At 46.3% G+C, this 288,358-nt stretch overlaps 3 protein-coding genes, 1 non-coding gene and 1 pseudogene across 23 annotated transcripts; 3 read left to right on the top strand and 2 right to left on the bottom strand.

The window, feature by feature from the left end:
- Positions 1 to 48,976: 48,976 nt before the first annotated feature.
- On the bottom strand, positions 48,977 to 50,877 carry LOC121495263 (annotated as a pseudogene).
- Positions 50,878 to 62,303: 11,426 nt separating this feature from the next.
- Positions 62,304 to 104,980, top strand: GFPT2 (glutamine-fructose-6-phosphate transaminase 2). The gene is made up of 19 exons (XM_041764055.1): positions 62,304 to 62,411; positions 73,959 to 74,066; positions 75,121 to 75,219; positions 75,623 to 75,748; positions 79,693 to 79,751; positions 80,396 to 80,530; positions 82,683 to 82,744; positions 85,608 to 85,687; positions 86,149 to 86,266; positions 90,904 to 91,067; positions 92,613 to 92,708; positions 92,787 to 92,884; positions 93,151 to 93,271; positions 95,412 to 95,569; positions 95,726 to 95,840; positions 98,854 to 98,981; positions 100,900 to 101,067; positions 102,132 to 102,293; positions 104,091 to 104,980. Exons 1-19 carry the CDS (start codon positions 62,405 to 62,407, stop codon positions 104,133 to 104,135), a joined length of 2,049 nt encoding a protein of 682 aa, XP_041619989.1. The 5' UTR covers positions 62,304 to 62,404; the 3' UTR covers positions 104,136 to 104,980.
- Positions 104,981 to 113,677: 8,697 nt separating this feature from the next.
- MAPK9 (mitogen-activated protein kinase 9) lies at positions 113,678 to 164,646 on the top strand. Of its 9 annotated transcripts, none has more exons than XM_041761297.1 (13): positions 113,679 to 113,906; positions 116,383 to 116,446; positions 128,330 to 128,501; positions 139,484 to 139,613; positions 142,414 to 142,472; positions 144,705 to 144,843; positions 151,470 to 151,635; positions 152,950 to 153,021; positions 156,104 to 156,286; positions 157,500 to 157,624; positions 158,642 to 158,705; positions 159,727 to 159,798; positions 161,421 to 164,646. In XM_041761297.1, the coding sequence occupies exons 3-13, from the start codon at positions 128,380 to 128,382 to the stop codon at positions 161,561 to 161,563; spliced, it is 1,275 nt and encodes a 424-aa protein (XP_041617231.1). In that variant the 5' UTR covers positions 113,679 to 113,906; positions 116,383 to 116,446; positions 128,330 to 128,379; the 3' UTR covers positions 161,564 to 164,646. The 9 variants fall into 9 exon arrangements, with proteins under 9 accessions (XP_041617230.1, XP_041617231.1, XP_041617229.1 ...); XM_041761301.1 differs by lacking the exons at positions 113,679 to 113,906; positions 116,383 to 116,446 and adding exons at positions 128,906 to 129,144; positions 136,784 to 137,115 and having other exon boundaries at positions 128,365 to 128,501; XM_041761296.1 differs by lacking the exons at positions 116,383 to 116,446; positions 152,950 to 153,021 and adding an exon at positions 152,536 to 152,607 and having other exon boundaries at positions 113,678 to 113,906.
- A 14,089-nt stretch (positions 164,647 to 178,735) lies between these two features.
- On the top strand, positions 178,736 to 261,993 carry RASGEF1C (RasGEF domain family member 1C). 12 transcript variants are annotated; one of them, XM_041764713.1, is made up of 17 exons: positions 178,762 to 178,858; positions 197,580 to 197,669; positions 204,881 to 205,040; positions 221,989 to 222,107; positions 224,636 to 224,818; positions 224,945 to 225,067; positions 226,246 to 226,383; positions 234,051 to 234,251; positions 235,312 to 235,386; positions 243,584 to 243,673; positions 245,078 to 245,180; positions 245,653 to 245,732; positions 245,816 to 245,911; positions 249,878 to 249,973; positions 251,462 to 251,585; positions 256,775 to 256,847; positions 257,053 to 257,310. In XM_041764713.1, the coding sequence occupies exons 5-17, from the start codon at positions 224,642 to 224,644 to the stop codon at positions 257,171 to 257,173; spliced, it is 1,497 nt and encodes a 498-aa protein (XP_041620647.1). In that variant the 5' UTR covers positions 178,762 to 178,858; positions 197,580 to 197,669; positions 204,881 to 205,040; positions 221,989 to 222,107; positions 224,636 to 224,641; the 3' UTR covers positions 257,174 to 257,310. The 12 variants fall into 12 exon arrangements, with proteins under 12 accessions (XP_041620655.1, XP_041620644.1, XP_041620649.1 ...); XM_041764711.1 differs by lacking the exon at positions 204,881 to 205,040 and adding an exon at positions 202,385 to 202,512; XM_041764715.1 differs by lacking the exons at positions 197,580 to 197,669; positions 204,881 to 205,040 and adding an exon at positions 202,385 to 202,512 and having other exon boundaries at positions 178,760 to 178,858.
- Positions 183,170 to 183,276, bottom strand: LOC121496428. Its single transcript, XR_005989234.1, has one exon. It is a non-coding gene; the product is annotated as a U6 spliceosomal RNA (small nuclear RNA).
- Positions 261,994 to 288,358: the final 26,365 nt, after the last annotated feature.

Below are 288,358 nucleotides of genomic sequence, written 5' to 3'. Positions count from 1 at the left end.
GGAAGAGTTAGTGAGATGGTTTCAATGTCTTCCTTAAATGTTTAGGACAATTCATCAGCAAAGCCATCTAGACTTTCAGTGTTTTGTAGGAAGGTCTTAAATTATGGGTTAAATTGCTTTAATATCAGATTTTCTGCCTTCCTCATCCTATTTTGCTAAGTTTCCCCCCAGGAATCTATTATGTTTCCATTTTCAAATTTATCATCATAACCTTTTATATAACATCTTACATTTTTAATGTCCAAAGAATATGAGATCCTGCCATTTGTGACAATGTGGATGCATTAGAGGACATCATGCTAAGTGAAGTAAGTCAGACAGAGAAAAATACTGCATGATCTCATGGATATGTGGAATCTAAAGAAGTTGAATACATAGACACAGAGTAGAATGGTAGTTACCAGGGACAAGGAAGTGGGACAAAATGAGGAGACATTAGTTAAGAGGTACAAAGTTACAGTTATGTATGATGAGTCTAGAGAGCTAATGTACAGCACAGTGATCATAGTTAATAAGATTGTGTTGGATACTGGAAAATTGCTGAGAGTAGATATCATCTGCTCTCACCACACTCACAAAATGGTAGCCAAGAGAGAAGATGCATATGTTAATGAGCTTGACTAGTAATCCTTTTACTATGTATATGCATATCAAAATGTCATATTGAAAAAAAAAAACAAAATGTCATATTGTTCTCTGTAAGCATACACAATTTTTATTTCAATAATAGAACATGCAGTGACATTTTTTTTTTCATTACTGGTTATTTGTGTCTCCTCCCTTTTCCTCCCTTAATCTCATTAGAGGTTTATCAATGTCTTAATCTTCGAATAGCTCTATTTCAAGTTTCCAAATTCTCACTATGTGTATGTTTCTTTTACACACATTTTTGTACTTTTCTGTATAATTTCCTTCCTTCTATTTTATTTGAGTTTAATTTGCTTGTTTTGCATTTTTAAAGTCATACTTATTTTAATTTCAGTGAGATGCCTATATGGAGCAGAGGTCCATTGTGTGTATTCAATCTACCATCCTTAACTAAAAACCCAGAAGAAATAATATATACTTATATATAATACTAGGAAATACCTGATGACTCAGTCTTAGGCCTAACTCAAGTTCACAGATATTTTCTCCTATGTTTTCATCTAGAAGTTTTACAGTTTTGCATTTTACATTTAGGTCTCTGATCCATTTTTCATTAATTGATATATAAGATATGAGGTATATGTTGGGGTTTTTGCTTTTCCATACATATGTCCAAATATTCATTGGACAAAATAAATTTTTATTTATTTATTTATTCAGAGGGAGAGAGAGAGAGAGGTAGAGACACAGGCAGAGGGCGAAGCAGGCTCCATGCAGGGAGCCCGACATGAGACTCGATCCCAGGCCTCCAGGATCACACCCCAGGCCGCAGGTGGCGCTAAACTGCTGCGCCACCAGGGCTGCCCACCAGCAGCATTTGTTAAAAGAATTTATCCACTTTTACTGAATTGCCTTTACATATTTGTCAAAAATTGGTTTTCATTCCTACAAAAAAGCCTATTGGATTTTAATTGGGATTACACTGAATTTTTAGTTTAATTTGAGGAAAATTACTATATTAATTTGAAATAATTCATTGCTAATATACAGAAATAAAATTGACTTTTGTACTTTGATCTTGTATCTTGAATTAAATTGGTTAAAATGGTTAAATTCATTTATTAGTTCCAGTAGCTTTTTGTAGATTCCACCAGATTTTTACATAGACCATCATGTGGTCTATGAATGAAGGGCTTTTTCTTCTTTTCCAATCTGGATTGATTTCATTTCTTTTTCTTGCTTTATTGAACTTGCTAGAAGCTCCATAAAAAGAAAACAATATTTAAAAACTAACATTTTTAGTGACAACAAAAGTACAAAATATAAATAAATAAAACAAAAAATGCACAATATCTATACAATGAAAATAACAATACATTGCTGAGAGAAATTTTTGAAGACCCTAACAAATGGAAAGACATACCTGGTTTGTTCATTGGAAGAGTCAGTGTCATGAAGATGTCAATTTTCCTCAAGATGATCGATTCAATCAGGGCCCCAAGGCCTAACAACAAATTTCCCTGCTCTTGCCAGATATTACCCCATCCAGAGGGAAAGGCACATTACCCAGGAGCTCCCCTATTAACTGGACCTGAGACACCTCACCCAGTTCTTGATCTAACCGGTTCATTTCTCTGCTAGCCCATGGAAATGCTCAAACCAACATATCCTCCTAGAGGAACGAAGGGTCAGTCCACACTCTTGTCACTACAGAGCCTGCCTCCTACAGCCCCCCGTGCTTCCTTCTGCTCCCGAGTGCAGTCTTCCTGTGGCCTTGCATGGCGTATAGTGTCCTCTTCCCCTGGGCTGTGAGTATATGTAACTAATAAATGGCTATCTTGTCTGTCCAGTGTCAGCTGTTGTATGTTCAGCCATCTCATACTATCCCTCCCTCAACAAAGGGTAAGAGGCAATCAGACCAAATGGCTAGAGTGAAAGACTGACCATACCAAGTTTTAATAAATATGTGGCACTCTCAAAACCATTGGTAGAAATTTAAAAAGGCATAGTGATTTCAGAAAACAATTTGACAGTTTCTTAAGAAGTAAAATATGGGGGCGCCTGGGTGGCTCAGTGGTTTAGTGTCTGCCTTCAGCCAAGGGCATGATCCTGGAGTCCCGGGATCGAGTCCCACATTGGGCTCCTAGCGTGGAGCCTGCTACTCCCCCTGCCTCTCTCTGTCTCTCATGAATTTAAAAAAAAAAAAAAAAGTAAAATATGGGTGATGTTACTGAAAATAGTGGAATGGGGAATTCCAGGGGCTTATCTCTCTCTAAAAACACTGAAAAACCTTGGCAAAAATTGTCAGAGGCAATCTTATCAGAACTCTAGAAAATAATCAAAGATTTCTAGCAAGCAAGAGCTTAACCAGAAGAAAGGCCACTGAAATATGATTAGGAGGGCTTTTTGGCAGCTAACTTACCCTTTCCCAGTCCGCGTACTGGGAGCTTGGGAGCAGAGTGGGTACTTGGGAGCAGAGTGGACTTTGTTCTCAAGAACCTGTGTTTGTTTTGTCCTGTCTGAGGTTCCCTGAAGGATCCAGGTGAGGGGCTTGCCTTTGTTTTGCCAATTTGGAACTCCTTCAGGATGGAGAAGTGGCTATGCACAGAGGATATTGCTCAAAGACATTGAAAGGCAAATGAACAAGCAGCTGCCACCTGGGTTTGGGGAAGGGGGAGGGAATAACAATTGGAGGAAAAAGTAAACATGCCAGAAGCTTGGGAAGAAAAGTTAGAGGTAACAAAAAAAAAAAAAAAAAAGAAAGAAAGAAAGAAAGAAAGAAAGAAAGAAAGAAAGAAAAGTTAGAGGTTGAGATACGCTGGGGACTAAATGCTTTGAAAAGCTCCCATATGTAATGAAGGATCTAGAAAGTCTTGTGCATGCCAGCCAAGGGCATGTGCTCAGAAGAGCTTTTACCTTTTGCTGTCCTGTAGGTTTCAAACAGCAGAAAGTGAAGTCTCAGGCAGAGTTGAAAATGGCCTGGCTGAGCACCAAAGGTGTGTCCCAAAACAGAGACAACCTGCAAAAATCCGGAAGAGTATTCTTTTCCTTTTTGCTTGTGTTTTCTGTCTCTGTCTCTCTGTCTCTGTCTCTGTCTCTCTGTCTCTCTCTGTCTCTCTCTCTCTCTCTCTCTCTCGGTTCATGGTATCTCAAGAAATCCCTATTTAGCTTTTACTGCCGACTGTGCTAAGAAACAGAGTCATTAGGGGCCACCTATACCAAAGTACAGTCTTTACAAAATTGTTTTTAAAAGTCACCAGACAAGCAACTGCAACTGACAGCAAGCAGAACACATCTTGAGGAGATGACAGAATCCAGGTTACAATAGTGTAATAGTCAAAATGCCCAGTGTTGAGCAACAACGAAATATTAGGTGGGCAGCAAAACAAAAAGTTATGGCCTCTTCACAAGGAAAAACAATTAACAGAAAGTGTCCCTGACATTAGAATTACCAGACATAACTTAATTGTCTTAACCACACTCAAGGGAAATAAGTGAACCATGGACAGAAGATGAAAGGAAACCAGAAGAAGGATGTCTCAACAGATAGAGAACATCAGTCAGGAAATAGAAACTGTAAAGAGGAGCCAAACAGAAAATTCGAAGATGGCTAGAGAATGTGTTTGTGTCCCTTCCCTCCCCAAATTCATGTTGAAATCAAATCACCAATGTGGTGATATTTGGAGGGTGGGCCTTTGAGGAGAATATTTGAAGGAGGAGGCCTCTCATGAATAAGGATTAGTGTCTGTAAGAGAGACCCAGGGAGTTTGCTTGTCCCTTCCACCAGGAGAGGCTATAGTGAAAAACTGCAGTCTATGAGCCAGAAAGTGGGCTCTCCACAGACACCAAATCTGCCAATATCCTGATCTCAGACTTCCAGCCTACAAAATTGTCTGAAATATATTACTGTTGTTTATAAGCCACCCAGCCTGTTGTATTCTATTTTCCTTTTTAGATTTTATGTATTTTTTTATCATTTTATTTATTTATTCATGAGACATGGGGAGAGAGAGAGAGAGACAGAGACAAAGGCAGAGGGAGAAACAGACCCCCTGCAGGGAGCCTGATGCAGGACTCAATCCCAGGATCCCAAGATCGTGCCCTGATGCTCAACCACTGAGCCACCCAGGTACCCCAGATTTTACTTATTTAAGAGAGAGAGAGAGAGAAATAGCAAGAAAGAGCATGAATGGAGAGAAGAGGGAAAAGCAGACTCCCTGTGGAGCAGGGAGCCCCATGTGGGGATCATGACCTGAGCCTAAGGCAGATGCTTAACTGAGCCACCCAGGTGCCGTCAGCCTGTGCTATTCTGTTACAGCAGCCTTAATGGACTAAGACATGAAAAATCCAATACCTAAAACAAAAAATTCACTAGCAGGAATCAATGTACATTTGAACTGTCAGAAGAATAATCAGGAAACTTAAAAATAGGTCAAATTAAATGATCCAGTCTCACAAGTAGAAAGAAGAAAGAATGTTTTCTTTTTTCCCATGGGACACCATTGAACATGCCAACATATGCATCACAGAAGTCCCAGAAAAAGAGAGAAAAGGGGGCAAAAAAATATTTGAAGAAATAATGGTCAGAAACTTAACCAAATTTGATAAAATACATTAATGCACACATCCAAGAAGCTCAGTAAGTAAGTTCCAAGTAGGATAAACTCAGGATCTACACTGACACACACACATTAAAATTAAACTATTGAAAGATAAAAGACAGAATCTTGAAAACATTGTGACAACATAGGTGAACCTGGAGGACATTATGCTGAGGAAACAAGTCAGGCACAGAAAGACAAATACTGTATGATCTCACTTATATGTGGAATCTAAAACAGTAGAATTCAAAAAAATAAAAATAAAAATAAAATAAAACAGTAGAATTCATAGAAACAGTAAAATGGTAGAGATGGAGAGATGTCAAGGAGTATGTTTTGTTTTGTTTTGTTTTATAAATTTATTTTTTATTGGTATTCAATTTGTCAACATATAGAATAACACCCAGTGCTCATCCCATCAACTGCCCACCTCAGTGCCCATTACCCAGTCACCCCACCCCCCACCCACCTCCCCTTCCACCACCCCTAGATCGTTTCCCAGAGTTAAGAGTCTTTCATGTTGTGTCTCCCCTTCTGATATTTCCCACACATTTCTTCTCCCTTCTCTTATATTCCCTTTCACTATTATTTATATTCCCCAAATGAATGAGACCATATAATGTTTGTCCTTCTCCGATTGACTTACTTCACTCAGCATAATACCCTCCAGTTCCATCCACATCGAAGCAAATGGTGGGTATTTGTCATTTCTAATGGCTGAGTAATATTCCATTGTATACCTAGACCACATCTTCTTTATCCATTCATCTTTCGATGGACACCGAGGCTCCTTCCACAGTTTGGCTATTCTGGACATTGCTGATAGAAACATCAGGGTGCAGGTGTCCCGGCGTTTCATTGCATCTGAATCTTTGGGGTAAAACCCAACAGTGCAATTGCTGGGTCGTAGGGCAGGTCTATTTTTAACTCTTTGAGGAACCTCCACACAGTTTTCCAGAGTGGCTGCACCAGTTCACATTCCCACCAACAGTGTAAGAGGGTTCCCTTTTCTCCGCATCCTCTCCAACATTTGTGGTTTCCTGCCTTGTTAATTTTCCCCATTCTCACTGGTGTGAGGTGGGATCTCATTGTGGTTTTGATTTGTATTTCCCTGATGGCAAGTGATGCGGAACATTTTCTCATGTGCATGTTGGCCATGTCCATGTCTTCCTCTGTGAGATTTCTCTTCATGTCTTTTGCCCATTTCACGATTGGATTGTTTGCTTCTTTGCTGTTGAGTTTAATATGTTATCCAGGGCAGTTTACACGTTTAATGCAATCCCTATCAAAATACCATGGACTTTCTTCAGAGAGTTGGAACAAATTATTTTAAGATTTGTGTGGAATCAGAAAAGACCCCGAATAGCCAGGGGAATTTTAAAAAAGAAAACCATAGCTGGGGGCATCACAATGCCAGATTTCAGGTTGTACTACAAAGCTGTGGTCATCAAGACAGTGTGGTACTGGCACAAAAACAGACACATAGATCAATGGAACAGAATAGAGAATCCAGAAGTGGACCCTCAACTTTATGGTGAACTAATATTCGACAAAGGAGGAAAGACTCTCCACTGGAAAAAAGACAGTCTCTTCAATAAATGGTGCTGGGAAAATTGGACATGCACATGCACATGCAGAAGAATGAAACTAAACCACTCTCTTTCACCAGACACAAAGATAAACTCAAAATGGATGAAAGATTTAAATGTGAGACAAGATTCCATCAAAATCCTAGAGGAGAACACAGGCAACACCCTTTTTGAACTCGGCCACAGTAACTTCTTGCAAGATACATCCACGAAGGCAAAAGAAACAAAAGCAAAAATGAACTATTGGGACTTCATCAAGATAAGAAGCTTTTTCACAGCAAAGGATACAGTCAACAAAACTCAAAGACAACCTACAGAATGGGAGAAGATATTTGCAAATGACATATCAGATAAAGGGCTAGTTTCCAAGATCTATAAAGTATAAGGTTTTGGTTATGCAAGATGCATAAGTGTTGGAGATCTAAGGCACAACAATGTGACTATAGTTAACAATACTCAATTGAATACTTGAAATTGGCTAAGAGGGTAGATCATACGTGTTCTTACCATGCATGTGCCCATGCACACACACACAAAGTAGTAGCTATCTGAAGACATGGATATGTTAATTAGCTTGAATGTGGTGATTATTTTGCAACATATTTCAAAGAATCAAATTGTATTTAAATTTATTATCTTAAATATAGAAAATTCTTAATTGTCAAATATACTTCATTTTAAAAATTAATTAGCTAAGTTTTTAAGAGAGTAAAAAGACATCTGACATAATGGGAGAAAATATTTACAAATCATATATTTGATAAGGGTCTACTATCAGAATATATAAAGAATTCTCACAACTCATCAGCAGAAAAGACAGTCCAGTTACGAAATGGATGAATGACTTAGATAGACATTTCTCCAAAGAAGATACACAATCGGCCAACGAACACATGAAAATATACTTACTGTCACTCTTCATCAGGGAAATGCAAATCACAATCACAGTGAGATACCACTTGAAAGCCCCCAGGATGGCAATAACAACAAGGCTGTGAATTTGGAACCCTTGCGAGTTGCTGGTGGGAATGTGAAAGAGTACAGTCACTACGGAAAAGTTTGGTGGTTCCTCAGTAAGTTAAACACAGAATTACAAGATGACCCAGTTATTCCACTGCTAGGTAAATACCTGAAAGAATTGAAAACTCAAATAAACACTTGTACATGTTTATAGCAGCATTATTCATAATAGCCCAAATGTGAAAACAAAAGGTGGTGTATGAACACAGTTGGCCCTTGAACAGCACAGGTTTGAACCACACAGATCTATTTATATACAGTACAGTTCTGTAAATGCATTTTCTCTTCTTTATGATTTTCTTTTCTCTGGATTACTTTATTGTAAGAATACAGTATATAATATGTATACCATACAAAATATGTGTTAATCAACTTTATATTATCGATGAGGTGTTCGGTTAACACGAGGCTATTAGTAGTTAAGTTTGGGGGGAGTCAAAAGCTATACACAAGTTTTTGACTACATAAGGAGTTGAGGCCCTAACCTCTGAGTTGTTCAAAGGTCAACTGTACAATTAAATATTATTTGGCTAAAAAAAAGGAATGACTTGCTGATCCATGCTACAACTTGGTTGACTGGGGGAAACATGCCAGACACAAAGCACACATATCACAAGATCCCACTGACATGAAACATCCAGAATAAGGCAGATCTATAGAAACAGATTGGTTGCCAGGGGTTGGGGGTAGGGAGGAACGGGGAGTGACTATTAACAGGTATAGGTTTTCATTTGAGATGATAGTGGGGATGCTTGAGCAACAATATAAATAAATGTACATACTGCCACTGAACTGTATGCATTAAAAGTGATTTAAATAGCAAATTTCATCATGTGTATTTCACCACAATAAGAAAAATGGTAAAATGCATATCTACCATGTGATATACCTGTTCTAATGGCCTGGGCTCAAGTCATGGTTCCTTTTCCTGGAGAGAGACTCTGGGCATGTCCCACCTGTGAGTCTCCTGTCTGGATCCAATGCAACTGGCAGAAAACTTGGTCAGCCTTAAGGCCATACTTAAATGGGACATGGGAGTAGAGGATGAAATCAGATCCTGGGGTAAGAATCAAGGAGGCTGGCAGTGAGCTCACCTGTGAAAGCCTATAAGTGTCAGCCTTGGTTTCCTGAGAAGTCATAGGGGACACCATAGAGAGAGAGAGACAACCCGCTTAGCATGAAGGTTGATATCTCAACTTTACACCTCAAGCCAGCCCCTCAGAGCCTCAGTGTCTTCATCTGTGAAATGCAGACAGAATTTCTACTGGGACTATGGTGAAGAGACAGTGATGAAACATTTTATACAGTGTCTTGTTCTAAGAAGGTTTTGAGGCAGTATGATAATGTGTACCAAAGAGTGCCAATGAGCTTCATTTACCCTATGCCCTCTCCTCTCCACAGGCCCTCCTTCCTCCTCAGATACCCTGCCTTTACACCCCCTTCCACCCCCTTTCCACCCGAGATTTTGGGTGTATGAGCTCAGAGTCCCAGTACTGCAGAGAGGGGCTCCTGGGAGAAATGGGGCAAGGACGGGGTCTTTTTAGGAGCCCTGAAAGCCGCCCTTTTGCCCCATAGAAAGCCACAATACTGAGTTTTCACCAGTGAACACAGTCCACTCCAGGCTCACAATCCTTTCCCCAGGACATTGTGTCTGTGGCCAAGACAGCATGGTACCAGCTTGGATATACCCCTGGCCCCCCACTTCCTGTCCAGTGCAGCTGTGCCTTCCCCAGATGTGGCCAAGGGCAGAGCTCACCTCTCCAAGGCTCCCTGCAGGCCAGGGCCCAGGCACACATGCCTCCACTTGCCTGTAATCCCACTGTCATCCTCAAAGCACTGCTTGGGCCTCCAAGTTGCGACAGCTCTCAGCACTCTGCTTTCCAAGCTCTCAAGCCAAAGTATGTAAGTCACAGAGCCAGGCCCTTATTGTGAGAGGTCCCCCCCACCCCACCCCTGCAGATTATTTCATCAGAGTAAATTCCCAGCAGTGAGATGATTGGGCTAGATAATATGAACATTTTTAGGGTTTTTGCTGCTCATTGCCAAATTATTTTCCAGTGCTTATATACACTATCAATAAGAGAATATACTGGTTTCATTACAGTGTTATTGGCACTGATTCTTATCCTTAACTTTTCAAAATTTTTGCGAATACTTTATTCTTTCATTTTTAGAAATACAAATTGCTTGTCATAAGATTCTTATACTGTAGACAGAGAGGTCACTGGTAATCAGACATATTTCACAAAATAACTAAAGTTTTGATGTGCCATCATTATAGCTTTACTTAAAAAGTGAATTATATTTTGTCCCTCCATATCTCATAAGCACATTTCCCTACATAATCATAATGTCATAATGACACTGGATGACCAAGAAGTCTTTGGTGTTATCAAAAGTATACTCCATAGTCACATTTCCCCCCATTGCCTCAAAAATAAGGCCTCTTCTCACTTATCTTGTTCAAAGAGGATCCATACTACGGCCATACATGTTATGTGGATATTATGTTTCTTAATTCTCTTTTAATCTAGTGGGTCCACACATACACCTTGCCTTTCTTGCCATTGATTTGCTGCATAAGCCTGATCCATCATCCTGTAGAGTGTCCCACCTCTCCAATTTGTCCAGGCTGCCTTGTGGTGTCCTTTAACTGGATCTTCTATCTTCTCTTCGTCCTCACATCTAGAAGTTAATTCTAAAGATGTTCTCCGGATTCAGGCTCAGTTTTGGGGTAGAAGCCTCAGAGGCAGGGCTGGGGGCTTCCTAGCCCATCCCACTTGGAGGCACAGGACATCTGGATGCTCCTTTCTTAGTAACTCCAACATTGATCTCTGCAAGATAAACGTCTCATCAACCTTTCAGGCATTGATTGATGCCTATTGATTATCAGTCGGCAAGGATCCACTCTTTATCTTGGTGTCACAGGGGATGGCCATTCGATCATTCCCTAATTAATTCTTTGTATATTTGAAGATAAATGTGTAAATAGATAAAGGAAGCCAGCATTCAGTGAGCACCTACTATTGTGCTGGCACAGTGCTTGGTGCCTAGCTGTGCTCTGTTGTATTTAATCTTGGCAACAACATGGTGAGGAAGAAAACTGATGTGATCATACCAGAAATAACATTCAGTAGCATTTGGGATGCCTCATTTTATTCAATCCTACCTTTGAGGTACACTCTGTTACTATCAAAATTACCAGTGATGCTCAGAGGTGGTCTTCATTGGCCCAAGAGCACAGAGCCAGGGAGTGGCAGGGTGAGATGTGAACCCAGCTTCTTGCCTTCTGCAAGGCTCCTCCTTGCAGTTCAGGTGGGGTCATGGATCCCAGTTCACCTTGGCATTGGCTGCCTTCAAGCAGTGGTAATTGGGGAAATGGTCAGTGTGTAAGCATGCCCATCTAAGGCTTCTAGAATCCTAGAATTCTTCTAGAAGGACTCAAGCATGACCAACACTGTCCGGCTTAACAGATATCTATTGGCCATAGTCCCTGCTCTTGTGAAACATAGAGGTCAGTCTGTTGGTGGTCATGCCTGTGGGCTATTCAGTAAAGGTGGCCAGATGAAATTCACACTGGAGATGAAGATGTGGGGTAACTGGCAAGAGATAAAAGCTAAGGCAAGGTAGTGAAGGAGACAGCCGTAGAGCACATGAAGTACGGGGGTAAATAGGCTTGGAGATACCGCATATTAATGGAGGAGAAATCATCTACCCAAGGAAGGGAACTGCAAAATCTTTCCCAGATCCTAAATATCCCATCAGTAGGAATGAAACTATACCAGCCAATCTAGTCATCCTGGGAAGCACATTAAGAGGATGATACAGGGCCATGCACTGACATATGTTCTACCCAATAAGACAGTTGATGATGAGAAAATCAAGTTATAGAACTACATGGACTGATTATGCTATTTATTACACACCCATACACACAAATGCTTTATATACACTACAGGTGGACATGTGTGCCATAAATACATAGAGAAGGTCCACAAGGAGAGTCAGCAAATCCAAACAATATTCACTTGGGCCTGGGATTCTCTGAGGGCCAAGCAGTCAAGGAATCCTTGGCTTTATTGAAATAATTTCATTTGCATAAGAAAAATGTACTCACTTGTCACTTGAGTATTTAAAATTAACTTAACAGTTTAAGTGAAAAGCCTTTCAGAGACTTTGTGGTGTTGGGTGTTATCCAGCCTGGAGGCTGCCAAAGCTGGGGACGCTCCAGGGTAAGGCAAAATAGACAGCTCCCTGAGGCCCAGCCCTTGGCTACTCCCAGGCACTGGCAAATGCAGGAAGGGACGTGTGCCAGGCTCCTGGCATCTAGCCAGGCCTGCAGCAGGCCCTCCTGCCAAGCGGCAGGTACTGTTGTCCTGGGTACTTTCTCCCTGGTTTCTTCCTGAGTATGGGAGAGGGACCTACAGGGAAACTAGGGGTTGAGACTCTGACTGAGTGTGTACTGAGAAAGGATTCCCGGTCCACCTGCGACCTGGAGAGGCCTGGAGGTGATACTGGCCTTGGGTGGGGCTCTTTGGTGCATCGGCTGATAAAGAGGAAGTCTGTGGTCACCCAGGCCCCATCTGTGGTCGCTCCCTCAGGTCCAGAACCCCTCCAGGTGGCAACCAGAAGATGAGGGGGTGCCAATATCCCTAGCTCAGTCAGAACAGACCCAGATCTGTCCAAGGGGACATAAGAGGCGCCTCCCTCCCGAGTCATGCTCTGAACCCTGAGCCCTGGCTTGGAAGGCTGCCGCTGAGCCTCTGGAAGGCTGGGGACCAAATGGAGCTGCAAAGATAGAGAGAAGAGTGAGTCTGGGGGTCCTTAGCAGCATCTTGTGGCCTCTGACTGCCCTAACACTGAAATTCCATCCCACTGTGGTTTGAGTGTTGGTTTGGGGGGCACATCTGTTCCTTACAGTGAAAGCAGTCCATTGCCAAACTGCTCTGCAGAGAGGGATGCAAGCCAAACTCCATCGGCAGCCATGTGCTCTAAGATACTTGACAGCTTTGCCATGAAGACGGGAGATTGATGTGATATTGGAAAAAGGCCAATCACCTTGCTTAGGTCCCTTGCCCACCACTTTCTGGTTGTGAAATGATACATATGTGGCCAGTGGCTGCCCTAACCAGACCTGCGTAAGGTCACTTGGCACTCCTGGGTCTCTCTCCTCATGGTCATTCAGTTACTCCAGGCATATCTCTGCCTCTGAGCAGGGCAGGCCCAAGGTACTGGGGACTGATGCTTCAGGATGGGAATGGCCGTGTCAGTACATCAGCCTCCTTGCCTCTCAGCAGGATGCCACAGGGTGTGTGCTTCTAAGTTTCTCAGGAGGTCCTATGGGGGACTGAACTCCATTGGCAACCTGCCCACTAACACCTTCCTTAATGGGCTTGCCTTCCTTCCCATGTCCCTTCCCTGCTCTCTCACCATGCTTCCTGGGAACTTGAACCCAACTAACCTACTGTAGCACCTGCTTCACTGCTTGAACACAAATCTTTGTCTCAGATTCTGTTTCTGGAGAACCCAAACAAGACAGCAGCATTTGGCAAGTGACTTCCCTCACTCAATGCCCTATCCTCATCTGTAAAGTGGGTACAATTGTGAGTACTAGTTCCCCAGTGTCGATTCATCCTGCTTCAGTCACAGCACTCCACTTTCATTTGCCCCATGGTTAGTTTTTTTTTCTTTTTAAGATTTATTCATTTATTTGAGAGAGAGCATGAGTGGAAGATATAGAGGGAGATAGAGAATCTCAAGCAGACTCTGTACTGAGCCCAGAGGGCAATGCGGGGCTCGATCTCACCATCCTGAGATCATGGCCTGAACTGAAACCAAGAGTCAGATGCTTAACCGATTGTGCCCCCCAGGCACTCCTCCCCCATGGTCAGTCTTAGTGGTACCTTTGATTCCAGGACTCAGGCCTGTCTGATTGGGAGGAGCAAGACCCAAGCAAAGCCAACCAGAACAGCCCTTCTGGACTGTGAATCCTGCGGGTATAGAGGACAAGTAGCCCAGTGCCCCAAATGAGGGGTACCACCCCCAGCTCCTGCTTGAGCTGGCCTGGCTCCTGTTCTTGTTCAGCTTTGGTGCCTACCCATCCTGCTCACACTAAGGCTGCCCGTTAGCCTTCCCATTACCCTGTCAAGAAAGCCAGGTTCCCATGTATGGAAATTCCAACCCTGGCCCTCTGCATTTTGGTGGTCTCCAGGAGCATCTTACATGTTTGACCTGGAACCTGTGGCTCTGAATGACACTCTCTCCCCATGGCTAGTGGTCCTCATGGGTACAATAGAAAGTGGAATCATGGCTTTGGCACATCTCACTTGGGTACTATGGAGTTTATGCTTTGCTACTCCATTTGCTCATGTCTGATGTTCCACAGGGGTAAGGTGTAGAACTCCCTTGTTTCCCATTCTACCCAGCCCAGAGTCCCTGCACATTATAGGAGCCAAATAAAGGTATATTTAATGGCTAGGTAATTGGAGGAAGGAGTCCAGCTTCCAGCTTTGGAAAAGTCTGGCTACAATTATAATTAGAATACAGAACAGTTTCATCATCCCCAAAGAATTCCCTCATGCCACCCCTTTGTAGAAACCCAGTCCCTATACTTAACTCCTGACCCCACTGATCTGTTCTTTCTTCCTATAGTTCCCTTTTTTCCAAAATGTCATGTAAATGAAATCATTGAAGCTTCTAGAGTCTGGCTTCTTCATTCAGCACAATGGCTTTGAGATTCATGTTTTAGTAAATGTAAAAAGATTAAGTCATATAAATCATGTTCTATGACCAAACCAAAACCAGAAAGAACAATAGAGAAGACAAATAAAACTGAAAAATGTCTAGCCACACTGAAATTTGGGAGAACACAAATTACCAACAACAGAAATGAGAACAGTGACATCACTACAGATTTCTACAGATATTTGAAAAATAATAGAAGAATATTCTGAAAAACTTTGTTCATAAGTTTGAAAATTTTGATGAAATGCACAGATTTCCTTGAAAACCACAAACTACTGAGGCTGACTCAGGAAGAAACAGATAAATAGCATTGTATTCATTAAAGAAATTGACTTTGTAATTATAAACATTCCCCCAAAGAAAACTCCTCAACAGGGAATTCATCAAACATTTAAGGGAGAAATAGCAACAATCCTCTACAAGCTCTTCCATAACATTGAAGTGGTGACAATATTTCCCAACTACTTTCATGAGGCCAGAATTACCCTTGTATGGAAACCAGGCAAAGACATTCTAGTAAAACTACAGACTAAAATTCCTGATAAATATAGTTGAAAATTTTTAAACAAATCTTAGCAAACCAGAGTCAACAATATATAAAAATATTAATACATCATGACCAATAAGGGTTTCTCCCAAGAAGGTTGGGTTGATTGAATGTTCAAAAATCATAATGGCAAGGTGGCTGGGTGGCTCAGTTGGTTAAGCATCCAACTCTTGAGTTCAGCTCAGGTCATAATCTCAGGTTGTGATCTGAGATTATGTGTAATCTTCACTGGGTGTGGAGCCTGCTTAAGATTCTCTCCCTCTCCTGCTGCCCCTCCCCCTGCTCCCTAGAAACAAATAAAAAGAAAATCACAACGGAAGCCAGTATAGGTAATGGGTCAAATAGTGTCCACCTCCCCCAGATTCAAGTGTATTCAGAACTTCAGGATATGACCTTACTTGGAAATAGGCTTTGTAGATGTCATTAGCCAAGGATACTGAGATAAAATCATTGTAGGTTTAGGATGTGCCCTAAATCCGATGACTGGTGTCCTTATAAGAACAGGAGAGGTCACAAAGACAAACATGAAGAAGGTTATGTGAAGATGAAAGTAGGTAGAAACTGGAGTTATCTGGCTGCTACCCAAGGAATATCTGGGACCACCAGAACCTGGAAGATGCGAAGAAGGATTCTCCCTTTATAGGGGACATGGCCCTGCTGACACCTTATTTTCAGACTTCTAGATTCTATAACTGTCCAAGAATTAATTTCTGTGGTTTTCTTTAGGTATACAACATAGTGATTTAATAAATGTATATATTACAAAATGATTACCACAATAAGTTTAGTAGCATCCATTACCACACATAGGTACAAGTTTTTTCTCATGATTGAACTTTTAGGATCTATTTTCTTAGTAACTTTCAAATATACAATAAAGTATTGTTAACTGTAGTTACCATTCTGTTCATTACATCCCCAGGACTTATTCATCATTTACCCATATTTTTTTTAAATTTTATTTATTTATGATAGGCACACAGTGAGAGAGAGAGAAGCAGAGATATAGGCAGAGGGAGAAGCAGGCTCCATGCACCGGGAGCCCGACGTGGGATTCGATCCCGGGTCTCCAGGATCGCGCCCCGGGCCAAAGGCAGGCGCCAAACCGCTGCGCCACCCAGGGATCCCTACCCATATTTTTTAAAAGAGAATTTTAAAAAGATATTAGGGAAGTCTGAGAACTTTCACTCTTTTGTTTAAGGTTCTTTTCACAAGAATTTGTGGAACTTGCTATCATAACTTGAGTGAATGGAAGAAAACTAAGTAAATTAGTATCAGGTTCATACTTATAGAATATTTTCAGGAAGTGGTTTGATTATATTGTTTAACTCAAAAAAAAAAAAAAAAGCAAAACAAAACCTAACATCATGTCCTAAAGAAGTTCCCTTGAGTTACTAATTTCTGTGTTTTTAAGTGGTAGTTTGTTACAGAAATCCTAGGAAACTAGGACCATACTAAGTAACTCAAAACAAAAAACCACATGATCATCTCAATAATTGAGGAAAAAACATTTGACAGAATCCAAGATCCATTCCTGATAAAAACCATCACAGCACACTTAGAAGGTGATCTTCCTCAGTTTAATGAATGTAGATTTAAAAAAACCCTTCAGCTATCAACATAAATAGTGAAAGACTTCGTATTTTCCTCTGTGATTAGGAACATGACAAGGATGTTCACTCCCACCACTTCCATTCAGGATTGTACTGGAGTTTCTAGCCAGTGCAATCAGGCATGAAAAGAAAAAAAAAAAAGTCATTCAGATTGAGACAGAAGGAGGAAGCTGACTTTATTTGCAGGTGACACAATCCCCTGTGGAGAAAAATCTACTGAAATCTGTAAAAACAGCTATTAGGGGGCAGCCCAGGTGGCTCAGCAGTTTAGCGCTGCCTTCAGCCCAGGGCCTGATCCTGGAGACCCAGGATCGAATCCCACGTCGGGCTTCCTGCATGGAGCCTGCTTCTCCCTCTGCCTGTGTGTGCCTCTCTTTCTGTGTCTTTCATGAATAAATAAAAATAATAATAAAAAATAATTTTAAAAAACAGCTATTAGAACTCATCAGTTTAGCAGGCTCTAAATTCAAAATAAATGTACAAAAATAAAATCTATTTCTACATGCTAGGATTGAGAAATCAGATATTGAAATTAAAAACAAATATCATTGACAATAGCATTATAAAGATCTGAAAAAAAGTTGTAAAAGAACTATATATTGACACTACAAAACACTCTTGAGAAATTAAAGAATATCTCAATAAAATAATGGAGAGATAGACTTTATTCACCTGTTAGAAGACTTTATATTATTAAGATGTTAGTTTTCCCAAAGTTGGTCTAGAGATTCAGTACAATCTCAGTCATATTTCCAAGAGGACTGTTTATGGAAATCAACAAAATAACTCTAAAATTCACATGGAAATGCAAAGGACCTACAATAGCCAAAACAACTTTGGAACAAAGAACAAAGTCAATGGGCTAACCCTATTTGATATGAGGATTTATTGTAAACATACCTTAATCAAGACAGTGTGGTACTGGCCTAAAGATTCCATATTTGGATTATTTGAAAAAATTTTAGTATTCCATTTAAATTAATTTATATGATTTATGTATGTATGTCTTTTTCATGGTTGCTCTAGGGATTATGATATGAATAATTAACTTTTAGTTTACTAAGAATCAATATTTTAATTTCCAGTAGAATGCAGACACCTTCACCATATCCTTTTCCTTTACACTATAATAGTCTCTCTCTTTTTTTTTAAAGATTTGTTTATTCATTCATGAAATACATAGAGAGAGAGGTAGAGACACAGGCAGAGGGAAAAGCAGGCTTCTCGCGAAGAGCCCACTGTGGGACTCGATTCGGATCCTGGGATGAAGGTTCCAAGCTGAGGCAGAAGGCAGATACTCAACCACTGAGCCACCCAGGTGCCCCTACACTATAATTGTTTTGTGTATTATACCGACATGCATTAGAAACTCCATCACACGATACTGTAACTTGTACTTTTAGCATCAAACATGTTTTAAAGAACCTAAGAGGAAAATGTCTTGTTATATATACTGAGATATTTACCTCATCACCTTTTCTAAACAACCACACATGGATATGGAATGGGACATTCCTTATTTCTTTGGCCCACACAGATTTGTTGAGTCTGGTGTCAATGTGTACATCTGGTGTTCCCATCTCCTTCATGGCAAATTTCCAGATCTCTTTGAATACACAAGGGGCACGCTTCTTGAAACCCACTCCATGGATGTGCTTGTGAATGTTGATGGTGTATTCTCTGGTCACCACCTGGCAGAACAGTCCTTCTCACCACCTTTCATCGAGGGAGGCATATGAAGCCAGGTGACAAGGAGGCTCAGAGCAGAGTAGGACAAGCACAGGTCAAGTCCTCTCTCCCCAGCTCAGCCTCACACTGCTCCCCTTTGGGGGCTTCTAGGTGCCTGACCACTGAAGTCCCATGTCTGGAGTTTTTTGCAAGGCAACTCCTTGGCAACACATTCTCCATATTTTTGTTTGTCCCAGAGTGTCTTTATTTTGCTTTCACTTTTGTAAGATTATCTTGAAGAATATAAAATTCTAGATTGGTTGAGGTTTTTTTCCTCAACACTTTAAATATTTCATTCCACTCTTCTAGCTTGCATGGTTTCTGAGAAGTCAGGTGGGTGAAGTGTTTTTCCCCCCTCTGGTTTCTCTCAAGATATTTTATCTTTGATTTTCTGCAGTCTGAATAGCATATGTATAGGTTTTTGTTTGACATTTTTCCTGCTTGGTGTTCCCTGAATTTCCCAGACCTGTGGTTGGTTCTGACATTAATTTGGGGGAATTCACACTCATTACTGCTTCAAATCTTTCTTGTGTTCAATCTTCTCTTTCCTTTCCTTCTGGTGTTCTTGATATGCATGTGTGACACCTTTTGCAGTTGTAGCACCATTTTGAGATTTGCATTCCATTTTTTTTCAATATTTTTTTATCTTTGCTTTTCAGTTTTGGAAGTTTCTATTGGCATTTCCTCAAGCTCAGAGATTCTTTCTTCAGTCATGTCAAGTCACCTAATGAGCTCATTAGGTATTTCTCACTTTGGTTATAGAGATTTTCATCTCTGGCATTTCTTTTTAATTATTTTTTAGGATTCCCATCTCTCTGCTTACATCCATTGCATGTTGTGTATTTTTATTATTAAGAGTCCTTAGCACACTGATCATAATTGCTCTAAATTCTCAGTCTGATAATCCCAACATCCGTGCCTTATCTGAGTCTAGGTCAGATGATTGTTCTATCTCTTCAAAATGTGGGGGGTTTTGCCTTTATGTATGCCTCGTAATTTTTTGTTGAAAGCCATATATGATGTGCTGTGTGAAAGGAACTCCAGTAAATGGACCTTTAGTGATTTGGTAGTAAGGTATGAGAGGAGAAGTGTTCTACGATCTTATGACTAGGTTCCAGTCTTTTAGTGAGCCTGTGTCCCTGGACTGTAAATTACACAAGTCCCTCTCAGTTATTCACCCTGTTAGGTGGGACAAGATGCATAGAGGGGGCTGGAATTGGGTTTTTCCCTTCCACTAGAGACTCCCTTCAGAGACTCTGCTAAAACTATTGAGTTAGACTTTGGTAAAACAGCACAGAGTGCTCTGGTATATTTCAGAAAGGTTACTTTTCCCTGTCTCTACAGGCAGCACAAGGGCATTTTCTCTGATGTTCACTGTGAGGACCTGGGGGAGTTCCTGGAGGTAAAACTCACAAGAGTGCGGGGGTACCCCTGACTGGGTCTCTCTGGAATTTTTAACTCTCAGACTTGTCCAGAACCAAGCTTCCAATTGGTGGATTGCAGGTCAAGTTATACTACTCTGGCATTGGTTCCTGGGGAAATTTTTGTTCACCTTTTTCTACTCTGTTAACTGAGTATCTCTGTATCCATCTGTATGTTCAATTTTGGAAACAGTGATTTACCATTAAGTCACTTCTCTGACAGATCTAAGAAGAATTGTTGATTTTTCAGTTTGGTTAGCCTTTTACTAATAAGTAATAATAGGGTAGAGTGATAACTTCCAGGCTCCTTTTATACCAGCCTGGAAATTGGACATCTCATTTATTTTTCAGAATTATCAGATAGCTATTCCACACATTCTGCTGAAGGATCTTCATTGCATTTAGTAAGAGAGATAAGAACTCTACCTTTTGGAACAAAATAACAAAATATATAACAATAATTATATAGTTGAAGATGAAACCAAGAGGATATTTTAACAAAACCTTCCACGTTATTTCTGGGTAGGACAATTTTGAAGGTTTCTTATTCACTTTTTGGTCATTTTCAACTTTTCTCTAATGCACATTACTACTTATATAATTAGAAATCATTAAGCACTCTTAAAATAACCCCTGGCACGGTGAACTCCCATTTCGTGGTCAGGATAATTTCTAAGGCATATGCTGTGGACTATATGGACAGATGGAGAGTTCACATGAAGTGCTGCTTGGGGCAAAGGCAGTGCCTAAACAGTGTGAGCATTCTCATTCCAGTCCTGGACATCACATCTGCTCAGGTGAAAGGAAGAGAACCAGCACAGATGCTAGCCCATAGTCATTCAAGCAACAGACCCTGGAGCTTTGTTTATTTTACTTTTTATTGTCTATTTTACATTGCCTAAACATTATGTTAAAATTAAAATTGTAAAGACCAAGCAAAAGAGTCATTGTCATTCCTCTGAGAAGTCCTGAAACCCTTACCCCACTCCTTGGCCCTGGAGACACACATAGTACTTGATTGGTGGTCCCCAAAAAGTCATGTCCAGGTTCCCTGGAACCTGTGACTGTTACATCATTTGGAAAAAAAGTCTTTGCAGATGTAATTAAGTTAAGAATCATGAGATGAGAAGATTGTTCTGGATTATCTAGATGTGCCCTAAATCCAATGACAAGTGACTTTATAAGAGACAAGACAGATTGGAAGGAAAAGGTGATGTGAACATGAAGGTAGATGTGTGAGTGGCTTGGGCTCAAGCAAGAAGATGGCAATCACCAAAAGGTAGAAGAGGCAAAGAATAGATTCTCCTCTGGAAACTCAGGAGGGAGTGTGGCCCTGCTGATACCTTGGTTTTGGATTGCTAGCCTCCAGAGCTGTGATAGAATAAACTTCTGTTGTGTGAAGCCACCAAATTTGTGGCAATTTATTACAGCAGCCCTAGGAAACTAATATAGCTTCAGAGAGGCCAGAATGTTGGCAGATCATCCTCCCCAGGCCGGGTGAGTCCAGAAGTCAGACCTCAGGCAGATTGATAAAAAGTCAGTTACAATCTGAGGTGTGCAGGCACACACAGGCAGGCAGAAGCCCTAGCAGAAGACTTATAACCAGGAAGAAACCCAGTGTCCTCTAAGAAGGGATTCTTGGGATTCCTGTGGAGCTACCCTAGGGAAGGATCTCTGCTGTGAAGCTTACTCAGTGTTACAGCCTTTGGCAAGTGTGTGCATCAGTCAGCATAGCAGAGGCCATGCTACAATAACAAAAAACCCTAAGCTCTTTGTAAACTATAACATCAAACGTTTACTTTTTTCTCATGTTACATGTTTATAACGGCTTCTGCATGGGTTCTGCTCCATATTTCCTATCTCCATGACCCAGGCTGAAGACGCAGCCACCATGTGAAACACTAATAGTCACCATGGCAGAAGGAAAGAGAGCTTTGGCAGATACAAGCAATTAAAATACACCACCTCATTTGTCTGATTTATTAGTCATTCCACACACACCCCCAAATAAGAAGGTCAGAAAGTGTGACCCTATCTTCCACAAGGTGAGAGCTAAAGCTATTTAGCGAACAGCATTAATGACTAGCACACTTTCTGTGAATTTAAACGGTTCCTCTTCCCACTGATTTTTCAGTGATCGCTGCCCACCACAGGGCTGACTGAGATTATGTTCAATTACTGTTGAATAAAAGGAAGGAGGGAAGGAAAGACAAGAGGAAGGAAAGAAGGGAGGGAAGGAGAAAGGGAGGAAAGATAAAGTTCTTGGTATGTAGAAAGTGTTCAAGACTGTTTTTCTAAACCAGCACTGAAAATGGAACACAGTAGGAGCACTATAAACATTACATTGACGTTCATCTTTGTTTCTCCTAGTTTTATGTTACAGTTTTATGTTAAATCCAAGCCTACAGCCAGACGTAGCCCATGACAGGGCAGCCTTAATGCCCAGGGTCGGGGGTGAGGTTATTGCTGGTGGAATTGATCTAAGCACTCACAGCACAGTCCGGGTGGGTGTCAGAGCAAATCTTGGTGCTAGGTTTGGTGCCAGGGTTGCTCTCCACTCCCCTGTTCTTAGGGCTATGTCCCAGTGACCCAGGACATGCCCAATCCTGCACACTATCATTTCTGGCCACTTGGATCTGCTCTGGCAAGCTCTGTCTAGGCTAATATCTGCACTCTGCCTCTAATCAGCCTATCTAGATAACAACACAAACCCGAGAACTTTGTTTCCATTTCAGTCGTTCCCTTGAATCAATGGGAAGTCCACTTCCATTGACTCAATATCAAATTATGACTTGTATACAAGTGTCAGCAGCCTCACTCAAAGGGTTTCCAGAATAGAGTACAGGTGGTTTCAGGTATGGTTGGATCCAGCAATCTAACTCAGTGCTCCATTTCTCAGCTTGGCTTTCCTCTGCTAAGCCTCATTCTCAGACTGCCTGTTCTACACAGCATAGCTCTTACCCATGAGCCGGGCTGGTGCTAAGAATATTGTAAGGGTTCAATAAATACTTGTGGAATGAATAAATGAATAAATGGATGATGGGCTTAGCACTCCAGGTTTATATCCTATTAGTTTAGCAATTCCAGGAAAAAGAGAGTAACTATTTCCAAATCAAAGTCCTTGGGGATGACTGTAATTAGTCTGGCCTGGGTTTGGATCCTATATTTGTCAGAGTGGGCTAGACTTTGCTGTGGTAACACATAAATCCTGAAATCTCTTCCCGCTTACTCACATCACAGTCCAACATGTTCAGGAAATGGAGGCTTTGTTCCAAGTAGTCACTAAGGTGTCCAGGCTCATTTTGTGAACATCTTCCATGTGAAAGTTCACGGTCATCAGGGAAAGGAAATCGAGAGAATATTCCACATAGAAGACATGTTAAATCGCAGGCTTGAATGTGGCATCCTCATTTCTGCCTGTAATTTCCCTGACTAGGGCTGGTGCAGGAGGAGAATAAAGTGCTCTGTAAAGTTGTGGTATTTTACCATGCTGTAGGTTTTATGACCCTCTGGGCTAATCACTGGGGCCAGGAAGTCTCACTGCTCTGATCTGTGAGGTTTGGGTTGCACGCTCACCCCTAAAGTTGGGAGAGTGGGTCAGCCTTTCAAACTTCCTTTGCCAGCCGTGGAAGAGGCCTGCTTCCCAGGGGGACATCAAGGTGCTATTAGCAGAAGGGGAGATGGGTGCTGAGCAAGTGGAGTTCATGGTGACCTGTAATAGCCAGGTGTTGCATCTTGACCCTCCTCCGAGGACCAGCAGACAACTTCTGAGCATCCTCTTTAGGGTCAGCCTGGCAAAGGGGCCCAGAACAGGTTTGATTTTATTTAAATTACTCTCAAGTAACTTTCAGACCCCTGGGGTCCCTCAAAATCTAATTTAGTGAGGATATTCAAGCCTTGTTTTCATAACAGACTCTGGACAGATCAAAAGAGTTCAATTAAATACCTAGACAGTAATATGTATTTTAATAACTTTTAGAAATTGATTATAAAACTCATGTATATTACTTGCAGAAAACTTGGAGAATAAAGAAAAGTATTAGTCAGCTTTCACTGAGCTATGCTACAAATGATCCCCCAAATCTCAGTGGCTTGCAGCAACAAAGGTTTATTTCTCCCTCGTGTTTTATGCTGGCAGTCGGATCAGCCGGGCTCTGTTCTGTGTCACCACTCCAAGACACAGGCTGCAGAAGTCTCATGGAGATGTGCTGTTCTTGCAGCAAGGAAAATGGAGCTGGCTGAACCTATAATGATTTTTAAAGCTTCTGCTTGTACATCATACATAGGCCATCTGCTCATATCACATTGGCTGAACACATCAGCGGCCGTGTCCAGTGTCAGTGGAGCAGGGTAGTATGCTCCTTTCAGATGGAGGCCCTCTGAGTCACAGACTCAGGCAGAGATGTCTTACAGGAAAGGGGGAGCAAAAATCAGAAACAAAACCATATTTATGACAAGTATTAAAAAATAAAATATAGTTGCCACAATCCCATCAACCCAGAGATAACCACTGTCACCCTCTGGGTGGATTTCTTTCAGGATATGTTCCTAAGCATGTGTAAACTAACACTCCCGTCTAATAGCAATTTACATGAATCACTCAAAATACTGAAATAGAGCAATCAAACGGGTACTCTAACAATGGGTGTATCAAACCACAACCAAATGATTCAATCAGCCTCCCCCAGCCAAATCCAGACTCCCAAACCAATTGTCCAGGCCAGTTAATTGATTTGGCTGGAGAAACAGACTAATTGGCACATTGGTGCAGTGCTTACCAAATGCCCAACGTTGGTGTTGGTTGACTGAATCATGTTGATTGAATTATGCAAATTGAGTCCAAATGATTTCATATGTGTAATATTAGATTTTATAAGAAATATAAACTATAGAGAACAAACTGATGGTCGCCAGAGGAGAGGTAAGTGGGGGGATGGGTGAAACAAGTGACGGGGATTAAGGAGGGTGCTTGTGATGAGCGCAGGGTGATTGTATGTATTGTATCGCTGTATTGTACACCTGAAACTAATATAACTGGAATCAAAATTAAAAACTTAAAAAAAAAGAAATATATATTTGGTCATTCAAATGACCAAAGTATATTTGTCCATGGTTCCTGGCTCACAGCTTCCAATACCCTTGGAAGTTTTTGAGTGGTAATAACAATGGGAACATATTTTGTTATAGTGGATCACCTGTCCTCAGTTCTTGGAAACACTTCACCGCCATAGAAGTGAAATGCATATCTTGGTTTTCATTAACAAGCTCCTTTCTACCACAACTGGGTTTATGTTACTGAGGTGACTTTGGAAAGCACCCAAGGGTGGGGCTGGTTGCCAAGGGAACCAATTATAAATAGAAGGTTGGAACTATGGAACTATCAAACGACCCCTTGATTTCCATGGAGGAGAGAGAAGTTGGAGGTTAAATCAGCCATCAGTGAGTGGCCAATGAGTCAATCAGTCATACATATGAAATGAAGTCTCAAAAAAAAGAAATGAAGTCTCCATAAAAACCCAGAACATGGGGATTCAGAGAACTTCCAGGTTGATAAACCAGAATGCATCCATGCTGGGCCCAAACTTCACGGGAACAGAAGTGCCTTTGTGGGGGGATCTCACCCTATGTATCTCTTCATTTGGCTGTTGGTCTAACTCCTTTAATACCCTTTGTGATAAATCAGTAACCTAGTAAGTAAATGGGCTTCCTAAGTTCTGTGAGCCATTATAGCAAATTGATTGAACCCAGGGATTGGGGTGTGGGAATCTCTGATCTATGCCAGTCAGAAATACAGAATCCCTCTACTTGGAATGGCATCTGAAGTGGAAGGCAGTCTTAGAGGACTGAGCTCTAAACTTGTGGAATCTGATGCTGTCTCTGAGTACACAGTGTCCGAGTTGAGTTGAACTGTAGGACACCCCGCTGTTGTTGGAGAATAGCTTGGTGCTAGGGAAAACATCCGCCCTCTACATGTTGGAACTGGAACCAAATCCTAATATATGTGTAAATCTTTTATATCTATTTTTTTAATTTTAAACTTATCAAATAAGGATTTTTGTGTGTGTTGCTAAAACCTCACGAGCATAATTCTAATGACCACATAAAGTTTCGTTGTGTAGCTATATCATAATTACTCAACCCATCTTGAACATTTTTTTTAAAGATTTTATTTATTCATTCATGAGACACACACACACACACAGAGAGAGAGAGAGAGAGAGAGAGAGAGAGAGAGAGAGAGAAACACAGGCAGGGGGAGAAGCAGGTTCCATGCAGGGAGCCCAATGTGGGACTTGATCCTGGGTCTCCGGGATCACACCAGGGCCAAAGGCAGGTGCTAAACCGCTAGGCCACCCAGGGATCCCCAAGTCTTGAACATTTTTAACACTGTCAATTTGTGCAGTTTAAGTAACTGCTACAGTCTACATATGTTAATAAAATAATTTCTTAATACAAAAAAATTCAGTTTAATCATACAGTATGTAGATAAAGAAAAAAATTAAATTTTCCTGCAATCCTACTTCCTAGGGATAATCATATGGATATACCTAAGTATACACATTTATTTATAAGCAAAAGTGGGATCATTTAAAATATGTATGGTTGTATGATTTTCTGATTTGTTCCCATGCTTGCGACTCATAGAAGAAGGAGGATTAACAGGACAAAGGGAATGACCATGTTTAAGTCTCTTGATACATTTTCCCATCCCAAAACGTTGTGTTAATGTGCACCTCCTCCAGAAGTGTGTGAGTGTGCCCCCATCCCACTACAGTAATTGTGTTGTAATTGTTATTTTCTTCCATCTTGCTGGAAGAGACCTGGCTTGAATCCCGGTGGCATCTCAAGTAGACATTGCATCTAGGTGGCAGGCCAGCCACCAAAAGGCAGAGAGCTTTGGGACTGTGTCAGCCTCTAGCACACTACTCTGTTATAGTAACTGCCTCAGTTTCCTTCTCTGAAAGGGCAGTGGCTGCTGGTTGCTGCCACCTCTGAATTTTTTTTGTTTCGACCTACAGCTCACCTCATGGGACAGCTGGACATAGTGATTGTTCCTAAGACATGGAACAAAGCAACAGTGATGGACATCACCTCTGAGGTTAGACTGTGAGAGACAGGAGCTCTGTCTTGCTTACACATGCTCTCTTGCTGGCAGTTCCTTGCTTGCTCCCTGTAGTGATGACAGATGCTCACTTCATGTAAGCTGCCCTATGGAGAGGCTGATGTGGTAGGCAATTGAGGATGGCTTTGGGCCAACAGCCAGTGAGGAACTGAGGCCCATAGTCCAACAGCTCACAAGTTCTGCCAACAACCACATGCATGAGCACAGATGTGGAGTTTTCTCCAGTTGAGCCTTCAGATGCCTTGATTGCTGCTTCACAAGTGATCATGAGCCAGTGACCTCCAGCTAAGCCACACTTGATTCTTAATCCACAATAACTATGGGATAATAGATAGGCATCGTTTTAAGCCACTGAACTTTGGGCTGTTTTGTTCCATAACAGCAGATAACTAAGAAGAGCTCCTACTACTCAGTGAGTATAGTATGCTTGTTTTTTTTTTTTTTTAATGGAAATACTTTCTAATAGTAAAAGTGTTGAGAAGCATTGCTCTAGATGAGAGGTTACAAAATGATAAACCACAAGCCAAAATTAGCCTGCAGATTTTGCTTTTTGTTTCTCTCTCCCCCCGTTTTTGGGGAGAGGAGGTATTTACACAGTGTTTAGAAAACATTTTAGGGCAGTCGGGGTGGCTCAGAGGTTTAGTGCCACCCTCGGCCCAGGGCCTGATCCTGGGGACCCAAGATCGAGTCCCACGTCGGGCTCCCTCCATGGAGCCTGCTTCTCCCTCTGCCTGTGTCTCTGCCTCTCTCTGTGTGTCTCTCATGAATAAATAAAATCTAAAAAAAAAATTTGTTTTTTGTTTGTTTTAAAAGAATTATTTATTTGAGAGAGAGAGAGTGAACAGGGGTAGCAGCAGAGGCAGAGAGAGAAGCAGACTCCCTGCTGAGCAGGGAGCCCAATGCAGGGCTCTATCCCAGGACCCCAGGATCATGACCTGAGCTGAAGGCAGACACTTAACCAACTGAGCCACCCAAGTGCCCATGCATTTCCCCCATTTCTTATGGTAGAGTAAGAGGAAGTTAAGAGAATGTCAAGACATGGAAAAATTTTGTTCCCACATCTTCAACAAAGGGAAGTAAAGGCGGAGAGGATTGGCAGTTCAGACAGAGCACAGTGAATGGCTCAGCCCTGCTCCAGGTGATATCTGCCGAGTCCAGATGTCCGGGATGTCTTCTTCATTCATCCTCTGGTGCTGCAGTTAGCATGGCTCCAACTACCACAGACTTTAGAAGTATGCCTGCAGGTCTGCACTCCTGTCCTCTCAGGGGTGGGTCGGACTATGGAACTGACTCAACTTGCCCATCATCAGGTCATGCATGAGTCAGCGTCTTCACTTCTTGTCCCCAGCCAGGGACAGGGCCCTGCCTGAACTGGGATTCTCTGGGTGGAGGGCAGCTTTGAGAAAGCCATGAGTGAATGAATGCTAAACCCAGTCAGGGAGGCAAAGAGCAGAACTGGTCAGGAGAGAGGATGGGGTCTACGGGAAAAACCAGCAACAGGCTGAAGCTTCAGAGGTATAATTCTGGCTACCATTGCTGAGGCCCACTTCACGTGCCAGCCATGAGCAGAAGCTTTCTTTTTCTTTTTATTTATTTATTTATTTATTTATTTATTTATTTATTTATGATAGTCACAGAGAGAGAGACAGAGACAGAGACAGAGACATAGGCAGAGGGAGAAGCAGGCTCCATGCACCGGGAGCCCGACGTGGGACTCGATCCCGGGTCTTCAGGATCGCGCCCTGGGCCAAAGGCAGGCGCTAAACCGCTGCGCCACCCAGGGATCCCCATGGGCAGAAGCTTTATATAACTTCCCTCTAAGCTGCTGTTTTGGGGCATCTCAAGACCATCCTCAAGTTGTATGATTCATGAGAACTCACAACAGTTTCATGATAGGAGCCTGGCATTGGGCTCCGTACTCAGCTCAGCATGGAGTCTGCTTGAGATTCTTTCTTCTTCTTCCTCGGCCCCCCCCCTCAAATATATAAATAAATCTGAAAACAAAAAAATAAGGACTCCAAGGCCTGATAGGTCTGTGTCCTAGTGTTGGTTCTGCCACTAAATTCCAGTATTTCCACAAGCAAATTCACCTGTATAACAAAAGTAAAGTAATGGTCTCCGAGGATTCTTCTCAGGAATGCATGAAGTAGTACCTCCCATAGCACGCCGTGAGGGATGCATGAATATGAGCTCTCAGGATTTCTGTGGAATGGCTCACCTGATTCCAGCCAGAAGCACAGAAATAGCTCTAGGGAAAGTGGCAAAGGGAGCAGCAGATGGGAAAGCCCTGGAAAGGTAATGGTGGCAGCCTCCTTAAGACAGGTCCAGGCTGTGGAGCCCGCCTCCAGTCTGCCACCCTCCGAAGGGGTTCCATAGGGCAGGTTGGAGGTTGAGAGGAAAGCAGCCTGATGGAGCTCAGCCTGCATGTGTAGTGTATGGGCCTGGGGAACCTTGGCCCCTGGGCAACATGTTCTCCGCACAGAAGAGTCAATCCCTAAGATGTACAGATTGTTGTGAGGCCCAGGCCTGAGCTTTGAAAGCCTCTTTTGGAGGCCAGACTCCAACAAGGTCCTCTGTCTCATGCACCAAGCAGGGGCAGCAGAGCCCTGATCACCCTGGCTGTGGCCACCATCGAGCCTTCAGAGGGGCAGTCAGCTTGGGGAGAGAGGTGTAGGGGTTGGTGGTGAATGCATAGACCAGCTGTCCAGATCGGGTTCCCACCTAGCTTTGTCTCCTGTGGGAAGTCACTGCAAGTCTCTGGATCTCAGTAGCTTCAGTTATAAACTCAGCACAGCATTGTAGGGTAAGGTCACATGATTTAGAGAGAACAGGGCCACCAGAGCCCGTGCCAGCCCACGCCATGCGAGATGCATGTTATCTGATCCTCACAGATCATCTTAACACTTTCAGCTCACTGCCAGCATTTCAACATCAGAAGACGTTCCCCGGAAATCCCAGTTTCCAGCTTTTCTTTAGAGATGGGAGGGGACTGTTATCTGACCCCATGTGCTCCGCAGCCTCTCCCACAGGAGCTGGGCAGCAGCCCCACCTTCCCATGGGGACCTCCTTCCTCAGCTCACCTCTGGGCAGACAGCTGTGTTTGGGCCTACCCACTTCATGGCATAGGCCTCGGGGTGACGCTGCCCAGAAGTGCAGGCACATCCCACCAGACCGAGGCTTCCCAGGGCTGGATTCTGAGCTCTAGCCCCCATGCTACAGTGTCCCAGCTGTGGCCCCAAGCAGGGGTTGTCCTTAGTCCTGCGTGGGGAGGGCACTCTTCCTGCCAGCCAATTGTGGACATGAACAGAATGACTGGGGGTGGGGTGAGGGGTGGCAGCAGAGGCCCAGAGTGGGGGCTGTCCTGCCGGGTGCTCCACCTCCTCCATCAGGTCCAGGCAGGGAGCCTGAAGCCACAGGTATGGCCTGACCCCAGGCCACTCGGGAGATGCTGGCCACCTGCCACCTGGCTGGGAGAGAATAGCCAGGGTGGGAGCACTTGGAAGTTCCAGACATGGGGGGGATGGCAGGGCTTTGTAACTGCCAGGACCATTGGGCCTCAGGGGCCTCTGGGGATGCGAGGGTGGGGACATCTCAGAAAGCCTTATCTGCCAGTCGCTAGTGTTCTCCTTGCTCTGGGGAGGGCAGGAGAAGGGGCAAGAAACCAAGACTTCTGGGCTGCTCTGAATCTGTGTGGCTCCTGCAGCAGCCTTGGGAAGCTGAACATAGAAAACCAAGGGCCGATGGGTCAGCAGTCCTCTGGTCTCTGCATTTGGCCTTTCTCTGGGCAGCCCTTCCTGGCCTCCAGGCCTGGAGTCTTTTTCCTTAGCTTTCTTTGGCAAATTACATCAAGACACATTTGCAAAGCTTCCCCCTCCCATAAGCTTCATCTAGCCAAGGGCAGAAGCAATGCACTTTCTGCTGGGTATCCTCAGGCCCTTGGATTTTGCCCCATTATCCAGTGGGGCCAGGCACTCTGTATATTGGGATGGGATAGTCACAGGGCCATGTTTCCCATCAGTCCCTGAGAGCTGGGGCCAAGGGGTACTTTCTGTGTCTCTGGTACTCAGGCCAAGGCCTGGCACAGAGGTGCCTGGTGCTTCCATGGTTCATAGGGTGGAGCCAGCATGTCCTCTCCAAATGGCTCATGTGGCTGTGGTCCTTGCGCAAGCCATAGGCCCACCCCCAGAGGCGCGTGCCCATGGCGTCAGGGCCTGTGTACAGTGGGCCCTGGGGACGGGAGGAGTCTACATGACCTCAGAGGGGTGTGTGCAGGGACAAGTATGAAGTCATGCTTGTTTGTGAGGCTCTGACACAGCGCCTGTCATTTCCTCTCTGCTGGGCCACACAGCATCTTCCCTCCTCAACCAGCCTCTGATTTATTCTCTGGCATCACACACTTTCACTCCTTGCAGCCTATTTCAGCAGGGATGACAAGGTCAGAGCTGTTTGTCTGCAGTTCGGAATGAGCATCAAGAACGCATTCTGGCGTTGGGATGCCAGACACCCTCCCCGCCCCTGGCAACTGTCTACTTGGGCTGGCACAGGACATGAGCTGAGAGGTGCCCCAGCTGCAGCTCGGCATCTCCGCGAGGAGCATGGAGCAAGCAGAACTGGGGCCCCAGGCGGGAGCTCCTGGAAAGGGATGGAGGAGGGGATGGTCAGCTCTGTGCCCTAGCCTACCTTTCTGCCCCTGGTCCTCCCAGAAAAGGACCTGTAGGAGCCAGAGATAGGGTCCCAAGAAAGGGGTCCCAGGGAACAGTTATAACAGCCTCAGAAAGAGGGAAGGGAGAGATCCAGACCTCATAGGCCAGAGTGCCTGCCCTGCCTAGAGGCATTCACATTCATGAAGGTTAGAGCACAAGTTTAGGCTGATGTGTGCCAGGCATGCCTTTGTTCACTGGCATGTGGGTCAGGGCATGGGGGCTGTGAGGACATGGCTGCCTTTGAGAAGGATTATGAGGAGGTGGGAGCAGATCCTGCTGGTGAAGAGGATGCGGGTGAAGGGTAACTAACCTATCTGCTACGATTTTCCACTCCATTGTCCTGGGCCTGTCTTATTTCTGTTGTGGAAACTGTGCATTGTACCCCTAATTTATCAATGAAAGTGATGCTTCTGTTGAAAACAACAGCAATAATACTTTGCTGGCCGATATGGAAATATGCATAAACACACACACGTATGTACACACACATATGCACACACACACACACAACGCATGCACACACACTCTGTCCCATTTGGCACAGTTACCTTGTGGTTCCTGGCATGAAGCCTGACAGGTCCTCACAACTTGCGAGTGAGTTCTTTGGTCTGCAAGAGTCAGACACTAGGTCAAGCCAGGCTGAAAAACAAGGAATTTATTATAAAGAGAGCATGGTGTGTGGGGATATAGCTATTCTGTAGCTCCTGATTTCTTATTGTTTCCTTATTGAGGTAGAGCACAAATCTTAAGTACACAGGCGGTAGGTTTTGAGCTGTGCCTATACCCACATAACCTCCACCCAGATGAACATAAAGAACATTTCCATCACCCCAGAAAGTCCCCTTGCACCCCATCCAAGTCAAACCCACAGCTCTCCAGAGACGACCACTGTTCTGATTTCTATCATTATACATTACTCTCAACTTTTCAGCAACTTCACAGAAGTTGAATCATACCGCGCAAACCTTCTTATACAGTGCTGTGTGAACTTAAGGTTGGCTTTCTCCTAGGGAAATGCCTGGTAGTGAGATTGTTGGGTCATTGAGTAGCAGCATGTTCGCTGTTATCAGAAACTGCCAAGCAGTTCCAAAGCAGTGGGACCACTTTTCACTCCCCCCAGCGATGCAGGTGAGTTCCACTTGCCCCTCCTCTTCATCAACACTCGATATTATTAGTCTTCTAAAGTTTCCCGTGCAAGAGGATGGGTAGTAATATTTCACTGTGATTTTAATTTTGTTTTCCTGATGACTAGCAAAGCTAAACACGTTTTCCTATGCTTATTGGTCATTTGGATATCCTCTTTTGTGATGCGCTTTTCGATTTTTTCCCTAGTGTTCTATATGTTGTGTTTTTTCATTTTCCTTTTTGATGAGTAGGAGCTCTTTTTATGTTGTAGATATTCTATATATTTCTTTGTCAGGTATTTGTACATTAACACTTTCTCCCTGTCTGTATCTTGTTTTTGCTTTCTTGATCATGTTTGTGGGTAAGCAAAAACCTTCAATTTTATTGAAGTCAAATTTTTTCTCTTATGATTAATGGCTTTTTACATCCAGTTTAAAAAATCTTTGTCTACTCTGAGATCGTGAAGATATTTTCCTGTTTTCTTCTGGAAACCTTATTGTTTTATCTCTGACCTTTAGGTCCAGGATTCATTTCAAAATAATTTCTCTGTATGGTGCAAGGTAAGGGATCAAGGTTTCCTGTTTAATATGGATTTCCAGTTGATCTGGCTTTATTTATTTATTTTTTTAAATTAAATTAAATTAAATTTACATTCAATTCACTAACATATATTATTAGTCTCAGAGGCCAAAGATACAAAGGTAATGATCCAGCTCCATTTATTGAAAAAATTCTTCCTTTCTTCACTGAATTGCACTGGAGATTTTATGGAAAATTACATGACTGTATGTGTGTGAATCTACTTCTGTATTCTGGATTCTTTCCACTGATCTCTGTGTCTGTTCTTATTGCGATTTTACAATAATCTTGATTCACATGCTGTAAATTCTCCATCCAAGTTTGTCTTGGCTTCTTATATTTCTTTTTTCTTGATTAATTAATTTACTTATTTATTTATTTTGGCTTTTTATGTTTCCATATACATTTAAGAATCAGCTTGTGGACCTCGACTAAGACATCTTGCTGGAATTTTCATATGAACAGCATTGAACCTATAGATCAATTTTTCTTTTAGATTTTTTTTTTATTTGACAGAGAGACAGGGCCAGAGAGCACAGCAGGAGGAGTGGCAGAGGGAGAGGGAGAAGCAGGCTCCATGTCAAGCAGCAAGCCCAACTCAGGGCTCAATCCCAGGAACCTGGGGTCATGACCTGAGCTGAAGGCAGACACTTAATTAACTGAGCCACTCAGGCACCCCTAACCTGTAGATCGATTTAAGGAGTATTGGCAGCCATATTGAGTGCTAACAATCTATGAACATGGTATACCTCCCCATTATTTAGATGTTTATTAATTTCCTTCAGCAATGTTTTATGGTTGTAGTATAGAGATCATATAGATCTCTCATTAAAATTAAAATTTTGGGGCAGCCCTGGTAGCTCAGTGGTTTGGTGCTGCCTTTGGCCCAGGGCGTGATTCTGAAGATCCAGGATCAAGTCCCACTTCAGGCTCCCTGCTTGGAGTGCTTGGAGCTCCTTTCTCTGCCTGTGTCTCTGCCTCTCTCTGTGTGTGTCTCTCATGAATAAAGAAATTAAATCTTTTTAAAAAATTAAGATTTTTTATTCTTTTGTGTATAGTACTTTTACACTACTTTGATGTCTTTGTAATGGTAATTCTCATAGATTCCTCTCTCTGTGCCTCTCAATTTTTATGTACATGTTCTCAGTGCAAATTTTGAAAGGAGCCAGTGTGATCAGCCTATTCAAAACCACAATCTTCCTAAGTATAGTCTCCTTTGAATCTGGGGTCCAACCTGATCGCATTACCAAGCTTAACATAGTCCCTCTCTGAGCAGAAACCATCAGATGCAATGTTTTTTCACAGGAAGGAAGGATTATGTATGGCAGCTACTATGACTGCCATGCCACAATTCTGTAGGGAGTTGACTGCTGCCCCCCCCCCAAAAGATATGCCTGCCTGGAACCTCAGAATGTGGCCTTAATTGAAATAAAAACCTTGGTATACATAATTAAGGTAAAGCTCTTGAGATGACATCATCCCAGATCAGGGTGAGCCCCAAATCCAATGGTAGTGGGCCTTACAAGAGAAGATAAAGAGAAGAGACCTTGAGAGACACAGGGGAGAGAAAGCCATGTGAGGAGATGATGGAAGCAGAGATTGGAGTGATGTATCTACAAGCCAGACAACACCAAGGGTTGCCCACAGCTACCAGAAGCTGGAAGAGGCATGGAACAGATACTCCCTTGTAGCCACCAAAAGGAGCCAACTCTGTTGACACCTTGATTTCAGACTTCTGGCTTCCAGAACCATGAGAGAATATATTTCTGTTGTTGTAAGTCATCCAGATAATGATAATTTGTTACAACAGGACTAGAAAACTAGTACAGATATAGTTATGTAATAGTCACCCTAAACTGATGGATGGTTATAGCTAGAGCACCTGGTTGAGTAAAACAGCTGCCCTGCAGAGATTGTGGGCAGAAGCACCTCACTGTCACACCACACCTTTCCCTCCATGTTGTGGGGACTGTCTCTGAATGTCAATGGTGCCAGCCTTATGCTGGGATTCCTGTAGTAAAACTGGGGGGCTTGGCCAGCTCCTTTGCTGCTTTGGGCCATGTTCTTCTAGCTCTTCCAGGGTTGAAGGGGGTGAGGGGGGAGAGCAGAGAGGTACTGTTTAACTTGGTGTTGATTTCTTCTAGATGTGGCAGATATCCAAATGCTAATTCTTTTCCTGGCTGAGGTCTTCTGGGGCTTCTCAGCAACCACTAACAGGCAACCTTTGACTGCAGTTTCCTCACACTGGCAATGCTTCCTTCATTAGCTGTGGAAGACCCTTTCCCTGCTCCTGATCTGGAAACGCACTTTGCAGACATCCTCTTGGGTCTTGGCAACTCAGGGCCAGCCACCTTCCAGAGATCTAATGGCCATGAGAAGCTCACTCATCTTGCTGTGCCAGACTGTAAATACAAGCCATTTCCAACATGTTGTTTTAGTTAAAGTGGCTTTAAAATAAGATTTAACATCTGATAGGTCAATTCCCCCTAACCATTTTATTTTAATAATTTCCTTGTATACTTACTCTTTGCTATAACCTTTTAAATCCTTAGTCCACCTCCCTATCTTTCATCCTATCTCCTTCCCCCCCATTCCCCCAAAGCCAAAACACATTAAATTTATATTCTAACTTGGGGGAAATTGCATGTTTATGGTGTTACATTTTCCCAGCCAAGAATTTAAATTTTCTCTTTGTTAAATTAAACATTTGAGACTTTCCATTCATTTTCATAGATTTCTCAGATAGGTTCTGTACCTTTATTTTTAAAATTATTTCTAAGATTTTATAGTTATTGTGAATGCATTCATCTTGTTTTTATTTCTAGCTGTTTTCAAGAAAAACATATTTCTTATCTATTCTATTTTCAGCTGCCTTAAATTCTCTTATCAATCCTGGTGGTGTTTTCAAAATGTCTTGGCTTTTTTGGATGTACATAATTTTATTTGCAAATAAAGACAATTCTGTCTTTTTTCCCAAATGTAATCAATTAACCGATTTTTTCTTGCACTATTTTTTTTAGCTAGAACCTCTAAAATAGTCTTCACTTTAATGGTAATGGCAGGCATATATTTTTTGTTGGTAATTTTAATGAAAATAGTTTGAACCTAGCAGTAATTAGTATGGTATATGCCTTTGATTTTGATAAATATACTTGTCTTAGTTAATATTTTTTCTTCTATTTTTCTTCTATTTGGATTTTTTAAATTAGGAATGACTGCTAAATTGTAAATGCCTTGTTACATATCTTGAAACAGCCACATGATTTTTCACCTTTATGTAAATGTCCTCTGATCTTGAATAACTTTCCATTTTTGGAATAAGCCTTATTTTATCATCACACATACAAATTTTATATATATATTATATATATATATGTTTCAATTTTCTATCGACTTGCCATAAGCTAATTATAATCATAAAAATTAAGTAAAAAAACTGGAAGTATAAATTCAATTCTATTTATATACCATTGCTTAGGGAAGCTATACAGTCTAGTGGTTAGGACATGGACTTAGGAATCAGTCTTGCTGAATTTACATACCAGCTTCACTACCTAATGTGCCCAGGTAAGAAGCTACATTTCCCCAGCCTCACCTGCAGATGGAGGTGGCCAATGAATTGTAGGTGGACATCTGTGTGGGCCTTTTGAGAAAGACTGCCCTTTCATATTTCTGTTGCTTACCTTTCCTCCCCCTTCTTTCTATCTAGATACTGGGTGTAATGACTGGAGGCCCAGCAGCTATCTTGTGACCTTGAGGATGAATGCTACATGCTGAGAATGGTGGAGCAGAAAGGTGGAAGGAAACTGGTCCTGGGGACACCATGGAGCTACCACCCCAACTGGAGCCTCTGTAGGTCCAGACTGCTTTTACATGAGACAGAAATGTACTTCTGCCTTGTCAACCACTGTCATTTCTTTTCTCAGCTGAAAGAAGTAACAAAGCAGCAACCTCACTTTATTGCAAGAATAAAAGGGAACTCGTAGAACCTTACAGACAATAAGCCACTGCACTCAGCCACTCCTGCCCGCTGCAGACCAACCCTGAGGAATGCAGGAGTGGGGCAGAGCTGCAGAGAAGTCCCAGACCTGTGCTATCCAGCCATAGAGCCCACAAGAGAATGCATGAGGCATCAGCCTGCTGTCTTGGAAGCCCTCAGGCTGTCCAAGACACCTAGTCATCTTTAAGGGCATTCCCCTAAGCCCCAAACCTAGGCTTCTTGGAACCAAAAAGGCACAGATGTCTTCAAATCTATCAAGACCCAACTCCCCTGAGCTTCTATCCCTGCTGTCTAGCTCTTCAGTGAAGACCAACGGGCAACCTGTAAAGTTGGGCTTAATTTCAAAGAGGTTGCTATCTTCACCAGGGGAACAGTTACCCAGAGTGGAGACCCTGCCCTGAAGACACCTGGCCATCTGCAACCAGAGCTACTGGGCTCAAGAAACTCAGCTTTTGTCAGAACAGGGATTGCCTCAAGTGAAGAAATCTGAAGAGTTCCAATATCTAGTGTTTAGTGTTCAGAACCACTGGGCAAACACGTTTTGCCCAAAGTCTGAGGGTCTGGGATCTTCTATATCCTTTTCTGACCCCAGATACCTCACAAACACTGTTGGCTGGGAGTTTATGCTAATCTGCACTCTCTCAGAGACACTACCTTCTTCTTGTGGGGACACTGACTCTCACCAAAAAGTTGTCTTCTCCCCTGCCTGGTGTTTTCCAGCATACAGGTCCTGCCCCCTACTTCTAGAAAGAGCTTCTCTTCCATCCAGCTTCCTGCACATCTCACTTTCCACCATGGTTCATGTTTGTCTCCTGGTTTGGGAGGGAAAGATTCTCTCAAGAACCTTTGGAATGCACATGACATAAAATCACTCTAAGAAAACTCACCGAACAGCTCACATTGCAATTGCCCTGCTAACTCCATGAAACAGTCTTAATAACACCTTCCTGGGGGTGAATGTCATCCTGGCTTTCCTTCATTGACCTTGTAAACAGGGAAGAACAAGTGATCTGGGTGCCAAGGATACTCAGCTGCTTGTCCTTGCTCTACTCCTGATCCCTGGCCTCAGTGGGGCCAGAAGTCTAAAGGCAGCAAAGGTGAGAAGGCCTTGGGGACATGGAACACCATGGCATGGATGGTTAAGATCAACACTGGAGGGGTGAGGTTCCCACTCACAAGCCTTTGAAGGCTCCAGCCTGGGGCCAAATTGGCCCAAAGGAGCCCTGGGCCAGGAAGGAGACTGCAGAAGTCACTGTGAGGGGAGTGCTTGTGGGCCTGATGGTCATGGACACTGAAGGCATTCCAGAGTGAGCCTAGAAGGAGGGTGAGGGATAGTATTTTCCACAAAAGGCAAGACCTAAAGAGAGTTACAGGGACAGACAACAGACACAAGGGTACTGGGCCCATCCAAGGGCCACATATGAAACCATAGATAGTGTGTCACAGGGGAGGAGTGCACAAGGAAGGCCCCAGGGCACGGCCCCAGCTCCTCTGGCGGACACATCTGGATCTTTCTCAAAGTAGGGAGGCTGTGTCCTGACCATGGGGTCCTCTCTCATTTTCCTCCCTCCTAAGTGGCCTGTCTCTCCCCCACCCCCACCCCTACCAGCCTACCAGACGGCTCCCACCGTCCTGCCTTGGTCCTCCTGCTCAGCTGTGCACCAGGAAAGTCTGGAAGTCATTAGTGGAGAGCTGGACCTTCCTGCTGTCTGCACCCAGCTGGGAAACCAAACAGAGATGGGGGGTGGGAAGCATGAAAGGGTCCCTCATCTTAGGCCTGGGTGGAGCAGGAGGGGGATATGGGATGCTGTGCTAATTTGGAGGATGGGGACATCCTTGTGTAGGAGAAAGAGGCCTGAGCCAGTCTCTATAGGGGTGGGCAGTAGGGCAGCATTGACAAGGACAACCATGGGTCATGTGGCCATAGCTCTGTGCAGTAGGCATGGCCATCCTCCCCTCACAGGGAAGAGCAAAGACTCAGAAAGGTTGGGGGCATCCCTGCGGGGACCTGGGCACAGATGGAACAGGCTCTGCTGGCCTTCCTGAAACCTTTCTCTGGCCATTTGGACATGATGCACTGCGGGGGAGTGACCCACTGAGAGGATGCAGTAGAGAGGTCAGCAGGGGTGGGATGCAGAGGGCCAGGCCGAGAAGGGACACAGGGAGTATTGCTGAAGACTGGCCTATGGGGGTGGGGTTAAGGGTACATCTCAGACCCTCTTATTGCCCTGAGAAACAGCACTACCTGAACTTCCTTGCTGTACGAGAAATCCAAATGTTTTCTGGTTGCCAAACTAAGCTCATGTTTAAGGGAATACGCAGGGATGGGGGGATGGGGTAGGATGGAGACTGACTGCTGGAGGGCTAGCTTGAGGCTAGAGCTTTTGTACTCAGGACTTAAGGGATCGTCACCACCACCTGGGGTGCTGTTAGACCTTCTGTTTACAGAAGGGAAGTTGTGAGTGGGAAGCCATGTCACCATGCAAGGTTGCAAGCTGGGGACTCCAGCAGCAGGTCCCTGGGCCTCAGGGTTCTCCATTCCTGGCAACGAAAACCTGGAGGCTGGGTTGGGGGGGAACAGTGCAGGTGTGTTCCCAAACAGCCTCCTCTGAGAGAAAACCTGGCTGTGAGGACACCAGCCTGCGGAGCTGCAGAGTGGATGCCTTTATCTCCAGATAGGAAGCCCCCCCACAACCCCACTTCACCTCTATCCCCAGGGTACTGACCCATTTCTCGCACATTCTTGACAGCATCTTGTTCTAGCCCTCCAGAGGCCAACCTTTCCCAGTGCCTTCCTGTTTAAGGACACGGGGATGGATGCAGACTCTCAGTTGAAAGGAGCAGGTGGGCGAACTTGGCTGAATAAATTTTCTTTTCTTCCTCCACAAGGAGAGTGAAGGCTGGACCTTGGGCTTCTGACAAGTGCAGGGAGGGGTTTGGCCCAGCCAAATTCTCAACCAGAAAAAAAAAAAAAAGCACAGCATTCTCAGAGGCTGGCCTCCATGTCAGGGACTCGGAGTTCCAAATTTCAGACTCATCTCTGTGTTCATCTTAGAGTTTTTGGCAAGCACTGGTGTCAGGTTTCTGGGACAGGAGTCCTCACACGTGTCACAAGAGGGTTCCAGGGTTCTCTGAACTACTTCCTGTGCGCAGGCAACAGATAGCGGCCCAAGGACAGAAACACAGGAAGCAGAAACGCTCATTGGCCTTCCTCCAAAGAAGAGCTTCTTAAAGTACTCGGTGAATTTCTTCGTTATTGTATTGCTTTAATTGATTGCAGTGAATCATGCTTTCATAAAACATAAATGCAAAACAGTTATTTTAAAAGATGAGTCCCTGGTTATTGGAGGTGTGTCTAAGATGGAATATGGAGAAACCATTTGGAAGAATCTTCCTGCCTATATGGAATCTGATCTTTCTTTCCCAAAGACTCAAGGCTCAATTCTTGAGAATTCTGCCCACCAACAGTGGGCCTGTTAGAGACAGACACAGGGACAAGAGCCATTAGACTGGGCAGCCAATCAGATTCTGAAGGTCCTGAGTTTGGTTCTCCACCTCTATCCAAAGGGCTTGAGTGGGCCCCAGGGGCCTCTGTCCTCCATGCATCCTCCATTCCATCCCCAAACAGTGTTCAATCAACATATTTACTGAGCAGCTACAACATGCCGGGCACTGTTCTGGAATCAAGGGCTGTAGCAGGGGACAAAACAGACAAAAATCCCACCCCTCATGGAGCTGAACTCCTCATGAGGGAGATGGACAAGGAATACATATGCAGGATGTGGCCTGGGGACAAGAATTCTGCTCTGAAGACAGTTTGAGCTGGGAAGAAGGGAGGGAGGCCTTGTCGGGACATGGGCAGGGGCACTGCATTATGAAGCATGATGTTCAGGGGAGAGTTCATTGAGAAAGTGACAGGAAAGCAAAGATCTGAAGAAGTGAGGAGACCGCAGGGTTCTGAGGGAGGTACATGCCAGGCAGAACAGAATGTTCCAGAAACATTCAGAGAACATCCCCGTTCTGTGTGGGTGAGTGGCAGAAATTGGAGGGAGGGGGCTAAGAGCACAGGAGGTATAGGACCTACCTGGAGTAGGTATGTGCACGTCCCAGAACCTCTGAACATGACCTTATTTGGAGAGAGTCTCTGCTGACATGATGAACTGGGGATCACAAGATGAGATCATCTTGGATATGCAGGTGTGCCCTCAATCCAATTACCAGTGTCCTTATAAAAGACACACTGAAGGCAGGCACAGATGCAGAGGAGAAGCCCATGTGACCACAGAGGCAGAGACGGGAGTGATGAGCTGCCAGCCAAGGTCTTTGGAGTCACCAGGTGCCAGAAGAGGCAACTAAGGATTCCACACAAAGACCTTTGCAGACAGCATGGCCCTGCCAACTCCTTGATTTCCACCCAGTGGAACTGATTCCGCACTTCTGACCTCCAGAGCTGTGTGGGGTAACTGTGTTAGGTCACCCATTCTGTAGTGGTTTGTTACAGCAACTCCAGGAAACACATACACCACTGCAAGGAGCTGATGTGGACGTGGGGAGACCGGGGTGGCGGTCCACTCTAAGACACAGCCACCCAGGGACTCCCAAGTCCATCGGGCCTGCCTGTACCCAGCCAGCGTTTGCTGTGTTTATTCACCACCCGGTTGTTCTTTTAACATCTTTTTTTTTTCATGTCAATAAACTCATTTAAAAATGCAACGTTAGATCACTAAGTTAAATATAAAACTAATTCATTTTCCATACATAGACGGTAACTGTGAAAATGAGTTCAAGGAAAAACAGACTGTTACTACGTTACTACATTCTAATGTCATACCCCGCTGCCCAGTCAGCTGTCGTGGCCTCCTCTTTGCATCTAAAACCATAAAATCATGCTAGTGTCAGAGAGGGCATCAAGGTCATTAGCATGAGAGGGAGCTTCTCCCACAATGCCACTCCTTACTCCTTACTCTGACACCACTGCGCTCAGCATGGCCCCATCTTGCATAGCCCACATTTGGGCAGGCAGGGTCCTTGCCAGGGTGGGGTTGGCGTGGGGAGAATCGGGGTGGAGGCACAGGAGCCAGTCTGGGACCCAGACCTGACTGTAGAGGGGATCTCTGGGAATGAATAGTCTAAACTGGTATGGGTCAAGGGCCAGGGCCAGGAATGAGCCCAGTTTTATTGGTTTTTTTCGATGTTCATGTAGAGTGAAGTGCACCAATAAATATATGTCCCCTAGTTACTGATGGCCCCGCCAGCTTGTGTGGGGTTGGTCTCTGTCTCAGACCAGATGTTAGGGAAAAGAGTTTCAGTAGTGGAGTGGGGTAGGGCAGCGAGTCCCTAGGGAGGTTGCAAGTTGAGAAACTCGCCAGGTTTCACCAGATCTCTAGCCATGAATTCAGGAGTGCAAGAAATGAATGCCAGTGACTCCAGTTTGCCCCCAAAAAGCCACCCTGTGCCCTATTTTGTGCCCCAGATGCCTAACCTCTAGATGAATCATAAACCAACAGGCCTTCCCCCGTGGAGAGGTCAAGGTATTTCTTACCCAGGTCTGCTCCCTGCGGGGTCATCTAGGGCTGACTATGTTCCTTTGCCAGAGGTCATGGTTCCTGGTTGGTGGCCTCTCCACAAAGCCCCTTCCTTACCAGGTTTCTGATAATGGCACCACCCTCCGCCCTGACAGGCATCTGGCTATTACCAGCTAGGGCCCTGCACTGTCCCTCACAGTTTTCCTACACCCTCTCCACACCTCCATAGAGCTAACCCATTTGAATGTGCTTCAGGAAACTTATCCTTGGAATGGTCTCTGGGATTCTGTTGTTTAGCTATTTGAAGAACACACAGATCACCCCCTCCTGGCTAGGAGAAAGGGGACATGGAATCCTGGCACCCAGTGGCATTGTGATTCCCCAAAGGAGAGCTGGTGGTGGCGTGTGATAAGCATAGGTGGAGGGCAAGGCATTGGAGCATCCAGTGGCTGTGACACTCAGTTGCTATAGCAACCATGGCCCAAGGAATAGTAATGACCCTGGAGCATCACTTGTCAAAATGTGGCCCAGTCTATGGACTGGTGCCAGGCACTGACTGCTTGTTGCTGGTCAGAGTTGAGATAAGTTGAGAAATCTGGAAACCTTTGCAGCATTTTGGTCCAGCTACGACATTGAAGTACATCTGAGAGTGTGACCAGTGCTTTTACTGCACAGGACAGAGAATCTATTTGGGCCTTTTCGGAGTCACATGGCATATGGCACGTGTTGCCAGCATGTCCTTGATATATGTAGCATGACCATGTCACTAGGTATGGAGTTTTAAGATACGAACATATTTAAAATATGGAATCCACTTCTTTCTTTAAAAGATAATTTAAATTCCATAATCTATAGAATTAATTGCTGGGACTAGTGCTACTGAGGATTTGGAGATGTATTTTTAAAATTTTTTGTTTAAATTCAATTTAGTTAGTATATAGTGTAGTATTAGTTTCAGGGGTAGAATTTAGTGTTTCATAGGTTGCATATGACACCCAGTGCTCATCATATCACGTGCCCTCCTTAATGCCCATCATCCAGTTACCCCATCCCCCCACCTCCCCTCCAGCAACCCTCAGTTTGTTTCCCAGAGTTAAGAGTTTTTTATGGTTTGTCTCCCTCTCTGATTTCATCTTATTTTTCCTTCCCTTCCCCTGTGTTCATCTGTTTTGTTTCTTTAAACCCATTACTTGTTCCATTTTATTTTATTAATTAATTAATTAATTAATTTATTTATTTATTCACGAGACACACACACACACAGAGACAGAGACATAGGCAGAAGGAAGCTCCCTGCAGGGAGCCTGATGTGGGACTCGATCCCAGGCCCCCGGGATCATGTCCTGAGCCAAAGGCAGAAGAGAGGTATCTTGAGATTCATTTTGCAATTTCTACATTCATTTCTGCCAACACATCTCTGTGTGAGACTAGTTTCTTTATCATTAAAATTACTAAATTTAATAGCACTGGTCAATTTGGTTTATCTAATAAATTAACAAGGAGGAAGCTAGTCCATTAAAACTTCAAAACTAGGAATCATCATTGGGCTTCTTTTTGTTTACTTACAGTTGCAGAATGATGAAAGTCATTAACGTAATTATGATTCTTTGTATTAATCATCTATCTACGCTTTCAGTGAAATATACAGCTTCTGTCATTTTAATAGTTTCTTCCCCGTGCTGTTTGTTCTGATTATACTTACTAAAAAGTAATTTTATGTGTATTGAATCTAATACTTTGTATGTCTTGCTCTTAAATTTCTTTTTTTTTTAAGTAAGTCATTTTTATTGTATTTATGTAAGGATCAGTCTGCAGGGGATTGGAAATTTTTTCGAATGACCTCTCCCCACAGACAGTTTGAGAAGCACCATTTGAGAAAGCTAGGGACGGGGGAAGTTTTGAGCTAAGAATGGGAATGCAGGTGCAGGGCCTGAGGCCGGAGGGGGAAGCCCTAGTGAGACACATTTTGCAGAGGGTAGGAGGGAAGCTGTAGGAAACACTGGTATTCCCCCATCAGCAAAGTTTCTAAGGGTCCAGGGACCTTGGCTTCAAAGTAGAGGTCCGTTGCTACACCTCGTGCCACCTGGAATGATGCACAGTCCAAAAGCCTCTGCCTTCCCGGCTTGTAGAGCTTCTGCAGCACCACCACTGATAAACTCAGAGACCACATTATCTACTGATGGTATCCCATACAACATGGCCTCAAAACAAGGAATGCATTTTACACCAAAGGTGTGCCAGTGGGCTCCCACATGCCCCATCACCAAGAAGCAGCTGGCTTGTGGAAGAACTGCCCAAATGCTCCAGTAGGATACCATCTGGTGGCGGCGGGGAAGCCTAGGTAGCTCAGCGGTTGAGCATCTGCCTTTGACTTGGCATAATCCCAGTCTGGGGATCGAGTCCCACACTGGGTTATGAATATCCTGCTTCTCCCTCTATGTTTCTGCCTCTCTCTCTCTCTCTCTCTCTGTGTGTGTCTCTCATGAATAAATAAATCTTAAGAAAAAAAAAAAGATACCATCTGGAGGACAATACCTATTGAGGCTGGAGTGCAAGCCTACAAAGTGTGTATATGCATCAAACTGATGACCAAATATGGTGCCATCTCCCCCATATACAGAGTTCATAGGCTTGAGAACCAGCAGTGGAAATGGGAGCGTTTCCCCCTCACCATTTCACTGACATCTTCCTAAAGAAGACTTACATTCTCTCCCAATCACCTTAGACCCATGGGACCTAATAGGTCCTGACATTCATGGAGGAATACAGTTATGGTTTCTACCACTGGAAGCTGAGAGCACTTCCTGCTATGTGGGCTCTCCATTTACTGAACCAACAAGCAGATTGAAGTGGTCTCTGTACTAGGAAGGGAACTGACCCCAATTATGAGAAAGAAATTGGATTGTTGTAGGCAGTGGGAGCAAGAACTTTGTATGAACCTAGGAGATTCCCTGGGTGCCTTCTAGTACCCTTGGCCTAGTAGTACTGGTCAGTGGAAAGCATACAACCTAAAAAAGATGGGCTCACTAAGAAAGGACTCATGCTATAAGAGTAAAGATTTGGAAAAGAACCACCAGATAAATAACACTACCTGATTAAGGTACTGACAGAGGATAAGGGGAATGAGGAATGAGCAGTGGAAGAAGGAGCCCTAGTTGCCAACTCAAGTCTCCTGAGTTTATGTATCATCCGTGGCTATTGGAGCAAAGTCAAATTACAAGAACAGTATGGCTCACAAAGCTTAAATATCCGTTATCTGATGCTTTATAGAAAACGTTGGGTTAGTGAGGATGTAAAGAAAAAAGAGCCCACATGCACTGTTGTAGGAATATAAATTGGTGCAGTCACTATTGAAAACATCATGGAGGTTCCTCAAAACATTAAAAATAGAACTACTATATGATCCAGCAATTCCACTTCTGGTAATTAACCAAAGGAAATGAAAACATGAACTCAAAAAGAGGTACGCCCCACCATGTTCACTGCAGCATTGTTTATAGTAGACAAGATATGGAAGCAGGCTATGTGCTCATCAGTGGGTGAATGGATAGCAATTTGGTATATATACACAATGGAATATTATTCAGCCATAAAAAGAAGTAAATCTTGCCACTTGCACAATATGGATGGGTCTTACGAATATCATGCTAAGCAAAGTAAGTCAGACAGAGAAAGACAAATATAGTATGAGCTCACCATATGTGGAATCTAAAAACAAAACAAAACAAAAACTCATAGATACAGAGCACAAGTAGATGATTGCTGGAGGTGGGGGTAAGGTGGGAGAAATGGAGAAAGGTTATAAAATAAATAAGTTTTGAGAATACAATGTACAGCATGGTGACAATAGTTAATGATGCTGTATTGCATATTTGACAGTTGCTAGAGAGTAAATCTTTAAAGTTTTCATTACAAGAAAAAAATTGTAACTATGTATGGTGATGTTTTTTTTTTTAAGATTTTATTTATTTATTCATGAGAGACAAGGAAAGAGAGAGAGAGAGGCAGAGATACAGGCAGAGAGAGAAGCAGGCTCCATGCAGGGAGCCGGATGTGGGACTCGATCCCAGGACTCTTGGACCATGCCCTGGGCTGAAGGCAGATAACTCAACTGCTGAGCCACCCAGGCGTCCCAGGTGATGGATGTTAACTAGATTTATTGTAATGATTATTCCACAATCATAATCACAATTTCACAAATAATCACATTATTTCACAATGATACGTTGAATATCATTATATTGTATACCTGAAACTTATATGATGTTATATGTTACTTATATCTCAATTAAGAAAAGGAAGTAAAAATTGCCCAATCCCTGCTATAACTATTGGGGTCCCCTGTGGAGACACAAAGTGTTCTCTGAGTGAATGGATGCCGAGGCCAAAAAGGGGTGGGATGTTTGAGATGGTTTCCATTTGCCCCTGTAGGGCCCCTCTCCACCCACTTCCATCCCTATCATATATCTGTTCCGGCTACCTCAAGCGTTCTCTGTTCCTCTGACTTCCAGAAATGGAAGACATTTAGCAGGAGATGGGAGGCAGAGAAGGAAGTGAGATCCTTCCTTCAGAGTCAGTCTCCCACAGCCAAAGGTCACAGCTCCTCTTGGACAACCTTCTCCACGTGGCCCTTCCAGTCTCAGAGTTCCAGAAGCTTCTCCCTCCCTTTACCCCATCAGGCCCAGGCACAGTAATGGGCCCCTGCTGTTATTAGCACCAGAGCCCTGCCTGCTGTTCCCCTCCACACTGTCCACACATCCACAAAGGGCCCTTTTACAAAAATCTCAGTTATCCAATTTGAAGGTATTATCTTAAACCACAGGAACCCTTGATGGGTACATAATATAACTTGGCTTGCTTTTTTCTATAAGTAAACTTAATTTGAATCCACCAGGCTTCAGTTTGATTTTAACAGATTTCTGGTATAATCTCTGTTAATTCGAGATTCCATACTTGCCTGCATCTGGCTGACAGGACCTCTCCCTTCTCTGGGGTGGTGTGAATGTAGAGTGACCCTGTGATCGACTTGTGGGTCAGATAGTCCCAAGTCGACAACTGTTGTCTCAGCATCATTATTGTCTTCATTCTCATATTCTAAAAGATGTTTTTAAGGTTATGAACATTCCTCTGAATGCCACTTTGTATGCACCCCCCAGGTTTTCATGTGAATGTTCTTAAACAGCTCCAGTTCTACTCCCTCTTCTGCCCTAGGATTATTTAGAAGGATTTTGATTTTTACTTTCAATTTTTTTTCTTTCATAATTTTTTATTGGTTGTTCTGAGGATCAGTACAGACATTTCAATTTGTATACAATTCTTAACGTACGTACCGAAAATCTAAAAAATCATGTAGTTGTGATTCTAAAAGTTATTCCAGTGAGCTTCCAGCTTAAAATTTGGAGGCAAATTTTCCTTAACAGTATATCAAGTACCAATATCTTCAAATTTTGATACACTGTTACTTTGTTAAGTCCCATTAATTCACAATTTAATATCATATACACTACATATTCAAATTTTCAATCTTGCACAGCACATTAACAGTCACTAGAAAAACTGGACTACCACAACCAAGATGTTACAGAGTGCACAAGAATTCTGACAAGGAGAGCCAAGATCTAGGAGTGTGGTTTTCTTTAGGAAACAATTCTACCAAAAACAACATGGGAATAGAAGAAATTTAAAATGTTCAAGACATATTAAATGCACGACCGACTCCAAATTGCCATTTAGTATGCTTGGTATTGTAGGATATAAAAACTACCCTGTCTATGGAATGTTGAGCTGACACCCAAGACAATCAAAGCCTCCCACATTCAATATCCCACTATCTTCTGGTTGTACCAAAAAAGTAACAACCAGCAAATGATTTCACCTCTTAAAAAAAAGCATTTACACTTAAAAAATGGGAGGATGAGGGATTCCCTCCTTCTTAAAATGTTTCTAGAGCTACTAGAAAACTTGCATTTACAAAATAGTTGATAAAAATATGCCTCTGAAAAAAAAAAATATGCCTCTGGATTGTACCAGAAGGGAGACAGGGACCACTGATAAGACACGGTAGATGGTATCAGTCAGACTTGGCTTCTCTCTCTCCGGCTTCATCGGAGGCTGGACTCTCCTCGTTCTTGGTTTCTCCGTTTTCTGCAGGTAAGTTCTTTCGTTTCTTGGTTAGCCACTTCAGCCTGTCTTCCCTTTGCTCCCCTCTTCCCCTTTGTTTGCACTTTTTTGTCTGAAGATTTATCCTTTCCTGCCGCCTTTTTTGGCTTCGTTTCCACTTTCGCGGGAGCAGGTTTAGCGGACAACCTCGCCGACCTCCTCTTGGGCTCCTCTTGGGCTCCTCCTTGGCCGCGCCCGCCCTCGGCCGAGCTGACCTTCCTCCTGGGCCGTGCGGGGGCGGGCGCGCCGGTGCCTCCGCGGAGCGGGGCTGCCTGGGCCGCTGACGCTCCTCCCGCCCGAGCTGCTGCGGCGGCCGCCAAGTTTCGCTGTTCGTTTTACCACGCTCTTGTTGTACTGGCATTCCAGGTGTGTTCCCGACACCTTCTCTTACTGTCTTTCTCCGGACAACAGCTCACCCAGCTAGAGTATCATTCCCGTTTCACATATGAAAAAAACACAAGTCTAGAAAGGGCTAGGCTGTAAGGTCCTTAGGGACACGGCAGGGATTCAACCCTAACCCAGCAGGCCAGATGAAGCACCGTTTCTTGCCCTAAGAGGAACAGGCTTTCCACAGAAAGAGGCTGCTGGGCAGTTCTTCTCAGCGCTGTCCTGAGCTTTGCATCTTCTCAGTGGGTGACACCAGAGAGATGAGGCCATCCAGTCAGGGATGTGCAGTCTCTCTCTCAGGCCCAGAAGCTACCCCTCAGATTCCAGCTGCAGCCCAGGGCCTGCTAGGTCCTCCCTCCAGTGCAGCAAGGGGAGAAAGATGCTGGCAGGGAGGTTATCTATGGACTTACTCAGTTGGCCCTGTTGTCGCAAGGCAGTGCAGTGACCAAAGCCAGGAAGCACCTGGCAAGTGCTCATTGTCAGTCAAGGAGCCAGGACCATTAGGTGGCCACTTTCAATAGGGGCACTGGGGAGAGGAGCTTTTCTGGGAGGGGACATGGACTAGCCCTGTGTGGCCATTTGGGACTAGGGGGAGGCTTCCAGGCTAAGGGAACACCAAGGGCCTGGAAGAGGGGACAAAGAGACTTCTTATGCTCACTAGACAATGGAGCTCAGATCTCTGGGCATGGCCCCAAAGTCTTTCACACTATCTCCTGGCCTCTTCCTTGTTCTTTGTTGACACACACACACACAACTGCCCAGAAAAGCTGGGCCCTTTTGATAACATCCTGAACCAGCATAGGCTGTGTGTAGGTTTGGGGGTTAATGGAGCATGTGCCAATCCTGAGAGTGGCTCCACCTGAAGGCCCCGTGCCAGCACCAGCTGGTGGCCGCTCAAGGGTCCCAGCCATGCCACATGAATGCATGATGCATGAGGCCTCTCTGGCCCCTCTCCCCATCTGTCCAATGGGCGGATTGGCCCAGAAGGCCCCAGTGTCCCTATAGCCCGCCATAGTCTGACTCATTCTGCAAACAAGTAACACACAGCTCATTTTCTTCGTCTGCTACTGACAAGACCATCTCGAAAAATCCTGTTATGCTGGGATGGCTGACAAAAAGGCCATCTGGGCAACACCCATCCCTAAGGCCACTGATCATTCACTTCCCAGCTGTGTTTTTAGGAGAAAATAATTAAGGGTCTGAACACTGCCAACAGGGTGGCTATCCTTGGTGGTGACCCCCCCCCCCCCCCACTGATTAAGCTTCCTCGCCCTGGCTGGAGCCCCACCTGCTGGTCCTTACCATGGCCACTTGACCTCAGCTAACAAGGCCCCAGTAGTCCGTCTGCATAGATGGTCTCTATCCCTCCCTAGGCTGTGGTTCTCAGACCCTCTGTGGCCTCCCCTGCTCACCCACCTCTGCCATCCTCTGAGCACCTTAGTCAGTCTATGCTTTGCAGTTTGCATAGGGCATCCTCATATGTTCTCATAACTGCCTGGGAGCTAGGCTTTCTCAGCCCCATTTCACAGGTGAGGTTCAGGGAGGTGAAGGGGCTTACAGGGCCACAGGGCTCCAAGAGAGGGTACAAGGACTTGGATTCCTCAGTGTACCCATTCCCCCCACACTCTCCACCTCTTCAGATCCAGGTCCTCAGCTCTAAACCCTGCATCCAGCACAGTCCCTCCCTGAGCTCCAGACTCACCTCCAAAGGGGCACATGTGTCCACAGGCAGCTCAGATCCAATAGGGCCCAATCAGTCATCCCCAACCCCTTCAGCCTGCTGCCATCTTCATGTTCCAAAGAGCAGCAAGTAGCTCTCCTGCTGCCCCCAGAGCTGGATACTGAAGACCATGCCATGGCTTCCTTTCTCCCCACTACCCCTTACTGATAGCTCTGGAGCTCACCTGTGCGACCTCCTATAGCTCCCTGGCTATTGCCAGGCCTGCACCCAAGCCCAGCCACCCAACCTCCTCTTGCCTCAGAAATCCTTCTAAAGTGAAAAGCCCCCAGATCTCTTCAGCTTAAGGACAATAATTGCCTCTTTGACCACAGAATTCTGGTTCCTGCTGGCTGGGCTCCCCCCATGCTTTTCTTCTGTCTGGTACGTGTCCTACCCACTTGTGATAGACAAAATGTTTTATAACCCATTAGCCATGGATTTAGTTTGGTAAAAGCACTTCAGACTTTATTTGGGGATGCCACCCCCAGCTCCACGATGGGTGTGACCCAGACCTATGATGGCACATCCAGTGATTAACTCAGGGATGCATGACTCCCCGGACCATCTGAGGAAACTGCAGGACTTCTGCTGGAATCTCTGGGGAAGGAGCCCCCACTGGAGGTGCTAAGTCAGTAAGATGTAAGCCTGGGACTACCAGGAGCCAGCAGGTAAGGGAAGCCGACCTGGAGCCAAAGCAGAGCTAAGAGACTGGACACAGGATCTGAGCACCTGGATCCAGTTGCCCCTGTACCTACCCCTGCAATTTTGAGCTATGTGAACCAGCAAAGTCCCTTTCTGACTTGCCACAGTTTCAATTTTTTTTTCTTCCAGGTACACACACTCCAGATCGGTTCTAGAAAGAGTGGGTCACTTCCTCCACTTGTTCCTTTTTATCTGTTGTACTGTGCAGCACAGTGGGGATTCACATCAGCCTCCCAGCTTCACCGTGAGCTCTCAACGGCAGGGATTGGAACCTGACTTATCGCCATCCCTGGTGCCAGTGCAAGGCTGGTGCATGGCCAGCCCAGGAAGTGCCTGAGGGGTAAAAGAGTTTGATTCCCCTGGTGGGGGAGGGGCCCACGCAGGGAGTTTTCTGAGTGGATCCCCATCCTTGCCTTGAGGGTTATTGTATTCCCTCTCAATCCTCTCAGGAAAGAGACAAGACTGCTCCTCTCTGGGCAAAGAGAAGACATAAGAAAGGAAGGTTCTCCCTGCTTCTGCAGCCTCTCTCAGACTGAACCTACTCAGTGAGTGTCATTGATGGCTGGCTGTAGTCTCAGACCACCCGGCATCTTCCCTTCTTCCCATCTGAGGACCCTCCCTTCAGCAATCATTCCAGGCGGTTCCAGGGCAAACCCCTGTCCTCAGCTCCCAGGACTGGTCCCCCTGACCGGGGAAGAGAGCTCCCTTCTCTCCCCACCCTGGGGGTGGTTCACTGTCTAAACCTGGCAACCAGGCCGGGCACCTGCCTGAGCCCCAAGACTACCTGGACGTGGGTGAATGGAGGACAGCACCACAAGGATGCTGTTGGAGCTCCTGGATCTATTTTTTGGAATAGAAGATTTCCTTTCTTTTCTTGCTTAAGTTGATGTCTTAGCTCAGGTGCCATAATAAAATAACCAGGTGATTCAAATGAGAGATACTTATTCCTACAGTTTGGAGTCTGGGCAGTCAGGTTCAAGGTGCCAGCAGATGGCGATTCTTCCAGTTCTTGGTAAGGGTCCTCTTCCTGGCACCGAGACAGAGCCCTCTGCTGTGTCTTCCTGTGGCCTTCCCTCGGCGCCTGTGTGTGGAGGGAGAGAACTCTCCCTTCCTTTTCTTGTAAGGGCACAAATCCCAACAACAGGATCCCACCCCCATGACCTCATCTCAGTGGAGTCACCTCCCAAAGGCCTCACCTCCAGATCCCATGACACTGGGAGTTAGGGTTTTGACACACGAATTTTTTGAGGGGATGCAAACATGCAGTTAGGCAGCCAGCTTGAACTGAGCAGGGGCCTGAGGCCAGAACCATATGGCATTCCAGGCTGGCCTCGTGGCCGAGGTTGTGTTCAGGGGACAGAAAGCGGAAGGCGGGGGCCCGGCCAGAGTCCTGTGCTCAGTGGAGATCTTGGAAGTCCCGTCACGAGGCAGCTGTTGAGGTGCACAGGATTTCAGGGATGTCTTTGGTGGCCAATGAGAAAACACAGTGTCACATCCGGAATTATTTTCACTGTGCCAGATGTAAAAGGTGCCTGGCGTAAAGTCACATAGTGGCCAGCGTCCCTGGAGGAGGCAGTCACCACGACCAGCCTGTGTGTGTAGGGTTGGTGGGAGTTAAGACGAGGTCCACGTTTCCCCTCCAGGAAAGGCTTCTGTGCTTGTGCGATATCAGTATCCCCACATGATCCCATCTATGCGCATGGACGTGCCAGCCTTGGAGGGCTAAGTGTCCGGATGTTGGCCTGCTTTCAATTATTTCCACTCTACAACATCTGCAGACCCACGAAAAGATTCAAAGTATTTCATTCCATAGACAGATTGGTCAGCTTCATGTGGGACAGTTTGTATCCCTAGAGGACACAGAGTGCCTTGTTCTCCCTGCCCTGGCTTCTCTGCCAAGGAGTGGGCTGGCCAGGCAGCTGTGCCAAGAGGCCAGCCCTGTGTGCGCCTCCACAGCCTTTGGCTTCATGGGGCCGGCTGGAGCCTGAGTCACAGGACTGGCCACTGGTTACCTTGTCAGCAGGACAGGAGGCCCACACTGTTCTTCCTGGGCTTGGGTAGGCCCCTCTGCTTTCCAGGAGCAGGAGGCCCTATGTACAAGAAACTTTTCCTGCCAAGCTTGGAGGCTCCTGATTTCTTTTCTTTTTTTTTAATGGGAAGATGATGAAAATATTCTCTAACCGATTGTGGTGGTGGTTGGAGAACTCTGAGAATAAATATACTTAAAAGCATTGAATTGTATGCTGTAAATAGCTGAATTATAGGATACATGAATTATATCTCTACAAAGCTGTTACATATGAAACCAAATGCAATGAGTAGAGACTTTGTAGCATCTCTGTAGCCCTTTTTTCCTGCCAAATAACATAGCCAGTACACACCCATGCCTCCCCTGAGTCTCAGAGCTGTGTAGTATTTACGGCGTGGGTATATTCCACACCATGAAACCAGGTTCCTGTTGATACATGTTGCCACAATATGTATGAAGGCACTTCTCAGGCACTGTATGATCGCCTGCTATCCTCCACATTCTCTGGAAGAAGAGAATGCCTTCCTCAAGGCCATACCACAAGGCTGCAGAGAGTCAGAGTGCAAACCTGACCAGCCCAACTAGGCCAGAGGCCAGCTCTCTGGTCTCCTTGCCTCCTATGAGCTCCACGCCTCCTGCCTGCCCTGAGCCAGGCAGGAGACAGATGTGCCAGGGAGCAGATACTCAGCCTTGCAGGCTGTAAAAACACTTGCTAATATCAGACCATTGCATGTGGGAGAGGGAGGTTGTATATGTTTTTGCGGATTATAAATGTAAAAGTCTTACAGGCATACCAGCCAAAGGCAACCAGTAAGAGCTGTCGGGATCCCAATATAAATCAACAAGCAAAAAACTAAAAAATAAAAAAAGAAACCAACAAGCTATAAAAAGACATTTTTTGCGACAATCAAGGAATATTGAATATACTCCAATATATATCAATAATAAAGATGAGGTGAGTGTTAGATAATATAAATATATCACTATTAATTCTGTTTGGTGTGATACTGGTTACAGCTTAAGAGCCTTACACATCATGAATTATTTAAGGAATAAATCAATCATATCATGACTTATTCCAACAACACAAAAGTTGGAGAGATAGTTGAAACAAAATCAATTACACATCAATAATTGTTGACTCCAGGGCACCTGGGTGGCTCAGCGGTTGAGCGTCTCCCTTTGGCTCAAGGCGTGATCCCCGGGTCCTGGGATCGAGTTCCGCATAGGGCTCCCCACAGGGAGCCTGCTTCTCCCTCTGCCTGTGTCTCTGCCTCTTTCTCTGTATCTCTCATGAATAAATAAATAAAATATTTTTAAAAGTTTAAAAAATAATTGTTGACTCTGGGTGATGAGTACATGGGGGTTCATTAGACTATTTTTGAAATTTTTCAAAACAAAAAAGTATGTGTGTACATATGTGTGTGCATGTGTATACATATTTGCCAAGGTCAAAAAGATTTTCTAAAGATGATACTTCTAGGGAAGTTAACAAGGGCACCCTCTGGTTGCCATTTACAAGAAAAGAAAGATGGTTTTTGCAGGCAGATCCAGTTATTCTAGAAAATGTGTAAGGCCTTCATGTGCCAGCAGAATGGGGAAACCCTGTGAGCTCTGAGACTCCCTCTCTCCCCACACTCCACTGAAAATCAAAGTTATGTTAAAGGTCACGTTACCATGGTGATGTTCTCACCTTACAGAAACAGGTGGTGATGCTACAAACCTCCCATGAGGAGTTCACAAAGATCAGTGCCTGGAGGACCATGTCCCAGGAAGGACCCGCCTCCACAACTCACAGCACATGAAGACAATGACCCCCAACTCAATGTCTGGGCAAGCCGCCTGGAAGCCCCCAAACACAGCCAAGAGCAGAGCCGCAGGAGTCAGGGAGAGGGCAAACAAGGTATCAGTTCCTGAGGGCAGGGGTCAGCCTCACCAGGTAAGGCAGGGCCTCCAGCCAAGCAAGGACAGAATGCCTGAGAAGCTCAGGCATGCATGCCTTCCAGCAGGACTGCAGCCAACACAGATCTGCTTTCCTCTATTTTCTCTACACTCTTGAATTCTCCCCCAGCTTGGGGTCAAGCTGGCACAAGCTGGCACACCCCCAGTCCCATATTCTAATACCTTCACTGGACTCCATTGGAAAGAAAACTTCCTTTTTCCAATGGGTCCTGCAACACTCTTCCAGGATTATGTTCCTGGTTCTGGTTCTCATCGGCCTGATTTAGGTCCCTTGAAAACCCCAGACCCAATTCCTGTGTTCTGAGGATGGTGGCCTCATTGTCTAGGCCTGGGCTATGTGCCCACCACAGTAGTTGGGAGGGAAACCAGCTGCAAATAAGCCAGCAAGCTGAGAAGGAGAGAATTCCAAGGAGGAATCCAGGGTGTTGTCTCCAGGGGAAAGGAAAACAGGCCCAAATGTCCTCTCTGCCCATTAGTCACTCTAGACATCTTGGCTTCTGTGTCCTAGTGAACTCCCAGGCAGACCCTCCCCGAAGCCTCCTTCTCACCCTCATATCCCACCTGCGTCAACAAACATGAAAACCAGGCTGCACATGAGACAAGAAAGGCTTCGGATTTGCTCTGGAACCCAGACCCTGCCCTATGCAGTTGGACTGATGCTTGCATAGGATGCACTCCACTGAGCATCTGCATGGGCCACCCAGAAGCACACCCCTTTCACTGTCCAATGGAGATGGACACCAGAAGAGTCCTGGACCCCAAACCTTCACCCTCTGTCCCTGTCCTAGGCTCTAAGAATCATAGGCGAATGCCATTGTTAGACTGGACGACTTGGAGGGGACACGGGCCACCGCATTTGAAGAGCCCCTCCTCCACCCGCCCCCAGAATCTGCACGACATCAGTAGTGGATGGAGTAGTTGACTCAGCTGCCTACAGGGCCCAGCAGGAAACCAGGGCTGGAAGGACAGCCAGCACTCAGCCTAGGAGGGAGGCTAGGGAGGACATGGAGGGCAAGCCCCTCAGCACCAGGCAACAGTGGCCAGAATTGTCAGCTCTTCTAATCAGTCAGAGACACTGGAAGCCCAGGACACAGACTGAGCCCTTCTCAATCTTGTCTCAGCAGACAAGAAGGCGAGAAAGCAAGAATGGAGCATCAGAGCATCCAGAGAAATTGGTAGCAGCCAGAGTGGCCAACCACCCCAGTTTGCCCAGGACCGAGAGGTTCCTTGGGATGTGGAAATCTCAGAACTAACCCCAGGACAGTTGCAGTAAAAAAAAAAAAGTCAGACAGCTAGTCACCTTGGGTTACACCCTCAGACAGGATGACAGAGCATTTCCTGAAGGGAACATGCAGGGTTAAGACAACCAGTAGGGCTGGGTCAGCTTCAGGGGTGCTCAGCCGGAGTATCACCACCCAGAGACCTGATAGGCTGGACCCTGACAGGGCAGTGTGGGAGAGGCCACCAGACTTTACCTGAGCCCTCAGGGAGAATATTTATATCCTGACCGCACCCCCCCTCCAGACCTCCTGCTGGCCAGAGGCAACCAGTAGCTTCATGGATCCCCATGAAGGCCAGTCTCCCAGGGCACAGAGTCAGGGGAGGGGTAAAGAGTGGGTCTGGTGCCTCTTTGTCCCAGAGGAGATGCTTGCCTGAAATAATGGGGCCTGAAATAATACACTGCTTGGAGTGGTGGAGCTTCTGTAGTCACATGCAAGCCTTACCATCACCAGTTCCCTGGAACCGCCCAGAGAGCCCCCAGAGTACTCCCAGGGCCTGTACCCCCTGGGGTATGCTACTTCTCCCCATTCACAGATACCCAATAGCCAATGCATGCAATCCCAGGCTTCTGCTTGCCCACACGCACTCCCCCCCTCTCCCACTCCCACCCAGTTTTTCCTGGGTGGCAAGGCAGCAGAAGTGCATTGGTAGCACTGATCTCCTGGGTCAGATCTGGGCTTCACAGCACAATTTGAAATTATTTCTAATCAGAGATCAATCTCTGGCTAAAAAAAAAAAAAAATTGTAGTACAACCATATTATTGTTTAAATAATGACTACCAGGGGCACCTGGGTGGCACAGTAGGTTGAGTGTCTGATCCTTGGTTTCAGCTCAGGTCATGATCTTGGGGGTCATGGGTTCAAGTTGGGCTTCCACACTTAGCAGGGAGCCTGTTTGAGATTCTCTCTCTTGCTCCACCCCCCCGCCCCGCATCGTGCTCTCTTTTTTCTAAAATAAATAAATAAATCATTTTAAGAAAAATAAATAATGACTACCAATGCAAAGAATAATGTTTCAGGGGTTGGTAAAAATCTGACAGGATTAACTCTTAAAAGTGTTTTTTTATTCTGTATTTCCTAAAATGAATAGGTATCTCTTCTGGAAGAAAAAAGTTACAAAGATTTATAATTAGCCTATTTTTTTTAACTAATTTACAATCATAAAAGAATACAGGAGTTGAGGCTTAAGGCAGAACTCCCCCTCGGTCCCCACAGGACAGAGAAAGGAGGTAGAACAAGTCCACGGCTCCAAGGAACTCCTCAGGAAGATAACCTGTGTGTTGTGTTGAAAGGGATGGGGGGGCCTCTCCTGCCTCAGTGCTGAGGTGGGTGGTGGCAGTGGGGTGGAGCCATCTGGCGGCCAAAATTGCACTGGACAACCCTCCCACTTTCCCATGCCCCGACAAAGAACCTGAGGCTTTAATCCCTCCAGGATTCCTGCCTCAGTTTCCCATCCAGCTCTCCATTTCAGGCTGTCCTCGAACCCTGGCCTCAGGCCTGTCTCTCAGACCCTCCTTAGCCCTGTGCCTTTTGCATCTCACCCCATCCCTGTCCCCATCCCCAACCCTATAGGAGGGAGGAAGGAGGAGTCTGAGGAGGTGGCTTCCTGATTGACCCCAGCTCTGGCCTCATGTTTTGCACTGCTTTGCACTCCCCACCACAGGTCTCAGCTGAGGACCATCTACCCAGAGGCAACGAACACCATCCAAGTCACCATACCTGGGGGTTCTGACCTGGGTTCCCCCAACCCTGTCTGCCATGGGCACCGCTCAGGGTCCCCTTAGAATCTGGTGCCCTGCTGCTGGATGGAGCGATCTAACTCAGAGATCCAGCTGCAGGCTTCAGCATCCTGCGCACACACACCCCCCTTGAATCCTCCGCCAAAGCCTGGGAAACCACAGCTCTCTGGGAAGGGTTGGATCTCTGGGCTGAAGGAGCTGACACCGAGCTCTGCCTGGCATTTTGGCTCTCAGAGGGGAATAAGAAGACCAGGAGGGACAGGTGACTAACCCTGGTCACCCTGCAGTCACAGCCCAGCTGAGGTAAGTGGAGACTGGAGCTGAGGACCCTTGATGACAACATGGAAGCTGTTGAAAGCCCAGCAAGGACTCCCACAGGATTTAAGGGCAGCCCTCATCATGCCATGGACCCCATAACCCTGCTCAGGCCCCAGCAGAAATGTTACAGAAAAAGGCGGCTGAACAGGGCCTGTAGCCAGATGATAGCTGGCACCATTCCATGTCTACCAGGACAGTCATGGGGCTTAGTGGGCTGTGTGAGAGGAGGAAGCAGATCTCCGGGTTGTTTGGGAGAATCCAGTCAATGAACAAATCCCCTAAGTGTATCAGAGTTGACCTGAGGTTTGGAAAAAACAGTGCAGGTGAAGAAGCTCTTTGCAATCCCAGCACATGGTCCTGCTCTGCTGGCCAGAAGGGTCAAGGTCACTCCTGGAAAGTGGGACAAGAGCCAGGCTTCCAGCTCCTGCCACTCAGGCTCACTCTCCCAGGAAAACAGGCTGAGGCAAGTGTCTATATACATGGTCTTTCTTTCTCCTTCCTCTGAGAGGGGCCACACAAGGGCCTCCTGATCCAGACCAGCCTAGCTGGTCTTCCTAGCTGAGTGACTTTGGGGAGATTGCTTAATCTTACTAAGTCCCAGGGGCCTCCTGGGTTGTACCAGGACAACTCCCTGACAAGGTTGACGGCAGGAAGGGTCTCTAACCAGCAGCACCTTACCAGCTGGGGTCACCAGCTGCCTAACTGTTCCCCGGAACCTCAGATCATGGTTCCTACGGGTCAAAGGAGTCAAGACTCTATTCAGTTGCAAATGACAGAAGTCACTTCAGAGCGCATGCAAAAGATGGGAACTTATTGAGTCTTGATACTGAGAATTCCAGGGATAAATGCTGGCTTCAGTTCCAACTAAATCCCAGAGCTCAAAAAAATGTTCATCTTTCTCCATCCCACAGATCTGTTGTGCTCTGGATTGCCTCACTCTCAGACAGCCAGCCCTTCCACACCCCACCACACCCCACCCCAAAGTTGACAAGAGGGTCCCCATCATCACTAGTTTACCTTCCAGCCAGCTGTGCCACCAGGCAGGAAAGAGGCTCATCTCCTCTGATTTGTCCCATGTCCCTGAGCAGGTAGAGCTCAGCACAGGCCACATGCTGATCCCTGAACCAAGGCACCAAGGCCAGCACCAGCCGGATCTAGTGGCTATGTGGCCAGGCCCAGACCACAAAACTAGCCCCCAAAGAGAGGAGATAATGCTAGCCAAGCTGCAGATACCTCCATGGGGGTCCTAGCATTCATGCCACTCCCCACTGGGGAGCTGTGAACCCCCAAGGAGGATGGGAGACAGATCTGGACCCTAGTAGGACCCCAGGGCTCCTGGTGTCTTGGTACTAGCAGAGGGCCTGATGACATGATGCTGTTCCCACCTCAGTTACATGGGGGGTGGGGGGTGGTGCTGGTCTAGGGTAGCTAGCACTCTAGTAGTCCTCAGCTGTGGGAACTTTGCACACACCTGAACCTCCCTTCTCAAGTCTGTTAACTTCCTCTGGCAACCTGTCATGGCTCTACTCTGACCTGCACCAACTCCAGCCAGCCCAGTCCCCAGGGAGAGCCTGGCACCCTCTCTATCAACCCCTCCCCACTCTCCCCCCATCAATCCAGATCCCACCTGGAAGTTTCTTCCTTTCTGTATGACACTGGATTAGTGTCTGCCTCCCACCACTATCCAAGTGCCACGTACATGCCCAGGCTGCACCATTCTCACTCATCATGAAGTCCCTTTACGCATCAGGACAGGCATGAAGCAGCTGCTTAAGAATGAGGGAATGAGAGAATGAAATGAAATGAAAGCAACCCTGCACCGTGAATGGGGACAGGCGGATACAGTGACTCTAGAGCTGGCTCCACAACTTCCCAGTAGAATGACTCAACCAAACCCCTTCCTTACGGTCACTGAGCCTTAGTATCCTCAACGGGCAAATGGGTAGCACAGACTCTGCGTAGGACCTGCCAGAGCCGTGGTGAAGCTAGGGAAAGGGTACGCCAGGAAAAATGCCCCAGACAGGAGGCAAAAAGCTTCGTTTTGTTCTCTAACACGACTGGGAAGTATCTGTTTAGAATTTCAAGATGTTTTTTTAAAAAAGTAAAATAAAAAAAACACCAGATGCCTTCAAAGTACGCAAATGTTGGGCCAATTCTCGTGACCTTCCTCGGGAGACTGAGGCCCAGGCCGGGAGAGCAGTGGGGAAGGGAGGAGCCAGCCAGGAACCGGGCGGAGGAACGAGCGTCAGTGACTCAGAGGCGGGCCAGACTCGGGCTCCTGGCCGGCAGGCGGGCAGAGATGCCCCTGGCTGCCTCGGCCCGACCGGTGCGCTCCGAGGCCCCGGGGTGGGGGGGGTGGGGGTAGGGTGGGGCTCCCCCGGGTCGCCCCCGCGCCGCTCCCCACCTGGGGAATCCCCGCTTTCCCGGTGCGGCCCTCCAGTAAACCCCGGGCTCGGCTCCAATTCTGCCACTGCCGGACTTTGTCTTTGACGTTGCCCCTGCCGGCCTCCCCTTTCTGGCCAAGTCCCTTTCCACCTGGGAGGGGCCCCAGCTCTGTCCTCCCGCGGCGAGGCCCCGAGGGTTCTCTCCGCACCGGGAGGGGGGCATGGGCATGCTCGGAGGCCGTCCGCGCGCCACGTCTCTGATGCCCTCGGAGAAGCCTGGCCCCGGAGGGGCGCCCAGGGGAGCGCGGGCCTCGTGCCTGAGTTTGCGGTCTGTGCCCTACACACACTGTCTTAATCCTCACCGGGACCGGACAGGAAGCTTTCGCTGTCATCCCATTTCGCAGACGGGGTAACTGAAGCCCGGAGCCGCTCAGTGCCCCGCCCACAGCCGCACGCCGGGAGCGTGTCGACTCTGGCTGTGAACAGACTGTCGGCCGCCCCAGGCCACGTCCAGGACCCGACCCCGCCGCCCGCGCCCCACACGCCGGGTGTGCGCGCGGAGCCGCCCCTCACCCAGTTCCGGACTCCTGGGGGCCCAGTCCCCGCCGTTGCCACGACGACCGGGGACCAATGGGGAGCGGGCAGGCGGAGGAGGCCCCGCCCCGCCCCGCCCCGCCCCGCCCCGGCTGCGGGCTCCTCGCTATAAGGGGCGGAGGCCGGCGGCGGGAGCCGAGGCCCGCGGAGCGCCGGGCGGGCACGGGACCCGAGTTCGGAGCGCGCAGTCCCCGAGCCGCGAAGGGCGCGGGCAGCAGCCACGATGTGCGGTGAGCGTGGTGGGCGCGGGCGGCGGCCCCCCAGCTTCTCGGCCCCGGGGCCGGGGAGCGGGGCGCCGGGGACCCTGGCGGGCGCGGGGCGCGGGACGCGGCATCGACCTGCCCCCGCCCAGACGTAGAGGCTTCCACCGGCTGGGTTTGCCGCCTCCTGCCGCCCGTCCCCGAGGGGAGGTTCCAAGAGGTGTGGGGCAGGAGGTGCCCCTCCGCGGTCTCGGGCTTGGTGAGGGCAACCCAGCCTGGCCCCCCACAAGAGGGACGGAATTGATCCTGTCCTGGGCCGGCCCTTCACGATACAGAGGTACCCCCCATGGCCAGTGAGGAAGCGCCCTCAAGAAGGCCACGCACAAGCTCACGCGTCCCGGGCGCGGGGTGGCCAGCCCGGTGTCAGCCCCCGCGCCCCCCAGGAGGGGCCACCCCACCTGCACCCTCCCTGGCAGCCCGCCAGGCTCGCTCGCGTGGCGCCGGGAGCAGCCCTCGTGCGCTCGGGAAGGGCCTGTGCGTTCTCCTCGCGTCCCAAAATGAACCTCTCGTCCCTAGAAGGGCTGATGCCGCGTTGCCGCCTCTTTGCTGAAACAGCTCCTGGCGAAGCTTGGGGAGAAGGCAGCATGGCCCGCCGAGCCTCGAGCCTCGAGCCGTAGCTGGGGGAAGGAGTCGGGTCCGGGGAGCAGGGCCGGGCTCGGGCGTCCCCCGCTGGCTCGGGGCTCGGGGCGGCGGCAGAGACGCGGTGCTGTCCGGAGAGGCGGCTGCGTGGTGGGGCGGGCGGCTGCGGCCCCGCGCGCACATCTGCAATTCCTTACTCTCCTGGCTGGGCCGCCCCCGCTGGCTGGGGAGAGGGCCCGGAACTTCTGCAGGGACAAAAGGTCACTGTGCCTTTTTTTTTCCTTGAGTAGGATTCAGTTACCCATTTCAGCCTCCTGTGGCTGGAGAACCTGGTGGAACTTTTGAAGCCATGAAAGGCCTCTGTCTGACTTCGCCGAGGGCTGTGGGGTGGGACGTGCCAGCAGTGAGCCCTGGGCCAAGATCTGTACAGGCCTCGTTTCTGAGGCCAGCCGCTTCTGAAAGTGAAAAAGGACCTCTGACTGAGAAGCCCGCAGCCCAGCGGGCTTTGGGATGCAGCCTCCCCCAGGCCAAGCAGGCGTCAATTTAAATTCCTGAACCACCAGCAAAAATCTCAGGGCTTTGGGGCATCATTAACAACCTATAGGGCTGCCTGTGGGTATTTCTGGGCTGAGAGGCAAGGCAAAGGTGCCACTTTGGCCAGAAGCCCATTGGAGTCTAAATCCCTCAGTGTGGCATTCAAGGCCCTTGACCAACTGATAGCCCTAGCCAGACTAGTAAACCCACCAGGATCTGCCCGTCCAACTTCTTCGACCTCCCTCCTTGCTCCTCTCAGGTACTTTCTTGCACCCCTCCCCACACCAGCACCCCAGTCTTCCTTCCTGCTTCCTACTTGCATCCAGCTTTCTCTGTGGTCTCTTTGAGCCTAGGGGAGAGATGGGCTCAGACTCTCCAGATCTGGGGTTTGGTTCTGCTTTCTTAAGGGGCCGCACATATTTGGTCCCCTAAGGAAAGGATGAGCTTTGGGCTGTAACCACCTATGTCCTCACATCAGGGCTCCCCACTAGCAGATCCCACTCTGAAGGACTCAGTGAAGTCGAGGAGCCACGTGGAATTCCCACATGGGAGTTATTTCCTTTTCAAGTAGCCAGGAGAAAGTCTCAGCTAGGTGCTAAGGTGTCTTTTACAGCTCTCCTACACTTGCCAAGCACCCCTTGCACGAGGACACTGCCCCAAGCTCAAGCCTCATGGCAGCAGCTGGCTAGAATTAAACCTGTTGTTCTGGGTTAGTTCTGGATTATGGTCTGTGTATGTATGGCCGGTGATACTCGATTTCATTTTATGGTTGTGCTCTTTCACAGTGCATTTATTTAGGTTTTCAAAAACTTAATCAATTTCATAGAAAACTATTAAGGATATGATTGCATGTTTGGTACAAGGATTCGGCAAAATTTGCAAAGATGCTCTTAGAATAAGTCGCTTGCCCTCATCACTGAACTCCAAAGAGGTCTATGCGCACCTGTGTCTGAACACGAGCTGTTTTAGGTCCCCTTTCTGGGCTGGCTCTGGCCCCCACTACGATCTGCCACTTCGAAGCCTCCTCCTGGAGAAGTCAAATCTCCAGGGCTGCTCCTACAGAGGTGAGCAGGGACTGAGCTGAAGGCCTTCCCTTTAGTTGCTAATGACCATGCTCAGATTGGCTCTTGTTCACCCTCATCTCTCTGCATCTCCCACAGAAAGCCAGACCCAGTACTGGCTGATCCTCCACACACTAAGCAGCTGATGTACTGAGAGTTTAGCATGTCAGCAGGGACCAACACATGCATGGGAATTTGGCAAAAAGGATTGCACTTTCTGTCCACGGATTTTTAGATCTTCCCTATCCTTTACCACTGCATTTAGTAATGCATGGCAGTGGGGGCTGGGGGGAGAACTTGGCTATGCAGAATTAACGAATGCTTAATTTTTTCGAGAAGGTAAAGCCCTTGCTTTGAATTCATTATCTTTTGTGTTAGTTGGTGTATTAGTGTCTGCTGGCTGCTGTAACAAGTTACCTCAAACTTGCTGGTTTAAAACAACATGAATGTTATTTTCTCACAATTTGGGAGACCAGAAATCCAAAACTCAGTTTTACTGGGCCAAAATCAAGGTGTCAGAAGGGCCCCACTTTCTCTGGACACTCTAGGGAAGAATCTGGTCCTGTTGCTTCCAGACTCTCGTGGCTGTCAGCATTCCTTGGCTTGTGTCTGTACCTTTGTGGTCACATCACCTTCTCCTCTTCCAAGTCAAATCTCTCTCTGCCTCTCTTTTATAACACTTGTGATGGCATCTAGGGCCCACCTGCATAGCCCAGGAGTCTGTCCCATCTCTAGATCTTTAATTGAATTTCACCTGTTAAGACCTTTTCCCATATAAATATTTTTACAGATTCTAGAGGTTAGGACATGATATCTTCGAGGGTCATTATTTATCTTGCTAAAGGTGGGCTCTCGCTTTTGGGCACCCTCTCCAAGAATAACTCAGTATCACTAATCCCATATGCTCAAGACGCAGCCACAAGGATATTGACCAGAGGGCTACCAGTGTCCCCTCTATGCCCAATGCATACACACACCCAAGTCCCCGGGTTCCAGAACTTGCAGACTGGGCCCACCATAGTCAGAAGATGAATATAGGCATCAGTTAAAGATCCCATCCTTCATTGGCATGGCCAGTTGGAGCAAACAGTCTTCACAATTTTTCTAGAAGTCAGGTCTTGTGTCATATAAATATGGTGCTGACTTCATCTCACCCTCCATGCAGGTACATACTCTTCCTGCTCATGTCTCCTCTGCAAGAAGCAGACGTGGTTTTATTCCCCAGAATCAGGAGGGGCAGGACGCGTGTGCACGCCCTTCCCCCACAAGCTCTCTTTGCTTACATAGTGGTCTTCAGAAGAGCTTATTATGTGCTTAGGGGGTTTGTCTCTCATTTCAGCTGAGGAAACAGCCATCCAGAGAAATTAGATGACACGGGGGAGAACTCACTCTTTTGTTCCAGACTACTTCTGGCTCTGGGAACCCCATCATATATGACACCCATTTCCTCCCTGTAATGGTTCAATTCATGGGATGGATGCTTCAGAAGAGACTAACCTGGAGTTGATGGGGCACAGACTCTGGAGGCAGGCCACTTGCCTTGCCACCTCTCCAAGCCACAAGAACCTTGCAAAACAGAGCCCCTGCTCCAGGATGTGCAGATAAATGTCTGACAGCTGGCTCCCTGTGGCTAATTTCAGGTCGTCAATGTGAGGTCCTTGAGTGTGGAGTTGAGAAGAGATGAGTATGTTTGGCTCTCAGGAGCGAGCCCTAGCAGTTCCCGCACCCTGCTCACACCCTGCCTGCAAGATTCCTGTGGGCATTCTCCAACAGAGGGCTTCATAGGGGCCATCTGGGGAGGGGCTCAGCACTGGAAGTGACTCCCCACGTCCCCCTCCTCCTCCCCATCATTACGCCATTCCTCCCTCACTCAGTCTTATTCATCCGGGGTTTCCCAAGTTCACAGGAACCTTCTGGAAATTTTGTGATGTAACCTTAGTAAACAATACTTTTAAACCGAAGGATTCTCTTTATGTTTAGTGAAATTTGCTTATAAAGGAAGATTGCCTTGAGGTTACAAACACTCCAAGAAGAAAGTTCTGGAGAATTAATTGGCAAAAACAAGCGCTTTCATCTGATTGTCTCTTTCATTTTCAAAGGGAATATTTCACCAAAAAAAGTTTGACCTTTTTTTTTTTTATAGCCAAATTTTGGCAGGTCAAGCAAAGACTTAAACTTTCTTAAAAGTATTTTTTAGTACAACTTAGAGTATATGTTACTTCTCCCTTTGCTCTTTGTGAAATTCTAAAATGACAAGGACACCAAGAACTTTTTCATTAAAAATAGAAATGCCTTGCCCATGTTTACTGCAGGAAGCAGAGTCTCCTGTTATCTCAGAGATTCCAGTGGTGCAGTAACTTTAACTCATGGAGTCCCAGTGAGGCCAGAGGCAGGGTGAGGCCATCCTGACCCTGAGCCAGGCCCTCAGGTCCCTGTGTCTATGTGGGAACCCTGTGGTGGGACCTCTGCCTTGGCTCACTTCTGTGAGAAGATGGCAGCAGCTGTCATTGCCATTTTATCAATACAGTGCTGCCCTGAGAGGCCACAACCGCCTCGGGGGTCGTCCCTGTTGGCACAGTGGCCTCCCCGAGCTGGGCGCCTCACCCAGGAGAGTAGACCTGCCCCACCTCTCCTAGCACACCACATGTATACGCCCAACCCTCAAACACACACTCACATACACTCACACATACCCAACACTCAAACACAAACTTACACACATCCAATGCTCAAACACACATTCACACCCATACGCATTCACGCACCACACACACTCATATATATTCACACACACCAATATGCTCTCTCACCCTGACACTCAGACACCCACATATATACATACTCTCACGGACACACACGCTCAGGAATTCTGGGAGGCAGGAGTCTGACTGGCTGGCACGTCTTCTGCCTGAGTGGGGAGTGACCCCACTTGAGAACCGGACTAGTATCTAATTTGTACTAGGCTCTGGGACCAAGCAATGCTAAAAAGCATGGGATGGTGGTGGGAAGAGCACCCTCAGTCTCGTGGAGCACTGGGGAAGGGATCCCCAGCCTGGTGGGGTGGTGGTGTGGACCTGCGGAGTGAGCCCGTACCCTGGTGGGGTGCAGACTGTCTCTCTAGCTGCAACTGTCCACCCTCCCTCACAGTGAGGGCAGGGCTTTCATTGAGGAGGAGAGAGGGTGAGATTTTCCAAAAGGACAGCCACAGATTCAGAACACAGACCCCAGCCTGCCCATTGTGAATTTGACCTCTTCCCATGTGCACTAGGCCCCAGACAGACCCTGTTCTCCTCCACCACCTCAGGCATTCCAGGGTTGTAAAGAAGGTTCCAGGAGTTCGGTGCTACTAGTCCTGGCCATGAGTCTAGGGGACACGGCCACCAGACCTGGTCATTGTCATTATGGTTCAGAGTCCCCCTGTCTGAGTGAAAGGACCTCATCATCCTGGTGCCTTTGGTCCTGATTGCCTGTATCTCTCAAACCGTTTACAGAGGGAGCGCTAGAACCCACAGGTCCCCAAAGGGAGCCAGGCAGAGGGGCTGCAGCCCCCTTACAAAGGGCTAGTCTCCATTCTACGTCATGTCTGGAGCCTTCCCTGGAGTTTATCTTGGCTTTTCTCCCTCCAGAACCTTTTCTCACTCACTTTCCCCATAAGATTTAAGAGCAGGGCCCTAGAAAGCTGTTTAGAAGCTCTGGATGCTGGGGTGGGGTGTGGGCATAGGGCATGTACTGAGCTGGGGTGGTTAGGCCACAGCAGCCTCTGTCCCAGGGCCAGACATTTCTGTAAGCCACCTTGGGAGGATTTCACCACCCTGCCTGTGTAAAGGAGGGACAGATGGACATAGGGAGAGCCAGACTTGCTGTAGTTGCCATGTCCTATATGGCAGAGAAAGTGGAGTCAGAAACAGCAATGTCTGGTGGGGCCAGGGGGAGTCTCTTGATGTCACCAGGGTCCAGACCCTACCAGGGAGCTTGGAGGTCTTTCCATCAGGGGTGAGGTGGGCATCTCTTCAAAGACCAGGCCCCTTCTACACAAGCGATTTCTCACCCCTTGAATTGTAAGACGGGGCTTATGCTGATTTGAGGAGCAACAGGGAGACACTCTGCCATCACTCAGATAGACCCGGCTGTGACTTCCTCGAGTCTTGGACATGGATCTAGAGATACCCTGTCCGTTCATGGGAACCACAGCCTTGGCACAGGATGTTGTGAAGATCAGACGAAATAAGGTTCTGAAATTACTGGCTTCCTGTGTGCTCCGCGCATCTGCTGCTTGGCGTCTCACACTCCCCGGGAGTGGGAAGACCCTTGGGTGGCTCTGAGCCCATCCTTCTATGCATTGGAAGGTGTGCTCAGACAGGGCTTTCTCCTCGAGACCATCATTCTTCTAGGTGAGCAGGACTTGGGAGCCACGGAGAAGTCAGATTGGGCTGGATGACAATCCCAGACCTACCAAAACTAATTCATATAGCGGCACATGGTCAGATAGTGTACATGGGCAGAAATACTATGACCATGCAAAGAACACACATGCAGTAGGAAAGGAGTTTCTGCCCTATAGCCAATGCCCTCTTCTGAGGCAACCACTGCCCCCTCCCAACCTCAGGTCTTGAGAGCCCTTCCAGAAATACCGTATGTGTCTCCCAACCCCTCCCTGCATGATTTACTCAGGTTCTGCGAATTGCTTTTTCCCTTGACACATCTTGGAGATGTAGCTTGTTTTCCAAGAGAATACAGAGCTTCACCTTGTTCTCTGCAGAAGGCCACCTGCCTGTGGTTCCATAGTGGCCCTGCATGTAGCTGTGCTGCCACCTACCTGGTGGCATCAGGGACCATCTTCAGGACCAGGATCAGGATCCCAACCTTGCCCCCATCTTAACTCCCACAAACAGTGCTGAGCAGTGGCTCAGGCCTTGTGCATGCACACATGCCCCTCTGCAGAGATAGCCGTTGGAGACATTCCTAGCAACAGCTCTGGTCAACAGATGTGTGCATTTTTAATTTTGACAGATTGCCAGATCCTTCCAGAGAGCGCGCTTGCATTTAAACTCTCAGCTTATTGTCAAACTGTTTGATCTTTACCAATTCCGTAGGTAAAAAACCGAGTCTCCTTGTAGTTTTTATCATGGATGATCTGGATTCCAGAAGGGAATTCTGACACCAATAGTAAGAGAAATGCCTGGGAAAGCAGCTTTATTCCATTTCTTTATTTTTCTAAGCTAGTAAGAGCATGATGTTAATGCTGGGTGTTGGTTTTTTTAGTTTTTTTTTTTTTTTCACTTCATCTCGGGAGAGTGCAGGGAGAAGCCTGCCAAGAGGGAGAGCTGTGAGAGGAGATGGAGGCGCTTCGTTAATGAAAGAGCTTACTGAATAGGTGTCTGAATGCAAGAGATTTTTATGTTGAAATTAGATTTATGTTGTCATGTGCAAAGACCTCGAAAACCACTCCCTGGCACCCCCCTCACCACAGTATTCTCCCAAACTGTGCTGGGGTGGCTTGGGAGCCTCCTGGCTGGGTGTGGACACAGCTGGTAGTCCTGAGGACAAGGCGGCTTTAACCAGCCCAGCTACCCCCACCTCGGGTGGAGGAGGGGCTCTGGAGGCAGCACCCCCACCTCCCCACCAAGCAGGCTACCCTGGATCTAAGAGCCAGGGGCGCCTGACAGGAGGACCTCAGAAGTGCAAGTTTAACCCAGAGGAAGGAGAATCATAGGGGAAAATTGAAGGATTGCAGAGTAGAGCCTGAGCTCACTCTCATAGAGGCATTTCAGATTCCAAACCTTTCCAGGGTTGGTATATGGGCCTTTGAGTCATCTGCAGTGCCTGTCAGCTCCCCTCAGTGAGGAGGCACTGTAATTCTAGAAGGATTCCCAGGATGCCGGGGAAGACTACAAAAATGATCTGTGAGTGGCTCCCTCCTTCACATAATTGTCTCCCATGGCTATGTGGTCTTTACAGGGACTGGAATTGGCCCACGTCCCCCCAAGAAACTTCCTGATATTTTGCAGGATAATTAACGTGAAAATTTTCACCCAAACATTAGATTGTAGTGGTGGTCGGACAATTCTGTGAACATAGAGTTGGCCCTTGAACAATGAATAGTGTGTGTGTGGAGGAGTGGGGTGGGGTTAGGGGCACCAGCACCCTGCACAATCAGAAATCTGCACGTAACTCTGATTCCCTGAAAACTTAGTTACTATTGACTAGAAGCCTCACCAATAAGCATTAACACATATAACTATGTTATATGGAGCCTATACTGTATTCTCATAATAAAGTAAGCTAGAAAAAAAAAAATAAAGTAAGCTAGAGAAAAGCAAATGTTATGAAGAAAACCTTTAGGGAGAGAAAATATACTTATGTACTATAGTTATCAAAAAAAAGTGGAGCTGGTAATTCAATCCCATATTGTTCAAGGGTCAAGTGTCCTGAAAACTATAGAGTTATACACTTTAAATGGGAAAATACTACGGTATGTGACTTATATCCCAATAGAATTGCTCAAAATTTTTTAATGTTTCCATTAGAAGGTAACTAGTGGGGTATTTTTTTTTAATGAGTAAGGTGAGAAAAATACATCCTCTGCCCACATGTTGAGCTCTGAAGTATAGGGTAAGGTGTGAGCTCCTGTGACCACACCTTCAGCACCTTCACCCAGCAAGTGCCTGAATATACACAAGCCCCTAGACACAGTGGCTCTCACCTTAGAGTTAACCAGGAACCAAAATAGCTGACCACCAAGATAACCTTAGCCATGTTAAAAAGAAAGCATCTGTCACTGCTCAGAAAGCATAGTGTGCATGTTTTTATATAGAAATTCTATACTTTAATACTTGTGTGCAAATATATCCTGTGTACAGTAATATACAGGACAGAATGCAAAATATCATTTTTAGCACTGTTTAATTTTATTGCCCAGCGTTTGACTATGTCTAGAATGAATTTTAGCAAGTTTATTATTCATATGCTGTGTCCCTACTCACTGCTTAGAGATATAACATCCCTTTAAGTGACATTGGATAGCTCATTCAGAAATACTATATTGACTTAAATCTAATCTTTTTTTAAAGACTTTATTTATTTATTCATGAGATAGAGAGAGGCAAAGACATAGGCAAAGGGAGAAGCAGGCTCCCTGTGGGGAGCCCGATGTGAGACTTGATCCCAGGACCCTGGGATTCGCCCTGAGCCAAAGGCAGACGCTCAATCGCTGAGCCACTCAGGCATGCCTGAATCTAATATTCTCAATGACTGGAAATATTACAGGTGGTTTTCTGTAAGTTGTCCCCTCTGAGGTTCATCTCTGACATTTCCCTCCAGTTTTATTGAGATACAGTTGACATATAACATTGAATAAGTTTTCAGTGTACTAAATGATTTGGTATATGTATATATTGTGGAATAATCACCTCACTAAGATTAGTGAACAGCCATCATCTCACATTGTTACTTTTTCCTTGTGGTGAGAACTTGAAAGAGCTACTGTCTTAGCAACTTTCAAATATACAATCAAGTATTATTAGCTTAGTCACTGTGCTGTACATTGCATCCCTAGGACTTGCTTATCTTATAACTGGAAGTTTGTACCTCCTGACCATGTTTACCTAGTTCCCTCAACTCCTACTCCCCCACCCCTGGCAACCACCAGTCTGATCTCTGTATCTCTGAGTTTGGGTTTTTTAGATTCCACATATCACACAATATTTGTCTTCTTCTATCTCACTTATTTCACTTAGCATAACGCCATCACGTTCCATCCATGGTTTGCAAATGGCAGGATTTCCTTCTTTTTTATGGCTGAGTAATCTGTCATTGTAAACATATACCATAATTTTTTATCCATTCATCTGTGGATGGATAATTAGCTTGTTTCCATGCCGTGGCTGCTCTAGATAATGCTGCAGTGAATACAGTGGAGGGAGGTGGATATCTGGCAAATTTTTAATCCCGGTCAGACCTTTCTGTCATCCCAGGAAAACAGTGGGAAAATTAAAAATTAAAATAAAATCATTAAAATTAGAAAAATAAACCTTCTACACCTATTCATCCTTGAGGCAGCACTGCCCAGTGGTTAGGAGCATTTAAATCCTTTGGTCAGATCACCTTGGTTCCCAGTCACAGCCTCCCAGGCTTCTGTTCCAGAGAGTAAAGGGAGGTCATTGGTAGGTCCAGTGCATACAGCTGCTGTGAGCTTTGATTGACATCTGTATGGGAATACTTGGCCCAGTGCATGAGTTCTCAATAAGAAGAGTTACTAAGAATGTTCCTGAAGACCAGTATTGTTCACGATCCAACCTCTTGGCTTCCCTGATGAATGCGGATTTACAGTCATTCTACTCCACATACACTTATCGAAGAAGGATGGTATGCCAAGACATAGTGAGAAAGATAAAGATAGAAGTGCCAGCCTGTGTCCTTATCAGGGGATGTAAGTGTTCCAGGATGTAAGAGCACCGGGGTGGCCCAGAGCAGAGGAGCCCATCTGGTGGGGGCCTGGGAGGGATAAGCCTGCCATGGGAGGTGGTTGGATCTTTGAGGAGGACAGGTCTTCCCAAGTCAGGTAGGGAGAAAAAAGGGCAGAGAGATGTCAGGACAGGCAATTCGCAGGAGACCAAGGGTCTAATATAGTCTCGAGCAGGCAAGGACATAGAGGACTTTGGCAAGAACCAGCATGATGACTGGTTTCTTTCCATTTGGGAAACTATTATTTTGAAATACAAATAGAGAAAATGCAGCCAAATAAAATCTTCTTGGTATGCAGATCTCCCTTGAAGATAGGGATTCTCCAGGGGCCAAGAGATGGTTTTATTTTTGCTGTTGTAAAAGTAGCGTTCATGGATGTTGAAACTCAAGGCAATAAGTAGAAAGGAGTAAAGGCCCCAGTCCCTGTCCTCACCTGCTGTAAGAGGCTGCTGTGACCTCCTTAGGACTCTCTCCAGGCCTGTTCTGTATCGATCAAGGAGTCCAATAGGCAGGGACTTCCAGATGCCCCTGGGTGGCCAGGTGGTTTTGCTGATCTTTGCTTTTGTAAATATCGCCACAGTGAAAGCCCTGTTGGAAAGTACAGCTGTAGGAGAAATTCTCTGCAGTAGGATTGCAAGGCCAAAGTGCGTGCATGTGCTCTTCACATGCCTTGTGAGACCTTTTGTCACGGATGAGGCTGTGGGCCATGTCCTTCTCAAAGCAGGAGGGGAGCACGGCTGTCGGGTTATGTCAGGGAAAGGCTGTGCACATGGCCAGAGAGCCCTCCAGCCTCGTCACCTGTGCCAGCATCCCAGGAGCTTTTTTTTCCTAAACACCAACCAAGCAATTGATAAACCTGTGGCCTCCCGTCTTTTCACAGGAATCTTCGCATACATGAACTACAGAGTCCCCCGGACGAGGAAGGAGATTTTTGAAACCCTCATTAAGGGCCTACAGAGGCTTGAGTACAGAGGCTATGACTCAGCAGGTAGGTCCTGCGGGCTGCCACCGCATGCAAGGACGCTTGTTCGTTTCACTTGACAACTAGAGACAAATAGGGAGAAGAAATCAGGGCAAGCAGATCTCCACCAGAAGTGCTCCCACCCATATCTTCGTGTCCCTGTTCAGGTCACTGCTGTGCATCTGCTGGGGTGCTCAGGGGTCGTGAGATGTCACAAATAGATATTATTCTTTCTATCTGATTTCATGATAGAATTATAATTTTATATCCTGTGTTCATTTCTCTCCCACATTTTCCGTTGTCTCAAACTCTTCCTGACGCTCTTTCTTGGTGGCTGCACACTCTGACAACCTCAGAGTTCACTCTCCATCTACTTGACCTATAGACATCTGGTCTGCTTTCCATTTTTAATTAAGCAGCCTAAGGGAGAAGGGGGAGGCAGATGATTTTATATATCCATTCATTTTTTTAAAGATTTTATTTATATATTCATGAGAGATACAGAGAGAGAGGCAGAGACATGGGCAGAGGGAAACAGGCTCCTTAGGGGAGCCCACTGTGGGACTTGATCCCAGGACCCTGGGATTGCGCCCTGAGCCCAAGGCAGACGCTCAACCGCTGAGCCACCCAGGCGCCCCTATCTCTGTTCATTCTTAATGGAGAGCAAGTCAAGTGAAGGATCGCAGGAACACTAATGCAGCAAGGATACCAGCTAACACAGCAGAGTGCACAGTGCACAGCATGACAGATGCCCTCCAGTGAGCCTATTGCCCTCACTGGTGGGCCTGGAGGTGCCTCCCTCACAGGCAGGCTTCCGGGGCTGCACCCCAGTTGGAAGCCCCACCAGGCAACCACAGCCCAGGCCCAGGCATGCGTTCCCTGCTGGCTGTTGAGCACTGCTACAGCCTCTTTTTTCCGAGTCGACATCCTGAACACTGTCTAGTTCTCTTCCAGGCCACAAGCCTGGTGAACGAGAACCAATAAATCCACAGTGCTGTGTAGCCCTCACCCGGGGTTGTACCCTGTAACAAAGGCAAAACTTAAATTCCAAAACCAAAAAAAAATCATGTGTATACCACAGGTGTGGCCATCGATGGACATAATAATGAAGTCAAAGAAAGACATATCCAGCTGGTCAAGAAAAGAGGAAATGTCAAAGCTCTTGATGAAGAACTTTATAGTAAGTGTAACACAGGCCCTGTCAAAGCAGTAAGTGCAGGGCGCGTCAGTTTAAAACCTTTTATTGCAGCAAGACTAAGAATAGGAACTTAACGAGGGGAATCAATAGAAGAAGGGTTCAGCCCACATTGTAAACTGTGTCTCTGAGGGTGTGGATTTTTTTTTTTTTTTGGAGGTGGTGAATGAGCATTTTTAATTTTTTAATGTTTTATTTTTTCTGGCAAATGATAGTGCTTTTCCATTTATAGTAGTGCTCTGTAATTTTCTTTTTCAAGTAAGCTCATCTTGGTTAGTGAGTTAGGATACTGATGAGTACTGAGTAAACCACAGTGGTGGAAGGTGGGATGTGCTTCTGACCTAGCTGAGGGGACTCCTGTGTCAGTGCTTATTTTTCTTTGATCTAGAACAAGACAGCATGGACTTAAAGATGGAGTTTGAGACGCACTTTGGCATTGCCCACACGCGCTGGGCCACCCATGGGGTCCCCAATGCTGTCAACAGCCATCCGCAACGCTCAGACAAGGGCAACGGTAGGTCCTATGGCCCTGCTCCCCATCCTGAAGGTTCCACCGGGCCCTGACCTGTGCCAGTGTTGAGCCACACCCATCACCAGCGGCTGGCTTCTCTCCCAGCCCTGTCTTCCCCAAGGACCCAGACAGGTGGCACCAGGCCCAAAACAGGAGGTGAACTCAGCCTGGCTCCTGGGCAGCGCTGACCCTCCAGGCTGCCACAGGAAAACAGTGACGCTTCCCATGCCGGCTACTGGCCCTTGAGACCCAACCCGAATGGGACCTGGCAGCATGAGGGGTCGAAGAGTCTGGGCACTGTTCTCTCCTCGACAAGGGACTGCAGTGTTCTGGAGGGCTGGGTGCCTCAGGGAGGGGTAGGTGGTCTTGAGCCAAGGCCAGTGGCAGTGCTGATCTTGGTTAACATCTGAAGTGCCCGCTCCAAACCTGGGCCTTGCAGTGAGGCCTTGGCTGTCAAAGCCTTGAGATCTGGAGACGCAGAGGCTGCAACAGGCAGCCCGGGGCTCCCTCCAAGCAGCAGAGCCCTCCACTTGGTTCCCTACATGTTTTTTTAGACCTGAGAATGATAATACCTAAAAGTCTGGACTTCTGGCATCCCTTGAAAAACTGAAAGGTATGGTGACGGGGCTCACAGTAACTTGGAGTTCAGGTGGCAATCTGAGGCTACAAGGCAGGATTCCAGACCCTCGTTGGAGGACTGCAGGTTCCCCAGTTTCCCCCCACCACTGGCCCCTCCACATAGCATGCCTGGGCCTCCAGGACAGTTCTCCACACCATAGTTCTTCACGCCCCCACCCACTCTCGTAGGAGGACTGATAGGTCTAGAGATCCTAGTAGGTCTCCACTGTAGGTTAGGCCTGGTCAGGTCAGAAGTCCCCAGTGACCCACACCTGGGCATGAAGGGGGAGGGTCTCTGGCAGAGAGAATGATCTTTGGAGTCAGCTGGGACTCCCACCCCAAGACATCCCCGGCTCCATATTAAAGTAGAAATCAGATACATCAGAGTTTCTGAGTAATTGAGGAGTGCTTACTGGGAAGCACTCAGCTAAACTCTTGGCCAACCTCACTGCAGTTAATCGTCATGCAAGTAGCATCACGGGAGAGACTGGTACCTCCCTGCTCACTGTCCTTTACCCCTGTGAATGGTGGTTCATCATGCCTGATTTGGAAGGGTGAGCTCTATGCCCCCTGCTCGGCAGAACAGTTGGGATAACACAGGGGCTGGTCAGAGTCTTGGGTAGTGAGGGTTTTTTTTTTTTGCTAGAGATTGACCCTTGGATCTGGTGCATGCCCAGAACCATGGGACATCCACTACTGGGGCAGTGCCCCATATCCAGGAGGCAGATAGCAGATTCCCTGGTGCTAAGGACCCAGAATGTATGTCCAGCCAAATCCCAAGCCAGATACAGACGCTAGCCCCTGGAGCAAACAGAGTCCCAAGATCACGTACCCTGAAATGTTGCCACCCCAGGTGACACAGTGAACCCCCACTTCAGCATAGATGATGACTCCATGTCCCCCCAAGCAGGGAGGCTCCAAGAAGATCCCCCCACACCCAGACTTGAATATTCCTGCCCTGACTCAGGATGAGTAATTGAAAACAACATGAGAAGGAAGCAGAGATTTGTAAAATTCCTTTAGCAACTCACCAGGGATTAACCAAAGAGCGTATTTTTGAGGAAGAGTTCTACCCAGCAACAGCATTACACAAGAAACTCAGAATTTTCACAAAGAAAACACAGATTCCCTCACACCAGTGAGAATGGGGAAAATTAACAAGGCAGGAAACCACAAATGTTGGAGAGGATGCGGAGAAAAGGGAACCCTCTTACACTGTTGGTGGGAATGGGAACCGGTGCAGCCACTCTGGAAAACTGTGTGGAGGTTCCTCAAAGAGTTAAAAATAGACCTGCCCTACGACCCAGCAATTGCACTATTGGGGATTTACCCCAAAGATTCAGATGCAGTGAAACGTCAGGACACCTGCACCCCGATGTTTCTAGCAGCAATGTCCACAATAGCCAAACTGGAAGGAGCCTCGGTGTCCATCGAAAGATGAATGGATAAAGAAGATGTGGTCTAGGTATACAATGGAATATTACTCAGCAATTAGAAACTACAAATACCCACCATCGGCTTCAACATGGATGGAACTGGAGGGTATTATGCTGAGTGAAGTAAGTCAATCGGAGAAGGACAAACAGTGTATGTTCTCATTCATTTGGGGAATATAAATAATAGTGAAAAGGAATATAAAGGAAGGGAAAAGAAATGTGTGGGAAATATCGGGAAGGGAGACAGAACATAAAGACTCCTAACTCGGGGAAACGAACTAGGGGTGGTGGAAGGGGAGGAGGGCGGGTGTTGGAGGGGAATGGGTGACGGGCACTGAGGCAGACACTTGACGGGATGAACACTGGGTGTTTTTCTGTATGTTGGTAAATTGAACACCAATAAAAATTAATTAAAAAAAAAAAGAAAACAAAGATTCTAGGAAACAAACTACTGATGAGAAGTTAAGACAATTGAGTGAAATGAAAAAAAAAATGGGACAGGGTTAAAATAATCTGAAGAAACTGTGTTGGAGTTGGTGTGAAAAATAAGAGGGGGATGGATATGGCGGCAGTTAATAGAAGTCCAACAGGTGGGTATCCCTGAGAAGAGAACAGAACAAATAAAACAGTAAAAACAAAAGACAAAAAAGCCCCATACATGTAAAGCTGTACTAGAGTTCAGCTGTGCCTAGCACACTTGCTGAAAGTGGCTTTTCTATTCAAGCCCTCCAAGTTTTTGCATGACTTCCCCAAAGTAAACCATAGGTTATAAAAAAAAAAAAGAGGAAATTATGATAAAAATAAAGAAAAAGAATAAAGGACCAGCCTGTACTGAAGAAAAACTTGAATTGGGGAGCCAAAGTTTCACAGAACAATAATATGTAGACACATCCTGGTAGAATTACTGACTCTCAAGGACAATAAAGGGTCTTTCTATTATCTGAACTCAGGAGAAGTGGGAGTTACTTACCCAGAAAAATTCTCATGCTGGTATTAGACCTTCGAGTTATTTATCAGCTACTTATTGAGAAAATGCAGTGTTGACTAAGCTGATGTATCCTTGCTCTCTCAGGGCTGGCGGGCGGGGGTGGGGGTGGTTGTTCCTCGTGCAGGGAGTAGCCTGACCTGAGCAGGGTGTGCTGCTGGTGCTCTGGAAGGCCGGAGAAGCTGCAGCGGGCAGACCTGCAAAGAGAAGTGTTCATGGCCACACAGGAATGTGGCTGAGCCTGGAGACGCCAGAATTTCTGGAAATTCTTCCTCCCATGAGAAAATCAGGATTTTTTAAAATAGATTTTATTTATTTCTTAGAGAAAGAGAAAGCATGTGTGGGGGCGGGGTGCGGGGAGAGGGAGATGGAGAGGCAGATGCTCTGCTGAGCAGGGAGCCCAACGTGGGGCTCCATCCCAGGACCCTTGGGACCATGAGCTGAACCGAAGGCAGACGCTTAACCCACTGAGCCACCCAGGGGCCGTGAGAAAAAATCAGGATTTTTAAGTGAAAATTCAAAAATTTTAAACTTAAATCTTTTTATAATGCAATGTGGGTCAAACAAAGCATCTTCATTCTGAATAATGAAGGGTTCATCCTCCCCCATTTGACATAAATACCAAAGTGTGTTTGACAATACTGTAGGGCACCAGCCAGAGCTCTGTGCGTGGTCTGGCTGGCAGGTGCTTTCTATCCAAAGAGAACTGTGTATTTCCTTGGGTTTAGATTGTAGTCGTAGTAGATGGTAGATGTCAGCTCTCATCTGCATAAGTGATGTTTGCTAAATAGCAGATGCTGTGGGAGCAGAGCTTGCAGAGTTTCAAGCTGTCAAATCAGTGTCCTTCACTGCTGACTTGAACTTCACTTTCTCATGGCATTTCTGTCTTCACCCAACTTTTCTTCCAGAATTCGTGGTCATCCATAATGGGATCATCACAAATTACAAAGACCTGAGGAAGTTTCTGGTAAGATACTTGCCTTGGGTTAACATGTAACTCAAGTGATCTTCCCCAGAAGCTTTCCAACCTGCTCATTTGCCTCCGGGAGACAGGAACTGAGGGAGACCTACTCTCAGTGACATCTCCAAGCATCGGGTGTACTTCCTCCCAGCTCAGCCACCTCCCCTCAACTTGCTGGAGAAGATAGCAGGGCATTTGCATGTACATCAAGTGCCACTGCAGATTCACAGAATCAAAAGAACTTGAACTTTCTTATATTAAAGTGTCTGCATTACATAAGCATATCCACTCATACACCAAATGGAATGTGGGGTGGGAATGCAGATGGCCAGTGTCTGATGTATGACAAGGTTGTGGTGCTGACTGGGACGTGGGTGGATTTGACTCAACATATTTGATCATTTTGACGGCTGCTGTTTTGCAAAGTCCAGATTAACAGCAAGGACAGGCTTCTGAGGAGGGATGATCTCAGGGAATACTGGAATGACTCAGCTGTGTTGGGCTGTGTGATTCAGGCAGACAGTTCTCATCCTCGCTTTCCTTGTTCTTAAGTCATGTGAGGGTGGGTGGGTCATAAGAAAGGAGGGGAGCTGGCCAGGCTCTGTTGCGCAATGACCTTTTCTGATCCTTGGTCCCACGAAATATTCCAGGAAAGCAAAGGCTACGAGTTTGAGTCAGAAACAGATACCGAGACCATCGCCAAGCTGATTAAGTATGTGTTTGACAACAGAGAAACTGAGGACATTACATTTTCAACACTGGTCGAAAGAGTCATTCAGCAGTTGGTGAGTTCCTGGTTCCACCTGGTGTCAATAAAGCAACTCTGTACCTTCACTCTTCAATAGCGTCTATGATGCAAATATGTGCAAAGCACCTAAGGATTAGAAACAGTTAGTCTACAGTGTCTGTCCTTAAGATGTCATATTGTGGAGAATTGAGAGAAGTCCTGAGGTTTTGGTAATGAACACCAAGTGGGGAGTGCCTGGCATCATTTCAACCGCCTGAAACTGTGGTCAGAACTTCCCATCTGTGGCTCTCACGTGCAGGACTCAGTTGTGGTGGGTCCTTTGTCATCTGTCACTTGTGTTTCATGTGCCATTAATTACATACCCAGGGGTCCATTGAACTGATGTGGGAGACTCCGAACTGTAGCCTTCCCTCCTGTTCCAGTGAAGTGATTTTTTACCACGTGTCCTTACTGAGCAGAGTGGGGAAGAAGAGGAAGTAGAGACAGCACGTGTGGACTTTTGAGAAGCTTGATTAAAGAGTGTTGAGAAATGGCCCAGTGGAAGCAGAGGCTTGTGGTTCTGAGGAAGGACTGTGTTTTTGTGATAGGAGCCATCAGATCAGGTCTGTGTGCTGATTTAGGAGAGACAGAGGCCAGTGGTGTCCCAGAGGGCTGGACCCATAACACTAAGCCTCGAGAAGGGGCACATGCTGGGGAGATTGTCCACGAAGAGGAGGCAGAACAGACCCAGGCCATCTGCAAGATGTACAGGGAGGAGGAGAGGTGTCCTGACTTTTCAGAGTACCTCCTCCCAGGCATCTGAGATGGGGGTAGCCTGGAGACAGTGTTTGGGGCCGAGGATCTGGAACATCCAGTGTCAGAGGCTGCTGCAGGCACAACACTGTGGTTTAAAATCTATCACCCTTTGGTGTTTTAATAGCCTTTTTAAGAAATAAATCTAGCGTGAAACCCTTTGCCCTATAACTCCTGTTTTTGGGGGGTCATAACTCAGAAGACACTTATAAATAAGAGCCTGTCCTGTATGAAATGCATAGTGTACTGTACTGTGTGGTTTACAGTAGACCGATTTGGTTCTGCAGAACAGTATTTCCTCATTTCCATCTGTAATTTTCAATTTTGGAACTACCTCCACAGTGACGACACTTGTAAATTTCAGTGAGTTCTCATAAGACAGAGAATGGGAAGTGTTTTTCTCTTCAGAGCGACATCTTGTTGCCAGACCAGCAGGATGAAGATCAGGATCCTCAGGATCTTCCTGAAGCCTCTTCATTTTGGGTAGTTGGAAAGGCCTGGGGACACTACTCTGGGTCCCTCTACCTGTGTGAGTCAGCAATCTGGCCAATGCGCACTGGCAACACGGGGTCTTGGGTCTGTCCAGGAATCAAAAAAAATGGGGCATTTCAGGTGGAGATCCATATTTATAGCTCGTGGTACATAACCCAAGTCTATTAGAGTTGTGGCAAATTAGTACAAAATGGTCAGAACATAGAGAATTTTGCGTCAAGGATTTCAATATAGCACTTGAAGTCTTGAGTTAGGAGAACTAGATTTGTTCTGGTTTGCACAGTGCAACAAGCTGAAGCACAGAGAACGAACAACAGTCATTGCTAAAGAAATAATCACACTGAAAACAACCCATGCCTCTATTGGGTTTTCCAGATGGCAGCCACTGTTCTAAGTACTTTAAGCGCATGAGCTCATAGCAGGCATAGAAGGTAGGACTATTCTCATTTCTGTTCACCACAAGGCACACGGTGATTGCCAGTTACAGGGTTTAAACCCAGGCTGTACCATGTGTCATGAATTTTCATTCTCATAACTGCTCCCTGAGTAGGTACCATCCCGGAGGCCCCAGGCAGGACCCCCAGCCCCAGTTGTCATTTCCTGAGGCTCTAACTGCACCCATCCACCCATATGGTCACAGAGCTGGGAATCACTCCTTGTGGGCTTGGGCAGGGGTGGTTTCCGTCGAGTACCATGAAATCCACAAGTTCTGGTCTTTGGTTCTTCAATGTAGTCCTATTTCACTTTCTCCTCCTGCCATCGCCCTGAATGAGCTGTCCTGCGTTCCCCTTGAAGAAGTGACCCCAGGACCCACCCACTGTGACAGTGGCCCCTGTCTGGGGCAGTGGGCCGGGCTGTCCGGGCTAGAGCATGTTGTTCCTCACCCTTGTTTGCTGTGTTTGCAGGAGGGCGCATTTGCTTTGGTTTTCAAGAGCATCCACTACCCGGGAGAAGCTGTTGCCACCAGGTGAGGCACAATACATTGACATTTAAAGAATAAATAAATAAAATAAAATTGTTTAGATTGAGGTCCAGGGGAGAAGTAGGGTGTCTGGCAAGCTGGAAGTTACCCTCTAAGGGATAGATGTGGCTTGTGTACCCCACCATCTCTGTGGCCAGAGCTACTGATTCTTAAAAGAGAAACCAGAAAGTTGGATATTTATTTGAAATCTCCATATTTTCAGAAGTTGACAACAAATGCAAACTAAAAAAATAAAATTTTAGGGGGCACCTGGGTGGCTCAGTCGGGAAAGCATCTACTTTCACTCAGGTCATGATCACAAACTGAACATCTGAACATCCACATCCAGCTCCCTGATCAGCAGAGTCTGCTTCTTCCTCTGCCCCTCCCCCACTTGTGCTCTCCATCTTTCTTTCACTCTCTTAATCTCAAATAAACTCATAAAATAAAATAAAATTTTATAGTGAGGGGCATATCCAGGTTGCAGGTCAATTTTGGAAATTCTCTTTAGAGAAAGCATGCAGAATTATGAACATGAAACTAGGAACAACTAGTTTATTCATCCACCCAAAATTTGTTACTCTACGCTGGCCCTGGGGGACCTAGTAACCCCTAGCCCGGTCCTGCCCTTAAGGACTGGACAGCAGCACAGCAGGGGGCGGAAGGTATTGATGCTCCACATTCGGGGCTGGGGGGTAACGCAGTGGGGGCATGAGGAGGAACAGGTGTCAGCCAAGGGGAGTCAGGCAGAAGGACCAGCGTAGCAAAAGCAAGGGGTGCAGAGTGAGCTCAGCACTTCAGGGATCTGCAGGCAGGTCAGGAAGTCGGGAGGTGGGGAACTTTCTTCTCTCCCAGGGCCAGCGTGTGCTCACTGCCTCCTGCTGTGTGCTGGGCACAGGAGAGGGAGACAGCTGTGAGCAGGGTCTTGTACACATTTTCCCTCCAGCTTCAGGGGAGGTGGGGAGTGAGGATGAGGCAGAGGCCCAGCTCTCTGAGGTCGCAGGGGTACAGCAGGCTGCAGGCTTCATTCTGAAGTTTGGGGGAAGCCACTGAGAAGGCACCCGGGGCCCTGGGCAACCAATAGAGACGATGAGGCAGCCCTTGCAGACTGCCAGATTCTCTAGGCAGGAAATGATGCGAATGTGTCATGATTCAATGTTTTCCTAGGAGAGGAACTAATTTACTATCCAGCATCGAGCTCCTTCAATTGTAGAATTGTAAAAGACCACTGGGTCCCTCTCAAATTTAGAAACCCCTTTTAGGGCAGGCCTGGTTGCTCAGTGGTTTAGCACCGCCTTCAGCCCAGGGCCTGATCCTGGAGACCCGGGATCGAGTCCCACATCAGGCTCCCTGCATGGAGCCTGCTTCTACCTCTGCCTGTGTCTCTGCCTCTCTCTCTCTCTCTGTATCTCTCATGAATAAATAAATAGAGTCGTTAAAAAAAATAGAAAGCCCTTTTAAAATCTGGTATTATCATGGGATTAACCATTTGAAATGTAAACAAAGAAGGCAGCAGTGTGAAGAAGCTATAAATTTTTTTTAAAATTGACTATAACTAGTGGCTTTGTAATGCCCAGAGCAATCTTTGGGTTGTCTTGGGAGCATTATCTGTGGCAAGGCTTAGAGAAAACATAGACCTCAATCTACAATAAAATTTGGGGGGGACGTTTGTCAAGAAAGTTAGATAACCACAGTATCTTCTCATTGTCAGTATTAAAAAGGCTGTTTAAGCTGGATCCCCACTGGACTCAGAACCACATCTCCTCTTTGCTTTAGATTTCTTTATTTATTTTAGAGAGAGGGAGAGAGAATTTCAAGCAGACTCCACTCTGAGCACAGAGCCCAACTCGGGGCTTGATCTCATGACTCTGAGATCATGACCTGAACTGAAACCAAGAGTCAGACGCGCCCACCTCTTTGCTTTAGATACAATAAAAGTTGTGCAGGGATCCCTGGGTGGCGCAGTGGTTTGGCGCCTGCCTTTGGCCCAGGGCGCGATCCTGGAGACCCGGGATCCAATCCCACATCAGGCTCCTGGTGCATGGAGCCTGCTTCTGCTTCTCCCTCTGCCTGTCTTTGTCTCTCTCTCTCTCTTTCTCTCTCTCTCTCTCTCTGTGACTATCATAAAAAAAAAAAAAAAGTTGTCCAAAATATTCCAGGTGCTCAGAGCACCTTCTTCAAGGCCATAGACTTTGTCCCCTCACTTGGAGAAGCCAGAGAGGGGGCTGGGAATAAAAACTCTAGTTGCAGGTGCTCACTTAGGTCAGCTGCAGGAACTCCCCAAGGCTTTGCCTTGTGAAAATCACTGTCCGCTTTGCAATGGGGTCCACCTCATGCAGACAGGTCACTGCAGTCACCCAGGCAGACAAAACCACCCTTGAAAGCATGTTAAGTGGCTCACCAGGTTGAGCAGACCCAGAGCCAGTCATTTTAATGCCCCCAAAGCTAGAGAACAACTGAGTTAGGCAAAAGGCATGGAGGCAGGGAGAGAATCTTTGGGCAGAGTCTCAAGGACTCCTCCTTTGGAGATGGCAGCAAATGGAGGCCAGCTGGGGACGCCAAATGTTCCAGTATGCTGCCATGGACTACTGAAAGTCTCAGCCTCTGTGATTTAACTCTGGGGATTCACTGGGCAAATGGGTGGCACCATGAAAACAAACTGAAATTCTCCCGCTAGCCTGTTGGTCCCTGCTTCAAGCTCTGGGAGCATCTTCCTGTGGCCAAGGACTCTATCTGTGGCATCTCAATAGGACCCCTTCCCCTGGGGGGAGGGTTGGATGCGGGTGCCCATCCTGAGAGCCTGGAGGCCATCCAGCCCTGCCCAGGGTGGCAAGGCAATGAGTAACCGGACTCTTTCTTGTCTCTACAGAAGAGGCAGCCCCCTGCTCATTGGAGTGCGGAGCAAATACAAACTCTCCACAGAACAGATTCCTATCTTGTATAGGACACGTAAGTTTTTCGAGAAGGACCTGAACGGGGCTCTGGTGCAGCTAGCCCCCTTCGGAGACAGGATGTCCTCACTCTACTGGGGCCAGCCTGCACATGGCTCCAGGTTGGAACGGTTTTCGAATAACTGAGACTTTGCTTCATTTTTTGTAAAAGCTTTGTATTATGGATATTTAAAAAAAAAAACTCACAAGTCCAGGGAAAGGCATGCAGCTCCGTTATATAAAGGCGTCCCCGCTCTTGGATGAGTAGTGATTTGGTTTTGTTTTGTTTGCAGCCATTTAAATGCTCTTGCAGTGGTACTGTGCTATTTGGGGATCATTTGCACAATTTGGCTGATGCAGCCAAAGCTAAAAATTGCAAATTTCTCCCACACATATTCAAAGGGGAAGCTGGAGCTTTGCTTCGTGTTATTCAAACAAAATAGTTTAATGGGACTGGAGATTCTTTCCTTCACTTGCTAGGCAATTTTGAGAATGTGAAGAATATCTGTAAAACAAGGATGAAGAGGCTGGACAGCTCGACCTGCCTTCATGCCGTCGGCGATAAAGCAGTGGAATTCTTCTTTGCTTCTGATGCAAGGTAGCTGAACCTTGTTTCTTTATTTTTTTTTAAGATTTTATTTATTTATTCATGAGAAACAGAGAGAGGCAGAGACACAGGCAGAGGGAGAAGCAGGTTCCCTGTGGGGAGCCTGATGTGGGACTGGATCCTGGGACTCCAGGATCATGCCCTGGGCTGAAGGCAGGCACTAAACCGCTGAGCCACCCAGGGATCCCATTGTTTCTTTAATTTTCTAGGATTATGTAATCAAAAAAAGACTGGCTAAACACCAGTGTTTCTAATTTATCCCCTCGTTTTGGCTGTTTTCTCACTGCAAGGAGCAGGGATGATGGCAGATTCGATTCTCTATGACCCTTCTCTGAGAATCCTTCTGTAGTGAGCACCTTATGACCAGAAACCAGGTTGCCTGACATACACAGTGTTTGGAGCCTGCACAGAATAACTGAATTATTCACCAACATTTTAAAACTGGGAGATTTCCTGTAAAAGTCTGGATTTCTAGCTTGTCTGGAAACTCAGCAGGTCTGAGCACACTGGGCTGTGCTCCCTCTGGCCCAGCCTGTCTGGGGCTGCTCGAAGGCTGCTCCCTTTAGGTGGGGTAAATGTCCCCAGCCCCATGGTCTTTCTTGTACCCCAACTGCCTTGCCTCAGTCTAACCACTCATAAAAGACGGTGCCAAGATGTAGGGGTTTGGTGCAATTGATTTCAAAGTCCTTGTTCTCATACAGACAAAACCGTGATCCTGAAATTGGAGGAAGTCCGCTTCATACTCATTTTAGTACCAAAAATTTAAACACAGGGCAGCCTGGGTGGCTCAGCAGTTTAGCACCGACTTCAGCCCAGGGTGTGATCCTGGAGACCCGGGATCAAGTCCCATGTCAGGCTCCCTGCATGGAGCCTGCTTCTCCCTCTGCCTATGTCTCTGCCTCTCTCTCTCTCTCTCTCTCTCTCTTTCTCTGTGTCTGTGTCTCTCATGAATAAATAAATAAAATATTAAAAAAATTATACACACACATACACACATGTTCAGAAAAGTCCGACACACTTTCCTGGTAGTTGAAGTAGAAAAGCACCATAAACACCACCACTATCTTCTCCGTGCAAACACTTCTCATGCCCCCTTCCTGCCAGCCTCTAGTAGGGTCTTCCCACAGCAGAAAGCAAGTGCAGAGGACACCAGACAAGATCTCCTGGAATGCATGGAGTCATAGCAACCTAGAGCCCTTGGCTGTAAAACCTGGTGCAGCCCATAGCCAAAATTGTACTCAGTGCTCATAGGAAAGGGCAGTGTTTCCCAAACTGCGTTCCTTAGAGGACCATTCCAATGACAAGCTAATACAATCTCGGTGATTCTAAGACACACAATTATCTTACAGATTTTAGCATCTGTCAGTGGCATCTTACAATGGTAATTTGCTGCAATGTCTGTGTCTTAGAAGTGTATGAAATAATTGCAATCCCTAAAACCAGTATTACCTTATATTCAATGAAATATCCTAAGTGTTTTTTAAAAAAGAAAAAAGGCATGAATGCCTACAAAGAGATGAAATAACTATGTGTAGGCAATAGGATCATATGATTTTAAAATCCAACTGAAAGCCTTTTGGAACCAATCCTAGAGGCTGGTCAGAGAATGAAGATGTGGAAATTTGACCTCCCAGCAGTAAGCTATCTGCTGAATGGGACAGTGGGATCACACGCATCCCGTTTCCTCTGTGCCTCCTCACAGGGCTGGCACAGGAGACTCTCAGCAAACCTTTCTTGAACAAGAACAAAAAGGAATCTATTTGCCAGACCTGGAAAAACTATTTTAATCCCTTAAAATGAATTTGAACCAAAATAGTCCAGAATCTGTTTGGAGAAGGCTACAAAAGTTCACTGTGAAAGACAGAAACGGATTTGAATAAAGGGAGAGAGTCCACATTCCTTGGCAAAAGGGCTTAGTATTATTTTTAAAAATTTATTAGTTTAAAATTATTTTATTTTTAAAAGAGATTTTATTATTTGAGAAAGAGAAAGAGTGAGCACAAGCAGAGGGAGGGGCAGAGGGCAGAGGGCAGAGGGCAAAGCAGACTCCCCGCTGATCAGGGAGCCCAACTCTGTACTCCATCCTAGGATCCTGGGATCGTGACCTGAGCCAAAGGCAGACGCTTAACCCAGTGAGCCACCCAGGCACCCAGCTTAAAATTATTTTAACAATTATAAATTATTATTTTAAGATACTGGCTCTTTAACCTGTAAATTTGATGCTATAATTAAAATCCTCAAGATTATTTTGCTTGTTTAGGTTTTGAGAACTTGAAAAGGTGATTCTATAATGTGTGGTGTGTAGACCAGTAAGCCAAAACATATTGCAATGTGAGAATGACACAGGTGACCCTTCCAGATATGAAGGCACACCATGGAGCCCTCGGGACAGTAGGAGCCTGTGCTGAGGGCTTCGTTGGGATGATCTCATTTAATAAACACAACAAACCTCTGCTGAAGGCACAGGGATCATCTCGTTTTACAGATGAGGAATTTGATATCGGAGCTCAAAGGGATCACATATGTGTTGCCCAAGGGCGTCATGCCAGTAAGCGACAGAAACGAGGATTCCATGTTGGATCTTTCTAGCTCCTGAGCCAATAGTCTTAATGATGGTTTATACTACCAACCATTTCATAAATAAAAATAATTGTAATTAAACATACAGATGTACATGCACATATAAATGTAAGTGCACTGGTTTTATAATTTGAAGGGAGTACAATATAAGTAGTGCTTACCTCTTGGAGATGGAATCAGGCCATTTTCTCCCTCTTATTATTCTGTGTTTTCTACTTTTTACACAATGAGTTTATACTGTGTAAAGTTTTTTTCTCCAGTGCAGTGGCTTTCCATCCTTCTTTGCCTGTCTTCCTGAGTATCTGTCTGGAGACACCTCTCTCAGGGCCACAGAATATGATCATTTTCCTCTTTAACTTTGCATTAGAGGTTATAAATGTTCATATTTCTGCACAGGGCACATGTGGGTGTGGCACTTGGTACAATGAGGGTTTTTTTTCTCCCATGGTCCTATAAGCACCATCTTCATGGGATTTTTTTTTTAACCACTTGTGCTTTTGATTACCTTTTTTTTTCACTTGTCAACTTTTCTAACTCCATTTATTTTTTTTAAAGATTTAATTTATTTATTTGACAGAGAAAGAGAGAGCATAGCAGGGGGAGGAGCAGAAGTAGAGGAGACAGAGAAGCAGACTCTCCACTGAATAGGGAGCCCAAAATAGGACTCCATCCCAGGACCCCAGGATCATGACCTGAGCCGAAGGCTGATGCTTAACCAATTGAGCCACCCAGGCTTCCTAAATCAATTTATTTTTAAAAGAAACCTTGTGTTGCCATTTTGTGAGACAAAAATCATCACTACTTTCCATGCAGAGAAAGTTATTCTAAAAATAAGCACAGTGAAAAAAAATAAGCACAGTGACCTTACATTTCATTGGTGGACATATTTTGTACTTTACTATTAAAGTATCCTTTTTACCTTATAAGGTATGAGTGTGTGTGTGTGTGTGTGCATGTGTGTGTGCTCACGTGTGTGCCTGTGTTTTGAAACTGAGTCATTTGTCCTGATGACTTTCCTACTGTCACAGTTTTGCTGAGTGAATCCCCCATGGTGTCATTTAACATGTTCCCCTGCCCATCATATTTTCTGTGCCCTGGCATTCACAGGTGTCTAGAAACTTGATCTCCCTTGGGTTTGTTTTTTTTGGCAAGACTGCTTCATGGGTGATGGTATGTCCTTCCATTCAGAGGCAGATAGATAGATAGATGATAGATAGATAGATAGATAGATAGATAGATAGATAGATGATAGATAGATAGATAGATGATAGATAGATAGATAGATAGATAGATAGATAGATAGATAGATAATATATCATTGTCTGTCTTTTTGGGCTGTAAAGATGGATTGAAGGGTTTAAATGTCAGACAGCCTCACCCCTCCATGATAAAGCTGCTCTCTGCTCTTCACCTCTTGGTTTCAGCAGTCATTGATGGCCCTTGCTTAGAACTGTTAATAATTGGGAGTTCTGATACCATCATTCCTTCTTTATTAGCTATATTCCTTCTATAAAGAGAAACATGCCTTCATAAATGCTGTGTGTATTCAGAAAGGCAAATCATTTTAAAAGGCAGGATAAGTGTTTCATTCTTTCCCATCCTGGTTCAGAATACTGTGTTGGCTCCCAAGCATTGTCCAAAGGAGGTGACACTGTCTGGATCTTGACTGGAAAAAAGTAATCATAAAAGGACACCTATGAGATTACTAGGGACATTTGAACAAACTGTATATTCAATGAGCTGGAGGAATAACTGACTAATTTTAGGTGTGATCATGGTATTGTAGGTGAAAAAAACAATCCTTCTCTTTCAGAGATAGAAGTTAAATGTTTACAGCTGAGGTGAGATGATGCCTGGGTCTGGCTTCACAATAATTCTGGGGGGAGGGAAGAAGGTGTGAATTGATGTTTATCGTGCACTGTTCCTGTCCCTCCTAAAATGCCATCCAATGCTACTCATATGGACCCACACTTGGGAGGCAGTGACCGCCGTCTTGTAACAGTCAAGCACAAGCCACATCTGTGACACCTGTATTTTCCTTGCTCCAGCGCTATCATAGAACACACCAACCGGGTTATCTTCCTCGAGGATGATGACATTGCTGCAGTAGCTGATGGGAAGCTCTCCATTCATCGGGTCAAGCGTTCAGCTAGTGATGATCCATCTCGAGCCATCCAGACCTTGCAGATGGAACTGCAGCAAATCATGAAAGGCAGGTGTCCTCTGAGGGTCCATGGACAGCAGTTGGGCAGGGGGTGCAGGTGCTCTATGGGGGTGCTCCGGAGACTCTCTGGCCTACCCTGAATGGGTACTACAACCCTCCTGCCTGCCATGGCCATTGGGGCAGGACTGAGGGGAGGGGGGTCTGTGGCTTGCACAGCCCAGGGGAAGGGGAGCTCCTGACTAGAGCCAGGCACCGGTCTCCCAGCTTGATCTGACCAGTTCATCCACTGCTTCCCTTTACTCGCTCTCTGGGACACATTCCTATACCCAGACATCATTGCTCCTTGGGGTCAGAGGCCTGCAATAACAGGGGTCTGTGGCCCACTTCTTATTTCAGGGAGAGTCTGCCTATAACCCCTTCTCCACAGGGCAGCCTGGGTAAACATTTAGGAATGTGAATCAGACCCTCTTATGCTGCTGCTTAAAGCCCTCTGATGGCTTCCCACTGTTCTTAGCATAAAATCCATACTTCCTGCCATAGCCCACAATACCCCACGTCCAGCCTGGCCCCACCTCACTCTACCCTTTCCCCACTACGCCCCACCTACCTCTCTGGCCATCTCACTGTGACTTAGGCAGGCCAGGCGCTTCTCACCTGGGATCATTGCCCTTGACTAGCTCCTTTTGATCACCTACCCCAAAACATCACCCCCCTCAGAGAGCTCTTCTCTGACCCTCCTCCCTTGTCTCTGCTGAAGGTGGCAGACAGGGAACACTGTAGTGTTCGGTGTCACACGTGTTGTGTATCCCAGAAAACATTCCCACCTTGTCTGTGACACCTCCACAGCTTCAGGCACGACACCTGTCAGGGCCATAACCCCACTGCAGCCAGATCATCTCTCTGACATCAGCTGGCTCCATTCAGATCAGAGCCTTAGAAATGCATGTGTGGCAGAAAAGGGTTTTTTTCTTTTTTAAGATTTTACCCATTTATGAAAGAGAGAGAATACAAAAGCAGGGGGAGGGGCAGAGGCAGAGGGAGAAGCAGGCTCCCCACTGAGCAGGGAGCCTGATGTGGAACTCAATCCCAGGACCCTGGGATTGTGAGCTGAGCCGAAGGCAGATACTCAACCACTGAGCGACCCAGGTGCCCCCGAAAAGGTTTTTCTTTAAATACAGATGCTAGGAGGGTATTTCTTCAGAAGAAAATTCCATATTTCTCTGGGCTTGCTCCATTTGTACCCCTCTAAGTAGCTTGGTTTTTAGAAGTAAAGCATTTTCCTTTCCTCTGGCCCAGGAGTATGGCCCAATAGGAGCAGCCAGATATTTATCGCTTCCCTCCCTCACTCCTTCAAGCTGCAGGGTCCTATATGTAAAGTGGAAATAGTGATCTTACCTGACCTGCTTCCCTCTCACTTATCCCCGTGAGCATCAAGCAGGACTGTTCCCGGGAGGCCCTTGGAAATCTGCAGCGCCCTCCACGTGTGTCACTGCAACTAACTGCTTTCACGACTTTTCACCCTGGTTGGAAGTGAAGCGCTGGTAATGTAACTAAATTAAAATTTACTCCTTTTGTTGATGTTTATTTGACCAGGCAACTTCAGTGCGTTTATGCAGAAGGAGATCTTCGAACAGCCAGAATCCGTATTCAATACTATGAGAGGTCGGGTGAATTTTGAGACCAACACAGGTAATCGCTGGTCTGTGCCCTGGGCTGATGCACCTACCCATGTGGGGTCAGCACTGATGCCCTGTGTGTGTCCCGCAGTGCTCCTGGGCGGCTTGAAGGACCACTTGAAGGAGATTCGACGCTGCCGACGGCTCATCGTGATTGGCTGTGGAACCAGCTACCATGCCGCTGTGGCTGTAAGTGCAAGGCGCTGGGCCCTTGTTCATGTTGGGGAGGGAGCGGTAGCCAAGAACAAGATGTGTCTTAAATGCTATCATGTGTCTGACCTCCTGAATCTGGTGCCCGTGAGCCAGCATGAGAGCTGGCGCCAAAGCCTTTCTCCCGCGTGGTGGCTGGTGCGTGGCTGGTGCATGCCTGCAATTCCCTTACCACCTGGACCCGGGGTGCCTGTGTCTCTGTAGCATCTGTGACTAACTCTGGTCCTCATTCTTGTTGGCTTTAGACGAGGCAAGTTTTGGAGGAACTGACTGAGCTCCCCGTGATGGTTGAACTTGCTAGTGATTTTCTGGACAGGAACACCCCTGTTTTCAGAGATGACGTTTGCTTCTTCATAAGCCAGTCAGGTAAAGAAGACAGGTTTGTGTTAGTTCATCTCAGGGTAATATACCTCTTGGTAATATGCCTTGCGTCTTCCTCCCTCCTTTATCCAGTGAAAGTCTCTGCACACTGACCATGTGCCAAACTCTCTCGTGCATAGGGTCACTTAATCCCCAGAGCCATCAGTTACTATCCTGTTTTATGGGGGGGTGACCTAAGGGACCACTCACCAAAGTGCTTATTTATGTGTGCTGGGTTTATTTAGAGAGGAGAAAGTTCTTCAAAATTCTGCTGATTGAGAGTCACTTTAAGAACTATGTGCCTGCTTTGCAGTGCCCATGCTGCCCAGCAGGGGGACACATAGAGAGACATTGCTCAGGAGAGACATTGCTCAGGTGTAGGGCCCACCACACCTTCAGTAAACACTAAGCTTGGGCGTTTGCTCTAGTTGGGCTGGGCAGAGAGTCAGGGAGGTAATTCATGGCTATATGCCTGGACTCTCTATGACCTTTAGAAGGATTTTAAAAACATTTTAATTATGAAAAATTCCAAGTCTCTGTAAAAGTAGAGATTCATTTAAGGAATTGCTTATCCTCAGCAATGATCAGCCAGGCAGGGCTTGTGTCATCCAGATCCGCATTAACCTGTCCCCTCCACTGGGTTATCCTGAATTCAATCCCAGGCATCATGTTGCTTCATAAATACTTCCGAGTGTATCTCTACATAGTAAAAGAAAAAAAACCATAACCCTGATGTCATTATCACAATGAAAACATTAACAGCAATACACTAATATCCACTGGGACTTTGAATCCTGTTTCCAATTTGAATTTTTAAGACCATTTCTTTTTTTTTTAATATTTTATTTATTTATTCATGAAAGACACAGAGAGAGGCAGAGACACAAGCAGACTCCAAACAGGGAGCCCCATGCGGAACTGGATCCCAAGACCGTGGGATCATGCCCCGGGCTGAAGGCAGACACTCAACCGCTGAGCCCCCCAGGTGTCCCTTTAAGACCATTTCCATTTTCAATAACAAACTAAGAAAAAACAATATGGACACACCCACCATCTGGCTAACTCCCTGGAGCCATGTGCTGCCATATGACTTCAGATGCCAGTGTTGCCTTTGGGTTTGCGATCCTGTCAGAGCCTCAGAATGTTTCATGAATTGGGTGGGAGCTGTCAACCAAAGCAAAGAGGCAGATTTAATGTAAAAATAATGCAGTGGCAGCTTCTGGGTATCTACACAAAAAGAATTTAGTTTCATTTTTTCCAGCCCTTAAGTTAAACAAACAAACAAACACTGGGAGGGGGGTTGATGAAGATAGAGCCATCCTGCTCCCTGCCTCTGAGCCCTAAGCCCCGTTGGCACCGAGCAAGGGCTGTGTGACAGACACCCCAGTGCCCGAGACACACATGGGAAGAGAAAAAGGAGATGAAGACTGGACCAGACTAGCACCAGCCTACACTGCAGAAGAGCAGTGGCCATGTGGACATGGACGGGTTTAATTTTCTGATTGGATCATATTTAATTTAGCTTCAGGTTTCGGGACTTACAAATACAGGGTTCTTGTGCTGGCTTATCTGCGAACCTATTTCAGTAGCTTTATCATAAAAATAATTTTGAGTTTGCACTGGCAGACTGCAAAAAGTGTTCTTCTTTAAAACAAGATCTATTTGAGAAATGGTATTCAGGGGCATTCTTGCTTTTTAAACGTTAAATCTCAGCACATTCCAAATAAGGCAGCATAAAGTCCTAGAAAGGACGCTGGGAGCCAGGCTCACCTAGGTATGCACCAGCTGTCAGTCCCAGCTGCGTGGCCCCAAGAGAGCAAGGCACGACTTCCCTCCACCTCCGAAGACCTCGTCCTCCAAGGGAGAGCGAGCCAATGGCCCCAGGGGTGGGGGTCTGCCGTGAGAGTTCAGCGAAGCAGGGATGGAACATGCCTGCCACATAAATAGCCAAATCTCAAATCCAAGAAATAACCAGAAGCATTGCCGATTGTGGATCTTCCTTTCTGAGAACATGCCAACTGTGTCTGGGCCCCGATTGCTGCATGAGTGACAGCAAGACTTCGTGAGTTGGGGGCTGGGGGGGGCTTGAGATGGCACAGCCACACTCCTGTGAGCATGTGGCTGAAACGGGGGACCCCTGTGGCAGGTGAGACCGCGGACACCCTCCTGGCATTGCGCTACTGTAAGGACCGCCGGGCCCTGACCGTGGGCGTCACCAACACGGTAGGCAGCTCCATCTCCCGAGAAACTGACTGCGGTGTCCACATCAATGCTGGGCCGGAGATTGGCGTGGCCAGCACCAAGGTAGCACCTCCCACCTGTGCCCCCAAGAGCACACTGCAGCAGGAGGGGGGGAGGCAGGGGGTTGTGTATGGGGGTGCTTGGTGCTGTGCCTCCTCCCACGTGGCCCACAGGCTCCCATTCGCCCCTGCTCTGCCAGAGTCACCATTTTATCCACAGGCTTACACCAGCCAGTTCATCTCCCTGGTGATGTTTGGTTTGATGATGTCTGAGGATCGAATTTCACTGCAAAATAGAAGGCAAGAGATCATCCGAGGTTTACGATCTTTACCTGGTATGTTCCAGAACTGAAGTTTCTGTATGACTGTCTCCTGTAAACAATGCTGTTAATCACTTCCTCCCCCTCAGAACTTCCTAGTCACCATGAAATGCCTCAAGAAGCTCCCCCCAGGCCGTGATTAAAGTCCACACTCCTCACCAGCCCTTAGGACCCTGCACACTGGGCCCCTGCCACCTCTGACTTCATCCTACTCCCTCCCTTCCCTCTTTGGGCTGTCTCACTGACCTTCTGATCCTCAGCAATACCAAGCTCTTTCCACCACAGGACCTTTGCACTGGTCCTGTCTTCTACAGAAACCCTCTACCTCCAGCTCTCCACACAGCTGATGGCTTCTCATCATTCGAATCTGAGTTCAGGTGTCACCTCCTGGGACCCTTCCTGGCCATCCAAACTAGTCCCCCATCCCAGCTACAAAATATTAGCCCATTTCTTTTCTTCATAGCACATGCCATGATCTGAAATTACCTGTTCTCCTGTGTACTGGCTTGTCCCCCAACTAACATGTCAGCCCAGTGAGCAGACAATCCTATCTATCAGAATCACTACTGGCTGCCTGATGTATGGGCAGGGCAGGCATACAGTAGGTACTCAGCAAACATCTGGGAAAGAGCAAATGGCCCTGAGCCCTTTCCTGTCCCAGATTTATTTTCACCAAACTCCCCTGTTTTGCTGGGTCCCATCTGTAGTAGTCAGTGAGATGCAATGTCTATGACACTAAATCACAAGCTCTTTGAGGGGACCATGGTTTCAGTCATTCTCCACACATTGATCAGGGCCCAGCGGTAGTACCCTGCCCATGTGACATCCTGCGAGTGCCCAGATAAGCAACAGCTCCTTTCTTTAGGACACTTGCACTCCAGGGAAGCACAGACACCTACTGTGTTTTCTTTGTGCAGCTCTAAGAACCTGAAAGGAAGCAGACCTCACCCCTGGGCTGACTTGGAGAAAATGCCAGGGTACCATGGTCACAAGGCTATAGGGCAACCTCTCCCAGAGACAGGGAAGGACTAGGTCCCCCCTGGGGCCCAGGGGCAAACCCCAGAGAAGGCAGTGAGGGAAGTCCACCATCTAATCATGCAAAGCCCAGACCACTTCCCACCCATTATGAATATCTCTGATGAGGCCATAGTAATTTTAACAGATGTGATTTCTAAAAAATATTTTTATGATGAAATGTGTCCATTTTTTGAAGATTTACATAACTCAGGCAACCTGTGTTTCGCAAATGGCTAACACATGATGTTACAAAATTATACACATGTAGAACGTCCGTTTAAATAACTGTAGGATAAAAAATAAATAAATAAATAACTGTAGGATAGACCAATAAATTTTAATGTAACAAGGTAGGAAAAGTTTATTGATATGATTTCAGATTCTACATTTGCAACTGCTCTTTTAAGAAATTACTGTTTCTTGGGGCACCTGGCCGGCTCAGTCAATAGAGCATGTGACTCTTGAGCTCGGGGTTGTGAGTTCAAGCCCATGTTGGGTGCAGAGATTACTTAAATAAATTGATCAATTTTATAAAAAGGAAATTACCATTTCTTTTTTTAAAAAAAGATCTTTATTTACTTATTCGTGAGAGGCACAGAAAGAGAGGCAGAGATGCAGGCAGAGGGAGAAGCAGGCTCTCTGCAAGAAGCCCAGTGTGGGACTGGATCCCTGCACCCCAGGATCACGACCTGAGCCAAAGGCGTACACTCAACCACTGAGCAACCCAGGTGTCCCTGAAATTACCATTTCTTGAGTTGGATATAATATCAGGGAAGAACATTCACAAATAGTTGAAAAAGTTATTTAAATGTTCCTCCCGGGGATCCCTGGGTGGCTCAGCGGTTTGGTGCCTGCCTTCAGCCCAGGGTGTGATCCTGGAGTCCCGGGATTGAGTCCCATATCGGGCTTCCTGCATGGAGCCTGCTTCTCCCTCTGCCTGTGTCTCTGCCTCTCTCTCTCTCTCTCTCTCTCTCTCTCTCTATCTGTGATAGAGATCTATCTTATGATTAAATAGAGATCTATCTTATGATTAAATAAATAAAATCTTAAAAAAAAATAAATGTTCCTCCCTTCTCTAACTATGAATCTGTAGGAGGCTGGATTTTCTTCCTATACTTCAACCGAAAGAACATATTACAACAGGCTGAATGAGGAAACAGATGTGAGAATCTAAATGTCTTTATTACAAAGTCAGACATTAAAGAGATTTACAAAAATGTAAAACAATACCATTATTCTCACTAATCTTTAAAAATGTATGATAAGTTTACTGCGACTTTTAAATGAATGAATAAAAACACTTATAATTTTCTGTTTCTAATCTGATATTGATAGAACCAACAGAAATGAAGTGTCTTAAGGATTCACAATAATTTTTTTAAAGGTTTTATTTATTTCTCTGAGAAAGATAGAGACAGCACATGAGTGGGGGGAAGAGTAGAGGGAGATGGAGAAGCAGACTCCCCACAGAGCAGAGAGTCCAACTCAGGAATCGATCCTAGGACCCTGAGATCATGATCTGTGCTGAGGGCAGAGGCTTAACTGACTAAGCCAGCCAGGTGCCCCGAATTCACAATAATTTTTAAGAGTGCAAAGAAGTGTTAAGAGCAAAAAATTTGGGAAGCGCTGGTCCAACATACACTGACATTGTTTCCAGAGTTAACATATGGGCTGGATTGGTGGGGCATTGATTTGGAGTGTCAGCTCTGTGGCTAGCCAGCTGGTGATTTAGCCTCTCTGTGCCTCATGCTTTACGTGTAAAACGGGGCTAGAAATAACACTTCCTGCTTGCCTTACATGCTCAAGAAAGCATGAACATAAACAAAATCCTGGCTATTAATAACTTATTTCCTATAATCTACATTTAAAATCCTTTTAAAGTAATGCAAGGAAGCCAAGGGTATTAAGTGATGCGAGTTTCAAAACTTTGTCTTACCACCATGATTTTTCTTTGTGAATCTTGCTATAAAGTCTGTGTGATTGGCACCCCTCTGCTGTATTCATGACCTAGGGCTGATCAAGGAAGTGCTGTCGCTGGATGAGAAGATTCATGACCTGGCCCGGGAGCTCTACACACAGAGGTCGCTCCTGGTTATGGGACGGGGCTATAACTATGCCACATGCCTGGAAGGCGCCCTGGTGAGCCTCCTCTGCACGCCACGCGCCCCCCACCGCCTTCCACCAGCCCCTGCAGGAGGGCAGGCATGGGAGACGCGCTGAGACATAGTGGGAAGGAGGGCAGGGCACTGGACTAGGGAAAGGGAGGGCTGTGTAGCAGCATCAAGCACCAGATCAAAACCAGCTGGTCTAGCCTTGGGGACACCAAGGTGGGGGCCCCTGTCTCCTGAGAAGAAAAGAGAAGGGCACCCTCAGGTGAGCTCCTGAGGTGTCATCTTGTGCCAGGTTCCATCTGCGCTGGCCCAGTCATACTCCAATGAGCATCTTCTGAGAGGCTGACAGTTATTGTCCACATTTTACCTAGAGGGAAACCAAGACTCCAAAAAGTGCATCTTGCTCAAGAGGCAGTGATTATTCTGAGATTCAAATTCAGGTCCATATGGCCTCGGGTTTTTCCACAACCACACGCAGCCCTCGTTGGAGGATTTGGGCAGATCAGAATTGTGGGGTGGGCTCTCTGCAGAGTTTCCCTGTTAGCCATCAAACTTACAAGGGGAGCTGGAGATCCTCAAGGAATGGACTTCGAAGGCCAGGCTGCCCTTTTTTTAAATTGGTAACTGGCTATTTTGTGGCAGTGAAGATCCAAACTTGAATAAGAGAGCTGATGGAGCATGGGCAGGTCCTGAAATCGAGGGCTTTCAGCCCTAGGACGGACAGGGCTGTCCAGGGGCAGAATCTAGTGCCAGCTCTTAACTCATTATCTGCTTGCTACTTATGGATGGGGATGCCAGCCAAAGCAGACAGGAGACAGTGTCACAGGTGAGGCAGCACTCGGTGCCCAAGCAAGGGCATCAATCATCCCTGGTCCAGCTTGGTTTCCCTCCTCTTCCTAGGGAATAAGTCCTTGCTCTTTCCAGGTCATCCCCATTTGAAAGAAACATTCAGAGAGTTTTACAAGTGGTGGTGGTGGTGGTGGGAGGGCACCAGCCAGAGTTGCCCAGCCTTCAGTGAGCTCAAAATTCCACATGCTTCTATGGTCAGAACCTATAGAGGTTTTGACCCCTACCAAAGGAAGTGGAGGGCTGGACATGCTGCTTCCGGGGGCCGGGCACAATAGGAGCAATGCCTGGGTGGAGTACATGTGCAGCTCCCCCTGCCTCTGCTGCCTGGTGCGGGGGTGGGGGGGCTGCAGAGCACCAGTGTGCTGTGAAAGATGCATATTGAGCTGTTTCTCCAAATTAGTCTTTGGGGGAAGAAAGAAGTTTTTACAATATTACTGGCACCTGTCAATGGTCCCTCTGTGGTCTCTTAGGGGCTGGCACTCTAGCGTCTGTGGTACCCCAGGTGGAGCCACACTCCTGACAGTGTCCCCCCACCAAAATTAGTTCTGGGGGAGTTGAGAAAATGTTTTATTTGACACTCACCAGTTCAGTGACATAGGTTTGATGGTAACTGAATAGAAATGAAACAGATCTCCCTAAACATAGGAGAGAAAATCTGGGAACAACTCAATGTGTGTGATTTTGCTTCATAAGTAAGTTGGAGGAACCTTTTGGAAATTATTAATGGTCTAGAATTGGGGGGAATGACAATCATTACAAATTAGAACTGTGGGGAGGCCATAGGGGCAGCCACAGAGCAGAAGGGGAGAGCCAGATCAGCACCGACTTGTCCATCCAAGGGTGGGGCTGTGCTGCATGCTGGGCCTCATGCATGCTCTGGACAGCAGCCAGCTCTGGCCCCTGGCCTGTGGCCCCAGCCTTGTGAGATGCCTTCAGTGCTGTTGACCACTTGGTGCATTCGTCTGCCCTGCAGCCCTCAGCTCCCTGCTTCTGGATTCATCCCTTCCACAGCTCCCCTTCCTCCCATCGGCTGATCTGCTCCAGCACCGCCCACCCTCTGCCCCATGTCACACTGACCCCACCTTGTGTTTCCCCAGAAAATTAAGGAGATAACCTACATGCACTCGGAAGGCATCCTGGCTGGGGAGCTGAAGCACGGACCCTTGGCACTAATTGACAAACAGATGCCCATCATCATGGTCATCATGAAGGACCCTTGCTTTGCCAAGTGCCAGAATGCCCTGCAGCAGATCACAGCCCGCCAGGTGACAGCTCTCAGCTGGGCTGGGGCCCCTTCTTTCTTGTCCCCTTCCACACAAACCCACCTTACCCACTGTCTGCCAGTGCTGGTTAATGAGTGGTCCTGCCACTGAGCAGGCTGGACCACACACTCTCTCCCAGGCCCTTTCATGAGTGGTACACACACTCAGAAATGGCTGGCTAGCCTGTGGCCATGTGCATACTGGGTCCTCAGGGAGACCTTGTGACCCACATTGGCTCGAGCTATTCTGGATCCCAAGCATGGAGTGCCTTGGAGGTAGGAGTGCTCAGAGCACCCACAGATTCATCATGAAATTAACCAGGGCTCATGAAGTTACCAAGAGGTGAAATCCAACAATGACCTTGAGCTTAGCACAGTGGACAGAGAGAAGCTATAAAGCACAAATCACTTTACTTCCCTACTTAAAACCTTCCAGTGGCTTCCCATAAAACTGTTGTGACCACAGGCCTGCATTATCTGGTCCCTTTCTTCTTCTTCCCCTCATGCCAAGCTGATTTCTGCATCTACGCCTTAGCGCTGGCTGTTCCCTCTGCCCTCCATGTACTTCCCATACCGTTTCCGAGTTGGCCTCTGGTCATTGAGGTCTCTATCCAAATGTCGCCTTTTTCGAGAGGGCTTCCCAGACCTCACTGGTGTCCTGCAGTCATATAACCATGTTTTATTGCCTTTGTGGCACTTATCTGGAATTCATCATTATATAGTGGTTGGCTTGTTTGTTTTTATTTTCTACCACTCAGTTATGAGTCCCCTCAGAATAAGGAGTGGGTGTGCCCTGCCGTTGGGAAGGCTTATTGAGGCTACTCAACGAATGGGAGCTGAATGAATGCCATAGGCTGGCGATCATCCTACCAGGGGAGAATGAGAGAGACTCACCAAACAGCATCAAACACTTTGTCCTTCAACTATCAACTCCTCCCATAATTGCAACAAAAGCAAAAGATCACTGTTATCATTGCAATGAGGTTTATCTCAGAAACTCTGCTGTGTGTGAGGGGTTGCTTCTTTCAGAGACAATCTGCATGTCCTGATCCTATTTCTGTGCTTTAGGGTCGCCCGATTATACTGTGCTCCAGGGATGACACTGAGAGTTCCAAGTTCGCATATAAAACGATTGAGCTGCCCCACACAGTGGACTGCCTCCAGGGCATCCTGAGTGTCATTCCACTGCAGCTCCTGTCCTTCCACCTGGCTGTTCTCCGAGGATATGATGTATGTCTAAAACTGCGCCGAACCCACCGAAGGGGAAAAACATAACCCCAGAACTTGATTTTGTTCTTAAGTGCTCAGTTGGTGTAAATATTCATAGGAGAAATTTTTTCATTTAAAATAACTCTCTTCTCAAATGAACTTATACCCCTTGAGAGCAAGGTGGGACCTGCAAGATTATGAAGACCATTTCATTAGACTATAAACTCATCACCCAGAGAAGCAACGTTAATTAGTGCATTTAATAATCAGTCTTTTCCTTGTACATGTGAATTTTTTTAAAGATTTTTTTATTATTTATTTATTTATTTATTTAAAGATTTTATTTATTTATTTATTTATTTATTTATTTATTTATTTAGTCGTGAGAGAGAGAGAGAGAGACAGAGACACAGGCAGAGGGAGAAGCAGGCTCCATGCAGGGAGCCCGATGTGGGACTCGATCCCGGGACTCCAGGATTACACCCTGGGCTGAAGGCAGGCGCTAAACCACTGAGCCACCTAGGGATCCCCAAAGATTTTTTTATTTTTTATTTATTCATGATAGACAGAGAGAGAGAGAGAGGCAGAGACACAGGCAGAGGAGAAGCAGGCTCCATGCGGGAGCCTGACGCGGGACTTGATCCCGGGACTCCAGGATTGCACCCTGGGCCAAAGGCAGGCGCCAAACCGCCAAGCCACCCAGGGATCCCCGTGTATATGTGAATTTTTAAACATTTTTTGAGATTTTACCAAGGATGGCATTTTACATCTTCCTTTTAAATATATTTATAAGCATTTCCTTATATCTTGAACTTATTGTAAGCAACATTGACAATATTCCCTATACAATAACGGGTTCATGTTGATACTCCAACACAATCTTGCAGCATGGATTATAACAATGATTTAGCCAGTCTTCTGTTATTTAAACTGTTGCTAATTTGGGGGGAATATCTGCACAAATCACAACTGCAGTCAACATCTTTGCACATATATCTTCCTCCCGCATTTAAGATTTGTCCTCAGTCTGGCAAATGATTCAACATTTTGAGACTCCCTAAACATATTGTCAATTTATATTCCAGAAAAGAACCAATTTATGATCTCACTCGCAAGTGTATAAAAGCATATAATTCACTGTGTAAAGAAATAGAAGTTTTGTTACAATTTTATTTTGAGAAGCTTTTAAAGATACATAAACATACAAAAAAAAAAAAAACCACACACACATAATGTAACAAATACCTCATGGTGTACATAGCCAGAACTGCCATGGGCCAACATTTTGTCATATTTGTTTCTTTTTGTAAAACAACAACAACAACAACAACAACAACAACAAAACAACAAAAAAACCCCACATTATTGTCACAAAAAGACATTGCAGATAGAGTTGAAGTCTGCCCTGTCAACCATCCCTAATCACCTCTTCTTCCCAACCCCCACCCCAAACTAACAAGTCTTGTGGATTTAGTGTGTATCCTTCGAAGAAAAGTGAATATTTAACAGGTATTTAACAGGACAGACTGAGCCAGCTGGTTTTAATAGCATGAATCATATCCTTTTAAAAGTGTTAACACAGAATGACACATGTTAGGTGCATACTAAATGCTTATTGAATGAGCTAAACATTGCATAGTTGAGTGCAGTTTCTAGAGTAAGGAAGCACTTCCAAGACGTAGGTCTCTGGGAACTCATGGTCGAAGGTGACCAGGAAGCCCATGTCCTTGTCTTCAAGAACTCTGATAAGAGGCTGTATGATATGGCATGTTTGCTGAGATCTGTGGAGTCCTGAGCGCTTACTTTCTATCTTTTCAGGTCGACTTCCCCAGAAATCTGGCCAAGTCCGTAACTGTGGAATAGAGAACCAGAGGCTGAGGAGGCCCCTGCCACCTGTATAGTATGTGGTTCAAGGCCTGCCTCAGGGACGCCCACGTGGGAAGAACAGCGGGCATTCTGTGTGTTCCGAGTAGATCCCAGTAGAGCTTGATGGCTTCCACGTGCCTTGTACCCAAGTGCTTTGCTTACAGCAGATACTGTTTCTCTGTGTCCTGAAATTGCCAGAGGAGAAGGGAATCATTGTTTACACATGGGGATCAGAACAGACTTTCCCACTACTGTGCAATAGAGACACAGCTCTCTTCAGAGTAACTGTGAACCTTTTTTAACCAACACTAGTTAGTTTTAAAGACAAAATATTTATGATGATTGTATAGCCTTTAAGTTATTTTTCTAGTATGTGGCTTTCTGTAGCCAAGGCATCTCCCAAACTGTGTGGCCCAGCCTCCTGGCAGGGACACTCATCTCAGATTTGAACACAAGGCATTGCCCCTCTGGACTCCATCCTCCATATTTCCTGTCCTCTCTTGACTCTCCCTGAATCCTGTCCCTGACGTCAGGGAAGCCCTCCCACCATTGCCCTATGCCTTCTAGAAATCCCTTCAAAATCTCAATGCCTTTCAATGATTTCTTCTCCTATAGATTCCCCCACCCCCCGACCCCCGCCAGACTCTCAACTTCTGTTCAATCTGATCATGGTTCTTTTTAAGCCCAGGCAGCATTTTGGTCCCTGCTCCGACCTATAGTAAAACAGCTTGAAATATCCCATGCAAGAGAGTAGTTTCAAGTGGGCTATCCTGCCCTCTATTTAAAAGCGTGCACAATCAAAATACTATGCAATTTTAAGACAATAAAGACAGTACAATTCTTTTTTGGCTTATGCGTTTGGATTTTTGTTAATCTCCTGCTTGTTGTGTACTTGGATCTTGAGGGCTCCTCAGGACAGGAAATCCACAGTAGCTGGTAGGTGAGTCCTGTTTCTTGGTAGCCAGTGTCACCGTCCCCACACCTGTGACCTGCATGCTTTCTAGCATGAAAATGAGTATTTATTTTGCGGGACCGAACAAAATGTAAGCTATTTGGGACGCTTGGTTGAATCCACTGAACAGCTATTGGAAGGGGTTGGACCACATGGTGCTGTCTGTTTAGGAGGATTGCCCAGAACCCAAAGGCAGCATGCAGGGGTGAAACTCTCAGATCTGTACTTTTTCTTTCCATGAGTCCATTTATTAACTATGATGGTCAATAAATGGTCAATAACTGACCAATTTTATTAATACAATCGTGCAGGAAGATAAGAAGCCAGGGACAGGGTTCTGAAAGCTTGAGGGGTCAGAATTTAGGCTCCCAATGAAAGTGGCCATCCCAGATGGCTTGAACGGTTTCTTCATGACTACTCATTGGTGTGAGTAGCTCTAGTATCCCATCAGACCTCTGTTCAGGATTACCTGCAGGCTACTCAGTAACTATTCTTCCCTCTTCTATGCTATCCCCTGTGTCATAGAGGTTTGCAACCTGGGAATTACATTTCCAAGTTAAATTCCACCAGGGAGAAGCATCATGGAAGGTCTGGAAGGTAGTTTAGAAATCATGTTATTGAGAAATTATGTTACTTATTCCTCCTCTGGTAGAAGCAGAGAGAAGCATGGCTTCAGCAGAAAGGAGGGCCTGCTATGGCTGCTAGCCCCAAAACACACACTATGACTAGCTCCCTGCAACTCCCCCACCACCCCGTGCTCTGGGCAATGGCAATCACCAGCAGAGGTTTCCTGCGGCTCCTCCAGAATCCCACTTCTGAAGAGCTGGCAGGAACCCTGGAGCCATGGTGGCATTCTCTGAGCCACATCCTCCAGATCTTCCCACAGATTATCCAGGCCTAAATCTTGCTGGAAACACCAGCATTGGTTTCTGTCTTCTAAACCAGACCGTGGTCATTACAACTTCTGAGGTCAGAAGGCTTTACAAAGTAGCCAGAACATTTTTATCTGGACAAGAACCAGAGAGGTGCATTTCATCTTACACCCAAGAGGTGATTGCCCTCCTGACTTTTGTGCTAATCATTTCTTTGCTTTTCATTATAGTTCTACCTGGGTTCTATCCCCCAGCAATACACCACCTAGTCTTGAAAATGGGGGCAAACATACACAAGATCATGGTCCAATTTCCCCCTCTCTGGGAGTTGACAAGGCCCCTTCTGGGGAAGTTGCGAGCAAGGTCACAAGTAGTCTTGGGAAACATGCATCTCTTCACAGTTGGCTGCTTAGCAAAACTAAGGTGTGGACCAGGCACTGGACGTGCAGCAGAAATACAGTCAGAGGGAACGGGCTGCCATGCCTCCCACTTTCAGGGAAAAGCCGAGAACTTCAGTGAGTGACACCCATCACTCAGCAGAGCATGAGGGGAGAGACCTCAGGAGCACATGGTCAGGACAGGCCAAATCCTGATGAGAATCTGGGCCAAGCTGCCCTGCGTGTTCTGTCTTTGGTTTAAGAAGATGGCCTGATAGAAATGGGAGGGTCTTAGTGATGCCCATCTCTTTGGGGTCACGCTGCTGTAGGGCGGCTCAGCTCCCTCCACATCTGGTGCAGAGCTGCCCTCAGGGATCCCTCTGTCATCCTCCAAGGGATCCCCTGGTCATCCTGCTTCCCGTATCTCCCATCTTCCTTCTGAGTTTCCTTTTACATTTTGGTGGAGTATATCTTTCTTGAGCAATGGAGCCTGGGAGTTAAATTTTTGAGATGCTGGGAAATATATGACTCTACACCTCACGTGGGACTGAGGGTTTAGCTACATAGGAATTCTAGGTCACAAAAAAAATTTTTTTTTCTTTAGAACTGTAAAGGTAATAATCCATTAGCTTGTTCACAGTTTTGCAATGGAGGGCTTCAAGGTCACTCTGATGTAGGTGACCTTTTCATTTCCTTCTTCTCCCCCGGTTTTCTGGAATGCCACCCTGAGGTGTCTTGGGTCTCTTCTCTTTTAGTGTTGATTTCAGTCTGATACCTTCTGCCTGTCAATTCCAGGGAATTTTCTTGAATTACTTTTTTTGTGGATCTCTTTGTTTTTCTGGCATCTTATTTCAGAGGTTGAAGTTTCTGGACTGGCCTCTCTTTTCCTATCATTTTTATTGTGCTTCTTACATTTTTGCTCTACTAATGGGAGATTTGACTTATTCCCTCAACCTGTTTACTACTAAGGGTTTTCATCTCTGCCAATACGATTTCATTTCCAAGGGCTCTTTTTTTTTAAAATTCTGAAGATATAAATTCATATATATTTAATAACACATATTTTTAAGCCCATACTTTATTCACATTTCCTTAGTTTTATCTAATGTCCTTTTTCTGCTTTTTCCTGACATCACATTACATTTTTCCTTAGGCTCCTCTTGGCTGTGACCATTTCTCAGACTTCCTTTGTTTTTAATGATCTTGACATTTTTGAAGGCCACTGGTGGCCTTTCTAGAATGTTCTCCAATTGGGTTTGTCTGATGTTTTTCACATGGTTAGACTGGGGTTATATGTTTTGGGGAAGAAGACCCCCAGAAGTATAACGCCATTCTCATTACTTCATATGCAGAGGGTACATGCTATCAACATGTCTTGTCACTGTTATGTTAGCTTGGTCACTGCCTGAGGTAGTGCTTGTCCGGTACTCTAATTTTTCTCCTTTTCTATACTGAACTTTTTGGAAGGAAGTCACTATGCCCACCTCCATTGAAAAAGTGGGGAGTTATGCTTCACCTTCTTGAGATTATCTACATAAATTTTTTGGGATTCAATACAGACTTGTCTGTTCTTCCTTGTTTTTTCATTTATTAAATCATTTATTTCTATTAGTATGGACTCATGGATTTTGTTTTTACTAAGTTATAACCCAATACTGTTATTTCTTTTTTTGCTCATATTGTCTCCCACCATTGGAAGCTCTTTCAGTTGGCTGTGTCCCTTTGACTACCCCCTATGTGTGTGTATTTTGCAAGCAGTTCCTTATTTTCTTGCACCACAGGATGCTTCAGGCTCCCTGCCCCAGCCCTAGAATCAATCATTGCTGATTTGGGATCACTGGTTTCTTTTGCTGGAGAGTAACAGTAGAAAACAATTCCTAGGCTCTGGGTGTGCTTTTGCTGCTGGGGTGTCACTGCTTGTATACCATCTCAGCTGAGAGCAAGGACATAGCAGTGCACTAAATATCTTTTTAATGGCTTCAAGGATGCAAGACTTTGTCATGCTCTCTGAAGCTGGCAAGATATTTTTCCTTTTAGAATTTCCTTTCTTTTTCACTAGTTTCTGTTTATATATATATATATATATATATATATATATATATATATATATGCTGTCTTAGTTTTGTGATGTTTTGTTTTTGTTTCTGTTTTTTTGTTTTGTTTTGTTTTGTTATTTTTTTCCACATGGCCTTGGGCTGTCCAGTCAGATTCAAGGTGGGGAGGATGTTTTGAGTACACCATGGGGCCCGTTGATGTCGAGATTCACTGCTGGGCAATCTGGGGGAGTTTGCCACAGGGGGTCGGGGGTGCTTTAGGTTTTAAGGGGTCTGGAAATATCTAGGGGGTGAGGTCTTTGTTTAGGTTTTAGGGCTGGTCTGACTTCCAGAGAAGAATTTCCCAATCCCTTGCCTGAAAGCAAGGGTCCAGTTGCTGGTGCTTCCAAATGCCTGGAAAAGGAGGGCTGAGTGCCACTGTATTCATTTATACAGCACCCATGCCCTTTTTCTTATCAGAGAATAAGACCCCAGCCTTCTGCCTCTCCCGACTGTTCCTGCTCTTTTCTCCTGCCATGTTTTCCCATAAGTATGGGACTTATGGCCCGCCCAGGGGTGGGAGCCCATGCCCCAGGAGCCCATCAGAGTCGTCTTCTGGAGATCTTCAAATTTGATTTGGGACAGAGGGCCTGCCCCCACTTGGGTGGTGGGAGAGCAGAAGGTGACACCAGGAGAGGGAAGCTGACCCAGAGGAAAACAGGGTGTGATGAAAAAGTTTGCCCATAGCTTCCAAGGCTCTGGCCAGGCTCTCTAGGTGGTGGTCCTATGGCCAAATCCACCCATGCTCTCCCAGGTGTTAAGACGCAGAAACATCCCAACAATTGTCCCCACTGGATTAAGCGCAGATTGGCTTTCTCTAACACACTATTGGAACAGTCTTGACTTCCATTCCCTGGCATATGAAGTCCTGGTCAGGGTTGGGGAGGAGATGGGGAGGGAATGCGGGAGCAGGAGGAGAACGGGCAATGTGAGGAGGGAGCAGAGGAGGCCAGCACAAGGACACTCACTGTCCCCTTGTGCACTGGCTATGCCCTGACCTTGGCACTTCTCTCCTTGAGCTCTTGAAGCATTCCCATCAGGTGGGGGTCACCACCCAGGCCCATTCCCCATGGAGCTGAGGCTCCAGGAAGCAAACCTTTTGTCTAGAACAGCACAACTAAGTGAAAAGCCTAACAGGAACCCAGTTAAGGCAAGTCCAGATGAGTGGATGATGAGACTGGAGCCTTGGAAACCTGTCAGCACTGTGATCCCTGGACCAGCCTCCAGTGCACCTGGCACTCCCAGGTCATGGCATGGAGCCTGAGTTCTTCTTCCTTCCCTCCTGTGCTCCACGCCGCCCCCCTGCCACCCCAGGGCAGGGAAGTGGGCAATGTCTGCCAGGTGGGCAGTGTCTGGTGTCTGCAGCTGCGGCCTGGCCCATATAGGAGCCAATGGCCTTTATCTCAGAGGGCACATGGTCAGGGCTGCAGAGCCAAAGGTGACAGGAAAGGGGGAGGTGACAGAAGGCAGGTGGGCAGTCGTGATGCAGGTACAATAAGGCCTTCTTCTCAGCAGGAGAGGGAGCAGCCAAGGCCAGAGGTCCCCACCCCAAAAATCAAGACAGGAGCCCTGGCATCCTCCTTGACTCCATCTCCTTCATCACCCCCACATCCCACCTCTAAGGCTGACAATCTTTTCTTAAACAGACTTCTTTACGTCAAGTTTTTTGATATAATTTACATCCACTAGAAGTTACCCTTTTTTAGATGCCCAGTTCTCTAACTTGAAATAGTGATATGACCATTATCATCATTAAAATAGAGTATACCTGCCTGGGTGGCTCAGTTAAGCATCTACCTTTGGCTCAGGACATAATCCCAGGGTCCTGGGATCAAGCCCTGCATCAAGCTCCCTGTTTAGTGAGGAGCCTGCTTCTCCTTCTATCTCTGCTGCTCCCCCTTTCTTGTGCTCTTTGTCAAATAAATAAAATCTTAAAAAAAATAAAAATAAAATATAGAGCTTACCCATCATTCTCCAAAATTCCCTCCTGGCCCTGGTGATCATTCCTGCCCATGCCCCTTACCTTGACCTCTGACAATCACTGATCTAATTTTGCTTTTTCTAGAATGCCCTATAAAGAAAATCATAGAGGATGCAGCCTTGTTTGGCTTCTTTCACTTAGTATAATGTCTTTTTTTAAAAAAAAGATTTATTTATTTATTCATTCAGAGAGAGCGAAGAGAGAGGCAGAGACACAGGCAGAGGGAGAAGCAGACTCCCTGCAGGAAGCCCGATGTGGGACTCGATCCTGGGTCTCCAGGATCGCACCCTGGGCCGCAGGTGACGCTAAACCGCTGTGCCACCGGGGCTGCCCAGTATAATGTCTTTTGTACGTTTTCCATGTTGTACATTTGTCAGGCCAGGGTTTTTTTTGCTAGGTAATATTCCACTGTATGGATGTATCACAGTTTGTTCACCCATCGGACAACCTACGGGCATGGGTTGTTTCTAGTTTCTGTTTTGAATAGTCGCTATATTTACGTACAGCTCTTTGTGTGGACAGGATTTTATTTCTCCTGGATACATATCCAGGAATAGGATTGCTGGGTGGTATGATAGGTATATGTTTGATGTTACCAGAAATTGCCAAACTGTTTTACAAAGCAGACATGCCATTTTGCTTTCCCACCAGCAGCAGATCAGAGTTCTAATTGTTCCACAACATCACCACCTGATATTGTCTGTCTTTATTATAGCCATCCTAGTGGCTGTGTGGTGGTAGCTCACTGTGACTTGTCACATACCTCAAATCTTGAAATAGTTTTCAAATCAGTTCCTTCCTCTTTACACCTGCCCCTCTTTCTGCCTCTCTTTCTCTTACTAGGGTCCTTCTCTTGCAATAGCTCCCTAAATGGTCTTGTGAACATAAGCCCCTCGTCCCTGAAACTTCATGTGCTCTACTGATCTTTCCAAAATAAACACCTAATCACATCATTCACTTCCTTTCTTAAAATCCTTCAAGAGCTGCCCTTTACCTCCATGGATGGGCCCCTATGCTGCAATGCCCCAAGGGCCAGCTAATGAAGTCATGGCCAGAGATGGGTCATAAGAAGTAGCAGGGACTATGGTGACCTAGGAGCTGCCCCTAAAAGCTGCCACTCAGTTCCAGCTGGTCTCTGCCTTCTGGGAATGCAGGCCCCATGTTGCCAGAGCTTCTAACTATTCAAGAGAAACCAGCAAGTGAGATTCTTTTTCAAGTGAAAGCTCCCAATTTTCAAATGTTGGCAACTAAGTCAATTAAAAAAAAAAAAAACTGGGCTAAACAAGGCATATCAGTGAATTGAAGTGAGCCCATGGGTTTCCAGTCCACCTCAAGGCCCTACTAACCCCCCAGTCCACCTCTCCCCATCTCCAGCAAGACCAGGTGACCTCTGATTTCCTGAACACACATGTAGGTCCTTATGCCTGAGTTTCAGGTCCCAGGGCCCATTCTGCCTAAACCACTGGCCTAGCACATTCCTGCTAGCTTTCCAGCCTCAGCAGGGGCTTCCTCCTATCCAGGCCTTCTCAACTACTTCTCACCACCTGGCAGGCTAGGTCAGCTGTTAGTCATGCTCATGTGTGCTAATACCCTCTCCCTTCCCCCTGCACCCTTTATTCACTTGGCCTCCACCAAAATTCTGTGCACTCTTCCAAGCATGGACTAGATCCTTCCTCATCACCTCAGCTGTGTCCTCAGCTTTGCTTCTTAAACCAGAAAAGGCAGAATACTTTTAGATAATTATAAGTGTGAGTGTGTGTGTTTGCACATGATTTTAGGTACTCACTTTTCATGGGGTGCATGTTGTAAACTTGACTGAAGGGTGTAGCAATGGGTGTCCCATCCTAACCTAAGGGGAAGCAGCCATGAGTGCTTCTTTATGAAACGACAGCTCTGACAGCCAGGCTTTACTAGTCTCCCATAATCCTTGATGACAGCAATTTTTGGATGTGTTTTCTCTTGTGCACCTGGGGCAGGTGAGGCTGATGTGAGGGCCAATGTGGGCAGGAACCCACCGGATGGGCCTTCAACTCAGAAGCTACAATTTCAAGCAAGGATGGGCCATACTCAAGTTCAGAAAACTCCCTCTGGTGGCCAAGGTAAGGAGTGGCCTCAGGGAGGACACCAGGGCAGGATCCCTTCCTCTACTCCACTCCTTCGCGGAGGCCCTGCAGCCCTGAGTCTGGCCGTGCATCTCAGACTTGCCATCCTTCCCAAATTCTCTCAGCACCCTCCATGCCCCCCAGCTCCTTGACCTCCCTAGGGTCCTGCTTCCTCCTCTGCATTTGTCCCCTGCCTTATCCCGCAGTGGGTTCTGGCATCCTGTGAAGGCTGCTCCTCTTTCACAATCCTCTACTCATCCGGTCCCCAAAGTGTGCATCGCCCCCCACCCTATTCACGGACCCCTGAGCTTTTTCTCCAACGTGTCCAGCCCCCTCGCCTCACTTCCAGCTTTGCTTTTACAAACGCAGATCTGGCCACACGCGATCCCCTGGCCTCTCCCATCACTTCACACGACCCAGGCCTGCTGGAACCCGACCGAGGGCCAGAGTGTTGCAGAGGCTGGCTCAAAAAGTCAGCGTCCACGGAGCCCAGGCCCCAGGGGGATCTCAGCACTGCATTCCCTTCAAGGCCGTGCCTTTCTCGGAGTCAGAGGCTTAACCCCAGCCCCGAATACACCCGCCTGTCCCCTCCTCCATTCCGCGAAGGACCCGCCGGGGACTTGTGCACGCGGCCACCCGTACTCCTCGCGCTGGGCTCCCCGGCTCCTGGGGGTTCACAGAGAGCCGCAGGGTGCAAGACCCCTGCCTGTCCTTCCCGCTCCCTCGCCGCCTGCGTCTCCACATCCTTCGGGGGCCACACCGCCCCGACTCCCGGCCGCCCGACGCCAGGGCTCGGATCTCCCCTGGCCCTGGGCTCCCCCTACAGGCCGCCTCTCCGCCGGCGCCGTGCACCTGCAGCGCGGAGGCTCCACGTCCCGCCGCGGCGCCGCGGGCCGGGCCGGGGATGGCAGACTCCGCACCGTGCGGGCCCCGCGTCCCCCCGCAGGCAGGCAGCGCCCCGCACCGGCGGGAGCAGCTGCGCGGCGGCGGGCGCCGAACCCCAACCGCGCGGAACTCGGCTGGGAGAGCCCGGCTCCGCCCGCCGCCCCTCCCGCGCCGCCCGTCACGACCCGCCCCCCGGCGCGATTGGCCGCGTCTCTCCGGCTTTCCGCGCGCTGATTGGCGAGAGCGCGAGTCCGTCAGGCCGGCGGCGGCGGCGGCGGCGGCGGCGGAGGGGGAGGAGAAGGGAGCCGGACCGGAAGGGTCGAGGAGCCCCGGCGCCCCTCACTCCCGCGGCGGCGGCGGCGGCGGCGGCGGCGGCGGCTGGGTGGAGCGGGGCGGGGCGGCCGGCCGAGACCCCGGCAGCGGAGCCGCGAGGGCCGCAGCGCAGCGCCCCCGCCCGCCCGCGCTCTCCCCCGCCCTCTCCCCCTGGCGCGGCGGCTGGCGGCGAGGTGAGCGGGGCGCGGGCGAGGCCTGGCGGGGGCTGCCGGAGCCGGGCCCCAGCGCGGAGGGCGGCCGGGGGCTGCGGGGCGGGGGGCCGGGGGGCCGCGGCGCCGCGGGGCAGGGGCCGCCGGGCAGGGGCCGCCGAGCGGGCCGGGCTCCGCGGGGGCGCAGGCGGCCCCGGCCGCCGCCGCCGCCGCCCCCGCCCCCGCCCCCGCCCCCGCGGCTGCCGCAGTGCCCCTCCCGCCGCTTCAGCGCCCGGGGCTGCGGGCCTGCTCCCGGCCTTCCTGGTGGAAGCCGCCGCCCGGTCGCGAGGCACGCGCCTGCCTGCCGCGCGGGGATGCTCAGGGTCCCGGGTCTGGCCCCGGGAGCTTGGCCGAGGCACTGGCCCGCGCTGGCCCCCTGCTTTCCCCTGGACCGCGGGGAGATGTCTGCCCTCTGGGCAGGGCTGTTGTCCGGCGGTATGAACGTGTGTGAAAGCGCCTGGGCAGGAACCCCCGGATTGTAGGTGGAAAATTGGGCGGGATCCCGCCCCATGGTGGCGTGAGTAGGGCAGGAACCCCCTCCCCGTCCGCCCAGAGACCCGGCCCCCGCGCCCGGCCAGTGCCTAGTCATTGCACATTCAAGTGCCTAGCGGTGCCGAGCGGGCCCTGCCCACCTCCCCCACCGCGCCCACCACCCAGAGTATGCGTTCCCGTCCCATCCATCGTCTCTCCTGCCTTGACCGTGCAGCCCCGTTTACCTCAGGACCTTTGCACTTTCGTTTCCAGTGCTCGAGCTGTCTCTGGGATCATTGCACAACAGTCTCTTACTGGTCGGATGTCTCATTTTCCACGAGGCCTTCCTTGACCACTCTCTTTCTCCCCTTAGTCATTCTGTCTCATTATTTTGTTTAATTTTCTTCCTAGCATTCACTCTGCTTTGAAACTATTTGTTTATTTTGTTTCCCCTCTTAGGATGTAGCTTTATGAAAACAGGTAGTTGTTTCACTTGTCCACTGCTTTATTCCCAGTGCGTAGAAGGCACACAGTAAAGTATTCAGTGATAGCAGTTCAGTGAACGAATGAATGACCCTGCCTGCTGTTGCTTTTGCTCTGTCCGCTTATTTAGTGACTTCTGACTAACTTGTGAAATATGTAAGCAGATGGAAGCTTGTTCTCATTTTGCAAAACATTTTAACGTCCTTGACCCCTTTATTTGGTAACTGTCAGAACAAGCTGGGATATAAAATTTTACGTTTTTGTAATATTTTAGCTCTAATTGCCTTCCACACATTCAGGAGGCGTTTACCAAATTCTGCTTTATCTAGGTCAGGCTTTCTGCTTGGCACTGGGGACACTAATGCAATAGCAACAGGGCCTCTTCCTCCAGAGAGACCAGTAGAGGCAGCGGACATGTGGACAGGTTAGTGCCAGGACAGTGTGATGCTTGCTGTACTGGGGGGTCCACACTGTGGAAATATGGAGGAAGTAACAGGTCGTGCTAGAGTTGGGCCTTGAAGGATGGTGAGAAGTTTGCCAGGCAGGGAAAGGCGAAGGAAGGACTGCAGGCCAGCGTTGGGTCAGGAATCAGCCTGCAGGGCCAAATGTAAAAGATCATGGACTGGTGGGGACCCTGGAAAACTAAACTTCAACCAGCAATTTTTAAAAGAAGTCAGAACTTTATGCTGTATTTCTGTGCTCCTGATTCTTAAATGTTGGCAATAGCGAATTTTTAAAAAATTTTAAATGCTCTGAGCCATGCAAAATTCACTTCGTGTGGTTGCAGGACTGTCGACCTCCAGGGCAGGTTATGTAGGAGGGAAGAACTGCAATGAGCTGGAAAGGTAGCCCAGGGCCAGGGGAGCTGGGCCCTGTTTGTCCATGTACTCTGACTTAATTGTCCCTGGAGCCCTGTGTGCAGCAGCCGTGAAACCCATTTCTGCAGAAGAGGACGTGGAGGCTCACAGAGTTTCAACAGTCTGCTTCCTAGCAGGCAGCTTGGAAAGAGAAATTTGAACTGGGATCTCCCCCCAGCTAACATCCTTTCCTGGGTGCCTCTGCTCTCACTGTTCTCTTTTGGCTTTTAATTTGTTCTGAAAGAACAACATCCAAGGTATTTTTCTTCATTAACCTTTTCTTTTTCTTTCAAAAGGATCCTGTAGAATTAAAAATAATCCTATTTTGGCATAGTCTTCTCTGAAGAGCTTTGATATTCCTGAGGATTTAATTTTTGGGATGCCAGGACAGATTAACATGTGTTTAAAATAAGTGTCAGAGGGCATATTCAATTTGTCTATTTAAAATAAAATGTTCTTAATTTTCTGGATAAAGAAAGGTGCCAGATGAAGCAATTAACAGTGAGTAAAGCAGTTGTTTTCGTGATGCATAAGGTAAAACAGAAACCACATTTTCTTGACATTTGATTTGGCAGTAGGGCAGCTATTTGTGGTTTAAATATGTAGCTATACTTTACCACTGATTAAGAAGATGACTTTTTTTTTTACAGAATTTTCTTGAAGAATAATTAAATCTGTACTTCACCTTTTGTGATTGCATGAACTAGTTTCAAGGTTAGTCTTTATTTTAACTGTTTATTATGAGAACTTTCAAACAGACAAAATTAAATTAGTATCCAGCTTCCAATGTTATCAACTCCTGCCCCATCTTATCTCACTCACAGCTCATCTACTTATACCCTAACCCCCCTGTTCTTATCAAGCAAAACTTAAATGTCATATGTCATGTCATTTCATTCATGAATATTTCAATCTCTAAGAGATAAGGACTCTTTTATACTTAGAAATGCAGTAATTCCTTAATATAATAAAATAATCAGTCAACATTCAAATTTCCACTTGTCCCATAAATGTCATAGTTCTTTAACTGTTTGTTTATTGGAATCAGGATCTAGATAAGGTGCATAATTGTGATTGGTTGATATGTCTCTTAAGTTTCTTTTAATCTGTAGATTCCCCCTTTATTGCTTTTTGTTTGTTTTCCTTGTAGTTTATTTGTTGAATCAGTTGCTTGTTCTATACCATTTCCATGGTTGGTATCTTACTGACTGCCTCTCTGCAATGTAATTTAACCTGTTTCTTTGTATTTCCTGAAAATTTATAGTTGAATCTAGATGTGGCTTGGTCAGATTCAGGATGCCCTAGGTGGGGTGCTCTCTCTTCCATCTAGAGGCAAGTAAGCTCACTCTGTGATGTTAGCAGGTATTGGTGCTCAGTGCTTAGACCCATTGATGCATTAGGGGTTGTATTATTTGGGAAGCAAGTTTATATATCTTTTGCACAACAGAAGCTCATCGTTTTGGATTTTATATTGCTTTTAAGTTGCCAGTTAAAATGTTTTTAGTTGCTATCTCAAATCCTCTTTGGAAAACGTTAGGGTATAGATTAATAGGTATAAAAATGAGCAAAGATAGTACTGTTTGTTTTAGTATCAGACTTTCTTATTGCTAAAGAAGTTTACTAAACATTTGAAGGTAAAATTCAAGATATTTGATTTTATTTCATGCATTTGGGTTTGTTTGTTAGGGTTTGGTTTGGTTTGGTCTGTAAAATACTCCACTCTTCCTCTCTGCCCCCAGCTAATTTTACTAATTTTTAGTATCTTTCTTAAGCAAAGACTACATACTCTAAAACTTTTCAGAAATAGTAAAATTGGACTCTAAGGATACATGGATAACAAATGAAATAATTACCTTTTTCTTAAAAAATGAGGCCGTATTAACTACCTGTACATTAAATGGGTTCTTGCCTATTCTGAAGTTGTAATTTTTTTTTTTTAAGATTCTGTTTGTTCATTCATGAGATACACATGGAGAGTGAGAGAGAGAGGCAGAGACAGAGGGAGAAACAGGCTCCCCACAAGGAGCCCGATGTGGGACTCGATCCCGGACTCCAGGATCAGGATGTGAGCCAAAGGCAGATGCTTAACCGCTGAGCCATCCAGGTGTCCCCTGAAGTTGTAATTTGAAGTATTTCTATAAGTGGATTTTGGGCTTTAGGAGAACAAACAGTGTGAACTCCTTGTAGTGGTATGTTAAAAGTTTGTCTTTCCATAGGCCAGGATAGGAAAAACTTAGGGATTTGTTTAAAAAACAATTTGTCCTCCCTCCGCCACAACAATGCAAAGGATAATTGAGAAAGAATGACTGCTTTTAAAAGAACTTCCTTTAAAAACTATATATATGTATGCGTGTATATATGGATTTGTATAGATCTATGAGTGATTTAATGCATTAGACTACTTAAGTGTTGTGCATCTCATCCAGTGCTGCTACTAGTTTGATTTTAGTGTATCAAGGGGTGAGGGTGCAGCCCAGGTAATGAATCCACCAGCTCTGATTCTGAAATCAAAATCTGTTTCACCGACTCTTAACTCTCCTCTCAGAAACATAGCACCTCTTATGAAGTAGATGTCTTCAACAAATGTCCTGAAATATCACCTGCTGGGCCCAATCTAGAATGAAAAGTGAATTCTGTGCATTGCCTCCTGTGTGTTGTCTTTGTTTTTGTTTTGTTTTTAAAGATTTTGTTTATTCATGAGAAACAGAGAGAGAGAGAGATAGAGGCAGAGACATAGGCAGACGAAGAAGCAGGCTCCATGTAGGAAGCCTGATGTGGGACTCGATGCCAGGACTCCAGGATCACACCCTGAGCCAAAGGCAGATGCTCAATCACTGAGGCACTCAGGCATCCCCTGTCTGTTGTCTTTGACTGTGATGCTCGTCCAGTAATGGCCATGTCATCAGCTTTCCCTCTTACCTGATCTTAGTTCACATTTTCAGAATGCAATTGTTTGTTTGGGGGAGAAGTAAATAGAATGGGTGTGGTAATATCTGTCCTAATGGCAGCTGACTTTGAGACCTTGCCCTCTGCGGGCACTGTGCTCACTGTCCCCTGAGTTTGATCCTGTGCTTTTTCTCTGTTATACTGATGATTGTGGTCCAAGATCATCTGGCTACGTGGCAGGCCCATTGCCCTCTGACCCCGGAGTCCTAATCTGTTTTTTTATTTTTTAAAAGATTTTATTTATTTACTTGAGAGAGAGAAAGCACAAGCAGGGGAGGGCAATATTGTGTTTCCCTGATAAGCAAGGAGCCTGATGCGGAGCTTGATCCCAGGACCCTGGAATCGTGACCTGAGCTGAAGGCAGATGCTTAACTGACAGAGCTACCCAGACATCCCTAATCTGTTTTTTTAAGTAGATATCTTTATGTGTGTGACACATAATAACGTGTCACAAATATCTAAAGAGAAAATATAGAAATCCTAATCTAGACAGCTATTTTGATAATTCTTACAAGAAATACTCTAAATCTTAACTCTATATACTATATTCTAGAGGAGAGTAATACATGTTTTTTCTTTCTACTTTTTGGTCTCCTTCACCCATTTCTCCCACCCCCAACTGCACCCCTGGCAACCACCAATCTGTTCTCTGTATTTATAAGGTTGGTGGTTTTCATTTTGTTTTTTTAGATCTCACATATAAGAGAGATCATATAGTATTTGTCTTTTTTTTTTTTTTTAGATTTTATTTATCTATCTATTTATTTATTTATTTGAGAGAGTGTGAGCATGAGTGGGGGGAAGGGTAGAGGGAGAGGGACAAGCAGACTCCTCACTGAGCCTGATGATGTGGGGCCCAACGCAGGACTCAATCCCAGGACCCTGGGATCATGACCCAAGCCAAAGGCAGATGCTTCACCCACTGAGCCACCCAGATGCCCCAGATTGTCTAGGTTTTTGTTTTTTGTTTTTTGCCGTTGAACTGTATGAGCTTCTTACATATTTTGGATATTAGCACCTTATGAGAAATATGATTGATATTTTTTCCCATTTTGTAGATTGCCTTTTATTTTGTTAATAGTTTCCTTTGCTGTGCAGAAGTTTCTAGTTTGTTGTAGTTCCATTTGTTTATTTTTGTTTTTTGTTGTTTTTGGTGCCAGATTAAAAAAATCATTATCAAGACCAGGAGCTTACCGCGTATGTCTCCTTCTAGAAGTTTTATGATTTCAGGATTTATGCTGAAGTCTTTAATCCGTCTTAAGTTAATTTTTGTGTATAGTGAAAGAGTGGTTGAGTTTTATTTTCTTGCATTTTCCACCATTGTGTGGTGTCCCGTTTTCCCATGACCATTAATGGAAGAGACTGTCCTTTCCCTGTTATATATTATCAGCTCCTTTGTCATAAATTAATCAACTGTATACATGTGGGTTTATTTCTGGGCTTTCTATTCTGTTCCACTTATCTGTGTGTCTGTTTCTTTGCCAGTACCATACTGTCTTAATTACTATAGCTTTGTAATACTTAATTACTATAGCTTGGAAATCAGGGAGCATGATGCCTCCAGCATTGTTCTTTCTTAAAATTGCTCTGGCTATTCAAAGTCTTCTATAGGATTATTCGTTCTATTTCTATGGAAAATGCCCCTGGAATTTTGATAGGAATTGTATTGAATCTATAAATTACCTCAGGTAGTATGGACATTTTAACAATATTGATTTTTTCCAATCCATGAACACAGAGTATCTTTTCCATTTATTTGTGTCTTTAATTTCTTTCATTAATGTCTTCTGGTTTAAGTTATTCCTGGGTATTGTATTCTTTTTGATGCAGTTATGAAAGCATCATTTACTTTCTCTTTCTGATGGTTCACCAACATAGAGAAACATGAAAGATTTTTGTGCATTGAATTTGTATCCTGCATCTTTACAGGATTCATTTATTCTACCAGTCTTTTGATAGAGTCTGCCCAGGAGCTTGCCCTCTGATTCCAGCGTCCTAATGCTAACCATGGCACCCCACCGCCCTACCACATTTATTCTCCTGCTTAGTTTTGCCTTTAACAGACATTTACTGGTCACCCACTATGTAATTAAGTAAAGGATTAGAAGTGAATCAGACACATTTTCTGCTCTTAAGGAGCTCACAGAGTGAAGTGGAGATAGACTCGCCATGCAGTATAAAATGAATATAAGTTGTGCTGCCAAACACAGGGCCAAGGCCCCCACAGTGGGAAGGGAGAGGCTGTAGAAGAAACCTTGCAAGAGAAGCGGGTGCATGCACTAGATTTTGAAGGAGGATGAAGCTGGTCAGGAGAACAAAATGGGGAGGGAAGTCACTTCAGGCAGAGGGAAGAACTCAGGAAGAGGACCAAAGGTGGCCAGGAGCTGTAATGTCAGCCTGGGTCTCTGGTGATTTCATATTGCCTGAGAGTGGGCCAGAGGTCCTGCCATGTTAAAGGGTTAGAGCTTTACTCTCCAGGCAGTTGGTCACCATCAAAGGAATTTAAGCAAGAGAGTGGTATGATCCCTGTGCATGTTCAACAAATCTTTTTAAATTTCTTATTTTGAAAAAATTCTAGGTTCATAAGAAATTGTAAAAGTCGTACAGAGAGGTCCCATGCATCCTTCACCAAGTTTCCCCCATTGGTTGTATATTTACATAATTGCAGTATAATACCAAAGCCAGGAAAGTGTGTGCATACAGTTCTATGGCGTTTTATCACCTGCAGAGGTCAGCATAAACACCACCACCAAAGTCAAGATTCACAACTGTTTGATCATCCCAGAGATCTCCCCTGTGCTACCCTTTACAGCCACATACCCCACCCTGACTCTACACCATTCATAACCCCTGGCAACCACTAATCTGATCCACAGCTCTATAATTTTGTCATTTCAAGAATGCTGTGTAAATGAAATTCTACTTTGCAGATGGGCTTTTTCACTTAAGGATAATGCCCTTAAAATCTACCAAGTTGTTTAGTGTAAGAGTCGTTGGTTTATTTCTGTTGCTGACTGGTAATGGTACGGATGTACAGCACTTGGCTTAACCATTCACCCACTGAAGGACACCTGAATTGTTTCCAGTTTTGAGCTGTTAAAAATGTAGCTGCTGTGAGCATCCGTGCATGGTTTTGTTTTATTTTTAAGATTTTATATATTTCTTTAAGAGAGAGAGAGAGAGAGATAGCATGGGGGGACAGAGGGAGGGAGAGAAGCAAGCTTCCCACTGAGCAGGGAGCCCCAAGTGGGGCTTGACCCAGGACCCTGGGATCATGACCTAAGCCTAAGGCAGACACTTAACCAACTGAGCCACCCAGGCAGGCGCCCCATCCCACCCCACTCCTGTCATGTGCAGTGTTTTATGCGGGCAGATCTCCCTTTCTAAATGGCATGTGTACAGTGGTTTGGAGGTAGCAGGAATGGAGGCCTGGAGAGCACTTGGGCGGTTGCCATATCGAGGGAGCTCTGAGAAAGCCATAAGCAGAGCAGGGGAAGGCAGGGCTGAGGAGGGGAAATGGACAGGCCCAGCTATTTGCGAGGGACCTGTAGGGAGGAGTCCTCAATGGATCCTTCCTTTCCAATCCAATCGTGGGGACTGTGATCACCAAACACTAGTGGTTGTCCTTTATCATAGTTTGTAGTGTAGTTTAAGAACTGACATCTGGAAGGATGTCTCTGAGATGCTGTAAGTCTCTTGATGATCAAAAACAGAGTAAGTTGTTATGCTGTGCCATTTTTGATAACAAAGTAGAAAAAATAAACAATTGGATTAAAAACTTGAGCAGCAAGTACTGAAATTAAGAGGGCAGTTGTGAAAACCTGCTTTTAATGGCAGTAGTCAGGTAATGTAGATATTGCATGTCCTGGGTATTCTGAACCAATCGTGTGGTTGAAGGTTGGCCTGAGTCTGTAGATGACTGACTCATCATCATCAAAGAAAAACAGTCTTGGTGGAGTGAAGCCAGCAGGATGAGATGTAAAGGCCTGTGTTTTTTCCTGGCCTGGTCCTGACCAGCCCTTGGACATATATAAATACAGTGAGAGAGATGAATTAGGATGGTCTGTTGGGAAGGACATGAATATTGTCGTCAGACACACCTAAATTAAGACCCCAGGCCACGCCACTCTCCAGCTGAGGATTTGGGCAGCTCCCTCCTGTCTTCCGGCTCTTGTCTTCATCTGTAGAGTGGGAGCAGTCCTGCTCACCTGCCGGACTGTGTGGAGGGCATTTATAACCATGTAGCTTAGAGCCTGGCCCACTCCTGCCTCCAGTCCCAGCTGTACCAAACCTACCCTACATTTAGGTCTCAGCTCTTCATTTAAAAAGATTTAATTTGTTTTTTTTTTTTAATGTGAAATATGTGCATGACTAAGAAAAAAGCAACAGAAAGTTATAGTGGGAAGAGTGAAAGTCTCATTTTCTACTGTGTCTCAGCACTTGCTAGCATAGTGTGTGTATGCACAGGTGTGTTTGTGCATGCACGTGTGCATGTGTGTGTATGTGTGTGTGTGGCCTTTCCCATAGATTGACCTTTACTACGTGCACTCTAACTTGCTTTATTTCCTTTATATATCTTAGATATCATCCCTTTTCAGGACACAAATCCCTACATTATTTTTAATGGCTTTATTATGCTTTTATGCCATAGTTTATTCACTCATTCCAAGTGTACATTTTAGGTTATTTCTCATTTTTTTGCCAGTTACAAGAAGTGCCACGAAACATTCTTGCACAAATATCTTTGAGTATTTGTACATATATGTTTATCAGATACATTTGAGGAATTGTACTTTCCAGGTTAGGAGTCACATGCATCTAAAATGTTCATTAGATATTACATATTCTCCTCCCCAAAAATGTTGTGCCAATTTACGGTGCTTACCAGCATGTATGAGAATGCCTGTTCTGTCACACCTGGGTTGATACTGTGAACAGACTTGCACTCAGGTCTTGACCCCTCTGGGAAACCTTCCTTTATATCCATTCTCACTCACATACTCCTGCTCATTCACTGGCTCCCCACCCCCACCCCCACCACTCTGCTGGGTTCCTGCTCTTAGGCCCACATCTACCCCCAAGCCACTTCCTCGGTGGTGTGATAATTATGCTTTTGGCTGTTCATGGGAAGGGTCTATCTGGTTAGTGCTCTTTCAACAACCTTTGCCTTGTGCTTGGTGCACAAGACGCCCTCATGAAATGTTGGGAGGTCCCAGTGGATGATACCTGATGTCCCCGCAAGACTTGGACATTAATATTGTATTTATAGTAGTTGAATAGCTTATATTTAGAATGTCAGAGTTAGAGAATTTTTTATTTTTTAATTTTTTAAATTTTTTTGAGAATTTTTTTTTTTTTAAAGAAACATTTCTTATTCTAGGCTCTAAACAAGTAGGAATGTTCCTCCTACCCACTGCTTGTCTGTAGAGTGGGTAGATTTTACTCCAGAATCCTGGAGAGGATTCTACAAGTCTTCAGTCTTCGACAAATAGGGATTTTAGATCAGAGTGCTTCATTCAACAAGGGTTCATTGAAGCAGCATGGTAAAGAGGGAAGGGTGTGGATGTGAGCCAGATGCCTTTAGCAAGGGCTGTGCTCACTCCTTCCCCAGAGGGGTTCGCCCAGCACACTCAAGTCTGAAGAACCCAGGGAGCAGAGCGTGGCCCCCAGGGAGCTTCTTCAGTGGCTGATTGGTAGACATTGGACATTTCCTTACATTTCTCCATGGAAGAGAGGGAAGACAGACCCTCCCTGCTTGTGAGGTGCTCCCGGCCTGAGGGAAGGAGACACAGGCCTATGGAAACTGACAGTCCAGAAGCAACTTGGGATGGGCAGGGACTGTGTCTCACTGCAGGGATCCCAGGGGAGGAACTAGCGCCCTGTACTGAAGGAAGTGAATGCACTGACTGCACCTTCAGTGTGGTGATAGTACAAAAATTCATACTCTTCCCAATTTGTAAACTGTCTTCTAAAACCTAGTTGACGTCCATTTTGTTGAAATATAATCTCAGCAGAGTTGATTTCATTATTGGCTAAATTACTGTCTTCCTTGGGTTGCCCTGAGGTGCTCACGAAGCCCAAGTTGGGCAGAGAAGGTGGCTTTGACAACTTCTCTCTTAGGTGAGTTTGGTTGGTTGGTTGGTTGGGTTTTTGTTTTTTTTTGTTTTTGTTTTTGTTTTTTTGGCAACTAAGGGCAACATGCTTTAATTTAAAAATTATTTAAATCCTGAGATGAAAATACATCAATTCTCAAACCTAATGACATTATGTTCTCCCCATATTCACAAAAGCTAACCTATTGGTGTACCAGTCAGAATCTAGGCTACAGCAGCTGTGGCAGAGAGAGTTGCAGGGCTGCTCAACAAGGCTGACTTAGCTTGTCCCAGCTTCAGTGTGGGCAGGTGGACCAGAACAGGGGGCGGCTCTGTGCCACAAGATCATTCAGGACTCTGGCTGGTGGGTGGCTCTGCTGTCTTCAGCATGTGACTTCCAACTCTGGGATCTATGACAGCTGTTCCCCCAGCCAGCAGCAAGGAAGAAAGGTAAGGTGGATGGCAAGCAGCTTTCTTAAAAAAAAAAAAAAGAAAGAAAGAAAAGAAAAATGATGTTGAAGCGGCATACATCATTCTGCTCGTATCTCATCAGCCAAAAGCTGGTCATCTGGCCATTCCTGGCTGCCAAGAACGCAGTCAGATGTCATCTCTGGTTGGGCAGCCATCCGTCCAGCCAGAGCACGGAGGCTTCTGTACTAAAACCAAAGATGGAGGCATGGGTCCTGGAGCTCGTCAGCAGCCCGGGGTTATCATGCTGCACATGCTTCTGCCCCAAGCCAGACTCCCAGACTGCATGTGTGCCCTGCCTATCTCCACTTGCTTCACCTGATTTCTCCTCCTTTTCTCTGGGTCCTATACACCCTTCCTCCACACTGTGCATTCCTTTCCTCTCCACACCCACCATGGCCCTGCTGTGTTTCTCCAGATCTGTCTTCTGTCCTGCCCACCCCAAGCCACCGTTCTCTCAGCTTCCCGAATGAGCACTCTGGAAAGCACATCAGAGCACTTGCCTCTCTGCCTTGATGGCTCCACAGCCCTCAGGCCCGGGCCCAGATGGCTCCCAGCAGCTTCCAGGGCCCATGGTGATCTGGCGTCCTTCTCTTTCTTCTGCTTCTTCCCCTACTGCCCAGCAGAACGAAATCCAATGACTTGTCATGCTCAGAAGGCACCTCCACCTCTCTGCACATACTCCCTCTCTTGCCCAGAGCCTTGTCTGTCCTCTGGGTTTAGGGGTCTCCTTGTGTCGGGGCTTTTCCTGAGTACGCCCACAGTGTCAGCTCACCAAGGACAGACACACTGGCTGTTCCAGCATAGGACCTACCATGTCCACAGTGGTGTCAGGAAGTGCTTTTTGAAGGCCAACAATGCTGGTGTACTGCAGTAGGGCTAAGAAACAGCAGGTTGTAGTGGCCACCTGCCTTTCCTCTGGGTCTCCCTCTGATCCTTGGCACTTGCACGCCAATCCACCAACTTGAGCGATTCAGGTCTGGGCACAGTCCGCTCAAGTTCTGTACCTCTGCTGTCTGTCTCTGGCAAGAGTCCAAGGCAGATGCCACCTCCTCCATGAAGTCGTCCTTGCCTTCTGCACCCCTGCCAGTGCATAGCACCTCTTTTGCCTTTTGAATTAGTTTACTTCTTGCTTTATGCCCTAATGTTATTGTAACTTGTGTTATAATATGGATAGCAGCCTCAGTTCTCACATTTCTTCCCTCAACTAGTGAATTATGTGTGGTTTCCAGCCTAGCTGATTTGGGGGCACCTGGGTGGCTCGGTCAGTGAAGCATCCGACTCTGTTGTCCAGACCCCTGTTGGGCTCCACACTCAACATGGAGTCTGCCTGAAGTATTCCCTCTTCCCCTGCCCCTCCCCCCACTTGCTTGCCCTTTCCTTCTCTCTCTCTCTCTCTTTCAAAATAAATAAAATCTTTTTTTAAAAAAGGACTAGCTGATCTTGCTATATTACCTATGTCACTTAACACCTTTTTGTACAAAAGGACCCCATGAGTGTTGAGTTGAATTGTCTCAGCCTCATAAAAACTATTTAAAAAATCCTCTTTAGAAATGGGTATTCCTTCAGATGTCAGTAAAATGAAGCAACATCATGAGAGAATCACTAGATACTGAATTATGGATCAAAGCAGCAAAAGTTTATTGAATGCTTATACTGTCATTCTGTCCCAGCAGTGTGAGATGCCTCAGTAAGCAAGACAGACCAGTTCCCATACACCTGGACCTTAGGCATGGCTTGGCCAGGCCATTTAGCTCACAGCCTACCAGGCACTGATAATCCTGCTGTGGGTTGTCACAAGCCCGTGAGTCCATTCATCTAGCGCAGTGCTGGCTTCCCAGAGGTACTCCCTGCCAGTGTGCAATGAGTCTGTCACAGCGGCTACTGGTAATCATGAAAATGGGTTAAAAAAAAAAAAAAAAAGCTGGCAAGGGGCAGTGAAAGGAGTGGCCAGTTGGAGAAACTATTCATTCGATCCGGATTCTTTGTTTACACTTGTTATTAATCAACCTATTTCCACGTTTAATGGAAATTCTAGGCATCACTTTATTGAAATACAAATTATCACTCCAGAAAACTCAGCAGGTTGACATCGAATATTAGATGGTAGAACAAACAGGAATTTGCTGGAGCTGTGCAATAAAATTTAAATTTCCTGTTTTTAAGCCATACAGAATGTTATTGTTGGCTTGGTAATTTTTTTAAAAAGAGCAAAATAAATAGCTTGCTGACTTTTAAATAAATGTCTTCAGACAAGAGCCAGGGAACCAAATTAATGTAGCTGCCTGCTGATTTCTGTTTGCTTGTTTTCTGTATTAAATCACACAGGCTCCTGCATGGTAGGGATCTCAGCCTACTGCCTGAACCACCGAAAGGCCACTTTGGGACTGCCAGTTTTTACTAACTTATCATAAATAAATGTCAGAGCATCCATGTCATTGACCATAGGTTACAACAGTTCTCCATCTAGGGATTTTACTGAGTCTGCTGGATGTGGGGTTTGGGCAACGCAGGTCCGCTCCAGGATGTGCCCAGGCACATACTCATGTCATCAGGCCTGCCACCCCATTGTTCTGTAACTTTCTCCTTTTACAGTCACTTTGGCATAGGACTTGCTTTCTGCTTCATCACTTCACCTGAATTTGTGGACTTAGAAGAAGATAGGCCCTTTTGTAGTTTTTTGCAGGAGTCATAGAAGGATCCCTTTGAAACCTCTCCTGAATGCTGTCATCCCTGAGACAGCCCAGCATATGCCAGTTCCACAGGAAGCAAGCTGATAAGAGTCATACAGTGACATAATCTTGTCATGGCTAGCAAACTGTACAAGTAAAAGAAAGGCTGTTATTTCCTAGTCCATTCCCTGGAAACATGGTCATCCCTGGCCTGAGTGTTCCTTCCTTTCACGAGGGCCTTGTACCTCTGAAATGTTGCCTTTTTTTTTTTTTTGCATGTTGCTGAAGTTCAGAACTTGGTGCAACCGAGTTTATCAACTTACAGCCCCATTGTCTTATGCCAGAAAATTTGCAGCACTCTTTAAGTGAGCTACGCATGTGTAATCTCAGAATGTATGTTCATTCTGTTTTTCTTTTAGGGAACCTGACGACTGTACCAACTCTTTGGAATATTCTATGATACTACATCATGAGTGACAGTAAATGTGACAGTCAGTTTTACAGTGTGCAAGTGGCAGACTCAACTTTCACTGTCTTAAAACGTTATCAGCAGTTGAAACCAATTGGCTCTGGAGCCCAAGGAATTGTTTGGTAAGTATGGTCTGTTTCAGTAGCGTTGACTGAGTTTTTTTCATCAAAAAACTAAATAAAACTAAATTGTCAGGACTTAGAAAACACTGATGATAAAAAATACTCTTTTCTTTGCAATAGGTTTTTGAACTAAATTGAGTCAACCTCTTGCTCTAGTTATATGTAGTCATTTTGTAGGATACAAACCTAAATTCTTAGAATGCTGCATAAATTTAAATAGGTAGCAGTTTTTCTCTTTTTTCTTTTTTCTTTTTCTTTCTTTTTCATTCCTCCTGTCATTAGATAACTAGAGTAATAGGTATGACAGTGAGTTGTAACAGAAATTTGGAGTTTTATTCATTTCTTCATCCTGGCCACCTCTCCCTCCCCCCCTTTTACCCCCAATCACTCCTATTCATTTCTAGGCGCCGTCACTGCAGTGCCTTGCCCTTCCTTGGCAGGACGAGGCCACTCAGTGTCATTATCACCCCATGGATTAACCAGGAAGGGATGCTGTGTGAGGGGTTGGGCTGGCCGTCTCTTCCTTGGTGTCTCACTTCAGCCATGTGTCCAGCCCATCAGAACTGTTGGTCTGACCGTGAGCCTTAGTCTCTTGCATGGTAAGACAGCAGTCAGCTGCCGCGACATCACTGCCCAGCTAAAGGTAAAGTCTTTCACGTGTTTTCTAGACTACAGTTTTCAGCACTTCCCCAACTTTTTATCCCATAGTTTTCCTGGGCAAGACTTTTTTTTTTTTTCCTTTTTTTGGGTCAATGAAAACAAGATCATCTCTGCCTCTAAAAGAAACCCTGATAAAGCTAACATCAAATGTTAACTGCTTGTAGGCAGAGGGGATTCCAGATAAGAGAGCACGCTTCTGGATGTTCTGGTAGGGGTGCTTGTTTTCATTAGAGATTTTGAGTTTAGAGACTCTGCACCAGTGGTTTGTAATGATCCTTGGTTATAGAGACCTGCAATCAGGAAGTCAGGTGCTTCCTTCAGCCTAGGTGGTTGGAGGCCCCAGGAGGTTTAAGAGGAGATCGCAGTTCAGAGCTTCTCAGTTCAGAGCTAATGCAGGAGAAGGGGCTGTGTGGAAGGAATGCAGGCATGTGTCTAAAATAACGGTAATCTCAATTTCCAAATGATAGCATGCTGTACTGGTACTAAAATCCAGTGTGCTAAGAGAAGTTTTAAAGTCACTGGATGGTCCGATTGAGGACACTTCAATTCGTATAAAAAGGTCTAGACAACAAAACATTCTTTTGATTCATAATCCATCTCTTATTTGGAATCAGTTGGTCATTTGACACAGGTAATTTGGCAAGATTGTTATCAAGGGCATTTAATGTAGTAACCACAGTGAGAGCTTGACTGGAAGTTTAAAAGTCATTGTAAAATGGAAGGTTTTATAAACGGCAGACAGCTAAAATTAATGACTCAATACAGCTTGGTGAATAACAGTAAAATCATGTGCTACTTGAAATACTATTTTACAGAGATTGGTTTTGACTTTCAGGTTGCATAGGCCACTTTTCATCTTTATTTTTTAAATATGTGTTTAATAATGAAATTACTCATTATGGATGTGTGATTTTTTTTAATTTAAAAAAAAATTTTTTTTAAAGACTTTATTTATTTATTCAGAGAGAGAGAGAGACAGGCAGAGGGAGAAGCAGGCTCCATGCAGGGAGCCCAATGTGGGACTCGATCCCAGATCTCCAGGATCACACACACCCCAGGCTGCAGGTGGCGCTAAACCGCTGCACCACCGGAGCTGCCCTGGATGTGTGTTTTTCATTTAAAAATTTTTAGTTTTAAACACAGGTTCCTAATATGCCATTATAAGCTAAACTTCCTCCGGAAAAGCAGTGGCAGAATTTTACAGGATGGAAAATTCTGAATTAAAAAAAAAATTAAAAACTCAAGAGTCCAGAAATAAACCCATACATTTATGGCCCGTTGATTTTGGAAAAGCGTGCCAAAGTTATTCAGTGGGGAAAGAACAGTCTCTTTAACAGTGCCAGGACAACTGTATATCCACATGCAGAGGTATGCAGTTAGATCCTTACTTCATGTCCTGTAAAAGTTAGCCCAGAGTGGATCATTGACCTACGTATGAGAGCTAAAAGCATAAAACTCTTAGAAGAAAAAGTGGGAAGCTTCATGACTTTGGATTCTTAGAAATGACACCAAAAGCATGAGCAATACAATTAAAAATTGGACTCCATCAAAATTGAAAACTTTGGTTCATCAAAGGACATGGTCAAGAGAGTGAAAAAACAACCCACAAAATGGAGAAATGTTCACAAGTTACATATGCAGTAAGAGTCTAGCATCCATATGTATAAGGAACTCTTACAACTATAAAAAGACAATCCAATTTAAAAAACAAATAGGCAAAGGACTTTAACAGACGTTTCCCCAAAGATCTGTAAATAGGTTAACAAGCACACGGAAAGGGTATCATCGTTAGTCATTACAGAAATGAAAATCAAAACCGTAGTGAGATACCACTTCATACCCACTGGGATTGAAGAAATTAGAACCCATACACATTGCTGGTGAGAATGTAAGACAGTGCAGCCACTTGTGGAAAATAGTTTGACAGCTCCTCAACATGGAGTTACCTCGGGACCCAGTAAATACACCTAGAATTAAAGACAGATATTCAAACAAAGACTTGTACACACATGTTCCTAGTGGCAGTGTTCACAATAGTCAAAAGGTGGACACAGCCCAGATGTCCATCAGTGGATGAACACATGCACAAGTTGTGTTATATGCATACATGGGATATTTATAAAAAGGAACAGACCACTGGCACATCTGACAATATGGATGATCCTCAAGAACATGCTACACAGAAGAAGCCAAACGTTTATGAGAAACATCTGAAGTGGGTAAATCCATAGAGGCAGATACAAATTTGTGGTTAACAGAGGAAAGATGGTGGGAAGCAACTGCTTAGTGGGTGTGGGGTTTCCCTTTGTAATGATGAAAATCTTTTGGAATGATCTGGATACGGAGGTGGTGACTACATGATAATGTGAATGTACCAAACAACACTGAAATCATTCACTTTCAAATGGTGAATTTCATGTGTAAGTGAATCTCACCTCGGACTTTTTTTTTTTTTAAAAAAAAGCAAACTGGAAGATACCTTAAACAAAGGATCTTTGTCATTTATAGTGGATATTTAACTCCTGATACCATAGTATCATATATGATGACATTTTCATACTATATTATGTATAAAATATGTTGTCATTTTCCTGTAGTAGCTAAATTTATATATTCACAGAATCCTAACAGTAATTTCACTAACTCTTAATATTTTCCTTTACATGATTTTATGACAATTTTATTGATATTTATAGGAGCAGTTTTTATTTCACATGCAGAAAGGTAGAAAGAAAGAAGTATGTTGTCACTAAAAAGTTTTTTAATGATTTTATTTGTTTGAGGCAGAGCACAAGCAGGGGGAGGAGCTGAGAGAAAGGGAGAAGCAGGCTCCCCACTGAACAGGGAGCACAATGTGAGGCTTGATCCCAGGACCCTGAGATCATGACCTGAGCCAAAGGCAGACGCTTAGTCAACTGAACCATCCAGGTGCCCCTGTAGTGGCTAAAATTTTAACACCATTCTAAATCTCATCTCTTGCAAATCCCTATTCCCATAGCCTGAGTTTTGATTCAAAGGAAAGATCAAATACTGGGTTTCTGTTCTTTCTGCTCCAGAAAGAAGTCATTAGGGGCAGCCCTGGTGGCTCAGTGGTTTAGCGCCACCTTCAGCCTGGGGTGTGGTCCTGGAGACCCGGGATCGAGTCCCGTGTCAGGCTCCCTGCATGGAGCCTGCTTCTCCCTCTGCCTGTGTCTCTGCCTCTCTGTGTCTTTCATGAATAAGTAAATAAAATGTTTAAAAAAAAAAAAAAGAAAGAAGTCGTTACTTGGAGCTGATTAAGCCTAATTAATTAATTAGTTAAAACTTAATGAGCCCAGGCACACCCTACAGTTTATTTCACAGTCTTGGGTGTCATTATTCACTTACCTTTGTAACACAGCCAATTAATCATTACCAGATCAAAGCCTATTGGCTGGGGTTAACTTTACTGGATGCGTGCAAAGGGGGTTAATGTGACACAGATTATTGGTGTCTTCTTTTAGAACTGTTGGTACAATTATGAAAATCATTCTTAAACTTCTGAGATGTTTCATCTTTTGGCCTTTAGATGAAGTGTCATCCTGGGATTTGGGCCTACATGGCTAGAGACCTGGTTTGTATGATTACTACATTGCTCCTCCCTCCCAGAGCTGGTGCTGCCTTGCTGTCAGCCAGGGCGGTGGGTGACTGCCCCTCACTTTCCTGCCAGGCTTGAGGCTTCGTGGTCTCATTGAGCTGCAGCAGTGGTGGTCCTCAAATTGAGAGGAGAGTACTTTTCCCATGAGACTTTCCCCACATCTTCTGAGGACTTCTTGGCTCTATTTTGCATTAGCATCTTGGGTATTGGCATTTTGCTAAAAGTTCTCGGAAGAAAAGTGTTCTGTACGTGGTGCAAGGAGAGGCCTTACCCCTTGTTTGAATAGAGCAAGAAACTACTAATGGTGCCAGACAGACCCCTTTCTTTCCATCAGTGACAGAAAGACCTGAGTGTCCCCACCATCAAGCCCTAACTTCTAGATAACCAGTTCTCTCCAGTGTTCCTTTCTCTACAAACATGGCAGGTTCTTTCCCATGACCATCACTTTTGTTCCCACCGCATGTTCAGGTTAGATTGTCCTCAGAAACCCACCGTCTTTCAAGACACTATCCCTGGTCTTTCAAGACTAATCTCGTGTATGAAATGTCCCCAGGTAATCACAGCTCATGTTTAGAATCCAGCCTCCGCTATGTTGAACTGAATGCTTGATCGATGTGCACATGTGCAAGTGCACGTGCGTGTACACACACACACACACACACACACTATCTCCAGAACCATAAAATAGTAAATCTGTTATTTAAACTAGGAAATTTGTGGTAATTTCTTATAATAGTAATAGGAAACTAACACAGGGGGCATGCATGTTCTTACTTTTTTTTTTTTTAAGATTTTATTTATTTATGAAAGACAGAGAGAGAGAGGCAGAGACATAGGCAGAGGGAGAAGCAGGCTCCATGCAGGGAGCCCGATGTGGGACTCGTTCCAGAGACTCTAGTATCACGCCCTGAGCTGAAGGCAGATGCTTTAACTGCTGAGCCACCCAGGCATCCCATGTTCTTACATTTTTGAGAAATAAAATATCAGAGTAGCAATAGTACATGGTTTACCAAACTTGTTCATTGTCTGTTCAAACTAGAGCTTTATAAAGACCTAGGGACTGGAGTGTGGGCAAGCCAAGGTACCAGTACTGGAATGGGATTACATGGAAGAGCTGTGATCAGAGTAAAAACAAATTTTAATTGTTTCTGCAATTGTCCCTGATTTGTTTTTGTTGTTCATTAAAAATATTAGTAAAATAAATTAGGAAGTTTTAAAATGTTAATAACTTTGGATTATTCATAAGCATCAACTAAATTATTTAATAAAATTAAGTCATTGGAAGATTTTGAAGCTGTAGTGGGGAAAATGTGTGTACATTTCTTTTATATCAGTTCAGTTTTTTCTTTGTCCTTCTAAAATCTCAGGTTGTTCAACCAAATTAGGATTATCTGTTTTATGGACAGTTGTAGGAAGTGTATAGTTTTTAAAAAATGTTTAATATTGGATCCGGCAGTCCCTAGAAGGGACCATTAACCTGAACATGAAATGGTTAGTCTAGCTCTTACTCCTTTTCCTCTCTCTGGTTCTGTGTACCCATGAATGTTACCCTGCTCTCACACCGTTTTATTTTCTTTCTAGTAGTGCAAGTAAATAAACACATAACTTTCTGCAACAACATTCCTATGATGAAGAAGGTGTATAGCATAAAGTGCAGGAAGAGTGTGATTCGAGAGGACTGGTTTCCTAGGCCAGCTGTGATCCACATCGCAGGAGTCTTTTGTGACCTTGGGCAAATCCTTTTGTCTTTGTGGGTCTTAATAGTTTCATCTCTAAAATGAGTGGTTTAGAGCTTCTGGATCAGAAGCTAACAAGATGATCGGAGGTCAGTTAGTGCAGAAGAGCTTTTAACAAGTTTCTCAAATGTAAAAAGTAATTGGGAACTGGGTGCAGATAAACAGAGCAGAGGAAGTGAGAATAAGTAGACAAGACATTTGCACAAGGAAGAGGACCTATCTATAGTAAAACCCCAAAGAGGCTGTGGGTATAGAGATGACAAATACAGAAAATGAAGATGACACAAGTGGCTAGAAATAGGAGTGTTCATTATGAAACATTCATGCCAGTTGGCTCCCAGCATTCCCGTCCTCACCCTTGTGCTCAGCATTTGCACTTAGAGTGCAAGTAGGTGAATGAAGACTTACTAAGCCAGGATCCAGAGGAGGGCAGAAGCCTAGTGAGGGGAGCCCAGGATTTGGGGCTTTTCCCCCTGAGGACATTTGAAAATTCTAGAATGGGCAGCTGAGGTATTGAGTAATACTTGAGATTGCCTTGGGGGGCACTGGCAGACAGACATTGGAGCCCAAGGCCCTGTAAGGGGCCTGGTGAACTTCTTCACTTTGAATGGAGTCCTCTAAAGGACTGCATCCAGGAAGTGAGAATGAACCAGAAAGAAACCGTTCCCTGCAGGCACTGCCACTCTGCTTCAGATCACCTCAGTTCACTGAACTTGAACCGAAATTGCTAGTGCCCTGCACCAGGTACCCAGAAGAAGTGAATTTAAATTCTCCCTAGAGGAAAACAGTGTCATACTGGATAGTAAATTATTTCTAGATAGCAACACATAATCACAGATAACTAGTCACTGAGGAGATTAGACAACATGCTGACCAGCACAAACAGAAAAGAAACAGATCCAGAGGGGAAATTGGTATTATTAGATCCAAATTTTTAAGTAGCTACGATATTATGTTCCGGATGGTAAAAGGGAAGATGAAAAATGAGAACTTAGAAAAAAAGAGAACTAAATAGAAACTCTAGAACTGTAAGATAAGAAATCAAATTATGAAATTAAGGGACCATAATTAAGGAAATAATTATTTCCACAGTTAAGGAAATTAAGGCAGACCATATAACTGAAGAGAGATTTATCGATCTGAAAAATGGATCAGGAAAAAATTCCAGGATGAAGCCTAAAGAGACAAAAGTATAGAAAAATACAGAAGAGCAGATGTATTAGTTTTCTAGTGCTGCATAATAAATTACCACAAACTTGGTGTTTAAAGAAAAAAAAAACAGCCATTTATACTATCATAGTACTGTAGGTCAGAAATCTGCATGGGCTTGCCCAAGTTTTTGCTCAATATCTCACCAAATTGACATCAAGATGTTGGCTGGGCTGCACTCTCATCTGGAGGCTCTGAGAAAGAATGTGCTTCCAAGCACATTTCCTTGCAGTGCTCAGTTCCTTGCAGCTGTAAGTCTGAGGTCTCCATCCCTTGCTCTCTGTCAGCCAAGGGCCACCACACTTTTAGAGCCTCCCACATTCCTTCTTACAATGTCCCCTCCTCCATCTTCCAGGCTGCAGTGGTCTTTCTCACAATAAAAAATCTCAGACTTTCTCCTCTTCCCAGCAGCCAGAACAAACTCTGCTTCTAAAGGGCTCTTGTGATTAGATTAACCCCAGCTCCTGTTTCTTAATTTAATGAGTGTATGCTTAGCCTTGTTGTAGGACATGGGTCAATATACGTAAAAATCAAATGTCTAGAAATTGGTAGAATGAACCACTTTGACAGTGGTTTGACATTATCTACTAAAATATATACAGTCCCACCCTTAGCTATGTACTTATCAGAAATGCATGCATAGGGGACTCAGAGCCTGGTGTGAGAACATTTATGACCATGTTTTTTGTAATCGCTTGCAAACTGAAAACAACCAAAGTGTCTATCAACATTATGTCATATAGCCATGCAAAGGCATATTATAGCAATGACACAGAATAGCTACACACAACAACAGACGAGTCTCACAAATGTAATGTTGAGTGAAAGAAGTCAAATTTCAAAAACTAGGCAAAAATAAGCCATGGGAAGTGGGGAGAGGGAGCTTGAAAATTCATGTTTAGCTGGTTGAAGCAAGGAAGTGATTATCATAAAAGTCAGATGTAGTCAGAAGTATCCCTCCTGTCATCTTTGAGGGACAGGAGGGATAGTGATTAGTAGATGTTGTGGGGGTTATTGGAGTGATGCCGACAAAACATGGCTCTTTGTGATAAATCATTAAGCTACGGAACAGGACAGGAAGTCGAGGAATGAATATCACCAGTACTCAACATTGGAAATCTGTGGAGTTCTCAGAGAAAATTGAATGTGAAGTCAGAAGACAAACCATCAGTCAAGGCTGAGAGCAGAATAAGATCGTTTATCTTCCATACACTTTTTCTGAGGAAATTCCTTGAGGATGTATTCTACCAAGAAAGAGAATATGAGAACATGTATGACCAGAAACATGGAGGCCAGTGAAAAAAAATTCCAGGGATGAAGCTGTGCAGCAGGTCTTGAAAGAAATTGCAAGAAAAAAATATCTTCAAGAATGGAATAGACTCCAAACAATAATGTGAGTGAGAAGGTAGAAAGTACTGGGGATAGCCTTCAGAAAGGGGTATTTTTCTTCTCCCCGCCCCCCAACTTTTATTTGAGAGAGAGAGAGCAAGAGCAGGGAGGAGAGGGAGAAGCAGGTTCCCTGCTGAGCAGGGACCCCGACACAGGGCTCAATCCCTGGACCTTGGGATCCTCACCTGAGAGGAAGGCAGATGCTTAACCAACTGAGCTACCCAGGCTCCCTTTCTTTTAATAAGAACAATCCTTGGTTAGGAAATTGTGGTGGAAAAGCTAGAAAGTCATGGTCCACATGTCAAACAGCTTTAAAAGGACATGATGTTTGAATAACTGATGGAATATAAGAAAAGAAAATCCATTTGACTTTGATGCCAGAAGTCGTCTCATTCTCTTGTGAGTGGCAGTGAGGGTCATGTGATCCTTAGAAAATGAAATGTCATCTCAACTCTGCAACTAGGAACTTTGACATGTGCCTGCATACATAGTCTCTTTGTCTTGGTTTTCAACTTTTGGACACATCCAAAAGAAGCCCAGAGAACTTAGTTGTAGAGTAAGGAGATATGTTCTCTGGCTTGACTACTTGAGACAGGGAAAGAGAGCAGAGCGTGCTGAAGGCCAAAGAGATGGACTGTGATGGCCTCATCTTACATACTGGAGGTCCTGAGGTTCCCTTGAAAGTTGATGGAACAAGAAGTTTAGGCACGTTGTTTGGAGTTATAAAGGTAACCAAGGGAAAAGTTTAAAATAACATGAGAGCAAAAAACTGGGAGTTGTTGGGGGTTTCAAGTAAAGTGACTAAATCTTTAGTTTTGGGGGAGTAGATAGACAATTTCTGAAACTGATAAATGAGAAAATAATAATAAAAGTATATTTGGAGTTGAGTGAGCACAAGAATTCAAACCAGAAATAATTGAAGGTGGTTTTTCCAAGGATTGGCACTAGTAGTGGAAATAGGTGTCTGTACACGTCTGCCCATTTGGCTCATTTTGAACAAAAACTTTTGAAATCAAAAAAGGTGTAACTGTTGTCAAATTTTAAGACAGAAATATATATAAGTACACGTGTATATTAATTGTTGCACAAGTAGATTTATCATTAACATTTTATAATTTGTATGAATGGTGCATTTTCATATGAGCATGAAGATTTACATATGTGTATACATGTACACATAATGTGGCCTGAATTAGAAATAATTACAAAGTAAGTAACATGATCTCTAGCCTTCGATTTAAAAAAGATTGACGTAAGGATTGTTGGCAGAAAAACACTAATAGGAATGAGTAAGTGAAAACAGTGTTACAAACTGAATAAAATAAATACATAGAAATAATATATTTTTTAAGATTTTATTTATTTGAGAGAGTCAGCATGAGGGAAGGTGCAAATGGGGGGAGGGGCAGAGGAAGAGGAAGAAGCAGACTCCCCCAACAGAAGGGAGCCCAACTCAAGGCTCGATCCCAGGACCCTGGGATCACAACCAGAGTGGAAGTCAGATGCTTAACTGACTGAGCCACCCAGGCGCCCCTAGAAACAATAGTTTAAATGATGCTTCGGCTCTTAGGTGGTCCTTAGCAGCTTTTGGCCTCTGATGAGTAGCTGAAGGGTAATAATAGCACCAGGAGTGCCATTAGTACTAGTTTGTACAGAATGTACAATCAGGCTACTCAATTTTTCCTATTTTATGGAAGAAAAAGGAACCATGGCTTTCAGCTGGGAACTTGAGATGCCAGAAACACAGCCTCTGCAAGATTTTATTCATACTATAATGGTACAAGGAGTTATTTCTAGTAGGATTTTATATATAGTAATTGCTTACATTAGGGGTTTTGTATCTTAGGGATTTTACCACGAGCTGAGATGCTGGCTTCTGTTTTCTTTCAGATTCTTTTGTCTGGGGAAAAACACAAACAAAGCTTCTCATAATATTCTTCTCATGAGCTCAACCCTCTCCTCCACCGTGATATGCCAGAGTATATTTATATTTTATTCTGTGATAACCAGTGACTGTTTCAATTTATTGGCATATTTAAACTGAAGACTTCATTTCTTGACTGGTCTTACATGCTTTGTATTGAATTACTTGTTTCCAAATACAATAATGTCAACCAATATAATGAGAAGTCAGTGTGCCTCCTAACTGCAGCTGACATGTTCGTGCTTCTGCAAAGGAGTCAGTCCATTCTACCCTTTTAGCCCCCTTGCCTTGCTCTTGGTGTGTAGAGGTACCCTAAGTGGAAACAAGCTGAAAGGTATTTCCTTATTTGTTACTTAGTCAAAAAGAGAATACATTGAACAAAGACCAGTGCACTGCATCTTTTCCAGAATCATCCTAATGGGTTCCTTATTATATTTCCTGATTACAGTGCTGCTTTTGATACAGTTCTTGGGATAAATGTTGCAGTCAAGAAACTGAGTCGTCCTTTTCAGAATCAGACTCATGCAAAGAGAGCTTACCGTGAACTCGTCCTCTTAAAATGTGTCAATCATAAAAATGTAAGTTATGTCTATGTTTTCTTCTGATAATATGGTCAACAATATGGTAATCTTGTGGGTCTTTGGAAATACCTTGAGTAAACTAGTAATAACAGTAACTATTTAAATGGTTCTATTTTATTGACAAAATTTTTTAAATTTTATTTATTTGAGAGAGAGAGAGCATGAGTGAGGTGAGGGGCAGAGGCAGAAGCAGACTCCCCACTCAGCAGGGAGTCCGATGTAGAGCTCCATCCTGGGATCATGACCTGAGTCAAAGGTAGATACTTAAAACCGCCTGAGCCACCCAGGTGCCCCTTATTGACATAATTCTTAATCAGCATTGGGGGAATTGAAGTCAGCCAGAAGCATCATGGTTCAGTCTAGGTCTGATAGCAATATCAATTAACCCTGCATCATTTGACTTTCGCTATTTCTGTTCCTATAAAATAGCAACAATATTGACCTAGCAAACTGAGAAACACCTAGATAATTTTTTAGAAAAACATTGTTCTACAAAGTGGCTTTTTACTTTGTATGATGGACGTTTCATTTCTAAATAAATGTGAGTAGATGGTGTGATATTCAAGATAGCTGTACTTGACATCTCCACAGAAATCAAAGCACTGTAAATTTCAAGGAGAAATTGTATGTCTTCAGAAAATGAGGTACTCAGGCACATTGTATGTCCACTACTGGTCTCAGAGCATGATTCTGATAACCTTGCCATGTTATAAACATCATAAAATGTAATGTCTGGAAGGTGCTTTGGAGATCACCCCTTGTGACCCCTTTTTTTGTTGTGGAGGATGAGTATTCAAGACTACACTCAATTCTACGTGACTCCCTTTGTTTTAGCGTTTATGCTGGATCTTTATGGTACAGGAACATTATGTACAAAACTAAGATAGGTTTATTCTTTTGAGTCTGTGGTTTGAATTTGTTTTTTAATTTCTCCAATGCATACTTTATTTTTATACATTAAAAATTTTTTTCAGGTTACATGAAACTATGGTTATTATTTTTTAAATTCAAATAAAATAAACAAGCAAAAATCATTGAATCCCTCAGAACCCTACCATTAACGTTTTGGTGAGCATTCTTACACATGTATCATACGTACATGAGCACAATCAGCTATGTTACTGTGCGTCCTGCCTTTTCCCTTAGGAATGTTTCTGGACCTCAAATACATTACATAGTGTACTATTATCAATACACAATAATTTATTTAGCCAGTCACCTGTTACTGGTTTTTAGATTGCTTCCAGTTTTTGATATTATAACCAATGCTGCAATAAACATCCTTATACATGCATCTTTGCACACCTGTCCAGGTGAACTTCTTAGCCAGAGCATATACTGCACATTTCTATTTTTAATATACGCTGACAAATTGACCTCAAGAAAGACTGTCAATGAAAAGTCAATGAAAGTTTTGCACTTTCATTAAGATTATCTGAGGGAAAAAAAAGAATATCAAAGAATATGTTTTATTTCAGAATCCCCCCAGGACTATGTACATATTATACATTTTTTTGTTGTTGTACTTTACCAACCTGAGAAATGACAAATGATATTTTATTCTTACTTATGAGGTTAATTTCTTTTCATACTTTTTAAGCCATTTATTGTTAAGGAACTTGTTTCCCGTGGCCTTTGAAAATTTTTCTCTTGGGCTGTTTTTCTCTTTCTTATGCATTTATAGAGGATCTTTGTATATTAAAGCTATCAACCCTCACTTCTTTTCCATTTCAACTCATTTAGGTTGCTTTTGCCATACTAATTTTTTTTTTTTTTTTTTTTTTGGTTTGTTGGTCTTGGTTTGGGTTTAACACAACACATGTCCTTGGTTTCCTATCATGCTTAGAAAAGGCTTTTCTTCACCAGGATTACATAAATGTTTATCCACATTTTAATATTTTGTGGTTTCGTGGTTTACATTTAAATCTTTGTTCCATTTTGAGTTGATGTGAAGATCAAAGTATGGATTTGGTTTTATTTTGCACTCGGTCAGCCAGCCACCCCAATCCTATCTACTCAATCATTCATCTTTCCCTTGGTCATTTAAAATGATAGAGGATATGTGTGATTCTCAAGCAGTGGGACTCACTGTTTAACTGTTGGGGTACCAGGACCAATGTCTTGTGGTAAGGGTCTTTCTAGAACTCTCTAAGTAAATACATAATACTGTGAGGGATTCATCTTCATCATTCTAAAAATACAAGCTTCATATTTCAAAAGTTTAGAAATTTGTAGATAGTATTTCAGTTTTCAGAGTTAACATATTGCTTTCATATTTTTTCGCCCGTAATTTCTACTTTTTTATGTTCAGAGCCCGAATGACATTATGTGTTAAAATTCTGTCATAATAAGTTACTAGAGACACATAAAATGTGATGTGATTAAAAGTAGATCTTAGGGATCCCTGGGTGGCGCAGCGGTTTGGCGCCTTCCGTTGGCCCAGGGCGCGATCCTGGAGACCCGGGATCGAATCCCACGTCGGGCTCCCGGTGCATGGAGCCTGCTTCTCCTCCCTCTGCCTGTGTCTCTGCCTCTCTCTCTCTGACTATCATAAATAAAATAAAATTAAATTTAAAAAAAAAAAAAAAAAGCAGATCTTATTTCCAGGATGAGAATCCTAATCATTTAACTTTTCTCATATACCATGTAACAGGATGTTTTGGTAAAACTAATAATAAATACTGAGCTCTGCTATGCTTTGTTTTTCAGTTTTAATACATTTTCATGTTAATTTTTATAATTATGTAGAGTTAGAGTTACCTGATGTGCTGAGGTATAATAAACCTTCTCTTTTCAGATAATTAGTTTGTTAAATGTGTTTACACCACAAAAGACTCTAGAAGAATTTCAAGATGTGTAAGTATCGTTTTTACTCAGTAATACACTATGTATCAAAGACTAAATATTTAGAAAGTAACTTCTTTTTTTTTACTTAGGAAATGTAGGTAGCAATATATTTAGCCACTTTTTTCTGTGGAGGAGAAATAGTAAGGAAGATAAATAATAATATTCAACTGTTTGTACCTAGATATTATCATCTCCCTAACAGAGAAAGGATGATTGAAAATAATTCTTCAGAGCAAACAGTGACCATTAATGCTGCCCATTTGCTTTGCTGAAATGTGAAATGTTTTTCTCCAGCCTCCCGAAAGCCAGGATTACAGGGTTTGAGGGTTTATAATTATTATTTGAAATCATTACATCATTAAATGTTATGTGTTTCCAAAATCTGAAACAGAATTATCTTACTAGCAATAAAATATTAATTTATCGTATTGAGGTATAATGCACAACTAATGCTAAACTTACTGGTGTGTTCATTCAACAAATATTTGATTGCCACTCATGTGCTAGGCACTCTCTTGGACTTACTTGAGGGAACAAAACAGGCAAAAATCCCTTTTATTATTAAAAATTTCATGTAGTCATACTCACTTTTAGAGCTCTGAGAGAGAGAAGAAAAATAACCAACAAAAGTCAGGAAATGATGCTCATAAGGACTTAGCACATACTCTGGAAGAAGCAGAACTGGGTTTAGGGAATCAGAAGTGCTGGGAGTTGGAAGTCAGGTTGAGAATGTAAGCAGGGTGGTTGGAGAAAGACCTCACTGTATTGGTGACATCTGAAGAAAGCCTTGAAGGAAGTGAGGGGTTAGTCCTATAGATATTTGAGGGAAGGTAGGTTCAAATAAAAGGAACAGGTAGTACAAAGGAGTGGAAGTGGAGCCATACCTGGTGTGCTTTAAGAGCTGCGAGTAGCCAGTGTGGCTAGAGCAAGGGGAGCAGAGGAGAGAAGAGGGTGGGCTCAGGGAAGTGATGGGGCCACACACTGCTGGGCCTCTAAGCCATTGGAAAGACTTCCTTTTACTCCAAGGCAAGGCAGAGTGAGCTTCCCTGACTTACATGTTCAAAGAATAGCTTTAGTTTCTGTGTTGGGAACTCACCACAAAGGGTGGTGACACAGAAGCCCAGTTAGGAGGCTGTTGCAGCAACATAGGGGAAAGGTTATGGTGGTTGCATTTAGACCAGAGGGTAATAGGTAAAGGGGAGAGACTGGAGGCTGAAATGTCCTGAAGGGGGAGCTATGGTGGAGGACCTGCAGTATGAGGAGGGAGAGGTTAAGGATGACACCTGGTGCTGGCCTGAGCCCCTTGCAGCCTGACGGTGCTCCCACCTGAGCCGAGGAGGGCTAAGGCAGCACAGACTGGAAAGTGAGGTGGAATCAAGGGCTCAGTTTTAGACATGGGCCTCACAGTGCCCCTTGGATACCCAAGTAGGCCTAGGATGTGGGCAGGTGGATACATGAGCCTGGGGTTCAGGAGAGAGGTCTGGGTGCAAGATATGAACTTGAGAGCTGACAGTCTGTGGATGGTGTTTAAAGTATTGAGACCAGAGATCAGTAAGACTGGGATACTCAGAGAAGAGAAGGAGGCCAAGGACCAAGCATCAACACCCCCCAACAGTAAGGTGTTGGGGAGAGGAGCAGGGCACAGTCAGCAAGACTGTAGGACAGGCCGTTGGGTTTAGCAACATACAAGGAAGTGCCCAGGGACCTGGGCGAGGACAGGTTCAGCAGTGTGTGGGGCACAAGCCCCATCAGAGTGAGATGGAGAAAAAAATGGGAGAAGAATTGGTGATGCCAATATCGATACCTCTTTGGGGAGTTTTGCTTACAAAGAGAGGGGGAATATGGGGCATAGCTGGTGGGGAAAGAAGGTCAAAAGTTTTCTTGACATAAGAAAAGTAGCAGCATGATTTCTATACTAGTGAGTATGATCCAATAGCAAATAAATAAAGATGTGTGAGATTTTGAATGTTGAGATTCTGTTAACTATTACATAAAAATTGTTTTAATTTGAAATGTATCATTTTTTTTGAAAACTTCTACTAAGTTCCATTACGTGTTTAACTTTTTTACAAGACACCTTATAAATATTTAGAGAAAATAAGTTATCTTTTTTTTTAACTTTAGCCAGTACAATAACTAGGTAGTAAATTATTACTGTTTCATAGAAATATAGTTCAGTAACCATAAAAGAACTTAGGGTGATTTTTATATGTACATGGCTGATATTTTTTTCTTTCCCAGGTATTTGGTTATGGAGCTAATGGATGCTAACTTATGTCAGGTTATTCACATGGAGTTAGACCATGAAAGAATGTCCTACCTTCTTTACCAGATGCTCTGTGGTATTAAACATCTGCATTCAGCTGGTATAATTCATAGAGTAAGTACTGACACCATGTCAGTTTTATTTTTAAAATCACAATCATTTTGTTATCGTGATTCTCTAGGTACAAAAGAATTATTTTTTTAAAAGTCATCAGTGTCAGGCATCCAAAAACCTATGGAATCGTGTTAAAGTCCCCAAATACCATTGAGATTAGAAGACATTTGTGGAGCACTTCATTCGCAGGAGCCACTCTGGATGCAGGCTTGAGCTACTCTGTTTGATGCTGTGGAAGAAAGCTTATTTTTTTTAATCTTTAATTTTGAAGTATTGTAAAATTTTAGAGTTAAAAGAATGGAACAGAGAACTCCCAAGTATTATTAAGCCAGAATCATCTATTGTTAATACATTTGCCATATTTGAAATCCCATTTTTAGTGAGGCAGGAATTTAGGTTCGGGATGGGGAAAAGTTAGAGGCTAAGTAGTAAATGATACCGTTGCTTGAGAAATCATACATAAATTATGGGTCAAATGTCCATGTCTCATATTGTAAAACTTTGCCACTCCAGCGTTCTGGCCCCACTGATGGGAACTTTTAGAATGGCCCTGGGTGGGCGTCTTCACTGGGCTAACCTGGGATTTGATGACAGAATTGCCATTAAGGTCAGGAAGTAACCATGAAAAACCAGCAGGATACAGTGTAACTCTCTAAGCTGATTTTATTAGTTTTTGTTTCTTTTTTGATTTCTATCACTGTGTAAGCAGAACATCATGATAGAATCTTCTTTAAGTACTAGAATGTTGAGCGAGACTCCAGGCAGAGATAATAGAATTTTGTTGGAAACATTCTTGGCGTTCCCTAAGTTATTACCATACTAATTTTGTCGACAGACTATCTTTAGATATTATATTCCAACATCAAGAAGTTGTCACTTCTCTGAACCAAAATCTGTGTGGGGAGAAAGATAGTGAGACCAGAACAATGAAGCCTATTCATATAGAAAAGAATAGAGAGATTTTCAATGATGCAGTAGATTTGTTAGGTGCCAGGAAAATGTTGGCCATAGTGGCACAGCCCGCCAGTCCGGAGAGAACGAAGCTGCCCTTGCCTCACACCATGAGCCTCAGGTCTGTGACTTCAAAGCCGGTAAGACTGGGCATCATACCTGGTCCTCCTCCCAGGGCCTGTCTGGGGCCTAACACGCTTGTAAAGCACCCAGCTCCTGACACTGCTATTTCTGAAAAATACAGCCTTTGCTGCCACCAAATTATAAATAATTTATATTATTTAAAATAATATAAATTCTGTTGACAAATTTGCTTTTAAAATAGTACTATTCAAAAAAAAATAGTACTATTCATTTTTTTCTTTAGTTTTTATTTAAATTCCAGTTGGTTAACATACAGTGTAATATAAGTTTCAGGCACATAACAGTGATTCAGTACTCCTTACATCACCAGGTGCTCATCATGCGTGCCCTCCTTACTCCCATCGCCTGTTTCCCCCATCCACCTACTTTTCTCCCCTCTGGTTGTCTTTTGGTTTGTCTCGCTCTTTTTTTCTGTTTGCTTACTTGTTTCTTAAATTCCACACATGAGTGAAATCATACAGCATTTGTCTTTCTCTTCTTTCACCTAGCATAATAGTACCCATTTTTTAAAATTAAAAACAAAGATTTCCCAATACACCATTCTGTTTCTCTGCCTAAAATTTTACAGGCCATTACATAAATTAAGACACTCTTAGCAGCTCTTTTTTTTTTTTAATAAATTAATTTTTATTGGTGTTCAATTTACCAACATACAGAAAAACACCCAGTGCTCATCCGGTCAAGTGTCCCCTTCAGTGCCCGTCACCCTTAGCAGCTCTTAAACACATTTTGCTTTAAATTCACACTTTTGAATAAGTTTCCAGACTTATTATTAGGCTTTATTATATTAAGCCTTATAGGTTTTGTAAATGAACACAGTTTGCCTGACTTGTGTCTTTCTTCTCAGGCCCAGAGATGTGTGGGGAAACAATATCCTCCCGTTCCTGGGGACCTATTCAGGGCTGTAGGACACATGCCCATGTTAGGGAGTATTCAGTCCCTGGAGTTTGGTCCCACTCCCGCTAACCATAATGTCAAAGGGAGTCCAAAGAGGTGTCTGCTTTGCCCAGCACAGTGTTTAGAAACCTGAGAATACCCGAGCAAATGATCCCATGGACCACTTCTCCATCCTGTCCACCACCCCACCGGGCCTTACCACTGCCCCTTCTCACCTTGTACCTGCGCACACATTCATAGGTCTACCAGGCTTTATGTTTGCTCATGAAAGTACCACATGCTCCTTATGGGAAAGGGAGATAGAACAAATAGTGAGAGGCCTGAGTTGGCCCAGCCCACCCACCCAGCCAGGACAAGAGAGGTGATGAGTTGCAAGAGCCTTTTAATGAGTTAACGGTTGTCCATGAGCCATTCTAGTCCTTTTTCCTCTATACAACACCATACTCAAGGTGTGCACTTTCAGCTTTGCTTATTAAAATGCTTCTGTATTAAAAGCAAAATTTAATTATTTGAAAAATAAAACACCAATAGTTCCACGACTTTTTATCTTTACAATTCAAAAAACTAAAAGACGGGAAAGTCCCCCAGCTCTCCACTGTTGCCTGGAGGTGGCCAGTGACAGCAATTGGTTGTGTTTCCTCCCAAACTTGACAGTGATGCTCTCTTTTTACTTATGCTAATACCAACATATCTGTGTATACTTATGTCCTTTCCAATGTATCCTTTTCAAACAAGATCCTCTTGTATGTAATTGTTCTGAAACTCACTAAACAACTTGGTTGGTATGTTCCTTATTTTAATCAAGGATCAAATAGTTCTACAAATATATATTAAAAAAAAACAAAGTCCCCATGTCCTCCGAATTTCTCACTCCCCAGAAGCAAACTCATTTCTTTCAGCTGTTATTTTGGTGTTTATCCCCGTACCTTGAAATAATATTGTATCTTTATTCATTGGCCTTTTTTTTCAGTTTCGGGCATAAAGTACCAATTTAGCTCCCTTTCATCAACACAGACCTCCCTACCCCGCCACCTTTCCTGTTCCCTGACCTCCCAGGTATTTACAGCATCATCAGATTTGGACCATGATACCTAAATGCTCTCTGATGCACACTCCTCTGTTTATACTGTGATTGGATTTCTTTTCCTTTCAGCTTTTTGTCTGTGGAGTTAACAACACCTTTTATTAGGTGTTTTATTAATAAAACTTTTATTAATAAAAGTTTTTTATTAATAAGACTTTTATTAGTTTGCATTTTGGCCTTTGTTGTTTTGTTTTTCAAGGAGCGAGCAGTATGTTATATACCCACAGTGCACTCAGCCAGCTCATTTCCTGCCTCTCTGCTGCTTTTTGTCCCTATAGAGCATGTGGGGACTTTCATGCACAACATTGGCATGCCAGGATAGGATTAGACACACAAGACATGTTCTGGAAGAAAGCCTGTGAGGAGGAACCAGGGAGTGGGCTGGAGGGGGTGGAGAGGCAGACAGAAGACAGCTCAGGTCTGACCCCTTGGAAGAGCCACAACTGTGGTACAGCTCTCAGACAGCTTTGCCCACCCCAGAGTCCATGGGCCACCTGTCAGGGGAGTCTGCTGTCTCACAGGAATGGGCTTCTGCCCCACACAGTCACTGGCCAAGAGCCACACAGGTCAGGAGAAGCACCCCGGTTCTCCCCATGGACCTCTCTTTCTGAGGGGTAATTGAGAAGAAGGCAGCCACAGGAGGACACTTTAGCTCCTGTCACTGCAGTTGTTATCTGGGCCCTAGCAGGTGCTCTTTCTCTATGCTCTCAGCCATAGAGATGGGGAAGGCCAAGTGGAAACATGAAGTTCCTCACAAGATAAATCAAAGTATTATTGATCTCAGGGGGCAGGAAGGATAATGATTAGTGCCACCATTGAAATTCCAGGAATGCAAGGACAGCAGTCCATGTCATATCTCAGTTTGACTCCCTAGTCCGGCCCTGGGGGAAACTAGGTGATCCTAGAGAATGTGGACTGCCAAGGCATAACCAGCTCGCAGTCCTGGCTGCAGCTGCAGTGGTGGCCACAGTAGAGTTGTTAGAACAGATCAGTAAGGCCTCAGGTACAGCGGGAAGCCACTGTGGGGGAAGAACTGGGGAAGTCAAAGCAGCAGACACTTTTCCCCATGTGCAGGGTCCTCCCTCCTAGGACACAGCTTTGGTCAGTGGGTTGTGATCTGAGAATTGACTGGGTGGGGTGGTACTCTATAGGGAGATGCCTTCAGGCCCCTGCTCCTCTGCTCTTCCCCTGCTTTGGTTACAGATGTTTTATGCAGTCTGGTTGTCTGTCCCAGGGACACTGCTCTCTTAACCATCCCCACACCCTGTGGTCAAGCCCCAAGTTCAAATGTCCTTTGTATATTAACACGTGTTTCTTGTTTTCCTTGTTTGGAGTGGTTTTCAAGATTTGAAGGGGCAAAACTGTCTTTGCCACCTTGAAGCTCTAAGTCCACTTTGTTCAGGAAAACTGCTGCTGGCTGTATGTGGAGGCTGATGAGAGCGCTGTGGAAGTGGGGGAGGCAACCGGATGCCTGTGAAAGGCATCCGGTTGCCAGCTGCCTCTCCCAAGCCTGCCAGGACTGCCGGCCACATCCTCAAGCAGCTTGATTTGCATTTTGTTACCATAGTTTTCCAGCAGATGGCAGGAAAGTGTGTTGTTCCACCCAAATCTGTGCAAAAGGAGAATCTTCCAAGGGTAGAAGTGGCTGGAGACGGGCACGTTTGCTGGGCATGTTTTCTAACTCACTCTGTGGTTCATTGAGTGGGTGGGCGGCGAGCTGTTCCACTGACCCTTATCACTGTGGTTGCACTTTATATCAAGGCAAGGCCAGGCTGGATTTCAGGGGTTGCTAGGTGGCAAAGTAGAGACATTTCAAATTTTTAAAAAATCAGCTTCCTAAAAAGAAAGCACCTGTTAACATCCCAGCCAACAGTGTAAGGCTCTATGTTAGCTTCTCTTACCAGCCCTGGTTGTTGTCATTCTTTTGCTCATTGCCACACGGGAGACTATAGTTCCTTGTCATTTGGACATTCAAAAAACATTTTTTTTTTTTTCACGAAGTTGAGCATTATTTCGCCTGTTAGCAAGCTGTATTCTAAAATTCCTATTCTTGCCACAGGCTTGGTTTTAAAAAAAGAAACTAGAAGCAAATTGGTTCTTTGCCTTAGCTGCATGGTTGCCTCCTCAGGGGAAAGGTTTGCTGGTGTGTGTGAGGGGCCGACTAGCAGTTGCAGGTACAGGGTGGGGGTACCCCCTGGGTCTCTCCTACATCAGGACACACATATGAGAAGGTAGTGTTCATGCAGTGCTCTGGGGCCAACGAGGCCAGAGCGTCTGCTTGGGAATTGGTGGGGAATTTTCATTGCATTTCTCAAACATATTTATACTGAATCCAGGAAGTTTAGAACATTTAATAGTCATGAAACATAATTTTAGCTGATGTAATTTTTAACTCTCTTGCACACCTGTCTGTACCCAAATGTGCAGGAAAGTGTTAGATGCAGGGCCTGACACCTCACATGGAGTCCTCCCAGGTCCTCCTGTGTGGCATGACTTATGAAGAGAATAGATGAGCATAGCTTAGAAGGCAGTTTCTGGGTTGAGTTTGCAGGCTGCTGTCCCAGGCAGAAGTCAGATCCTTGTGGCCTGAGGAAGGGTCTGGGGACAGAGAGGGCTTCACCATGAAGGAAGGCCCAGGACTTCCTGTGGGAAGAGACTCTGGAAATTTGTTCATATGTTCAGGGTGTGGGGTAGAGGGGAGTGTGATGTGTGTGTTCACACAGCAAGTATTTCCTGAGCGTCTGCGGTATGCGGCTGGGCTCTGATTACTGAGAGCACAGCCAGAGTCTCCTGTCACAGACCTGGCACTGGCAGGGGGAGATGGGGCTGCCTTACAGGTGGTGTGTGCAGTGGGGTGGGCTTGCTGATCATGGCATTCTTTTTTCTGGGAGAAGAAGGAGCTGTTCAAAGATTGCAGAGTCAGAGAATTGTAGCCCCATGCCATGTAGTATGGCAGCCACAAACCACATAGGGCTGTCGAGACTCAGAATGTGGCTCTAATTGTAAATATACAGTGGATTTCATAGACAGTACCGAAACAAAGAATGTGAAATATCTCATTAATAATTTCTATATGTTGCTTAATGTTTTAAAATAATGTTATGGATATGTTGTTTAAATAAGATATACTATTAAAATCTACTTGTTTATATTCATTCTTCTTAAGATGGCTACAAGCAAATGTATGTAAATTATGTGTGTGGCTTGCATTAGATTTTTGTGGGACAGCTGGGAACTGAAGGATGAACAGGTGGGAGGAGGGATAAGTGGGTTCTGTGGCAGCTCCGAGGAAATTTTAAGGAAAGGGATGTCATGAAGTTTCTCACACAAGGATGAGGGCAGCCATCTGACTTCTGCAGGCTGATTTGTATTCATTTTAATTTGAGAGAGTAGGGTTTTCCCAAATCACAGGGTTCATTGCTAACCTTCCTCGGTGTCCCAGGACTCAGGTACCTCCATAGACCCCGGCCTCACAAATCCCCACCAACACAAGCTTGTCTCTTTAGCATGCTCTGGTTTGTTGCACTCATTTAAACCATTTCTGCCCTAGGATTTGAAACCTAGCAACATCGTAGTAAAATCAGACTGCACGCTTAAGATCCTTGACTTTGGCCTGGCCCGGACAGCATGCACCAACTTCATGATGACACCGTACGTGGTGACGCGCTATTACCGGGCACCCGAAGTCATCCTGGGCATGGGCTACAAAGAGAATGGTGAGTGTGGGCAGCACCGGCAGAGGCCGTGGCGCTCCTGTGCGGCTGCAGCTCACCACTAGCCAGGTCCCCTGAGCCAGAGGAAACACCACGTGGGGGCTGCGTTATACGTAGGTTGTCATGGCCCACAGACTCGAAGTCATTCATCTCCTGTCTCCACTGGCAGAAGTCACCCACATCTACAAATATACTTTCAAAATGAATATTTTCTCAAAGTATAACGTATTTAGTATAGAGAAGTGTGTGGACCCATACCACCAGCAGTACCCAGAACCTCCCCGGACCTTCTCCAGGTCTCAAACTCCAAAGGGAGCCATTATCCTGGTTCGTGGGGCCAAAACTTGGTTTTATTTATTTTTGAACTTGGTACAAATGGAATAATACATGTTCTCTTTTGTGTAAGACTGGCTCTTTAACATTAAAACTTACCCTACCAATACCAGAACCCTTTGTAATTGAGCTCTTGACAAATTTGTCAAAAAGAGCTCAATCACAGTTATTTGCTGAGTCTGAAAGTTTGCACAGGTCATCTGGACTGAACCATGCTTTAAGATATACGTGCTTTGTAACCGGTGCTCCCACCCTGACAGACACGGTTCTGTGGCTACGTGTTGGCCCTGTTGGCTCCTCCCACCAGCGCCAAGGAGAGGTACTAAATAGCCCTCTGTCCGGCCATCTGAGGCCTGGGGTTCTGATGCGCCCCAAGGAAGCCTAGATGAGCAAGCCCACCCCTGTGAGGACCTGCCAACATGGCAGTTTAGCAGAGGATTACTTAGGAAGCATTGTGTCCATATTTTACAAAAGCTCCCATTGACAAGCTGGGTTTGTCTTTGTTGGGAGGGGGTTTGAGAAAGATGCATGGGGGTCTCTGGCTGGTTTTAATCACCTGGTGTTTGGTAGTGGACATCTGGTCTGTCGGGTGCATCATGGCAGAAATGGTCCTCCATAAAGTCCTGTTTCCAGGAAGAGACTGTATCCTTCACAGGGAGAGCCCCCGCAATGACCACGGGGGTGGGCATGGGGGGAGGGCATGTGGCCTACAGATAGCTTTGTGGGGACAGGCACCTCTTTTTTCTGGGGTTTTGTTTGTCTTTTCAGCCATAAAGTACTGGAATCTTTGGCACTAAAGCCCAGATTGCTGCAAGCTGAAGGCCAAAGTAGCAGCCAGCAATCATTCACACTGTGTAAAAAGCTCACCTTTAGCTAGAAATTTTTTTCCATTTTTGTGTGTTTAGTACACTGTTAGAATTCCTTTTCCTCACCTTTGTTTTGTTCATGGCACTTCATAATTTTGTCATTTCATTTTATTTTCAGTTGATATCTGGTCAGTGGGTTGCATCATGGGAGAGCTGGTGAAAGGTTGTGTGATATTCCAAGGCACTGATCGTATCCTTCCCGGGACGCTCCCGGCCATGCTTTCCATAAATGCGAAAGGCAGCAGGAGCTCAAATGGAAAATGTTGTAATTCTAGACTGTGTCCTAAGGGGGTCTTTATTATGTTTGTTAAATTAGTGTCACAAACCAAATGGTTCAGGTTTCTGTTTTCTTTTTCACTTGACTACCTGTAATGACTTTATTAAGGCTTAGAATTAAGTTAAATTGATGATATTCTTAATTTTATTAAAAATAGCTTAGAAATTTATTTACTCTTTGACAAATGTATTCTGATATTTGAATGAAAATACTGCTTATTTAGTTCACTCAGTTAATTTAACAAGGGAAGTTGCTGTCTAAATTTAATAGACCAGTATTGTGTCATTTACTTACTATACCATTTTATTAGTTATCAGTATGGATTGAAATATCTTCCCCCAAAGTAAGAACTGAAGCGTGCTACATAAGACTGAGGTAAAAGAGACCAAAAGGAAAAGTTTGTGAGGAACAGTATATGTTAGTTTTCTTGCCTGTTGACATTTTATAGAAGTTTTTAAAAGATCCATCTAGAAGGTTCTTTTGTGACACACTTGGGGAAGTCTAAACAAACATGATGCAGAAGATTAACTTATACTGTGGTCAGCAAATCACATCAGTGACATAGAGCATAAAGCAAAAGAGATAATAGAACAGTTATAAGAGCCTTCTTTCCTCGTGGTCCTCATATTCTTCCATCTTTAACATTTTTTACTCTGACATATTCCCTTTTTCATTTGTGTTCTAACCACTTACGATTTTCATTAGTCTTTGATTTTGTTTTTTCGTTATCAAAGCCTAAAGTGGTCTCTGTCTGTTGGCAGATTGAAGGTTATTTTTAAAGGAACTCAAGCTGTGTAGTCAGTGTTTTATATGTATTTTATTGAAATTATTTTAGTTTTTTATAATTTTATGAGGGTGATTTTCTTGTAGTATAAATTCTTTACAACATAAACATGGAATGAAAAGATTTTGTTCCTATCATTTTATTTGCCTTTCTTGATGTTTTTCATATCACAGATTTTATGTGAAGTTGAATGCAGCATTTTATTTTGTTCTAATAAATTTCCTAGCAGTTTTCCATAATCTTTGCTTTGATTCGCCTGTTCTAAACTGTAAATAAGGAGGTCTTTCTTTGGAAACAGACTCAGCTTAAAAGGAAGAAGTTGATATATTCTAAAGAGAAATAATTTAGAAATATCTACCTAATGTTCAGTCTCAATTCGTAGTCATTTTGTGTCTTTCTTTTTTTTTTAAATTAATTAAGAAATGTTTTCTTCAGAAAGTACAAAAACTAGATACTTTTTGGTGGATTTTTAAGCAATTTAAAATCCTACCTTACATATTAGCATCTTGCAGTATTCGTAATTGATAGTTTTATATATAAGGCCATCTAATGTCATTCTCAAAATACACACAGAGATTAACATCATTTTGCAAAGACAATTTTGCCCACTCTTTCAAACAGTAGATTAAAAATTGCTAGGATGGAAAAAGATTCTGGCACCAAGATTGCAGCTCTCTGAGATTTGCTTCAGATGCATGACCTGGGATAGAGGGGGACCTCCTGTGGCCACAGTAGCCCAGCAGAGAGAGGGAGCTGCAGCCAGCCCTCCTCCAGCACATGGGGCGCCATGCAACCTTCGTGAGTCGGGGCCTCCCCAAGCCTTGCTCCTGCTCAGTATAACCTGAGGCCCATAGCCACCAAGGGACAATAATGCATGCACACAGCCGGAAGACCAGCCAGCCTTGTTGGGTTTGACTTTTCCTTTCCCAACTGCCCTGAGTCAGTCTACAGAAATGACCCTTTATCGTGAACACACTAGACATTGAGCGCCCACCCACTTCTAGGCTCCCATCTGACTCAGGTTGGAAAAGGTCATGGCAGCTGCTGCATGGAAGTCAGGTCGACTGTCCCAGCAAGAATAGAAGCAGGAGATGAGGGCCTGTTTTGGATAACCCAGGGGAAGGGAGGGTGGCGAGAAGGGCTGGAGGGCTGCAGGAGCCTGCTATAGCTGCACGCAGGAAATGAGGGAGTGAGACTAGAGAATATGCTAGTTACTTCAGAGGCCAGAACCCATCTTGAGAGCCTGTTCTCGCCCTGTGTTCCTTCACAGTGATGTGACTGTTTTTCTGAGACAGACCTCAATCAGATTTTCTTTTTTAACTTTTGAAAACTGCTTTTTAAACATTGTTATTTCCATGATTTCTTTTTCCTACATCCTCTTGTATAATTGTTTACAGTCTCAGAATTCCTTTCCAGTTCATGATGCCAGTTATTATGCCAAGCCCCACCTCTGGAAAATAGGCCACGCTCGTATTCTCACATTTTATGAACAAGTCAGATGAAGAGCCAGGGAAGACTGGGGGCCTGGCACCTGCTGTGCGGCAAGTGTGGTGGAGTCTGAAACCCAGGGCATGTATTTTGAAAGGAAGTCAGATGCGCTCTGGGTCCTGCAGTGACAATCAGAGTCAGTGCCAAGAAAGAGAATGACCTGCAAAGTTGTCCATCTAAGTGCAGCTCCAGGGTGGCCCATGGCCCTGTTGGAGAGGACAAGGCTTGGGCTCCAAGAGCCCCAAGCCCCAGCTCATGCACTGCACCGCACTGGGCCTTTGCTTCCCCAGGCGTGAACCCAAGACTCTACTCTGTCTACTTCAGGGAGCTTTCAAATTTAAGACACCTTGGTGTGAAAATTGATTTTGGTTTGCCTAAGTCATCTTTACCTAATTTCACCTTTAATCACTTCTGTCACAGGTAGTCTTTAGTAATAAGAACAACTATGTTGATTTAGAAGGGCATGGCATACATCCCTCGAGGTGTTGGTCTAATAAACTGTGATCAGAGTTTAGAAAGGTGCAGAGGTTTTAAAAGTAGTCTCAGAAACCCACACTGTATTTCAATATTATTTCAGAATACCTGTGCTGCCCCAGTGGCGTAGCCTCGTTAATCACCTGTTGGTAGGTAGAAAGAGGATTTTAGCGTTTCTGTGAATGATGCTACTCTGTGTAATGCAACCGTAAGGCCCTTCAGTTATATTTTCCTCAAGAGACTTCTTAGATATTGATCAGTGGAATAAAGTCATTGAGCAGCTGGGAACGCCGTCTGCGGATTTTATGAAGAAACTCCAGCCAACCGTGAGGAATTATGTAGAAAACAGACCGAAATACCCTGGAATCAAATTTGAAGAGCTCTTCCCAGATTGGATATTCCCATCAGAGTCCGAACGAGACAAAATTAAAAGTAAGATGCCCTTCATTTTCCCTCATACCTGTTTCTGCAGCCTGACACCCTGGATGTGGGGAGATAAAATAGTGGAAGCCCTCAAATTGAGTGAGGTACAGGCGAGCCTGAAAGCTTCTAGACCTAAAAGTTTTGTCCTCAACAGAATGGCCTCATGGAAGCCTTTGGTTAAAAAGGTTCACATCAGTCTGAAAAACTCATGTTAATTATAGCAATTGGAATTCACACAGTTTTCAGGTCCATGGAACACTTGAATTAAGATTCTAGCCCATAATTGATTAAAAAAAAAAAAAAAGTGGGTGCCTCAGTGGCTCAGTGGTTGACCATCTGCCTTTGGTCAGGTCGTGATCCTGGGGTCAAGTCCCACATTGGCCTCCCCACAGGGAGCCTGCTTCTCCCTCTACCTACTTCTCTGCCTCTTTCTCTGTGTCTTTCATGAATAAATAAATAAAATCTTAAAAAAAAAAAAAAAATGTCTCCTCCCTTTCTCCTGTGCCCGTCACCAAAAACATGATTTAAAAGAATAAATTTCTCTCCACATCAGGGTAAACTGTGCCTCGGTCAGAAAAGCTCCGTCTCTCCTTTGCTTACCCATGTGAACTTTAATTGCCTAAATCTATGTGAGCCTTATATTTGACTAAGTTACTGAGCTTGTTGGTTTTTTTCTAGCAACTGACCTCTAGATTTTTTTTTTAAGTGTCTGTTTCCAACATTATATATAGCTGTGGTCATAGCGGAGGCATCTGTAAAGTATTCTATGGTGTGCAAATGTGAGATTGTTTTATGGCTTAAAAAGCCTGTTCTAATTTTGTTTTGATGGGCCATCAAGAGAAAAGCCTTGCTCATGCTCTGTGCCTGCACTCCAGGCAGCGCCATCCTTATCTCAGCTCCCCTGCCTGCCCTGGTGGCAGCATTCCCCAGGCACCATGTCAGCCTCTGGCTGCCCTGTGTCCACCTGGTACCCCTTTCCCAGGCCCTGCCACTCCTCCCCTCCCAGTTGCAGAGGCAAGAAACCTGAGTTGGAAGACCAGATTTGTAGTGAAAGTGCCTCCTTGGCTTATTCTTAAAGAAAAAGCCTCAACTGATCCAGAACCTATCAAAAATGTCAAGTTTTAATACATCTTTGTTCTATCTGTACTGTCACATTTTCTCTGTGATTTTCTATGTTTCAGCGTTAATTTATTAATTAATCTGATATTTGTTTTCATCCTAGCGAGTCAAGCCAGAGATTTGTTGTCAAAAATGTTAGTGATAGATCCTGACAAGCGGATCTCTGTAGATGAAGCTTTACGTCACCCTTACATTACTGTTTGGTATGACCCTGCTGAAGCTGAAGCGGTAAGCATCTGTTTTGGAAAGACTTGTGTGTAAAGGCAGGGAGTCCGCTTCCTTGGATCTTCTGTCATTCCGGGATGGCCTCAGTAAGGATAGCAAGTTCTAGATTTCAGAGGACTCCCAAATACAAAGAAGCCAGGGGTTGTCCAAGACCTGGCCCGCTTCTGGGACCTTTGCTCCTGGGACTGTCGCTCAGTGTACTTTAGGGGTGGACATGCTTCTGCTGTGGTGATAGCATTGTCTTCCTTTATGCAGATGCTGATGTATGAGTGTAATAACATGGTTTACTAAGCCTCCATCGTGTACCTGGCAAGGTGCCATGTGCTTTGCCTATAACACCTTGGTTAAGCCACCCCCTCAGAGAGGCTTAAGAAACTTGCTGAAAAGCACAAGTTTATTTATCCTTCCCCAGAGGCACCTGCTGGGCGAGTTCCACTTCCGAGCTCAGTGTTCAGGCGCATTTTCCCTTAGCAGCACCAGCATGGGTGATCTCTGGCTGTAAGCGAGATAACTGGCATAGGGGTGGGCTCATTTTAGGGCTGGCCTGTAGATTTAACCACCACAGAAACATAACGTTTCATATGAAAGTCCCATTTATAAGCATGTGATTTTTAAGGAAATTTTTGGGATGGCCCAATGTGAGCTGCGGATTGGGTACAGGGGCTCTAACATGAATTGTAAACCTGAGCTGGCATGTCCTTATCCAGGACAGGTCTCTAGGAAGTGGCTCAAATTACTGATTTTATAGTTCTATTTGGACAGATGCCTTTAGGGTATCTTGAGGTCATGTTATAATTAAGAGGACCATAATAGCTCCATTTGGGGGGGGGGGGCTAATTTCTCTTTAATTATTTTTATTCTGAAAATGATGTAATATCACACTTATAAAGAAATCTTTAAAAAGCTACATATGAAATGAAAGCCACATAATACATAGATTAGACTCCCCCCGGTGATTTTACGGTCTTCATGCCTCGTTATGGTTTTAACTGTTGACTTCATGTGTAATTTAATTTTCAGCCACCACCTCAGATTTACGATGCCCAGTTGGAAGAAAGAGAGCATGCAATTGAAGAGTGGAAAGGTAAAGAACAGAGCTGATTTTGCCACTCGCTTGCGGCACTTTACTCTCAGCAGTAGCCTTCCTAGGGTAGGGGCTAGGGACCATGCAGCCCCTCTCAGCCCATCTCTTCACAATCCCTAGCACAGAAGAAACTTGCAGATAACAATTAGTGAGGAGCAGGTATGGATTGCATATTGTTTGCTTCTGAAGACTGTAAGATAAACCAAACAACCCACAATAAACTAAACCCATAATCAGGAGGTCAAATAACAATTTTCCATTAAGAAGCAGAATCAGTAGTAGTTGAGCACCATGGTCAGTGCAGGTCAAAGGTGGCAATGTGCCCTGCCCAAGCAGATCATGTCTCCTTGCTCCCGGGGCATCCAGAGTGCCATGACCTGCATGAACACATGTTCAGCAGGCCGACACACACAGCCACAGCCTGTGGCCAACGGTTGGCTCATAGGCCTCCAGAAATGCTTGCAGTATTCTCATCTTGATTCACAAAGGCCAAAATTTTAAGAACCCCTAATGCTTCTTTAGTATGTTGTTAGCTTTTCTCACAAATCAGAATCAAGGAAATGGAGGTTGAAGCCAAGAAATGACTGAGGAACTTGGATTAATTTCTGGCCAGTCTGGAGGGGCTTTTCGCCCATAGATAGATATCAGTTCCTTTTGGAGAATCCCAAGTAACAATGGAGAGAAACATGTGCAAACAGTGTGAAAGCATCCAGTACTCTGAAATGCTCTGTGAGAGCCATTTTGCTGGTCTCCAGCCCCTTATAAAACCCCCTGTGGGTTCAGAACTGCCTACGTTTTTGGCTGCCCTAACAGTTGAGTTAAAGATGTAATGGATGTGGGTGTTTTGGTTTTCGTAGGTGATACTATTGAGTTAACCAGATGATATTATTGAATTAACCGTATACCATAATTAAAAATAAGGCATCACAATGCCCTTGGAGTTGTTCTGATTGATTAGAAAGCAGGGTTCAGAGACACAAAGAAACTGATGAAGCCTTTTAACTTGCATTTCCATTTGAAGAACTGATTTATAAAGAAGTGCTGGATTGGGAAGAAAGAAGCAAGAATGGTGTTGTGAAAGATCAGCCTTCAGGTTAGTGATTGCTTTAATAGATTGATCTTAGCACCCCCTCAACCCCATTTCCAAACTGGCAGCAGTGCGCTAAATGCTGGCTTGACCAGCACTGGGCCTGAAAGCTCCCCGAGGTAGACGGTCTTCCTGTCTCAGTGTGTCATGGTAGCAGCAGCTAACGGGTTACTGATGTACCAGGCACTAAACTGTTACAGACATCCCTGCTCTGCACTTGTCCCTGCTGCTGTCAGCTCAGTTTACAGATGAGGGAGCTGATTTAAAATGTTACCAATTTGTGTGACCTTCTTTGTACCACCCCACACATACACACACTCAGTGACTAAAGAAAATTAGCATGAATCTAAGCAAAATGGAATTTGGTTTTCTTTTGAGAAAATCATTCATGTGATTCTCCTGTATTTGTACTTGGTCTGCCTGGGAATCTGTTCACACTGTGTGACTGTTAGAGACCTAACACATGTGATGTTAACTTAGGTCAGTAGGATCCCACCTGCTTCCTAAGTAAACTCCTTTGAGTTGTATTTATCTTCTCACTTCACATCCTCTGCCACCCCCCACCTTCACCCCCACAGGAGCACACACACACAGAAGTGCAGATTGCACCGTGTACTCATTCTTGAATTTTATATTCAGCATGACATATGTGTCAAGCATCTAGAGATTATGTAACTTTTGCACAGATTTAGGTGCTGTAGTTAATCAGGCACAAATTTAAGAATGCAAGCACTGGCCTCCAAGAGCTCGACTGTTTTATTTTTGCTCAAACCAGCCTAAAATATGGACAGTCGGAAACGGCATGGTTTTGTGTACTTCAGAAATCAAAACATCAGTATGGGGGATGTAGAAAACAAAAAAAAAAATGAACAAGAGGCCACTAAATTTTTTCCTTTTTTTTTTTGTTTGTATACAGTCTTTAACAGTTTTTTTTTTATTTAAATTCAGTTAGCCAACATATAGTACATCATTAGTTTCAGATGTAGAGTTAATAATTCAACAGTTGCATACAACACCCAGTGCTTCATCACATCACGTGCCCTCCTTAATGCCTATCACCCAGTTACCCCATCCCCTCACCCACCTCCCCTCCAGCAACCCTCAGTTTTGTTTCCTAGAGTTAAGAGCCTCTTACGGTTTGTCTCCCTCTCTGATTTCTTTCCACTCCATTTATATTACAAAAGAATTCTTCAAAGGTTCCTGTTTTTTCCCTTGGACAAAGTGTTGATGATTATAGCTGAAATGTCTGATGACCGTTGAACCCTATTTGGGCTTCAGCCTTTTGTGACACCTATAGTTGTAGGATAGATGCAGCAATTTTCTATTAATATCTTTTTTAAAGAAGCATATTTTTCAAACATTATACACATGCACAGATGTGATGTTTAGCCGCTAGGAAGAAAAGGAGAATGTTGTAGGGACAGACAAGAAATTTTTGGAATACTGGACCCAAAGAGAGATTCCAGAAAACTTTGGGCACTTGTAGCAAGCTCATGGCTTTGTTAGTACGAGCAGTTAGGCTGGGGGGCCACAGAAGCATGGAGCTGAGAAAGGCCTCATGTCTCACTGCCCGAACCTGCAGCAGTGTCGTGCCTCAGATTTTATTATATTTGGTTTTCTTAGCACAGATGCAGCAGTAAGTAGCAATGCCACTCCTTCCCGGTCATCATCCATCAACGACATCTCATCCATGTCCACGGAGCAGACGCTGGCCTCAGACACAGACAGCAGCCTTGATGCCTCGACGGGACCTCTCGAAGGCTGCCGATGATAAGTCACAAGTAGCAAGCTCGTCAACAGTGAAGGAGCTCTCGCTTCCATGGGTCTGAAATGCTTGGGGGTTGATGGAACCAAACAGAAAACTCCATGTTCTGCATGTAAGAAACACGATGCCTTGCCCCTACTCAGTTCTAATAGGATTGCCTGCCTAGATTCTACAATGAAGCAGATTATGTCTGGAGAAAACACGTGCAAGCCACACTCTTAGAGATTTTGTTCAAGGTCATTTCAGGTGAGCAATTAGAATAGACAATTTTTTTTTTTAAGTTGTGCGGTCATAGTGACAATTTCTCATCCTCATAACTGTTGGGACTTATATGCATGTGACCACATGTGCTTGCTCAGACTTGCCATCTAGCACTTTGGAAATCAGTATTTAAATGCCAAATAATCTTCCAGGTAGTGCTGCTTCTAGAATGATCTCTTAATCCTCTCAAGTAATTTGGTGTCTGTCCAGAAAAAATAGATTTATGTGTTAATTGGCCACCATCATATTATCACGTCTTACCTTTTATGATACAATTTATTCTATCTTTTGTATTTCAGAAGGAATATAATTAAATCTATTTAATAAAAAAATACAACTTTTTTTTAAATTTTCATGTTTTGGGCTGAGAATTATCACTGCTGAAATCTAGACATTTATATGGACACTTTGTTTCCTCTAAATTGTCTGAATTTGGGATGAGTGTACATTCATCTTTATTGCATGATAAAATTTTAAGTTTTGTGCTGCTTAAGACAGATATACCTTTAAAATCATAATCTACCCTCACTCATTTTTCCTGGTCTTCTGGACTTATTAATTTAAAATCCCACCTAAAACTTCGCCTTCTTGATCAGGCACCTAACACTTCATGTCAACAACACAATGGCAGATTCTCAAGTCCATTAGCGGTGAGAGTAGAATTTGACAAGACGGCCACTGAAGCTGACTGCGGTGACTTCCTGAGCGCTTGCTTCCCCCAAGCCTGGTCAGGGTCATTCCCTCATTCCTGGGGAGGTGCACCATCTCCCAGGACAGCGTTTCCAATTTCCAACCTAACGTTCTTATTTGGCTTTTCTTTCTTTGCTGAAAGAAGCCACATAACCCCATCCATCCACCCCCAACCTCCCCACACTTGGATCTGTTTGAGGAAGTGAAGTGATTCCAAACGCCTGTGTGGTGGTGGTGGTGGTTTTTTCCACTTCGTGGAGCATCCCCTTTTCCTAAGGGAAACCCATGAATTTTCTGGGAAACCTCCTCATGGGGTTTTTTTGGAGGAAGTGCCCTCAAGAGTGGTGATTAACCATTGAGTACTTTCTGATTTAAAACTGCTCACCTGAAATTGATGCTTTCAGACTTTCTGATGTGGAAATTATTCAGAGTTCACTAAGCTACTGAGTACTGAAGTGTCACTGCAGAAATGGAGTTACAATGATCACATTTTTTTGGTTACCTGTGCTCCTAATGCTTGCCCCATGAGCTTATTCTGTTAAAAATTCATATCTTGTGTTTTACTGTTTTTGGAAGCTATTGGGTCAGCATTCTATAAGAATGTGTTCTGAAGAGGAACTTTGATAAGAAATTTTATTATAAATACTATCAAAAAGATATGATTCTCTCGCACCAGTTGTATCTTATTGGTGGGTCTGATCACTGGAAACTGGAACCCTTGATGAACAAAATTATTATTGAAGGTAATAGTTTTATATTGTGAGGTTTAGACACATTCAGGTACAAGATGGAAATTCTGACTTGGATTAAAGGAGAAATACCTATTATGATATGGCTCAGGATGGTTTTGGCTTTGGAGGCCTGATGGTATAGTGAAGAAAGTTATCATTATCTATATATAAACATCTTAAAATGGCCTTTTCTCTAATACATATTCTTTAAAAAGACTTTACTAAATCTATCTTTAAATAGAAAAAGAGAGAGGAGAATTTTTTAAATGTATGAACTGCCCTAGGCTTCTGTGAACGCAGCCTGGGGATGCTGAGGGCTTGTGAAGCTCCTGTATCCATCCAAGGTCTGGATCCTGAGAGGAGCTTGGGTGCCCCTGCAGACTGGCTTTTTACTCAGTTATCATTCCTCCTGCATATTCTTGGATGGAGCTTGTCTGGGCGTGGGTGGGCTTCCTGCCATGCCCACCACCCATCAGATAGCAGGAGTGCACCGGGGTGGGACAGGCCACTGGCCGCAGAGAGCAGAGCTCCCATAGAAATACCTCAGCCCCCATCATGGTCCTCCGTCCTGAGCCAAAATGTGCCAGGGTCCTGGTGCATTGCAGACAGTTTCAAACTGCTGTCTATGGATGAATGCTGATGTTGGGAAAAGAACTAAAACGTGCTCAACTTTTTCATCTTTTCTATTTTATTTTTGTAATTTATATTGTACACAACCCTGGAAGTAACTATTTTGGACACATATTTTTATAAACCAGGTAATTTATTATTAGCCTGGAATTGGGACTAGGTTTATTTTATTTGTTGGCTTAGTTTTCAGTCAAAAAGGAAACGACTGCCTCCCCTATGTCAGGTCTTGACCTCAGGTGCAGGTTTCAGAGAGCAGAGAGGGTCTATCAGAGCAGGAGAACATTGTGGAAACACGGACTGCTCAGTGCTGATCAGTCGTGGTCGCAGAAATGGAAGTGGGGCTCTGTTCTTCTCTTGGGGACATGAAACTCAGAGCCTCCTTGCTGGAAGGAGAAAACCCTTGGCAGGGCCCCCTGCTGACACCCAGAGTCCCTGGTTGAACCTCTGGATGGGATAATCCAGCAGTTTAATCCAGATTCAATACTGTATAAGTCATGGTGACCATGTATGAGTCTGTCTGGTTGATTTCTAATGTCCTCCTCTGGTGTTTCATGCTGGTAGTAAATACAGGTGTGACCTTCAGATTGCAGATCTCAAAAGTAACATTGCCTAATGTTTTATAATAAAATATATTATGTGTGTTTTGATTAGTGAAAATAATACAGATACATTTTAAAAGAGAAGTATATAGCATGTCCAGTTCTTGTGTGTTTCTAAGTGACACTTGGCTATATTTCTACATCACCATCTCTGATTACAGACTTAACGTGAACACGGGTGGATGTTGGAGTGTCGTCATTTCCTTCCAATATTAGCAAATATTTTTAATCAAAAGGCAAAACGTTTCTTTTTTGTCTGTTACTGAAAATGTCCTGCAAATTTCTGAATCTCAAGTTTTCAAAAATATGCAAGTATACAAATCAAATATTCCCGAGTATTGGTATAAGTGTTTTTCTCACAAGGTGTGGTCAGGAGGATCCACCGAGGGGTCTTTCCTTGTCTTACTTAGAATCCTTAATGGTGTCTATGTGCTTATAGTTTTGTGAACAGGATGAGCCACTTTGATTTCACTCCTAGTTTTGAGGTACTTGAAGATATTTACTACTCAGGGGCAACCAGGTAGCTCGGTTGGTCAGGTGTCCAACTCGATCTCTGCTCAGGTCTTGATCTCAGAGTCATGAGTTCAAGGCCTGCTTTGGGCTCCATGCTGGGCATGAAGCCTACTTAAAAAAGATGTTCACTATTTAAAATCACAGGACTACAACGGTCCTCAGTGCCTCGCTTTCTCTTCTCTGCTTAAAAGAGCTAGAATCATTCCAGATAGATGAGTGTTAGTCTTATTTTTTAAAATAAATTTATTTTTTATTGGTGTTCAATTTACCAACATATAGAATAACACCCAGTGCTCATCCCGTCAGCCCCCCTCAGTGCCCATCACCCAGTCACCCCCACCCCCCGCCCTCCTCCCCTTCCACCACCCCTAGTTCGTTTACCAGAGTTAGGCTTATTTTTTTTAAAGATTTTATTTATTCATGAGAGACACACAGAGAGAGAGAGACAGGCAGAGACACAGGCAGAGGGAGAAGCAGGCTCCATGCAGGAAGCTTGACGTGGGACTCGATCCTGGGTTCTCCAGGACTATGCCCTGGGCTGAAGGCAGCGCTAAACCGCTGAGCCACCTGGGCTGCCCTAGTCTTATTTTTAAAGTTCTCTAGAGAAGGAAAATATTTCTCTTGATACAGATCTGGGTCCCATTTTTTTCTACACCCTTCAGACTTTCAGTGCAGACAGTACTAAAATACTTTTTTATTTATGGACTGAAAGGGTAAATGGAGTGGAGCAGGAGCTTTTTGGCAGCGGGGAGGGTAATCTTTCAAAAGTTCCTGAGGCTCCTCTGGCTATTGTGAATTTAAGCGTAAGGTTACCTTTGGCAATAAGGCAGTTATTCAATATTTTGTTTCCAGTAAGGAAAACTGGTAACAGACTGACAGAGTGGTCGATCACATCTTGTTGCGAGTGGCCATTTGGAACTTGTTCGCTGTGTTCTCAAGGCCCGTGGCCACACACTCCTTTCACACTTTGAAAGAGCAAGGCTTTGAGGGCCTGGAGTCCTTGTGAGCAAGGGTGTTTGCTTCTGCCCTTTCTCTGCTGGTGCTTTAAAGATGAGAGGGAAGTTCAGAGTGAGTTCTCTAACACAGCCCCAGCCCCGCACAACCGGAGGCTGAGTGAGGAGGGAGCACGGGCATGCCTCTGAGTACACCTGGTGTTCGTGCAGGTGTAGAACCAACTCTTTTAGTTATAAGTCCCATTGGAGGGGGGGGGGGGGGCGCTGAGGCAAATGGTACTCCCTCCCAAGAAAATGCCATGAGCACAAAATTCTGCCATACTTTTCGAGGAGTCTTGGCCCCTGGTGGCTTCTGTGTGAAGAGCCCCATTCTAGAAGCAGCTTCTAGATGCTTTGTGTGTGGGAAGGGAAGCAGAGCCTGCACAAGATGCCTGTTCCACTCTTACCAACTGTGACACTTGCACACGGATGTCAGACATCATCAGGGACGTCTTCACTCTGAGCCCCAGCACTAGTCAGTAGTTTCAAAAAGAGAACATAAGGGTTCAAGTCCCATGAAATGGATCATTTCTATTATTCCTTCCATGTGGAATTTAAGTGCAAGATTGAAAGGAGCTCTAGGATTATAATACAGACTTCATGGATAAACGGATAAAATTAAGTCCCATCTCTTCATTTTAAAGAAGTAGTTCGTGGAGCACCTGAGTAGTTCAGCAGTTGAGCGTCTGCCTTTGGCTCAGGACGTGATCCTGGGGTCCTGGGGTTGAGTCCCACGTTGGGCTTCCTACAGGGAGCCTGCTCCTCCCTCTGCCTATGTCTCGCCTCTCTTTGTGTCTCTCATGAATAAATAAATAAAATTAAAAAATTTTTAAAGCGTGAGGATGGGTGGACAGACCGTCCAGTCAACACCTGGCTCAAGGGCAGGAAATCAACTGAGGGGGCTGCCCATCCTCCACTTAGATGGCTTTAATGAAAGGAAGGCCCTCCACGCATGTGCACGGAGTCTTGTGTAGTTTTGACTGTCAGAAAGTTCTTCCTTAAACAAAACTGAATCCTGGCTCCCACAGCTTCCATGACGGCGCCCCAGGCACCCTTGTGTGAAACAGAAGAAATTGATCCATCTCAGGAGACAGGCTTCCCTCCATTTGTTGAGAAGCTAAGCTCTAACTCTTCATCTCTCTAGCTTCAACTCAGAGTTTGTCCAGCCCTCTCCCACATGACCCCACCCCACCCCAGAACCTCACCATCTTGGTGCCCCTACAAATGTGGGTTCCAAGGTGAATGTAATGTTCCAGATAGAGCCTGAGCAGTGTAACAGTCTGCAACTGACAGTCTCGGGGGCCTTAGCTTGACCAGCATGGCACACATGATGCCTGGAGTCCATTGGGGTCACTGGATTTTGTGCTCTTGCAGTTAATCCTGACTCTGTCATCCTTCACAAGCATTCTCTCCGTCAGCTTGTGACCTCTGTCAGTTTTTAAGAATATGAATATGCCTCGTGAAAATTCATCCAAGTGTTAACAGGCTTGAGTGGCAGAACAGAGCCTCGAGGCTGACCCCATCTGTCACAGAGAGGCACCCAGGTGGCCAGTGCCTTGTCGCCTCCTTGGTGACAGCCCCTCCGCTCAACAGCAACGTCATCCAGCTCATGCAGCGTGTCATCTTGCCACCAGGTCAGGAAGCAGGACCTTGATGGACGCCACACAGAAATCATGAAGACACTTTGGCAGCATCCTGTGAGCTACTTCCTGGTCACATCTCAGGAGGAGAAAGGCATCTGTCACAGTGCACTGGTGCTCAGAGTTCATGCTTTTGTTTTCTCTTGGGCAGAGCAGGTGCAGAGTGCCAGCTTCCTCTTCTATATCTATGTTCCTGACAGCCCATGGCCAGATGTCCTAGTATCAGCAGGTCAGTGGGTAGGGGCCAGGGTAGAAACACATGGTGGCCTTACCCTGTCTCCGTGTCCAGCCCCGACACTGAGACGCTCTCACGTGGCCCATCCACGACAGAAGCATGTGTCAGGCAGAGCCTGGCCCCGGCCTCGGATGAGTGCAGAGGCTTAGCGCCTTGAGCACGCACACCGTTTCGGGAGGCCTCCATGGTTTTCTCTTCAAGGAATAAACATCACACTACTGTCAAGAATCTGTAAGAAGTATTTGAGCAGCAACATTCAGCTGTATGAATTTATTTTCACATCCCATCAGAGGTGGTCCCTCCACGGATGTGCAGAAGAGTCTCCTGCCCCATTCCCCACCTCCAGTCACGCATGTTAGAGGGAGTGAGCTCCTAACCTGACATCCCCCTTGACTCGCTCCCCTTTGCAACACAAATCAAGAGCACTCTATATTCACTTTCTCCACCTCATCACCTCTCATCAGCTCCCTGTTTTAAAAAATGCGAAATATATATGTTCTCTCCCCATATATATATGTTAGAAAGTATAATCAAAGATGAGAAACTAAACATGCTCTATTCCCCCATTCAGAAATGACCGCTGTTAATAACCTTGTTCTGTATCTTTCAGATGGTGGTCTATGGACATATGCACATCCAGACGGGGTTTTTTTTTGTTTGGGGTTTTTTTTGTTTGTCTTTGCTCAAATGAGGTCCTACTGTACGTGCTTTTTATAACCTGCATTCTTCATTTACTGATCTCCAACTGTCCGTGCCTGCAAGTTCTCATCCAGCCTAGTACCTAGGGATTGGGATTTCCCTAGTGTCCCCAAAGTCTTTTAATGGTATATCCGGCCCTCACATTCCTGGTGCCATTTGTTCTTTTCCTTTCTTTCTTCTTTTCCTTTTTTTTCTTTTCTTTTTTTCAAGATTTTATTTATTTGACAGAGAGCAAGAGAAGAGAGCAGGCACAAGCAGGGAGACCAGTAGAGGGAGAGGGAGAAATAGGTTCTCCACTAAGCAGAGAGCCCAATGTGGGGCTCGATCCCAGGATCCCAGGATCATGAGCTGAAGGCAGGTGCATAACCAACTGAGCCACCCAGGTGCCCCCCCCCATGCCGTTTCTGCTTGTTGTGTCCCTAAAAAACTTATAATCTCCCAGGACAGTGGCCTGTGGGACCCAGCAGACTGTCCTGAGAATGTGGGCGCCCTCTAGCGCCATGTGGCTGCTTCCACAGTGGTGCATTGACCCTGTTCCTCATCTCCAGCATTTGCTGGATTAGCAGGTTTTATCTAAAGGTTTGATAGATACATGTATGTCTTTAGTTATAATTCATTTGGGTGATATTGTGTCCTTTGCATGAACTCCCATCAGAAGATCTTTTCATTCTTTTTAACCCACTGTGGGGGATGCTAAAATTGCCCTCTGGGTTTGGGTGTCTCCAGCCCATTCCTGTATCCTACAGCCATATAGAGTCACAATCTTTCTCCCCCTGACCAGAAAGTCATCCATGTGGGCTTACTTTGGGGGTGCCATGTGCTGCCAACCCCAGGTGGTCATCCTTGCCACAAGCAGGAATCTCATGAGAGCTAATGGAAGATGGAGGCCCATGATTCTGCCCTCCCCCACCTCTTGACACCATTACTCAGGTTCCGCTTTCAGGGAGAGCCTCATGGCATCAGCTGGGGCTGCTTGGTGGCCCCCAAGGGCAGCCTGGCTGAAGGGTGGACTCCACACCTGTCCCTTCTCTCCAGCCACCAGTTTTCAGAGTAGGATGTGGGTTTAATCGCTGCCTCAAGTGGTGTCACAGGGGGGCTTGTTTTCTCTTCTCGTAGAGTATTCCAACCATTTTTAAAATATTTATTCATGAGAGACACAGAGAAGGCAGAGACATAGGCAGAGGGAGAAGCAGGCTCCCTGTGAGAAGCCTGGTGTAGGACTCGATCCCAGGACCCCAGGATCACAACCTGAGCTGAAGGCAGATGCTCAACCACTGAGCCACCCAGGTGCCCTTCAAACCATTCTTTTTGAGACTTAAATTGCCATAACTGTGGCCAGGGAAGCTCCTCAATTCCTGATTCCCACCAGTCCTCTGACTGCATTCAGCTTTTAACTTTTTGTTTTGAAGTAGTTTCAGAGTGGGAACACCTGGCTGGCTCAGTTGCTAGAGCTTGCAACTCTTGATCTCAGAGTGGTGAGTTCAATCCCCATGTTGGGCTTGGAGCCTACTGAAAATTTTAAAAATAGTGATAATGAAGTAGTTTCAGAGTGACAAAAAAGTCGCAAAAATATTCAAAGGATTCCCTGTATACCTTTCTTCACCCAGGTTCCCAGGATACAAACACTTTACCACATGCACTCTAGCCTTCTCTGTATCTGCGCAGGATATATACCTGTGTAGGTAATACATGCATTTATGCTGATATATCTATAGTCACAAATCTCCCCCTACTGATTTTTACATACGGGCAACCAGACTTTTTAAAATCTATAATCTCATGCCTACCTGAGGTGCATGCTTGCACTTTGCAGACAAAAATGTAAAGTACACAGAGACACATGCACATAAACACCTATATATCAAAAGTGGATGTGTTCATAGGGTTTATAATAAGCAGCGTTCTTGTGGGTAAATGTGTCCACATGACTTGAGAAAATTTGCTGAAGGATCTGTGTGTGTGTGTATGTGTGTGTGTGTGTGTGTGTGTGTGTGTAAAATGACTGATGGTACCACAGAGAGAAAAAAAAGTATAGTTGGAATCCATTCCTCTCAGAAACTAACGGGTCAAGCAGGTGAAAAATGAGCAAAGATCTAGAAGATTGGAATGCCAGTTATTTAACTTGGGCTCATACACAGTGTTATACCCAATAGGCAAATTCCCTTTCATCACACATAGAACTTAAACGAAAGCAGACTATGTGTCAGGCCACAGAGGGCATCTCAGTAAATCCCAAAGTCAAGCAATATACAACTGATTTTCTTTTATAAAAGATTTTATTTATTTGAGAGAGGGCATAGCAGGAGAAGAGCAGAGGGATAAGCAGACTCCCCACTGATCAGGGAGCCCAATGTGGGGCTCGATACTGGGACCCCAGGATCATGACCTGAGCTGAAGGCAAATGCTTCACTCACTGAACCTTCCAGGTGCCCCACAACTGCTTTTCTATGATAATGCAGTAAAATTCAAAATAATTAGAAAAGATCCCCCGCATTTGGGGACTAAGCAGTGCACTATAAGCAATCTACGTGAAAGAGCTGAAATCATGAAAAAAAAATTGAGATATTCCTAAAAGAGCATGGCCTCTCAAAAACACAACATACCATATCTGGTAGCCCTCAGCTAAGACCTAAATACATTACAAACTAGGGATGCCTGGGTAGCTCAGCGGCTGAGTGTCTGCCTCCGGCACAGGGCGTGACCCTGGGGTCCTGGGATGGAGTCCCACGTCAGGCTCCCTGTAGGGAGCCTGCTTCTCCCTCTGCCTGTGTCTCTGCCTCTCTCTCTGTGTCTCTCATGAATAAATAAATAAAATCTTAAAAAAACAAAAAAACAAGACAAACTGTTACAATTGAGTTCAGTATCCAACTGGAGGGATTGGCAGAAGAGCAACAGAGCAAAGCCCAAAGAAACAAAAAAGTAAGAGTAATAGAAACAGGACAAGGATAAGAAACTAAAAAATAAAAATGAGAGGAGAAAATCACCAAAATCAAAACACTACTAAGGTAGACAAATCTCTGGCAATACCAGTCAAAGAAAAAAAGAATATACAAGTAACAGCGAAGGGAGATAATCATAGATGTGATATTTGCAATGTTCCAATGCATATCATAATCTGCAAAAAGATCATTTTCAATAGCACTAAAAAGACTGCAGTTGTCTCAAGAGTGATGACTGAGTATACGGTACAGGTGAATTTATCCACTCAATAGTTCCTGTGAGCTCAGCATTATTTTCTCCATCGTGAAGTTGGGGGACCAGAGGCAGGCAGACCACATGAGCTCCCACAGCCAGCTTGTGTGCAGACAGGGTCTGGACTAGTCAGGTAGGTGCCAGTCCCATGCTCATAGCTACTGCAAGTTCTGGACAGTCTCCAGAAAAGTCCAACAGACCAGTGACCATCAGAGAAGGGGAAGTGGCAACCAAAGGCCACCCCTGCCCCTTGAAATTTCTCCAGGACAAATCACTCTTCCAAGCCAGTTTTTACTAAACTTCCACACAACAGAAAAACCTTACCTAATCCAAGATTTCCAAACCACCCAACTACCTTTAGGAGGTTGGTATCCTCTTGATTCCAAAACTGGAAAAAGGGCAGCCCGGTTGGCTCAGTGGCTTAGCGCCGCCTTCAGCCCAGGGTGTGGTCCTGGAGACCTGAGATCGAGTCCCATGTCAGGCTCCCTGCATGGAGCCTGCTTCTCCCTCTGCCTGGGTCTCTGCCTCTCTCTCTCTCTCTCTGTGTCTCTCATGAATAAATAAATAAAATCTTTAAAAAAAAACGGAAAAAAGATCATATGCCCTTTCCACAGATGCTGACTGAATCCAACATTGTCTGGCTTCCAGAATGGAAGGGTAACTCAACACAACTGTTTCAATAAATAACCTATTTTTGTTTAAAAAAGGGGCTCAGAAAACTCTGAAAAGAGCTTCCTTTGGGGAGTGGCAGGGCTTATTCAGGGAAGAGCAGGGGGAAGCAGAAATGTCAAACATCCCAAAGCCACAGCCTGAAGCCACCTCCTGATGGAGACTGGAGCGCATGTGTGTGTGTGTGTGTGTGTGTGTGTGTGTGTGTGTGTGTGTGTGCCCACATGTGAGCTGGCCACCAGAAACGCATGATACACCACCAGTAAGGGACCGCCTGGCACCCAACCGACCAGGAGAAGTAGGCAGTGGCTGCACCCGGTGAGAGGACAGAGACCAGGCCTAGCACTGCTGAGGTGCAGTGCCTGTGTCCTGTTACCCTGCCGATGCCCCAGCCAGCCGCTCCGCTGGAGGTAGAGAGCCCTGGTCCCCAGGGAAATCCTGCTGCCTCCGTGCAAACGAAGATGCATCCTTCCACAGGACCACATGCAGAATCCTCACCCGGGCTGCAGTGCTTCCCCAGCTCCCCTTCCCAGGTCCACCACCACCCCCCGCCCCCCATCCCCTTTTCTCCTCACCCAATCACAGGCCATTCCTTTATTCAGTTCCACAAATGCTTACCGAGCAGCTCATAAATACCTGGACCATAAACCAGACACAGACCCTACCCCTGGACACTCTGCTCTGTGGCTGCAATCAGACACTTAATGCAGGAGAGTTGACAACTGAAGACAAGGAGAAGTCACCTGGGTGAAGGAGGATCTAACCCCTCACCTTCATCACCAAAAGATAAGTCAGCTCTGCCGCCTTCTCCCCATCTCTACCACCACCTGGCTGCAACCCCGTCCTTATGCGTAGGGACCTCGGCTGTAGTGCCAGAGCGTCTCCCGGCATCCACTCTTGTCCAGCTACTGCCTGCCCTTCACCCAGCCCTGGAATGAGCCTCCAGGACACAGCCGTGACCACCGTGCCACGGACTCCATGGCAACCTCTGTGGGTCCCAGTGGACCACATGGCTGTTTTTCAAACTTGAGTCCCCACCCACTGCCACCGCTACACCTTTACCTGTATATTATTGGGGTCACCAGCATCATGTTTAGGACCGATGGATGTCCCAAAGGCGCATTTTGTGTTCTCTCTGCTGGTCAATCATAAAGAACCGAAGGCTGGTATCATGTTGATGCTGCAGTGATGGTGCCACTGCTGCAGGATGCAGATTCCTGTGCCCACCCAGACCCTCTGAGTCTCAGCTCTTGGCAGGGTCTCTAGCATCTGTGTCATAAACGAGCTCCCAGGACCAGGCCGAGCATACATCCTCTCTGCTCAGCCATGCATGGGCCCTGCGGAGGACAGTTCCCTACCCCAGCCATTCTGCCTCCCCCACCTCACACGGGGCAGCCAGAGGAAGGCAGGGAGGACTTGGGTGCTGGCTCTGTTGGGCCACCTGCACAAACTGCCTGCCCACTCTGAGCCTCTTCTGTGGAATGGTGTCTTAGTTTCCTACTGGCTGCTGTCTCAAGTTAGCACAAACTTAATGGCTCAAAACAACACAAGCATGTTATCGTGCAGTTCTGTAGGTCAGAAGTCCCACACGGGGCTCAGTAGGCTGAAGCAAGCTGTGTGCAGGACCAGGTCCTCTTGGAGGCTTGGGGTGGGGTGAGGGGGGATTTGTTCCTTGCCTTTTCCCACTTCCAGAGGCTGGCCACGTTCCTTGGCTCACCCAGATAACCCAGGAGCATGTGCCCATCTCAGAGTCCTAACTGAACTACACCTGCAAAGTGCCCTTTGCTGTGTCAGGTCACCTACTCACAGGTTCCAGGGATCAGGATGTGGACAGCCCCTGGGGGCCGCTATCTGCCCACCACAAATGGGGGTGGTCACGTTGCATCCCCTACAGTCAGTGTTTTTCCAGAATGTGCCCCATCTCCTGCCAGCATCTGCGTTACCTGGGGACTGAGGGACCACTCAGACGCCCAAACCTGAGTCTCGATGGGGGTCTTGGGGTGCTGCCTCTCCAAAAGTTCTGGGTGATGCCTCTGCATGGTGGTACCGGACAGCCTGGAAAAGTGAGGTCTCCAGTGTGGCAGGAGCTAGGAGCACTCAGAGGGGGCAGGAGGTTCATGCCATCAGTCCCCTTAGAACCCAGCAGTCACATCACATTGCAACTTTGCCTCCCTGAGCTTGGAGGCTGAGGTTGCTAGGGAGGTGCTTCCCGGGCCCACAGACTGAGGCTGTGCTGGATGCTGCCCCTGGGACCCAGTGGGGGCTCCTCTGATCTATATCTCCTTTGATCTATACCTCCAGGGCAGCAGGTGTCCCCAGTGGCCACCTAGGCTAGTGGTGCTGCTGCCTGTGGGTGAGGAGGCTCCAGGGAGTGGCGGAGGAGGGGAGTGACCATGTGGACCTAACGTGGAACCTGAGGGAATCTGAATGTTCCTAGGTGGGGGCACTGTTGCTGGCAAGCTTTGCACCCCATGCTGAGTCCCACCTAGCTCAGAGCCTGGGTGGATGGCTCCGTGCACGTGTCAGGAGCGGCCCACCTCCCGCTCTGTGTTTCCACCTCGGATTCTGCTTGATATACAAAGTCTGCTCAGCCTTCCTGCAGGAGCCATCTGGAAGTACAGGGGACATAACTAAGCTCTCTTAGCAAAAGAGGCTGGGACACTCCCCACACAGCTCCCCAAGATCTGAGCCCATGCTGGCCACAAGTGTACCCATCCCAGTAGTGCACCCTTTGCGGGCTATTCCCCCTTCTCTACTTCTGTCTCTCTGTTCTCCCTGGATTCCCGGGGTCCTCACCCACACAAACCACCTGCACAGACCTCAGGCTTTGCTGCCAGGGGACCCCACCTTTAATGCCTGCCTCTGTCCTCAGACCAGCCCCGCTTGGAACCTTGTGCCAGGCGGGGGGAGGGGGGGGAGCGATGGGGAACACAGTCACATTCATCCCCCCACACACACATGCACACCACACAGAACACACACACTCACATACCACATGCCTGTGCCATATGCATGCACCATGCACATAGACAGAACACACACCAGAACACACACGCATAAGTGCACACCCTCCCTCTCTCTGACCCTCACTCAGGGGGCATCGGTGGGTAGTCAGGACCGTGGCCCATAAACAAGAATCAAAGGTGGCTGGGGCCCATCAGGCCACTATAGCAAAGGGCCACAGACCGGGCGGCTCATAAACCACAGAGACTTACTTTTCACGGTCCTAGAGGCTGGAGGTCTAGGGTCAGAGAGCCAGCATCATTGAGTTCTGGTGGGGGGCCATGTCCGGGTGCACAGATGGACACTGTCTCCCTGTGTCCTCACAGAAGGGGCAAGGGAGCTCTCTGGGGTATCTTTTATAGAAAGGCATTAACCCCGTTCATGAGGGCTCACTCACTGGACCCGGACCGCCACCTCCCTAAGGCCCACATCTTAATACCATCACCTTGGGGCTGAGGATTTCAACCCATGAATGGAAGGGGGGGTCCCATTCACTCACAGTGACCCCCGCCAGTGGCTGGCTCTCCCCTGGAGCCTTGCCCTTGCTATAAGCGTGGAGGATTTGCCCCAGACCCAAGGACAGATCAGTTCAGAGTTGCACTAATACAATGTTGGCTGGAGCCCAAAGTTCTGTCTGCACCACTCACAAATGTTATTGGTGACACCATTCGGCTGCCCTGCTCAGGTCAGGTTCCTTTCTGAGTCACCTGCTCTTGCTGGGCCAAGAGTTGGGACAAACATGCTGCCATCTCTCGCAGGCTCCAGGTGCAGAGAACCCCAGCGTCCTCTCCCTCCAGCTCTGACGGCCCACGAAGGGCCCGGCACCCCAGCCCAGGAGACTCCAGGCGGCCTCCTCGTATCCTCCCTGACCCCAGTCTCAGCAGATCCTTGTCCACTCTAGCCACTCTGGCCAGGCCCCAGCCATTTCTGTCACTCCTCAGGCATCCTTCTCATCCTTCATCACCCGGACGCTTCTCCTCTGGCAATAACCCCCAGCGCTGCCCCTTCCTCTGCCCACCACCCTCTCCCTCTCCTCCACCCTCTGGTGATGAGGACCCCAGCCCTGCCAGCCCAGTGCTGGGCCAGTGGAGCAAGCTCAGGTGGCCTCAGAGTCTCAGGGTAGGAGACATACCATCTGAGCCCAGGGCCACCAGGAGAGGGGCGAGGGGTGTGAGGAAAGGGTTCATGGGTGCCAAGACCGTACACCTGGGGACAGTTCACCTCCCCTGGGCCATATCCGGAGAACAGAGTCCCAGCTTCTCATACCCCAGGATGCCCCGGCCTGGCCTTGCTGCCTGCCACCTGGGCTCCTGCTCTGTCTAGCACCCTCTCCTCCTCTTTAGGCATGGACACTGGGCCTGACCTCTTGCAGGGCCCAGACACAGCACCAGCAGCCAGAGCTCCCCTGGAGTGGCCCTGTCCAAGGCCAGATCAGGACTCGGCTCAAGGGGCTGCGGGGCTGTGCTGCTCCCTTGGCACCCACCTGACCTCCTGTGCAGCAGGAAGAGACACAGCAGACCTCACGGGACCATTTCTTCCCACCACAGGGCACAGCCCCACCCACTGCCCCACTGGGACATGAACTGTGGCCACAGGCAAGTTTGCTCTGGGGTTTCAGCTGCTCCCCCCAGCACTGCCCCAACCCCCAGCACCCACTCTTCACTCAGTGTGGCAATCATGTGTCAGCGACCCCGGAGCTTTTGCTCCAAGAGAGGCAGCAGCGTGTGGAGAGACTGCCCTGCTTCTCTGAGCTGCACTGGGTTGGGAGGTCCCACATGGCTGCTCTGACGCCTCATGTCACAGATGAGCAGGCCGGCTCTTACCAGTGCTCTCCTGCAACCTTCTCACTAGAACCCAGCATGCCTCTGGTAACACCCTGGGCCTAACCTGAGGGCCATGGGATGGGAGGGAATTGGGGAAAGCATACCAGCCTGAGGATTGGCCCTAGCACGTGCCGTTGTCCCCTGCTTGCCTCTTCACCCCAGCCCAACCCCTGATGTCAGTCTTGGATATCACCGTCGCTGGCACCAGCCTCTGGCCTGGCAGTGTCCCAAGGTCCTGTTGCCTCCCTGCCCCATCCAACCAACCCACACCGGCCCTGATACACGTGTGTGCCCCAGGCAGACACCTGCTGACTCCAGGCCTATTTCCCCAACCATGCAAACCACGGGCTGGACTCTGCTGTTGTCACTCATCCAGTGGAAACAGCTCTCAGGACATGCTTGGAGCAGAGCCCTGCTCCATCCATCCTCAGGGTTAACACAGAGCAAACTTCATCCCAGCTCCAGGGAGGCAACACGCGGGCCTGTAATCCTCAGTGTCCAGGTCTGTGGGCCTGAGCCACGCTCCTCCAAGCCTGTGAGCGGCAGCCCTGGGCTCTTGCCAAACTATCACACAGGTGTGCACTCTTTCTGAGGGTGTCAACCCAAAGCTGCGGGGGCCACTGTGCCACAGCGAGTCTGAGAGATGGGGGAGGTGGATTCCCATTTATATTGTTTCAGCACCTGGATCCAGCTATTCCTTGGCTTTTATATTTTTTACATGCTTCATGAGCCCATAAATTATTTTTGTTGAAGGTGTTTGGGTTGGGTTTCCTGCCACATTTCATTGGACAGGTTCTGACTGAAACAGAGGACTGGCGTCCTGATCTCTATGTTGGGATAAACCAGGAAAATTTTAAAGTCCAGGTGGCGCCAGTTGAGGAAGGTCACCCGATCCTGTTGAGGCTCCCTCCACCATTCTAGAAGTGCAATAGCACCCAGACCTCAGGGTGGGGACCCCCTCCGTGTGGGCTGATTCCTGGGCCTGCCTTCCCTCCCCACGGAGAGCAGTGAGGTGGGGGAGGGGCGGAGGCCGTCTCCCTGCCCCCTTGAGACTCACCCTGCGCCCACAGGACTCAGGGACGCAGACAGAGCACAACCGAGTGGCCATCGCAGAAGGAGGAAAGGCCAGAGCAGCGGCCAGGGCCCAGGAAAGGGGTGAACCGAGGTCTCGGGGGGCCGAGGCTCGCAGGGCGGGAGCCGGTGGGGGTGGCTCGGGGCCAGAGTCCAGCCGGAGCCCCGCCAGGGGGACGCCGCCGATGCTCGCGGAGGGTCCCGCCTCTGCGGCGGGAGGGCAGCGAGGCGCACGGCCCCGCTCCGCCTTGACCTTGAGGTCGGGAGCAGGGGAGAGGCGCGGGGCAGGCGGCCGCGCGCAGAGGCCCAGGAGCCGGCGGGAAGGGCGCCCGCAGCCCCGCCCCGCGCCCCGCGCTCCCCCCGGGCGGCCGCGAGGGGGCGCCGCGCCGCGCGGCTTCGGGGCCGGCTGCCGGCGCAGCGCGGGCAGGAGCGGGGACTTCGGCTGCGGGCGGCGGGCGGCGGGCAGCGCCCCGGGCCCAGGAGCCGCAGCTCGCGGTGGGCGCGGCGGGCGCTTCCCATGGGCCGGGCCCGGGGCCGGGCGCGCAGGGAGCCGGTGAGTGGGGGCGCGGCCGGGCAGAACTCGGGCGCTGCGGGCGGGGGCGGGGCGGGGGCGGGGCGGGGGCGCGGACGCGCAGGCCTGACCCGGGCACAGGTGCGCGCGCGGGGGGCGGGGCGCGTGTCCGGCCGGTCGGTCCGCGGGCGGGGGAGACGCGGCGGGGGCGGGCGGGGGCGTGCGCCCGGGCGGGGGCGGGGAGGCCCCTGCGGAGGGCGCCCCCGGCCGTGGAGCGGGCGCCGGGCTCCCCTGCGCGCCCCCCGCCACCGCGCTCGGGTGAGCGGGAGCTTCTGCAGCCTCCCGAAGAAGAGCCAGCTTGGACCCGAGGCCACCACCTCGCACCGCACCTCAGTTTCCCGCTCTATGAAATGGGCACAGCTGGCCTGCCGGGTGCTTGTGATGAAGGGGGCGGGAGGAGGATGTTGTCTCGGAAACTGGGGCGAGATGAAGGAAAGAACGAACGCCACCGCCCTCAGAGAGCCCGCGGGGGACGGTGGGACAGTTTGGGGTTCGGAGCGTGTGCCTCTCGCAGTGGCAGTGGACAGGGTCAGGGGACCCTGAGTCAGTCCTCTCTGTGTTCAGGGAGAGCAAGGCAGGCCCGAGGGGAGGTAGTGGAGGTCCTCCCAAGCCTGCCCCATGGCCTGGGGGGCATGTGGAAGGGGCAGACAGGGCAGCTTGGGGCGGTGGACGCCCCCCCCCCCCCCCCCGCCCCTTCCCTCCTGCCTCCTGGGCTCCTGACGCAGATGTCCTGCTGAGCTTCAGTAACCACAGAAGTGCCTGCAAAGATTCGCCTGTGGGCAGGAGATGTCTCTCCGTCTTACGGTGCAAGTGACTGAGGCCTTGAGAGGTGACAAGACTTATTCAAGGTCACAGGACTAGGAAGTAACAAAGCTGGGTTTCCAGCCCTGGGAGCACTGGCTCCACAAGCCATACTCCAACGTTGTGCCAGGGGAGGCTTGAGGTTGCCCGCTCACTCGGCCAGAGCATGCACTGAGCCCCCACTGGGAGCTGTCTGCTCCCAGCCCCAGCAAGTGCTTAGAGAAGCTGAGCAGCAGAGAAAACACCGAGGTCCTGGCGGAGGGCACCTGCTAGGAAGAAAATCAAACAGGGTTATCGGAGCAGAGACAGATTGGGGTGTGGGCCTAGCCTTAGCCTGGCGAGCGAGGGTCAGGGAGAGCCTCCGACCAGGAACCCTGGCTGGGATGCAGTTTCAAGGGCAGAGCCCACCAACAAGGTCTGAGGGAACAGCAGATGCGGGGCCCCTGAGGCAGACACAGGTGGTGGGTGAAGGAGCTGACACAGAGCCACTGAGGGGTGCAGTGAAGTTTGGATTTTCCTCTGGGTGCAGTGCACAGTCCCCAGAAGGTTTAGAGTTTGGGGAAAGAATTCCCCAGAGGCGGGCAGAGAGAATTCAGAGGGCAGGAAGGGGAGCAGGAAGGAGGCTGCTGGAGTCTGCCACGGATCTTCTAGGAGGAGCCAACCCACCCAATGTAGAGTCACCTCCATCCTCGTGGGGATGTCCCCGTGGCTCCTTACAGGGCCAGGAGACATGAGGAGGCTGGAGCATTCTGCAAGTGGTGGACGAGGGATCCTGGTTTGGGCTTGCACACTACCCCAGTCCCTACATGTCCCTAGTGGATCCCTGGTGGTCTTGCACCTCCCTGTGTCCGATGCAGGAGGGACACCCATCCCAAGTTCACAGGGATGCTGCTAGATGTTTAGGCCAGGTGTTCAGGCTGCTCTCTGGACATGTCCCTTTGGACATGTCCTATAAGTCTTTGAGCAGTGTCCCTGTTCTCACTTGTATTTTGACCCAGACATATAGAGTCAGCCTCTTCTCCACGAATCCTCCACACCTTTTAGTGGGGGGTGGGTGTCCGAAACTAGTATCTCGACATTAGCAGTGCTTGCCTTGATGCCATTGTCTCTAGGTCTTCTCAATGCACTGAGGGGAGAAATCTGTTTTTTAACTAAAAATTAATGTTTTCATCTTCCTCCCACACTAAGAACCAGGTTCTCCCCAAACATCAATATATGTAATCATCTGCATAGTCTTAGAATACATCCCAAAGAGTTTTAGAGTCACTACATCCAAACCACTGCCTACCGAAACCTACCAGGTCAAATTCAGGATGTCTGTGGGTGTGCAGGGAGCTCTGTGTGAGTGTGTATTACCAGCTCGAGTATACAGATAGCTTCATCTATTTCTGTTTGCATGAAATTTGGGTTTTTTTTCCCTTTTAGTCTTTATGATATAATTTTCTTTGATTTTTTGAGTATATAAAACATTTACATGGTTCAATGTCAAAACTTAAAGAAAGCTATACCGAGAAGTCTCAATCCTGTCGCTGATTCTTCTTGTCTTCACACTGGGTGTAACCATTTGAAATCATTTCTGGTTTTCTGTTCCTGGGTGTCTCTTGCAAAGCAAGCCATTTATTTGTGCGTTACCCATCTCCTTTGCATCTCACTTTTTTCAATTAAAAATATCTGCTTACCGGTTCATAGACTTTCCTCATTGTTTTATACAGCCACCTAGTATTCCATCGAGTGGCTGTATCGCACTTAACTCAGCTTGTGCTCTACGGATGGACATTTGTGTTTTCCAGGCTTTCATTACTCCAAACCACAAGGGAAAGGATAGCCTCGCACATACGTTGTTTGCATTTGTGAAGGTGTATCTTTAATTCCAGAAGTAGGAGTAAATATGTATTTCTATGTTAGCTACTCCAAATTCCCCTTCTCCCCTGGCAATGTATGGCAGTGTCTGTTTCCCCTGCAACCTGGCTACTCTCAGAGCTGGGAAAGAGCATTTTAGTGCATTTTAATTTACATGTCTATTGTGAGTGCAACTAGACATCTGTGTGTATGTTTTCAAGCCCTTCGACTATCTTTTTCCATGAACTGCCTGTCCATCTATTTTGCCCACTTCCTGTTGGATTGTTGGCCTTTTTCCCCCCTTAGATTTAAAAGTTTGTTTAAATACATATTAGGGAGATTAGTGTTTTATCTTTATTATTATTGCCAATGTTTCCCCCAGGTCTTTTTAAATTTTGTTTATAATGGGTTTTGCCATTAAAAGCTTTCTATTTTTAATATATTTGATTTAATCATTCTTTTATTGCATCTAGATTTTGAATCCCAGTTAGAAAGGCTGTTCTTATACTGGTTGTATGGAATCTACCCATGTTTTCCAATGCTTGTTTATGGGCCCAATTGAATCTTTCCAAATGTCTCTTTATCCCAACATGGTACAGTGAAGACACCATCTTTTCCCCGGTGATCTGAAATGCACCTGTATCGTATAATAAACACCTGAATGCAATGGACCTATTCCAGGCTTCCATGTCTGTCTTACTAGGTCCATCTCTTCATGTGCTGGTTCCCCATGGAGGAAATTGCAAAACTGTCATTGTGTGTGCATGCACGTGCGTGCATGTATGCATATGTGTGCAAACACAAGGAAGGCTTTATCTACAATTATTGCAATAAGAGGTAGAGATTGAGCTCAACTCCCATTACTGTGTTTCAGTATCTGGTAGGGCCTGTCATCCTCCCTCTGCTTTTGTGTCGAGGGATCCTAGCTCTTCCTGTGTATGGCTATCTTTTGTTGGGATCATACCACATTCGCAGATGCACTTCAGGGTAATTGACCTTGTTATCAAGTTGAGCCATCTTATCCAAAACCAAGGAATGTCTTTTTAGGTGTTCTAGAATACTTCGTCTTTTATTTGCTCAAGACCACTCTTGGGAGCATTTTGAAGTTTTCCTCACGTGTTTTTGTTAAGTTTATTCATGAGTACTTGGCTCTGTTTGCTGCCTTAGGAATTTTTTTCTTCCGTCATGTCTTGGACAGATCATTTTTTGTGTGCCTGTTGTTTTTGTGTCTACTGCACTGAATTTATTTTGTTGTTAGTTTCATGGGTTCTTTTAGAGGGTTTGGGTATTCTGTCATCTGAAAATTGAAATAGTTTGACTTCTTTACTGATTTTTATGCATCTACTTGCTTTCTCTAATGAATTTGGCTAAATACCTTCAATTCAGTACTAAAAATTGAATATAAATGAGCCTCCTCCCCTTGCTCCTGAGCTTAGTAAAAAGACCTCTAGTCTCTGTTGGGAGAGATGCTGATTAGGAGAGGGGATAGGGAGATATTTGTGTATGTAGGTGGGAATATACCTTAATTCCTCTTTGGGGGAGGGCTGGTTTCTTAAAACCAGGAATGAATATTGATTTTCATTGAAGACATAGACAGAGATAATTATGTGATATTTCTCCTAGCACTATGAATAAATGAATCATATATATTTTTAAAATATGGAATGCTTCACCAATTTGCATGTCATCCTTGTGCAGGGGCCATGCTAATCTTCTCTGTATCATTCCAACTTCAGTATGTGTGCTGCTGAAGCCAGCACAATAAGATGAATCATATTAATGGATTTCCTAATTTCAAGTTCTGGATGAGAGGATAAGGCAAACAATAAGATGCAAAATTTATTAAATATGAATATTAAGCCATCCTTGCCTTCCTGAAGTGGAAGCCACTTGGGCATGATATATGTGTTAATATGGTTATGTGAGCCATCTATTGCTGTGTAATATGTTAGCATAAACTTAGTAGCTTAAAACAACACACATCAACTATCTCATAGTTTCTGTGGATCCAAAGTCCAGGCATAGCTTTTCTGGATTCCTGCTGGTGTTGGCCAGGACTGGGTCCTCATCCAAAGGCTCAACTAGAAATGGGTCCACTTTTCTCTTCATGTTGTTGCCAGCAGCACTCACTTCTTTCCAGTTGCCTGAGAGCTTAAGTGTTTTGCTGGTGGTTGGCTGGAATCTGTCCTCAGCTTCTGGAAGCCACCCACAGTTACTAGGGGCTACCTGTAGTTCCTTGTCCTGTCAGCTTCCTCAACACAGCCTCTTGCTCCTTTAGGCTGGCCAAGAGAGTATCTAGAGTAAATCTTCTAGCAAGACAGGGTCTTACATAGCAGAATCACAGAATTGACATCCTGTTACCTTCGCCATATTATGTTGGTTAGAGGAAAGGTTCAATCCACACTCAAGGAAGAGCATTAATGCCAGGAGATAGGGATAGTGGGCACTTTAGAGTCTGTCCAACATAGGGGTGTTGGATTCTGTTTGCTGATATTTATTTTTGCTACAGTGTCCCCAGTCATTCCTTGCTTTGCTATAGCATAGCTTCTGATGGGTTCTTCCAGAAGGACTCATCAGTACCATATTCCCTGATTTCTCTCTTGTTGAAGTGGTGTTTTGTACCGTTGATAGCCAAAGGATAGTTTGGCTGGTTATAAAATCCCAGCTCACACTTGCTTTACTTGAATTTGTTATGATGTTGCTCTGAGTTGTATTGCTTACATGTTGTCAAGAAGTCTGATATAAACATACTTTTCTTCCTTTTATGGGTGACTTGATCATTTTTCCTGGAGCTCCAAAGATATTTCACTAAGTTGCCCATTCAGTATCAGTTTTGTCAGGTACATTTGGGGGAGCAGTTGAATACGCACATTCAAGTCTTCCTTTATTTCCAGAAAGTTTTCTTGGAAAATAATTATAATGTTATGTTGTTTTTCTTCCAATGCTACACCAATACACTAGATCTTTTTTGCCCATCTTTTGTATCCATCACTTTCTATATAACCCTCTTCACTACTAACTTTATTTCATTTTGGTTTTATGATTGTTTTCATATGTTTCCTCAATGAGCTTTACTAAAATTGCAGTCAAATCTATTCTCCCTAAAGAGAGCGTCTAGTTTAGGCTTCACTTCTGAGATGATGTTGTGTTTTTTATTTCTCTCCAGGGTTTGGGCAGTTATAGTTTCATGTTTATCTCTTTTCTGTGTGTGTGTGTCCATTTCTGTTTTCAGTTTTCAAATTTATACTAAAGGGGTTTTGTCACAAATGCTTTCTCAAGGTTGCTCAAGTCAAGACGCTGTGTTATATTTTTCACCCATAAAGTGGTTCATGGGGAGAATGGCTGTCAGATCCTTATATTGCTTTTGTATGGATATTGTCTATTACCTTCTGTTAGCTTAGAAATGTTTTTGTGTTTGCAGGGACTGCTAATCATAGATTGATTAGGTTGGCACTGGGGAGTTGGGTAATCTCAGGTTTCTTAGCTCAGGAGTGCCTTCTTGTGTTGGTCTTGGGAACTGCACTACCCTTACTTGGAGTCTTAAGGGGTTGCAGGTTTGTTAGCTGTCTGCTGAATTTGCCCTTTGCTTTTGCTTCTCTAGACCCTTGAATTCCCCGTGCTATGTCCTCCTGTCCATTTACCACCGACCCTCTAAGGGCTTCTACCTTTGAGCCCCAGCCTCTAAAGTAGGGCCTTTCTGAGACAGCCAACTCTGGTCCCATACATTTTCTGCTTCCCACCTGATCTCAGACCTGCTTGCTCTCAGAATTGACCCCCTCTGGTGGGCCTGTCTCCTTCTGGTGTTATTTTATATAAATTCTTGGCCTTGGTTGCCTGCTCCTCGCTCCCACCGGGTCACTGCCCCTCCAGCCATGCTAGCAGGGCTCCAGAGCAGGCTCTGCATGTTGAGTGTCTCACAGGTTGGGTGTCTCACACCAGCAGCAAGGGGACAGCAGACTGTCTCTGGGTCTTGCTCTAGGCCTGAGTATGAGTGGTTTTATTTGCTCTCCTTGTCAATCTGCATTTAGGAGGCTGCCATTATGTCCAGGGACCTGGAGATGTCCCCAGGCTTTTTACTCAGAAAGCTTCAAACAGGGCATCCCAGGTGGCTCAGGGGTTTAGCGCCACCTTCAGCCCAGGGCCTGATCCTGGAGACACGGGATCAAGTCCCGCATCGGGCTCCCTGCATGGAGCCTCTGTCTGTGTCTCTGCCTCTCTCTCTCTCTCTCTCTCTCTCTGTCTCTCATGAATAAATAAAATCTTAAAAAGAAAGAAAGCTTCAAACAGGATGGTGTACTCCCCAGCTAACTCCATTCGTTATTAACATCCAACAGCTTGCGCTTTACCTCAGTGCTCATGACTTCTCCTGAACCGTGTACGACCCGAGTAGGGCAGCATCTCCTCAGGACAAGGACATTCTACAAAACCTGAATACAGGAATCACACTGAAGGAGCAACGTTAACACCACATCTTTGTCATGGACAGTCCATTGTCAGCTTTCTGCAGCTGCCCCAGGAATGTCCTTCTGGGCTGTATTTTTACATCTGGGATCCAATCCATGATCAAGTGTCATCCTTGTTTGTCATGTTTACCAGAGTCTTTATCTACCACAGTTCCTCCATATTGTTTGTCTTTCCTGACATGGGTTTGAAGTCTTCGCATCAGTTTTCTCCCGTAATCTGGATTTGTTGGAGTCTTCTCTCAAAACTCAATTCAGGCTAAGTGTTTTGGGTCAAAGTTGTTTTATAATTACAGATGGGGGCACCTGGGTGATTCCGTGGTTGAATGTCTGCCTTCTATTCAGGGTGTGATCCCAGGGTCCTGGGATCCAGTCCCCTATTGGGTTCCCTGCAGGGAACCTGCTTCTCCCTCTGCCTGTGTCTCTGCCTCTTTCTGTGTCTCTCATGAATAAATAAATAAAATCTTTTTTAAAAACTTCAGACAGGGAGGCGTATCTAGGAAGAGAAGCCCATCCCATGCCCTTCTGGGGGCAAAGCAGCTGCCAGCAGTGACATCAGGAGGGGCTATTGGGAGGAGCGGCTGGGGCCCTGGGGCTGCACGCTTTACTGTGATGTCCCATCTGTTTCCCCTCCCACCCTCCTGTCATCCTTCCCAGTCCCTTCCAGGGAGCTGACTGGCCTGTGTGCCCGGCTCTGCCTCAGGGGGTTGCTTTTTGCAGCAAAAGTGCCCACCATGCACCTTTCATGCAGAACCCCCAGCGATTCCTCAAGGAAACAGAGGCCACCAGAAGCAGTGCCCATCATGTGGCCGAGGGTTGAACCCCCTGCTTCTTCGCTGGGGAACTGCTCTTACGGTCCCAGAATGAGGCTGGGTTCCAGACACCATAATGGAGCCCACAGTGCCAGGGCCTGGTACAGAGTTGGCATCCACAGTGCGTGTATTTCCTTCCCTTCCTGGGGACCCGACATGCATCTCTCCCTTTCAGTAACGATCATGGGGCGGGGTGGGGTGGGGGGTGGAGCGTGGCTGGCCCTCCCTTGCCCAGCAGAGCTCCCTGGGCTTGCATTTACAAAATGAAGCCTTCTCATGCATGTCACATCTGTCTCCGTGACTTCCTTAAGACCTCCCTACTCAGGCCACCTCCACTGAGGATGCCCCAAACTATCAAGGTGCATAAACTCAGCCAGGAAGAGTTGTCCAGATTCATCTATGAAAGGCCCAGGACTGGAGGTAGAGGCTGCCTCGGTTATATTATTTTCGAAACAAGCTAACACAAACTCCAGTATTTTGTTTTTTAAGATTTTATTTATTTATTCATGAGAGAGAGAGAGAGAGAGAGAGAGATTGAGAGGTAGAGACACAGGTAGAGGGAGAAACAGACTCCATGCAGGGAGACTGACGTGGGACTCGATCCCTGGTTTCCAGGATCAGGCCCTGGGCTGAAGGCGGTGCTAAACCACTGAGCCACCCAGGCTGCTCCAAGCTCCAGTATTACCCATTTAAGGCCTTTCCATCCTGCTCCAGGGATCATCCTAATTGGGGAATTCCTGCTTTACATGCACCAGGTCTCACCAAGGGCAGGAAGGAGCATGGCCTCTTGAAATCAGAGAAATACTGACCCTGCAGAGTAAATATTTACTTGATTTATTTGGTCAGCAAATGGTTCCTTTGTTTTTCAATCCAAAGAACATTCAAAAGAAACAGGTTGAAGCACCTGCATTGGGCCAGCGACTGGGACCATGTGGCCTCAGGTACTCTTCCCAGCAACTTCCATCTGCTTTGCAGATGAGAAAACAGAGGCTCAGGGATGTGAGGGGACCTCACAGCATCACCCAGCCTGTGTGGGCCTAGGATCTCAGTCTATGCTATTTATGGTCTGAGATGTTTACAGTCAGGGCTGCCTATAGGTGGAGTGACCTGCCTGGTGCTTCTGGATTTCAGGGTTCTCTGCTCTCTGCTCAGCCACTTGTCTCTCCATCCACCCGACCACTGGACAGACATGTGCTAAGCAACAGGAGGTGCCTGTCTGAGGGCTTACTATCTCTCAGACAGGGTGTGCCAAGTTGTTTATAAACATTATCTCACGGGCCCCTGGGGGGCTCAGTGGTTAAGCATCTGTCTTTGGCCCAGGTTGTGATCCTGGGGTCCTGGGATCAAGTACCGCATGGGCTCCCTGCAGGGAGTCTGCTTCTTCCTCCCTTTGCCTGTGTCTCTGCCTCTCTCTCTGTGTCTCTCATGAATAAATAAATAAAATATATTTTTTTAAAATTATCTCATGAGATAGGAAAGTGAATAAAACAGAAAACAAGAGGAAAAAAAAAAACCCTTTTGAAAGAATTGATAAAACTGACAGATTCAGGAGTGACTAGGAGAAAACACAAGTTACCAAAACCCTGCAGACATGAAAGGGATCACAAGGGATTTTTTTCCTTTTTTTTAAATTAGAGTTCAATTTGCCAACATATAGCATAACACCAGTGCTCATCCCATCAAGTGCACCCCTCAGTACCCGTCACCCAGTCACCCCCACCCCCCGCCCTCCTCCCCTTCCACCCCCCCCAGTTCATTTCCCAGAGTTAGGTGTCTCATGTTTTGTCACCCTCACTGATATTTTCACTCATTTTCTCTCCTTTCCCTTTATTCCCTTTCACTAATTTTTATATTCCCCAAATGAATGAGACCATATAATGTTTGTCCTTCTCCGATAGACTTACTTCACTCAGCATAATACCCTCTAGCTCCATCCACGACAAAACAAATGGTGGGTATTTGTTGTTTCTAATGGCTGAGTAATATTCCATTGTATACCTAGACCACATCTTCTTTATCCATTCATCTTTCGATGGACACCGAGGCTCCTTCCACAGTTTGGCTATTGTGGACATCGCTGCCAGAAACATCGGGGTGCAGGTGTCCCAGCATTTCACTGCATCTGTATCTTTGGGGTAAATCCCCAGCAGTGCAATTGCTGGGTCGTAGGGCAGGTCTATTTTTAACTCTTTGAGGAACCTCCACACAGTTTTCCAGAGTGGCTGCACCAGTTCACATTCCCACCAACAGTGTAAGAGGGTTCCCCTTTCTCTGCATCCTCTCCAACATTTGTGGTTTCCTGCCTTGTTAATTTTCCCCATTCTCACTGGTGTGAGGTGGGATCTCATTGTGGTTTTGATTTGTATTTCCCTGATGGCCAGTGATGCGGAGCATTTTCTCATGTGCGTGTTGGCCATGTCTATGTCTTCCTCTGTGAGATTTCTCTTCATGTCTTTTGCCCATTTCACGATTGGATTGTTTGTTTCTTTGCTGTTGAGTTTAATAAGTTCTTTATAGATCTTGGAAACTAGCCCTTTATCTGATAGGTCATTTGCAAATATCTTCTCCCATTCTGTAAGTTGTCTTTGAGTTTTGTTGACTGTTTCTTTTGCTGTGCAGAAGCTTCTTATCTTGATGAAGTCCCAATCATTCATTTTTGCTTTTTATGAAGAACTTCATACCAGTACATTTGATGAAAGGGACAAATGCCTTGAAAGACATAGCTTCCCAAACTTGATACAAGGAGTCATAGAAAATCTGAATAGGATTCTTCTGTTAAAGGAATTTGATTTATAATTAGAAACCCTCCCAGAAAGAAATCAGGCCCAGGTGATTGGCCCAGTGCATTCTATCAAATATTTAAGGAAGCAGCACCACTGCCTGCTCATTCAATTAAAAAGTTAGTTATGTGTGGTAGTAAGAATGCTGGAGACAAGGCGGATCAATAGAAACCGCTCTAGTCTACCTGTGGTAGTAGAAATTGGTACGTCCAGAGAATTGTGTGTGCGTGTGTGCATGTGCTCCCTGAGCCCTGCCCTTGGGAGCAACAAGTGGAACACACCAAGCTCTTGTGTCAGGAAAATGGAAAAAGTCACAGAGCAGACTGGTAGAAATATTGATGGACGTCATCTCAGAAATACCATGTCCAGCAGGAAAAAAAAAAAAAACAAGTCACAGGGCGCTATAGACAAAATGACACCATGTTTATAAAACTGAGAAGCAAGCACGTTATATAATATATTGCTTAGGGATACATACTTCTGAGAAATTTCTTTCTGTTAAGATCAACTCTCTTAATAACTTCCAAATATATAATACAGCAATGTTGACTGTAGTCACCATGCTATAGACTACACCCCAGGACTTACTTGCTTTATAATTGGAAGTCTATACCTTTTGACCTCCTTCCCCCATTTTACCCACCCCTGACCTCCCCTCTGGCAATCACCTACTTGTGCTCTGTATCTATGAGTTTGGTTTTCTCAGATTCCACATATAAGAGAGATCGTATGGTATTTGTCTTTCTCTGCCTGACTTATTTCACTTAGCATTATGCCATTAAAGTCCATCCACATCATTGCAAAGAGCAAGGTTTCTTTCTCTTTTTGTGGTTGCATAATATTCCTGTGTGTGTGTGTGTGTGTGTGTGTGAGAGAGAGAGAGAGAGAGAGAGAGAGACCACATTTTCTTTTTTTAAGTTTTGATTCCAGTGTAGTTAACATACAGTGTTATTTTAGTGTCCAGGGTACAATATAGTGGTTCAACAGTTCTTTACATCACTCAGTGCTCAGTTCTTTACATCACTCAGTGCTCATCACACGGTGCCCTCCTTTATCTCCATCACCTGTTTCTTCCATCCTCCTACCCACCTCCCCTCGAGTGACCATCAGTGTGCTCTCTATAGTTAGCAGTTTGTTTCTTGGTTTGTCCCTTATTTTTCCTTTGTTTTGTTTCTTAAATTCGACATATGAGTGAAATCATATGGTATTTGTCTTTCTTTCATTGGCTTATTTCACTTAGCATCATACTCTCTAGATTCATCCATATTGTTGCAGATGACAAGATTTCATTATGTTTAGGGATGAATAATACTCCACGGTGTGTGTATGTGTGTGTGTGTGTGTGTGTGTGTGTGTGTGTGTGTGTGTGACTGTGTATAGACCACATCCTCTCTATCTATTCATCTGTGGATGCTTGGGCGACTTCCATAATTTGGCTATTGTAAATAATACTGCTATAAACAGGGGTGCATATATCCTTTCAAATCAGCATTTTTGTATTCTTTGGGTAAATACCCAGTAGTGTGATTACTGGATCATAGGGTACTTCTGTTTTTAGTTTTTCGAGGAATGCTGTCTTTGAAGATACTGTCTTTCACAGCGGCTGCACCAGTTTGCATTCCCACCAACAATGCATGAAGGTTCCTCTTTCTCCGCATCTTCACAAACACTTGTTGGTTCTTAGTCTTTTGGTTTTACCATTCTGACAAGTGTGAGGTAATATCTCATTGTGATTTGCATTTCTCAGATGATGAGTAATACTGGGCATCTTTTCATGTGTCTGTTGGTCATCTGGATGTCTTTTTTTAGAGAAATGCCTATTCATGTCTTCTGCCCATTTTTTAAAATATTTTATTTATTTATGATAGACATAGAGAGAGAGAGAGGCAGAGACACAGAAAGACGGAGAGATAGGCTCTATGCTGGGAGCCCGATGTGGGACTCGATCCCGGGGCTTTAGGATCCTGCCCTGGGCCAAAGACAGGCACTAAACTCCTGAGCCAGCCAGGGATCCCCCTTCTGCCCATTTTTAATTAGATTGCTCTTTTGGTGCTGACTTGTATCAGTTCTTCATATATTTTGAACACTCACCCTTTATCAGATGTGTCATTTGCAAATATCTTCGCCTAGTCAGTAGGTTGCCTTTTAGTTTTGATTATTTTTTTTCTTTGCTGTTTAGAAGCCTTTTATTTTGATGTAATCCCAATAGGTTATTTTGCTTTTGTTTCCCTTGCCTCTGGAGACATGTCTAGTAAGAAATTGCTACTGCTGATGTCAGAAAGATTACTGCCTATGCAGTCTTCTAGGATTCTTATGATTTCAGGTCTCACACTTAGGTCTGTAATCCATTTGGGGTTTATTTTTGTGTATAGTAAGAAAGTGGTCCAATTCCATTCTTTTGCATGTAGCTGTCCAGTTTTCCCAGCACCATTTGTTAAAAAGACTGTCTTTTTCCCTTTGAATACTCTTTCTTCCTTCATCAAAGTTTAACTAACCATACAATTATGGGGTTATTTCTGGGCCTTCTATTCTGTTTCCTTAATCTGTGTGTCTATTTTTGTGCCAGTACCATACTGTCTTGATTACTACACCTTTGTCTATTACTTGAAGTCTGGGACTGTGATACTTCCCATTTGGTTTTTCTTTTTCAACATAGCTTTGGTATTTAGAATCTTTTATGGTTCCATACAAATTTTAGGATCATTTGTTCTAGTTCTGTGAAAAATGCTGTTGGTATTTTGATAGAGATTGCATTAAAGGGCAGCCCTGGTGGCGCAGCAGTTTGGTGCCACCTGCAGCCTGGGGTGTGATCCTGGAGACCCAGGATCGAGTCCAACATTGGGCTCCCTGCATGGAGCCTGCTTCTCCCTCTGCCTGTATCTCTGCCTCTCTCTCTCTCTCTCTCTCTGTATGTGTGTGTGTCTATGAATAAATAAAATCTTAAAAAAAGAGAGAGAGAGAGAGAGATTGCATTAAATGTGTAGATTGCTTTGGGTAGAGACATTTTAACATTTGCTCTTCCAATCAATGAACATGGAATGTCTTTCCATTTCTTTTGTTGTCTTCAATTTCTTTCAACACTGTTTTATATTTTTCAGTTCTGGTTTTTCACATCTTTGGTTAAGTTTATTCCTGGTGCAGTTGTGAATGAGATCGTTTTCTTAATTTTTCTTCCTGCTATTTCATCATTAGTGTATAGAAATGCAGTGGATTTCTATACGTTGATTTTATCCTTCGACCTTACTGAATTCATTTATCAGTTCTGGTAGTTTTTTGGTGGAGTCTTTCAGGTTCTCTGTATACAGTATCATGTTATCTGCAAATAGTGGAAGTTTCACTTCTTCCTTACTAATTTGGATGCCTTCTATTTCTTTCTCTTCTCTGGTCGCCGTGGCTAGGACTTCCAGTACTATGTTAACTAACAGTGGTGTGAGTGGATGTCCCTGTCTTGTTCCTGACCTTTGGGAAAAGCTCTCAGGTTTTCACCATTCAGGATGATCTTAGCTGTGATATAACACATTTTCTTTACCCATTTGTCCATCAGTGAACAGTTAGGTTGTTTCCATATCTTGGCTATTGTAAATAATGATACAATGAACATGGGGGTATTTTCAAGTTAGTGTTTTTGTTTCCTTTGGATAAATACCCAGAAGTGGAATTGCCGGATCATATGATAGTTCAATTTTTAGTTTTTTGAGGAACCTTCATCCTCCCTTCCATATTGGTTGCACCAATTGACATTCTACCAACTGCGACAAATGTTCCCTTTTTTCCACATCCTCACCAACACTTGTCATTTCTTGTCTTTTTGATCCTAGTCATTTTTACTGGTGTGAAGTGCTATCTCATTGTGGTTTTGATTTGCATTTCCCTGATGATGGGTGACATTGACATCTTTTCATGTGCCTCTTGGCCATCTGTATATCTTTTTTGTAAAAAATATCTATTCAGATCCTCAACGCACTTTTTTAAAAGATTTTATTTATTTATTCATGCGACACACACAGAGAGAGAGAGAGAGAGAGAGAGAGAGAGAGACAGGCAGAGGGAGAAGCAGGCTCCATACAGTGAGCCCAATGCAGGACTTGATCCTAGGTCTCCAGGATCACAACCCCGGGCCGAAGGTTGCCCTCAACCACCAGGGCTGCCCTCAACCCACTTTTTCAATGAAGTATAATTATTAACCATTAATTAATTATAATTAATCCATTTAATTGGATTGTTTGGGGGGTTTGCCATTGAATTATATGCATTAGATAAAATATTTTTAATGAATTTATTTGAGATTCCCATACTCCTCATGTTGGTCTGCACTCTGGTGACACACACTTTCCTCTTGGAAGACCACTAAATCAATCAAATTACGGGTCACCAGCAGACCCTGGTGTGGGGCCTAGGGTGTCCCTGAACTCACACCTGGGTGAGACAGGGCTGCAGTTGGGGTCAATTCTAGGGAGGCTCCCTGGGGGATCCCATGACGCAGCTGCTCTGGGAGGTCAATCAGGAGGTCAGGTAGGAGAGGAAGGATTTATGGGAACAGGCACCCCCCTCCACCCACGATCAGACACCCCAGCAGGTCAATGCCTGCTCTCTGCATCTTGACTTGAGCAGCTCAAGGAGAGACAGTGGACCACTGTCGCTGCCACAATGCCCACAGGCTGGAAGTGCACCATGGGGTATACAGTGTGCAGGAGGGCTCCAGGCCCTCTTACCCTCTTAACTAGCCAGCCCCTCGTTCCCTTGTCAGCCCTCAGCAGACACAAATGCAAGAGGAGCAGGGAGAGGGGCCAGGAGGAAGGAGCTGGGGCTCTGGGCTAGATTACATGCCCAGACCCACCCTGGGCAGGCGACTTGGGGGAGAGGTTGCCTCTAATCCTCGGAGAAGGCTAACCATGCATTGACACCCCTGTTGGGAGGCGAGATCTACTTGTGATACATCAACAGGAAAATGGTTGAACTCCCCAGTCCTTTGAGACTTAATGGTGACCCCCCATTGGTCCCCCAAGGATGCCATGTCCTGACCATACCAGGGGCAATCACAGCTCAGCAGCTCTGACACCCGGGCTGCTTCAGGATAAAACATTGTCCACATGGTGGTTTGTGTGTATGTGTGCAAGGGGGATTGTGCAAGAGATGACAGAGTATGTGACAGCTGCACCCGGGCATGAAGTGCAGGTCCCCAGTGGCCTATGGATTGAAAACAGATGTTTCTGCATGAACGCAGCCAAATTGTATTAGCACTTTGGATGATGAAAAGGGCCTTAAGTGTCTGCATGTTGCAGTTTTGAAATGTTTGCCAGAGAAAATGTCCTTAAATTTTGCAAACAGTGAGCGTAAGGAGGGGGAACAAAGTGGGTTATTGTGCTGTAACCGATTCCAGGAGCAGAGCCATTGACAGGTGCACATCGCATGTAATGCACTGATCATCAGTGTTGCCACTCACCTTAATGAGGAAGCCTGCATCCCTTCCTGCTGCTACCTTCATCCCTGGCTCAGTCCGGAAGCGCATCCCAAGGTCACACCACAGCCCCGGGCCATGGGACCTTCAGGGAGAAAACCACAGACCTTCCTCTTTTTTCTTTTTTAAACGATTTCTTATGGAAACTTTTAAAAATGTAAACATGTAGAGAGTAGGTCAGGGGTGCCTAGGTGGCTCTTGATTTCAGCTCAGGTCATGATCTCAGGGTCATGAGCTTAAGCCTGCTGTTAGGCTCCATACTGAATGCTTGAAGGCAGCCTACTTAAGTAGTAGTAGTAGTAATAATAATAATAATATTAATAATAATAATAATAATATAAAGAATAGGGCACATATTATCTGCCACCATGTCCCTGTCTCCCAGCCATCAGATCTTGGCTCACCTTCCTGTGTCTGTGCTCCCACCTGGTCGTATCCTGGCTGGGACTCTGACATTGACAGCCTGTATCTGTATAAGCACCATGCCACTGATGACACCTAATGAAATTGGTAGCTCGATCCCACAACCCCAAAATCATGACCTGAACCAAAACCAAGAGTTGGACACCCAACCAATGGAGCCATCAAAGGCATCCCATATTTTTTGTTTCATATGTTCTTTGTTTCTTATATCTTCTTTTTCTTTCTTTTCTTTTTAAAGATTTATTTATTTATTCATGAGGGCCATACAGAGAGAGAGAGAGAGAGAGAGAGGCAGAGACATAGGCAGAGGGAGAAGCAGGCTCTTCATAGGAGCCCGATGCAGGACTCCATCCCAGATCCCAGGATCACGACCTGAGCCAAAGGCAGCCACCCAACCGCTGAGCCACCCAGGTGTCCCTTTTTTTCTGACTTCTTTTTTCACCTCCTTTGTTGACTTACTAGCTATATTCCTTTGTTGTATTAGTTTAGTACTTGATTTAGGTACTATAAAATATATCGTATCACTTTTCTGCTGCTGCTGCTTAAAACATTAAAACAATCTTGGCAGCAGAAGACAATAAATATTTATTATTTTAGTGTTTCCATGAATCAGGTTCCAAGGACAGCTTAGTTGGGTTCTCTCCTCAGAGTCTCACAAGTCTGAAGCTGGGGTCTCATCAGAGGGGTCCCCTTTTAAGTTCATGTAGATGGTGATGGAAGTAATTTCCCTGCAGCTATAGATCTCATAGCAGCTTACTTCTTCAGGGACCCCAGGAGAGCCTCTGAAGTGAGTCTCTGACCTCTTCACCTTCTTTTAAAAGAGCTTGCCTGATTAGGTCAGGCTCACCAAGGATAATCTAGATTTGTTCAAAGTCAACTGATTAAAAGCTCTGATTAAATTTGCATAACTCCCTTTACCTCTGCCATGTAACAGAAGCTAATCACTGGATTGCAATCTATCACACTCAAAAGGGCATTATACCAAGGGTAGGAGGCTGGGGGAGGGATGTGTATCTTAGAATTCTTGCCCCCACATTTTTAGCATACCACAATCTACTATCAAGTGATATTTATGCGACTTCCCAGGTAGTGTGACAACCTGGTGCCAGCACACTTCCATTCTCCCTCTTGACCTCTTCACTCCCACTCATTTCCTAGGACTGTGTAACAGCATACCACAAACTGGGATGGCTTAAAACAATGGGAATTTCTTTTCTCACAGCATAGAAGTCCCAAGCCGAGGTACCAGAGGGCCATGCTTCATCTGAAACCTCCTCCTGATTTTCTTTACCAGAATCTTTGACGTTCCCTGGCTTGGGGTCCTATCTGGACTTTCAGTGTCACATGATGTCGTTCTAGAGTGTCTGGGTCTTCAAATGGCCATCTTCTCATAAGAACACCAGTCACATTGGAGTAGAGGCCCATCCTACTCTAGAATCACCTCATCTTCACTGATGACATCTGTAGAGAGCCTATTTCCAAATAACGTCGCAGTTTGAAATACTGGGGCTTCGGAATTCAATGTATTTGGTGGAGGTAGGGAGAAAAGGGTCAGAGAGAGGGGGACATAATTCAGCTTGTAATTATGCTGTATGGTTGCCATACAAGGCTGCCCACATATTTACAAATGCTGTACTACATGATTTTTGCTTTTAATGGTCAATTATATTTAAAGATATGTCAGTGAAAAGCAAAAGTCTTTCCTTTAAAATTTTTTTAAAGATTTTATTTATTCATGAGAGGCACATAGAGAGACAGAGACATAGGCAGAAGAAGAAAGTGGCTCCCTGCAGGGAGCCGGATTCGGGACTCGATCCCAGGACTCCAGGATCATGACCTGAGCCAAAGACAGATGCCCAACCACTGAGCCACCCATGTGTCCTGAAAATAGTCTATTTACCCACGTGGTTAGCATGTTCCTGATCCTTTGTGTAGACCTGGGTGGGGCTGAGCACTGTGTTCAGCCCACCTCAGCCACATGGGGCCAGGCACGCGAGGCCCATCTCATATTCTCTCTCCCTAGTTTACTCCAAGCATCCCTCTGGGCTCGGCGTGTCTTGGGGTTTGGGTGTTTTGAACTGCAATGGTCTCCCCATGTGGGAATCCCTCTTCATGTTTGTTTCTTTCCAGATGAAATGAAGGGTTAGTGAAATCGAGAGGCTCAGGCTGGACTTCTGGGGAGCTGAAAGTGTGTTCTTGACGTGGGTTCTGGTTACACAGGTATGTTTGCTCTGGGAGCGCTCACCTGGCTGCACATCTCAAATCTGTGTGCATTTCAGGACAGATGCTATACTTCAATAAAAACTTAGGAAAAAACCCATACAAAACAGGGGTGTCTGGGTGGCTCAGTTGGCTAAGTGTCCAACTCTTGATAAGAGCTCAGGTCATGATCTCAGGGTCCTGGGATCAGGCACCGTGTGGGGCTCCATGCGCTCAGTGGGGAGTCTGAGGATTCTCTCTCCTTCTCTCTCTGCCCCTCCCCTGCTTATGCACGCGCTCTCTCTCTCAAGCAAATAAATCTTAAAAAAAAAAAAAAAAGAAGAAACAAGCAACTCACTAAGGCTGAAAGAGAAGCTGAGGACCCCTGGGGCCCTGCTTGTGCAAGTGGACTTGGCTGTTCACTGGTGGCCAACGTGGGGCCACCATGGGGCTGGGGCTCGGCTCTCCAAGCCTGGGGGCAGGGACCTAGGACCCAGGAGTGATGATATCTGTTAAAACTGTAAAGTGCTTGCACATGTCCACAAATGGCCCTAAATGGCCATTTGTCTTCCGACTACTTTGGCTCATGGGAGTCATGTCAAAGAGTGGTGGTGGCAGCTCTGGTTTTAGCAAAGAGGTGGCCTTGCAGCTGTTGTGTGTCTGAAGGCAGCAGCCAGGCCACCCTGCACACCAGCCTCTGCTTTGACAAATGACTTGGAATCCATCATCCCTGCCTTTGTTAAACACAAATGCGCCCTCCCTGCTTCTGCATGTTATTACCACCACAGACTCTTAAGTGGCTGGAGAGAGAGGCCTTTTAGTGGAATTGGCTGGTTTTCCCTGAAGCAGCAGACAGGTGCAGCTCCCACAAGAGGCCCCCTGCTCCTGACAGCCTGCAGGGTGACCAGCACTCCCGCCCACCTGCGGTACCCCGCACTCTACACCCATCACCTGTTTGCTCTCTTTTCCTTTTAAAGGAAAAAAAAACCAGAAAGGGGTAAAGCAGAAACTAAAACCACTTACCATCCCATTATGTGATGAAATAATCCTTCTTGTCACTAAACATACTAGGGCTTCTCTGGGTGCATGGAGGTAGAATTTTCTTCTGCAGAGATCCATTTCATACTAAGCAGAGCCTGAGTTATCACTGGCTTTTCTCACTGTGGTAGCTGGAAGACATTCTTCTCAGAATCTCCTGTGCTCCTCTGACAGCCAGGTGGTATAGTCCCTTGAAGAGCAGGCCCACACTTTGTTAACCAGTGTTCTGTTTCTGGGCGCTCCTCATTTTCAGCCCAAGGTGGTACTACTGATGGTTATACCCACACTGGATTGGGTCCCAAGTAATTGCTGGGTCTGAGGTCAAAGGTGCTGATCTAGGCTGGCTTCTGCCTTCATGCCATCCACTAGCTGTTCTTGGGAGGGTCCTCAGAGCCTCAGGCATCACCCATGGGGTCACTGCCTCATGCTCCCCTGCACATCTCTGTACCCTGGGCCCCCTGGTCAGTCCTTCTTTCCTGCACTGCCCCCGCTCTGGGCCTCCAAGACCCCTTCCCTTCCCCAAGCATTCTCCTGCTGCACCCCCCCCCCTCCCCAGTCTCTCCTCCCCGAAATCTCCCTCATCCTCATTATGTCAGCCAGGTGGTCAAGTGCTACCTGAGTAGCTGAGGACCCTGCCCATCAGTGATGCCTCTGCCATCCAAACATCAACATAGCCTGTGGGTGTCACCTTCCCAATCTGGCCAGAATGCAGCCACTTCTCTCTATCCCCTGACTCCTGCCTGTTTCACTCCCCTGGCTCTCCCTCCACCCACTCTTGTTGCAACAGTCAGAGATCCTCCAGGGATCATTCTGCAGCACATGACCAAATCCATCTCTTCCACAGCCCAGGCCCTGCCTTCTCCCCATCCTGTGCCCCACAACGAGATTCCTTGTCACCCTACTGAAGCCACAGCAGCCTTGCTCCCCTTGGCTTGCTCCTTTCTCTGGGCCTGGGTGCTAGCTGAGCCCCTACACACACTCCCAGAATGTGCTTTCCAAGGCTGATTCTTCCTGTCACTGAGTTTAACCAGATGTCACCTCTGCACATCAGCCTGGGAGCTGGGGTCATTAGGCCCGTTCTACAGGCAAGAATGTGAGAGGGCAAGTGACATCCTCCAAGTGTCCCAGCCAACAAGGACCAAGCCCACAATCACCCTCTGGTTCCAAAGCCTGTTGCCTATGCAGCATAGCTACTGCCTGCTAGGGATGGTGTATTCCATGTGGGTATATTCTACCCACATCAATAGTCTGGGGTGTTATGACTCTGTATGGCATGTGTAGAATCTCAATTTAATCAGACTTAAGCTCAAAGAGAAAATGTGTTTGTGTCTGTAAATAAAAAGCCAGGCATAGCTAGATCTAGGACCCAGTGTCCATCTCTCTGCCTCTTGGCTCTGCTTTCTCCATGTGGGCTCAAGGGTGGGTACGAGGAGGTCCCAGCAGCTTCACACTTATTTCCTAGGCTTTCCTTGACCTGAGCAGAAAGACACAGTGCAATAATGAATGTTAGTAAATGTTCCAAGAACTGAGTCTCGGTACTATGCCTACCATGAGTCTATTTCAAAGGCTGGAGGGATGAAATGTACTGGGTGCCCAGGCCTGGATCCCACACCCATCTCAAACCGTTGTCAGCCAAGGCAGTTCCTGCCCTGGGTAGGCAACCAGGGCCATATGCCCTTCTATCCCAGGCTGGAGAGGGAGGACACAACGGGTTTTGTAGACAGAAGAAGGAGGGACAGATGCTGGGCAGGAAGAAGCTGCAGTGACCCTGACCCTGGGCAGCTGCTGCAGGACCAAGTCTTGGCGTGGAGCCCAGAGGCAAACCCAGTCTCCCCCTGGCCTGCCAGCGCCTGCCACACCCCGACCTCACGCGGTCCACCTGCTGCAGCGTGGCCAGGGGATGGTGCACAGACTCACCTGAGGGCCCTCACTGGGGCTGCTGGAGCACAGACGAGGCTAAAAATGGAGCCAGTTAGAAGCTTACTCTCTTGGGGAAGCTGCTAGGTGAGCAGAGCATGAGCCTTCAGTGAAATCAGCTTGAGTAATTAGGGACAACAGCACGCCAGCCCCTGTGCTGGGTGGGAGGCAGCCAGCCTCTTTTCCCCAAGGGGGAAAGCACTGGGGCTGCTGAGCCAGGCACCTGATAGGCCACTGGCCCCAAAAACATCGTTTCCACAGGGTGGGTGTTTCTGGAAGTAGCCCCAGTCGCTCTGTGGCCCTTAGGCCAGGCTCCCTATCCCTGCCTCCTGCCCAGTGCAGCCTGACAGGGCTGGAGGTATGACGCATGACAGCTGTCTCGGCCTGCAGCCGGTGGCAGAACCCAGAGTCGTCCTGATGACAGGCCTGATGCTCCTCAGAATGTGTTTGCAAGACTGAAGCAGGCACTCAGTGTGGCTGGATCATCCAGCACCCTCCCTAGCCTCCATCTGCAGGAGTGCTCGGGAAGTGGGGAGGGCTGCAGGATGGGGGCTGGGAGGGCAGCCATGGCCTCTGCCTCCAGAGCCACCTGCTGCCTGAGGGTGTGACCCACTGAGGCCCAGGCACGTCGAGGAACCAGCTTGGTTTGCCTAAGAGACCCCAGGTAGGAGATCCAGAAATCTACGCTATGTGACAGCCATGTGTCCTTGGCAGCCAGCAGTGTGCAACAATGTGTTCGTTCACTGTTGAGTTATTACATATTGATGTGTTTATTTTAACACATTTTAAAAAGCATATACCCAGTGCATTAGACCCATGAGGTCATAGATAGTGTTGGTAAGAACAATGCTAATTTTAAAACGTGAATTGATATGAGGAATGTGATTAGCTGAATAGCTACATAGGGCCTAGACATACCCCAGAAGTGACCCTGGAATGCCGCAACCGACAGACGCTGAAATGGTTTCATGTCCCAAAGGCCCTAAGCCTGAGGCCGGGCTCTTCAAGGGACCCAAGGGGTTGCCCAGGACAGGCGTGCTCAGGGAGAGCCCTGTCTGCATCACCCGCCAGCACCTGGCATCCAGGTGTCTCCAATCCTGGGACTGCTCCTCCTCCTGCTGGGAGCCCTCCCTCCTCCAGCATCCTTCAGGGCTTCCACGTGCACACACGCGGAGTGCGGTGAGCTGGGTTCCGGGTCATGCAGTGCCACAGCCTGGCTCCCTCGTCCAGGGGGTAAGCCACCGCTGCTGTCTCCCAGGAAACAGCAAGAGAGCAACCTGGTACAGGTGGGCAAGGACTGCACGAGCCAGTGCAGGTGACAGCCGTGCCGCTGTGATCACGCTGTGATCACGATGACCCCCCCCCCTTCACAACTGCTCCTGCTGGGGGCTCTGTTGAATTGGTGGGAGGGAGACAAGCCGTCCCCTGTGCGCTGAGGCTCGTTCTGCTTTCTGATGCCCACGTGCCCATGTTTAGGCACGCATGTATTGGCCATGTTTGGACTGTGACTTTCACTGGAGCGTAGTGGCCGGTTCATATCTGTACCCTCCCCTTCACCGATATGGGGCAGCACACCAGTGTCCACTTCATTAGGAAGCTCTGTGGGGGCTCCGGGGCTGGGGAGGGTGGAGCAGGTCTGTGGGAGCTCTCAGGTCAGGGACTTCTCTGGGTGAAGGTTCTTGCCAGCCTGAGCACAGGAGGTATGCAGACTGACCAGGAGCTAGGGCATCTATGAGTGCCCCTGGATGCAGAGAGTGGTGACGATTGTCCAATGCCCACAGCTGACCAGTGGTGAGTGGTCCTGGCCCCCGAAACAGGGGTTCGCTGGCTTCTGCACTGCTCCGCAAGTGGCTGTGTGGCCTTTAGGCAAGACTTGGATCCCGGCAGCACCTCTTTGACCATCTTACAGGTCAGTGGCCCAGGAGACCCTGTTCTGTCCGGGGACCTGGGGCTAACCCCGTGCAGTGGGGTAGCCCCTAGGGTCTGTGGTCTGAGTAGCCTACCATCCAGCCGGGGCCCCTCCCCACGGGAGCTGCCTGGGGTGTTCCTATGTGGAGACCCGCCCAAATCAGAGCCGGTCCCTGCTTCGGGCTACCCTGGACCCATTTGCAGAAGACGGTAAAAGTCTGCCGATCAATTTGAGAGCCATTTGAGCTGGGTGACCCAGCACAGGTCAGGTCTTCTCTCTGAGCCTCAGTCTTCCCTTCTGTGAACTGCACATAAGGACAGAACTGCTTTTCAGCAGGTCTTGAGAGAAGCCGACTCACAATGGTGTGTTTGTGCACCGTAGCCCTGATGTCGGCCTGTGGCCCAGGACAGGGCAGGGAACTGAACTCACAATTGCGAGTGGAGCCACCAGGCTGGGGGGTGGCTCACACACACACATACACACAGCTTCCCTGACTTTCTGACAACGGCCTTTTCTCTGTCTGCTGGATGTTTCTGAGAGAAGCCAGAGGAAAACAGTATGCTTCTTTGTTTTATTCTCACACGGATGACTCCATCTCCCCTTGTTCTTCCCAGAAAAGATGATGACGAATTTGTTAAAGTTCAGCCATGAGAGCCCTCTCTTACAGCAAGAATGACGAGTATTTCAAGGCAGCTTCTTGCTTCTTGGAGTTATTTTTGGATAAGTGGCCCTACTCGGGCTCGAGGTGGGTCCCCGGCTCCCACTGTCCATGGGGAGGAGGGCCGGGAGCACCTGTTCTGGCATCTCGGCTCCCCAACCCTCTGGGTACCCCCACCCACTGCCATGTGTCTGGACCTTGCAGCTGTGTCCCAGTCACTGGGCACCGTGAACAAAAAGTTGTGCAGTTCTCAACTCATTCACCCGAATTTCCAAATTCAGGACAGAAATGAAATGATTTCTCTGTCCTTTAAGATTCTCTAGACCCTTGATGGACCTCTCTAGTTAGGAGGAAATGAGTGGCTCTGGGGAGTGAGCTCCGTGCGGCCCCCACTCTGTGCTGATGTGGGGCACCCCTGCGCTCTGGGCCCAGCCTCTTCAGCCACCCTGGGATTGGGATCCCCGGGCCCTGACCGGGACAGCCCCACGTGCACGTGGCCAGGCTCAGAGAGAGGACAAGACAATACGAGTGGTGATGGAGGCCAGGCAGCCTGGCCTGGGAGCAAGTCCTGCCTGTGGGGAGGCGGGGGACAGGCTGGGGCGGCCCCCCAGCTGTTGGGGCGTGATGAGGAAGATGGCTGGCAGAGAAGGTGGTTCCCCTGGTTCTCCGAGGCCCACCCTGGGGAGCAGTGGGGCACGGGGTGGGCAGAACATATGGGTGCAGCACTGACCCTGCTCCCAACCCAAGTATGTCTACCTACCGGGTGGGGGAGGTATGATGAGCCCACTTTACAGGTATGGAAACTGAGGCCCAGCCAGGTGAGGGGGCTATCTCACAGCCAGACAGCGGAGCAGACCCCCCGTGGGCCACATGCTGCCCCCCACCCCTGGGTGCCACAGAGCCAGCTGCAGCCTCACAGGCTTGCCTCCCCAGACCATTCTTTGAAGCAACTCCCAGAAGCTGCAGGGAGAAATAAAAGTGTTTATTTTTGCCGACCGTTCCTCCTCCCCGAAGGTGCCCGTGAGGTGTCTGTCGGGAGGCGTGGGTGTCTCCCGCAGATGCTCCAAGACGGAACCTGCTGTTTTTGCTGCAGAATTGGGCGTGCCATTGTGGCCCAGGCTGACCAGCGGGGAGATGGGGCGGTAGAGTCGGTGTGCCCAGTGCCGCCAGGGTTCCTGAAAACAAGGCCCTCGGCCAAAAAGGCAGGTTCCGAGTTCCTCAGGATGCTTGTCAACTCCAGGGTCTCCTGCCCTCCAAAAGGGTGATGTTGGCCCCAGGCTATGGGGAGGGAGGACCGTGATCCTGGTTGCCCCACGCCGTCCTCCATTCTGCATCTGAATGTGAGATGCCCCCTGTCCTGCCTGCTCCAGGCTGCAGGCCCCAGATGACTCCTGCCTGAGCCTTGCCTTTGTGGGTGCGGCTGGGGGAACCCGAAAGTCCCAGGCTCTTATAGCTCAGGAGCCACAAGACTTGAGCTGTGAATGGTTTTTCTCCCCTATGCTCCTTCCACTGGGTGCTTCCTCCCTGAGGAGGTGAACGGAGGGCAGGCCTAGAATGGAGGGCCTCCGTGGCCAGTGTCTCATAGTGGGGTTCCCTCATCCTGGAACCAGGGCCATGGCCTTCTGACCCAGGCTGTCCTCCACTTTCTGGGACTCAAGGGCTTTGATTTGGAGAGGCTTCACGGTGCTTATGAGAGCCCCTTCCCTCCAGGCCCACACCTGAGCAGGAGCCACAGGGGTGGTCATCCTGGCTCTACTCACAGGAGGGAGACACACCCACTGAGGTTAGTCCTGAGGACAGATCACACAGCTGCCAACATGGTAGAGACTCAGCCCTGAGGACAACGGGAGCAGGAGAGGAACGTGACCTGGTGAGCAGGTGCCACACAGAGAGGGACTCAGAGCCAGACGGAGCAAGTGGCCTGCAGGGTGGGCAGGGCAGTGGGGAGGTCTGGGTGGTCCCAGTGCAGGATGGGGAGGAGGGAAAGCACCAAAGGAGGGCGGAGGCCATAAGAGCCATCAGAAGATTTAACGGGAGAGGAAACTAGGAGCAGCTGACCCTGAGTGCTCACAGGAGGGTGGTGAGCCCTCCCAGGGCAGGGGTCCCACCATGATGAGGCGGTCAGGACTGGAGGAGTAACCTAGCAGGAGGCCTGTGGGGCTGAAAGATTCTCAGCGCAGGAACAGTTAGAGCTTTCATCCCCAGTCCTCCCTTCACACATCTCACTGGCAAATGTGCTCTTCACACAGTCTTATATTCATTCTCCGTGTAAATAAGACACTTGTTCCCCTCACAAAACAGGCCATGTTGCTCCCTGGCAGCTGCTGCCTGGCTGGCCAGGCCACAGAGCAGCCTGGTCACCGCTGTCAGCCTCAGCTGGTTGCCAGACACTGCCAAGTACTCTCTCCACCCTCCTCCATGGGCTGTTGCAGCCAGCGACCTCCCAGTGACTGTCATTCCCTCAGCCAACTATCCGTGCATCCACCCATCCACCTGTCCCCGTGTTCACCCAGCAAGCACTGATTGACAGAACCCTGGTCCAGATGCTGGGGGCACAGCTGCAAGCAGGACTGAAAAAACTGTGCCCCAAAGGAGCTCACGGCCATGTGGGGAAGACGGGTGATGAGCAAGTAGATAAAAGGCACGTGAGAACTTCACACTCAGATAAATGGCACAGGACATCAAATGAGGCTCTGGTACAGTGAGTGCATGGCGAGCAGCCAGGGGAGGGGGGACAGGACGGCCACCAGAGGAAGGCCCGGAGGATAAGCATTCCCAGTGGGACCACAGCAAGCACAGAGCCCTGAGGCAGGAGTGAGAGGGGAGTATGGAGAGTATGGGAAGAATCAGACACAAGGTCAGAGAGGCAGTCTGGAGCCCAGGCAATGGACTCACAGGCCTTGAGAAGGACTTGAGGGAAGGGCCTGGGCCTGTAACGGATGCTCAATGTTGGTGCTGAGTCCCAGCCGCTCTGAGCTGACCCAGGCCTGTTAGCCCCCTTGGGCGTGGGGGGAGACTGAGGCTCAGGGAGGTGCCCGAGCCTTTCTTTGCTGCTCACATCCACCTGCCAACACCTCTTCTCCAGCTGACTGGCTCTTGGATGTGGCCCCTTCTGAACCCCAGTGGCTCAAAGGACCCTTTCTCTGCATTGGCCCCAGCACCCCTCATCCCTGTCTGCTGTGGTTCTGAAGGTCCCTTCCAGGAGGGGACCCTGCAGCTGGACCTCCAGGGAACAAGGGGAAGGGTGTTCTAAAACAGAGGAGACAGTGAAAAGCCTGAGTCAGAGGCAGCAGTGTGGATGGCATGTCTGGGACACAGCAAGCAAGCACATAGGTCTGGCGTCATCTTGCTGTTTTTGTTTTTTGTAAAATCAATTCATTTACTAAAGTGAATATATTCTGTGATGAAATTTTATGTTCTTACCTAAATCACCAACATCACTTCCCATAAATAGAAAGTGACTGTAAAAAGTCAGGTAGCAGGGGCACCTGGGTGGCTCAGTTAATGAAGCATCTGCCTTCAGCACAGGTCATGATCCCAGGCTCCCTGCTCAGTGGGGAGCCTGCTTCTCCCTCTCCCTCTGCCCACCCCCCCCACACTCTCTCAAATAAACAAACAAAATCTCTAAAAACTTTTTTAAATTCATGTAACAAAAACAAGTATTGATTTTTAAAAAGAATAAAACTGCAAAATAAAATACAAGCACCAGTCTTCTGGTTCCAGGCTGGTTCCACTCTACCTCTCCCACCAAATGTGGGGCACCTTCCTCTCCAAGCAGAGCTCTTATCTCCTGGAAGGCAAGAGGAACCCACTGCTTTTCTTTATCCCTCTGTCCTCCTACCTCTAGACACAGGTATAGTCATGGGGAAGTGCTCAGCAGAGGGGGGTGACTAAAGCCCTTGCCTTCTGGCTGTCCAACCAAAAAGGGGAGCTCCAGGAAACTGCAAAATACCATGGAGATTTTAGAAAAAGAGAGCTCAGGAAAGCAAGATCCTAGAGTTGTGTATTACCTCAAATCATAGAAATATACACAATGATATACAAATTGAATAAAAAAATATAATAATATAGTTTTATTTTATGTAACATATAAACTATATAACCAAAATATAGAAACAAAAACAGAAGACTCTCCAGACATTTATACATTAAACAGCACATTTCTAAATAGTCCACAGAGAAGAAAGTTTCGAGGCAAATTTGAAAATATTTTGAACTGAAGGAGAATGAAAACATTACATGAGATTTTGTGGGTTGTGCCTCAAATAGTACTTAGAAGAAACCAATAGCATTCAATTATTGCATTAGAAGGGAAGAAAGGTCTTAAATCAATACTTACAAATTTCACCTTAAGAAACTAAGGGGGAGGGATCCCTGGGTGGCGCAGCGGTTTGGCGCCTGCCTTTGGCCCAGGGCGCGATCCTGGAGACCCGGGATCGAATCCCACATCAGGCTTCCGGTGCATGGGGCCTGCTTCTCCCTCCGCCTGTGTCTCTGCCTCTCTCTCTCTCTCTGTGACTATCATAAATAAATAAAATAAAAAAAAAGAAACTAAGGGGGAAAAAAGCAAAATTGACCCAAAGCGGGTGGAAGGAAGTAAATAATGAAGATAAATATAAAAATCAATGACATCAAAAACATACCAGGCTCATGGGTTGGAGCACCATCAATTCTCCCACAAATTCATCTACAGATTTACTGCAGTTCTGATCCCAAGTCCCAGCAGGGTTTTTTTTGATAGATAGGACAAGGTCATTCAGAAATGTATGTGGAAAGGCACAGGAATGAAAGTAGCTTAAAACACCAACATGTGAATAGCAATAAACATAATTCAGTTTGTGACAATACATGCCTGTAGAGAAAGTTCCTTAGTGAGACCAGGGGTATCATTTATCAAATGTCACCCATGAGGGACACTTGGGTGGCTCCAGGGTTGAGCGTTTGCCTTCGGCTCAGGGCATGATCTCAGGGTCCTGGGATCGAGTCCTGCATCAGGCTCCCCACAGGGAGCCTGCTTCTCCCTCTGCCTATGTCTCTGCCTTTCTCTCTCTCTCTCTGTCTCTCATGAATAAATAAATAAAATCTTTTTTTAAAAAAAAATGTCACCAATGAAAGGCCATCTGGCTTTGTTGCTCAGGGTAGCCCAGAGGGGATCAAAGCCAGGACGATCATTCCATTCTGGCTCTGAGAATCTGAGACTCCCTCTTGCATCTACTCTACATGCTGGTATGTGGTCTTTGGCCCCTGGGTCCACCGCCCAGGATTGGGGGCCCCCAGAGTGTTTGGGCATGGAGTGCAAATATCTCCATCTCCTGGCCCAGCAGGATTGTCACCTGGCACTTGCAGAGACTCAGGGGTGAATGCTGAGCCTCTGCATGGGGTCTCCGTGAGCAGGTGGCAAGCAAACACCACTCTGGTTTTCAGAAAAAAGGCAGGGCCGGTGAGCAGGAAACCAGATTGCTGTTGTCTGTGGACGGTCCTTATGGCTCTAGGAGTGCAGGTCCCGATCTGTATGGACATCTGAGCAACCCCGGCTGCATCCAGGAGCTAGATGTGGGAAGCTAGGATTAGGCACTAGATGTCAGAGGCGCCTCACACTGGGGATGCCCACGGCCCCATCTGGCCATGCAGGTGATCCACATTTCGGGCTCCAGGGTCCTCTGCACCCCTCCCTGCCTGGAAGACACTTCTCTAGCTTGAAGGCTGTGGAGGTGACCTGTCCATGTCCACAGTGTCTGGCCCAGGCATATGAAATGCAGACACCCAGACAGTCCCCTTTTCTCTGCTGCTCTGCTCTCTGCTGACCCTTCCTTCCTTCCTTCCTTCCCGGGGCCCCACTGGTGATGGGGGCAGTGGGCAGGTGGGGTGGTGGTCACCGTAGGGAAACTGGTTATTCTCTTAAGTGAGGCCTCTCCTCTTCTCAGTATCCACAACTTTCCAGGGTAGTGGGCTGAATACAGGCGTGCACCCCACCTCGGTGCTCTGGGCCCCCTCTTGGTGACACCACCTTGTGTTCTGCTGTGGGTATGTGCGTCAAGAGCAGCACACCAACGCCAAAGCCTTAGAGCATCTGAGGGAAATGCTCCTGAATCCACACTAGGGATCAGCCGGTTTTCACTGGCAGGTTCTTAAGTTGTGGGCGGATTATTGCTGCCCCTGCTGAAGGAGGTAGTCTTCTCAGTTCTCTGCCCTATGCTCCTAATTGGAGATTAACTTTCTACCCATCGGCTCTAAAGGCATTTTATGTATTTTTTAATAGCTTTTATTTATTTATTCATGAGAGACACACAGAGAGAGAGAGAGTCAGAGACACAGGCAGAGGGAGAAGCAGGCTCCCTACGGGGAGCCCAATGCAGGACTCGATCCCAGGACCCTGGGATCATGCACTGAGCCAAAGGGAGATGCTCAACTGCTGAGCCACCCAGGTGTCCTGGCTCTAAAGGCATTTTAAAAGCTTTCCTAACCCTGTGTCATTGGTGACAGGCATACTGCGTATGGCTTATCAGCAATAGGGAGCCAGGTTTTTCTTCACAGAGGCGAGGCTGACCTGGATGATGGGGATGACACTGGAATTGTGTTAGGATGAGAGAATGTGCGAAGGCAGCTTGAGGGTCTTTCCCTGGAGGCTCTGCTCCACAGAGCCAGGTGGAGGGACCCCAGGTGGTGAAGCGGTGGCCAGTATGTGTCACCAACACGGAGAACCTTCTTTCCAGAATGGAACCCACCCCTTGCACAGCCTGGAGAAGTATGTCTCAGTCCATAGAACAACATACCCGGGTGCACGGGAAGTAAGGGGTGCCTAGTCTGGAGGAGCCAGAGGCCAACTGCTCATGGAGGGAAGTGATGCCTTGACTGGACCCTGGAGCCCTCACTGACCCCTCTCTGCTCCTCAGGCCCAGGATGGCTTCTTGCAGGAGGGACCTGTGAAGGGTGCAGGATGGATTCACCAGCAACTAGGGGGAACCTACAGGAATTATCTCCAAGTTAGCAAAGAGTTCTACTGGTACATCCCTGTCCACCTTCTATGGGATAAATGAGGCCACAGGTGGGCAGCTGTTAGCCCCACAAGCAGGATTGTCACTGGAGCAATTGTTTGGCATCAAGATTCTTTCCACTTCTGGCGACACAGGCCCAGGTCAAATTGGCCTTTAAAAAAAAAAAAAGGAAAGAAAGAAAGGAAGGAAGGAAGGAAGGAAGGAAGGAAGGAAGGAAGGAAGAAAGAAAGAAAGAAAGAAAGAAAGAAAGAAAGAAAGAAAGAAAGAAAGAAAGAAAAGAAAGAAAGAAGAAAGAAGAAAAGGTGATGGGATTTACTCTTTCACATCCAAAAAAGCCTACCATGGATGGGAGGACAAGTCCAGGAGGTCCAACATGAGTACTAAGAGTTCCCAACAAAGAAAAGAGAGGAAGTCTTCAGTGTAATTGCTTAAATATCCCAGTACTGAAGGCTTGAGTTTCCAGCAGAGGACACTGGCAAGTGCTCTACAGAAGGGATGGAAGTGACCTGTACAAGGTGCATCATTGTGAAAGTTCAGGACACTTAGGACTGTGACAAACAACCATCTTGGTTTGCCTAGGGCTGAGGGGTTTCTTAGGATATGGATTTTCAATGCTACCAGCTGAATGGTCCTAGGAAAGTCAGAATGGCCGATCACCCTACTGGGACCCAAAAATATCTACAAAGCTCAGAAAGAAGCCAGAAGACAATACCTTCAAAATTCTTAACGAAAATGATTTCTGATTTAGAATTCTATACCCCACTGAGCTTCTACCACCAAGTATGACAGTAAAGTAACGTTTCCAAAAATATAAGGTCTCAAAAATTTTTCCCTAAGGATCAATTTTCAAGAAGCAATTGGAGGAAGTGCTCCATCAAAATGAAAGAATAAGCCAAGAAAGATGAGGAGACAAGGTATAGAAAGCAGGTGACCCAACATAAGAGATGAGGAGGGGATCCCTTGGCGGATGATGGAGGGATGCCCAAGGGCAGCTCTGCACCAGATGTGGAGGGAGCTGAGCTGTCCTGCAGCAGTGTGACCCCAGAGAGATGGTCATCACTAAGATCCCCCCATTTCTATCAGGCCATCTTCTTAAACCAAGGACAGAACACCCAGGGCAGCTTGGCCCAGATTCTCATGAGGACTTGGCCTGTCCTGACCATGTGCTCCTGGTCTCTTCCCTCATGCTCTGCTGAGGGCATGGGTGTCACTCACTGAAGTTCTCGGCTTTTCCCTGAGAGCGGGAGGCATGGCAGCCTGTTCCCTCTGACTGTATTTCTGCTGCACGTCCAGTGCCTGGTCCACACCTTAGTTTTGCTAAGCAGCCAACTGTGAAGAGATGCATGTTTCCCAAGACTCACTCGTGACCTTGCTCGCAACTTCCCCAGAAGGGGCCTTGTCAACTCCCAGAGAAGGGGAAATTGAACCATGATATCTCATGTGTGCTTGCCCCCATTTTCAAGACTAGGTGGTGTATTGCTGGGGGATAGAACCCAGGTAAAACTATAATAAAAAGCAAAGAAATGATTAGCACAAAGGATGGTCATCAGCTAGAGTTGAGGGTTGAGCAGTCAGCTTGATTTGGGAAGGTGCATGAAAGATTTTTAAGGTACTGGTAATGCTTTCTATATTAGCCTGGGTATTAATTCACAGATGTTCATCTAGTTGTAGTAATAGACAATTCTTATTATTTAAATTGTAGGTGTGTTTACAGACTCTTATAATTTTTGTAAAAGTGTAGAGAGGAAAACATATCAAGGGAACATGTCTCTAGGGTGATCTCCCAACAAGGCCCAGGATTTACTCTGATTGGATAACCTGGGTCCCTGGTCAGGGGTGGGAGGAGGGGATGTGGCATTCTCACTGGCCAGAACCCAGTAAGCCCCACCCCCACCCTAAGCAGGGTTCTAGCCAGTGGGCAGAAGGGGTTGCAGGAAGTAAGGAAGCATGTCGGTTGGGATCCTATCTTTTAGGATCCAGGTTTTCTCATCTATGAAGTCAGCAATCATTCCCATATGGTTGTTTGAAGGATTAAGTGACATGTGAGAACAAAAGACGCATAAAGCATGACACATGTTTTCTCTTGAACTGAGGCCTCTGGAGCATAGAAAACTGTCCGGGTCAGGTGGCACAGGCACTTTATCCAAGATCCTTGGAAAAGGCCTCAAGTTCAGCTCCCCACCCCCTAAAGGTACAGGAACTGTCCCCGTTCCTGCAGAAGCAGTCCCAAGCAAAGATGCCCATTTGGCTCTTTTAATAATGCCCTGGTCTGGCTGAAGCTCCAGACACGGTATCTGGGGAGTATGTCTGATGTGGACCCTGTGAGGAAACCTGTAATTGAGGCTTCTTCTTGGAGCTCCTGCAGGCTCTGCACAGATAAAAGTAAAACTGAACAAGGCTGAAGCATGGGCTCTGAGGAGGCCCAGCTGGACTGGACAGGCACTCTTTCTTATGAGGAAAGGAAGAGACCTGGGGTTTTCAGGACACACACAAGAACCGTATAGCCCCAGGTCCTCCCAAAAACCTGCAGAGAGACTAGGAACATCATCCTAGAAAGGCTCTCAGCTCAATCCCCAGAGCACACCTGGCCCTGATAGAGAGAACAATATAAGATGCTTATTTTCACCAGCATTATTATCTTTGTTTGTCCTGGAAAGTTCTGTTTAATATATTGTGACAAGAAAAGTAAGTAAGATTTAACCATCAGAAAGGAAGAGATTAAATCACCATTAATTGTAGACATAATTGTATTATGGAAAAACAAGACTGTTTAGAAATAATGAGATTTTAAAATCCACATATAGGGCACCTGGGTGGCTCTATGGTTAAGCATCTGCCTTTGGCTCAGGGCGTGATCCCAGGGTCCTGGGATGGAGTCCTGCATCAGGCTCCCTGCAGGGAGCCTGCTTCTCCTTCTACTCGTGTCTCTGCCTCTCTCTGTGTCTCTCATGAATAAATGAATAAAACCTTAAAATAAAAGATCCACATATAAAATCCAATAGCAATATCCAGTTAAAGATACAATGGGGAGAGGAGAGTTATGAGGAAAGACAGTGGAGCAGGAAGCACCAAGTCTTCACCATCAGCTGAACCAGCACAATCCATCTGATGTAACCATTTTAGAACTTGGGAACCTATTCTGGACTTTCAACTTCCATAAGAAGCCTTGGAAAATTTCATTAATTTTGTCAGTTTCAGCTCTTAACACAGTAGCAGCTACCCATCCACCACCACCACCACCACCCCAGCCTCTGAACAGACAGCCATGCATATGTTCCTGGAGTAGCTTATCCACAGCTAGTGGAACCAAGGTGGGCAATAAGGGCCTTGTCCTGCAAATACTGGGGAATCTGTGTTCTGATGCTTATTGCTGTTTCTGATCACAGAGGTGCAGACGGAGGCAGGCCACCATTGCTGCAATCTGTACTGGTTGAAGAGGATTCTAGGGGACTTAAAGAGCCAGAACCTGTTACTTTCCCTCTTCATTTTTCCCTTTTTCCTCTTTTGGAAGCCAGACATTTAAGGACTAGGATATTCAAAAGCAACCCCGTATACAGGGAAATTTAGAAAGTCACTTCACATGCCCAGAGAAAGGTGTAGGCTCAGAGAAGACCTATAAAGGACCTTAAATTTATACCTCAGTCTGATCCTGGGACAGAAGGTACCTTAAAGCAATTTAAAAAAAAAGAAAACAGAAAATGCTGCAGAAATATGATTTCTAGAGTTACTACATTATAAGATTCAAACATTCTATTTTCAACAACAAATCACAAGACCTACAATAAACAGTAAAAGAGACTATCCCTAGAAAGATGAGGTGATGAATTTACTATGCAAATACTTTAAAACAACTATCTTAAGGATGTTCAGAGAGCTAAAGTTAAAGTCAGATAGTCAGGAAAACTATATATGAACAAAATAGAAATATCAATAAAGAGATAAATAGCATAAAAAGGAACTGAAAGGAAATTTTAGAGCAGAAAAATACAATACCTGAAATGAGAAATTCACTAGAAGTTTCCAAAAACAGATTTGAGCAGATAGAAAAATCAGTGAACTTGAAGATGAGACCATTGAAATGATTGATTCTGAGGAACAGGGGAAAAAAGATTGAAGAAAAGTGAACAAAACTGAAGGGATCTGTGGGACACCATTAAGCAGACCAACACACATGTTGTGAGAGTCCCAGAAAGAGAACAGAGAGAAAGGGCAGAATGTATGAAAAACCTGAATAGGGATCCCTGGGTGGCGCAGCAGTTTGGCGCCTGCCTTTGGCCCAGGGCGCGATCCTGGAGACCCGGGATCGAATCCCACATCAGGCTCCTGGTGCATGGAGCCTGCTTCTCCCTCTGCCTGTGTCTCTGCCTCTCTCTCTCTCTCTCTCTCTCTCTCTCTCTCTGTGACTATCATAAATAAATAAAAATAAAATAAAAAATAAAAAAACCTGAATATAAACATGCAAGAGGCTCAACAAATTCCGAGTAGGATAAACTCAAAGAGACCCACACTGAAATACATTATAATCAGACTGTTGAAAGACAAAATCTTGAAAACAGCAAGAGTAAAGTGATTTGTCACATACAAGGAATCCTCAATAATATTATCAGCAGATTCCTTATCAGAAACCTTGGAGGCCAGAAGGCAATGGGGTGATATATTCAGACTGTCAAAAGTAAAAAAAGAACCCTCTATGCAGCAAAACTGTACTTAAAATATGAGGGGAAAATTGAGACATTCTCAAAAGCTGAGGGAGTTCATTGCCACTAGACCCGCCCTACCATAAATACCAAAGGGAGTCCTTCAGGTTGAAATGAAAGGATACTAGTTAGTAACTTGATGCCATATGAAGAAATAAAGATCTCTGGTAAAGATAGATACATGGGCAGTTAGTTATAAAAGCCTGTATTATGATAACTTTGATTTGTTACTCTGCCTTTTGCTTTCTCTATGATTTTATAGAGACTGATGTATTCTTTTTTTTTTTTTTTTTTTTTTTTAATGATAGTCATACAGAGAGAGAGGCAGAGACACAGGCAGAGGGAGAAGCAGGCTCCATGCACCGGGAGCCCGATGTGGGATTCGATCCCGGGTCTCCAGGATCACGCCCTGGGCCAAAGGCAGGCACCAAACCGCTGCGCCACCCAGGGATCCCTGATGTATTCTTTTGTTAAAAAAATAATCACTAGTCTATGTTTTTAGACACATGCTGCATAAAGATATGATTTTGTGGCATCAATAAATGAAATGAGGCAAGGCAGTGTTTCTGTATGCTATTGATATTCAAACTGGAGTGTCATAACTTCAAAATATGAAATGTCAACCCCATGGTAATCACAAAGAAAATAGCTATAGAATATACACAAAAAGCAAACAAAATAATTTAAGTGTTTTACTGTAAAATTATCTAAACACAACGGAAGACAGTAATGCAGGAAGTGAGGGACAAAAAGCTAAGACATGTAGTAAAAATAACAAAATGGGAAAAGTAAATCCCTCCTTGGTTATTTAAATGTAAGTGGAGGGATGCCTGAGTGGCTCAGTGGCTGAGCATCTTCCTTTGGCTCAGGTCATGATCTCGGGGTTCTGGGATCAAGTCCCGCTTTGGGCTTCCCACAGGGAGCCTGTTTTTCCCTCTGCCTGTTTCTCTACCTCTCTCTCTGAAGTCTGTACTGGTTGAAGAGGATTCCAGGGGACTTAAAAGGCCAGAGCCCATGTGTCTCTCATGAATAAATATAATCTTTAAATAAATACATACATACGTACATACATAAATAAATAAATGTAAATGGATTAAATTCTCCAATTGCATGGACGAAGATTGGCAGACTGGATTTCTTAAACCTGATAACTATACAATGTCTATAAGAGACTCAGCTTATATCCAAAAATCCAAAGAATTAAAAGATATTCCATGTAAGTGGTAACTAGAAGAGAGTGGGGTGGCTATAATAATAAAAAATAGACTTTAAATCAAAAATGGTTACAAGAGACAAGGAAGGGTATCATATATTAATAAAAAGTTCAGGGGCACCTGGATGGCTCAGTTGGTTAAGCATCTAACTCTAGAAGTTCTAGTCAGCACAAAAAAACAAAAAATAAAGGCAGTCAAGTCAGAAAGGAAGAAGTAAAATTAGTTCTTTGCACATGATATGATCTTATATGTAGAAAACCCTAAACACACACCACACTGTCACACACATGCACACACGCGTGCACACACACACACACACCTATTGGACTAATAATTAACATTCATTTAGCAAAATAGCAAGATACAAAATCAACACCCAAAAAAACCAGTTGTGTTTCTACACACTAACAATGAACAATCAAAAAGGGAAATTAGGAAAGCAACCCCACTTACAATAGTTTCAAAAAGAATAGACTTAGGGATTTATAGTTAGGAATCAACTCAGCCCGGAAAACAAAAGACTTATACAGTGAAAAGTATAAAACATGGCTGAAAGAAATGAGAGAAGACACAAATAAATATGGAAAGATACTCCGTATTTGTGGATTGGAGGTTTAATTTCGTTAAGATGTCAGTACTATTCAAAGCAATCTGCAAATTTAATGCAATTTCTATCAAAATTCCAATGGTGTTTTTGCAGAAATAGAAGCCTCTATCCTGAAATTCATAAGGAATCTCAAAGGACTCTGAACAGCCACAATGATCTCAAAAAAAGAACAAAGTTGGAGGAATTGCACTTCCTGGTTTACTACAAAACTACAGTCATCAAAATAGTGTGGTCCCGGCATAGAGACAGGCATATGGGCCAATGGAATGGAATAGAGAACCCAGAAACAAACCCTGTATATTGAGTCAAATGATTTTCAACAAGACCATTCAGTGGAGAAAGGACACTGCTTTCAATAAATGGTGCTGGGAAAACTGGATATCCACGTGTAAGATAATGAAGTTGGACCCCTACCTAATACCACATACAAAAATGAAAATAGATTATTAAAGACCTAAAGATAAGACCACAAACTATAAAATTTCTGAAAGAAAACAAAGTTTCAAACCTTGGTCAATTCAAAAATGAGCCAGGAGTTTGCATAGACCGTTCTCCAAAGGTTATATATACAAATGGCCAATGAGCATGAGAAGATGCCCACCATCACCAGTCACTAGCAAAACACAAAATCACAATCAAGGTTCACAATGAGATACCACTTCCCACCCTGATGGATGGCTGCTATCAAAAAAACAAAACAAAACAAAACAAAACAAAAAGCAGAAGGGGCCTCAGTATGGAGAAATTGGAATCCCTTTCCATTATCAGAAGGAATGAGAAATAGTGCAGCTGCTGTGGAAAACAGTATGACAAAGGTAGAAACTACTCAAATACCCACTGGTGGATGAAAGAATAGAGAAAACATGCAGTGTGTATGCGTGTGCACGTGCGCACCATATGATTCAGTCTTGAAAAAAGGAAGGACATTCTGGCACACGCTGCAGCATGGATAAACCTTGAGGACATTATGTGGAGTGAAATAAGCCAGTCACAAAAAGACAAATACTACATGGTTCTGCTTATACGAGGACCTAGAATAGTCACATTCAGAGACAGAAAGTAGAACGGTGCTTGCCAGGGGCTGGGAGGAGGGGAGAACAGGGCATTATTGCTTCATGGATGTGGGGTTTTAGTTGGGGAAGATGAAAAGATTCTGGAGGTGGGTAGTGATGATGTTTGCACAACAATGTGAGTGTTCTTAATGCCACTGAGGAGTACCCTTGAAAATAGGTAAAATGGTAAATTTTATGTTAAGCATAGTTTCCCAGGATTTTTTAAAAAGATGTAAGAGTGAGGGGCTGATGGGATGAGATGTATAGATGTGCACAATCTGCTACATACTAAGGCAAAGGCAGAAGGCTCCGATTTGGAGTTGTGGCCATATGTTAGCCCACATGGCTAAATTGGCAGCCATTCATAGCTGCTCTCAAAGGCCCAGTGGCCACAGGACTGGATGAGCAGGGGAAAGGGCCATCCAGGCCACAGCCAGCTTGGAAACCCTGGTACATCGCAGGAACCCAGGTGACAAGTTCTGGCACAGAGCGCCATGAACAGTTGGAATGACCCCCTGTGTTGTGGTTCCAGGGCCCTTGGGAGGATTGGTCGTGGTGGCCCCTTCATCTCCATGGCAGGCATGATGCTGGGCTCTTTATGCACTTAATCTCGTGACTCTTCTCCCTAAACCGAAGAGGAGGGAATATTCCTTTTCTTAGCACGTGAAGGCACTTGAAAAGCCCAGGAGACTCTTCAAGAAGCAAAGAGCCATCCTCTAGGAACATCTTTGTCTCTGTCCCTTCAGCTGGACCCGATCCAGCCCCCAGAGGTGCCTGAGAGCACATCTCCTCTTCAGGCCCCAAGACACGCTTTGCTGCCCAGTTGCATGCTTTTCTTCCATAGGTTCTATGGCTTTCCATTTTTTACAAATTTTTTTTAATGCCAACCAACACTACTGGGGACTGTGACAACAGAGTGGTGGTTGCAGACTGGGAGCTAAAGATATTGTTTCTAAATATGCTTTTGTCTCACAGTGTGGCTTTTTCTTTCTTTAAATAGGTTTAATTGCCACCTTTAAAATCAGAGTACCTGGGGCTACTGGGTGGCTCAGTCAGTGGAGTGTCTGATTCTTGATTTCCACTCAGGTTGTGATCTCAGGGTTGTGAGATTAAGCCCTGCTTCAGGCTCCTTTGGGCTTTGGGTGTGGAGTCTGCTTAAGATTCTCTCTCCCTCTCCCTCTGCTCCACACCACCCCAAGAAAAACAAAATAATAAATAAAATCAGAATACCAAGCATACAAGTCAGGAGTCCTAGCATTCCCTAAACTTGGAAGATCTGAGCATGTGTTCAGCCTCCCAGGAGCCCAGTGGACTGTACTTTTTTTTGTGGCCACAGCTCTGGCCTCTCTCAAAGAACCTCACCTGGGGGATGGGGGATGAACATAGAGCACCACAGGGCCATTGCCATCCTCTTGCCAGGTCAGCTTTTGTGTTTTCCAATGAAGAGGAGAGTTAGATATTGGGTACACACATCTCTGTCAAAAGTTGGGGAATGAAAGAAAGGTTATCGTCTAATACCTCTGTACCTTCCTTCTAATCCCACCTGGTCTAATCCTTGTCCCTGCAGACATTTCCCCCTGTCTCCCATACTCCCATACAGGAGTTAGGCTTGGACCACACAGCCCCAAAAAGTTGTCCTACCCTAGACCCCGACGGCAGGTGGTCTCAGGGTCTGACTGAGCACAACTCCAGAAAGAAGGGTGCTCAGCTGCAGGGTGGTTTTCCCAGGGGGCCCGCTCCCCCCTGACACAACACAGCCTGGCCACCTGTGTGACTGTGGTGGGAGCCCCAGGACACCCAGATGCCAGGCCTGGAGACCTACACACAGGAGACAGATGCACCTGATGGGTGGGGGCCGGGCAGCAGGAGTAGGGAACAGGAGCAGGGAAACCAAGGCAGAAGTACATGCGTAGGAAGGGGAAGCTGGGCCTCAGAAACCAACTCCTGCCTGCAGGGGTCAGGCATCTTCAGGTTGGGCCCCCTTCGGGTACATTTTTCAGGGTAGCAGCGCCTGATGGGCCCAGCCTGGGTCAGTGCCTGCCCCTGGCCAGGTGAGGGTGGAGCCTCCCTGTGGGTCTCAGCACCCCTTCCATATTCAGCAGAGGGCATGGTCATTCCCCCCAGCAAAAGCCTGGTGTTCTGGCCACAGGGAATGGCAATGTACACGGAGGACGCAGACCTGACAGCTGGAGGCCCCAGGGGTGGTGGCCTTGGGTCCAGAGCCAGGGTCTGGGCTGGGAAAGAGACGCAGCACCTGAAGCTGATGCCCACAGCCCAAATGCCCTGTGTGCAAGGGCTGGCCTGTCCCAAGAGGTTGCCACGGGGACCCCAAGGCCAGCCAGCGCAAGCTTCTCTCCTCGCACACTGAGCATCACTGAGTCACTTGAACATCACACACTGAGCACCCACTGTGTCAGGCCGAGGGTGGGGTTGCCCCAAGGGCCCAGCAGTGAGTGCGGCCAGGCCCCTCTTAGACCACACACAGTGCGGGAAGACCTAGGCTGGCCTGAGGCCTAGCGTCTGGGAGGCGGTGGGCAGGTCCAGTGCGTGCTTAGGCCCAGTGAGTGGCTTGTCCTGGGGCAAGAGAACCTGCACTGGACAGGTCAGAGACTGGGCTTGGCAGTTCCAGCTGCAGAGTGGCTTGGTGCCTCTTGGATGTGTACCAGCCCCGTCAGGGACCTTGTCACAGGGTGGACACGCCCCTGACCCGAACCATATCCCCACACAGGGCCCTGGGATCCGTCCAGGTGTTCCTGGGGCCTGTCATCATCATGACTTTGATGACTGAGTTCGAAGGAATGACACAAAGTCACAACAACCGGACCGACAGGGTGGCGGGGATGCACATCAATGACGCCCATTTCAGTGCCCCACTGTAGTCTTCTCTGCTCCAGTAAGCAGATCGAGCTCTGTGCACAGTACTCCCTCCTGTACCACTGAGCCGTCTTCGCCACCACCCCAATGGCAGCAGATACCGCACTAACAGATGTGTAACAGCATCCTCACGTCATCTTTCGTTCATCATCTGTGGCACCCTGGATTGCAGGGAACCCAATGCGGGACTCGATCCCAGGACCCTGGGATCATGCCCTGAGCCTAAGGCAGACGCTCAACCACTGAGCCACCCAGGTGCCCCCATTTTAGCCATTTTTAAGGGTACAGTTCAGTGGCGTTAAATGTATTCATACTGCTTAGCAGCCATCCCCACCGTCCATCCCCATAACCCTTGGCAGCTTGCAAAACTGGAAGTCTGTCTCTGTTAAACACTAACTCCCCCACCCCCAGCCCCCCAGCCCCCCAGCCCCAGACCTCCACCCCCAGCCCCCCAGCCCCCATTCCAACTCCTTGTCTCTATGAACAGGACTATTATAGTGCTTCATCTCCATGGAATCACTCAGCATTCGTCAATTTATAGCTGGCCTGTCGCATTTTGCGTACTCCCCTCAAGCCTCATCCATGGTGTTGCACGTGTCACAATTCCATTCCTTGTTAAGGCTGAACAATATTCCATTGTAAGGATAGTCCACATTTTGTTTATCCATTCACCTGTCGGTGGACACTTGAGTTGCTCCATCATTGCTTTTAAAAATTACCCCTGGACGTCCAAACCATAGAATACCATGGGACAGTTTAAATAAACAAACAAACAAACAAACAAAGAAACAAATCAATAAAGCAAAGACACTCTGCCCTGCTATGGAAAGATCCCTCAGGGATCCCTGGGTGGCTCAGTGGTTGAGCGCCTGCCTTCAGCCCAGGGCGCGATCCTGGAGACCCGGGATCAAGTCCCACATCAGGCTCCCTGCATGGAGCCTGCTTCTCCCTCTGCCTGTGTCTCTGCCCCTCTCTCTCTCTCTCTCTGTGTGTGTCTCTCATGAATAAATAAATAAAATCTTAAGAAAGGAAGGAAGGAAGGAAGGAAGGAAGGAAGGAAGGAAGGAAGGAAGGAAGGAAGGAAGAAAGGAAGAAAGAAAGGTCCCCCAAATGCATTGTCAGGGAAGAGAGCACAGGAGAATGTGTACAATATGCTGATGAAGACAGAGGGGGGGAATATGTATTTCTAGTTCTTTGTCTTTGCATGAAGCAGCTCTGGAAGAATGGACAGGAGGTGAATACAAGCAGCTCCTTATGGGACAGGGGCACATGGGGCACTCGGTCTTCACGTGGCTGTGTTTTGTACATGAGCATGTGATACCCCAGCACCCTGCACTCTCCCTGACCCCTGACTTAATCACTGGCTACTATCTCTTCAGGATGCACAGCCTGGCTCCTGCCACCCAAGCATGCACTCCCATGATCACAGCATGTCGCCCCCAGCTGGACTGAGCTCTTGTGCACGCTGAGCCCCTGGGCCTGACGGCTGAGTCTCTAGGTAAACTGTCTCCTGTCCTCAGTTCTGAGCACAGACGGCACCACGCCTGCCCCAACCCTTCTCTGTGCTTCAGGCAGCCTGGAGCCCTTACTGGAGGAAGGAGGAGGCTGGTTTGTGCCTCTAGGGGTCCCCGCGTGGAGGCCGGGGGTGGGTTCCCACAGCCTGGTGCATACCAGCACACCTGCAGGAAGGGGCAGGAAGACTGGTGGGCCTTGACCACAGCTCTGACTACACCTACCCTCTCTATAAAGGGAGCCATTACCCACCTCTCCCCTCGCCTGGGCACACCCTGTGGAGCACGTGCCTCAGCAGAACAGTCTGTCTGCACACATTGGCCTGCTTCTTGTCTGCCTTCCTCCACCGGCTCTGAGAAAGTGGGCTCGGTCCACAGTACCTAGAACAGTGCCACTCCACACAATAGCCAAGGGAGAGAGGCACCCAGAGATTGTAGCAAGAAACTGTCCAGGAGACTCAGTTGGGGACACAGTGGGTGGCTGGAGGTCAGAGGGGTGACACTGGCAACCTGTCCATTTTGGACATCCCTGTGGATCATGATGGTCTGGTCTCCAGCCCCACTCCAGCCTCTAGCCTATTGTCCCAGAGCAGAGCTGAGTCTGAGCCCACCTCCCTCCCCATGTGCCCAACATTCCACATCCAGGCCCAGTGGCACGCCACGCCTGGAGGTGTTCTGGGTGCTTCCCAGCTCATCTCTTGACGAGGTAGCATCCTGGCCTCCCCCAGGAAGGCTTCTCCCACACTGTCTGGTAGACCACCCTGTCCTGCAGAGAGGTTTCCAGAATCACCTTCACCCACGCTATTGGCTCATCTTTGTGAAAATTGGGCTGGGATCCAGGGCAGCCCCAACACTGCAGGGAAAAGGTGCCTGGTATCCAGGAGGAGGCACCACACTTTGCCAGCCCCATGTGTGTTCTTTCTTGTGGAGTGAGGCTCCCACACATCGGGCCATGGGCACGATGCAGAGCTGGCGCCCACTCCAGAGCTGCCCAGCACTCCCCAGTGGGCACAGGCAGCCCCCTGTGTGCCCAAGTGCACGGCAGCCTCCCCACCGGGTTGGCAGGAGGTGGTTTTGTGACATTTTATAGTTTCATCAGCTAAGAATGGAATACTTCCAGCGCTGCTAGGGAGGTGAAAATAAAGTTGCCACTGTTACCAGGGCCAGGGCTGGGCAGGCTGCCATCCACACTGGTTCCCAAGCCACCCTTGGGGGCCTCTTCCAATCCCCCCAACATCAGCTCTGACTCTGCACATCCTGACTCTACTTTCAGGGCCAGATAACCCAGAGGTAACAGGAGACAGACAGAAATGGGCCTGGGTCCCCATCTGTGATGGGCACAGCACAGGCTGGGTGAGCAGGGTGATGGGGAGACTCTGTCCCCTGGAAGGTCCTGGTAGTGAGCCTGTGGGACTCCATAGTTAAGAAGGTGGGGGTGACTTCAATGTCTGGCCTGGGGAATGGTGGTAAAACAGACGTGGGCTTGGCCAGGACTCACCGCCATGAGCACCTTGAAGGCTTAGTTCAGGGAGACTTGCACTCAGGGATATGCAGAACCTGGCCGAGGAAACACAGGTCCAGGGCACATGCATGGATGGGCAGCTGCTGTGGGCCAGACCCTTGACTCACTGTCCGCTCAGAGCATGTGCCCCGAGCCCCCGGGGGAGGAGATTCGGGTGGAGACGTCACCATACAAACACTTATGGGGGCTTTCCTCTGCCCCCGGCACCACAAGCCGTATGTCCAGTGCCCCCAATGCCAACAAGGAGAATCTGGTGACACCCACTGGGGGTCGGGCCCAGCCTGCGTCAGGGTTACTGTAGGGAAGAAAGGGAAGGCTTCATCGAGGAGGAGGTGGCGTTTCAGCCAAGTCCAGAGGGTTGGAGGTGTGGACATGGTGGGAGAGCCTTCCCATGCGGGAGACAGCTGAATGGGTCAATGGGTCTGAACCACAAAGGGCCTAGAATGCCAGGCTACAGAGGGGTGCCTGCAAGAGTCCCAGTTTACACAGGTTCACTCAATGGAAAAGCCCACACAGCAGTGTGCAGGTCCTCACCCAACGAACTCAGGAGTATGCCCACTTCCCTGGTGCTCTGTGAGCCAAGATGGCCCCAAGAGTGCCATTCTTCCAGCTCAGGGACCCCAAGGTGGAAGAGAGCTTCCACCAGGGTGCTGTCTGAACCCTCCAGTTGGGATTAGGCCCAGTCCTGAACTAAGAGTTTTTGTGGCCAGGGGCAGGGGCAATGTGCTAATTATCTAAGCCTTGTCAAAAACCACCTTCCCCAGGGGTAGGAGTGGAAAGAGTCAGTCCCTAAGTGGCTTGGACAAAGAGTAGAGGAGGGTTGGTTCCTGAGGGATGCTAGGCTGTGGGGGAGGGATCCCCAGCAGCCCTCCCAGGAAGTGATCACTAGGTTTGGATAGGCATCAAACCAGGAAGAATGACCACCGAGCCAGGAGCCCAGAGGAACCAGCGGGTCCCAGCGCAGGTGTGCCTCAACTGCTCCTCTTACTGCAGACAGGCATGCCCCGGACCCTGAACACCTCTGACATGGTCACTCCAGGCAGCCTTGGCCCACCCCACACCGAGCCCACGGATGGCGAGCCGGCCGGGCAATCCCTCCTGGATGGAGCTCCCTTGTCAGCCTCCCTGGACACCCTGATCCAGCACCTGGTGCCCACGACTGACTACTACCCTGAGGTGGGTGACTTACCCGGCGGGGTGGAAGGGCACCAGGGAGTGGGCTCCCTTCCACCAGGCATGGGGGAGACAGTAGGGCTGGGGCTGGTCTTGTGAGTACATGCTGCTTTCTCTGTGTTCCCCTAGAAAGCCTACATCTTCACCTTCCTTCTGAGCTCCCGCCTTTTCATCGAGCCCCAGGAGCTCCTGGCCCGAGTCTGCCACCTGTGCATTGAGCAGCAACAGCTGGACCAGCCAGTGCTGGACAAGGTAAGGGGCAGGGCAGGGGGCCGGTGAGTAGATAGACATGCCCCTGACATGCCCTCATGCATCAGCCTCTTGGAGTGGTAGTGATTATCTCCATTCTCCTGAGGAGGAGCCCACAGGGGGCTTCTGATATGTCTGAGGCCCAGAGCTAGAAGGGACAGAGTTGAAACCATTAAGCCCTGTGAGAGCCCCTGAGCTCACACCATGCCCAGAGCCCCACCAATAGGACCCTTGCCATCTGGGATGGCCCTGCAGCATCTGCTGGGCTTTCTGCCCTCTGCACACTCTGTTCCACCCTGCCCTCCTCTATAGGTTCCCCATATTCACTCTGTCTCTGGTCAGATCCCAGGAATTGTGAATCTCTATTTATAGGTATGTCGATCGAGCTCTGCTGCTATTGTGATAGAAACCCAACTTCAACTGGCCTAAGATGAAGGGACTTTACTAGCTCATGGAACTGCAAAGTCTCAAGTATCACTAGCTCCTGGGGGCTCAAATGACCCCGATGGAAATGTGGTCTTTCTCCCTCCAACCCTCTGCTCTGTTTTTGTCTGGGCCGGCCTCACCCTCACTTGGGCAGGTTCTCCTCACACAATGACAGGTGGCCCCTGTCACTCCAGGCTCACCACCTACTCTTCCCAATTCAATGGCAAGAGCAAGCCCCATTCTAAACAGGTTCCAATGCAAGTCCCGATCTCATTGGCTTAGCTTAGGAGACATGTTCATCTGTGAACCAATCACTGTTCAGGTTGGGGAGTGTACCATGTACTCTTTGACCAGCACTGATCTGGGCCCATGCCAGGGGACCTGGGGCAAGGTCAGCTGCACCTGAACCCCAAGGGCTGGGGATGAGGGAGAGGGAAACCCCCAAAGCAAGCTGAGATGTTACTATCACAGAAAGGGAGATGGAATGCCCAGCAGGCAAACACAACAGAGGATACTGCCCCAAATGTGTCTGTCCCTGGCTGTTCCCCCATGTGGTCAGCCCCATCCCTATGTCATGTCCCTGTCACCTGACCCAGAGAAGGCTCAAGGCACACCTCCTTTGGCTACCAGAGGCACTGCCCTAGTAGCCCAACCCCAGCTAAGGATGCAGAGTGAGTGGCCAATGCGCTAGCTGATGGGGTCCTGCCTCTAGGCACCCTTCACCTTGTGAGGATGCTCCTTGGCTTGGCTTGCAGGCCCGGGTCCAGAAGTTTGGCCCCAAACTGCTCCAGTTGCTGGCCGAATGGACGGAGACATTCCCACGGGACTTCCAGGAGGAGTCGACCATTGGGCACCTGAAAGATGTGATGGGCCGCATTGCCCCCTGTGATGAGGTAGGCAAACCTAGAACAAGTCCTACACCTGTCTGCACCCCTGCAGACAAGCCTGTTCCTGGGGCCAGCCTCAGGGCCTTCCCTCATCTTCTCATCTGTACCCTGCAGCCCCTGTAAAATCAGCCCTTTTCTCCATCAGGAAATTAGGCCTGCAGAGCTGGCAGGGAAACCAGGCCTCTCTCCTCCCCCGCACTCATACATGTCATCAGATGGCAAGCAAGGAAGGACCTACTCACGGGCTCTTGTGATCAGGCCCATTGGTCAGTGACCCATTAGGCTGGCCTGGAGAGCCTTGGTTGGAGCAGAGGAAGAAAGAGGGGGCCCCCCTGTGGCCAAAACCACATCCCAAGGTACCACCCTAGTACTCTAGTGGCTTGGAAGACAGCCAGTGTAGTGGGCATCAGGTGCCTCTGTACCCCACTCTACCCTGTTCTCCCAGCTGTATTACTCTGGGGGGAAGACCCTTAAAGGTATAAGGAGGACAAAGATCCCCCCATCTCAGGGTAAGGGTCAGAATACAGAGCAGGAACCTGTGAAGCAGAGGGAGGTCTCCTGGCACAGTCAGAAGAAGCAAATGTAGTAGAATCTCCAGAACAATTCTCCAGCAGTGCTCCAGTGGCCAGCACTGATGTGTTCCCTAGGACAGAACACGGCGGGGGGGGGGGGGGTTGGAGGATGCAGATCAGTTGCCCTGGGAGGACGCTGAATGTGGCAAGCTGGTAGCTAGTCATGTGCCTCAAAGTGGGTCAGACGTGACAGAGCCAGGTGCTTGTGAAACAAAGGAAAACTGCCAAGGCAGGATGGGCAATAGGGAGCCATAAAGCCCATAGCCTAACAGGCTCAGGGAAGGAGGCCTTGCCTATGGGCCACTTCACATAGCAAACAAGTGACTTAGCCACTCTGAGGGCTCAGTGAGATGAGAGTCATCTCTTCCTCCTCCATCTCCTCCTCCTTCTTTCTTCTCCACCCCTTTCTCCACCTCCTCCCTACTCCTCCTCCTCTGCATCCCCTAATCCACCTGGGGATCCTGACACTTGGCTTAGGATGCAGCAGGATATAGGGTCAGAGAAGACTCAATGATTGGATAAATCAAGGATGGATTAGAAGCAGGGAGGGTATGCTGGCTGACTGGATGGATAGTTAGCTACTTTGATGGATGGGTAGAGGGGGGAAGATAGATGTTTGGATATTCTGATAGGAAAATGGATATTTGGTATGAGTGGATGTGGAAAGATTGATGAGTGGGGAGGGAAGGAGGGAGGGATAGATGGATGGATGGATGGATGGATGGATGGATGGATGAGTTGATGGATGAATAAGAATGGATGAGTGGATGGTGAATAAGAATGGATGGGTGGATGGATAGTTGGATGGGTGGATGGGTGGATTTGTGGGTAGATAGTGGATGGATGAATAAGGATGGATTGGTGGATGAGTAGATGGATAGATAGGTCGGTAGCTGAGAGGATGAATGAATAAGAATGGATTGATGGGCGGGTATGTGGATGGATGAATAAGGAAGAATGGATGGGTCAATGGATGGATGGGTAGATATGAGTAGATGAATGGATGGGTGGATGAATGGATGGATGGATAGATGAGTAGATGAATGAAGAAGTGGATGGTTGGGTGGATGGGTAAATGGATGGATGGGTAGGTGAGTGGATAGGTGAATAAGAATGGATGGATGGATGGATGAATAAGGGTGAATGGGTAGGTGGATGGATGGGTAGATATGTGAGTGGACAGATGGATGGATGGGTGAATGGATGGATAGGTGGGTGAATGGATGAGTGAATAAGGATGGATGGATAGATAGGTAGATGGATGGATAGATGGATGGATGGATGGAGAGATGAATGGATGGGTGGGTGGGTGGTAGAAGGTTGGGTAGGTGGGTGGATGAATGGGTAGGTGAGAGGGTGAGTGAGTGGGTAGATGGATGGATGGGTGGAGAGATGGATAGTTGGGTGGGAGGGGGAGTGGGTCAGTGGATGAATGGGTGGAGGGATGGATAGGTGGGTGGATGAGTGAGTGGCAAACATTAGGAAGGAAGGAGGAAAAATAGATGAGTAAATTGGGATGTGGGTATCATATAAAAGGAGAGATGGGCCCTAGCAGATGGGTGGATGCAGGGGTGGATGGATGAGGGTGTGCAAGGAGATGAGAGTCTCCTGCTTGAGCCCCTCTCCCCAGGAGGTCTTCAGCAGGATGAGATCTGAACCATCCACAAGACAAGGCAGAACCATCCACCCTTGTCAGGCCTGCCTCTGCCAGTGCTGGAGCCATTTCAAAGGCAGACCCTACACTTCCAGCTGTGGTGGTAGGGATGGTTTAAGTCCTGCCTGGTTTCCTAGAGAAACAGGGCCTCCTTGCCAGCCCCTTGGAGCTGTCAGTCCTGCCACCAGGGCTGTGCTGGGAAATCCTTTCTAATCACGCTGTGGATGAGAAATAAGTGAGGCTTAGGAAGGGCTGTTGAGGGCAGCCATCCAACAGGTGTGGGTGTTCAGAGAACAAGCTCATTTGTTAACCTGGGATCCAGTCAGGTGTGCTGAGCACTGTGGGCTGGAATGAGGGTTCCTTGGCCCCAGGCCCACCCACCCAGGTCCAGGCCAGGGGCGCTTCCATGTGTCTTTGAGATCTCCAAGTTGCCCAGTCGCCCTTAACAGAGAGCAGCCACTCCAAAGTGATATCCTCTGGATGCTGCCTCCCCTCCCCTGGAAGCTGCAGGTGGAATGTGGGTGGCTCCCCTTCCAGCATGGACAGCAAGGACTCAACCCAGAAAGGAGCTGGTCTGATCAGGAAGGGCCAGTAGGACTCAGAGCATGAGGTCTGGATGGGGCCGCCTGAGCTCACTTGGATCCAGGCTCCCAAACCACAGCTGTGTGGCCTTGGGCAAGGCACTTCACCTCTCTGAGCTTTGGTCTCTTCATCAGCAAAACAGAGAAAAACCGTTGCCACCACACAACTTTTTGGCAAAGAGTCCCCGACATCATGTGCACTCTTATTTTGGCACTTGGTATATGTGAGCTCTGATGAGGAACAAATTGTTTCCAAAATTCGGGTGTTTGGGGCCTACTTTTAAGCTTTTACTGTGGAACATTACAAGCATACACAGACAGAGAAAAACAACCCTTAACTCCCGTGATTTCATCACCTAGGCTCAACAATCATCAGCATTTTGCCAAATTCACTCCTATCCCTTCACACATTTCTCCCTCCCTCCAAAGTATTTTTAAACATTGTATCTTTGGCTCCAAAAATATTTCAACATTTTGCTGTAAAAGATTTCTCACACAGGGATCGGGTCAGATGATATAAAGTGACATGCGCAGGTCAATGAAATGAGCCCGAGTGTTTTCAGAGCTGTGTGTCTTTGGGCAAGTTACTTGACCTCTCTGAGCCCTAAATGTCCTTCTATAAAGAGGGAGGGTGATCAGGGCTATGAGATAACAGTGGGGCCCAGGGAAGAAGAGTAAACAGCATGGGGCCGGGGGCCAAGGGGGCTTCCTCATCAGAGGACCAGAAAAAGTACCACCTCTCGCATCTGCTGCCCCCGCTCCTGAACCCCCATGTCCTTCCTTCACTACCCACCACCTGGGAACAAAAGGCCAGAGAGGAGCTGAACAAGCCCTACTCCATGACCAAACATGGAAGCTTCCCCAGCATCTGGCGGTGGCACCGAGGTACCTGCTCAGGGCCACCCAGTGCGAGGCAGGGAAACCAGCCTTGGAGGGGGTACTGGTAGGTTGGACTCAGTAGTCTGGGTTCAGGGAGGCCAGTGCCGAGGCTGAGGATGGGAATCCAGGGAAGGTTCCGAGGTCCAGCTCCAATAAGGGAGACCAGACAGGAGGACACTGGTGTCCTGGCCACATCCGCTGGATCAGCTGCAGGAGAGCTGTACCCTGGGCCCTGTGGGGGACTGGCTTGCTGTCCCCTTTCCACGACTACCTGCTGGGCTGACCCTGCTGCCCTCAGAGGCCCCCTCGCCCGAGGACACAGGTGGTCAAAAGCTGACACTGAAAATAACTGGCAGGTGAGGAGCTTCTGCCCACACAGGAGGGGGCTGAGCCCACTGCAAGTCTCCTGGGCTCACTGAGGTGGGATTTTCGAGAACTTCAAAGATAGAGGCCCATGGCTGTCCAGGCAGAGAAGAGGCTGGATAACGACAGCCTTCATCCCTGGACGACCCCTGCACTTGAAACCCAGCTTCATGTATGCAGCAGGTGGCTCCGTGGATTGCATGCGCATGAGCTACAAGGGGAAAGGCTCTCCCACGTTGGGCATGCCCCGGTACTCTGGAATCTGAATTCCTGATGGCGACAAGGGGCAGCCTCAGCATCCTCAGAGCCAGGTCTCTGGGTCTGCTCAGACGTACCTAGATCTCTCAGCTTCTATCCATGATTCCCAGGGTGTAGGAATCCTGAGACAATGAGAGAAGGTGAAAGAGAAGGATAAATGCCATCCCCATATTCAGAGGGGGTATAGAAGATTCAGGAAAGAACCAACGGATAAGCTTGAGGTGAACACCACCGGAAAAATTCTAAAGGAAACAGAAAATGATAATCATTCGGAGTACTGGTTTAGTAGAAACAAGTCTTGGGAAATTATCTGCGTTTTTTTTTTAAGATTTATTTATTTATTCATTCATTCATTCATTCATGATAGACACAGAGAAAGAGAGAGAGAGAGAGAGAGAGGCAGAGACACAGGCAGAGGGAGAAGCAGGCTCCTTGCAGGGAGCCCGATGCGGACCTGATCCCGATCCCGATCCCGATCCCGGGACTCCAGGATCGCTCCCTGGGCCAAAGGCAGGTGCCAAACCGCTTGAGCTACCCAGGGATCCCCTATCTGCGTATTTTTAAAAGAGGGTAAGCACATGGTTCTATCAAACTACAGACACAAACACAGTGTGCCCCTGACCTCAGAGGGGCTCCACGGTCTACGCTGGCAAGTCCGACCAGCCAGAAGCAGGTGAAGGCCACATTCATCCAAGGGCACATGTGCCCTTCCCGTGGCCTTTGTGCTGGGGATGAGCAGAGAGTGACCTGGTCTGATCTTCATGGAGCTGATAGTGCAAAGAGGAGATACACGATCCCCTGATCCACGCTCAGTCAAGGGTTGAAGGAGGCCTGGTTCTCTGAGGTCCCAAGGACGAGAGGAACATGCAGGGAGAGGCTGCACAGGCCCTGCCGGGGTCTCAGGCGAGAGGAGCAGGAGGGGCCTGTGCCTGGAGCACTGAGAAGGGTAGCAGGGGCCATGTGGAGGCCACCAAATGTGGCCGGAGCTGACTTCAGGAATCCTGAGCCCCATGGGGCTTCTGTCTTTGCAAAGGCACTGGGGCATTTTAAGGAAGACGTTAGATGTGCATTTTCAACAGACCTGCTCTGGCGGCAGAGTGGAGTGAAGAGGCTGGCACAATGCGCCCACCCCACCCCCTGGCCCAAGGGCCTCCTGCAGCCACAGGGACACAGAAATGGCCTATACCACAGACACAAAGCACGGAAATGGCAGGAAGCAAAATCAGGAGGAGGCCACCAAGGACAAGGGGAGTGAGAGGTCCACTCACACACGCTGGGTGGGGGTGGCCCCATGGCCGAGTGGCTCCAGAGCTCAGAGAGGCTGCATCTGTTCAGCTGGATGCTGTCCACGCAGACACTGAGTGACACACTGGGGCATGAGGCAGCACGCCTAGGGACAGGGACAGACTGCAGGGAACAGAGGGCTACACAGAGTCAGGGCAGCGGAAGGACGGTGCAGAGAGGCCTGCCCACAGCCTGAGGCAGGAGGGACCGGAGGCAGGTGCAACCTGGGAGGGGGCCCGGGGATGCCTCCCTCAGAAGGTGGCCATGAATGAGGCCACATGGGCCAGGGTGGAGGACAGGGCATTGGGGAGGAGGGAACATGATGGCAGTGTGGCTGCCCAAGTGAGGAGAGAGATGGGGCCTGGGTGGGCACTGGGGCTCAGCATGCACTCAGTTCCCTATTTTCCCAGCATGCAAACGAGGACCTGACTGGCAATGTGCCAACCACACTCTCAGACTCAGCAGAGTTGTTCCTTCCACAGGTGACGGATGGAAGACTTGGACCTCAGTTTACCTACATACTGTCCAGTGGGCCTGCCCCTACCAAGGCTCTGGGAGCAAGATTTAGGCTTTGGGTTTGGTTGAGATTGGCAGCCTCCTGTCCTGGTTCCTGTATCCCAAAGGCTCTTGTCTGAGGCCCCTTGACAAAGAAGCACTTCCGAGAGTGCCAGATGATGCCACCTTGGTCACCAGAGCTCTGGGCACCAACAGTGCTGGACTTCCCGGCCCCCTGGAGCCCTGTCGGGCTTGGGGAAGCAGTGAGGCCTCCCATGCACACTTGGCCCAGCTAGCCAGATGCCCCACCTGCAAGCATTTTTTATGTGTTTCAAAGCAGCATGAGAAAGCACGCTTTTTTTTTTTTTTAAGATTTTCTTTATTTATTCATGAGAGGCAGAGATATAGGCAGAGGGGGTAGCAGGCTCCATGCAGAGAACCTGATGTGGGACTTGATCTTAGGACCCCGGGATCATGACCTGAGCCAAAGGCAGACACTCAACCACTGAGCCACCCAGGTGCCCTGAGAAAGAACGCTTCTATCCAATGGTATCCGGCCGCACCAGCTCCTGAGCATCTGTTACCCTCCCAGGCCCCTGGGGCCACTGGGCACCTGCCTGCCTGCCTGATGGCTCATCATTGCCAGGAGGCCAGGCCCAGACACTTTCCACTGCTCCCAAGCCAGTTCCCCCTGGCTTGTGGGGCTTGAATCAACCTCTGGGGGCGGGGGGGCATTTGCTGACCAGTTTGGGGGTTTCTCCTGTGGACAACTGACCAACCCCTTAGAAGCATGGGCGTCAAGCTCAGTAAACACAACCATCTCCAATGATGTCTTTCTTGGAGACAGGGGTCCCCCAGGGGGAAATAGAGCCCATGCCAGGGAGGGTGTGGGTGTGGGAGGGCAGGTGCCCCTCCAGGTCACCACACCCCATCCAGGGTGGCCCAAAGCAAGAATGCATCCGTGCCAGCTGCACGGTGAGATACTTTTGTCAGTGTGAGCGATTATTCAAGGACTACAGTGTGCCCAGAGCCAGGCCTCGATCTCCCGACACAGAGGGGGCCGCTCAGGCTTCCCTGCCCCTGCCGAGCTGCCACTCTAGTGAGGTGGTAAACAGCCCTGGTCATCTCCCACGGTGGTCCTATAGGGAAGTCACAGAGGGTGACCTGAACAAGTACTGTCGGGGCACAGATGGGGCTATGTCACTGGTCAGGAAGGCCTCTCCAAGTCAAGAGAGAGGAGGGCCTGGGTGGGAACCCCCATGACAGCTGGGCAAAAAGCCAGTACCAGGGGCAGGGCCCATTCCATGCCTTCCTCCTCTCTCCCTGCCTCTCCCTGGTGGCGCGCCCCAGCCTGCCCCACAGCCCAGAGAACTGGGGCAGCCCTGGGAGTCACCCTCCCTGGCATGGGCTCTTCTGGTAATCCTGCAGCCTTTCCCCACTGCCCTGGGCTTGATCCTGCTTCAGGGTGGGGACAGGAGCAGGCACCCCTAGCCACAGCTCACATCCCAACTGGCCCAGAGCCTCAGATGCTAGACGCGAGGAGATGGGTTTGAGGCATGAGCTCCTCCCTTTCCACCTCCCCTCCAGGCCTACCGAAAGAGGATGCATCAGCTCCTACAGGCTCTGCACCAGAAGCTGGCGGCTCAGGGCCAGGGCCCAGAAGGCGTGCTGGGTGCCGACAAACCCATCTCCTATAGGACCAAGCCGCCAGCCTCCATCCACAGGGAGCTTCTTGGCATCTGCAGTGACCCCTACACTCTGGCCCAGCAGCTGACCCATGTGGAGCTGGTGAGCAGGCCTGTGCCATCCTCTAGCAGACCCAGAGGCAAGGACAGCTGAGAACCAGCCATCCCTGGTCCTCACCTTGGCTCAGCGTACCCCAGGGCTTGAGCCCGTCACAGCAGGGCCAGCCGGGCACCTCTAGGATGCCCTGGCTCTGAAGCAGTCTCTCACCTTCCAGTAGGAGGGCTGCACGTGCTAGGCCTGCCCAACTTTGACCCTTAGCCTGCCTGAGAGGATGGGCCTGGGACAGAGGAACTGGGTCCCAATCCTGGCTCTGCCACCCCCTGCTGTGTGAGCTTCCTACCACTGGTGTCTTCCCTACCAGGGCCTCAGTTTCCCCCTCTAGGACTCACAAACACTGCACCCACCCACCTTCTCCTTCTGGAGAAGTCCGATAGGCTGGACTCTGGATACATGCAGCCTAGCCTTCAGCATGTTGGATTCCTTGTACATGCAGAGGCCAAGGGGCCTGTCCCAGACAGAGGGGAGGTGGGGGAGTAGGTTTCTTCTCTTTTAAACCTCCGCCACCACCATTTATGGCTCCCTGACTGCTTTCTGGTGTTATACTCAGCACTCTTTGTGTACTATCTCAGTTCATCTTCCCACCACCCTGTGTGGGAGGTGCTATTATTATTCCCTTTGCATCAATGAAGAAACAAAGGTCCAGAGAGTTTAAGTGACTTGCCTGAAGTCACACAGTAAAAGGGACAGAGCCAGGATTGAATTCTGACCCAGACCCTGGGCTCTGGGCCACTAGGCCTCCCCTGGAGGAAGCAGGTAATTACCCAGTTTCCAGCCTGGTGTCCTGAGTATCACACCTCCCAAGCACCCCTTATGGGGACATTGCCTCCTGCCCCCCATGAACTAGGGACAGCAGCCCTTGGGCATGGTTTCAAGCTCTGTGACAACCCAGAACGGGGTTGTGGAGCGCTTGTGAGAAGGGCAGGTGTCCAGAGACCCTCCCGGGTGGGCTGAGGGAACCTGCAGGAGGACATGCCAGCCCCCCAATGCCATGCCCTGCCCATGGGTCCGCCCTTTCCCGACTCCTCTTCTCCTTCTGGTGCAGGAACGGCTGCGGCACATCGGGCCTGAAGAGTTTGTCCAGGCTTTTGTGAACAAGGACCCTCTGGCCAGCACAAAGGTAGAAGGCCCTTGGACAGGCCGGCGCACTGGGCCCTCGGGGGAATGCCACGAGTGTCAGCTGGGCGAGCTTCGGGGGGGCCCAGAGCAGAGCAGATGGGCTTTGGGGGGCTGTGCCCACTCCATCCCTGCCCCTCCAGCTTGCCCTCCAGCCCGAGGGCCTCAGACTCCGACAGCCCTGAGTCCTGAGGAAGCCACCTGTCACCAACCCAGCGGGGGCGGATGCGGGGTGGGTGTGGAGCTGAGGCCGCTGGGTTGGGAGGAGAGCGGAGGGCGCCCCAGGTGCGCTGCAAGACCAAGCTCTCTGGGCGCTTTTCGGTGGGCGCTGGTGCCCTCCAGCGGCCACCCGGGGTAGCGCGCTAGTGGGCTTTTGCCCTCTGGCTTAATAAAAGAAGAGCAACTGTATTTAGAATGCATTTTCACCTCAGATAAGCAAAGATTAAGCATTGTGGGTATGTAGGGGAAGAAGCACACGCGTACATGGCTGGTACAGGGTGAAATTGGCACAGCCGCTTTGGGGGGCATCTTGGCAATAGTATCAAGACTTGAAATGTACACTCTTGACCCCAACTTTATGCGCCTAATAATTTATCCTACGGATATACACATGCACGTACACGAAGATGTGTGCATGAAGATATTGTGCACTATTATGGCCAAAGGCTGGAAGCAAACTGTCTTATCATCCTTGGGGACTCAATTACAAGTTATAGTATATCCACATATGGAATGCTATGCATCTATTACAAAGAATAAGTGACTAGAAGTATAGAATACCCAGATCCACTATAGAGAGAAAAAACTAGAGTGACGGTCAGGACAAAGAGGATGTGGCCATTTGTGTAACAACAAAAGGTGGGTGCGTGATACCTGTTTGCACAATCCATGCCTGTGAACAATCTCTAGGAATATGGGTTACTCGCAGGAGCCCAGTTTGGGGGTGGGGCTTGGAGTGGAAAGGAGACTGGGCCTCTCTTAGCTGGTTGTTCTTTATGTTTGGTTTTGCTTTGGGGTTTTGGCCATCTCCAAGAATTACTTATTTTTTGTGAAGTACATCGAAGATTGCAGGTGACCTCTCTTCACCCATCTGTGGTAGATGGACATTTGTGGTGTTTCCAGCCTCTTGATTATAGATACTGCTGCTACAAATGTTCTTACATGTTTCCCTGTACATTGGTGCGTATTTTTCTAGGGCATCAGTTCTCAAATAATTTGGATTTAGGATCCCTTTAGACTTGTAAAAATTATGCAGGACCCCCAAAAACTTGGTTATGTAGATTATATCTACCCATATTCATCATATTAGCTTTTAAAACTGATAACTGTAGGGCAGCCCTGGTGGCCCAGCAGTTTAGCACCGCCTTCAGCCCAGGCCGTGATCCTGGAGTCCTGGGATCGAGTCCCACATCGGGCTCCCTGCATGGAGTCTGCTTCTCCCTCTGCCTGTGTCTCTGCCTCTCTCTCTCTCTCTCTCTCTCTCTCTCTCTCTATGCCTCTCATGAATAAATAAATAAAATCTTTTAAAAAACTGATAACTTTTAAAGATATTTATTTATTCAAAATAGCAATAATAACCTATTACAGGTTCACATAAGTGGTATATTTTATGGAAATAACTAGATTTTCCGAAGTAAAAAATTCTTGGGAAGAATGATATTGTTTTACAGTATTCTTACAAATCTCTTTAATAACCAACATAACAAAAAGACAGCTAGGTTCTCTTACCTGCTTCTGCATTCAATCCCTTGATGTACATTATTTTGGTTGAAAATCCAACCTCTCACAAATATATAGTTGGAAAAGGGAAGAATATTTTACAGCATTTTCAGATGAGTGAATATTTTCCTTTGATACTATGCTAAAATTCAGCAGGTTTGTAAAGATTAAGCATCTTGAATGGATCTTTTGCTCCTGCATGATATTATAACATCATACATCGGACATTTGGAAACTATGAGTTCACTGAATTGGGAAGATCCTCCAAATGTTGGTACATTTCATTATACAACATTTTTAAATCATATCCACTAAAATCATTACTGATCTTATCCTTCCAAAAAAAGCCCTTGAGTATTGGAAAACTCTCAAGATCACAGAGGAAGATACATATTTTACAAGTTCCCAATTCTCTGTTGAGATCTTGAATTTTAACATTAGCAACAAACACTATCAATTGTTTTCTTGAAGTGACAGGGTCATTTTGTTGGTTTTCAAGAAAATATCAACCAAATACTGAAGTCCGAAAAACCATAGTTGGTCAGTCCTTTGAGTAGAAATGGTGTTTCATGAGAAAAGTGGCCAGAACTGCTCACAAGTCTATCACACTACTGCTTTTCCTCAAGAAGTGCTTTTATGTACTGCTTCGTCATGTAGAATATCAAAGAGATGTGTGCACAAGATTGAGATTTGATAGGATTGAAAAGTTTGCTTCCTCGCGGACATTCTGAAATCACACTCAATTTTTTTCTTTGACTATGAACATGTGATAGTGAAGAACGTAATAACCATGAGTATGGTTTGATGACTCTGCCTTGTTTCGGGCTATGTTGGGAGCGATTTTACCCACTATTCTTTTACACATCTGTGCAAATGTCAACGCACTGGAAAGATAATGACACTGTGTGAATATGAAACTGGTTGTGCCCTTGAGAATTGTCACTCCACAATATACCTAAGAGGGAAATCACACTGTCACAGGCGATGCCAGGTGAGGCTGTACCCATTAACACTGCCAGCAGGGAGGTATTCCTTCTCCACATCCTCAATGACACTTAAAATTGTCAAACTTTTACGTATTCGTCAAACTGTTAAAGGGAGCATCTTTTCATATGTTTTGAACATTCCTGTTTTCTGTGAAATGCCTGTCATCCAGTTTCCTATTGGGGTGATTTGGCTTTTTCTTGAGTATTTTAAAAGAGGTTTTTTGATGTTTTTTTTATTTTTTTAATATTCTGTATTTTTTTAAAGATTTTATTTATTTATTCATGAGAGACACAGAGAGAGAGAGGCAGAGACATAGGCAGAGGGAGAAGCAGGCCCCCCAAAGGGAGTCCAATGTGGGACTCAATCCCAGGATCCCGGGATCACAGGCTGAGCCAAAGGCAGATGCTCAACCACTGAGCCACCCAGGCTGCCCTGGTGTTTTTAATTTTAACTTCATCAAATTCACTAACGTTTTCCTTTACGTTTTTTTAGTGGGGAAGGGAGTAAGAAATCCCTCCCTACACCCTACCCAGGTCAAAAATATAATCTCTAATGTTTTCTTCTAGAAGTCTTAGAATTTTGCCCTTCACATTTAAGCCTTGGATTTAAAATTCACTTCGTGGATACGGCCTGAATTGGAGATCCACATTCATGGTTTTACCACACAAATAGCAACTTTTCCTACACCATTATTGATATATTGTCTTGCTCACTAATACGCCCCAACGGTTTTGTCACTATCATATGTCAGGTTCGATCAACGTGTGTAGATCTGTTCCTGGACAGTCTGTTCTGTCCACTGGTCAATTTTTCTATCTCTGTATCAATATACACTATCTCCATTATTGTGGTTGTATGATCAGTTTTTTCTCATTGTCTAGTGAAGGAAGGCTTCTGGTTCTTCTTTACAAGTCACTGAGATATTCTTGGTCTTGTTTTTCTATTTGAAATTTTGTATCCCTTGTCAAATTCAGTGAAAAATCTTACTGGGATTTTGTTAGAATATATGAAATATGGACCAATTTAGGAGGAATTTACATTTTCATGATACCGAGTCATCCGACCCATACAAATGGTGTGTCCTGCCATTTACTTATTTTTTTTTATTTTTTTTTATTTTTTATTTTTTTTCTGCCATTTACTTAGATCTAATGTTTTACTTTCTAATGTTCTATAACTTTCTCCATAAAAATATTAAACAGATTTAGTTATATTTTCCCTCTGAGTTCCTTATGCATATTTATGCTATTATTTATGGCATATTCTATTGTACTTATTTCTGAACTGCTTCTGTCATTTAAGGAATGTCATCAACTTTTGTATGTCAACTTTGTATCTGATGATACTGTACATTCTTGCTATTTCTCATAGTTTTTCTTAATTCTTTGGTGTTTTTCACATATACAGTTACATCATCCAAGAATAGTGACAGTTTTTTCCTTCCTTCCCAATCCTTATTCTTTTTATTTTTAGTGTAGTCATACAAAGAATCCTCCACTGATGTGAGATGGACATGAATAACATATGGGTCCCATGTTGTACATCTCTGAAACATTAGGATTATTAGTTGTTGCAGAATAATCCAGCTAAGTCTGACCAAATTTGTTTTTCTTGCTTATTGTGCTAACTAGCACCCCTGGTAAAATATTTAAGAAGTGTTGCTAACTGACATCCTTCTTTTGTCTTTATTTTAAGATATTATTTATTCATTCATGAGAGACAGAGAGAGAGAGAGGCAGAGACATAGGCAGAAGGAGAAGTAGGCTCCCTGCATGGGGCTTGATACAGGACTTGATCCCAGGACCCCGGGATCACAGGCTGAGTCAAAGGCAGACACTCAACCACTGAGCCACCCAGGTGCCCCTTTTGTCTTGATTTTAAACAGAATATTTTTACATGTCACAATAGAGTATGATGTTTGCTCTGAGATTTTTTTTCAATGACCTTTATCAGCTCAAGGAAGTCCCATGGTCCTACTTTGCTGAGAATTCTTATCATGAATGATTATTGCATTTTATAGACTATTTTTTCTGAGTCCATTAACCTTATGTTCTCTTCCCTTTCAAACTGTTATGTGATTATTTTATACAGGAGTCCCCCTCTTTATCTGTGGGGTATATGTTCCAAAACCCCCAGTGGATGCCTGAAATCATGGATGGCACTGAACCCTATATATACTACATTTTTTACTACACATGTTATAATAACACTTATGAATCAGGCACACTAAGAGATTAACAACAATAACTAAAAACCAAATAGAACAATTATAACATTATACTCTAATAAAAATTATGTGAGTGTGGCCCCCCTCTCTCAAAATATCTTATTACATTGTACTAACCCTTCTCCCTGTGATGATATGAGATGATAAGATGCCTACGTGATGAGATGAGGTGAGGTAAAAGCCATGGGCAACGTGATGTAGTATTAGACTACTACTGATCATCTTGCTTCTGGACCATGGTTTATGCCAGGTAATTGAAACCACAGACAACAAACCATGGATAAGGGGAGATCTATTGTATTAGTTGGGTTTTTTTCTTTTTCAATGTCAAACCAACCTGGCATTTTTGGAAAAAAATGAAACTGAGTTGTGATCATTATCTTTTTTGTACACCCTTAGGTTCAATTTGCTCTTATTTTGTTTAGGATTTCTGCAACTATAATCATGTGATTGACTTGTCAATTTCCTTTCTGTTCCCATTCTTGTCTAGTCTTTGTTTTCTCTCTCCGTGTTCTCTGTTCTGTGTTCCTGGACCATTTGGTAGAATTTGCTAGTGAAACCATCCTGTCTAGTATTTCCTTTTAGGGAAGACTTTTATGTAGCTGTTCAAGATTTTCCTGTTTTAGTAATTTTAGGACTATTTAGGCTTTCTATTTCTTCTTTACTCGGTTTAATTTATATTTTTCCAGAAAGTTGACTCAGTCCTCCTAACTTTTCACATTTATAGACACAAGTTATTCACAATATTTTCAATCTTTCACACTCATATTCACAACTAATCTTTATATTTATCTCTCCATTTCTTCATCAATCTTACTAAGCATGCATCAGGGTTTTTTTTTTTAAGATTTTATTCATTTATTCATGAGAGAGAGAGGCAGAGACATAAGTAGAGGGAGAAGCAGGCTCCACGCAGGGAGACCGACGCGGGACTCCATCCTGGGTCTCCAGGATCAGGCCCTGGGCTGAAGGCGGCGCTAAACTGCTGAGCCACCCAGGCCGCCCTATTCATCAGTTTTAGTAGTTTTTTCAAATAAAGAGTTTCTGGCTTCATTGACTCTATAGAGAAAAAAATGAAATAGTGAAGAAAGATGCAACACATAGAGTAAATCTTTATTATTTCCTATCATCTGCTTTCTTTGGATTCTTTCTTTGTTATTCCTTTTCTAATTTTTTATGTTGGATGTTCAGCCTGTTTTTATCCTTTCTTCTGTCCTAATAAAAGTACGAAAGACTATTTGTTTCTTTCAAAATGTATTTTTTATTTTCAGCCTCCAAATTTTGTCTTTCAGCATTCTCATTTTCATTTCCTTGGTGACTTTATCTTTGACCCATAGATTATTTTTAAATGTGTTTTTAGGTTTCTATTTGAAAAGAATACACATTCTCATATGATTGAGTGCAGGCAGGCTTCCAGACTTGTTCATTAACTCAACTACTTAAATTGTGTTGCTTAAATTTATATTTATAACTGTTTTTTTAATCCCCATAGTCTATGCATTGCTGTCATTGTGTTAAAATCTCCCACTGTGGCAATAAGATTTGATTTCTTCCTACAAAGGAGCTTACCCTTCTGACTATATTTGCCTCCATATTTTGAGGCTATGTTGTTAGGCACAAGCAAGTTTAGATTTGTGACATATTCTTGATTAATCAAATCTTTTATCATTATGCAGTTACCCTTGAATCTCCTCTGGTGCTTTTTGCCTTAGAGTCTTTTTTTGCCTTAAAATCTATTTTGTCTAATATTAGTATAACTATGTGATATTCATCATATATAGTTTTCAATTTTTTTACCTATATCCTTGGGCTTGGGGTGTGCCCCACTACTTGAAAATAGCAAGTAGCTGGAGTTTTAAAATTATAGCAACTGTAATTACTGACTTACATGGGTTCAGTTTTATCACCTTCTGTGCATCCTTCACTTGTCTTCCCACATCTTCCCTGTCTTTTCTCTCCTTACTGTACTTCTTTTGGATTAATAGATCCCCTGTCCCATTTTCCCCTCTACTTATCGAAGGTCACACTGACAATTTCAATGTGGATATTGAAGTCAACTTGAGTTTAATCTTTTAAACGGTGGTGCATTTATGCAGTTGAATTTTTTTTAATATTTTAATTTATTCATAAGAGACATAGGCAGAGGGAGAAGCAGGCTCCCTGTGGGAAGCCTGATGTGGGAATTCATCCCAGGAGTCTGGGATCATGGCCTGAGCAGAAGGTCTCATGACCTTCGTGATCATGATCCCCCTGGGATCACAACCAGAGGCTCAACCACTGAGCCACCTATGTGCCCCTGCAGTTGAATATTTTACCTCAATTGAAAAATTATATTTCCAAGGGATATTTTATGGCATGAAAAGTTCATGTGGAAAAATATGGAAATATATATATATATAATTATATATAGATAGAAAGAGGCCCACATACAGTTGACTCTTGTTATTTAACATGATTATATCCTATGATGTCATCATGAACACACCACTGCAGTAAATACCACTGCTCCCAAGGGAAATACAGGGTTGGATCCCTGGCAAGCCTCACACCACATTTACATCAACCAGTCCATACATAGCCTTGCACTGTGTGTGTGTTTGACTCAAAAACACCTTATTTAATATATATTGTTCTTCCAATAACATTGAACTCATAGCCAGCAGTGCCATGACTCATGTCTGAGTGAAGCTTATCTAACACATATTTTCTCCTTAGGGCACATCACAGCCTTCAAATGCTTAGAAGCTTTAGTTCTAGTGCTTGGAGCGCTTTAAGCAGGGAACTCACCATCGCACTGAATAGACCACAAGAAAAAGAAAGACTTGTTTCACAGTATGGGAGCTGAAACAAGAAGCCAGGTTGTCACTTAGCTCAACCTCAGCTGGGAACACACAGGCACTTTGGGTGACTCAGATTTTTTTTGCCACCCTGCACATATCAATGAATGACAGTGAAAGTGACAGGAATAGTGATTTGAGGTTACAAATATATTTTTAGCAAGCAGACATATTCACAAATACAGAATCTATGAATAATGATAATCAACTGTGTGTGGGGTATATATATACATATGCAATTACATATTATGTATATCATATTAAATTATGTCTTGTATAGAAAAAAGACTGAAAGGATATACATCAAATCATTGATATTTGTAAATGGTTTTAAGGTTCCAGCATTTTCTGGATTATCTATAATAACAACAAACTGATTTCATTCCAAAAGTTGACAGAGAGACTGATTATGGTCCTTGTGTCTTTCCTAGCCTTGCTTCAGTGAGAAGACTACTAATCTGGAGGCTTATGTGAAATGGTTCAACAGATTGTGCTACCTCGTGGCAACTGAGATCTGCATGGTGTGTAAAAAGCTGCGGGGGGGGGGGGGCAGGGGCATGACCTAGCACAGCCAAAGGAGGCCAGGGACATGATCTAGCATAGCCAAAGGTGGCAGGGGTTGGGGGCAGGCCCCTTGGAGGGAACCAGAAGGGTATCTTGAGCCTGTCTGTTTCCAAGCCCAAGATCAAGCTGAGCACCTCTCTGGGACGCCAGGTGTCACCCAGCTTGCATGCAATGACATTTCCCTCTGGGTAGAGCCTGGCACAGATCCACTGGACTCTGACAGAGAGTGCCAGAGACCACTTGCCGAAGGTGTAAGAGGCAGTTTACTGCTCTGCCAAGTGGCTCTGCTCCCTCCATCTGTGCCTGTCTGCCTTGGGTGGGCCCGGCCAGCAGCCATGCTGTGTTTGCCTCTCTCAGGATTTAGAATAGAAATGACCCAACCTTTAAGAATTGGGAGATTGTACATGTAAAGTCCAGGTCTCCAGCTTCTCCCAGAAATCAGGAAGACTTGTCAACACCAAGCCAGATGCACGAGTCACAAGTCATGGTCCTTTAGGACCAGACCCTGTTTGCTCTCTTCACTTCCTTAGAGTGCAGGGATCTTCCTCCAAGCCCCCCTCACCATCAGGTGAGGCCCTAGGGCACTTTTATCAGGGAATGATTGGAAGCAACTTAGGTGCCAGGTGGAGCTCTCCAGGAGCAAATGCTGAGATAGAAATTGGGAGAACAGAGAAAGGGGCAGGAAGGCTCAGAAGGAGAAGCTGGTCTGCGGTGCCTCAGCCTTGGGCTGAGCACCCACAGCGGGCTGAAATGCTTGGCCTCTATCCCCCTCCTTGCTCAGCCATCGCTGTCACAGCATAGGCTGCCTGGGAGGGACAGGAAGGACCTCAGGAGGGAGGCTTTCTGAAGGTGGTTCAGGCAGCATGTCTCATGCTTCTTGGTAAAGACCACTGCTGCACATAAGTCGGGCAAGCTAAATCTGTATGGGGAGAACAGAAGATAGGGTTCTCAGGCCCCCCTGCTTCCTGCATTTCCATGTCTGGCCTGACAGCTCAGATGGGGCTTTACTTGGGCAAAGCTGGGCTGAAACTTCCCTGGAGTTGGGCAGTGCTTCTCCAGGATGGCTGGGGGGATAATAGAGATTGTTTGGAGCCACCAGAGAAGTCAAAGTCCCAATCACTTAGCCATAAGCTGGAGGTGAAGTCATGCAGTCATTTAACAGAAAACAGTGACGGGGCTGCTCCTGGGATGGGACCTGGGTCAGTGTGTGGCCCCAGTGTGGGGAGAGCCAGCTTGGTGCTGGGGGGCCAGGCGAGGGAGCCATGGAAGGTGCTGGAGCTGGACCTGAATGTCGCTGAGAGACTAGCCCAGGGTCAAGGTGGGGACGTGTCAGAACTGAAGCTCCCGTGCCCTGTCCCCAGCCAGCCAAGAAGAAGCAGAGGGCCCAGGTGGTGGAGTTCTTCATCGATGTGGCCCGAGAGTGTTTCAACATTGGCAACTTCAACTCTCTGATGGCCATCATCTGTGAGTAGGCTGGCCAGGCCCCTGCTAGGAGCGCCCCCTAGAGGCCGGTGCTGGCACACATGGGCGAGGGGCGGGGCGGCAAGCCTGGGCACTCCTCTGGGCAGGGTGGGTGCAGTTAGGAGCACATTCCCTTGCCCCCCGAGGTCCCGGAGAGGTGCCCCTTTGAGGCAAGTTTAGCCTCCTTGGGGAGCTTCGGGGGCGCTTGGCCATATGTCCCCAGATCCAGGGAGAGTGGGGACCCAAAACAGAGCTTGGTCAGGGTGCAGGGCCAGTGTGGCAGGGAATGGGACAGGGGCCTGCACAGAAGCCAGGCTCACGCGGACACAGTGGCCACCAGCACCTGCCCATCCACCGTCCTGCCATCTGTGGCAGGCTCATCCTGCTGGGGCCACCCCCCAGTCCCCCTGCCCCAGAGAGTAAGCAGCCTGTGACACCTGGAGATGCCCCCCCAGCCCCACCCTCCCTCTTCCAGCCGGCATGAACATGAGCCCTGTCTCCAGGCTGAAGAAGACCTGGGCCAAAGTGAAGACAGCCAAGTTTTTCATCCTCGAGGTGAGCAAGAGCCACCGGGCTGCCAGATGGCACTGGCCGACCCTAGGACGCAGCTCCCCTATTGCCTTCCTGTCTCTTTCTAGCACCAGATGGACCCAACAGGGAACTTCTGCAACTACAGAACAGCCCTGCGAGGAGCGGCCCACCGCTCCCTGACAGCCCACAGCAGCCGAGAGAAGGTAGGTCAGAGTCTGGAATGGCCTTCAGAGCTCCTCCCTACTCCCCACCTTGGCCCAGGTGGGCTGCATCAGAGAGCCTAGCTGGTGGCTCAACCCCCGCCATTCTGCAGTATCTATATAGACAGCCATGTTCCCTGGATGCCTCCAAAATGGGGGACTCACCACCTTACAGAACAGATTACCCATGCCCAAGCAGCTCTAACTGATAGGAAGTACTTCCTTTTCAGGCTGGGGTTATCCTCTCTGGAGGGTCATGCCAAGTGAGGCTCCTCCCTCTTCTTTTTTTATTTTTTAAGATATTTATTTACTGAAAGAGAGTGCAAACACAGCAGGGGGAAGGGCAGAGAGAGAGAGAGAGAGAGAGAATCTCAAGCAGACTCCTAGATGAGCAGAGACCAATGTGGGCCTCAATCTCACTACCCTGAGATCATGACTTGAGCTGAAATCAAGAGTCAGATGCTCAGCCAGCTGAGCCACTCAGGCACCCCCTGGCTGCTCCCTCTTCTACCCACCAGTCCTTAAGCACCCCCAGGCCCCCTCTTCCCTCTAAAGCCAACAGCCCAGGCCTGCCCCACTGTACTCCAGTCTCCAATCCCCTCCGCACTTGGATCTCTTTGGTTCCTGAACAGTTTCACTTGTCAGGGTCCCTCTGTTTCAGATCAAATTGTTTCCAATATATAGGGACTTACACCTTCTCATTCTAAATGCAATACCTTCATTGATGTAGCCTCAGATCACATTCACATGTATGGCAAAGAGTGGACCAAACTTCTCACTCATTAAAACTGCCTTTTCACAGGTTCTGCTCTTAAATATTTGCATGTGGTGGGGAGGAGAAGGGGGCTTCGCTGACTCTAATCAATTTTATTTGTCTCCCAAATTCTTCTGGTGGCCTCCACACAGGAAACTGGGCCTTGGTTGCAGTGAGCCTCTGGCTTAAGACCTGGTACCAGCCTGATGATTATAGTTGTCATCTCCATAGAAAGGAAACGCCAGGGCTTGCTGTGCCTTTCCTGCCTGATCTCTTGGCAGGAGTATTGGAATTAGGTCTCTGCCATGATTTGTGCAGCTCTGTTTCCAGCTTGAGGGGTACCGGAACAAGCTGCTCCTCTTGAAATTGAAAGTCATTCTGGAATTGGATAGGATGGGTACCAGTGGTTAGGCTTGGGAAGCAGGCCAAGAATGCATCCTTGTGCCCCCGGGAACACCTTCCAGCCCTACACCCCTCTCCCAGCAGGGGTGTTGTACACACACCCTGGCCACATGGATGGCCACATCTCATCCAACTGGCCTGTCCTGGTCAGGCTGTGAGCCTTTCAGCAACTCTGGCTCTGAGGAGGGTTGATGCTGGGGAGCAGCATTCAGTAAGGCAAGACCTCAAAATCCAGGACAGGTGAGCCTGTCCCTCAGGAGCCAGGAAGCTAGGAAACCAGAGCAGCAGGGAAAGAGACCTTGCTTTACTGAGCACCTACCACCTGAGAGCCACTTGACTCTGTTTCCCCCCACACACACCTCCCTGCATTTAATTCTGATGACGACTTACAGGGTGGAGTCTAGCAGTGCCATTTCACAGATTGAGTCTCAGAGAAGATATCTCACTTGTCCAATCACACAGCAAGTAGGCAGCAGAGCCGGGAATCAGGCTTTAGCCCCTCCAGCACACCACCAGGCTGCCTACCATTCCCAGAGTACAGGTGTGTGTGCCAGTCACAGAGCTACTGGCCTATGGCCCAGGGGTTGAACTGTGGAGTGGAGGAGCTGGCTGCAGCCTTGGTCTGAGATGTCAGCTATGACACTAGTTTTTCTTCCATCTGTGCCAGGCAGTGTCTGTGGGGCAGACTGGGATGTCCTGTTCCTGCACGCTGAGCCCCCTTCCAGCTCTGGGGTACAGGGATGCCATAGTTTAGGTCTGTGGCTAGAGGTGGATGATTTACAGAGCTGTGCATTTCATTTCACTGCATCCTCCTCTAACTTCCAAAGAGATGTGGACTATCAGCTGGGCTCATAGAAGGTGTTTCATAAATGTATGGGAGACTGGAGGATGGATGCATGCGTGGGTGGAAGGAAGCAAGCAGCAAGCAAGCAAGCAAGCAAGCTTGCAGATGCTCTCACAGTTTCCAGATACCCCTGCTGAAATTTTGAGGCCAAGAGATCATGGCATTCTGTGCTTTCTTCCAGGGCAGGTCAGGGAGATGCAGGGAGACCACCCTCCCTCCAGGCACAGTGAGGAAACAGGCAGGACAGGGGCTCTGGAGCCAAGCCATCTGGTCCTATTCCTGCCCCTGCTACTTACTGCTCTGTGAGCTCGTGTGACTTACTTAACCTCTCTGGGTCTTGGCTTCTTGTCTGTCAGGCAGGGTAATAGAGCTCTGCTTCCCAGAACTTGCTGAGAATGAAACTTGATCCTCGAGAATGTGTGTGGTTTGGCACAGTAAAGCACTCAGACCCACCACCAATGCCCCTGTGATGAGGGTGTGTGTGGGGGGACTCTTTAGGTGGCCAAGACTTTGCACAGGGCTCATTCTGTAGGTGGGGTTTCTGTGACCTTCTCCTGCTACACTGGATGGGCCTGATGTGCCTCCTTTTCCCCAGCACCTGGCATGGAGAAGCCCTGGCAAATGTCTGCAGAATTGACAGATCTAAGAGGACCAGTCTGTCCCAGTTTCCCTGGGACTACTCCAGTTTGAGCACTGGAACTGCATCCCAGGGACCCCCTCAGTCCTGGACAAACCAGGCAGCTGGTCTCCCTGCTAAATCTGGCTCCAGTCCTGGCCCCAGTGTTCACTCGCAGGGTGACCAGGCCCTGCCACTCTGGGGACCTTGGTTCCCCACCTGCCCTGCCCTGCCCTGATGGGCCATCCATGCCTCTGTACTGTGCCATGTGGTCATGCCCAGGTCCTCACCTCAAAGCCCTTGTCAAGTTGGATGGGGGATGGGGAGAGCCGAAATGTCAGGGCCCGGCACCTGGTCCCAAGGGTGCCACAGATGTGTTAGTCTGTGGGGCTGGCGTACAAAGTATGCAACCTGGGTGGCTTGGAACAACAGAAATGTATTCCCTCCCAGTTCTGGAGGTCAGATGCCAAAATCAGGGTTTTCAGGGCCATGCTCCCTTCAAAGTAGATCCTTCCTTTCCTCTTCTAGCTTCTGGTGGTCCCAGTATTCCTTGGCCAGTGGCCAATCCTCTGCCTTCATGTGTGCCTAAATTGTCCTCCTTTCTCAAGAACCTTGGCCACCACAGTAGAGCTCATGATGCCCAGTGTGACTTCATCTTAGCTCAATCCCATCTGCCAGGACCATTTCCACCTAAGGTCCCTTCACAGGCATGGCATTGAGGACTCAAACATAGGTTTTTGGGAGGCACAGTAAACCCACGGCAGCAGCGTGCAGCCAGCTGGCTCCCTGAGGCTCATCTGAGCTTCCAGCAGCAGGTGTGCCCTCTCTAGGGCCGCCAGTTGGCTCGTGCAGAACAGGCATCCCACAGTGATGCACAGAGCCCCTGCCTTCCTCCCTCTGAGCTCAAAAGTCAGACCCCTCAGGCACCAGAGCAGGGCACCACAATGCAGCAGGCCTGGATCTTTAGCATCCAGAAAGGCACAAAATGACAAATCCTTATAAATACATTTTTTTAAAGGTAGGCCAGAAAAGTTTGCAAGAAGCGATTCACATTCCGTATGTAGTTAGTGGCGGGCTCAGCATGCACCTGTGCTCCCACCGGTGTGCTTGAGCCAAGAGGCCCAAGTCTGTGGATCCCTGGCACAAACTGCCATAGCCTTGCCCAGCGGGCAGTGGGGGAAATGTCCAAGGCACGCTGGGACCGTGCGTCTTTCATTCAGCCCCAGGGAGAATGGCACCATATACATCATGCGCTCAGTCTGCACTCGGGGCCCAGGAGGAAACAGTCTGGGCCCAGGGTCAAGGGCCTGAACCTCCTACTGACCCAAGGCTAACCGGCCCTCCTCCCCCTAGATTGTCATTCCCTTCTTCAGCCTGCTCATCAAAGACATCTACTTCCTGAACGAGGGCTGCGCCAACCGCCTGCCAAACGGACATGTCAACTTTGAGGTAGGGTGCGGGGGCCCCGGATGTGTCAGGGTCCCAGGGCAGAGACAGAGGGGCGCTGCGCACAGGAGAAGGTGTTCAGACAGAGTGGGCGGAGGGAACGAAAGATTTCTACTCCCTCTGAAGACACGCGCTGCCTTCAGCTCAAGTGTCCCCTCCTCCAGGAAGCCCTCCATGACCTCCCAGACAGAGGAAGGCCCATGCTCAGTGGGCTAGACATTCCTCGGTCCCAGCACTGTGGTCCCCTGGCTCTTTAGAAGCAAAGTAAGGCTGACCCCACCTCATGGGACCACCCAGCACACACATCTTAGAGTGGCTGGTGGGCTCAGCTCTGGGCCTGGGAGCCCTGAGAGCACTGGTCACTGGGTCAGGCAGTCAAAGCGTGCTGTACAGCAGTGGAAGGAGGAGGCTCTTTTCCTTTGGGAAGGCTGGCCTGCCCTGGTGCTGGCTCCACCCAGCCTCCAGCACCACCACGGGGCAGTCAGTTCTGGGCTGGCCCCTTGCTCTGTCTGGGCCTCAGTGTCTCCCTCTATAAAACGGGGCTTCAACTACGGGTGCACACCAGGCCCAGCAGGTGTCCCCACCCAACATCTGGGCCCTTTGACCTGAAGCTGCCTGTGCTGTGGGGCCTCACACAGTTGCAGTCCCACCCCCAACCCCCGCAGCAGACTTCACATGCCACTTGCAGGCCTGGCTACCCCTGAGGGCCTACGTAGCAGGGGACATGCAGTCCAGCAGATGACTGGGTGCTGCATCCCCAGGAAAGTCTGGACTGGAGGTGACATGGAAGAGGCTGGGCTTTCATGAGACAGCCTGGGATCATACTCTCCAGGAAAGCCTACACACACTAGGTGTGGGAAGCCCTGCATGGGGGCCTCCTGGCATGGGTCTTCAGAACCAAGACCAGGACATGAAATGCAAGGCTGCATGGTGCTCATGTGGACACAGATTTGGGCACGGGCAGTAGGGGCTGGAGCCAGCCACCAGGACTGATCAGACGATGCCATACAGTATAGTTCCCACCCACTCATGACTTTGTGCTATTTATTTTAAATAAAATCCTTTTTTAAATTAGCACAGTTTTTTTTTATTTAAATACATTTACTTAAATTTTACTTAAATAAAATTCTACTTAAATCTTCCTTAAGTATATTATTTGCTTAAATCTTCCTTCAATATATTTATTTAAATTTCTTTGCATCATTCTCTAAATAAACAAACTTGTAGGGATAATCACAAAAATACATAGAAAGAAATTAATGTTCCCATGTAGCTGGATGTACTGCCTGCTGATCACCTAGCCCTCTCCCCAGATTCCTCAGAGAGACTGAAGAGATGTGGCAAACACCCAACATTCCCAATGGAGGAGTCTGTCATTTACTGCTTGGTGCTAGCCCTGCCCTCCCCAGAGGGGTCTCTGTGGGACAGATGAGTGGGGCTGATCTCCAGGCACTGAGGGGCTCCCATTTTGTGTCTCTATGACCCTGGCAGAAATTTCTGGAGCTGGCCAAGCAGGTTGGAGAGTTCATCACATGGAAACAAGTAGAGTGTCCCTTTGAGCAAGATCCCAGCATCACTCACTACCTGCACACCGCTCCCATCTTCAGCGAGGATGGTAAGGTGGTCCCATGGCCTCTGTCACCCCCAGCTCTGGGACTCTTGGGTGGTTTCTTAGTCATAGCTCCATTTGGGGCTCCTGCTCTGAGCAAGATGCATCAGGCCTGTGTTTACTTGATCTGAGAGGGAGCAGAGAAGGCTGCATCCCCAGGCTGGATGGTTGCCACCCCCAGAGCATAGGATAGGGCCCAAGGAGCTGCACTCTGGGACCTCAAGGGTCCCAAGGGCCAGGTTTCCCCTCGGACATAGCGTAGATGCTATTGGGCCTCATAAATCTAAACCATATTTCTGACCCACCTTCCTCATTGGTGAAGCTGGCATGTTGATAAGAACTATCCTCCCAGTGCTCACATAAGGAAGATGGAGCCCTGGGCTCACTGTGGATCTTTGTACAGCTGGGTATGTGTGCAGGTGTGTGTGTATGTGTGTGTGTGTGTGTGTGTGTGTATGCATATGTATAATGAAATGAGGTATCTTTTCTCCAGAGTGCCATTAATGTCTGTCCTTTCAATAAATCAGCATTCCCATCTGATCATTTGTCAAATGTGACACATTTGCTTGTGAACTTGTTAAGCAAGCATACCCCAGGAGCCCTTCAGGAAGAGAAAGTACTGGAAGCAAGTGGTCATCTGGGCCTAAGTCCATCATCCCAGGGTAGGCCCCATGGCTAGCTGCCTTCTGGATCCAAGACCCTCCACCCACCCTGGGAGGTCCCTGCTCAGCACAAAGGAGGCCTGCCTCCTCATTACAGCAGGCATTTTACAAAGGGAATCCCCACTCATGCTCAGGAGAACATTTTCTGCCAAAAACAAAAACTTAGGGGAAGGATTATTTTCATGATTTTGCTTTTAATTGTTAATACTTTCAAGTTTGCCATTTTATTGTTTATGTTTTGGAGCAAGTAACTTTTTGGAGGGGGTCTCATCTGTAACTGGGAGCACAGCAGCTTGATGGATAAACCAGCCTGGGCTACTTCCACCCCAGCAAGCTGTGTGACCCTGAATAGGTGCCTCACCCTCTCTAAACCTCATCTGGTGCATCTATAAAGTGGGGCAATGAGAGGACCTACTTCCTAAGCCACGGTGAAAATTACTTGAGTTGGCACAGGCAAATCCTATAGGACAACACTCAATTGAGTGTTGACTGATACTAGTTGTGTTAGTTTCCTATTGGGCCTATAACAAATCACCACAAACATGGTGGCTCAAAACAATAGTAATTTATCCTCTTACACTTATGGAGGTTACAGTCCAAAATCCGTTCCACTGGGCTAAAACCAAGGTGTCAGCAGAGCTGGTTATTTCTGAAGGCTCTGAGGGGAGGGTTGTTTCCTGGCCTGTTATGACCTCTGGTGGCCACCTGCCCATATGCCTTGGCTCATCACTCCTTCCTCCACCTTCAAAGCACATCATTCCATCCTCTACTTCCACCATCACATCGTCTTCTCTCTCCTGTGGTCAAGCCTCCCTCTGTCTCCCTCTTAGAAGGACACTTGCAGTGGGATTTAGGGCCCTGCTGGATAATCCCAGATAATTCCCCAATTCTAGATCCTTAATCCCACCTGCAGGGTCCCTTTTGGCCATGGAAGGTAATGTCCAGGTAATAGTCACATGTCCCAAGGATTAGGATCTGGATATCTCTGAGGACCATCATTCAACCTACAACACTAGTCACTGGGATGATTGCTGTCATTAGCCAATAGAAGTTGGGCAATAAAATGTGTCAAAGCCATATTAGAAGAGGGGTGGAGGTCGGGTCTGAGTCAGGGAGAGGAGTGAGATAGGGCATTTCATTCACTCTTTCAGCAAACAGTATCTCTAGAGAGCCCGCTGTGTGCAAAGCAGTGATCTGGCTATGAACATACAAATAAAACCCTGGCCTTTCTGAAGTATACTTAGAAAGGAGCATCTTACAGTGACCCTTTTTTCCTCCTCTCCCTCCTACCCTGAAAAAAGTGGAGAAAGCAAGAGACCTAAGCTGTGTTGAGCCCAAACTGGTCTGTCACAGCCTCTGACAGAAATCCTGTCCTACCTCAGCTCCAGGCTCCCCCTGGCAGGACCCACCTAGCAATCAAGTCAGCCTTGAGGCTTCCTGAAACAAATGATAATATAAGAAGTATCAGTAAAGAAACAGAAGGTATAAAGAAGAACCAAATGGAAATTATAAGACTGAAAAATACATAACTGAAATAGAAAACTGAGTAGATGCGCTCAACATCAGAACAAAGAGGGCAAAGGAAAGAATTGATGAACTCGAAGACAGAAGAATAGAAATTATAGGATCTAAACAACAGAGCCTCAGGGACCTGTTGGACTACAACAAAAGATCTAACAGTCTTGTCATCAGAGTCTGAGAAGGAAGGGGAGAAAACAGGCAGAGTTGAAAAAAAATCATCTAAGAAGTAACGGCAGGAAAGTTCCCAGATTTGGAAAAGATATGCCTACAGATTCAAGTAGCTGAGTAAACACCAAAGAGGATAAATTCAAAGAAACCCACACCAAGATACATCATAGTCAAATTTCTGAAAACCAAAGAAAAAGAAACAAATTTTGAAATCACCGAGAGAGAAATGATACTTTACCTATAGGAGCAAAATGATTTGGATGACAGATTTCTCATCAGAAACTATGGTGGCCAGAGGCAGTGGCATATTTTTCAAGTGCTGCAAGAAAATAACTGCCAACCCAGAATTCTATATTCAGTGAAAATATCCTTCGGGAATTTACTACAGATAAATCAAAAGGGAATTCTAAAAACTGTTCAGGTAGCCCACAGGAAGCTGATTCTCTGAAAAGAACTATAACACTGCCATTCTACAACAAAGAACTCGACAAGGAAAAAGAGAAGACAGAAATACGTAATATCAAGACTGAAATGAAGGATATCATTACAGACTCTGCAAAATTGGAAGGCTAATAAGAAAATAGCATGAACAACTCTATACACATTAATTTAACAAGTTGAATGAAATGGACCAATTCCTTAAAAAAACAAAAACTACCACAAATTCAACACAAAGTAGATTATTTGAATTGCCTTATGACCATTAAGGAAATCACATTTGTAATTCTAAAACACCCCAAAAATGAAATCTCTGACTTCAGATGGTTACACTAGAGAATTCTATTAAACATTTAAGTAAGACTTAATACTGATTCTGCATGATCTTTTTCAAAAAAAATAGAAGAGGAGGGGCCTTCCCAATTCATTGTATTAAGTCATTATTACCCTAATACCAAAACCAAAGATAGTAAGTAAAAAAAAGGTGGGGGGTAACAACAAAGATCCCTTATGAATATAGATGCAAAAATTCCTTAACAAAATTTAGCAAATAGAATTTGGCAATACCAAAAAATAGGGGCTCCTGGATAGCTCAGCCAGTTAAGCGTCTGCCTTCAGCTCAGGTCATGATTTCAGGCTCCCTGCTTAGTGAGGAGTGTGTTTCTCCCTCTTTTTCTGCCCTCCCTCCCCCGCTCCACTCCTGTACTCTCTCTCTCAAATAAATAAATAAAATCTTTCTTTACGTACCATTATCAAATGAGTTTATTCCAGAGATACAAAGCAGTTCAATATTTGAAAATCAGTGTGATCCACCATATTAACGGGTTAAAGGAGAAAAATCACTCGAGTCTATCAACTGATATAGGAAAAGCTTTGACAAATTTCAACACTTATACATGGGGAAAACTCCCAGAAAAATAAGAATAGAGGGGAATTTATCAACTTGAAAAATTACATCTACAAAAATCTTTCCTCTAACATCATATTTAATGGTGAAAGACCAGTAACAAGGCAAGGATATCTACTCTCCCCACTTTTATTCAGGGTAGTAATAGAGTTCTAGTCCATGCAATAAGGCAAGAAAAGAAAATAAAGACAGATCAGAAAGGAAGAATTAGTACTGTCCCTATTTGCAGAAAATGTAAAAAATCCCAAAGCATCTGCAAAACTCCTAGAACTAAGTGGGTTCGGCACAAGTTGAAGAATACAAAATAAAGATGCAAAAATCTATTGTATTTCTATGTGCTAACATTGAATATGTGACACTGAAATTAAAATACAATCCCATCACTCAATATAATCACTCAAATACATGAAATACATAAGTATAAATCTAACAAAGCATGTTCAAGGTTTGTATGCCAAAAGCTACACAATGGTAAAGACAGAAATCAAAGATCTAAAAAAAATGGAGACATGATGTTCATGAGTTGGAAGACTCACATAGCAAGGACAGAGAACCCAAGAATAGACCCACGCAGATATGCCCAAAGGTTGACAACAGAGTTAAGCATAAATCTTGTGATAAATGATGCTGGGGCATTTGAACATCCGTAAGCCAAGAGTGAGCCTCAACCTCAGCCATACACCTCCTACAAAAAATTAACCCAAAATTAATCATAGACCCAAATGTAAAATGTAAAACTGTACAACTTTCAGGAAGAATAAAAGCAACAGAAAATCTTTAGGTTGTAGAACTAGTTAGACTTTCTTGTAAAACTAAATATGCAACTGCTATCTGACTCAGCAATTGCACTCTCAGGCATTTCTTTATCCCAGAGAAACGAATCCTTGTGTTCACATGAAAACCTGTGCTCCAATGTTTATGGAAGCTTAATTTGTTCTAGCTGGACACTGGAAACAACACAGATGTCCTTGAATGGGTGAGTGGCTAACTGCACTATGGTATATCCACACCATGGAACACTCTACAGCAAGAAAAAGGATGAAGTATGGACACACACTACAGCTTCAGTGACCTCTGGAGGATTACTCTGAGTGAAAAGAGCCCATCCCAAATGTTGTGTACTGATTCCATTTATATCGCGCTCTCGGAATGACAGAATCTGCACACGGGGAACCTATTAGTGGTGGCCAGGGGCTAGGAATAGTGCCCCCTTGCCAGGGCAGCATGAGGCAGTGACGAGGATGTTCCGTGTCCCGACTGTGTCAATGTCAATATCCTGCTGGTGATCTTGTGCTATAGTTTTGCAAGTGGTTCTCTCTGTGTCAGGAGAAACTAGGGAAAGGGCACACCAACCTCTCTTTCTTAATTGCTTCATACGACTGCATGTGGGTCTACTCACAGCTAATTTAATTTAAGAACAAAAAACAGGTCAGACTCTGAGTGTGGAGCAGGCTGTCATCGCTGACCATAACTGTAATTTCACCTTGCTTCCTGACCAGGTCTTTATTTGGCTTCTTATGAAAGTGAGAGCCCAGAGAACCAAACAGAAAAAGAGAGGTGGAAATCTCTAAGGTGAGTCCATGAGCCAAGACAGGACTGGGGACGGACTGAGGGGAGAGGGGTGGGCGCTTAGGGCCAGGCCAGGGCCCAGGGGCTTCACAGATACCCAGGTCCACAGGGAGGGGGCAGGCCGAGCCAAGCTCCTAGGGGTGAGGGCAGAACTCAAGCCTGGGATGGGAGGAAGGCTGGGACTGTAATGGCCTCCCAACCCCCACAGCTGGAGGCTGCCCCTATGGACTGTCAAGATGAGCGTCCAGGCCCTGGAACTCCCAGTCTGTATTTTTACGCCAGAATGTGAGACAGCACCTCCTGTTTGTGCAGCCTGTAAACACAGCTGAGTGGAGGCTGGCGTGGACTCGCAACAGTGGGCTCTGAGGACTGAGCCAGGAGGGTTGTGTGGAACCCCTCTGGGGTGGGAGTCACCTGCCTAGCAGGTGACATGCTGGAGAGAAATATAAATACCACCCTGGACATATTTAAATCTGCAGATCTTCTATTTTGGGGAAGACGTGAGAAGTGCTGAAGTGGCAGAGGAGGAGGAGGAAGAGGAGGAGGTGGGGAGGAAGTCAGCAAAAACCTTCCACAGCCCTGCCTCAGCTGGCCCAGCAGAAAATAGAGGTGTTGGTACCTCACTGTTTTGCAAACGGTGACCCTATGGCCTGGCGCCCGCCCCAGCAGCCACATGCCACAGGAGAGCTTTCTCCACCTTTCGTAAAATTTCAGCCCCAGCAGGCCCAGGGCCTCCTGACATGTGGGGGGCACATGCTGCAGGGGCTCTGCCTTCAGGATGCTGGGGGTCACATTGCTGATCTATCTGTCCATCCTTGGCAAGGACATGGCACCACCCCAGAACGTTGAGCGATGAGTGCCACAGAGGCTGACACCCAGTCTGTCACCAGGTGGCCTGGAAGCCTCCTTCTCTCCAAGCAGGCACCACGCCAGCGGCCCCTGCCATTCTTCTGATGGACCCTACCCTGCCCCCCAATATGGGCTGGTTCCTGCAGCCCAGTTCACCCCCTCTATGGATCCTGCTGGTATCAGGGGATAGCTTTCTGGTGACGACTGTGACACAGGTCACAGGACAAATTTGAGTCATGAGAATGACCACCTGTACAGTACATTGTAAATTTCTGAGTTGGTTTCAACATGTGGTATATACCCTGCATATCTACATCCAAGCTGCTTTTCACTTATGGGCCTGGGATCGGCTTCTGTTAGGATGCAGGGCAGTTTCCCAAGCTCAGGCCTGGGAATGTCATGGCCTCAGGTCAGGAGAGGGACATGGTGGCCATTTCCACTCCAGTACTCTTGTGCTGACAGGGCCTGGCAAATGGACACCCACAACCCTGCATGTGGCCAGACACCTCTGATATTAAGGTGGGGTGGGATGGGGCTAATGAGCCCACCATGAGGCTCCTCCCTTTGCCCCCCACCCCCAGAACCTCATACACTGAGTCAAGTTTCTGGGCCAGGAAGTAAATGGGAAATGGAGCTGCTGAGCCCCCACCCAGCATGTGACCAGGTCACCCAGCCAGGAAGGCAGGGAGTACGATACATACCCGGTCTCCTGGTCATGCCTGCTGGGCAGAGGGGTGTGTGTGTGTCGGCGAATGCTGACCCACCCTGGCCAGCTCCTGGGCCCCACTTGGTGCCAGACATGGCTGTCCTGGTGGCATGAACTTGGGTCCCGTCTGAGGAACAGGGAAAGGCTCCTCTGACTCAGAGAGTTCTGCCTGATGGGCCCAGGACCTCCGCAAGGCCCAGAAGGCATAAGGATGTCAGGGTTGAGGAGGATCTGCTCTTTGCCCCACCCTGCCCACCCCCTTTCCGTCTGAGACCCCAAGAGGGTGAGTGGCAGAAGGAGCAGGGGCTGGAGCAGGGTCTGGGCTCCAGCTGGGCTCAGGCTCCCCCCTCTCCCCACCTTATGCCACATCCAGCTCCTGCTGGGGCCTCCCAGAGCCCTGGGGCCTAGGAGCTGGTTAGAAGCACCTCCTCCCCTTATTCCACCACGAACAGGCCCCCTCGCTCCCTCGCATCCCTGGGGCAGCTCTAGACAGGACCTCCTACAGACACCAGCAGGCACTGTCCCTGCCTCCTGGCCACACTGGGTACTGTGCATCAGAGGCAGGGAGCCAAGCATCACAGAAGGAGCTGGTGGCCTTGGATACACACTATGGCAGGGCCAGGGCTGATGCCGAGGGAGCTCAGGAAGGCTTGCTCAGAAGCCAGTTCCCACCACAGGATGTCACCTCCTACCCCAGCCACAAGGAGATAGGACACTCTACTCTGGCCCAGCGTTCCAGCTCTTTCTCCAAAGCCAAAGCCCTATATGCCTCCCCACAGCCATGCGTCCCCATCGCCAAGGCCCGGCTCAGTCCCTGCTCTGTCCCAGCCCCAAGATGGCAGCAGCCTCCCCCAGGCCGCAGTGAGCGTGAGGAAGGCACACGGGAGACAGCAGAGCAATGCCCATAGTTGCAGCTCTGACGGTGAGACAGGGAGGTCGCTCAAGCTTGTCAGTGCCCACAAAGGGTACTGCTGGCCCTACCACCCACAGGCTGACTTGTCCATGCTGTTCCCACTCCCTGCCATGCTGTGCCCCACCTCATCAATCCAGTTAGAAGCCCAGCCTCTGGGGAGGGATTCCTGACCTGCACCCTCATCTCCATGCCTGCTCCCCACCAGCTCCGCAGCGGCTCAGCGCAGAGTGGGTGTGGGAAGGACGGCGGGGGAGGCCAGTACTCACCACCCCACCCCCCACCGCGCTGGGCAGGTGAGGATCATGGGGTCCCTTCGCCAGGTACAGCTTCAGAGCCCTTCAGGGGTAGTGCCCTGCCATCATCACGTCTGGGACTCATGGCTCTCCCCTGCAGAGGCCTCTTTGTCCTCCTGCTGTCCCAGCCTCAGCCCTTACCACTGAGGGAGCTGGCCTGTGGGGCTATAAAGGGCAGACCCCACACCTGTGGGCAAGTGTCAGCAGGACAGGTGGTGGCCAAGACGGTGCCTGTAAGTCCAGGCTTGGTGCCAGGTGACATCACCCCTGACACGTGGCCCAGGCTTTGGGTCTCCAGCTAGCCTTTGAAGGTGCCCAGCTCAGCCACGAGGCTGGCAGCTGGGCCTCGAGGCTCCAGGGCAGCCAGTGGCCTCACTGTGTGCAGGGGGCCAAGGAAAGGGCATGGTTGTGATCTCTTCTCGTGCTTTCTTGAAGACATTCCCGACTGGGGTTTGCTTCAGAGACCCCTGGGCCTGGGCTGAGATTCAAAATCAATTCATTTTCCGAAACCCATGACCCCACATGGCTGAATCACTGGAAACACCACACTCCACCACGCCCAGCCCCCCAACAGTTCCTGAGGTGAGGTCTTCTCCATCATGACCCAAGATTTATCCCAGTAACCTAGCCACCTCCAGGCCTCTGCAGAAGCCCTCCAAGGTAGGACCCCAGAAGATCCCAAGGTGGTTCTCAAAGGCTGCCCCAGAGAACACCACAGACGACAACCCTTTCCCCAACAATTCAGGGATTGATAGCTGCCAGTACAGCCCCCGGTGCTTCGGACCTCTCAGGCAGTTATCAGACCTCGGACCATTGCTTCCCCAAGACTGCAAGGCTCATGTGAGGTTCTTGAGGAATCGGCACCCCCAAGCAATGCCCAGTCTCTAACTTTCAACAGCTGACATACCCACTGATGCGCCAAAGTGGCAAGAAGGTGAGTAACGCCGTCAAGAGCCATAGTCCGGGAGTGCCCCAGCTAGAAGCTCCATTTTACCTTGAAACTCAAATGCTTCCATCACAAGTGCCAAGTGTCAAGCCCCCACCAGTTAAGCTTTACACACAGCCTAACAAACCCCAAGGGGTAGGAGCTGTCACCATCCCATTTGGCAAGTGACAAAACAGAGACTCAGAAGGACAAAGCCACTGCCCAGGGACACTCAGCTTACAGGGATGACATCTGGGCCTACCAGAATCCAGCAGCCTCCCCAGCTCTGCTTCTGAGGGTGTGGAGAAGCCAGGGGACTCCAGCTGGCCACCTGGTCTTCCTGCAAGCACAGACACAGTGACACACATCTTTCCTCCACTCCTGCCCCTTCCTTTTTTGGAAGGTCTATGCCCTAGGGTGGTCCCTGGTGTTTTAGGAGTGCCCTACAGGGTCTCATACATCCTCAAGACAAAACCTCCTGCCTGTCTCCAGCTACCCTCCATGGGCCCCACCAGGCAAAGCCATGCCTCATGCTCAACGGCAGAAGACAGCAGGCCTCATTCCCCATCACACCACCCTTTATCACCAACGTGCATGCTGTGAGGTTCATGTCCTGCTGCATGGCATCTTCAGTAAAAAAATGGCTCCATTTTCACTGAGTCCTGGAGCCCTGGGTCAGGAGACAGATCAATAGGAAGACCTGGAAACATATGCACAGCATACCTCTCAGCCAAAACTGTGCCCTTGCCCATGGCTGAGCAGGGTGCCTGATACCATCTTCCTCTGGCACCCCACCCTGGGCCTCAGACAGGACCAGACAGTTGGAAACGTTAACTGGAAATGAACAGACCTGAGTCATGAGTTGGAACCCTCACTACTGATCAGTGGGCCTTGGCCAACTGGACAAGCAAAGAGAACAGTAGTTCAGCAAAAAGGAGGGAACAAAAATCCAGTATTTCTGGGATAGAGAGCAATGGCAGGATAGACCAGCAGAGGCCAGACAGTGGGAGGTCCCGTAGGGCTGACCAAGGAGATTGGAGTTTATACCGCAGGTCTGGGACAACAGGACAGGGGGGCAGGTATTGAAGAATTTTAAGGAGGGATGTCATGGTTAATCTGATGTGTCAATTTGACGACACCATGAGGTACCGAGATACTTGGGCAAACATTACTCTGAATGTGTCTGTGAAAGTGCTTCTGGGTGAGATTCCCACCTGAATCAGTAGACTGAGTAGCATAGATTGCCCTCCCCAACGTGGGTGGGCCTCGTCCAATCAGTTGGAGGCCTGAATAGAACAAAATGTGGAGGAAGAGAGTATTTTCTCTCTGCCTATCTTCTGCATTTGGAATGGAATATACACCACTGGTTCTCCAATGATCTTGCATTCAGCAGATCCTGGGACTTCTTAGCCTCTGTAATCATGGGAGCTAATTCATTATAATAAATCTATCTATCATCAATCTATCTATCTATCTATTATCTATCTATTATCTATCCAGCTATCTATCATCTATCTATCTATCATCTATCTATCTATTATCTATCCAGCTATCTATCATCTATCTATATCATCTCTCTCCTATCCTTTGATTTCTCTGGAGACCCAGACTAAACTGGAACAAGGTCAATTTTAGAAAGATCTCTTTGATAGCTTTTAACTCTACTTTTGTAACTTATCTCATGGGGAAAAAAATCCAAGATTAGCACAGTATTTGCATAACAGAAAAGTAATGAATGGTTACATTACTCCCTTTCCTGGGGCAAAAAGCAGGTGGATTTAGCTCCCCAGCCCAGCCCAGAGCCTGGAGAGCCCCCACTGCTAAGGAATCACACCTGAACTGTTTCTTAGAGCCCAAGGGGAACTCTCCTGGCCTCCAGGAGAAGGCGCGCAGGATGAGCTAACAATGAGGGCTAAGTGCTACAATAAGCTCAGTGCGGCCTAGCAATGCAGAAAGGTTTTCGGGCACCTAGGTGGCTCAGTTGATAGTGTCTGCCTATGGCTCAGGTCATGATCCTGCAATCCCAGGACTGAGGCCCACACAGGACTCCCCGCTCAGCAGAGAGCCTGCTTCTCCCTCTGCCCCTGCCCCCTCCCCAACTCATGCTCTCTCTTTCTCTCAAATCAATAAAATATTTTTTTAAAAAAGAAAACTTTTCAATAGCTTTGTGGACAGTTATACCCTCTTTATTTCAATAATGATTTACCTATTTGGAGTAGAACAGAAATAAAATACAGCCACAGAGAACACATTTGGGTTTAAATTAAGATCTTTTAACGCAAATGTACACAACCTCTCTGTGTAGGTCTGCCTTTAGACTTAATTGTTGGATCTCACACACCACGGTTCTTAGCAGGGAGACCTGCTGGCAGGTGATGGGGTTGAAAGAAGAAGGTGGGCTGGGCCGGGGTGTGGCAGCAGAGCGGCAAATGGTGGCCAGGTGTGGGGCATATTTGGAAGGTAAAGCCAACAGGATTTGCTGAAGACCTGCAGGTCAAATGTGAAAACCAGGAAAAGGTCAAAGACGACCTTAGGAATTTTGGCCTCAGGGAACAGAAGAGTGACATTTCAGAGAGAGACTGGGCCTGGATACATACATCTGGAAACTTCAACGTGCAGGCTGCTCATACAGCCAGGGGCCTGGGTGACTCATCTATGAAATAATGAAGAGAGAGAGACCCAAGGAGAGGGTGGTCAGCTGTGCCAAGTGCTGCTGAGAAGCCAGCAAAGACAAGGACCAAGAGCTGGCCTCTGGGTTGTCACCATGGACGTGAACAATGGCCTCACAGGAAGGAGTCCCAGGAAAAGCTTAGGGACAAAAATCTGACTGAAGATGATTCCAAAGAAAATGGAAAGCTCAAGTGTCCTGTAGAAGAATGGGCAGGGGACGAAAACAGTTCACAGAAGAGATATGAGTGGCTCAAACATGTGAGAAGATGCTCAGGGATCGCAGGAATGCTCACCTTTGCACCTGCCACGCTGTCTCCCTCCAACTGTGGAGATCCTCTGCCCAGTCTTCAGATCGATTTCCTGGGTGTTCCAAGTGACCTGACCTTAATACAGCTGTATTATAGGGACAAGGAAAGCCCAGGGTCCCCCTACTGCTCCACCATCTTCACTCTGCACCCAGGAATGCTCACCTTCACACTGAAGAAGACCACACAGGCATACCATTGTTAATTCTTAGATTGAATAAAATAATAATAGTAATAATAATAACAATAATTATCATAACATCGTGTGGACAAAGCTGAAGAAATAGGCATACCTACCTTGCCGTTTGGGGTGTAAATTGATAACACCCCTACAAAAATGAGCCTGGCAGTTTCCATCAAAATTACGAGTATGTGCACGCTGTGGTGCAGCAATCCTACCACTAGCAGTTGTTCTTCCCATCATGCTTGCATACCATCAAGTGAACAAGCCCGCAAAAGGCTATTCATTGTGGCATTGTGTGACAGCAAAAGATTGGAGAACACCCAAGTGTCAATAAATAGGAAACTGGTGAAGAAATCAAGCACCGCACAGCCCAAGCATAGAACACCGTGCAGCTGTAATGAGGATGCTGCTCATGTATTGATATGAAAAGGACCCATGAGATGATACAGGTAGAATGCACCCTGTAGAGTAGGTTAGCATTTGCATAAAAAGAAATGAGCAGGATGACATATTTACATTCATTTATGTTACATTAAAAATCTCTTTAAGATAAATAAATAAATAAATAAATAAATAAATAAATAAATAAAAATCTCTTTAAAACTTTACAAACATTTAAAAATACCCAAAAGGGCACCTGGGTGGTTCAGTGATTGAGCATCTGCCTTTGGTTCAGGGCTTGATTCCAGGGTCCTAGGATCCAGTCCCACAACAGGCTCACTGCAGGGAGCCTGCTTCTCCCTCTGCCTGTGTCTCTGCCTGTCTCTGTGTCTCTCATTAATAAATAAATAAAATCTTTAAAAAATAAAAATACCCACAAACTTAATAATAATAGTTAATTGGGTGAACAGAGACTTTCTGCTCCGGTGCCATGCATGTATGTTACCTATTCAAGAATGAAGTTAATATTCAAAATTTAACACACATAGTGAGGGAACCTCTAGCTGAGAATCTGAGGGGAGAGGGCTTCCAATTTCTAGCTATCAGAGATTCCCTGCAGGTAGGATTGCTAGACAGGATCCATAAATTCTCAATTTCACAGAATATAGCAATAGTGGTTTCTAGAATGATGGTACCAGAGTGTGCTCCCACAACAGAGGCCCCCAAATTCTTGCCAACACTTAGCATCATTAGGATATGGTCTGCTACAAAGTACGTGCACCAAAATAAAGAAATAAATCAAGAAAGATGATGAAGGTCAGCAATCACAGGATCCAATGCAGGGCAAGAACAAGGAAAGTCCTAGGAGACAAAGGGACAGTCTTAAGAGAGCACCCAGGACCCACTGGAGTGAACAGGCAGATCCGGGCTCCAGGAAAAGTCTGGCACTGAAAGAAGGCTGGAAGGGGTGACCAGAGTGCCTCGGTGAGGTGGAAAAAGACTCCCAGGCTCTGGGCTGGGCTTGGGAGCTAAAGCCACCTGCTCTTTGCCCCTGCAACAGGACTAACGACTGGTTTCTGTTACAAAGGCTTTAACACTGTGAATTATTTTCAAGCCAAACTTTGATTTTAAATTTTAATTCTAGAAATAATTTCTAAAGCCAAATTATAAAGTCCCATTCAAGCATTTTCAAACAAAGAATCACAATAATTCACTGTGGGAGGTAGGGTCCGGTTTCCAAATCTGGGATGGCATGTGAGTTCTGCCCTCAGACCATGGGGAAGTATAGGAACAGCAAAAGATGGATTTCTCTCCCAAAGGCTATCTCCTTCCAAAAGACTATGATCCCAAACACACAGGGCTACCAGGAGAAACACCTGGGGACAGAGGACAGGGAGAGGTGGCTATACAGATGCTCTGCTCCAGGTGGGTACAACCAAAAACACATGGCTCCCTCTCCCCATCCCCTGCCCAGATTAAAGTCAGGAGTTACCATATCTCCTCAAGAGGAGCAAACTGCCTTCCCGCTACATGCTGCAAAAGGTAAGGTTAAGTGAGTGCAGCTGAGTGGTTGGGGTCCACTTTCCTCCACCTGGTCCCTGTCATAAATTGGAAACTCTACGCCAGGTGCTCTCATCAGGGAATACTGGGGCCCTGATCACCCTTACCTAATGTGGTGTGTAGGGTGTTCTATGGTGGGAGAGGCAAGTCAAGAAGACCAGAAGTTACATCCAGTGCTCTGCTCATGAAACAAGGGTATCACTCTGAGAAAGTGGGCCACTGTCAACTCTGGAGCACGGCTCAGAGGTTTTTTCAGTAGGGAGAGGCAAGCTATAAGAACAGAGAACTCCCAAGCTCTACCCAAAGAAAATTACTTGACTTAAAATAGAGTGTAGGGAAGCTCCAACTTAAGAGGCTCCTGAAAACAAATTTTGGTGGCAAGCGATTAATAGGAGACTGGTAGCTTCTTGAGACCAATCTAAACCGTAAATCAGCTAGTTTATCAGAGAGAATCATGGAAAAGGACAGCCATGAGGAACCCAGTCTTTTCTCGAGGATCCAATAGTAGCAAGGACTTCACTGTCCTTTGGGTGCTGGTGACCATATCTCTTCAAGGCCCTTCAAATTGCCACCACCAACCACTCCCAAAGCCAATGTCACATAGTTCAGGCTTCCACTGAGACAGTGACCCACTTCCAGGTACTGACATTTGTTCCAGTAGCTATTGCTGCATAAGAAATCACCTCAAAATTAGTGCCTTCCTAAAAATGATCACTTTGTTTTATCTCACAATTTTGTTGTTGATGGTAAATTTAGGGGCTCAGCTGAAGATTCTCCTGCTCCATGCAGCATCAACAGAGGTCACTTGGCAGTATTCAACTAATAGATGGGTTGGTCTAAGAGAATCCCACTGTAAAAGAAAACCCAATATTTTTTTCTTCCTATGTAGGGAAAGAAAAACAGTTCTTCCCTAATATGAGTTTCTTACATGTGAGTCTCCTTCCCTACTCACACAAAACACTTGACTTCTGACATTTCTGGTCATCAAATGTCTGGAGGTTTTTCTTCCATGATAAACAATTCTCTGTGACACAACCTGGGTGTCCTACAAATTAATCCAGTTCTGACACATCTCTCAGGAGATAGTGCAGGAGATAGTGTCAGGTGACACAGGTTAAGGGCTTGGTCCCACAAGACTGTTCCTACCATCACCATTTGAGGTACCAAATTACAAGACCAGGTTGTCACCTATGCTCCTGGCCAACCAGCTACAGACTGAAGATTCCAGAAACCACCTTCCTTGGGTTCTATTAATTTGCTGGAGTAGTTCATAGAATTCAGAGAAATACTTTCATCTACCAGTTTATTAAAGGACACAATAAAGCATGCAGAAGAACAGCTAGATGAAGAGATACATAGGGTGAATTGGAGGGCCCCGAGCATGGGACCTTCTTCTGCCCCATGAAGTAGGCATGTGTCATCCTCCCAAAGTGGATGCGCTCATCAACCTGGAAGCTCTCTGAACTCCTTGATATTAGAATTTTATTCAGTCTTCTTCCTGTAAGCATGATCAATTATTACATCGATTTCTACCTCTTCTCCTCTCTGCAGAATAGTGGAAGTGGGGGATGCTGAAAATTCCAAGCTTCTGATCAGGGCTTGGTCTTTCGGGTGAGCAGCCCTGAGCTGGGAGCCATCCAGGAGCCCCTGTAATCATCTAAATAATACAATAGATGCTCCTAGAGCTCTTATCACTTAGGAATTTACAAGGGTTTTAGAACCTCCATGTCAGGGATGGGGTCAAAGGCCAATACTAAAACAAGAGATATTCCCAGTATTCTTATTGCTGAGGAAATTACAAATATTTCAGGAGCTTTGTGCCAGGAAACAGAAGTAGAGACCAATATCTATTTTCTGTCATTCATTCATATGACTAGCACATTGGTGCAGGGAATGATGGTAAAGTTGAACTCAGCTGAGACTATTAACTAAAGCACCTATGGTTGTCCTCTATGTATGATAAGCTCAAAACTTTTCAGACAGGACAATCTCAGGGTGATCAGGCTTTTTGCATGGTGGCTGGATTGCTCCACAGTGAGAATTCCAAGAGGATAAGTGAAAAGTGCCTGATTTCTTATTACCTAGACTCAAAAGTCCCTGATTATTACTTCCACTGCATTTTGTTGGTTTCTTTTTTTTTAAGATTTTATTTATTTATTCATAGAGACAGAGAGAGAGAGAGAGGCAGAGGGAGAAGAAGGCTCCATGCAGGGAGCCCGATGTGGGACTCGATCCCAGGTCTCCAGGATCACACCCCAGGCTACAGGCGGCGCCAAACTGCTGCACCACCGGGGCTGCCCGCTCAGTTGGGTTCTAAACCCAGCCCAGATGGAAGAAAGAAAGAGGAATAGATTTTACTTTTTTTTTTTTTTTTGAGAGAGAGAGAGAGAGGGAGGGAGAGAGACAGAGAGAAGGGGAGTGGGGACACAAGGAGAGGGAGAGAGAGAAAATCTTAAGCAGGCTCCATGCCCAGCACAGAGCCCAATGCAGTGCTGAATTTCACGACCTGAGATCATGACCTGAGCCGAAATCAAGAGCCAAATGCTGAACTGACTGAGCCACCCAGGTGCCCCAGATTTTACTTCTTAATGGAGAAATGCCTTAGTATTCAGGGCAGGAAATAATTAATGATGGACATCATGGAGACAAGTCACCACAAATAGAAAATATCCAAATTGAAGTAGAGATTTTTTTTTTAAATAAGAGAATATACAGAAAAGAGTGTAAGAGACATGTAGAACACAGGAATGAAGAAAGTAAAACAGGAGAATTGGAGCCCTAGAAAGTGAGAAGAAGAAATGGAGCAGAAGCAATATTTGAAGAGAAAATTGCTGAGAATTTTCCGAAATTAAAGACATCAGAGCACAGATTCAAGTGACACTGCAAATTCCAGCAAGATAATACAAAGAAAACCACACTTAGGCATTTTAGTATAAGAATGTTAAAATCAAAGGGGGGTGGGGGAGTAAAAATCTTAAAAACACCCAAATAAAAAGAATATGCTACCTTCAAAGAAACAAAAATAAGATTAATAACTGACTACTCAGCAGAGATTATGCAAACCAGAGCACAAAGAAACATCTTTAAAGCATTGAAACAAAATTATCATTAACCTAGAATTTTAGAGCCAGAGAAAATATCCTTCAAAAATGGAGGGAAATAAGGGTGCCTGGGTGGCTCAGTCATTTAAGCATCCAGCTCTTGATTTCGGCCCAGGTCATGATCTCAGGTCATGAGATCCAGCCCTGAGACAGGCTCCACACTCAGCAGGGAGTCTTCTTGAGGTTCTCTCTGCTCTCCCCTCTCTCTTCTCTCTCTCTCTCCTAATCAATCAAACACACAAACTCTTTTTTTTTTTAATGGAGGGAAATAACAACTTTTCAAACATACAAAACCAGAAAGAATTAATTGTCAGCAAACTTATAAAACCTAAACCTCAAAAAAGTTAAGACAGGCGAAAAATGATTCCAGAGAGAATTACATAATTGAAGAAAGGAATGAAAAGTACAAATAGGGTAAGTATATGGGTTAAAATTAATGAGTACTGATTGAGTAGTGACTATACAAAGCAATAATAGCAATGTCATGTGGCATTTAAAAAATACATGTAAAAATAAAACACATACCAACAGTACTGCAAAATCCAGGAAAAGTCTATGTGATGGAAATGTTTTGTTTATTTTGTTTTAAATATTTATTTATTTACCTTAAGAAAGAGAGAGAGAGTGGGGAGGGGCAGAGGAAGAGAATCTTTCAAGCAGTCTCCCTGCTGAGCAAGGAGGCTGACTCAGGACTCAATCCCATGACTGATGAGAGAGCATGACCTGAGCCAAAGCCTAGAGTTGTACACAACCAACTGAGCCACCTGGGCACCCCTGGAATTGAAATGTTTTAAGCATCTAGCATTAATAGGGAAATGGTAAAAGTAGTAATTTGTTGCATTTGTAAGAAGAATATTTGTTATACTCTCTAGGTTAAAAGAATGATAAAAGAAATATAGCAGGGCAGCCCAGGTAGCTCAGTGGTTTAGCGCCACCTTCAGCCCAGGGCATGATCTTAGAGACCCAGGATTGAGTCCTAGGTCAAGTTCCCTGCATGGAGCCTGCTTCTCCCTCTGCCTGTGTCTCTGCCTCTCTTTCTCTCTGTGTGTGTCTCTATGAATGGATAAATAAAATCTTAAAAAAAAAAAAGAGCTGTCTTTAAAAAAAAATAAGACCAAACATTCCAACAGAAAAATGGACAAAGAGTGAACAATTCATATTGGCCCTTAAATATATGAAACAGTGCACATTCTCATTCATGATAAGAAAACTGCAAATTAAAGTCACAACAACATATTTTTCACCCATAATATTGGCAACACACTCTTGACAACTTGTCAAGTTTGCAGGGAATAGCCACTTACAGGTTGCCATAACACAAAAGAAAACAGATTGAGTGGTTTAAACAGTAAAATTTTATGTTCTCACAATTCTGGAGGCTAGGAATCTAAAACCAAGGTGCCAGTTGATTCTGTTTCTGGTAGGATTCTATTCGTAGGTTGCAGGCAGACACCTGCCATCTTCCTGTGTTCTCACAGACCTCTTTTTTGTGCACGTGTGAAAAAATAGAAAGCAAGTTCTCTGGCGTCTCTTCTTATAAGGCACTAATTCTATCTGACTAAGGCCTCAGCCTCATGACCTTATCTAACTCTGATTACCTCCCCAGAGTCCCATCTCCAAATACCATCATATTGTGGTTTAGGGCTTCAATATATAACTAGGGAGGGGTGTCACAAAAATTCAGGCCATTATAGCACCCCATTAAGGACAATGTGGTAATAATATACATCAAATTTATATTGCATTTACCCTTTGACCTAGTTATCCCACTGCCGCTGATACAGCAATTGTCACAGGCTGCCTTGTGTCCACCCTTCAAATGCACATGTTAAAGTCCTAACCCCAGGTAACTCAGAATGTGACTATATTTGGAGATGGGACCTCTCAAGAAAGCAGTTGAGATAAAATGAGGTCCGAAGAGTTAAGATGGCCAAGGAGCAAGGGGCTGTTTGTCTCCACTGTGGAACACAGTTAGATGGTTATCAAATCATTCTGAACACTCAAGAAATCAATTTGAGATCTCAGAGAGCCAAACTACAAGTCTGCAAGTAAGAAAGCAACCACCTTCTGGAAGATAGGAGGTGCAGGTTGATTTGGGGGAGATATAACTGTGGGTAGTGTGGTGGGAAGGGAGCCTGCTTAAGGAGGCTACCCAGAAGTATTATCATCAGTGGAGTGCAAAACCTGAACTTAAGTCCACTGCAGTGGGGGTGATGTGCCTGACTTAGAGGTGCTCGGGTGGGAAAGTAAGGCAGAGTCCCAAGAGCAACAGCATCGTCTGAGGATCCTTTGGGTTGCAAGAAGAACAGGTGGCACCAAGGGCTACACTGTTCCTGGCATAGGAGCCGGGATGCCAGCTGAAGGCAATGCATCCTGCTGCAGCTTTCTCCTCTGTTTGGCCATAAACTCTGAATTGCTGTACAGTCGTATAACCACTTTTCTGAGACAGGCCAGCAAATGGCAAAAGTGTGACAAGACCCTCCCCCAGAGGATCAGCGCATTGTGGGAGCCTCAAAATTTGGAGTACTGAAACTCAGTCACATTCCAGAGATTAAAAAAAAAAAAAAAAAAAAGCTTGGGCACAGGCAGGATGAATGCAGAGTTCTGTTCTGATGGGAACGGGCAACACAAGAGGGCGATTGGTTGCTCCTCTGTGAGGGTTCCCTGAAGAGCAGGAGGCACGGAGGCTACAGAAGGGGAGGGTGGCCTTCATTCTGCCCATCAGCGCTGAAAGCCTTAGGGAGCAAAAGAGCGCCTCCTAGTGGAGAGGGAGTCGCTGTGCCCTGGTTGGGCATTTCCACTAGGGCAAGTCCACCTGAGAATCAGCGCAACAGGCCCCTTTCCCAGAAGACCAGCTCAAACAACTCCCTTGCACCAAGTCTACTGATCACAGAGTGCTGCAAAACTCCAGCTCCAGGGAAAATGTGATCTAGCTTCCTTTTCACTTTTTAAAAAATTATTTCTTCATGTATTTTCTTATTGTTTTCAATTCCCTTTTAAATTATTTAAAAATTTTGTTTATATATATTTTATGTATTTTTCTTTTCTTTTTTTTTTTAAGATTTATTTATTTATTTATTTATTTATGATAGACATAGAGAGAGAGAGAGAGGCAGAGACACAGGAGGAGGGAAAAGCTGGCTCCATGCCGGGAGCCCGACGTGGGACTCGATCCCGGGACTCCGGGATCGCACCCTGGGCCAAAGGCAGGCGCTAAACCGCTGAGCTACCCAGGGATCCCCATTTATTTTCTTTTTAAAAAACTTTTGGATCTAGATTTTTTTAATAAGCCAACCAAAACACATCCAGGATCTAGATTTTTGTTTGTTTTGGTTTTTTTGTTTGTTTTTTCTATTCTTTTCTTTTCTGGGCAAAACGATGAAATGGAGAAATTCACCCTAAAAGAAAGAACAGGAAGTAGAATTCAGCCAGCGATTTAATCAGTACAAATATAAGTAAGATGTCTTGAACTAGAATTTAAAACAATTATAGAACACCTGGGGTCTCAGTCAGTTAAGCATCCAACTCTTGATTTTGGCTCAGGTTATGATCTCAGGGTCGTGAGATCAAGCCCTACATCAGGCTCCACGCTCAGCACAGAGTTGGACTGAGATTCTCTCCTTCTCCCTCTGCTCCTCCCCCTACTTGTAGTCATGGACGCACTCTCTCCCTTTCAAATAAATAAATAAATGTTTTAAAAAAATAAAACCTAAAACAACGATTATCAGGATAATAACTGGGGCTGAAAAAAACATAGAAGACACTAGGAAATCCCTTACTACAGAGATAAAAGAACTAAAAGTTAGTCAGCCGGAAATTTAAAATGCCATAATCAAGATGCAAACCCAAAAGGAGGCCATAAAAAAGAGGATGGACACAGCAGAGGAACGAATCAATGATATAGAAGACAAAATGTTGAGAAATAATGAAGCTAAAAAGAAGAGAGAAAGAAAGGTAATGAGTCATGAACATAGACTTAGAGAACTCAGTGACTTATTAAGACACAATAACATTCATACCAGAGGAGTCTTAGAAGATGAAGAGAAAGAAAAGGGGGAAGAAGGTTTATCTGAATACAACACGACAAATTTAAAACAACAGAAATCATAATGTTTGTTCTCAGACCACAGTGAAACTAAACGAGGAATCAAGAACAAATAAATAGCTAGAAAATCCCCCAAATACTTGGGAGATTAAACAACACACTTCTTTTTTTTTTTTTCTTCTTCTTTTTTTTTTTCTTTTTCCCCCCCCCCCCCCAACAACACACTTCTAAATAATGCATAGGTCAAAAAAAATCTCAAGAGAACTTTTAAAATATTTTGAACAAAATGAAAATGAGAGCAGATCAAAACTTGTGGGATGCAGCAAAAACTGAGCATAGGGGGAAATTTATAGCATTGGATGTGTAATTAGAAAAGAAGAAATATCTGAAATCAATCACCTAAGCTTCTACCTTAAGAAACTAGGAAAAGAAGATCAAATATAATCCAAAGTAAGCAGAAAAAAAGAAACAGTTAAAATCAGAGAAATTAAAAACAGAAAATTGGGACACCTGGGTGGCTTAGCAGTTGAGCGTCTGCCTTTGGCTCAGGGCATGATCCCAGGGTCCAGGATCCAGTCCCACATCAGGCTCCCTGCGGGGAGCCTGCTTCTCCCGCTGCCTATGTCTCTGCCCCTCTCTCTCTGTGTCTCTCATGAATAAATAAATAAATCTTTAAAAAAATAAAAATAGAAAATCAACAAAGCCAACAAAACCAAAATCTGATTCTTTGAAAACAAAATTTAAAAGGTTCTAGTCAGATCAATGAGAGAGAGAGAGAGAGAGAGAGAGAGAGAGGACAAACTATTGATATCAGAATTGGAGGACAGGATATCATCAATGCATATCCCATGGACATTAGAAGGATAGCAAAGGAATACTATGAGCAACTCTATGCCTACACAGTTGAGAAGAATCTGGATGAAACAGACCAATTCCTGGAAAGACAATCTCTGAAAACTCACACAAAGAGAAATAGATAATCTGAATAAGCCTATATTTACTTTTAAAATTGAATCAATAATTAATAACTCTCAAAACAGAAAACACCAGGCCCAGATGTGTTTACCGATTAACTCAATTTCTTTAAGGAAGAAATTATACCAATTCCCACAATATCTTTTAGAAGATTAAAGCCGGGGGAATACTTCCTCATTCTATGAAGCCAGCATTACGCTAACATCACACTTAACGGTGAGAAACTAAAATCTTTCCTGCTAAGGTTAGGAACAAGATAGGTTTCCACTCAATACTCCCTTTCAACATTTACCAGAAATTCTAGCTGATGCAATGAGCCAAGAAAAGGAAATAAAATGAGTACAGATGGAAAAGGAGAAACTAAAACTGTCTTCGTTTTTGCAGATGACATGACTAATATGTGAAAAAAAAAACAGAAAAATATCCAAAAACTTCTGAAACTAATAAGTGATCAGAGGAAGGTTGTCCACACCTATTAGAAAGGCCAGCCTCCAGAACACTGACAACATCAAATGCTGACTCCTGACAACAATGTACAGCAACACAAAGTCTTGTTCGTTATTAGTTGGAGTGCGAAATGGTGCAGCTACTTTGGAAGATAGTTTGGTGATTTTATATAAAGTAAACATACTGTTAAAACAAATGAATAAATGAACAAACAAAAAGCAGAATCCTATAAATACAGAGAACAAACTATGGTTGCCAGAGGGAAGGGGGGCGTGCAGATGGACAGAATGTGTGAAGAGGAGTGGGAGATATAGGCTTCTAGTTATGGAATGAATGAAGTCACAGGAATTAAAGGTAGAACATAGAAAATACAGTCAATGATATTGTAATGATGTTGTGTGGTGACAGATGGTAGCCACACTTATGGTGAGCACAGCATAATCTATAGAGATATTGAATCACCCTATGTTATACACCTGATACTAATGTAATCTTGTGTGTCAACCTTGCTCAAATAAAAAAAATTAAAAAGCAAACAAGAAAAACTAAACATTTTCTTGCCATACAACCTAGCAATTGCTCTCCTGGGTATTTACCCAAAGAAGTTGAAAAGTCCACATAAAAAGCTGCATACAGATGTACACAGTAGCTTTAATTGCCAACACTTGTTATCAACCAAGGTATACTTCAATGTGTAAATGGATGAATATCTGTGGTACATCCAGACACTGGAATACTATTCAGTTCTAAAATACAATGGGCTCTCAAGCCATGAAAAGGCATGGAAGAAACTTAAATGCATATTACTGAACCAAAGAAGCCAATCTGAAAGACTACACATTATATGATTTCTACTCTATGACATATTAGAATACATAAAAGTATGGAGACGGTAAAAAGGTCAATAGTTTTCCAGGGATTAGGGTCAAGAAAGGGATGAAAAGGCAGAGCAGAGAGGATTTGTGGGGCAGGGAAACTATACTACAGAGGTAGATATATGTCATTATACATCTGTCCAAACTCAAAGAATATAGGACACCAAGAATGAAACAATGACTGTCGACTTGAGCCATAATAATGTTTCGATGTAGGCTCATCAATTATAACAAATATGCCACTCTGGTGTGAGAAGTTGATACTGAAAAAAAAAAAAAAAAAGAGAAGTTGATACTGCGCTTACATGGGGGCAGAAGAGATATGTGAACTCCCTACTTTCTGCTCAGTTTTGCTATGAACCTGAAACCACTCTAAAAATAAAGGCTAATTTTAAAGGAGAAAAGAAAAGACTTATATCAAGGCTATTTTGCACAGTGCTTGCCCTCCTCCTGCCGTGTAGCTGACAAAAAAGAGCAAGAATCTCTTCCATGCCTTGGCAAAGTCTCATACTCCATTCTGAGTCTGGTATCCACTTCTGACATTTTATCCTTTGTGCTTTTAATGTGGGGAAATATATCTGAAAGTTCTTTTAATGTGAAGCTTTTTGGCTGACATCATTTACTCTCTGACATCTTCATCCTGATGAAGGATGTCCTGACCCCTTTCCACAGGTACTGATTGTGCCTTTACTAAGTAGCTTTGGTTGCATATTTACTCTCATTGTGCCTGCAGATTCAACATTCAGAGGCAGCTATTCTGTAGTGGTTCCTTCATATTCTGTGAGAATTGCATTTCCAAAGAATCGCTTTCTGTTCCCTTGTGACACGTGTGCCTTTGTCGTCTCTCACTCCCACTCAAGATTATCCAGTTTTGTGATCTGTGATGTGGATGTTCAAGAGGAGGAAAAGAAGCAGCAGAATGACATGTTTGCTGTCTGGGTATCTGTGTGTGAACTGAATAACGTGCACGGGGACCAAGCACTGCCTGACTGTGAAGGAAGTGACGGCTGATCATGACGCACATCTGTTATCTGTATGGTAATTTGAGTTCTGAGGAATTAGCTATGAAGTTTGTACTTCGTGTATTTTCTCACCCTTAATATATGGTGGCAACTAAAATGTGAATTGTGTTGCCCTGGGACCGAGATTATTGTTTTTTTATTATTTATTTATGATAGTCATACAGAGAGAGAGAGAAAGAGGCAGAGACATAGGCAGGCTCTATGCACCGGGAGCCTGACGTGGGATTCGATCCCAGGTCTCCAGGATCGCACCCTGGGCCAAAGACAGGCGCCAAACCGCTGCGCCACCCAGGGATCCCCTGGACTGAGATTATTTAACTAAATACTGGTAACTGAAATTTGTGCAGAGGTGTGCAATGCAGAGCAAAAACTGCCTGTATAGCATGCATTTGGTAATATTGTAAGAAAAGGATAATGTAGAGGAACATAAGGTAGGATGAGAAATACTGTTCTTATTATAATGAAGTCTTTGCCAAAGCAAAACATGAAAGTGAGATGTCAGAAAGAACCAGACAGTGGATTGGACTTTGTGTAACTTAAAAAATTCTACATGGCAAAAAGTAATCTAAACAGAGTTACATACAGATACAGTGAAACACGGGAACACCTGCACCCCAATGTTTATAGCAGCAGTGTCCACAATAGCCAAACTGTGGAAGGAGCCTCGGTGTCCAATGAAGGATGAATGGATAAAGATGTGGTCTATATACACAATGGAATATTCCTCAGCCATTAGAAATGACGAATACCCACCGTTTGCTTCGACGTGGATGGAACTGGAGGGTATTATGCTGAGTGAGATAAGTCAATTGGAGAAGAACAAACATTATATGGTCTCATTCATTTGGGGAATATAAAAAATAGTGAAAGGGATAAAGGGAAGGGAGAGAAAATGAGTGAAAATATCAGTGAGGGTGATAGAACATGAGAGACTCCTAACTCTGAGAAATGAACAACGGGTAGTAGAAGGGGAGGTGAGTGGGGAAGTGGGGGGTGACTGGGTGACAGACACTGAGGGGGGCACTTGATGGGATGAGCACTGGGTATTATGCTATATGTCGGCAAATTGAACTATATTATATATGTGTATATATATACATATACATGTGTATATATGTGTACATATATATATATATATTGCATTTCTCAACGGATTCAGGTGCTACCTGAAATTAACATTTCAACCAGATTATTATTTCTAGGTCTTACTACCAGCAATTTCTGAAACTTAACTCCTCTCCAGTTTCTGCGCTCATTCATTTCCTCTTCCTCATTCATTTCTCTTCTGCTTTGAGTTCATGCTTGTCAACTTAGTCCTTTTCCTAAACACAGTTTATAATAAGGCAACACAGCAAAGTGATTAAAGTCTAGATAGTCTGTTTTTGTTTTTTGTTTCATTTTATTTTATTTTATTTTATTTATTTATTTATTTTGATGGTCTGGTTTTAAATCCTGGGTTTTGCTACCAACTTACTGTGTGACATAAACAAGCTATATAACCTTTCTGGTTTCCCCCAAAAAGTGGATATTATGAATAATACCTATAGGGTTGCTATTATGAGGATTAAGTGAGTTAATATTTGCTAAGTACTTGTCATAGTGTAAGCACTACAAATATGTTTGATAACAATGATAAATGCAAAATCCAAGCATATAACTTTCTCAACGTTCTGTCATAACTTTTTCAAGGGGAACAGAAAGATATTTCTTTTTTTTAATAAATTTATTTTTATTGGTGTTCAATTTACCAACATACAGAATAACACCCAGTGCTCATCCCATCAAATGCCCCCCTCAGTGCCCGTCACCCATTCACCCCCATCCCCTGCCCTCCTCCTCTTCCACCACCCCTAGTTCGTTTCCTAGAGTTAGGAGTATTTATGTTCTGTCTCCCTTTCTGATATTTCCCACTCATTTTTTCTTCTTTCCTCTTTATTCCCTTTCATTATTTTTTATATTCCCCAAATGAATGAGAACATATAATGTTTGTCCTTTTCTGATTAACTTATTTCACTCAGCATACCCTCCAGTTCCATCCACATCAAAGCAAATGGTGGATATTTGTCATTTCTAATGGCTGAAGAATATTCCATTGTATACATAGACCACATCTTCTTTATCCATTCATATTTGATGGACACCGAGGTTCCTTCCACAGTTTGGCTATTGTGGACATTGCTGCTAGAAACATCGGGGTGCAGGTGTCCTGGCGTTTCACTGCATCTGTATCTTTGGGGTAAATACCCAGCAGTGCAATTCCTGGGTCGTAGGGCAAGTCTATTTTTAACTCTTTGAGGAACCTCCACACAGTTTTCCAGAGTGGCTGCACCAGTTCACATTCCCACCAACAGTGTAAGAGGGTTCCCCTTTCTCCGCATCCTCTCCAACATTTGTGGTTTCCTGCCTTGTTAATTTTTCCCATTTTCACTGGTGTGAGGTGGTATCTCATTGTGGTTTGGATTTGTATTTCCCTGATGGCAAGTGATGCAGAGCATTTTCTCATGTGCATCTTCTCATGGCCATGTCTATGTCTTCATGAGATTTCTCTTCATGTCTTTTGCCCATTTCATGATTGGATTGTTTGTTTCTTTGGTGTTGAGTTTAATAAGTGCTTTATATATCTTGGAAACTAGCCCTTTATCTGATACGTCATTTGCAAATATCTTCTCCCATTCTGTAGGTTGTCTTTTAGTTTTATTGACTGTATCCTTTGCTGTGCAAAAGCTTATCTGGATGAAGTCCCAATAGTTCATTTTTGCTTTTGTTTCCTTTGCCTTCGTGGATGCATCTTGCAAGAAGTTACGGTGGCTGAGTTCAAAAAGGGTGTTGCCTGTGTTCTCCTCTAGGATTTTGATGGAATCTTGTCTCACATTTAGATCTTTCATCCATTTTGAGTTTATCTTTGTGTATGGTGAAAGAGAGTGGTCCAGTTTCATTCTTCTGCATGTGGATGTCCAATTTTCCCAGCACCATCTATTGAGGAGATTGTCTTTCTTCCAGTGGATAGTCTTTCCTCCTTTATCGAATATTAGTTGACCATAAAGTTGAGGGTCCACTTCTGGGTTCACTATTGTGTTCCATTGATCTATGTGTCTGTTTTTGGGCCAGTACCACACTGTCTTGATGACCACAGCTTTGTAGTACAACCTGAAATCTGGCATTGTGATGTCCCCAGCTATGGTTTTCTTTTTTAAAATTCCCCTGGCTATTCGGGGTCTTTTCTGATTCCACACAAATCTTAAAATAATTTGTTCTAACTCTCTGAAGAAAGTCCATGGTATTTTGATAGGGATTGCATTAAACCTGTAAATTGCCCTGGGTAACATTGACATTTTCACAATATTAATTCTGCCAATCCATGAGCATGGAATATTTTTCCATATCTTTGTGTCTTCCTCAATTTCTTTCAGAAGTGTTCTATAGTTTTTAGGATATAGATCCTTTACCGCTTTGGTTAGGTTTATTCCTAGGTATCTTCTGCTTTTGGGTGCAATTGTAAATGGGATTGACTCCTTAATTTCTCTTTCTTCAGTCTCATTGTTAGTGTATAGAAATGCAACTGACTTCTGGGCATTGATTTTGTATCCTGCCACGCTACCAAATTGCTGTATGAGTTCTAGCAATCTTGGGGTGGAGGCTTTTGGGTTTTCTATGTACAGTATCATGTCATCGGCAAAGAAGGAGAGTTTGACTTCTTCTTTGCCAATTTGAATGCCTTTAATGTCTTTTTGTTGTCTGATTGCTGAGGCGAGGACTTCCAGTACTATGTTGAATAGCAGTGGTGAGAGTGGACATCCCTGCCTTGTTCCTGATCTTAGGGGAAAGGCTCCCAGTGCTTCCCCATTGAGAATGATATTTGCTGTGGGCTTTGCGTAGATGGCTTTTAAGATGTCGAGGAAAGTTCCCTCTATCCCTACACTCTGAAGAGTTTTGATCAGGAATGGATGCTGTATTTTGTCAAATGCTTTCTCTGCATCTAATGAGAGGATCATATGGTTGGTTTTTCTCTTGCTGATATGATGAATCACATTGATTGTTTTACGAGTGTTGAACCAGGCTTGTGTCCCGGGGATAAATCCTAGTTGGTCATGGCGAATAATTTTCTTAATGTACTTTTGGATCCTATTGGCTAGTATCTTGTTGAGAATTTTTTGCATCCATGTTCATCAGGGATATTGGTCTGTAATTCTCCTTTTTGGTGGGGTCTTTGTCTGGTTTTGGAATTAAGGTGATGCTGGCCTCATAGAACAAGTTTGGAAGTACTCCATCCCTTTCTATCTTTCCGAACAGCTTTAGTAGAATAGGTATGGTTTCTTCTTTAAACGTTTGATAGAATTCCCCTGGGAAGCCATCTGGCCCTGGACTCTTGTGTCTTGGGAGGTTTTTGATGACTGCTTCAATTTCCTCCCTGGTTATTGGCCTGTTCAGGTTTTCTATTTCTTCCTGTTCCAGTTTTGGTAGTTTGTGGCTTTCCAGGAATGTGTCCATTTCTTCTAGATTGCCTAATTTATTGGCGTAGAGCTGTTCATAAAATGTTTTTAAAATCATTTGTATTTTCTTGGTGTTGGTAGTGATCTCTCCTTTCTCATTCATGATTTTATTGATTTGAGTCTTCTCTCTCTTCTTTTTAATAAGGTTGGCTAATGGTTTATCTATCTTATTAATTCTTTCAAAGAACCAACTCCTGGCTTTCTTGATCTGTTCCACAGTTCTTCTGGTCTCAATTTCATTGAGTTCTGCTCGAATCTTAATTAACTCTCTTCTTCTGCTGGGTGTAGGGTCCATCTGCTGTTTTATCTCTAGCTCCTTTAGGTGTAAGGTTAGCTTCTGTATTTGAATTCCTTCCAGTTTTTGAATGGATGCTTGTATTGCGATGTATTTCCCCCTCAGGACTGCTTTTGCTGCATCCATGAGATTTTGAACGGTTGTATCTTCCTTCTCATTAGTTTCCATGAATCTTTTTAATTCTTCCTTAATTTCCTGGTTGACCCTTTCATCTTTTAGCAGGATGGTCCTTAACCTCCACGTGTTTGAGGTCCTTCCAAACTTCTTGTTGTGATTTAGTTCTAATTTCAAGGCGTTATGGTCTGAGAATATGCAGGGGACGATCCCAATCTTTTGGTATAGGTTGAGACCCGATTTGTGATTCAGTATGTGGTCTATTCTGGAGAAAGTTCCATGTGCACTTGAGAAGAATGTGTATTCAGTTGAGTTTGGATGTAAAGTTCTGTAGATATCTGTGAAATCCATCTGGTCCAGTGTACCATTTAAAGCTGTTGTTTCTTTGGAGATGTTGTGCTTAGTAGAAGACCTATCGAGTATCGAAAGAGCTAGATTGAAGTCACCAAGTATAAGTGTATTATTATCTAAGCACTTCTTCACTTTGGTTATTAATTGATTTAAATATTTGGCAGTTCCCACATTCGGGCATATATATTGAGGATTGTTAAGTCCTCTTGTTGGATAGATCCTTTAAGTATGATATAGTGTCCCTCTTCATCTCTTACTGCAGTCTTCGGGGTACATTTTAGTTTATCTGATATAAGGATGGCTACCCCCTGCTTTCTTTTGAGGACCATTGAATGGTAAATGGTTCTCCAACCTCTTATTTTCAGGCTATAGGTGTCCTTCTGTCTAAAATGAGTCTCTTGTAGACAGCAAATAGATGGGTCCTGGTTTTTTATCCAGTCTGAAACCCTGCGCCTTTTGATGGGGTCATTAAGCCCGTTCACATTCAGAGTTACTATTGACAGATATGAGTTTAGTGTCATCATGATATCTATTCAGTCCTTGTTTTTGTGGATTGTTACCCTGAACTTCTTCTTAAAGGGGAATTTTAAGAGTCCCCCTTAAAATTTCTTGCAGAGCTGGTTTGAAGGTCACGTATTCTTTCAGTTCCTGCCTGTCTTGGAAGCTCTTTATCTCTCCTTCCATTTTGAATGAGAGCCTTGCTGGATAAAGTATTCTTGGTTGCATGTTGTTCTCATTTAGGACCCTGAATATATCCTGCCAGCCCTTTCTGGCCTGCCAGGTCTCTGTGGAGAGGTCTGCTGTTACCCTAATACTCCTCCCCGTAAAAGTCAGGGATTTCTTGTCTCTTCCTGCTTTAAGGATCTCCTCTTTATCTTTGGAATTTGCAAGCTTCACTATTAAATGTTGAGGTGTTGGATGGTTTTTATTGATTTTAGGGGGGGGAATCTCTCTATTTCCTGGATCTGAATGCCTGTTTCCCTTCCCAGATTAGGAAAGTTTTCAGCTAGGATTTGTTCAAATACATATTCTGGCCCTCTGGCCCTTTCGGCGCCCTCGGGAACCCCAATTAAACGTAGGTTTTTCTTCCTCAGGCTGTCGTTTATTTCCCTTAATCTATCTTCATGGTCTTTTAATTGCTTGTCTCTTTTTTCCTCAGTTTCCCTCTTTGCCATCAACCTGTCTTCTATGTCACTCACTTGTTCTTCCACCTCATTAAGCCTCGTCGTTAGGACTTCTAGCTTGGATTGCATCTCATTTAATTGATTTTTAATTTCTGCCTGATTGGATCTAAATTCTGCAGTCATGAAGTCTCTTGAGTCCTTTATGCTTTTTTTCTAGAGCCACCAGTAGCTGTATAATAGTGCTTCTGAATTGGCTTTCTGACATTGAATTGTAATCCAGATTTTGTAACTCTGTGGGAGAGAGGACTGTTTCTGATTCTTTCTTTTGAGGTGAGGTTTTCCTTCTAGTCATTTTGCTCAGTGCAGAGTGGCCAAAAACAAGTTGTATTGGGAAAAGGAGAAAAAGAGAGGAGATAAAGAAGGAAAGAAAAGAGAAAAAGAAAAAAGAAAAAAGGAAGAAAAAAAGGAAAAAGAGAAGAAAAAGAGAAAGAAAAAGAAAGAAAGGAAAAAAAGGGGTGGGGGAGGCAAACAAATCAAAAAGCAAAAAAAAAAAAAACACGGGGGAGTATCTTCTGATTCTGTTTACTTTAAGTCCCTTGACTTCCCCTGGAACTGGTCCGTCCAGCTGGTCTTCTGGGGGAGGGGCCTGTTGTGCTGATTTTCAGGTGTTAGCACTTGGGGGAGCTGCTCTGCCCCTGCCTGGTGCAGGGCTCAGTGGGGGTTGTTTACCCCGTGAGGCCCCTGGAGGAACAACCGCAGTGGCGGGGCCAGCTCTGCAGCCCTGGAGTCAGCTCCCGCAGTAACTCCAGGGCTCTCCGTCTGCAGGGCCTGGAGGCTCCAGGGCGGGGAGCTGATCTACTCAGCTCCAGGCAGGAGCGTCCTTGCTGTCCTGGGCCCTCCTGGCCTCTGCCTGTCCCGGGGGAGGCTGGATCCTGGGCTGTGTCCCGGCGCCCTGTGCCCCGGGGCCTGCGCTGTTGGATTCGCGCTCCCGCCCCGCAGCCCCCTCCGCGGAGCCGCCGCCCGAGCCCCTCCGAGCTGCTCCGGGTCCCGCCGTGCCCGCTGCAGCCCTTAGGGAGCTCCGGGCATCTCCCGGGGCGCAGGTGCCTGTTAGTGTCCCCGGGAGCCCGAGGGCATCCCCGCCCTCCTGGGTCCTGCTCTAACTCCCTGCGGGCGCCTTTCCACCCGGGAAGGTTGGTGCAGCTCCTGCTCCTCCGGGACGGGGCTCTCCTGTCCTGGGGACACTCGCCCCGGCCTCAGCCCGGCTCCTCGAGGGGCCCCTTCCCTTTGGAGGCCTTTTGTTTCTTTATTTCTTTTTCCCCGTCTTCCTACCTTGATAGAAGCACGAACTCTTCTCACTGTAGCATTCCAGCTGGTCTCTCTTTAAATCTCAGGCTGAATTCGTAGATTTTCAGGATGATTTGAAGGTTATCTAGGTATGGTGGGGACAGATGATTTGGGGACCCTACTCTTCCGCCGTCTTGCCCCTCCTCTCCAGAAAGATATTTCTATCCAGAAAAATATTTTTTGAGTGATTGTCCATGTGGCTAACTTAGGTATTAGCCAGTGTTTCCAAATTTCTGTATGACAGTCTTGATTAGTCTAATGGAAAACTAGAAACTGAACTTCTGTTTTAAAGCCTTTACCTCAAGGCCCTTCACTGCCATCTCTTTATGCATAAACTTTCATTCGTCCTCCACGTTATGAAAATCTACTTTTAAGTCTCTGATGTCAAGCTCAGCATAGATTTAGCAAAAAGACATCAGAGAGAGAGTTTTTCAGGCCTGGTTTTGTCTTGTTTTGTTTGGTTGCCCTCCTCACATCTGTAGCCTCAGACAAAATCAGGAGATCCACATCATGGCTCTAATTCTTATCACCTGTTTGATTCTGCCAGCCTCAGTTTTCCTAATCGGGAAGGGATATCTGAGGACAACACGGTCTTGGGACTGCTAAAATGAACATTTCCAGCTCTGTCTCAGGTGAGGTGTGAACTGCTGCTGGGAAGCCTGGTTACATCACATGACCCTGGGATCTTAGCAGTGATTGGGTCAGGAAGGGCCTGTGCAGGCTCATCACACTCAGGTAGTTTCTAGATCTCTAAAATGAATATATCTAGGGCAAGAAAGATATGCATACATGAGTCTGAACCACTGAAATTTTTCACAAGCTACCTTTTAGTTCTTGAGAAATATATGTAGGGGAAATGTCCTGCTTATTACTAACTGAAGTTGTAGCCCAACATGCCATGTAAAATGTTTAATCTTGTAAAATGTATGGGCTCTTTGGTGAACCCTTACTTAAGGCCCAAACCAGTATTTGGTATAATATGGAAAGTGTACTATTTGGATCATAATTACCTGCAGTGCTGGTTGAAATCAAGATTGTTGTTTCTCCCACAGAACTATAAACTTAGGATAGTGGGGCCAGAATTATGCATTTTTCATAATTAGTGATTAGTGAGCATTTCTGGCCTAGCCTAAAAGTAGTTTGAATGGCCCCTTTGGCTCCCTTTCTCTTAGAATCATGCTTTACTTTGATCATGTATCTTCCAAACTGAGAAGGGGAGGGGCAAAGGGTTCTAGGAAAGGAAGGGATCTGGCCAAGTAAACACTACTGAGTTTGAAAATAAAATAGTTTAGGGCACCCGAGGGGCTCAGTCCGTGAAGCATCTGCCTTCAGTTCAGGTCATGATCTTGGGGTCCTGGGATTGAGCCCCGAACCAGGCTTCTTGCTCAGCAGGGAGCCTGCTTCTCCCTTTCCCTCTGCCTACCATGTTCTCTCTCTCTCTGTCAAATAAATAAATCTTTAAAAAAGAAAATAAAATTATTAATGAGCGAGTGAGCAGTGCAAGGATTTATAAAAGAGGGAAATAATTCAAATCTTAGGAAAAATTATTTAAAATGTATGAGAAAATAGTAGATGAAATATCAAGCAAACTAAAATAGAGCTTGATTTTAAACAAGGAATGGTAAAGACAAGTAGGAGTGCTATACTGACAGAGTAGAAAATATAATCCTACCGCATTATTTTCCCCAGGACTAAGCAATACTTAGTCAATACAGGCTGTTGGTTTTCACCCCTTAGAGCCAAGCTGTGGATAAAACACAGAACACTTTGCTACAATTGGAAACATGTAAATACTAACAGTACAAACAAAAGCAAACATGTTATTGATAGAAAGTGAGTTAAGTGAGTTAGTTATGCAAGGGGAAAGGCAAGGCAGAGGAGCCATTGCACACAGGCTCATGCATAGAGAAAAATCATGAGATTAGGGTGAAAGTAGGTAACACAAGAAATAAATAATTGTTAATATTTCTTGAGCTGTCCTGTGTGTTAGACAGGAAAGGCTGCAAATACGTTACTATTTGCATTATCATAAGCAACCCCATAAGGTAGGTTGTGATTCTAATTCAAGTGGTGCATCATCAGAACCACAGCTTTTAGCCTTTTGCTACCCCTTCCTTCACCAATAGACCCAGCACAGTTACATGAAGGTACAACAGGGAAGCAGCAAAATTAATTGAATATGATGTTTGGAAAGGAAGAGGGAGGGAAAACAGTGGGAGTGGAATTTATCTTCCTCCATCATGTTAGAGTGGTAAAAACATTGTCTAAAATGAATATGTCAAAAAAATAAATAAATAAATAAAAATAAAATGAATATGTTATGATACAGCAGGATAAGCATAACATTTAGAACTATGGGGGTGACATCAAAGTAGCAAGAAACTGACTCTGGAGAGGGGACCTTGAGGGAGAAGGGCTGCATTTCACTATCATTCAAGTTGCTACTAGGCTTATGTATTATTTTCATAAAAATAAAATGTCTATTTAGAAATTGCTTCTACTGTGTAAGTGCATCAAAACATGATATTCAAAATCATCTTTACCTCTACCACATATTTGTTAAATATTTGCCTTATTCAGGGTATTGCTTTTAGCTTGAAGGCTTAAAAAAAAAAGTCAAGTAGTACGAATTTTTAAAAGTTGTCCCTGGTAACATTAGCAGACAGGGCTGAGAGAGGGTGCAGGACTATTAGAAGCAAACTGGATTTCAACCTGCTTCTGAGAGGCAGTTCTGACAATAAAGGGTAGGCAATTCTTTGCAGCCAGGGAGCAGGAGCTTTGATCCTCTGGAACTGTAAGAAACAACTTAGAGTAAATGGATGGGGCAGCAGGGTGCCCAGAGGGGTTCAGCAGCGTCTATGCGCTGGTGTTCTTTTACAGGACTGATCTCAGCCCTGTAAAATGGGATCTCCTTTTTGAAAGGCCTGCTGAAGGCAAGTGCTTAGGCACTACTGGCCTAAGGAGCTCATTAGCATACATATATATGTATATGCCATATCTCCATCCTATCTCTCTCTGTATATCTACTTACTTATCTACGTACCTACCTACCTATCCTCTGTGCATCTATCCTTATTTATAGAATAATAACAACATGGGTTATAAGTTACTTATTTTAGCCTTCCAAAAATCTTGCCACGTAAATAGGCCACGGAAAAAGCACTGAGTCCATGGAGACTCTTGAAGGTTGGTCTACCATTTGTCATCGCACAGCCAATAAATGGTGCAGAGTATTCAACCCACATCTTCTCTTTCCTCCCTTTGCTGACTCTATGCCAGCCACCGACATTAGTTTATTTATTTTTTTAATAATAAATTTATTTTTTATTGGTGTTCAATTTGCCAACATACAGAATAACACCCAGTGCTCATCCCATCAAGTGCCCCCCTCAGTGCCCATCACCCATTCACTGCACCCCCCGCCCTCATCCCCTTCCACCACCCCTATTTCGTTTCCCAGAGTTAGGAGCCTTTATGTTCTGTCTCCCTTTCCGATATTTCCTACACATTTCTTCTCCCTTCGCTTATATTCCCTTTCACTATTATTTATATTCACCAAATGAATGAGAACATATAATCTAAATGTGAGACAAGATTCCATCAAAATCCTAGAGGAGAACACAGGCAACACCCTTTTTGAACTTGGCCACAGTAACTTCTTGCAAGATACATCCACAAAGGCAAAAGAAACAAAAGCAAAAATGAACTATTGGGACTTCATCAAGATAAGAAGCTTTTGCACAGCAAAGGATACAGTCAACAAAACTAAGACAACCTACAGAATGGGAGAAGATATTTGCAAATGACGTATCAGATACAGGGCTAATTTCCAAGATCCATAAAGAACTTATTAAACTCAACAGCAAAGAAACAAACAATCCAATCATGAAATGGGCAAAAGACATGAAGAGAAATCTCACAGAGGAAGACACAGACATGGCCAACAAGCACATGAGAAAATGCTCTGCATCACTTGCCATCAGGGAAATACAAATCAAAACCACAATGAGATACCACCTCACACCAGTGAGAATGGGGAAAATTAACAAGGCAGGAAACAACAAATGTTGGAGAGGATGCGGAGAAAAGGGAACCCTCTTACACTGTTGGTGGGAATGTGAACTGGTGCAGCCACTCTGGAAAACTGTGTGGAGGTTCCTCAAAGAGTTAAAAATAGACCTGCCCTATGACCCAGCAATTGCACTGCTGGGGATTTACCCCAAAGATACAGATGCAATGAAACGCCGGGACACCTGCACCCCGATGTTTATAGCAGCAATGTCCACAATAGCCAAACTGTGGCAGGAGCCTCGGTGTCCATCGAAAGATGAATGGATAAAGAAGATGTGGTTTATGTATTCAATGGAATATTCCTCAGCCATTAGAAACGACAAATACCCACCATTTGCTTCAACGTGGATGGAACTGGAGGGTATTATGCTGAGTGAAGTAAGTCAATTGGAGAAGGACAAACATTATATGTTCCCACATTAGTTTATAACTGCTCCCTGAAGGTATCCGGTACCCTTCTTATGGGTCTTTGCA

Source organism: Vulpes lagopus, chromosome 7 (assembly GCF_018345385.1).
Source record: "Vulpes lagopus strain Blue_001 chromosome 7, ASM1834538v1, whole genome shotgun sequence".
NCBI lineage: Eukaryota > Metazoa > Chordata > Mammalia > Carnivora > Canidae > Vulpes > Vulpes lagopus.
Note: the sequence above shows the minus strand (reverse complement) of the source record. Positions and strands in the feature narration are given on the sequence as shown.

Excerpts from the sequence above, each read along its gene's own strand:
- GFPT2 (XM_041764055.1), top strand. Across the intron at positions 80,531-82,682 it reads AAAGAGTCATTCAGCAGTTG|GAGGGCGCATTTGCTTTGGT; the intron begins GTGAGTTCCTGG and ends CTGTGTTTGCAG. Across the intron at positions 101,068-102,131 it reads AGCAGATCACAGCCCGCCAG|GGTCGCCCGATTATACTGTG; the intron begins GTGACAGCTCTC and ends TCTGTGCTTTAG.
- MAPK9 (XM_041761296.1), top strand. The coding sequence starts at position 128,380 with ATGAGTGACAGTAAATGTGACAGTCAGTTTTACAGTGTGCAAGTGGCA. Across the intron at positions 142,473-144,704 it reads CTAGAAGAATTTCAAGATGT|GTATTTGGTTATGGAGCTAA; the intron begins GTAAGTATCGTT and ends TTTCTTTCCCAG. Across the intron at positions 158,706-159,726 it reads TGCAATTGAAGAGTGGAAAG|AACTGATTTATAAAGAAGTG; the intron begins GTAAAGAACAGA and ends TTCCATTTGAAG.
- RASGEF1C (XM_041764710.1), top strand. The coding sequence starts at position 178,823 with ATGGGCCGGGCCCGGGGCCGGGCGCGCAGGGAGCCG. Across the intron at positions 249,974-251,461 it reads ACGGACATGTCAACTTTGAG|AAATTTCTGGAGCTGGCCAA; the intron begins GTAGGGTGCGGG and ends TGACCCTGGCAG. Across the intron at positions 256,848-257,052 it reads GAGAGGTGGAAATCTCTAAG|CTGGAGGCTGCCCCTATGGA; the intron begins GTGAGTCCATGA and ends CAACCCCCACAG.